Source organism: Myodes glareolus, chromosome 13, assembly GCF_982192425.1.
Source record: "Myodes glareolus chromosome 13, mMyoGla1.1, whole genome shotgun sequence".
In the NCBI taxonomy this organism is placed as follows: Eukaryota; Metazoa; Chordata; class Mammalia; order Rodentia; family Cricetidae; genus Myodes; species Myodes glareolus.
Window position 1 is genome coordinate 52,397,271 of NC_142038.1, and position 243,793 is coordinate 52,641,063.

The 243,793-nt window shown below is 44.8% G+C and overlaps 8 protein-coding genes, 1 long non-coding RNA gene and 2 other non-coding genes across 24 annotated transcripts; 5 read left to right on the forward strand and 6 right to left on the reverse strand.

Moving 5' to 3' along the window:
• The first annotated feature begins 18,205 nt into the window (after positions 1-18,205).
• Hspa9 (heat shock protein family A (Hsp70) member 9) lies at positions 18,206-35,398 on the forward strand. The gene is made up of 17 exons (XM_087896158.1): positions 18,206-18,386; positions 20,118-20,176; positions 20,379-20,466; positions 21,555-21,736; positions 23,345-23,469; positions 24,289-24,362; positions 24,439-24,545; positions 25,937-26,099; positions 26,410-26,502; positions 28,886-29,095; positions 30,357-30,584; positions 31,555-31,659; positions 32,355-32,472; positions 33,516-33,610; positions 34,005-34,097; positions 34,321-34,461; positions 34,647-35,398. Exons 1-17 carry the CDS (start codon positions 18,306-18,308, stop codon positions 34,722-34,724), a joined length of 2,040 nt encoding a protein of 679 aa, XP_087752284.1. The 5' UTR covers positions 18,206-18,305; the 3' UTR covers positions 34,725-35,398.
• On the forward strand, positions 29,315-29,387 carry LOC125405887 (small nucleolar RNA SNORD63). Its single transcript, XR_007233709.1, has one exon. It is a non-coding gene; the product is annotated as a small nucleolar RNA SNORD63 (small nucleolar RNA).
• On the forward strand, positions 31,171-31,239 carry LOC125405888 (small nucleolar RNA SNORD63). The gene has a single exon (XR_007233710.1). It is a non-coding gene; the product is annotated as a small nucleolar RNA SNORD63 (small nucleolar RNA).
• Positions 35,399-40,791: 5,393 nt separating the features above from the next.
• Positions 40,792-74,019, forward strand: Etf1 (eukaryotic translation termination factor 1). The gene is made up of 11 exons (XM_048442454.3): positions 40,792-40,921; positions 41,081-41,184; positions 62,344-62,519; positions 62,781-62,920; positions 66,541-66,679; positions 66,872-67,062; positions 67,379-67,508; positions 69,049-69,204; positions 69,613-69,677; positions 70,784-70,931; positions 71,746-74,019. Exons 2-11 carry the CDS (start codon positions 41,099-41,101, stop codon positions 71,826-71,828), a joined length of 1,314 nt encoding a protein of 437 aa, XP_048298411.1. The 5' UTR covers positions 40,792-40,921; positions 41,081-41,098; the 3' UTR covers positions 71,829-74,019.
• Positions 74,020-82,349: 8,330 nt separating this feature from the next.
• Positions 82,350-88,833, reverse strand: LOC125405786 (uncharacterized). The gene is made up of 4 exons (XR_007233684.3): positions 88,616-88,833; positions 86,666-86,767; positions 83,263-83,372; positions 82,350-82,718 (listed from the first exon to the last, which is right to left on the reverse strand). It is a non-coding gene; the product is annotated as an uncharacterized LOC125405786 (long non-coding RNA).
• A 19,037-nt stretch (positions 88,834-107,870) lies between these two features.
• Egr1 (early growth response 1) lies at positions 107,871-111,628 on the reverse strand. Its single transcript, XM_048442455.3, has 2 exons — positions 111,032-111,628; positions 107,871-110,361 (listed from the first exon to the last, which is right to left on the reverse strand). Exons 1-2 carry the CDS (start codon positions 111,336-111,338, stop codon positions 109,058-109,060), a joined length of 1,611 nt encoding a protein of 536 aa, XP_048298412.1. The 5' UTR covers positions 111,339-111,628; the 3' UTR covers positions 107,871-109,057.
• Positions 111,629-124,124: 12,496 nt separating this feature from the next.
• Reep2 (receptor accessory protein 2) lies at positions 124,125-132,326 on the reverse strand. Of its 4 annotated transcripts, none has more exons than XM_048442458.3 (8): positions 132,158-132,326; positions 130,489-130,561; positions 130,069-130,145; positions 126,182-126,302; positions 125,867-125,980; positions 125,488-125,629; positions 125,261-125,391; positions 124,125-125,180 (listed from the first exon to the last, which is right to left on the reverse strand). In XM_048442458.3, exons 1-8 carry the CDS (start codon positions 132,187-132,189, stop codon positions 125,112-125,114), a joined length of 759 nt encoding a protein of 252 aa, XP_048298415.1. In that variant the 5' UTR covers positions 132,190-132,326; the 3' UTR covers positions 124,125-125,111. The 4 variants fall into 4 exon arrangements, with proteins under 4 accessions (XP_048298415.1, XP_048298414.1, XP_085556099.1 ...); XM_048442457.3 differs by having other exon boundaries at positions 125,488-125,635; positions 132,158-132,324; XM_085699973.2 differs by lacking the exon at positions 132,158-132,326 and adding an exon at positions 131,611-132,074.
• Positions 132,327-134,001: 1,675 nt separating this feature from the next.
• On the reverse strand, positions 134,002-193,272 carry Kdm3b (lysine demethylase 3B). 2 transcript variants are annotated; one of them, XM_085699970.2, is made up of 24 exons: positions 193,048-193,272; positions 181,159-181,326; positions 178,648-178,761; positions 177,028-177,133; positions 175,724-175,848; positions 173,057-173,131; positions 168,506-169,105; positions 163,344-164,589; positions 162,363-162,564; positions 159,957-160,171; positions 158,966-159,118; positions 151,883-151,990; positions 149,667-149,794; positions 148,456-148,735; positions 147,306-147,562; positions 145,472-145,738; positions 144,449-144,620; positions 143,983-144,073; positions 143,738-143,868; positions 142,763-142,882; positions 141,377-141,516; positions 139,601-139,777; positions 138,913-139,047; positions 134,002-135,391 (listed from the first exon to the last, which is right to left on the reverse strand). In XM_085699970.2, the coding sequence occupies exons 1-24, from the start codon at positions 193,240-193,242 to the stop codon at positions 135,311-135,313; spliced, it is 5,286 nt and encodes a 1,761-aa protein (XP_085556096.1). In that variant the 5' UTR covers positions 193,243-193,272; the 3' UTR covers positions 134,002-135,310. The 2 variants fall into 2 exon arrangements, with proteins under 2 accessions (XP_085556096.1, XP_085556097.1); XM_085699971.2 differs by lacking the exon at positions 168,506-169,105 and having other exon boundaries at positions 193,048-193,271.
• Positions 193,273-197,238: 3,966 nt separating this feature from the next.
• On the reverse strand, positions 197,239-211,316 carry Fam53c (family with sequence similarity 53 member C). Of its 6 annotated transcripts, XM_085699974.2 has the most exons (6): positions 210,734-210,758; positions 208,674-208,749; positions 207,560-207,786; positions 207,145-207,202; positions 201,389-202,182; positions 197,239-200,120 (listed from the first exon to the last, which is right to left on the reverse strand). In XM_085699974.2, exons 3-6 carry the CDS (start codon positions 207,635-207,637, stop codon positions 199,863-199,865), a joined length of 1,188 nt encoding a protein of 395 aa, XP_085556100.1. In that variant the 5' UTR covers positions 207,638-207,786; positions 208,674-208,749; positions 210,734-210,758; the 3' UTR covers positions 197,239-199,862. The 6 variants fall into 6 exon arrangements, with proteins under 6 accessions (XP_085556100.1, XP_048298419.1, XP_048298421.1 ...); XM_048442462.3 differs by lacking the exons at positions 208,674-208,749; positions 210,734-210,758 and adding an exon at positions 211,187-211,316; XM_048442464.3 differs by lacking the exon at positions 208,674-208,749 and having other exon boundaries at positions 201,398-202,182; positions 210,734-210,866.
• A 340-nt stretch (positions 211,317-211,656) lies between these two features.
• On the reverse strand, positions 211,657-219,197 carry LOC125405793 (oocyte-specific histone RNA stem-loop-binding protein 2-like). Of its 4 annotated transcripts, none has more exons than XM_087896161.1 (7): positions 219,003-219,197; positions 217,773-217,833; positions 216,139-216,234; positions 215,927-216,031; positions 214,337-214,489; positions 214,075-214,195; positions 211,657-212,101 (listed from the first exon to the last, which is right to left on the reverse strand). In XM_087896161.1, exons 3-7 carry the CDS (start codon positions 216,177-216,179, stop codon positions 212,036-212,038), a joined length of 486 nt encoding a protein of 161 aa, XP_087752287.1. In that variant the 5' UTR covers positions 216,180-216,234; positions 217,773-217,833; positions 219,003-219,197; the 3' UTR covers positions 211,657-212,035. The 4 variants fall into 4 exon arrangements, with proteins under 4 accessions (XP_087752287.1, XP_087752286.1, XP_087752285.1 ...); XM_087896160.1 differs by lacking the exon at positions 217,773-217,833 and adding an exon at positions 218,077-218,141; XM_087896159.1 differs by lacking the exon at positions 217,773-217,833.
• Positions 219,198-219,379: 182 nt separating this feature from the next.
• On the forward strand, positions 219,380-242,907 carry Cdc25c (cell division cycle 25C). Of its 2 annotated transcripts, none has more exons than XM_048442460.3 (15): positions 219,380-219,579; positions 219,692-219,769; positions 219,905-220,129; positions 221,947-222,041; positions 223,614-223,659; positions 226,488-226,521; positions 226,766-226,855; positions 227,398-227,496; positions 228,632-228,781; positions 234,446-234,547; positions 238,179-238,241; positions 240,441-240,539; positions 241,047-241,180; positions 242,176-242,287; positions 242,511-242,907. In XM_048442460.3, the coding sequence occupies exons 3-15, from the start codon at positions 219,939-219,941 to the stop codon at positions 242,658-242,660; spliced, it is 1,365 nt and encodes a 454-aa protein (XP_048298417.3). In that variant the 5' UTR covers positions 219,380-219,579; positions 219,692-219,769; positions 219,905-219,938; the 3' UTR covers positions 242,661-242,907. The 2 variants fall into 2 exon arrangements, with proteins under 2 accessions (XP_048298417.3, XP_048298416.3); XM_048442459.3 differs by having other exon boundaries at positions 219,692-219,765.
• Positions 242,908-243,793: the final 886 nt, after the last annotated feature.

Genomic DNA, 243,793 nt, shown 5'->3' on the forward strand with positions numbered 1-243,793 from the left:
TGGTCTTGATTTAACTTTGGTAAATGGTACTTATCTAAAAATGTCCATTTCTTGTACATTTTCCAACTTTGTGGCATATAAACTTTCGTAGTAAGATCTAATGATTCTCTGAATTTCCTCTGTGTCTGTTGTTATGTCCCCCTCTTCATTTCTGATCTTATTAATTGATTAGTTTGGCTAGGGGTTTGTCAATCTTGTTGATTTTCTTCAAGAACCAACTTTTTGTTTTGTTGATTTTTTGAATTGTTTTCTGTGTTTCTATTTTGTTGATTTCAGCCCTCAGTTTGATTATTTCCAGTCTTCTACTCCTCCTGGGTGAGTCTGCTTCTTTTTTTTCTAGAGCTTTCAGGTGTGGTGTTAAGTCTCCAATGAGTGCTTTCTCTGTTTTAATTGGGCACTTAGTGCTAAGAACTTTCCTCTTAGCACTGCTTTCATTGTGTCTCATAAGTTTGAGTATGTTGTGTCTTTATTTTCGTTAAATTCAAGGAAGACTTTAATTTCTTTTTTTATTTCTTCCTTGACCCAGGGGTGATTCAGTAGTTAACTGTTCAGCTTCCATGAGGTTGTAGGCTTTCTGGTGTTAGAATTGTTATTGAATTCTAACTTTATTCCATGGTGATCTGACAAGACACAGGTGGTTACTAATATTTTTTTGTATCTGTGGAAGTTTGCTTTGTTACCGAGTATGTGGTCAATTTTCGAGAAGGTTCCATGAGCTGCAGAGAAGAAGGTATATTTTTTCCTATTTGGGTGGAATGTTCTATAGATATCTGTTAAGTCCATTTGATTCATTACCTCTATTAATTCTCTTATTTCTCTGTTGGGTTTCTGTCTGATTGACCTGTCCATTGGTGAAAGAGGTGTGTTGAAGTCTCCTACTATTAGTGTGTGTGGTTTGATGACTGCCTTGAGTTCTAAAAGTTTTTCTTTTACATAAGTGGGTGCTTTTATATTAGGGGCATAGATATTCAGGATTGAGACTTCCTCCTGATGAATTGTTCCTGTTATGAGTATAAAATGTCCGTCTTCATCTCTTCTGATTGATTTTAGTTTAAAGTCAATTTTGGTGGAAATTAGAATGGCCACACCCGCTTATTTCTTAGGCCCATTTGCTTGGAAAACCTTTTCCCAACCCTTTACTCTGAGTAGATGTCTGTCTTTGTGGTTGAGGTGTGTTTCTTGTAAACAGCAGAATGTTGGATCCTGTTTTCGTATCCAATCTCTTAGTCTGTGCCTTTTTATAGGTGAGTTGAGTCCATTAATATTAAGTGATATTAGTGACCAGTGGTTGTTGACTCCGGTTATTATTTTTTTTATTTTTTATTTTGTGTGTGTAGTAGAGTTTGTGTGTTTCCCTTCTTTGAGTTGTGGTTGTGAAGGGTCGCTAGCTGTCTGAGTTATTGTAGGCAGTGTTGGCAATGTTGGATGCCTTGGGTTGCGATTTTCCTTCTATTACTTTCTGTAAGGCTGGATTTGTGGCTACGAAGGTACCAAGCCATGTGACTAACAAAGACAAGAACTATGGGCTAATATAAGATGTAAGAATTAGTTAATAAGAAAGCCTGAGCTAATAGGCCAAACAGTTTATAATTAGTATAGACCTCTGTGTATTTCTTTGGGACTGAACGGCTGTAGGACTGGGCAGGATAGAAGACTCTGTCAACAATATTGCAGAGATGAATGGAATCCAGGGAGCACAGCTCCAATGGCTGCGTCTACAAAACAGCTCCTGGCTCAGGGAACATGGTGGAAGAGGGGGTGGAAACGTTGTAAGAGCCAGAATAACAAGAAATCTGCTGGATACAGTCTCTCCTAGAAATAGTTGTATAAACAAGATCAGAACAATGGTGATATCAATGGACCTGCCAAGGTGGAAGAAGGAAAATGTTGAGGTTCCCACCCCTAAACAAAGAGCTGTAGACGATCACTGACTGCTGGGAGGAGAATCAGCCTCTCCAAGGGATTAGACCCTTTAAGGTCCATCCAATGCAGAGTTGTCAGCCTTGAAACCACATGGACACAAATAACACAAACAGAGTCAGCAGGTTCTATTTACATATGTTTGTGTGTACACACGCGCACACTCATGTAACAAATATAATAAAAGAAAAAGGGGCTATCAACTTGAGAGGGGGGAATACAGAAGGGGTTCAAGAGAGGGTAACTGGAAGGGGCTGGCGGGAGGAAAGAGAGGAAAGTGATATCATCCTACTTCAATTAAACACATTAACTAATTAAATTGGGGAACACAAAGGAAGTACTGCGTGTCAAGCCTGTGAGATGGCCCAGCAGGGAAAAACGCTTGTCACTTGTCCTGCATTGCTTTCTGCTGCTGGGATGAAAACTGACCACACCCACCCTGGGGAAGGTTGACTTGCAGGTTACTGCCATTACTTAGGAAGCCCACGCAGACACTGAAGGGAGGAAGGACTACAGCTTCCAGCTCTCTCCCAGCGCACAGCCAGCTGCCTCTCTCTCCTTTCTGAAAGATTTGTATTTCATGTGTATGGATGATTTGTTTGCATGTAGGTCTCCACAATACCCTCAATGGCTCCAGAAAAGAACATCAGATCCCCTGGAACTGGAGCTATAGGAAGTTGTGAGCCACTATGTGAGTGATGGGCACTGAATCTAGGTCCTCTGCAAGAGAGAGAGCAGAAATGCCCTTAAGTGCTAAGCCATCTTTCCAATCCTCAGCTACCGTTCTTAATCTGTCCAGGACGACTGCACATGGGCAGTACTCCCGCAGTGGACTGGACCCGCCTGCATGAATGAGAAGTCGAGAAATGCCCCACCGATGTGCCCATAGGCCAGTCCAATGGAGGTAATTTCTCAGTTGACATTTCCTCCTCCAAGGTGTCCCTGTTTGTGTCAATACCTACTCAGGCTGACAATGTGATTCAAGTCCTGGAATCCACAGTGGGAGTAAAGAACCCGTTCCTAGTAGATGCCCTGACATTCAAATGGATGCCGTGTACTCACGGGCAGCCACACACAGACTCACACACAAACTCAGTAAATAAAATGTAGAAACTGGTGTTCCTGGGCTACATAGGAAGTTCCAGGCCAGGCAATGAATATAATTGAGACACTGCCTCAAAAAAAAAAAAAAAAAGATGTGTGTTTGGGGGTTTGCCTCAGTCGCTGTGAAGAGACACCATGACCACGGCAACTCTTCTAAAGGAAAACATTTAGCTGGGGCTGCCTTGCAGCTTCAGAGTTTAGCCCACTGTTGTCATGGCAGGAGACATGTAGGCAGACATGGTGCTGGGAAAGGAGCTAGAAAGTTCCACAGGTAGCAGGAGTCTGTCTCACTGGGCATTACTTGAGCATATGTGAGACCTCAAAGTCTGCCTCCACAGGGACACATGTCCTCCATCAAGGCCACACCTCCTAACTGTGCCACTCTCTATGGGCCAAACATTCAAGTTTGAGTCTGTGGGGCCATAGCTATGTGAGCCACCACAGGGGTGCTCAGAGAGGACTCAGGTTTCACTCCCAGAATCACAGGATGGCTCCCAACCTCTGTAACTTAGATGCCTTCTTCTGACTGCTGCAGGCACCAAGCATGCAGGTGGTATAGAGACATACATGGAAGAAAGACATCCACATCCGTAAAGCAAAATAAATAAATCTTTAAGGAACTAAAATGCTGGGTTGAGGTGGGGGCGTTGTATTCGGGTTCTGTTTTGTTTTTTTTTTTTTCCTGACACAGGCTCTGTCTATTTTATCCTAGCTGTCCTGAAACTCACTTTGTAGACCAGCCTCAAATTCTCTGCCCACAAGTTCTGGAACTGAATGTGCATATTACCACACCCGGTTAGTTTTTGTTTCTTTAGAAAACAATATTTTTTTACCAAAATAAGCTGGTATAATTAGTATATAATGACTGCTTATTGTATTTTCAGGAATTCATAAAAAATGTCATTTTACCATCTCAGTTATCACTGTATTTTGTGGGCCGGGATTGAATCCGCAGCCCTGGGCATGCCTGGCAAACTCCCTTCCCCTGAGCTACATCCTTAGGACCCACCACCACTTTTAATGTTTTCAGTTTGAGTCAGGGTCTCACTGAGCTGCCCAGGCTGACTTTGTACTCAGTATATACTGAAGTAGGGCTTGAATTTTCAATCCTCCTGCCTCAGCCTCTCAAGTAGCTACCCCACAAAAAGAATAAGGAAATCTTTCCATGACTTTGTTTGTTTTGAGATGAGGTCTCACTATATTTCAACTAACCTTGAACTCAGTCTTCCTGCTCTAGCCTCCCAAGAGCTGATTTTGTAAATATCTTGACATATGAGAAAACATTATGACCACAGACAGTATTTTTTTTTTTTCGAGACAGGGTTTCTCTGTAGCTTTGGTGATTGTCCTGGAACTTGCTCTTGTAGACCAGCCTGGCCTCGAACTTATAGAGATCCGCCTGCCTCTGCCTCCTGAGTCCTGGGATTAAAGGCGTGCACCACCATCACCCGGAAACAGACAGTATTTCAGAGCTGTAGAAATGGACTCCATCGGTTCCAAAAAGAACCCCATAAAGTACCCATACCCATCACCCACAGAGGCTGGAAAGTTCTACTCTGTCCACTGCTGCTTTCCGAAATGCACAAATTATTCAATCATACCCAACATCTTACCCACATTCAGCCCCAGATTTTTCAAGCTAGAGGAAGGATGAATGGGGCAGATAGGGTCAGACTTGATTCTAAGATGCCGGAACATTCAATTTGTCCCGTATTTTGCATGAATTTCCTCTTGAGTTCACAGGCTCCTAACTCAGCAGAATTAAAACGGGATAAAGTAATTAGAGCAGCAGCCTGTGAGGATGTGTCTGGTCTGGCATGCAAAGAAAATGTGGGGCAGGGAAAGGAGAGAAGAGAGACAGGGAGCAGAGGCCAGGGCACAGCCCTCTCAGTCTCCAGGTCTCTGGTTAATCTCGTCTTCACTAGTTCAGCGGCCACTGCCCCTCAGCAATCTTCCTGAGAACCCACTTCTGCAGTGGCCGTCCGGGTTAGGCTCACAGCCATCTGTAGTGAGACCTGGTGCCCTCTTCTGGCCTGCAGGCAGAATACAGGCAGAACACTGCATACATAAATAATAAATCTTATAAAAAAAAGTTTTTAAAAAAGTTGGGCGTTGGTGGCACTCACCCATAATCTGAGCGCTCAGGAGGAAGAGGCAGGTGGATATCTGTGAGTTTGAGGCTAGCCTGGTCTACAAGAGCTAGTTCCAGGACAGGCTCCACAGAGAAACCCTGTCTTGAAAAACAAAAATAAATAAATAAATAAATATCTGGAGGGGAAACTGAGCAGAGTCAGAAAATCTGGAGTGTGTGATCACACCTGTGTGGAGGGCATGACTACATGCATGTATCGAGGGCGTGACCGCATGTGTGAAGGTGTGAGGGCATGATTGCCCTGGGTGAGTGTACGGAGGGCGTTATTGTACGAATGTGTTGAGGATGTGACTGCACGTGTGTGTGTGTGTGTGTGTGTGTGTGTGTGTGTGTGTGTGTGTAGGGTGTAACCACACATGTGAGTGAGGCTAGGCACGTTGGAGATAGGTTTTAGGACACATGGTTTGAGTCTGCAGTATTACAATAGAAAGCTGCTCCCTGACTCAGGCTGGGACGTGCAACAGGCCAGACACCCAGGTAACTCATCAAGCTGTGACCTCTTGCTTTTAAAGCTCCAACAAGTCAGTCCCTAGGGTCACCTTGGTAAAGATCTTGATATCTTATAATCGCTCATAAATTCTTCTAGGCAGGCTCGGTGGCATCTGCTCGTAAGTCCAGCTACTGTGAGGGCTGAGGTATGAACTCAAGGGTTTGAGAGTAACCTTGGGAACATATGAGTCTGAGATTCCCTTTTAAAAGAAGTCTGAGATTTCCTTTTAAAAAAAAAAGATTTTTCTTTCCTTTTTCCTTTTTTTTTTTTTTTTTTTTTTTTGGTTTGAGACAAGGTTTCTCTGTACAACAGTCCTGCCTGTCCTGGAACTCACTGTATACTAGGCAGGCTTCAAACTCACAGAGACATCCCTCCTCCCTGCTTGCAGGGTAAACATCTGTAGGTATCACCACTGCCTGGCTGTCTCAGCATTTTCGTTTTGTTCTTGTTTTTTCTGGGTCAAGGTCTTACTGTGCATTTGCCCTCAGGTCTCCTTGCTCAGTCGGCAAAGGGGAGGTACTATGGTCTATTTCACCACATCTTGATCTCTTCTCAGGTTTACAATAAAATCCAGTGGTAACAGTGAAATAGCTCCTTTAAAACAGAAACAAAACCAACCTTCCATGCCAGAAGTCTAGGCCTGGTCTCCACCTTCCAGGCCCTTTCTCCTGTGACTAAAATCCTGGGGTCACCAAGTTTCCACACAGCCCCCATGAGCCCTCGTTGCACTCTGCTAGGCCTCTCTAGAAAGGCACTGAGTCCAGCAAGAGGCAGGGGCGTGCTGATGCCCTCTTCAGCAGGCAGAAGTGATGGTTCCCTTTCCTGTAGTTTCTTCCCAGGTTGCTCCCTCCCTACCTTCACAATCCAGCTCTTCTTTCAGAGAATCCCAGGAACACAGCTGCTCTCTAGTGCTCCCTGACTGGGACTCTCCCCAGCCTCTTCCCATTTCTGTCCCTGCTTCTGCCTTCCAGAGGGAATTCAGAAGCATTGCCCTAGGACCTTCTGATCTCTTTCACTTCTGAGCTGGTCACTGTCCTTCCTCCTCTTCTTCTTTCCCATTCAGGGTCTTACCACATTGCTCAGCTCATTGTGAATTCTCTACATAAACCAGGCTGGTCTTGAACTCACAGAAATCTGACTGCCTCAGCCAGCTGAGTGCCCAGATTAAAGATGTGAGTTTGAGGCCAGCCTGATCTACAAAGCAAGTTCCAGGAGAGGCTCCAAAGCTACACAGAGAAACCCTGTCTCAAAAACAAAAAGAATAAAGGAAAAGATCTTCACCACCAGGTCAGGCCATGTGTATAAGTCTTAAACCAATGCCTGGCTTGTGATAAGCATTCAGTAAGTCCTAGAAGTTATTATGATCATATGTGAATTACTTTAATAAGTCAGATAAAGTATTAGAGTTCACTATAGGTGTTTTAAGTAGAAAGGAACAGTCTTCCTGCTTTCTGCAGGGATTGCCTCCAGGACTTGCTTTAATGAATTGCTGGGAAGAAGTGATCTAGAATTACCATATTGCTGGAATTCAAATAGATACTTCAAAAAGGTAAAAAGAACTCCATTTCTTGAGGTGGATAAATATTCCCCTTGGAGTTCTATTTACAAACTCAACTATTTTGTAAGCAAATAGAACACGGTAAGCCCCAGCCCTCATTTAAGTGAGCGCTCTGAGCTGTAAGCTTCTGTCCTGCAACGTGGAGCCACCGCGCGGGTGGATTCCCTAACTCATCAGTACCAGGTGAAAAGTGTCTAGCTTGAGGGTTTTTTGCTTCATACATCTTTATTCCAGTTCTACATAAAATGGAGTAATGGCCAGCCTAATGCACAATTATAGTCAAATATCCACCACACCTATGTGGATTACCCGAGGCAAGTATCGAACCAACAGTACGCTTGTTCCTTCTATTCCTTCAACCCTGTTTCCACTGTTCCCAGAACACAGTCAGCTCCACTCACTAACACACTCGCATTTATATTCACACAGATATACTCATGTTCACACATTTACAGGCTCCCATATAGCACAACACCCCATTCTCTCTGTGTCTCAGACACACACACACACACACACACACACACACACACACACACATGCAAGCACACACCATGCGCCCAAAGCAGTCAGAGCTCATAAATAGCATCTCTTATTGTTTTTCTCTCCTCACTGTAGGCTTCCCTTTCCTGAATCACACAGTCAGGGTGTGGCAGGAAGGGAGAGAGAAAGGAAGGAAGGAAATCATGGTATATGTCCTGGCCTAGTGAGAAACAGAAGGTGCCTGCTCCCTGTGTGCTGGCATCTCTCCTGCCATTTTCCTGAAACTTGAGGGTGTTTTGCTCTCTACAGCACCCACGCTCCCTCCCTTCCTGCCAAAGCTCCTTGTTGTGACAGAGTGAGATGCTGCTGTTGGGGGTGGGGATGGCAGCTAGGCAGCCTGCAGACTGGGTTAGAGCGCCCCCTCCAGGACCAGTGATGGGGGGATCGGCTACAGACAAGCCCTGGATTTACTGACCATCCTACATTCCCACAGTATGTACATACAGGTGTATGGTGTATAATTCCCTGACATTCATATGGACACGGACACACACACACACACACACACACACACACACACACACACACACACATACACACGGGTCTAGAGCTGGGCAAGCACAACTTAACAGTAGTGATGGGAGAAAAGATGATTCCCACAAGCTGTCCTCTGATCATACTCATGCCAGGGAGTGCTCCCCACATGCCCACCTACCCAGGGAGTGCTCCCCACATGCCCACCTACTCAGGGAGTGCTCTCCACATGCCCACCTACCCAGGGAGTGCTCCCCACATGCCCACCTACCCAGGGAGTGCTCTTCACATGCCCACCTACCCAGGGAGTGCTCCCCACATGCTCACCTACTCAGGGAGTGCTCTCCACATGCCCACCTACCCAGGGAGTGCTCTCCACATGCCCACCTACCCAGGGAGTGCTCTTCACATGCCCACCTACCCAGGGAGTGCTCCCCACATGCCCACCTACCCAGGGAGTGCTCTCCACATGCCCAACCCACACACACAATAAATAAATAAGTGTAAATAAAAGCATCACATGACCAAGCCCCCTCTCCTCTGTTCTGTTTTTCTTCTCCTGGGCCTGGCATCGCACTGGTACTTGGCATTCTTGTAGTGCAGGAGAAGGTCAGTCACTTTTCAGAATTTTGGCCTAGCGCAGCAGGTGGAGAAGGCAGTGAGTCTTGAGTGCCTGGATTCTACCTTTCCAGCACTTTCTAGTACGGAACACCAGCGGCAGTACCCTAAGACTGACCCACTCCCTCCACAGCAGCCTTTATAAGGAGAACCCTAGAGCTCTTCCTAGTGACTCCCACGGCATACTCTAGAAAGCGACTTCTGGTACGGGGGCTAAAGAAAGGTGGTCGTGCTGCTCTCAGACTCAGCTAATGGCGGAGAGGTCCTGAGTTTGTCTGAGGGAGAAGCCTCACTGTGCAAAAGGAAAAAGAAGGACTCAATGATCTCTGAAATTCAAGCTCTAGAAGACCAACCAATGAAAGCCAGGGTGAAGTGGTACTCACTTGTAATCTCAACGATTAGGAGCTAAGGTTGAAGAGTTGTGAGTTCAAGGCCAACCTGAGCTATATATGAGATCCTGTGTCAAAAGAAAAAAAAAGGTAGAAAAGAGAGGGAATGGGAGGGAGAAGGTGTAGGAAAGGAGGGAAAAAGAAACATAAGTCAAGAGGACCTGACTGAATATCAGGAGATACCACATTGCCGTCCTGGGTCCCATTAAGGAAGTCAGAAGGGGTCAGTGCCAGGCAGACTCCATCTTTGCCAGCCACCGCTAGCCAAATGCACTGCTTCCCTGCCTCTGTCCTCTCCACCAGGCATCTACATGAGTCCTTGAACATTATGTCCACTGTTTCACCTTAAAAAAAAAACTCCATGAAACACTTTTAAAGAGAAAGTTAAGAAAGCTTGTGGTTCAGAGTGTAAGACTTTAAGACAATTCTGAAGCCATTTCTGACAATTCTGAACCCTCTCAGCCTCCGTGCCTTAGTGCTTCCCCTCCTCCCCTGGGAAACAAGGGCCTAACAGCTACACATGCACGTATGTTCTCCAGAAATTGGGGCAAGATAACCTTTAAGATGTTGACTCGGTTCCTGAACAATTACCCATACACCTAAGTTTTGATCCAGTCCCCTGGGAAACAGGATCAAAATGACCTCTTACCTCATCTGATCTGACAATAGCAATTATTGGTATTATTGCTATTATTGGTATTATTATTATTGGTATTAGCCCTTTTCGAATAAGCCAATCATAATGGTCAAAGAACAACCCCCTTGTTTCTATGGCCTTCTCCTTTAACAGTAGACTGTACCAGCTATTCGAAGTCTCTCGGCTTCCCGAATGCTAAGGGAGCCTGTCATGACATAATTAATAAAATCCTCATGCTTTGGTGACTCATCGGCTGTGGTGTGAGAGGTGGTCTCTGGGGGCGACTCTTTCTCGGTGTTTGGACACTAGAGTCCAACAAGAGACTTACACCAGTTGATTAGGATCACATAACTAATAAGTGAATTCTTCCCAAAGAATGGGTCACTTGGGACCCTTACCCTTTCTTTGCCCAGGCCAGGGAACCTCAGCTTCCTCTGAATCAGCAGCTGGTGGTCAAAATGGTGTTGGAGGTGGAAAATGTTGGGCGTCTCTGGTGCCTTTGCTCATCTTCAACAGTGACAGTGGACCTACCCCTTGTTTTGCGCAGGTAGTGCTCAGTGGTTGGCGAGTCTTCTAGAGCCATTTCTTCTTTAGGACCATACATTTTTGGGGCAGTGTGTGGCATGGCAGCAAAAATCTCAGCTCTGGACCTCCAAAGAATGTGTTGGTTCAAAAACATGTTTGTGGTGGCATTTCATTCGTATGTTAATAAATAAAACTTGCCTGAAGATCAGAAAAAAGTAAAACAGCCACATTGGCCAGCCTTACACACCAGGCACCAATGACACACAGCCTTAATCCCAGTAGCCACACTAGCTTGCCATAGAAACCAAACGGTAGTGGTGCACTCCCTCAATCCCAGAACTAAAGAGGATTATAAAATGGGAGAAGACAGCTCTCACACTCAGTCTCATTCTGAGGTTTCTCTCGAGGCAGGACCATTTTCAGACTGAGGGTGAGGTAAGAGCCAGTGGCTGGCTGCTTTGCTTTTCTGGTCTTCATATTGAACCCCAGCATCTGTCTCTGAGTTTTGATTAATTGTGTATCACATGTTTTAAATTATTAAGCACATGGTGACACAGGTTGTTTATTCAGGGCAATGTGTTGCCTAAATTGGACCGCACCAAATAGCCTCCTCCTACTTCCTCCAGGTCCTCCCTATTCCTGGGTCTTGGCTGTTACTCATGTATTCTGCCAGGACAGTTATTCTCTCATTCCCTCAGGCTGGGAGACTATCAGTCTGCAAAACTCAACCTGCCAACTGAGCTGTTTGCCCAGACTTAGAGGTCTCACTTAGGCCAGTTCGTGTGTGTGTGTGTGTGTGTGTGTGTGTGTGTGTGTGTGTGTGTGTGTGTACCTAAGCCAGTTCATGTATGTGTGTGTGTGTTCTCTTCATCTTAAACTGAAAATGGAATTTGGGATGTAGCTCAGTGTTAGAGTACTTGGAGAAAAAAACAAATGAACCTGGAAAAAGGCAAATCCAATGGTTTGTCTGCCTTTCCCGGACATGTCCCATGAGGGGCAGTACTCAGTTTCCTGATTGCTTTGGGAAGCAGGTGTAAGCAGCTCCTCCTAGAAAGAACTAAAGGTTGAACTTTCTTCAGCCAGACCAACTGGAGATGAGATGATTCTTCTCAGAGGGAGGGCCACCAAAATTGTCTCTCATTTCAGCTCCTCTACTATTATAGAGCCACCCTTCAATAACCCGAACACAATTCATTCAAATATTTGTTCCACAAGAACATATTGGATCTTTCTGGGCCAGAAACCACTCCAGGCATAGGATGTGGTTGCTACAAGACAGGAAACTACCCTGTTCTCTCTGAGCTTGCTGTTTAGAGGGGAAGGCGGGTAGGACACAAAGAAATAGTCAGTACTAGGATGAGTCAGAGGAAATGGTCTGAGAGAGTGTGGCTCATACAGATGATGAACAATTCTCCAAGCCTGCTGGCCATCTTATCACTTCTCCTTTCTGTTTTACATAATTCTGAATGGCCTGGGATTCACTGTATAGACCAGATGAGCCTCAAATTTGAGGTGACCTGCCTCTGTCTCCTAAGAGCTGTAATAACAAGCCTGGGCCACCCATGCCTGCCTGGTTCTACCTTCTGCTTTGTAAATATAATTCATAAAGTAAATAAAAAATTCTTAGTATATAACATGGTTTTTAACCCCTCTTTTAAAAAATAATCATTCTCTCTCTCTCTCTCTGTCTCTCTCTCTGTCTCTCTCTCTGTTTCTCTCTCTCTCTCTCTCTCTCTCTCTCTCTCTCTCTCTCTCTCTGTGTGTGTGTGTGTGTGTGTGTGTGTGTGTGTGTGTGTGTGTCTGGCACATGCATCCAGAATTTAGAGGACTGTTTCTGGGAGTCACTTCTCTCTTTGAATCATGTTATCCAGGGATTGAACCTAGGTTTTTAGGCTTATACAGCAAGTACTTTTACTGCTGAGCCATCTTGCTAGCCCCTAAATTAATTTCTAAACTGCCAAATGTCTTTTAGACAAGGTTTCATAAAGCCCAGGCTGAGCTTTAATTTGTTACCTACCCAAGAATGACCTTGAACTATCACTCCTCTGGCCTCCACCTCCCAAGTTTTGGGATTGCAGACACGCACCACCACATCTGCCTCATAGTTTGTGAATTAATATATAAACACATTAGTAACAAAATAGAAAAGACTATGCAGAGAAATATTTCTCTAGGCCCTACCTTCAGATGTCAAGATTTTCTTGACATCTACAAGAAATGTACAAATGTTCATTTCTGTGTATTTTTTTTCAGAGAAATTCATTCATACAAAAGTGGTTTGTGTGTAGTTTGTGTTTTTGCCCTGAGGAACGTATTTAAATGGGGCATCAGGGACACTTGCAATTCTAGCTGAAACTTGAATACTAAGAAAGAATTGGGCGACTCCTAGGACAGAGAGGGCCAGAGGAAACAAGCTCCACCAGGAACAGATGCCAGGAACAAACCCAGTCCCAAAATATGGGCAGATCAGGATTGAGCCAACAACCAGATCCAGAGTCAGAGATCTCCACCAGAACAGGTCCAACTCCATCCAGGGACTTCTGCAGGAGGGGATCCAGACCAAGATTTACAGAAACAGATCAAAGTCAGCAGCCTAGGCCAAAGTAGGCCTGAGACAGCAAACTCCAAGGGAACAGAGCAAAGCACAGGAGCACTGAGCTGTCTCCAGGAACAGGAATAACCAATGGGGTAACTAGAACTGTGACACTGACTGTACCACGAGGAACAACCATCTGAGCTTTAGAGTCACTGGCACCTAGAAGATTATACAACAGAATCTCATGCAGCCCCAACCACACCTATTAGAGGAAAAGATGAGTAGAAAAGGTAAGATCACACGCTACACCACAAAAAGCAACACAATACCAGTAAAACCAAAAGACCCTACAAAAGTAAGACCCGAACAACCAAATATGGATGAACCAGAAAAAAATGATCTTAAAAATAACCTAAAGAGGATGTTTGAAATTCTTAAAGATGAAATGAGAAATTCCCTTAATGAAATGGAGGAAGAAAGAATTGGAGCTGGAGTGATGACTCAGCGGTTGAGAACCTTGGCCACACTTCAAAGGATATGGGTTCAATTCCCAGCACCCACGTGGCAACTCACAACTACTGTAACTTCAGTGCCAATGGAGCTGGCATTTTCACACAGACATACATGTGGGCAAAACACCAATACATAATAAATAAATAAATCTTTAAAAGAAAAAAATTAGTAGAAGGTATCAGCCAGATAGAGCAGCTGCCTGTCAACTGTGAAAGCACCCAGAGCGAAAGCCCTAGGTGAGATCCGGCTGGCGAGAAAGCAGCGCAGGTCCCTGTGCACATCTGGTGAGCACGGCTAGGTCAGACATGAGCAGGCTTGAGAGACGCTGAGGATGAACTACCCTCTCGCAATCAGCAGCAGAAACCAGAACTCAAGCTGGCATGGTAGTGTGTACTTGCAGTCCCAGCCCTTGAGAGGTGGAGGCAGGACGATCAGGTCATCTTCTAGCTACATGAGTAGGAGGCCAATCTGGACTATATGAGACCTTGTCTCAAAAGAACCAAAAAGAGAGAGGGATCCTGGGAGGATGGCTCAGTTGGTAAAGGACCTGCCATGCAAACACTAAGGACAAAGAAAAGGGCCGTGTGGAGCAGTGCACGTCTGCTGGCCTGCTAGCCTAGCCAAATTGGTAAGGTCTGGGTTTAGGATGGTTCCTACCCCAAAAAATAAGGTGGAGAGCAATTGAAAAAATACCTGATGTCAGCCTCTGGCCTCTGTGTGTACCTGCACACACATGTGCACTCATGAACGTGTACATACAAATATATACAAAGCTTAAAAAAAAGACTAAATCAGGGAGGGATCAGAATTGTCTCTAAACCACCAAAAAGATCCAAGATCAAATCATAAGGTTATTCTCTAGCCAGAAGCTTTCGAGTAAAGAACAAGCGTATACCACTTCCTTGAGAATTAATCCAAATGAGCCTGTCAATCACTTAGATAGGAATACATCTCCCCAGGAAACCATCTGCCCCAGATTTTAAGAAACCGTATAAAGTGGCTGGGCAGTGGTAGTGCATGTCTTTAATCCCAGCACTAAGGAAGAAGAGGCAGATGAATCTTTGTGAGTTCAAGGCCAGCCTCGTCCACAGAATGACTTCCTGGATAGGTTCAAAAGTTACAAAAAAAAAAAAAGTTCTGGTGTCTCTTTATCACAACTACTGACTTTTTTGAGGTAGGAGAAAAATCATTCTTGAAATATAACTCTAGTCTTCCTTGCTATTTTCTCTCTCTCTCTCTCTCTCTCTCTCTCTCTCTCTCTCTCTCTCTTTTATAAATCTCTATTAGTTATAGTGTTCTGCCTGCATGTATACCTGCACACCAGAAGAGGGCACCAGATCTCATTATAGACAGTTGTGAGCCACCATATAGTTGCTTGGAATTGAACTCAGGATCTCTGGAAGAGCAGTCAGACTCTTAACCTCTGAGACATCTCTCCAGTCCTCTATTTAGTCTTATAGAGAGGAAGGACACTATATTTTTTAATGACAAAATTTGAGGGGTTCTTTGTTGTTTTTGGTCTTTTGTCCATTTGGAGACAGGAGGATATTACTGTAGCCCAAGACTAGATACCCTAGAACTCCTTTTTTTAAAAAAAAAAAAAACACATTTATTTATTTATTATGTATACAATATTCTGTCTGTGTGTACGTCTGCAACCATTACAGATGGTTGTGAGCCACCATGTGGTTGCTGGGATTTGAACTCAGGACCTTTGGAAGAGCAGGCAATGCTCTTAACCACTGAGCCATCTCTCCAGCCCCCCTAGAACTCCTTTTTGTGTTCTCCGTGTAGCCTTGATTGTCCTGGAACTCATTCTGTAGACCAGGTTGGCTTCGAACTCACAGAGATCTATCTGTCTCTGACTCCTGAGTGCTGGGATTAGAGGTGCACTAATAATAATAATTATTATTATTATTAGTGCACCTAATAATAATAGGTGCTATTATTATTAGCCACAGCCTGGCTAATAATAATAATTTAAAAGAGAACACGGGGGTAACAGATAGCACTGTTTCTTCTCTCTGGTGCTAGGGATTATGCCCAGAGCCTTGCACAGGGAAGTAAGCGCTCTGTCAAAAGCTATAATACTAGCACGCGGTCAGCACCTCTAAAGGCAGGTCCTATAAAGAGAAGACTCAAGGCAGGAGCTCAGTAAAGACTTTGTGAAGATGATGGTGATGCACATGGCCGGAGAAATGGCTCAGAGGTTAAGAGCACTTGTTGCTCTTGCAGAGAACCAGGGTTATGGTCCAGCACCCACATGGTGGCTCACAACAATCTCTAACTCCAGCTCCAGAGAATTTGATGCCCTTTTCTGACCTCTACAGGCACCAGGTGCATGGCACATATACATAAGTGTAGGTAAAACATTCATACACAGAAAATAATCTTAAATAAACCCTAATGGTTAGAAACCTCAGTTCATAAATGGGTTCTTGACTTTTGATAAAGACCAAGAAAAATAATTGTGTTTTCACCCAGGGCTTTGCTTTGAAAAGTGTAGGGCATTCTCAGGCTGAGAGTGTAGCTCAGTTAGTAGAGTGCTTGGCCCAGCACCACGCTAAACAAGCATGGTGGCACATGCTTATAGTCACGGCACTTGGGAGGTGGAGGCAGGGAGATTAGAAGTTCAAGGTTGGACTCTCACTGGGTAGAAGTGCTTTCTTCACAAGTCTCAAATGAATCTGAAACCCCAAAATTATTCTGACTTTTACACCTGTTCTCTCTCATGCACACACATGCAAAATCATTTTGAAATTATTTATTAGTTCAAGGTAATCTTCACTACCTAACCAGTCTGAGTCTAGCCTGAGCTACATGTGACACTGAGTTACACAAAACGAAGAAAGACAAGCAAAGGACATTTACAACTTGTACTATAACTAGTGGGTAGACATTTCAATTTCAGGTTTTCTTTCTTTTAAAATTTATGTTTTTGCTGGGCGGTGGTGGTGCACTCCTTTAATTCCAGCACTCAGGAAACAGACGCAGATGGATGTCTGTGAGCATAAGGCCAGCCTGGTCGACAGAGTGAAGTCTAGGACAGCAAGACTACATAAAGAAACTCTGTCTCAAAAAAAAAAAAAACAAAAAAAAACAAAAAAAAAACAAAAAAAACCAAAATTATTTATATTATTATTATGTTTATTTTACATGTATAGATGTTTTGCTTGAATGTCTGTGTGCACCATATACATGCCTGGAGCATTCAGAGGCCCAAACAAGGAGGCAGAGGCAGGCAGATCTCTGCATTTTTCAGGCCAGCCTGTACACAGTGCAACCTTGTCTTGACAAAAAAACAAGACAAATAACTTTTTAATCATTACTGTGTGTGCATGAGCCACAGTGCAGGCGTGGAGTCAGAGGACAACTTTGTGGAGTCAGTCCTCCCCTTCCACCTCTACACGAGTTCCAGGTCTCGAACTCAGACATTAGAGTTGTACATCAAACATTCTGTCACTAAGTCATCTTGCTAGCCAACCTCAGGCTTTCAATTAGCAGCTATCTGTTCAGTGCCTTTATTATTATTATTTTTTTCATTTTGTCTTATGCATGTGCGTTTTGCCTGCATGTATGATTGCATTAGGTGTGTTCAGTGCCCACAAAGGCCAGAAGATGGCATCAGAACCTCTGGAAATGGTCAGTGGCCCTGCAGGTCCAGGAATCTGTGACTCAAACCCAGGTACTCTAGCAGTCAGTACTACTAACCAGTGAGCAATCACGCCAGTCCCCGGGGTTCACTCTCTCCGGGACAGCAACTAAAAGCGGTCACCACGGGCCCTGGCATCCACCCCAGCCCTCTGGCCTGGGAGGTCCGGACCACTCCCACGGGCTATTTAAGTGGCCACCCAGAGGAGGAATACATGGTCCTGGGTTTTGCATGCGCCCCTCCCCCCGGTTTTCTGTGTCCCCAGCAATGCCCTCGGTCACCCCGGAGTGCTGTGCTTACTAAATATATATATATAAACCAAATTAAAATGTGGACCTGGACCTGGTTGGATTTCTTTGCTCAGGCGGAGTAGCTCGGTTTAGGATTTTTTCTAACAGTGCTAACCAGATGCTGCCCTAGAAATTGGAAATCCAACCGTGCCGCCGCAGTGTGCGGCACAAATTTAAGGGTGCCCTATCCAGGTGTGCATACTTCAAGCTATAAACAAATGCTGACAGAGAAAGAACACAGGTACACTTAACAATGCCTCAGGGCAAGATGGCGCCCGCCCCAAGAAGAGGCGGGAGGAGAAACTTCGAGGCCGTCAGTGCGACCTCGCGCTCAGGATACTCCGGGGCAAACTTGCAGACACTGGCGCACCCAATGAAGGGCTACAGTTAAATCCCAAACCCGGGTCTGCCACGCCCTTCGCACCTGCGCGCTAGAGCCTCAGTCGGGTGCCAAGGACGCAGGCGCAGGAGGCTCCTCCTTCTGCGCAACTGACGCAAGGAGATTGTAATCTTTTCGTAATTTACCCGGTGTGTCCTTGAGTCTTTCCAGCCGCGAAGGGCCGGGGCTGTCTAAAGCACTGCCTGTGTGTTCCTCTTCCCCGTCTCCCTTCCTTCTGCTCCCGCAGCCGCGGAGGCCGTGTTCAGAGGACAGGACTTATCAACAATCTTGCTGCCGGGCGTGCTCGCCGCGGGCTGCTGTTCTGGGAGCAGCAGCCGTGCAGTCTCTGGTCAGGCACCGCGCTCTGCACCTCAGCGGAAGAGCGGGCCTTCGTTCTGCGGCCGTCAATCCCCGCCTCCCACCCCACGTGGTTGGAGGATTTTAGAAGTGTGGCCGCCGCTGTGTCGCGCAGCTCCGGACCTGTGGGGTGTTTGCTCCCTGCTCTGGTGTCCCCTCCGTCCAGCCGCCATGATAAGCGCCAGCAGAGCCGTGGCCGCGCGTCTCATGGGCGCCTCAGCCTCCCGGAGTTTGGCGGCCGCCCGTCACCAGGTGAGGAAATGTCATGCCTTCTGGAAGGGGCTCCAGGCCCTGACTTGAGCGCGATAGGTCTTGCCCTTCAGGGTCAGACTCTAGAAGAAATCCGGAGCGAAGAAAGGTAACGGACCTTCGGTGGTCAGGTCAGCTGGCCTTGGTCAGGGCTTTAGCCTCGAGCTCTGCTGAGTCACAATCCGTGGCGTTCTGGAGTCGCACCCACTAATTCACGAGGTAGCGGTCCTCCCCACCTGACATGGGGCGCATTGGATGTGCTTGGTCCCAAGCAGCGGATGTGGTCTATCGGAAGGTAGAACTATGAGCTTGGCTCTGTTTCCTTAAGAGCCGAAGGACAATTCCAGCTCTGTTTTTTTTTTGGTTTTGGTTTTGGTTTTTTTCTTTCTGGAAGCAGGTTGTCTTTGTAGACCTGGCTGACTGGGAACTGACCATGTAGACCTTACAGAGATCCGCCCGTCCTTGTCTCACCAGTGCTGAGATTGAAGGTGTGCACCACACCTGGCTCCAACCTTAGAGCTTTTTTTTTTTTTAATGTCTTCGATTTACTTGTGGATTGTAATAGGACAGGAAAAAGATTGTGGATCTTGGTCTGAAATAAGAGAAAGTACGTCTTTGAGACTGTAGCTCCCCAAAGTAGTTGTTGACAAGACCATTGGAAGTGGCTCCAGTATCTCTCGGAGTGCACATATGAGGTTCAGGTGTGCACAACTGTGAGTTTGAGACAGGGTCTCACTATTTAGCCTTGGTTGTACCGGAATTTATCGAGACCATACCTGCCTTTGGCTTTCAAGTGTTGGGGTTAAAGATGGTTGCCACTAGGTCTGGCGACTATGAAATAATTTTGAATTTTTTGTGTAATGTCTCCTTAATCTGATCATCTGCAGCACAAGTTGTTCCCCCACCTCAGGGGAATGGGGGGGGGGTGGCATGTCTGTCAGCTTCCGGGTTGTATTGTCTTTGAGGGACACTAAATTATGTCACAGCACATTGGTACCAGATCAATAATGTCAAAGTTGAGAACTCTCTGTTGCACTATAATTCTTTTTTCTTTTTTTAATGCTAGTTTGTTTTTTGTTTGTTTGTTTGTTTTTGTTTTTTTGTGGTGTGTGTGTGTGTGTGTGTGTGTGTGTGTGTGTGTGTTTTGAGACTCTTCCTCTGTATAGCTCTGGCTGCCCTGGATCTCATTGGTCCGTTTGCCTTCTGTCTCCCAAATGCTGGGATTAAAGAACTGTCTAGTTTTTTGTTTTGTTTTTTCTATTTTTCTTTCTTTTTTTTTTGTAATTTAAGGCATTTAGATTTTGGGGGTTTTTTTGTTTGTTTGTTTGGTTTGGTTTGGTTTTTTGAGACAGGGTTTCTCTGTAGCTTTGGTGACTCTCCTGGAACTAGCTCTTGTAGACCAGACTGGCCTCGAACTCACGAAGATCCTCCTACCTCTGCCTCCTGAGTACTGGGATTAAAGGGCAGTGCCACCACCACTCGGCCCCAATTAGAATTTTTTATAGTTTAAGACAATTTGCTTATTTTTACCTGATAGTCTGGAAAACTTGTAGATGTATGGTAGACATGTAGATAGTTTTCCTTTATATATCTTTCATACTAAGGACTTTTCTTCTGTTTTTTATACAGGCTACTACTTAATTCTAAAGGTTGTATGTGTTTCTCAGAGTAATAATTGGAAAAAGTCCAAGTGTACTGTGTAGTTGACAGATGATGCAATTTTTCCCCCCTCAGGATGGCTGGAATGGTGTTAGTCATGAAGCTTTTAGATTTGTTTCAAGAAGAGATTATGCGTAAGTATAACTTTAGTTTCTTTAGGAGAAAATACATATTAATTGAACACCTGGGCTGTGATCTGTACATTTTAATAATTTTCCCTCTGTAACTGTAACTTTATACTTGTAGTTTATGAAATATGCCGCTTAACACCGACATAAAGCACAGTTATTTGTTGGAGACTGTTAAAATAACCATGGTGTTTTAAATTTCTTGCAGATCAGAGGCAATTAAGGGTGCAGTTGTTGGTATTGATCTGGGTACTACCAACTCCTGTGTGGCAGTTATGGAGGGCAAACAAGCAAAGGTGAGCAAGATTGGAAGCCTGGGGTTACTTAGGTATTCCTGCCTGAACTTAGGTGCTTAGAAATACTGAATCTGAGCTGGGCATGGTGTCACACACCTTTAGGCAGTGGGATCTCAGAGTTTGAGGCTAGCCTGGGCTATAAATAGAACCCCTGTCTCAAAATGAGGGGGGGAAAAACATTGAATCAGGTTTGGTGCTGGTTGTTCTATTGAGACAGTATATATATTAGGCTATCCTCAAATGTGGATTATTCAGTGCTGACATTACAGGCTTTACCTATTACTCCAGATGTGTGTTTCTGTTTTGTTTTTTATGGTTTTTGTTTTTGGAGAAAGGGTTTCTCTGTAGCTTTGGAGCCTGTCCTGGAACTCTCTGTAGAGCAGGGTTGCCTAGAACTCACAGAGATCCACCTGCCTCTGCTTCCCAAGTGCTGGGGTTAAAGGCATGCCTCGCCTAGTTTGCATTTTAAAACTGTTTTATTTCATTTTTTTGTTTGTTTGTTTTTTTGGACTTAGGAATTCACTTGGATATTGATAACTGAATGAATACAACCTTCCAGGATAGGATCTAAATGTGTTCTCAAGCAGTATGGGTGATAATGCCATTAGAGGAGTTGACTTTCTCAGCTTGGAGTTCAGCAAGGTTCAAGGTGTCTGCCATGTAGAGTTTGGTAGAGCCTCCTCAGAATGCACAGATCTTAAGGGCACCTGTAATTCTGGAATTGTCTGTTCTTGGACCCTTCATGTTTTCTTTTCCCATGCCCTCATCTGAAACAACTCGGGCTATTTACAGGAGTCTGGCTTACTGGACACTAAGAGAAGTGAAGCCCTTCCTTAGTTCTCGTTTATGCTGCTTATCTCCCCACTCCCCATTTTCTGAAGCTTTTAACTTCCACAAGAATTTTGCATAATAGCCATATTCAAGGTGGTATGGCCATAGACTTCTCCATACATTTGAAATGATACTGTGTAGCATTCCCAGCAGTAAACATGCCAACTTAGTGTTATCCTTTTACATTTATTTATGATTTGAGCTGTGGTTGTGCCAGTGATAACTAGTATCTTAATCATTATCTTTGGTAATTTTAGGTTCTGGAGAATGCTGAAGGTGCCAGAACTACGCCTTCTGTTGTTGCCTTTACAGCAGATGGAGAACGACTTGTTGGCATGCCAGCAAAGCGACAGGCTGTCACAAACCCAAACAATACATTCTATGCTACTAAGCGTCTGATTGGGCGTCGCTATGATGACCCTGAAGTACAGAAAGACACGTGAGTAGGAAAAGCAACCAAGAGTGCTTTGCTCAAGGTCCTATGAGCAAGTCACTTTTTCATTATTGTTCCTAAAAGAAATTCACATCTCCGCCAAAAGAGTAAACAGTTTTTAAAAGCCCATTTGTGCTTTCATAGACTAGGTATTTTTTATTCATTAACATGGCTGGTAATATGTTAAGGTGCATTAAGGTTTTGAGATATTCCTAAACAATGTTGCTCATCAGTCGTGTAAGGCTGTTATATCATATGTCCTTATGTTACATACATGTGTGTGTGTGTGTGTGTGTTTCCAGTTCTTTCCCATTATTTTTATTTGTTTGAGACGGTTTCTTTGTGTAGCCTAGACTGTCCTGGAAATCACACTGTAGACCAGAGAGGCCTTGAATTCTGATTTGCCTGCCCTGCCTCCTGAGTGCTGGGATTAAAGGCATGTGCTACCAGTGCCTGGCTAAGCTTTTATTTATTAACATTTTTGTTTGTGGGTGTATTCATCCTCACAGAATGGGAGGTCAGAGTACAACTTGCTGGATTATGTTCTCCCGTGTCAGTCCTGGGCATTAGCCTTGACAGTATGAGCCTTTATTTGTTAAGTCATTTCCTTATCCAGCTCTTTGGTTTGTCTGTCTGTCTGTTGTGCTTTCAAGACAGGTTTCTGTGTAGCTTAATTGTCCTAGAACTCATTCTGTAGACCAGGTTGCCCTCAAACTCAGAGATATGCTTGCCTCTGGCTCCTGGGTGCTAAGGTCAAAAGCTTGTGCCACCCCTGCCCAACCAGGTTTTTGGGGTTTTTATGGGTTGGATTGGTTTTTGTTTTGTTTGCTACAGTGTTTTTCTGTGTAACAACCCTAACTGTCCTGAAACTAGCTCTGTAGACCAGGCTGGCTCTTGAACTCAAAGAGTTGAACTGGAGTTACAGACAGTTGTGAGCTGCCATGTGGGTGCTGGGAATTGAATCTGGTTCCTCTAGAAGAGCAGCCAGTGCTCTTAACCACTGGTCTATATCTCTCTATAGTCTTCAATAGAAATTGCCTGTGATCAAGTAATATTCTATCTATTACTTGAACATATTTTTTCCCACTTCTTTTTCAATTTGTATCCCCTTGATCTCCTTTTGGTGTCTTATAGCTCTAGCTAGGACCTCAAGAATTATATTGAATAGATATGGAAAGAGTAGACAACCTTGTCTTGTTCCTGATTTTAGTGGAATTGCTGCCTTGTATCATTTTCAATGAGAACTATTAAGACAATTTTTGAAATGATTTCAAAAGCCATCAGGCTCGGGCTGGAGAGATGGCTCAGTGGTTAAGAGCACTGGCTGCTCTTCCAGAGGTCCTGAATTCAATTCCCAGCAACCACATGGTGACTCACAACCATCTGTAATGAGACCTGGTGCCCTCTTCTGGCATGTAGGCACACATGGAAGGAATGTGTGTACATAATAAATAAATCTTTTTAAAAAAAAAGTCATCAGGCTCATATTTTTACATGATAGTAATTATAGGGATTATTAATAAAACTATCTCCAGAAATTATCGTTTATTGGACTACTGTTTATAATTTATAATATATAATTTATATTTTTTTATAATTCCTTTTATTTTTCAGCAAAAATGTTCCCTTTAAAATTGTCCGTGCCTCTAATGGTGATGCCTGGGTTGAGGCTCATGGAAAACTGTATTCTCCTAGTCAGATAGGAGCATTTGTGTTGATGAAGATGAAAGAGACGGCAGGTGAGAAGATTAGTTCATTCTGGGGAAATTGGAAGTATTGGTGGTTCTTCTGAGTTTATAGATTGATGCCCTGTAGATTATGCTCTTTGCACAAGAAATGTAGGAACGGCAAAACTGTGGGACTCTTCATACTTCATCTGTAGGTTTGAGTTTAATTTCCCTAATGATACCTGTTGTTGCTTTTTCAATAGGGGGCAGTGTAGTATTTTTTAAAAATCCAGAAAGCTGCACATTAAACTTAAAGTCTAAAGGTCAATTGATGTTGATAAGTCTTGGCTGAAATGCTAAAGATGATTTGGAATTTCTAGCCAGTACCACCTTGGCTGCTGAGCTTCACAAAATTATTCCCTACATCTCTAAATAACTTGGTAACTGAGGGGAGGAGAGCTGCCTTGAGCTTCTGCTACTGTTACAGCCTCCGAAGAACTAACAGTGGTCAAGGTGATTTGTTTCTGAGAATAAATTTCATACTGGAGTTTACGTTATCTTCAGACTAATTTTGTAACCAAGGCTGGTGTCAAACTTAGGGTGATCTTCCTGCCTCGGCTTTGGGTGCCAAGGTAACAAAAGGCATGAGCTGTGTAAGTCAGGACAGCCTTAAACTCATCTTCCTGCTGCTTCCCTGGTGCTAGATTACTGGGGTACAAAACAGTGTTCAGTGTTTTTCTATGTGGCCTGTCTGCAGGTTAAACTACAAAGGAGGTGAGTGTTCTGTATTGCTGCACAAGAAGATTTGAGGAGGGATATTAGGCTTTGGTAGTAATTTTGATGCTTTTTTTTCCTGACATAGTGCCACAATTGAATTTTATTCTTTTCCAGAAAATTACTTGGGTCACACAGCAAAAAATGCTGTGATCACAGTCCCTGCTTATTTCAATGACTCACAGCGACAGGTAAGGTTAATTATATCTTCTATTTGCCTGGGAGAGTTTAAGGATGGAAAAATAGATTTATTATTACTTTCTATAGGCCACTAAGGATGCTGGCCAGATAGCTGGGTTGAATGTACTTCGAGTGATTAATGAACCTACAGCTGCTGCCCTGGCATATGGTCTGGACAAATCCGAAGATAAAGTGTAAGTTGATAAAGCATAGATATCTTACCAGAATTATAGGGTTTTTTTTGTAATTTTTTTATTACATTTTCTAATTTTGTGTTGGTACTTGTGTTGAAGATACCATTTGTGCCATGTCATGTATGTGGAGGTTAGAAGATAAAATGTGTGAGCTGGCTTTTGTCTTTCTCAAAACTGGGTCTTAGATCAGTTTGTCTGGCTTGACAGCAAGTGCTCTCACCCTTAAAGGCCCTTACTTTTTTTTTTTATTTAAAACTTACTCATTTTCAATTATAAATGTTTTTGTGTAAGGATATGTACCCGATATTGCACACACCTTCAGAGATGTTAGATTCCCTTAGAGCTACCTGATGTAGGTACTGGAAATCAAACTGGTCCTCTCTGCTTTAAAAGCTGCTGACTCGCTCTAACCCATACCCTTCTTATCACTGACTTTGTGTGGCGGGGCATGTTCATAACAGTGTGCATGTGGAAGGACAATGTGGAGGAGTTCATTCTCTCTCCACATAGGTTCCTGAGGTTGCATCAGGCTTGGAACCAAGAATCTTTACCGGATAAAAAGCTATCTTGCCAATCCTTACGTTGTAAATTGTTTTGTTTTTGTTTTGTTTTTATTTTGTTTTGCTTTTTAAGACAGAATTTTGCTGTGTAGCCCTGGCTGTCCTGAAACTTTCTCTGTACACCAAACTGGCTTCTAAATCAGATTCACCTGCCTCTGCTTCCTGAGTGAGTACTGGGATCAAGGGTATGTACTGCGCCTACTACATTTGTACTGTAATTTAACCTGAACTGTGAATCAAGTTATAACAACTATAAGATTTATCCTAGGGGCTGGAGAGATGGCTCAGAGGTTAAGAGCACTGACTGCTCTTCCAGAGGTCCTGAGTTCAATTCCCAGCAACCACATGGTGGCTCACAACCATCTGTAATGAGATCTGGTGCCCTCTTCTGGCATGTGGACATACATGGAGGCTGAATACTGTGTACATAATAAATAAATAAATCTTTAAAAAAAAAGATTTATCCTATAATATTTCCATTTCATAGGGTTAAAAGGATTATGCTTAGAATGAAAATATACTTCCGTTTTTTCTCCCCAAATTTGTATATATAGTCTTGTTTTTTGTTGTTTCAAGACGACTTTTCTGTTTCCTTGGTACTCTGGACATTTTTATTTTTGTTATTATGGGTGTTGATAAATACTTTGGAAACCATGGTTTGTGTGATATGAATTTTACTGGTCTCTCTTTTATGTTAGCAATGCCATATGTTAAAAGGCATGTCGGTTACTAGATTTCAAAATAAGTATTTCAGGAAGATAGCTAAGTTAATCTTTGGTTATTGAATTCTTTCCTTTGTAATAGGATTTGTTTCTTTGTTTTCCTTTCTAGCATTGCTGTGTATGATTTAGGTGGTGGAACCTTTGATGTTTCTATCTTGGAGATTCAGAAAGGAGTGTTTGAGGTGAAATCCACCAATGGGGATACTTTCTTGGGCGGTGAAGACTTTGACCAGGCTCTGTTACGTCACATTGTCAAGGAGTTCAAGAGGGAGGTGAGTTACCATTGTGGATTTAATGTGTAGGCTTTTGTGTAGGAGGTTCAGAATTTTTGTTCAGATTGCTCTTTTGCGTTCTGAATGATTTTTTTGCACTAAAGTAATTAATTGCATTCAGGTTCATGGGTAAACTCAACCATTTTAGTCACATACAGCACCTTGGATTGGGAACAAAAGACTTGTTCCGTAGCCCACAAATCCTCACAATTTATATTTCTTTATAAAGAGTGACCCTTTTATAAGCAGACAAAGTCTACATTGCCACTGCAGTTTGTCTGTTAATTGTCTTATGAATTCTATTTTGTAGACAGGGGTTGATTTGACCAAAGACAACATGGCACTTCAGAGGGTTCGGGAAGCTGCTGAGAAGGCTAAGTGTGAACTCTCCTCATCTGTGCAGGTGAGACATGAAGAAATCCAAGTTCTTTTGGTGGATATTTTTAGCCTAACCTTATTTGAATCATATATTCTAATTTACCTAATGTCAGTGTAGCCTGTTTACAGTTTTCTATTTGCTAAAAACCTTGAGCAATCTGGGCAGTGCTGGCATATGCCTTTAATCCCAGCACTCTGTGATTTCGAGGCCAGCCTGGTCTATAGAGAGAGTTCCAGGATAGACTCCAAAGCTACTGAGAGAAATCGTGTCTGGAAAAAAAGAACAAAAACCTTGAGCTGGGCAGTGGTGGTGCACTCCTATAATCCTAGCATGCGGGGAGGCACAAGTAGGCAGATCACTCTGAGTTCAAAGCTACCTTGGTCTACAAGAGCTAGTTAGAGGACAGTTAGGGCTGTGATACAGAGAAACAGTCTCAAAAAAGAAAGAAAAAAGAACAATACGACAATAATCACTTTTCTTTTTAATGAATTAGGTAAATATGTGGATCTTTTGTTCACATGTATATACGTACTGCATGTGTGCTTGGTTCCTGCAGAGGCCAGAACTCCCATGTTCTCTAGAAGACCTGCCAGTGCTCTCAACCACTGAACTATCTTTTCAGCCCTGAGATAGATAATTTTTAAATTACGTATTATATGTGCATTGGTGTTTCTGCCTGCATCTTTTTCTGAGGGTGTCAGATCCCCTGGACTAGAGTTACAGAAGCAGTATGGTGAATGATTAACCATTATTCAATTCAATTATTCAATTATTAATTGAAATAATTAGTGTCTTTAATGTATTATTTTGTGGATTGTATGAATTGCTAGTTTTCTGCCTAATAAATTGGATCACCAATTTAGAAAGTGAGCTGTGGAAAAAAATCTGCCCTGTCAGCAACAGATTTGCTCCATCTCTCTGTTCTGCGCTTGTTTGTTGACCTCAGTTCTGAGAGGTAAAGCTTCCCTGTCTTAACCAAGTGTAGACTAGTGTAAAATCTAGGTTACAGCCTCACCAGGGTGAAACCAGTGTAATCTTGTGACTGCTTAAGATTCTTACATTCACAGCAACAAGTTATGGTAGCTGTTGGTTAAGTGGCTGTTGCTAACCGAGTTGCTGAAACCTGAACGCTGTATACAATAATCTATTTTTGAGTTCGGCCCTAGCTCCCTAACCTTCACTGTTGTAAGGGGCTGTGAGTAGTTAGTTACCATGTTGTCCATACTATGCTCATGAGGAGTGATGCCATTCTCCCTGCTGAGTATCAGAACTTGTTTGACTTATTCATGTTTAAGGTTGTGGTTTAAGAGCCTGACTTTGCCAGTAGAACGAGAAATATATAAGTCTTAGAATTTGACACTGGGAGGGGAAAAGGTTGTTTATGTTTACATGGCTGTGTCTTACTGGCGGACATTTTCTTTTCTAGCCTTTAGCACTTTAGCAAAGTATTTAGCCACGTCAGTGTATAGTTATGATTGTAAATCTGTAAAATAAATCCTTGGGAATATCTCAGAAGACTTAAAAGTTTACTCTGAAAAGATAGATTTTTAACTAGAATATTAACTGAGCCCTGTGGTGGTCTCCTGCCACTCAGACTGGCCTTGAACTTATCGCTGAAGACTTGGGCAGTGCCAGCACATCAGTGTACATCCCTCCTGCTTTGTTTTAGTAAGAGTATATGTAACACTTACTAATTCCTGGAACTTAGTCTGGATATGTTAAGAGGTTGATGGAGAACATACGTTCTTTTTATTTCTTGTTTGACGTCGACGTTCCTCCCCAACCCCCCATACACATCACACCCTGTTTCTCTCTATAATAGTCCTGGCTGTCCTAGAACTTGCTTTGTAGACCAGGCTGGACCCAAACTATCAGATCTGCTTGCCTCTGCCTCCTAAGAGCTGGGCCCTTCATGATTTCTTTTTTAGAGATTATTTTTATGTATGTGGAGAGGATGGGAGAAGGTTAGTGCAGATACCAGTGGAAGCTAGAAGAGGAGAGTATCAGATTTCCCAAAACTGCACTATGGGCAGTTGTTAGCTACCCAACATTGGTGCTAGGAATTTAACTCAAGTCCTGTCAAAATATCAAGCACTGTTTAACTATTGAACTCAGACATGGAATATTTTAACTCGATGTGAAAGACAACCATACACACAGTATGTTTCTTAAAGATTTTTTTTGGTACTATTCATCTGTCACATGATAATTTCTTCAGCTTGTGTGTCCCGGTCTTCGTTGTTAATATTTATAAACCCTATTAAAAGAGATTTTAGTGTATTTCCACTACATCATAGTAATTTAGTAAGGCTAATTTTCTGTGCTTCCTAGGTCCTATCCTAGGGTATAGTCTTAACCTTAATTGGAGTCATAAAGATTAACCTGTAGTGAAATATTTTCTGTGTAGACTGACATCAACTTGCCATATCTTACAATGGATGCTTCTGGACCCAAGCATTTGAATATGAAGGTAACTCGAGCTCAGTTTGAAGGCATCGTCGCAGATCTGATCAAGAGAACTATTACTCCATGCCAGAAAGCTATGCAAGATGCAGAAGTCAGCAAGAGTGACATAGGAGAAGTGATTCTGGTTGGTGGCATGACGAGAATGCCCAAGGTATGGACTCATGTTATAGTCTTTATAAGTGGGGAAAATCAATATATAATGCATTTTAATTAAAAGATGTAAGAAAAGGTATCAGGGAGAATATTGAACCCATTCTTGTAAAGATAATGTTGTCAAGCCTTGATGGTGGTCATTCCCTAGGAGATATTTTTTAGGCACTTCTTCTCAGCATAGTGGTTTGGACTACTTGCATTACTTCAACAAAGATTTGTGCAATGATGCATTTTATTAATCAACACATCATTCTGAAAACAGATGTGTAGATAAGTGATAACTGAGCACAGACTGTTGAAGGTGCAGTTGTTCCTTGGAGGCTGGATAGAATTACCTTGGGTCCAAGTTAATGGTGGAATTACTGCTTTTGGTAGTGGTTTCTGTTGTTTTTTGTTTTGTTTTTAATTTTACTGATTTTTATTGAGCTCTATGTTTTTCTCTTCTTCGCTCCCTGCCTCTTCCCACCCCTTTAACTCTCTCCCATGGTCCCCATTCTCCCAGTTTACTTGGGCGATCTTGTCTTTTTCTACGTCCCATGTAGATTAGATCTATGTAAGTCTCTCTTAGGGTCCTCATTGTTACCTAGGTTCTCTGGGATTGTGATTTGTAGGCTGGTTTTCTTTGCTTTATGTTTAAAAACCACTTAAGAGTGAGTGAGTACATGTGATAACTGTCTTTCAAAATGATGTTTTCTAGCTCCATCCAGTTGCCTGCAAAATTCAAGATGTTATTTTTTTCTGTGTAGTACTCCATTGTGTAAATGTAGGTGGGTTGTGTTGTTTGTGGGAGATTTTGTTTTTTCTGTTTCAACACTAGGATATTGGAAAATGAATCTAGAATAAAGTTGGACCCAGAACTCTGTTTACAGAGGACATGTTGATATTAACAAATTATCTCAGGATGCTATGTACTTTTGTTAGCTCTTAAGACTTAGGGTCTAAAACTACCACACGGAATTGGTATTAGTGCTTCCTTCAAATTGGCATTTGATCAATTATGTAGAAGTGTAGGCTCTATTTTATAGTCCCTTGCCTTATGCCTTCTGTTTCCAGTGATGATTGTTGTCTGTAAGACAGATAATTCAAACAAATGCTTCTAAATTAAGTGGATAAAGTGAGTTGTTAAACATGAACAGGAAGTCAGCATTCTTGGAGCTGAGTCCATCTGACTTGCGATCTGGCTGGCATCTTCATGCTCTGTCTCAGTTCAGCAGTGGCCCTGGGTGTTGGCTAACAGGTTCTTTGTCTTCCATACATAGGTTCAGCAGACTGTGCAAGATATTTTTGGCAGAGCCCCAAGTAAAGCTGTGAATCCTGATGAGGCTGTAGCCATGGGAGCTGCCATTCAGGGAGGTGTGCTGGCTGGTGACGTCACAGATGTGCTGCTCCTGGACGTCACTCCCCTCTCTCTGGGTATTGAGACTCTGGGAGGTGTCTTTACTAAACTTATTAATAGGAACACCACAATTCCAACCAAAAAAAGCCAGGTAAGAGTTATCCTTCCTAACAGGTTTTATGTTCCATGAGTACATAATTGCAGCCACTTCATGAACTTTTTAAAACATTGTTTCTAAATCCACACCAGCTAACTGGGTGAGATTACCTGTTCTTTGTTTTGTTTTGCTTTGTTTTTTGTTTTTGTGTTTGTTTATGTTTTGTTTTGTTGCGGTTTCTGGAAAAGTTCTTAGATATCAGCTAGCAGTGGTGATTAAGGGAAGGATAATGCAGTCTCCTAAAAGGGCTGTTGTCATTTGCCACTGAATTCTCTGTTGTGTGAAACAAAATGAAAAGTGTGGTGGCTAGCAACATGGGACTAGGCTTGATTTCATCGTGAATGATGGGGGCTGGGTTGTATGTTACCAAGCAGGGATATATGGCTTGGCAGGATTCTAGATGAAGAATTACTTCTTGTGACTGGTTGGATTATCCCAACATTTGGGAAGTTCAGGCATGAAAATTGAGAATGTGAGAACTGCGGGACCATATAGTGTGACACTGTCTCAAATGGTTGTATTTCCAGACTCCTATCAGTCTTGAATTATTCTAGGATCTTTCTCTCTCTCTTTGGTATTTGTGCAGTGATGTATTTGTCAACACATCATTCTGAAAAAAGTATGTGATGACATCTCAGGACTGAGCACATGGTACATTGCCTATCTCTGGTCTTACATCCTTGGACTGACTAGCTGTTATTTTATATCCTTGTTTTGATGCCTTAAACTTCCAAGCTTAAAGCTTCATCTTGTTCAACGTACTTGTTTAGCTGAAACAATAGCTGTTTTGTGCCATTAAATACTAATCCTACTCCTGTCTTTGCAGAGATATACCTTTGTTCTGAGAGTAATATATGTTAGGAATCATCCAGTATTAGAATGTGAATGCCCCTACTTAGCCTTTTTCTGTAAAATGGGTGTAGTTTAATCAGATTACCAAGTAAGAAAGTTTCCTTCTTACTAGGTATTTTCTACCGCTGCTGATGGACAAACTCAAGTAGAGATTAAAGTGTGTCAGGGAGAGCGAGAGATGGCTGGGGACAACAAACTTCTAGGACAGTTCACCTTGGTAAGTATTTCAATTCTGAATATCATGTGTTTTGGTCCTATAGCTTACAAAGGTGACAGTATCTAACCTACCCAATTGGTTGCAAACAGGCATACTTTTACTTTATTAATGCTTTATTGAGGTTTTACTATTGTATGAGTGTATGTCTGTGCACCAAGGCCGGGAGAGGGTATTGGATTCCTTGGAATTGAACGTACTATAGTTTACTGCAATGTGAATGCTGTGAATTGAACCTGGGTCCTTGGGAAGAAACCGCCAGAGCTCTTAACCACTGAACCATCAGCCCAGCCCATACTGTTGTTACTTTTGAAAAACAGTTTTCATAGGTGAATTATGAAACTCATAAATTCAGTTTTTACCTGAAAGTGCTTTGTTTTCAGATCCTTATTTAAAAGTCAGGGGCATGTTCAGATTCAAAAGCAGTGCTAACTCAGAAATCAGTTGAGTCATGATTGCAAACCACTTGATGGCCACCGTTTTGGGTCAGCATTGCGACAGTGAAGAAGTCCTGATTTACTGAAAAAACTCTGGGCCCACACAGCTATTATGGTTTTGTATTTGCTCCTTGAAGCACTAAAATCTCAAGTTTCTGTACTTTAGTGAAGGTAGCACTTGTTTTCGGGAGTAAGTGGTGGATGGCCTGTTTGGAAATGTGAGCACATCTGAGAGGAGCTGACTCTGAGTATTTACTTTAGGTTGGAATTCCCCCGGCCCCTCGTGGAGTCCCTCAAATTGAAGTTACATTTGACATTGATGCCAACGGTATTGTACACGTTTCTGCCAAAGATAAAGGAACAGGACGTGAACAACAGAGTAAGTATTCAGACTATATGAGTGATATGCTGAGAACTTTGTCCAGCAGTAGAGTGCCTTCCAGCATGTGTGATGCCGTGGGTTTGTTTACCATCAAAGGAAAAGTAAGGTGGCCGTTATTAGGAACTACATCCTGTTTCTAGGCCTCTTCTCCCCTGGGGTGGTTGCTACCACACTGCCCCTTTTTCCAGGTATCAGAGATAGGGGTGTTTCACTTGCATGGTTTTTGTTTTTTTCTCTTTTGGTTTTCTGAGACAGTGTCTTGAGGATGTAAGGCATGCGCCACCACTGCCTGGCTTTGAATGTATTTCTTGTACCTCATGCATGACCGATTCCCTGGAAAGGATTGCTGCCAGTCTTAAGATATATTCTTGCTGAAGTGAATTTCTGGCTTTTTGTTTGTTTTGAGACAGGGTCTGACTTTGTATCCCTGATTGACCAAGAACTTGCTGCTCAGACCATGCTAACCTTAAACAATGATATCTGTATGCTTCTTCCTTCCAAATGCTGGCATAGATCTCTAAATTTTTTGTTAAGTTTTTGAGACATGGTTTGGTTTCTCTGTGTGTAGCCCTAGCTGTCCTGGAACTAGCTCTGTAGGCCAGGCTGGCCCCAAACTCAAGGTTTGTCTGCTTCTGCCTGTTTAGTTCTAGGATTAAAGGTGTGTGCCACTACTGCCCAGATAGATGTCTGAATTTTCATAAGTTAACATTATGTATAAGCAAACAGGCAAGCCTTACCTTGTGGATTGCTGAAGTTTCACTTGGGAGGCAAGTCACTTGGTCTTTTTATACGACTCACTCATAAGATAATAACTAATACTCATAATTTGAATCATTCAGATTAGTTACTATAGAGGCAGCATTTATCTACTTGTTTCTTTATTGTGGAGGCTGGGTCTCATTTTGTAGCCGTGGCTGGCCTTAAGCTCAGAGTTGCCTGCTTCTTGAGTGTTGGGATTAAAGGTGTGCACCATGCAGTGTAATGTTATTTGTTCATACAGTGAAGGAAGAGAACTAAAGAATTTTTTTAATTAACTCCAGTTGTGATCCAGTCTTCTGGTGGATTAAGCAAAGATGACATTGAAAATATGGTTAAAAATGCAGAGAAGTATGCTGAGCAAGACCGGAGAAAGAAGGTGATTACTTCTACTGAACTTGTTAAAGCTGACAGACTGGGCTCTTAAGTTTCTCATCTTTATTGTTCCCTTTCATTAACTTATACTTTGTTTAATGTGAGATTACACCCTGTAGTCAGAATGATTTCCACAACCCTCCTATTTCTCAGCCTCCACTGGTACCTAGGACTAAGGGCACATACTGGGTTTGGAATGTTCTCTTAGTCTCCCTCTATCAAAATTCCCACGCCACAAAAGCCAACTCAACTCTTTTCTTGGGGTCATTCCAAGTACTTCTGAGTACAGTCATTCTAGCTTTACTGTTAACGATGTGGTAACTTATTATCTCATGTGATATAGAAGTTAATGAAACTTGTGTTGATTGGAAAGTCAGTTATGTTAAACTTTTTTTAAGGAACGCGTTGAAGCAGTTAATATGGCTGAAGGAATTATTCATGACACAGAAACCAAGATGGAAGAATTCAAGGACCAGTTACCTGCTGATGAGGTAAGTTATTAGAAACAATCAAAGAGAATATTTGCTGATTCATTGAAGGTCATTTTTTGGGTTTGATAGTGATTTGGGTTTTTTAAAACATTAATAAAGGGTAGAGGTAAGGCAAAAATAATGCTTGAAAATTTGAATAGTGCACTACATGTAAGAAAAGAACATTCTAGAAAAAGGGTTTCTTTTGTTTTTTGTTTGTTTGTTTGTTTGTTGCCTTTTACAGTGCAACAAGCTAAAGGAAGAGATTTCCAAAATGAGAGAACTGCTTGCTCAAAAGGACAGTGAAACGGGAGAAAACATTAGACAGGCAGCATCTTCACTGCAGCAGGCATCACTGAAGCTCTTTGAGATGGCATATAAAAAGGTACAAGGGCTGGAGGGGTATTTGTTCAAGATTACTGGGAACAGAATGTTACAGGGAAAGGCATAGGAAATAGTGATGGTTTATAAGGGCGGGTGGAAGGAGTGATAAATGCAATGTGAGTTATGGATGAAGGATGAGGTTAGACCTAATGTGAAATCTCAGTGATCCAAATATTTTTTCAACAGATGGCATCTGAACGGGAAGGTTCTGGAAGTTCTGGTACTGGGGAACAGAAGGAAGACCAGAAGGAGGAGAAACAGTAACAGTGGCAAGGCATTGAGAAAGGCCAGAAGGACAACATGAAGCTTGGGCGTAAAGGGACGTCCTGAGCAGAAAAGGGTCAAACTTCAGTCTTTTTACTGTGTTTTTGCAGTAACCCATATAATTTCCTTAATAAATATATGTAGTGAAAATTAGCTAACTCATTTAATGGGTGGTAATTCAGAAGTAGCAGTTCATACCATTCTGTCACTAGCCATTTAGTTTCAGCCACGTGTAAAGGGGTGGGTTGGGACTGTATACCAATCATTAAGATATATCTGGTTTGTGCTGGAGGAGCCATGTTTTCAAAGTGTGAAACCCATTTCACACGCAGTAGTCTTGTAATGGACCTTGAGATTGTATGTAGATCTTTGTTGGCCAAGAGGACTGCTATAAAGAATGGTCCATTTGTATATGAGGCGATCCTTCAACAGGCCTTACAAGACTAAGCTACCTGTGCCATGCATGGTTTGTAGGTACAGAAGCTAAGCCAGTGGGTAACAACTGTTAGTCATGGCTTAAAGAGATGCAGGAAAGTGATGAAGTCTTTCGTGGTCCTAAGTCATAGTTTCTAAGCTACCGTCTTGGTTGGCCTGTGTCTGGCACCCATATCCTTGATGATCATTCTTTTCATCCATTTTGGAGGGTTTTTTTAAAAAATAAAATTCTAAAAACATCTTGATTTCCTTTGTGAATGGCATTAGTTTTAGGAAGAAATGAAAATGACTTTCTAACACTGGCTAAGTTTGGACACATTGAAGATACAGGAGGAATAATAAAAATATTGGCATGTATGTCAGATGTGGAAGCACACTCAGGAAGCCAGCCAGGGCTATAAATTGAGATTCTCAAAGTACTGGCTGGCATAAACAAATTGAAAAAAAAAAAAACAAGTACTGTTTCTAGATTCAACAAAATTAGAAAGCAGAGCTGATTTTTTTTTCGTTTGCTTTTGTTTTTATTGAGCTATATATTTTTCTCCACTCCTCCCTTCCTCTCCCCTCATGTTCTACCCTCTCCCATGGTCCCCCATGCTCCCAATTTACTCAGATCTTGTCTTTTTTTACTTACCAAGTCAATTAGATCATGTATGTCTCTCTTAGGTTCCTCTGTGTTGTCTAGGTTCTGTGGGATTGTGAATTGTAGGGTGGTTTTTCTTTGCTTTATGTCTAAAAGTCACTTTTATGCACAAAATTTTCCTTATCCATTCTTTGGTTGAGGGTTATTTAGGTTGTTTTTCCAGGTTCTGGCTGTGACAAACAATACTGCATGAACATAAGCTGAGCACATGTCCTTGTGGTATGATTGAGCATCCTTTAGGTATATACCCAAAAGTGGTATTGCTAGCTCTTGAGGTAGGTTGGTTCCTGATTTTCTGAGGAATCGCCATACTGATACCCAAAGGGGCTGTACCAGTTTGCACTCCCACCAGCAATGGAGGAGTGTTCCCCTTACCCTACATCCTCTCCAGCATAATTTGTCAACACTTTTTTATCTTGGCCATTCTTACAGGTTTAAGATGGATTCTCAAGAGTTGTTTTGATTTGCATTTCTCTGATGGCTAAGGATGCTGAGCATGTCCTCACGTGTCTTTCAGCCATTTTAGATTCCTCTGTTGAGAGCTCTCTGACAAAAAATGCTTCTTAAAGGTTTAGAGCACAAATGTCCCACTCTGTCTTACATGTCCTTCAATTCACTCACTTGTGGTTAATGAAGATCTTTTTCCATTCTTTGGCTACCATTTTGTCTTGTTGACCATGTCCTTTACTTTACAGAAGTTTCTGGGTTTCAGGAGGTCCCATTTATTGTTTCTCTTAGTGTCTGCTGCCTGAAATGAGTTGTGGTAGTTAGGAGCCACTATGTGGATGTTGGGAACAGAATCTAGGTCCTCTGGCAAGAACAAGTTCTGTTAACCAGCCCCTAAGTTGAACTTTGTTTTAAACTGTGACCGATTGTCTTCATGATTATTATGTTCACTGGCTACTTTTCCAGAGGACCGAAGTTTTTGATTTCCAGCCCCCATACAGAAGCTCACAACCATCTGTAACTTCAATTCCAGATCAGAAACCTTCTGGCTACCTTAGACATCAGGAATGCATGTAGCACACTTACATACAGGCAAAACACACTGTAGAGATTAAACCTACAGTGGAGTGGGTGCAACTTTAACCCAGGAAAGTTAAGGTTTTTGACAGTCTTGCTATGTGGTCTGGCAAATTAAGCTGGCCTAAAACTTGAAACAATCCTAATAGCTAAGATTATAAGCATGTATCCCCACGCCAGCCTGATTTTGTTGTCACTGGTGATTGAACCTAGGACTTAAAGCCATTGGAAGTACATCTGCCAGCACATGAAGGTGTTTTGTTGCTAAGGATCAAACTCGAAACTTGTCTTGAGCAAGTTCTATTGACAGCCCAAGACAACAGATTTTTGTTGGTGTGTGTTTTGTTTGGGGGACAACTGTGCAGTGAAGGGTGACCTTGAATTTCTGATCTTCCCTCAGTCTCACAAGTATTCACCCCCATACCTGGTGGTATATGGGGTACTGGGGATGGAGCCAGCCTCATGTACACGAATAAGCAGTTTACCAGCAGAGCTGCACCTTCATTGGTCTTCCTGCTTCAGCATCCCAAGTACCAGTGCTCACTACCCTGCTCAGAATTAAAAAAAAGGCTTTGTTTAATACCTGAGATGTGGTTTTCTCTATAGCCCTAGCTGTCCTGGAACTTGCTCTGTAGACCAGGCTAGCCTCAAACTCAGAGACCTGCCTGCCTCTGAACTGAGAGCTGGGATTAAAGGCGTGAGTGCCACCTCCTTGGTTAAGGGAAAAGTTCTTAATTAGGACAGGAATATAAAGAGGAATTAAAACCACAAGCATGGGTGATATTTCCTGAGCAACACAATTTGAATGGCCAGAATAAGCAGCAATTCTGTCGGTCTGTTTGGTTGGTGCTGCTGTACTGGTCGCCGGGTGGCTAGGAGAGCCCAACAATTGAGGGCTGAGACATCTATCAGATTTCCTGCTGCATCATCCTGAAGAGAGCAGCCGTGGGCAAACGATTGAGTCTGCAGCCTCAAGCAACTTTATAAGAGCATCAGACTGCTCCTGAGGATAAACCCTCATCCCCCTTTAGGACCTCCATGGCTTGACAAGTGGGAGCCATTCCAGCCACAACACTCAACTACTTCCTGGGCAGATAAGGAATCTGTTGTTTCCTCTCTTCTATTATGCTATTTTTACAACTTTAAAATCTTCAAATCTCTTAAGCTGTCATGAAACAGGGCACATAATAGCACAGTGGAACACTTCATACAGATTTGATGAACGTTACCTTGCGCAGTCCACACCTGATGCTTAACCCTAAGTATTTCAGCGTCCGCTTTACACGATTCCCACAATTATCAAGGTCAGGAAAATCAGCAATGAAATAACATTTTAATATATTATTCATATTAAAACTGTCAAGTATCTTGCTCACAGCTGAAATCCCAGCACTTAGGAGGCTGAGACTGGGGGATTCTCCAAATTTGGAGACAGCATAGACCACAATGAGACCAGTTTTCTATCTTAAACAATAAAAGCAATTCCTTTGATCAGAGCACAGGACGACATCAGTCCTAAAGTAAACTAAATCTGAAGTTCTTGAAGTTTCTGAATCAGAAGTTGGAGATTAGAAACAATGGTAGTGGTTGTAGGTGGAAAACTCTTTCTAACGTGGACTTAAGCCACTCCTTGTGCACTGATGTTTGTAGTGTAGCCCTGGTTGGCCGGGAACTCGCTCTGTAGTCCAGGCTGGCCTCGAATTTATAGAGATCCACCTGTCTCTGCTCCTGAGTGCTGGGATTGAAGGCATGTGTTACCATCGCCTGGCTCACACTGGACATTTTAAATTGTTCAAGATAGGGTCTCACACAATCCAGGTTTACTCTGCAGCTTGGGCAGCCCTTGAACTGAAGATCCTCCTGCCTCATTCTTTGAAGAATAGGAACTTAACCATGTGTCATTATCCTACCCTCCTCTTGCTTTTGTTTAAGATGGGAGTCTTATGTTCCCCTCCCTACTCAACTGACCACCTCGGTACCAGAGCGGCTGTGACTGGCTATGCTCTAGCCAGAACCACAGGCGTGCACCACTCAGTTTTCTTTTTTCCCAGCAACAGTGATGCAGTTCAAATTGAGAATTTTGCTCATGCCATACAAGTATTCTTCCACTGAGGTATATCCCAGTTCCATGTAAAATTTGTTATGGGACTCTGGTTGGGACAGGAAAAAAAAAGTCCCAAAACATTTACCCCTAGCAAGGGTTGCAGGTACAGGACATAAAGCAGGTGGAGTGTTTCCTAGCATCCTCAAGGCCAAGGTAATAGGCATGCATTTTAATGATGAATTGTTCGCATTCAACCACGGTGGCCAGGTGCCACCAGTATGTCCAATCCTGACACCACCGGGAGTTAGCACTAGATCCCACAAGTTAAGCACCTGTAGGTCTCCTTTGGATGCCTAGTAAGAGTTCCAGGCTGAACCTGACAAATGGGAACTTCTTGCTGGGTTTGACAACTTGCTAGAGTGGCTCACAGAACACAGGACACACCTTATGCATCCCAGGGGTTAGTACAAAAGATAAAGAATAACAGCCTAATGAGGGTCTAGGAGGATTCTGAGCTCATGAGCTCTTGCTGCTACTACAAATGAACCTTCCCGCTTTCCAAATGCTATGTTTGACATTAAAAGTTCCTGGATCACCTCTCCCCCTGTGGCTGCAGCACACTGTCAGTTTTATAGCCCCCCAAATATATTAGACTCCTAATTTACTCAACCAACACACTTTCTTTCAGAATTAGATTCCTTGTCATATACTCTCATAATATCCGTCGATTATTTTAATACACAAAACATAAAGATCGGCTGGGTTTACTGGTTCACACTTGTAACCCCATCATTCGGAAGGCTGAGGCAGGAGTGTTGCCCAGATTTTGATGCCAACAAACGAAGTTATAAAAATTACGAACGGCTGCCAAGCAGCGGTGGCGCACGCCTTTAATTCCAGTAATAGAGGTAGAGGCAAGCACTCTCTTGAGTTTGATGCCAACCTGGTCTACGGAGAAACCTGTCTGGGAAAAAAACTTTATGAACGATTATAAGCTCAACTGAACTGTGAATTCCATTAGAGTTAATATTACTTACTCGGTTCACTTCTAATTCTAGAAAACCTAGAGTTCAACAACTTGCTCGGAGTTCAAATCTTTGAGTGCACACAATTTGTGAAGTTGGAGACAGACGACTGGAAAGCTTAACACGTTGACAGTTCTAACCTTGCCAACGTTCTCCCCACCTCCACGCTCAACAGTTAACAAAACACGCATGCTCTCAGATACCTTGGGTCTCCAACCTCAGACAACCCCTCAATCCCCAAAAGTCCCAGATCCACAGTGAACCCACAGTAGCACTGAAACGACAGGAAACCGTCCTTCACCCCTGCGCAGCAGATCGGCTACAGCCTCGGCGAAGCTCCTGATCCAGACCTAGAGGCCAAGATTCTCAACTTTTGTTCACGAAGCCACGATACACGCAGGCGAACCGCACTTGATCAGCGACAAAGCTGACGGCGGAGAGACGTCCTCCAAGCTTTCCAAACACCTTTGACCACACGCACGTACATACGAGTCGGTCCGAGAAACAGGATTCTGTGTGGCAGAGCTTCAGGTGTCCGTTCAAGTGAAGGGGCAAAGAACGGAAGACAACAACCACTCTCTCGCGCCCTTTAAGAGACACCACCATTCCAGCCCATAGAAGCCGAGAAAATGCTCGCAGGGCCACCAGTGTCTGCCTGCTTCCTCCTCCAAGGCCGGCGGGGACGGAACAGAGGCGGTGCCTCCCGCTCTTCGGCCTACACCTCACAAGGCAGCGCGACCGCAGAGGCAGCCAATCAGCAGGCCTCTTGTAAGCGGAGACGCGAGAGCCAATGGGAAGTCGCGGCGCGCGCAGAGCCTCTGTGCGTCGCACCGGCCCCCTCCCTTCCGCCCGCCGCCTTCCACTCCGCCCCTGGCGGAGGAAGTGAGATCAGAGGCCCCATGTGAGCGGATTGCAACACATGCAGCTGCCTGGAGAGAGGGAGCCGGTGTCCTACGTCAGAGCCGCCGCCGCCGCGGAGCCGCCGCCGGGGAGGAGCAGCCGCTACCGCCCAGCACTGGGCCCCTAGGTAAAGCGGGCGTAGGAAAGCCGGCGCCCGATGCCTCGGGTCGGCGGGGCGGGGAGGAGAGGGCAGCTCGGGGGGTGGCGACGAAGGGGGCCTCTCTGCCCCAGCGGCGGCGCTAACTCTGTGGTCTTGGTGTCTCCGGGCCCCGCCGGGCCGCTCTAGGGAGGAGGAGGCGAGAAGATGGCGGACGACCCCAGTGCTGCCGATAGGAACGTGGAGATCTGGAAGATCAAGAAGCTCATTAAGAGCTTGGAGGCGGCCCGCGGGTGAGCGCCACGTCCGCCACCCCCCTGCACTCTTGGATCCGGGACCCTCAGGATGGCCGCCCCCACCCCGCATGGCCGGATGGGGAGAACCCGGCACTAGGCAACTCCCGCCTTTAGACCTCCGGGCAGTAGCCTCTGCCTGGAGGGCGAGGGTCGGCGCTGCTGGCCGGGAAAGAGTCCTCCCCCCACCTTCTGGGGATAAGGAGCCGGCTCCCACGGCTCACATCACTCAGTCCCCTCTCTGGAGAAAGTCCCTGCGACTTTTGTACCCCTCTCGAGCCCTTAAATCCAGCTCCTCACTTTTCGGGCTCCTGGTGCTGCCACCGACTTGTGTGCTGTTGGGGTAAAGTACTTGGCGCTCCTTTCCGAACGCCCTACCCTGATTTTCTATCTTACTCTCGCTTCATGTTCCTCAGCCAGGCCTCATTAAAATGGCCTCCCCCACTTGGACTTTCAAGTCCCGTGTGGGTGAAGTTTTGATGGGGGCTGTAAAGGAGAGTTGGCCAAGGGAGATCTTCCCGGCTCACCTTTATTTGTCTGGGTCTTAGACCTCTCCGACTTGCCGTAAGTTTTCTAATTTCCCCGGAGCTTCCTGGTTTTGGCTGTTCCAAGACTTGCCTATAAACCGAAAATGCCAGCGTGTGCGGGATGGGCTGGTGGTGGTTTTTTTGTTAACAAATGTCTTGTGTGCTCATTCAAGATAATTCCAGGTAATGTGACTGTTTGATAGGAACCATAACATTAGAGTCCTTGTTTGCTGTTCTTTGTAACTTCTTGGGAATGTCACTGGCGAGTTTCGTGATAGATTAATAATGCTGTGGAAATTCAAAACTGACTTAAAGGGAGCGTTCAGGCTCCTGTAAGTTTTTATAAGAATTTGTTAGTGTGTTCATTCCTGGGTGAATAATCTAGGTTGAAAGTAGCCATATGTTTGCTTTTTGTGCGTTTGCCAGAGGTATTTGTGTTGCTTCCTTGTATTGCTGTATTTACTTTCCCAATTATAGAAACTTTTTACTGTTTGGCTTGCCCCCACCTAAAGTGGAACAATATATATTGCTGCACTCCAGAGCATAGTTATAACAGAGTGTCTTTCTTCCAGGCCATGTGGGAAGTTGACTTCGGCCCACAATTGAGACATTCTGAGTTTCAGCCCGAGTTTGTTACTGAAGGGTAATTTGACAGTGGTGTGATGACCGCGTTGGCACCGAACTCATTAACTTTTTAGATAGATTCAGCTTCATTCTACCGAAGTTCATGTTTTTAAAGCCGGATGCGTTTGCTTTGTTTTATTCTTAATAAATGAGCAGCTCTAATTTCTGTTTGAGATTAGAGGCGTGAAAGCTCAGCCTGAAGGTGTTTGCTCATCCCTTTGATGTAGTATAAAATCTTGAGATAAGGGTAGATAGATGCTTTTGTTTTATTTCTTAGGGTGTTTTGTTTTAAATGGAATATAAAGACTTTCTCATAGGAACTTGTGCCGTGTGGAGAGTAAAAATAAATAAGCCCAAATGTGAAAATCATATAGGAATGGTAATAGAGGTCATGATTCATTAGGACTCCAAGAATTAGCCAGGTACTGTTGTTTCAGTAGGCATCCTTTTTTTGTTACTTAAAGCTTTCTGTGGGGTACTCATTTGTGAATTCCTCCTGTTACACAGTCTCAAGTTGGACTTGAACCTGTAGGTTCAATCAGTGCTTTGATTTAGGCTTCTTTTATTAGAATTTGGATATGGTGCATTCTCTGAAGCAGTTACAATACGAATTCTTATACTAGTTTGCTCGTTTGAGAGAGGTTAACATTGAAGGCGTGGTAAGCTACTTTTCTTTCTCCTAGTTGATCTCATTCTTCGATTTGTTCCTAGCCATAGTTTCTAACTACTTGAAAGTGTTAAGACTCTCTCTTAAAAGTCTTTGGAAACTTTATTTTCTAGTTTAGAAAAGTTCAGTAAAGTTTGAAGCATGCTAAAGAATATGTTAGACAAGATTACGCTGTCTGTATTAGCTAGGGACTCTTCCTCTAAACAAGTAATGTAATATATAATCTTTTCCTGCTTTGCTTAATAATTTAGCCAGGATCTGGTTGCACCTCGAACCCATGGAAATGCTAAAATCTCAGATGTTGGTCAGGGAATCAAAAGTTTGTTGTATGTGGCTCAGAACTTTCTTGGTACGTATCAGTTTCTTTTGGGAAATGGCAAGATTTCGTTCTCATGGCTGAGTTATATTAGTTTTAAGTGCCCCTCCCCCCTAAAAAATTTTAATGGTTTTGTAAACCAAGCTTGCCTCCAACTCATTATGTGGCAAGCTGAAGCTGGCTTGACTTCTGGTCTGCCTCTATCCCCCAGGTGCTGGGGTTATAGGATGAGCCTGGCTAATACTAAAATATTTTTAGGATGATTGTGGTGAACCTTAAAAACAAATTAAATGGCAAAATGGATCCATATGTGTCAGTCTTTGAAGGTGCCCCAGTTGAACATGTGTAGAATGGTCTCAAAAGTAAATAGGAACTTGTGGGCAGGTTTAGGATGTGGGTCTCCCCCCCCCCCCATTAGCTTTCTTTAACTTCTGTGTGTGTGTGCATGGGTATTTGTAGAGGTCAAAGGACAACTTTGTGGTGTTGGTTTTCTCCTTCTACTTTAAGTCATGTTCTGAGGCTGGAATGCAAGTCACCAGAGCCCCAAATTTTTTGAGTCTTGTTCTTACTGTGTTGCCCTGGCTGGCCTCGAATTTGATGTATGGCCGAGGCTGGCCTCTAGCTCACAGAGGTGTGTGTGTGTCTGCTCGTATATATGCTGTCACCATTCTCAGCCTAAACACTACCTTTTTAAAGTTTGCCCAAATAAGTAATTTTGAAGTTTACTCAGTCAATATGAGGTTATCTTTTGATAACCAAATGTAGAGTAGCTTAAAAAGAACTACCCCCAAAATGGACTCATTAGTTAAAATACATGACAGGATGAAGTCACCTCAAAATGATTGATTGAGCACTTTCTCATAGATGCTTTGGATTGATATGTTGTCATTTAATGTTCACAACAACAAATGTCACCAGTTGATACGCAAAGCTACTGAGGCTGGGAGCTTAGATAACTTGTCTTGAATGTCAGAGTGTGAAAATGTGAGGCTCGCTAAGCATCAAACAAACTGCAGAGGCCTGCCTCTTTGACCTATGATTCTGAGCTTGATTTCCACGTGTGTAACTGCATAGTAATCCAGATTCTAGTTTGTGAACCAGTGTACTGGTTTGGAAAACTGTCTTTTCCAAAATCTACAAGACTAGTCTTAAAAATTACTCTGAGTTCAGCAGGCTGTATTGTTGTGGAATTACATCTACAAAGGCTAGCTACTGAAGGAGAAATTTGATGGTCCTGTTTTATAGCACATGGTGTGTGAGCAGGTCGGAGTGTTCCTGTTTAGATGGGCTAATAGGATAAGCAGCCAGTTGTTCCTTACATATAACCCTCCCTAGTACTTACCCTGTATAAGTTTAGCTCTTTATGATTACTCTTAGTATATTACCCACAGTTGCCTTCTAAGGAAAAACATGTAAATAGCCAAAACTGGATCTAGTGCCACACGAGTTGAACCACACCTGGTTTCAAATAAGGAACTTAAAGCAGTTTCCAGGTCTTTTTGTTTTTTCTATTTTGAGATAAGGTCTCCTGTGTACCTGGTTGGACTTGTACTCTTGATCTTTCTGCCTCAATCTCCGAGATGCTGTGATTATGGGAATGAGCCGTGGCCATTGAATGACCAGTTCATTGCTCTAGTTGCTGGAAAAAGAAATGGTCCTGAGTTCAAGGTCAGTTGACTACAGGAGACCCTTCTGTAAATATATTTCTCCTCTTAATAAAAGAAACCTTTTCTTTTTGGGGACAGGGTTTTCTCTGTGTAGCCCTAGCTATCCTGGCACTCTGTATCCTTGGTTGGCCTTGAACTCAAAGATCCACTTGGCCTCTGCCTCCCCAGTGTTAGGAGTGCCACCACTGCCCAGCAGAACATTCTCAAACTAGTGAATTTCAGGTAGTTTTTGGTTTTATTCATTTCTCAATATTCTTTTTTAAATGAGGCTAAATTTGGATTTTAAAGATATTTTAATAAGGTTTAAGCATGCAGATTAAAGGACTGTGTTACTCAGAAGAAAGTAAGACACACCCAGAAAGTGGTATGGGCTTCTTAAGAGTGTAGGGAAGTGAGCTTTTCATATTCTTGAAGGTGTGATTGTGACTCAGGTGATACATTGGCTAAGGATCCTACTTGATGACACAGTTATGAAGCTAGTGTATATGATTTTCAGCACTTCTCTCCAAAAAAGAAAGTCTTAAGAGTGATAGCTTACAGTCATTCGGTCTTCTTTCTCCTCATTTCATACCTCTTTCCATCCCTTCCTCCATTCCTTCTTGTTTTGCACACTCCGTGCATTTGCAAATATATATTGGGAGGAAGAGTGCTGGAGATTGAACTTAGGGTTGCAAACAAGCACTGAATGAATGTTCCAAACCATTTTTAAAGATACTGGTTTTGCTGGTAGTGGTTGAACTCAAGGCCTGTCCATTTCTGGCAGTCACCCTGTTACTAAGCCACAACCTGAGCTCTCTGAGTCTTTGGGAGTTAAGAAAGAATCTCACTCAGTTTTTACTGCTGGCCTGTTTCAGACTTGGCAGCTATTTTCTAGGCTTTCATATATCTACCTAAGCCATTAAAGATTCAGGCTCATTCATCCCTTTGTCTTGTGTGACATGTCCTATCTTAGATTTTAAAATGAAAAACAGGAGAAGAGTCAAGAATCAGAATAGTTATGATACAGGGGAGAGGTGAATATAAAACCAATTGCAGAGACTTGTTTGACATATGACAGGTTATATGTATTTAACTATGCATAGAAATCTTGGATTGTGCCAGGCAGTGGTAGCTCGTGCCTTTAATACCAGAATTTGCAAGGCAGAGTCAGGCAGATCTCTGTAAGTTCAAGGCCAGCCTGGTCTCCAAAGAGTTCCAGGACAACCAGGGCCGTTACATAGGGTTTCCTTGTTATGTTAGTCCTATTATATACATTGATCTTTAGAAATATCTTACAGGAGCTAGGTCTAATGGCATGGGAGTAATTTTAGCTACCTGGGAACCTGAGGCAGGAAGTTACATGTTCAAAGTCTGCCTGGATAACTAAATGACATTCTGACTCAAAATAAAATGTAAAAAGCAGTCTTGTGATACAATTCAGTGGTAGAGTACTTGCCTAGCGTGTTCAGGGTGAGTCTGTCTCAAAAAATTTGGTGGAGAGTAATTGAAAAAGACCATTGTTAACCTCTGGCCTCTACAGGTACCTGCACACAGAGGAAGGGGAGTGATGAATGCATCCAATTAGGATGTGGTAGTCTTCCTCAGGTAACCCTCCAAGTGTCTTAATTCAGAACTAATCCTAAGAGCTGGAGTATTCTGTTCAAGAGTCCTATGTCCTGTGGATCTAATGAACAAACTTTGAATTTCGAGTCTTGACATTGCGGTAGGAGATGTACTTAATCCTTCCAGGGAAGGGAGATCTCTAGACACATTGTTCAGTAAGCAAGTGTACAGTGTTAGCATGCATTTACAGTGGCATGTAGTAAGGTATTTTTCTATCCTTCCTGCCACACTACATAGACCAATTGGATGTACCCTTTAACAAGAGGATTCTTCTTTGAACTAGGGCTTGAGAGAGTACTTGCATGCTAGTTCTAGTAAGATACTTGCTTGTAAGATACTAGTTGGAGTCTGCTTGAAGAGTGGGAAGGAATTTTTTTGCCTGCCCATTATCAGGTCTGTCTGTCCAGATGATCATCTCCAGCAGAGATTTCTGAGTCTATTCTCCAGGAATCTCAGAATAGAATCTTCTCCTAGGATACATTCTGTAGGTGTCTTTTCATTCTTTTGCAGCCTGCTATCTTAAGAGGGAATGGGGGGGGGTGGAAGGTTCGAAGCTCTTTTCCATGAGGTTAGAAATTATATGGCTTCCCACTCAGGCACCGAGAGCTCCGTGAGACTGCCTCTAATAGCAGGCTTTAGCATTGCCATTTGACATACTTCTGATAACCAGGGACCACTGGCCTATACTTGGTGTCTTGAGACAAAGTTTTGCTTTGTTATCCGGACTAGACTAGTCTTGAACTCTTTACAAGTTCAAGCCTCTGCCTCAGCCTCCCAAGTGCAGGATTATAGGCATCTAACATTGATCCTTTAATACTTCCTTGACTTTTGGTTTGGTTTTTGTTTTTCAAAATAGGGTTTTCTCTGTGTAGCCCTGACTGTCCTGGAACTCACTCTGTAGACCAGGCCCTTGAACCTACAGAGCTCCACCTGCCTCTGTCTCCTGAGTTCTAGATTAACTTTTCTTTTATGTCTGGTGTCTTGGATTGATAGAGAGAAAGAGGTCCACTCTTAAATGTTTTGGCCAGGCCAGGCTAGCTATGTGTCCATCCTCCCCACCTCCACCCCTAACAGGGTTTCTCTGTGTAGTCCTGACTGTCCTCAAACTCAGAGATGCACCTGCCGCTGCCTCGTGCAGGGATTAAGAGTGTGCATCAGGCTAATTTTGAGCTTGTGAGTTAAGCGATCATCAATTTTAACCTCTTGAGTAGCTGGGCCTGCAGACATGACCCTGGTTAGAACTGTGGTTTACTGTTGTCATATTATCATTGATCTTCTAAAATCTCCTTTAAGGGGAATGATCTTTGTCGGGGGTTTTGTCTTTTTCCCACTGTGTCTTTTATTTATATTTGTGGTACTGCGTGGGGATCAACTCCAGGACTTAGCTCATCCTACACAAGTATTCTACCCCTGACCTACCACGGCTCCATCCCACCATGTCTGTGACCTTCAAGTTATGATTTTATCCACATATCAAATATTAAATCCACAAATGCTTTTTTATTATTAATCAGTCAAGCTTATCAAACCCTTTGTAGTGAGTTAGACAGGTATTTAAGAAAAAAATGTATATAATAAAATGAGAAGGTGGGGGCTCATGAGCTGGCTCAGTGAATAAAGATGCTTGCGGCTAAACATCAGGACCTAAATTCTATTCTTGGAACTGACACACACAGACACACACACACAAGTAAATACATGTAATAATAGTTTGTGGTTTGGGGGGGACCTTTTTTCTTTTTTTCTTTCCAAGTTCTGTGATTTCAGGCAGTAGTCACGAGCCCAGTTTATAGTCTTAAATGACATATTGGATATTATTAAAAATAATAAGGTAACTACTTGAACAAAAATTAGAAAGTATCTTAGCAAGGCAGGTGTTTTAAAAAAAAATGTTACTTTGAGGGGCTGGAGAGATGGTTCAGCAGTTAAAAACTGCTTTTTGTTTTGTTTTTTTAAGGATTGTTACCATGCATGCTAAATAATAAAGTAGCCAAGCCCACACTTGTAATCCCAATAGTGGGGAGGCTAAGGCTGGAGGATCACAACTTCAAGGCCAACCTGAGCAATGAGACCCTTACTCAAAAGAGAAAAGATTACTTAGTGCTTGCCTACTGTGTACAAGGCACTGCAGAAAAGTTGGTTTGGGCATTGGTGATATATTATGTGGCTGGAGACTCTTTGACATGGTAGAATAAAACTGTTACTACACTTTTACAGTTGGGATGTTTCATTATTTTGAGTTAAGATCTCCAAAACTGGCCCTCCTGTCTCTACTTCCCAGGGTACCCCATAGCTGCTGTGGGTCATTCTTGTATTGTACAGAGGATTGAAGCAGTTAAAATCTTTTTGAGTTACTGGAAATTGAACCCATGACCTCTTGAATGCTGGACAAGTGTTCTTCCACTAAGCTGCATAGTCTTGGACCCCAAAATTCTGTTTGTTGTTGTTTAGATTTAACTTATTTTAATGAATAAATGAATGTGTGTGTGCGCGGATGCCTGAAGAGGCCAGATTACCCTGGAGTTACAGGCGGTTGTGAACTGCTTGATGTGGATTTGTAGACTGAACTCAGGTCCTCTGGAAGAGCAGCAAGTGCTCCAGCCTTAACATGTTTGTTCTTAATGAGCATTGACGGTGAGGGAAGTAAGTGTGTATTCAAAAGACAATTAATGGGAGATTTGTGCTTTTTTTGTTTGTTTTTGTTTCTTTTCAAGACAGGGTTTCTCTGTGTCGCTTTGGAGCCTGTTCTGGAACTCACTCAGACCAGGCTGGCTTTGAATTCACTGAGATCTGCCTACCTCTGCCTCCCTAGTGCTAGAATTAAAGATGAGCAGTATCACTGCCTGGCTGAGAGTTGTGCTTTTCCTTTATTTCAAAATACTTTCACATTGGTCAAGAAAGACTCGTTGTCATCCCTTTCATACTTTCCTATCTAGAGCCCTGACAGTGAGATCCTAATGTTGATTGAGATTGCTATCTTCTTGTAGTGCATTGTTTTGACAAAACTAGAGAAATTTTCCAACTTCTGCTGCTTCCTGGTGGAATATTCCAGTATGTAGTGTTGGCGTGTTCTGTTAGTAAGGGTGGCTATTACCAAGTGTGTTTTTGTTTTAGAGGATAGAGTGGTCTGCTTTTGGTGATAAAATGCTAAGATGATCCTTGTAAACTGCTGAAAAATGGCTGCTACATTAAATCATTCTGTACCTGCAAGCATCAGGACTGTATGCGGGCATGTGTGACGTGCCTGCTGTCAGGATTACTTGTGGCAGTCACTTCTTTCCTTCCACCAGGTGAGCTCCAGGGATTGGTCTCAGGTCATAAGACTTGACAGTAAATTACTTTAACCAAGCCATCTTGTAATCTTCTCTCCCTTCTCTTTTTGTAGACAAGGTCTCAAAGTAGGCCCTAAGCAGCTGACCTTTCTGCCACCACGCCTTGTTTATGTGATGCTAGAGATCAAACCCAGGGACTCCTGCATGCTACCACCAACTAATTTATGTTCCCAGCCCGATGACAAATTTTCTAGTTCTAATTTTGTGTTCTAACCAAGCTCTGTCCACCTCTTGACCTGCATTGTAGATAGTGGCATTAAGGTGATCCTCAAAATCACCTTAAAAAAGAAAGTGGGAATTATTATGGGTAAAATAGTATCCTGGCCTTTTTAATGACTTTTATTTTTTGTGAATTGGTATTTTTCCTGAATGAATGCCTGTATGTGGGTGTTGGATCCCCTGGAGCTGAAGTTGCATAGTTGTGAGCAGCTGCCTTGTGACTTGAAACTTGAATGCGGGTCCTCTGGAAGAGCAGCCACTTAACCATCTCCCCAGCACTGGTTTTTGTTTTTCAAGATAAGGTTTCTTAGTCCTCCTCCTTTAATCCTAGCCCTTGGGAGGCAGATACGGGGTGGATCTCTGTGTTCGAAACCAGCTTCAAACTTGCTTTGTGGACAGACCATGCTGGCCTCAAATATAAAGAGATCTACCACACCTGGAAGGTTGAGCTTTTTAGTAAGGTGGAAGCCGAGAGACAGTTATTTTAAGATAGCATGTGTTGGGGGAGGGCCTTGGACTTCCCACAGGACAGAGTACCCTGCCCTCTCTTAGGACTGGAGGGGAAGAAGGGAGGGTAAGTAGGGGAGCAGGAGAAAATGGAAATTTTGAATGGTATTAATAAAGCAATAAAAAAAAAGAAAGCCTTAAAAAAAATAGCATGTGTTCAAGCCGGGCGGTGGTGGCGCATGCCTTTAATCCCAGCACTCGGGAGGCGGAGGCAGGCAGATCTCTGAGTTCGAGGCCAGCCCTGGACTACGAGAGCTAGTTCCAGGACAGGCTCCAAAGCAATAGAGAAATCCTGTCCCGAAAAACAAAAACAAACAAACAACAACAACAACAAAAAAAAAACTAAGGGGTGACTGACTTTATTGAGACTGGATCTCACGACATGCCCAGACTACCCCCCAAAAGCATTATTGTCCTACCTCAGTGTTCCAAGGAGTTACATAAGTAGATCATCATATCCACCTTGGAGTAGAAAGTGTTCAGTTGAATAAACATCTGATGCATGCTTATCAGAAAGTGTATTGACACCGGGTGCGTTGGCTCTCACCTTTAATCCCAGCACTTGAGGCAGAGGCAGACAGATCTCTGGATTTGAGGCCGGCCTGGCCTACAGAGTGAGTTCCAGGAAAGGCAGGGATATGCAGACCCTGTCTTGAAAATGGCAAACAAACAAAGGTGTTGGAGGAGACTGCTCTTTAGTTTCCTGGCCACTCGGACCCGAGTAATCACAGAAACTTAATTACAACACTGTTTGGTCAATGGCTCAAGCATATTCCTGGCTCTCTTATATCTTAAATTAACCCATTTCTATTAATCTTTGTATCACCATGAGGCTGTGACTACCAGTAAGGTTGCAGCAGGGGTCTTTCTCCTTCAGCAGCTACATGGGTGGCATTTACCTGACTTTCTTTCTTTCTCTCCAGCTCTCTCTGTTCAGTGTTCCCGCCTGGTTTAACTCTGCTAAGCCATTGGCCAGAACAGTAACCAAAAAAGCAACACATATACAGAAGGATAACCCACATCACAAAGGTGTTGGGGCCCAGGAAAATGACTCAGCAGGTAAAAGTGCTTCCTGTGCAAGCTTGGTTACCTGAGTTGAATCTTCAAAACCTGTGTTGAAGTGAAAGGGGATTAGTGACTCCCAGAAGTTGTTTCTCTGACCTCCTCATGTACACTATGGCACAGTAACAGATAAATAAATGAGCTGACCTCCAAACATGTTCTCACACAGAGAGATAACTGTAGCTAATATACTGCGTACAGAAGACCTTGCTCTTGTTGTCAGAGACTATTGATTCCTCAAGTATTTTACCGCCACTGTGTGCCGAAATGATTTCTACCCTTACGAGCTCCAGCCTGTGGCAAGGTAGCAGGCCTCTTTAAAATGGCTTGTACCCCGATGGAACGTATGCTACAAATGTAGGATTCAGCCATTTCTTTGGTATGGCTGTTTAATGTTTTAGATGGTGTTGAATGTATTGTGCCACCATCCTAGAAAAGTGGTTACCACTTGCCAAAGTCCACTCTGCCTCTGTGTGGACATAGCCAAGTTCAAATAATGCTCCTGTGGGGCTTCAAGGGCTCACCTCTTGTGCCTGTGGGGAGGGACTGTCGGAATATAGTTACCATTTAGTGATTACTTACTCTCTGCTCTTCAGACTGTATACTTAACACATCTTACAGAATCATCATGATCTTGTGAAGTAAATAGATAACAAGATTCTCAAGAATTTAGGTGATTTGTTTTGGATCAGATAGGCCAATAACAGATTAGAGCCGAAGCCTGGATATGCATGATTCCAAACCTGTACTCAAAGTCGTAAGATCACCTGTGTTTTTCTTCTGTTGGGGATGCCATCCCACTCATTACAGGATCAGAAGACAACTTTGGGCCTCTTACAGTTTGTCACTGTGCACACCGGGCTACTGGCCCACCAGCTTTCCGGACCTCCATTCTTTGCCTCCCATCTTACTGTAGGAGCAGTGAGATTACACATGGTCCCTATAGCTATCTTCTAGGAATTGGAACTTGCTCTCACACTTGCATGGCACATACTTTAACCACAGAACTCTCTTTCCAACCCACTTTAAAAGATGATCTAGGAAAAGAAGGAAGAATTGAAGTCTTATAGTGAGTCCAGTAAGGACAGTTTTGGGAAATTGGAGAGGAATTGACTGATTTCTTGGTCTCTATCATGGTTTTAGCATCTTTCCCAGAAATGGTCTAGGTCTAAGTTGATCTTCTGAGCATGATAATAACTTGGGTCATCTACATACTGGGAGGTACCCAATTGAATGTTGAGCTGAAAGAGTCTTAAACTGTGCTCAACCTCAGCTTGGGCTTTAGGGAGCAAATCTCTAGGCTGTTGTGATCCAGTCCTGAAATAGTTGTATTAGGAATGGTGACCTGTCTGATAAAACAACTGGTGAGGTGTGGGTGTTTTGTCTGGTCAAAGTTGTGTTATTCGGTATGATTGTATAAGTAGGATAGCTTAGTGTGTCTGTACTGCTAAAGCAGAATACCACAGATGCTGCTGGGCAGTGGCAAGGAAGTGTGACTTAAGTTTTAGTGTCTGGTAAGCACCCCCAAGATTTATTTGACTGCTACATCCTTCAGGAGGAACATCAATTTTTGTATGGCAGAAAGATCATACACACAAACATGTCTTCGCTGTTTTGTTTTTCTTTTTGAAATCTTGTTCATGTATGCATTTGGTTTTTGTGTGTGCGCGCCCATGTGCATCTGTGTGCATGTTTGTGCAGTGTCCTTGCACCTATGCATGGGTTTCTTCAGAGAATCACTGCTGCCCATGGGCAGGCTGAAATTGTTTTGTTTTAAGACAGAATATCGAATGACCTAGAGAGTCCTCAAACTCTCTATGCAGGTAAGGTTAAATTTCCAACACATGTTTGAGCACAGCATAGAGTAAATGCAGCTTGTGGGCTCTTTGGATTTCTGTTCTTGAATTTAGGCTTGTACGGCAGAGGTGCTTTGCCTTGAGCTGACCAAAAGATGGTCATGCTTGGAAGTACACAAGGTAGACACAGTGAATGTTTTGTGTTTGAGATGAGGTCTGGAACTTGCTATGTAAACCAAACCTTAGTAAGACTTACAGGTGAAAGGATACTTCGATATTGTTTGCCTGAAGTTGACCAAATACATGCATCCAATGCAAGTCAGGATCCACTGGTCACCTTCAATTTTCTTGTTATATATTCTGGGTAAAGTTGCCACAGAAATGCTTTCTTGTTGACAGTGTGGCAGACTCTGCTCTGTCTTATCCGATAGATCTGGGTAGAGGAACTTCCCTGTAACAATTGAGTGAGGAAAGGATAAGCTACTTACCATCTATCTAAATCTTTCCTTCCTGCATTGTCTTTGCTGTTTTAATTTGACCAAGTTGTTTGCTCTGTGTATTCACTACATTTACAAGTATTTCTTCCCTGTGGGTCCCAGAAGCTAGCCCTCCAGGTAAATCGTTGAAGAAAGTTCTTTGGTAATGGAAAGTATCCTGGTGAGTATGAGCAGGACAGAGGACCTTGGGAGCTTTGTGTTAAGTCATTGTTCTAGGGTGTATCTTGCTTTTTATGTCTTTTGAGTTTTTAAGACCTGTGTATGAATCATTGCTATATATCATGATTCAGTTTGTTTGTTTGTTTGTTTTCAATTACATTAAGTTTTGGGTTGGAGATGGGGGTCAGAGCAGTCTATTCTCTCCTTCTATCATGTGGTTTCCAGGAGTTGAGGTGTCTACCCGCTAAGCTGTCTCACTGGCCCCTCACTGGCCCTTGTTGCTGGCCTGGAACCCTCAGTATATCAGGTTGTACTCAAACAAAGCCATTCTGGCTTTGCCTCCTGGCTCAGCCTCCTAAAATCTGGGATTACAGGCATGCATTGCCAACCCCTGCATGCTGTATAGTGACTTGTTTGTGTCTTTGTCATCCTCCTTCTCCTGTGTGTGCTTGACGGGGGGGGGGGGGGTCAGGGGACAACTTCAGGTGTGTTGGTTCCACCTTGTTGGAGACAGGGTTTCTTTGTTTCACTTCCTGTTCAAGTAGCTGCCCTTTGGGTTGTGGGAATTCTCCAGTCTCTGCTTTCCATCATGAGCTAGGAGTGTTGTTATTGTTTTTTCTTTTGACATCTTCCCCACTCACTGACTAACCAGGAAGCCCTAGAGATCTCCCTCTCTCTGCCTTCTTAATTACAGGTTGTTTGAGGTTACAGCTTTTTATGTGAGTGCTGGGGATCTAGTTCAGATCCTCATGCTTCCAGAGACGGAGCTCTTCTCTGGCTGGAACATCTCCCCAGCCCTTATACTGGCTCTTTTCCTACGTTTGTTTGTTTGTTTGTTTGTTTGTTTGTTTGTTTGTGGGCACGGTCTTGCCATGGCTGTTTTGGGCTCTTTGTGTACCACCCTTCCAAGTGCTGGGATTATAAATGTGTAGTCGTTGCCTTTTTTTTTTTTCTCCTCTTAACATGTGTAGATGTTTAGCACCACGTGCATACCTGGTGCCCTCAGAGTCCGGAAAAGGGGCATTAGATCCCCTAGAACTGACTTCTTATGTGAGTCACTATATAAATAACTGGAGTCAAGCCCCTGGGACTTCTGGAAAAGCAGCTATTACTCTAACTGCCAAATCATCTCTCCGGTACCCTCACTGGTTCTTTTTAATTAGGGTCCTTTGATTTTGGAAAGAAGATATAGTGACAGCGGAGAATGTGAAGAAACTATTAGAATTAGAGAAGGCAAATAGAGTGTAGTGTGGCTCACACCCTTAATCCTAGCATTTGGGAGGCTGGGCAGGCAGATCTGGGTTCGAGCCCAGCCTGGTCTACATAGTAAGCACCAGGACAGCCAAGGATACATGGTGAGACCTTGTCTCAGAGATGGGGAGGTAGTGAGGATGAGAATATGCTGTAGCTTAGTCTTTATAGCTAGCAGCTTGTCAGGTGAGAACTCTTCTTTTACTAGTGTATGGAGATCTAACTCTAGGCCTTGCAGATGCCAACCAAGTACTTTTATCATTGAGCTTCATGCCCCTGATGCAAGAGTTTTGTTTCGCATTCTCCTTTTAAGAGGTGTTTGCTGTATGTGAACATGAAATACTCAACTTCCTTGAGATTTTATTCTTGTATTTACACAAACTGGTCTAACAGCTTTGACTTGCCTGTGGAGTAAATGAGTGTGTCTGCTCCACAACTTTCCTGGCAGAGGCCTTTAATCTGCTAGTGTTAAAGCTAACATAAAAATTATCAGGCAGCGTTAGTAGCCTGAACCATTCCTTCCTCAGCCTTGGAGTACTTGGATACAGACATGCACTATCCTGCTCTACTCTACCACAAGCTATGTTTTTAACATCTAGATTTCAAGCCTTTCTAGCCAAGTGTTTTAGAAATACGAGTTAAGAAGTAAATGTGTTCTCACCCCCTACACAACACACAGAGCAGGGAGAGTTATAGATGGAAACTGGTGGAAGGTAGTATTGTCCCTAAAATTTCGGAGTGGGTCAGAGATGGACACAATGTACTTTGGGTGAGAGCCGCCCTGCTCTGTCATTGTGGTCCTTATCCCCTTGACACGGGGTCTCTCACTGAACCTGAGCTAGGCTGGCAGCCAGGAAGTCCCTGCAGCCCTGTTGTTACCTCCCACCACTCCAGGGTTACAAGCACATGTTTTTATGTAGGTTCTGGGATTTGAACGCATGTCTTCATGAAAACTTGTACTAATAGAGCTATCTCTTCAGTGTAGTCTTAAGCTTTAAGGTAGTGTGTTTCACATTTAGCAACTTGGTAGAAATGTACCCAAAGAAACCTCTGGCAAATTATACTTCTGAATCTGTTTGTTTTGGTTTGTTTTTTGTTTGTTTGTTTGTTTTGGGGGTTTTGTTTGGTTGGTTGGTTTTTTTTTTTTTTTCTTTTTTTGAGACAGGGTTTCTCTGTGTTTAGCAGTCTGGCCTTGAACTCAGATCCACTTGTCTTTTCCAGTGTACTGGGAATAATGGAGTGCACCACTGTGCCCTGCTCTACTTCTGAACTTTTTAAACAGTGGGTTCCAGGAAATAACCATATCCTATCATTAAATGTGTCCACTGCTTTATCTTCTCTGGAGTGTTACATAGGGGGTGCAAGGTTACCCTACTGTTCTTACAGCAAAATTGAACCTGTCTTTGTGGAAAGTAGATAACCATTTATCTCAAGGTCATTACTCTGTCCTGCATGTCATTTTTTTTCTGGCTTTGAGGTGTTTGGGGTTTGCTCCGTTTGCCCCAGTAGTCTATTTAGCTCAGATGTTCTCGTCCTTAGGTCTGGATTCCTGTGCCGTCGACTGCTGTTCTCCCCACTCTACTCTGTCAGTCCCATCTCAGGGACTGTCCTGTAAACAAGGCTGTGCCTAGAGCTCTGGCCTGGTTGGGTTTCTTTGTTTTTGTTTTTTGAGACAGGGTTTCTCGGTAGCTTTGGATCCTAACCTAGAACTTCTTATGTAGACCAAGCTGTCCTCAAACTCCCAGAAATCTGCCTGCCTCTGCCGCACAAGTGTTGAAATCAAAGGAGTGCGTCTGCATCACCCAGCTTGAACTGGGTCCTTTGAAGAGAATTCCTATGGTTTCTAAAGTGAAGGTATATGCTTCCTTGAAAATTGTTTATGAGAGAGAGAATTGTTTGTATTTAAACTGACTTGTCTTGGGACTGGAGAGGTGGATCAGCAGGTAGAGCCCTGATTTCTCTTGGAGAGAACCGAGGTTCCAGGGGATTCACTGCCCTCTCTGGCATCTGAGGGCACCAGGGATGCAATAGTGCAGACAAGATAGGCTTGTATACAGGAAAAACACCATACACTTAAAGAATAAATAATTTTGTTTTGATTTGTGGATGGTTTTAGATAGGGTCTCTGTGTATATCCCTGACCGTCCTGGAACTCATGCTATAGACCATTATTAAATATAGGCATTATTAAAGGCATTAATTAATTAAAGGCATGTGCCACCATGTCCTGCTTTTTCTTTTTCTTTTTTGCGGGGGCAGGGGGGTTGACTTTACCTCTCTAGGGCCTGTAAGGTAGCTCCATAAGTAAATACATCTGATGCTCAAAAGCATAACAACCTGAGTTTGGTTTCTAAAAATTCATATGAAAGTAGAAGGAGAAAACTGACTCTACAAAGTTGTGTCCATCCCGTCGTCCCCCCCCCCCCCCACATACACTGTCTTTAAAACAAAACAAAACAAAAAAAACAGTGGCTTAAGGCTCCTGTGAAAATACAGACTCAGTAGCAGGGATAAAGGACACATGTACTCAGTTTGATCCACCCATTCCTGTGACGCTAATAATTACTAATATCCTTAAAGGGGTGTTTTGTTTTGTTTTTTTAAATGTGTGTGATGTGTATGTGTTTCTGTGACTATGTCTATGTTCTTACACCACATTCATGCATGCCTGATGTGATAATTGTGAGGGAATTGAGCCTCGGTTTTCTAAGGCAGTGCTTTTTTTTTTTTTTTTTTTTTTTTTGGCAGTGCTTTTAACTGCAGAACCCTTTCTCTAGAAAGATGTGTATATGTGCACATGGGATTCTAGGAAATGAGTTTAAAGGTGTTTCATATATGTACATAAAGTGTTACAGTCATATTTACCTGCTGTGTCTTAGTTGCTTTTCTGTTGCTGTGATAAAACACCACCAAAGCAGCATATAAAGGAAAGAGTTTCTTTGGGCTTATGGTTCCAAGAGATAGAGTCCTTTGTGGAGTGGAATCAGCTGACAGCTCACATCTCCAGCCATAAGCAAGAAGCAGAACTGGGACTAGCACCTAGTCTTTAAAACCTCAAACCCTGCCCCCAGTGACGTGTTTCTTCCAGCAAGGTCACACCTCCCAAATAATGCCACCAACCGGAGCATTCAAATGCCTGAGACTAATCTGCTTCCTTTTCCTAACTAGTCCACTTGTACTTGTGTGCGTGCTAGTGGGTGTATTGGCCTATCCATCTGTTATCACAGTGCCTTTTGTTAGGGTTTGTAGGAGCGCCTGCACCAAAAATGACTTTGAATTTCTGCTACTCCTGCCCCCAGCTGTGCTGGTGATTGAACCTGGGGTCTCACACTTGCTTAGCAAGCACTCTACTAACTGAGCTATATCCTAGCCCTAACTGATTTTCTTAATTAAAATGTAATTTACATACCATAAAATATACCCCTTTTAAAGGTATAACTTGGGGCTCTGTCCTAGTCTGTTGCCATGATAAAAACCCTGACACCAGGCAGCTTAGAAGCAAGAGTTTACTTGAGCAGCAGTTCCAGCCTGTGGTCCATCATTGTGGGAAAGTCAGGCAGGGGCTTCATTTCTGCAGTCAAGAACAGAGAAGAAATGTGTACATGCTTGTTGTGGAATATTATTTTAAGGTGTATTTTGTTCGTGTTACATTCATTTGCACCCGATGCTCCTAATAAAGAGCTGAATGATCGGTAGCAAGGATAGGCGGGACTGGCGGGCAGAGTGTGTCAATAGAAGGAGAGGAGGACATCAGGGACCAGCCACCAGCTACACAGACAGCCAAGAGTAATGGTGAGAGTAAGATTGCAGAAGTAAGAAAAGGAAAAGGCTCAGAGGTAGTCTGGATAACTTAAGAAAAGCTGGAAAGAAGAAACAAGCCAACATAAGGCCAGGAATTTATGAGAAGGAATAACCATCCCTTTATGAGCTGGGTGCGCCCCCCCCAAATAAGCTAAACGAGTAAAACTTCGCACAGCACATGCTTATAACAACTTTTCTACGTTTTCATAGTCAGAGTCTTCTATGTCCCATGGCACCTACCTATCTAGTTGTTTTCTGAATAAATACTTAATGTATGTAGAAGTAACTAGATAGCATGTGGTCTTACTATGATTGATTTTATTTGCTATAATTTAAACTCATGTGAATATCAATCTGTCTTAAAATTTATTTTAATTATGTATATGGGTGTGTGAATGCCATAGCATACATGTGGAGATAAGAGGACAGCCTAAGGGTATTGGCTCTCTCCTTAACACCACGAGTCCCAAGAGTCAAACTCAGGTCATCAGGCTTGACAATTAATTACCTTTCCCCACTGATCCATCCCGCCTGCTGGGATCATCCCATATTATACCTATGACATACTGAGTTTTTATTTTTCTGCAACCTGTATCTTCTCTTTTCTAAATTCACTTCTGTATGTGGAGACCAGAAACCAAGATTGGATGCCTTATCACTCCCAAGGTTTATGTGTATAAGTGTTTACCAGAATAGATGTTCGTGCATCATGTGCTTGTAGTGCCCACAGAGGTCAGCATAGGGCATCAGATCCCCCTGAACTGGAGTTACAGTCAGTTGCAAGCTGCCATGCACGTGCTGAGTACTGGACCAACTTGGGTCCAGTGCAAGAGCAACAGGTGTTCTAAACCACTGAGTCATTGCTCCAGGCTCTTGTTGTATGGCAAAGCTTTTCCTGGGGAGATGAAACACGCAACAGCTGTACTTACCCCAGATAGGGAACCCATGACAGACCACAGTGCCTTTCTGTGGTCTTTGCAAAAATGTCTGTCTATTCAAGCCCTTTTTCCAGTTTTATTTTGTGTTGGTGATTGAACCTAGTGCTTGCTTAGCAAACACTCTGCCACTGACCTATGTCCTTTGCTGGCTTTTGTTGATGTCTGTTTATGTGTAAGGCTTGTTTTGAGACAAGGTGGCCTCCTACCCAGACCATCTACCTGCACATACCTCTATGCCCAGGCTTTGCTGGTTTTTAATTTGGGTTGTCTTTTTGTCGTTGAGTGCTGGGAGTTGTTTACATGTTCTATGTACTCTTTTCAGAAATCTTACCACATAATTTTCACACGTTGTCTTATGTGTTATCTTTGTGTATGGTACACACATGGGTGTTTGTGTGCATGCACATGTGTGGAAGGAAACCAGAGACTGGCACCGGGTATTTTCCTTTATCAGTCTCCACTCGAACCTGTGAGCTCAGGGGATCATCCTAGTTTAGCCTCCTTAGTGCTTGCATGTGGCAGATGCCTTTACCTGCTGAGGCTTCTCTCTCTGGCATTAGTCACATTAACCAACTTTATGTGTATAGTCATTATGGATGAGTATGTTCACATTGTAAACCAGTCTTCAGAACTCTTTTCAACTTACAAAACTGGTTTATGTTGCTGCTGGCATGCCCTGCATTACTCCTTGGTGTTAGAGTTTGAACCTGTGACCTCATGCATGCTAGACAAAAACAACTAGAAATATTGAAACCAGGTGTAACTGCTGCTGATGGTGTTTTGAAAGTACAGGTTAAAGAGGTAGTATTCTCCTGGGCATACTTCAGCCTCATCTTTTGACACTAGATATTTGAATTTGTTTGGATACTTAATTAGGTTCTCCGTGCGTTATTCTCCTAAAATTTTAATTTGTGTGTTTGTACACGCATATTGTGTGGTAGACTTTATTGTCTACCTCTCTTGGAGCAGGTGTTACTAGGCATGTGCAGAACACCTGACATGTTGCAAGTCTTCTAGGACCCCAGCTCCAGGCTCTCATGATAGTGAAACAAGATACTCTCAGTTGCCCAGCGATCTTTTGCCCCTGTATGACTTCTGCAACATGTTTGAGTCAAACCAGTGTAATCCAGACACATTCTTGGTAGCATACCCTTTAATCCCAGCACTCTTGAGAGGCAGAGATAAGAGGGTTCTGTAGTCTACATTGTAGAAGGAGTGGTGGGCCGCTTCCTGCCGCCCGCCTCCCATCTAGCTTTACCCCTGAAATAATTACACGGAAACTGTATTCTTTTAAACACTACTTGGCCCATTAGTTTCAGCCTCTTATTGGCTAACTCTCACATCTTGATTAACCCATTTCTAATAATCTATGTAGCACCACGAGGTGGTGGCTTACCGGGAGGATTCTAACCTGCAGCTGTCTGGGAGAGGAGAGTCATGGTGACTGCCTGCCTCTGCTTTCCTTCTCCCACAATTCTGTTCTGTCTACTCCACCCACCTAAGAGTTGGCCTATCAAAAAGGCCAAGGCAGTTTCTTTATTAACCAATGAAAGTAACACAGACAGTTAACCCTCCTCCATCACTACATAGCTGCAGAACTATACAGAAGACCCTATCTCAAGGGGGGGAAGCCAAGCACAAAATATTAGGATACGAATTGTTTCATAACTGGGATATTTGTGAATTGTAACACTTCCTATCAGGAAAGCATTGGGTATGCTGAACTGGTATTTGAAGATTTTTGTGGCAACCTAGAATTTAAGGAGAAAAGGGTAATATTAAGTGAAATATTTGTCTGGACACTGGAAGACTTGTTGCATTGTCTTGGTATAGCTTCTCCCACCGAAGAACAACCAGAACCTAAGCCTCTACTGTTGACAGGCTTCATTCATGGTAAAATTCCAGCTTGTTGGTCCTCCACAGCAACCTTTTCTCTTAGTCCTTGAGTATTTCCCTTTGAGTATGACATTTTCCCTTTGAGTGCCTTCATTACTCAGCTAATCTCCGTTTTGAAGTAATTGAGCAGCTGCTGTCTGCTGGCTCTTGTTAGGCTTCTTTGGAAAATGCACTGATGTGCTTACTGCCTTTCTGGTGCCGTTTAGATGGTGTGTTTTTATGATTTTTTGGAGCGCCTCGCCGTAGCTCGTTTTCCTGGTGGTGAACATGAACTTAAACTGGTGTTTCTCTTCTCCAGCAATGGCACGAGCATGATATCGCTGATCATTCCTCCCAAAGACCAGATCTCACGAGTGGCAAAGATGTTAGCAGACGAATTTGGAACTGCTTCTAACATTAAGTCACGAGTAAACCGCCTTTCAGTCCTGGGAGCCATCACATCTGTACAACAGAGACTCAAACTTTATAACAAAGGTAACCGTTTCCCTGTCCGCTTTGTCCACTCCGCTCCTGCCATGGTGCCTACTGCTGTGTCTTCATCTTTTTTATCCATTGAGCACTAAGTGCTATTGCTGTGCTTAAGGAATAAATCCTACTGAGACATCTCAGAGGAAGTTTTGCAAGTGGGTGAGAATTTTGCCTATGAGAATTTTGCCTAAGGGTTTTTTTCTGTTTTATTTAAGTTGTGGTTATGGGAACAATTAAAAGTAGAGAAATTGTTTATGTTCTTTGCAGTACCTCCAAATGGTCTGGTTGTTTACTGTGGAACGATTGTAACAGAAGAAGGAAAGGAAAAGAAAGTCAACATTGACTTTGAACCTTTCAAACCTATTAATACATCATTGTATTTGTGTGACAACAAGTTTCATACAGAGGTAAGAGTGAGCACAGAGCACATTCTCAGCTAAAGAAGCCCCGTGCCCATTAGCAGCTACTGTCCTTCCTTCAGCTTCCACAGCTCCAGTCCACTGCTAATGTGCTTTCTAGTAATAGTTTGGCTTACATGTTCATATATTGGAATTGTACAGTCTAGCCTTTTTCAAGATTGTGTAGTAGCGTATTTCTGTACTGTTCTGCCACTCTGTCATTGAGCACTCTGTGGTATTAGATAAACCACTTATAGTTTATACATCGATGTCTTTGGGTTGTTTTCACTGTCTGGCTTTCATGAACAATGTCACTGAACATTCATGCACAGGGGTTTGTGTAACTATTTGCTTGTATTTTTGTAGACTATATATGTAGAAATAGAACTGGTAGCTCAGAGAGTAATCGTAGTTCATCTTTTGAGAAGTCACTTTTCTAAACCATAGGCAACTTTTTACATAGGTATTTTTTCTTTTGTGTGTGTGGGGGGCGGGTGCTGGTGATGGAGGGCAAGGTGCATGTTGCTGAGGCCAATTTTAAATTCCTAATCCTCCTGCCTCCACTTCTGAAGTGCTGGGCACTCCATCTGGACATCCTCCGTCACAGCTATTTTAAGAGTAATGCATGTTTATTATGATACTACTCATTAGGATGTTTGAGGAATAACTAATAACTCATTAGGATGCTAAGGATAACTAATTGGAGACAGGTGGTTGGCTGCAGGCCTGTATTCTTGCACCCTGGCACTAAGCTCACAAATTCTTGAAAAATAAGCAAATAAAATGCATTTGATGCCCGTTTTGGTTTTTGTTTGGTTTTTGGTTTTTGGTTTTCCTGTTCTTATAAAACCCAAGTGACAGTGCTAACTATGATGAACATTAATGATGGAAAAGAAACCTTGTTAGACTGACCCAGATCAGTCAACAGTGAGCAATCAGGAATTCACAGCTGGCTCTGAATTCAGTCTCTTGCCTTTCATCAACCTAGAGAAAAACCTCTGCAGTGGAATTAGAACTGACATTTGTCTGCAGTTTACAGTGGCTGAGTTTTGCTAACTTGACAGGAATTCCAATTCCGGTTGAATCTTACTTGACTGTATGTATGGTTGTCTAGCTTAACTTTTTCTTAGCTTCTAGTTAGTGCCTGGCAAAGGCCTCTTGGAACTGTTAGCCATTCTATCTGACAGATTTGCTTTTATCAACTTTGAAAGCAGATTTTGGATCGTTCTGACTTAAAAAGTACCCAATAGCTGTATTGTCTGACTTTAACTTGGTTATTACATTAGTATAACTGATTTTTACTTTTCTTCCAATAATCATTAAAATGACTAGTAGAGGTAAGGGCAGGGATTCTAGTACCCTCAACACCCAACTTTGACCCATACCTAGTTTTTTACATGGATCCAAACTAAGGTCCTTAAGCATAGCAAGCACTGTACCTACCAAGCCACTTTCTCGGCCCCTATTGGAGTTTAGTTGTTGAGACAAACTGTTCTCAGCATTGCCTGGCGGTGGTGCCGCACGCCTTTAATCCCAGCCATTGGGGAGGCAGAGGCAGGCAGGTCTATGTGAGTTCGAGGCCAGCATGGTCTACAGAGTGAATTCCAGGACAGGCTCCAAAGCTGTAGAGAGATTCTGTCTCAAAAATGAATGAATGAATAAATACATAAATAAATTTAATAAAGGTTTTTGTACACCCAAGGATGACCTTCAACTCCTGATCCTTCTCCACATCAGTGCTTGGTGTTACAAGTGAATCCCAACACCTGATTTTCTTGTTTTGTTCAAGACAGGGTCTTGCTGTCTGACCTAGGCTAGCATTTTGGACTCAACTCTCATGCTTCTGCTTCCCAAGTGCTGGTATTAAAGGCATGCCATCATACCAGATTTACAATATATGTATCTTACTACTGTTTCATTTGTCTAAAAATAGATTGCTAATTCAGTAGCCTGCATTCTAGACATCTTTTTTTTTTAATTTTCTCCACTTTCAAAGTTCTTTTTTTAAAAGATTTATTTATTTATTTATTATGTATACAACATTCCTTCCATGTATGTTTGCATGCCAGAAAAGGGTGCCAGATCTCATTATAGATGACTGTGAGCCACCATGTGGTTGCTGGGAATTGAACTCAGGACCTCTGGAAGAGCAGTCAGTGCTCTTAACCTCTGAGCCATCTCTCCAGCCCCCTCTAGACATCTTTATAAAGGTTTATTATTAATTAAAGTAGAATGAATGATATCTCAGTTCTAAAGAGGTCAAAATCTGGCGATTAATGATGTTCAAGGCCTTGAGTCTCAATCCATCCCAGAAAATGTGTCTCTCTGGGTCCCAGGAGAAGCAGGGATACGGAGATAGTGCAGAGCTTAGTAGTTCCGTCAAGCTAATCATGGAGCTAAAGAGATGGCTCAGCAGTTAATAGCACTGACTGTTCTTCCAGAGGACCCACATAGCAGCTCCTGCCTGTCTGTCACTCCCATTCCAGGGCATCTGACACCCTCATACAGACATACATGCAAGCAAAACACCAATACACATTTAAAAAGCAAAAACAGGAAGCCTCAACTCCTAGCACTTGGGAGCTAGATGCAGGTGAATCTCTGAGTTTGAGGACAGCCTGGGCTACACAGAGAAACCCTGGGAGGGGGAACTCTTTAAAATTGAGAGGAACATTCCAAATCAAAAAGTCTTTTTAGACACGTCTGTTTTCCTTTACTTGTTACTATAGAATTGATTTACAAAATTATTTTTGCCCTAGTAGTACTGTCTAGTAAGGCTGAGGTCATTGATAGTTAATAGAAATTTAAGCTGGCCAGGAGTGACTCAGAGTGCAGGAGACTTCCTGGGTGCACTTCGGAGCACCACTCTAGAAAAACAGGAACCCGATATTAACGTTTGAGATTTGGTTTAGATGTTACACTCTATATATCATCTTTAAATAAAATGATGAAAAGGAAAATAGACTACAGTTTTCTGACATTTTGTTTGATTGGTTGGTAATTGCTTGGTTAGTTGGTGATTGGGTTTGAAAATCTCACTATGCAGCTCAGGTTGGCTTTGAACTTTTTCTTCCTGTTTGCCTCTTTCTGGTACTAGAGTTCTAGACGGCCATTGTGTCCACCTTAAGTTTTGTGTTGCGTTATGTGTGGGGGTGGGGACGAAAGGGGACAGGCACTGTGGCTTGCTTGTGGAGGTCAATACAACTTTATGGAATTCCGCATTCTGTCCTTCCACATTGGTTTTGGGGACCAGGTGTAGTCACCAGACACCTTTACTGGTTGAGCCATCTTGCCTGCCCAAGTTTAGGTTTTGAGATATTTTGTTTCTTGTTTTTAGTATGGTAAAATCCAGATAAGTCACCTTAACTACTTTTAGTTGTGCCATTCAGTGTGTACGATCACCATCTTACCCCAGAACTGATCCTGTAACTGTAAACAAGTATTTCCTCTTCTCCTTCCCTGCAGAGTGGAAAACTCCATAGTCATAGCTGATGTCTGTACTTACTCCATGCCCTCCATAGTGTTCATACCATGTTGAGTGGGATAAAAGAGTTCGTGTGTCGCTGAATTTTGTCTCTGCCTTGACAGAACCCTGGAGTTCATTGTACAGTGTTGTGTTTGTTTTTTAGGCTCTTACAGCATTACTTTCAGATGACAGCAAGTTTGGTTTTATTGTAATAGACGGCAGTGGTGCTCTTTTTGGCACGCTCCAAGGAAACACCAGAGAAGTCCTGCACAAATTCACTGTGGATCTCCCAAAAAAACACGGTATGTAGGAGGACCACCTGAGTCCCTTTGCTTCCCTCTAGCAGTAGTCATTAAGCTCGGTTTGTGCTAAACAGTTATGAGGTGGTTCTTTTTCTCTTTGTCTTTAGCTTGATTGGTTATTTTGTTTCTACTTCATGGCCTATTGTATTCTTTAATCTTTAACTCTTTCTTCCCCACTACTTTGTATCAAAGGCAGAGGAGGTCAATCAGCCTTGCGTTTTGCCCGTTTAAGAATGGAAAAGCGACATAACTATGTTCGAAAAGTAGCAGAGACTGCTGTGCAGCTGTTTATTTCTGGAGACAAAGTGAATGTGGCTGGTCTGGTTTTAGCTGGATCAGCTGACTTTAAAACTGAACTAAGTCAGTCTGACATGTTTGATCAGGTAAGAAATAAGAAACAGCCGGATGGAGTCTCTAATGTGGGGTACATTCATCCCCAGCATATTATGCATGTGTTTGTATTCCTAGCCATAAATTCCCTAAGTTAAAAAAAAAATCTCTGGGTAGCAATGGTTCAGTGGTTAAAGGTACAGGCAGCTTTTACAGAGGACCTGAACTTGGTCCTAGTACCCACATCAGATGGCAGACAAATCCTGTAACTCCAGCTCCTGGTGCCCAATAACTTTTTATTTTTTTAAGGGAGAGAGTGGGATTTTACTAAAGGTATTTAAGGTCCTAATGTTTTTATTTTTGTGTCAGAGGTTGCAATCGAAAGTTTTAAAATTAGTTGATATATCCTATGGTGGTGAAAATGGATTCAACCAAGCCATTGAATTATCTACTGAAGTTCTCTCCAACGTGAAGTTCATCCAAGAGAAGAAATTAATAGGTATCACTGAAATACTATTTTGCTTATCCTATGAAATGTTTTTGGTGTGATGTCTGAAGAAAGACACTAGAAAGGTATAAAAGAAAGGGCAAGCCAGGAGGTGGTGGCACATGCCTTTAATCCTAGCACTGGAGAGGCAGAGGCAGGCGGATCTATGTGAGTTCGAGGCCAGCCTAGTCTACAGAACTAGTTCCAGGACGGGCTCCAAAGATACAGAGAAACCCTGTTTTGAAAATGAAAAGAAAACAAACAAACAAAAAAATCCAGGCAACCGGGTGTAGTAGTTCATACTAGTAATCCCCACACTAGGGTGACTGAGGTTAGATGAAGGTCACTTAAGAGCTTTTAGGGCAGCCTGGATTCTATGAGACTCTGTCTCAAACAAAGCTAAAGTGAAAAAAAGTAAAAGAATAGAAAACTAAATGTTTTCACCGAGGGGGGAAAGTATCAGCTGGGCTGGAGAAGATGGCTCAGCGATTAACAACACTGCCTCCTTTTCCAGAGGATTTTTCACTGAGGGAAAAAAAGTGTCGGCTGTGGCTAGAGAGGTTAAGAGCACTGCCTGCTCTTCCAAAGGTCCTGAATTCAATTCCCAGCAACCACGTGGTAACAATCATCCATAATAAGATATGGTGTCCTCTTTTGGGCCTGTAGGCATACATGCAGACAGAACACTGTATACATAATAAATACTTTTTTTTTTTAAAAAGTATTAGCTGGACATGTCTATATAATCTTATCACTCAGGAAGCTGAGGTAGTGGTATTGCCCCAATTTCCAGCCAGCCTGATTTTCAAGGTGAGACTCTGGGATGAGGGCTGGGTCCAGTGGGGAAGTGGCTCAGTAGAATGCTTACCTAGCATTCACAAAACCCTTGAGTCAATTCACAGCACCAATATAATATACTTTTGGGGGAGCCTGAAATCCCAGCACTCTGTGGTAAAGGCAAGAAGATCAGAAGTTCAGGGTCATCCTTAACTCTAAAGTACAGCACCGGCCTTAAAGGGGTGACTCGAGAGGACCTAGGTAGGAGCTCAACAGAAACGATCCAGAAACCCTTGGTTTCCTCAGCCACATGGCCATGAACACTGGGAACAGGCTCGCTCTGATGGGTCAGCTGCCGAGCCTGGGACTGAAAGTGGGGTTCTCTTTCCAGCGGTCAGGACTGCTGGAACTGATTTCATAACCTTGTGAGTTAGAGTCCAGAGCTGTGCAAGGCCCTTAGAGAAATTGTATGATATTTGCATGTAACACATGAACATCGTCCCATGAACTTTAAATTATCTCTCAATTACTTGTAATACCTTGTAAATGTCATAATGTACCTTGTAAATATTTTGTAATATTATTTTGTTATCATTTAAGTTACAGTGACAAGTAAATATCTGTATGTTTAAATACAACCATTGCAGGCTTAGCTCTTTAGTACCTCTTGGTATGCTGTGCTTACTTTTTTGCATGTTTAATCCATAGTTGACTAAGTTCATGGATATCAAGAGCCACCCACCATATATTTTATTGTTATATCCCTAATCCACAGGGCGATACTTTGATGAAATTAGCCAGGATACAGGCAAGTACTGTTTTGGAGTTGAAGATACACTAAAGGCTTTGGAAATGGGAGCTGTAGAGATTTTAATAGTCTATGAAAATCTGGATATAATGAGATACGTTCTTCATTGCCAAGGCACAGAAGGTAAGAAAAGAAGAAAATATTGTTGCTGTCTGTTACATTTCTCTGTGTTCAGGAAGCCTTGGTTTCAGGCACAGTTAGAAGGGAACATATAATTGCATAGGATCTAGGATCATGTGTCATGTTGTGTCTGTGTCTGTGTCCATGTTGTGTTCCTGCTACTGCCACCCCTACCCCCCCCACACACACACTCCCATCTATTTGATGGCTGTTCGCAGTTAAAGTTGCCAAGGAATGGGGCTGTCTTTGATGTGTCTTACAGTAGCAGCGTACAAGGGCTGTATATTGAGGTGTTTATGGGAAGATTTAGTCCAGGAGCCCTGTTCTTATCTGATCTCCTTATTCCATCGGTTAGTTATTGTGAGAGCTAGGATAACACTTTTTTTTCTTTTTTAACTTTTAATACTACAGAGGAGAAAATTCTCTATTTAACTCCAGAACAAGAGAAGGATAAATCTCACTTCACAGACAAAGAGGTATGTAAATTTTCGTTCCTTTTGTAATGATAACATACAAAAGCGTGAGTGCTAGAGCACACGGACCTGACTCCAAGGGAGGGGTCACGTTAGTGCAGGCTGGGTGTGGTGTATACCTGTAATCTCAGAAGACTGAAGCTGGAACTCTGGGTTCAAGGCCAGCTAGAACTCCAGGAGGTGGTAGCAAACTGATGATTTCGGTATTTCCCCTCTGGCTATAGCCTCAGCAACAAAATGTCAAACCATACTTAGCCAAAAAAGGTTAAAAAATCAGGAAAATGTTCTTATTCTTGAAGTAACACAGATTTAATTTGAGTAGCGCTGTCCTACCCTGTGAGACCTAATTTGTTTTATTAGCATTTTATCAGCTTTTCCTCTGAACTTAACTAAATTTATAAATGCATTGCCGTGATTTGTAATGAATGCTACATTCCTAACCAAGACAGCTATAATGAATGGTAGCTGCCCTAAGCTTTGAGTTGGGCTGATGAGGAAAAGACACATGCTGCCCGAGAGCCGACTCCAGCAGTTTGTCTTCCGACTGCTGCATGGTGCCTTACGGCGTGTTGATGTCATATACATACAATACTGCATGCTTTTGAAAATAAGGCTGGCGGTGGGGCTGAAGAGATGGCACAACAACTAAGAGCACTTGTTCTTGCAGAGGACCCGGGTTTGGTTCCTAACATCTACATGGCAGCTCCCAACTGTCTATAATTCCAGTTCCTGGGCAGCGGGCACAAATGTGGTAGTTTTGTGTGTTTGGTTGGTTTGGTTTTTTAATCTGCCATGTATCTTCTGGGCTGTTGAACAAAGAGGAACTATAGCAACCTAGTTTCTGGAATCAACAATAGGAATCATTAGTTGACTACTAAGTGTGGTTTGACATTTTGTTGCTAAGGCTACAGCCTGGGGGGAAATATTGAAATAATCAGTTTATTAACCATCTCAGTTATTCAGTTATGTTCCCAAGAACCAGGATATTTTAAGATTATACATTTATGGTACTCAATGGGTAAGAGGATCAGTGAAGATGGGCTGGGGCATTGAGGGTCCTAAACTTTGTGTTCTGATCCCATTGTTTCTGTGTCCTGACTGCCCTATAGACTGGACAGGAACATGAATTGATTGAGAGCATGCCCCTTTTGGAATGGTTTGCTAACAACTATAAAAAATTTGGAGCTACACTAGAAATTGTCACAGATAAGTCACAAGAAGGATCACAGTTTGTGAAAGGATTTGGTGGAATTGGAGGTGAGTAGCAAACTCCAAACAGGGTGGGGTGTTTTTTTGTTTGTTTGTTTGTTTTGTTTTTTAACCAGGACCTCTTGTGGCTAGCCTGAAATAAGTTACTTCAAGTGGCATATGCTTGCTCTACTAGAAAGGTGGTTGGAACAGCAGGTGGAGGCATATTCCTTAGTTTTAACCACTTTTTGGTTATCTTTAATAGTTTTTTATTAGCATATATTTATGTGTAATAATGGATCGTGTGTCTCTATCTCTGGGGTTTTGTTTGGTTGTTTCTGTGTGGGCACAAGAATGCCGTGGCATGCATATGGAGGTCAGACAGCTTACAGGAATTGGTTCCCTCCTTCTACCATGTGAATCTTGGGAATCTGCTTGTGCAGCAGTGCCTTTACCTACAGAATCATCTTGCTGGGCCTATGTTTGTTTTGGGGAGTACAGCTTTGTGTCTGCAAACACTTGGGTGTCAAAGGAAAACTGGGAGTCCACTCTTTCCATCACGTGGGTTCCAGGAATGGAATGACCATCAGGTTTAGCACATGCACTATTATTCTCTACTCCACTTCTCCCTCTCCATTATGTGTGGGGTTTTTTTTGTTTTTGGGTGGGGGGGTCTGAGACTCACTGTGTCACCCAAATTGACCTCTAACTGAGCAGTCCTTGTACCTTGGCCTCCCAAGCACTGAAATTCGTATTTGTGAGCCACCGTGCCTATAGCTAATTACTACTATTTTGTAATTCGGGAAGAAGATGGGCTTCTCTTGGAAGAGCAATCCTTCCTGCTTCAAGAACTCAGATCACTCACTCTGCTTTGCTTCTTCAGGTATCTTGCGGTACCGAGTAGATTTCCAGGGAATGGAATACCAAGGAGGAGACGATGAATTTTTTGACCTTGATGACTACTAGGTAGTCGACATGGGTCCGGCAAAATGTGCCTCACCCTCCAGCATTCAACCCAAGGAGCATACCCGTGGTGGAATCCAAACAGATCCCTGCCTTACAATTGGAACATTTCCAGAACTTAATCCGTGAGCATTGGATACTGAAAAGAAAAGCGAAACAAAACCAGACCCAACCCTACACTTTGGTTTGTCATGGTGTCAGCGCAGCAGCCTACAACTAAGTTCCTAAATGCCACTTGGACTAATTTAAAAAAGAACCCCAGTTTTTACTTTTACTTGATGGTAAAATTGGTTGCTCTTGTATTTTATGAAAAAAAAAATGATTTTTTTAACCTTCATACATAGAAGCAAAAATACTTTAACTGCTGTAAACCTTCAAAAGTTAGTAGAAGTGAGATCATACTGGTTTGTTTCTTATTTTGATCAGAGAATAACTAAATTGCTGCATTTCGCAGTGACCCATTTACATGGCATTCTCAGCTTAGACTGCACAAGAAGAAATATATGTGGTGAAATATTGGAACCGTTTCTCTCTTGGTCTCTGTTTAATGTTGAAAGGGTGAGCTAATAGGAGGCAATTTCAGCTTCGCTCCCTCACACTTCCCACTCCCGGACTGTCTGTTTCAAAGGTGCAGATTGTGTTGCAGAGTCAGACTAAGTGCTGAAACATTGGGGCCAGCGCATTCTTGACTTCCATCTTTTTGGAGGCACATTTGTGCCAAGCATTTGGGAGCCCTTAGTGTCATAACATTAATGAAGCTCCTCCCTTTTGTCTCGGCCTACTAGGAACCAGTGTGGGGTGGACATGATGGGGCTTCTGTGCTATTGCTGGGATTGGGAGAAATAAAACATGCAATTTAAGTGGAACCAAAAAAAATGCAAAGATGATTTTGCTTGGATGTATTCTTGATAAAGGGAGGTGGTCGTGTTTCCTTGTGTTGGGTGGCATGAGATTATGTGTTTTGATTTTTTTTCTTCCAAATGAACTGCAAGATTTTTCACATGAACAACAGGCAAGACATGTATGACTGCATGTTTCTCAAACCCCTGGTGGGGCTGGAGCATCTGTTTCAGAAGTGGGACTTAAAGCACTCTCAGATGAGAAAGTATGGGAGGAGGGTGGGGAGGGCAGGGGGGAGGGATGGGACACAGCTTCTGGCACCATGGATTAAACCATGTTAGATCCAAAAGTTGGCCGAAAACTTGAAGCTTATGCTTCCCAGCTGGGCTGTAAGTTGGATTTGAGCCCAGTTGAAGTACAAGGTCGTGTTGTGCTCAAGGTGGTGACAGTAAAGGAAGTGTAGGATGTGCCCAGTGGCAGCAACGGGGAAAGCATACCAAGTGGACTTTGAAGGACCAAAGGTTTTAAAGTCAGTTGGTATCACCCACACTCACCAGGGTGGTGGGGTACATTGGGTTTCAAATTGGGTACTTTTAACACTTTAGTGCCTGACTGCTGTTCTTCACTGACTTGACTCAGTCACTTGTAGCTTTATTGGTCTGAACCAGCTCCTTGTTCCCAGGTTACAGACCTGCCTATCGTTCCAATAATCCTGTTTCACTTGAATGAAGGGAGTATGTCTTAAATGTAAAGCTTCTGGTTCTCACACTGTACTCTGAGGTCCAAATGACTGTCTGTCGTGTAACCTGATGTCTCAACCCCAGTGAGAAGAGTCAATTCTTTCGTGTTCACCAACATGGCAGGCTTCACCAGAACAGGCTTTTGCTTTGGGCTCTGCTGTTTGTTTGCAGAACACCCAAGAGCAAGCAAACACACTCTTCCCAGCAGTACCTTAGGGCTTTGCCATTGTAAATGGGTCTAATGTGATATGACAAGACCAGAGAAATTGGATGTAAATTTACAGTTCTGAATATGCTTGTTGTTTCACATGATACATTTAGGGTATGCAGCTCCTTTTGTAGTTTTTATTTTTACTATTTAAGTTTGGAAATGATGCCAAATTTTTGTATTTCTTTAATCAATGTGTTCTCCTTGGTGATATATATTGCATTATATATTGATGTGTGTATCAATATATACCGATATGTGTTACACTTCCGCATACAAACACATACGTGAGAGGGGTGAAACTGTAGCCTGCACTCCCTAGCCTCTGCAGAGAGACCCTAAGAGCAGAATCTCGGTGTTGTGATGTACAGAAATGGAGAAGAGTATTAAACCATATTTAAGAATATATTTTGTGTGCTTGAGATTCTTTAGGGATGCTCCTAGAAAAGTCTGAACTACAGAGACTGAATTCTCCCATTTATCAGATTAGCCATGCCTAATAAATGCTCAGCCTTGGTGATTCCATGTTAATGAAGAATAGCTGGGGGTTGCAATCCCAGGGTTATGCTATAGGAGCTTCCACCATCTAGAGCCAAGCCAATTTATACCGTTCTCCACTTTTACACTTTTTGCCAGAAGGGAATTTGCGTGTGTTCGGCTTTGGATTTTTGTTTTAAGATATTTCAAACCTACCTATACTCCATGGAGACAGATGGTGTCACCTAACAGGTAAGAAGGTCTTCATTAGCAGCTCTTTGGTGATAAAACCAAAATTTTATCCTAGTCCCAATTCTTAAGTTAATTCTATGTCCACTTCCCTTTGAGTCCTATAAAAGGTCTTATAAGTCCTGTGGTGGTACAAGTTTGAGGTTAATCTTGGCTTCATAGCAAGATTCTGTCTCAAAAAAAAATGAATGAAAGAATAGTCCAGGGGACTGAGTAAGTTGGCTCGGCAGTTAAGGGGACTGGCTGTAAGCCAAGCCAAGTGGCCTTGAATCCCAGCACTTGGGAGGCAGAGGCAGGTTCAAGGAGAGCCAGGGATACACAGGGAAATCCCGTCTTGGAAAATGGAAGGGGTGGGGCACTGGCTACACTTGAAAGTGTGTGGGTTCAGCAGCTCGGTGCCCACATGGTGGCTCACAACAGGCTGTAACTCCAGTCTTAGGGGATCCAGTGCCTTCTGATCTCCACTGACACCTGGTGCATGCATTAAAAGTATCTGGTGTGGTGTGGTTTGTACATAACTTTAATCCCAGCAGGTAATCTCTGAGGCATAGGTCAGATCTTAACGATATATTCCTTTTCTCTCCTTAAATGTTTAGGAACCTAGATGTTCATTTAACTTTATTTTATGTGCATTGGTATAAAAGTGTTAGATCCCCCAGAACTGAATTTTCAGACAGTGAGCTGCCATGTGGGTGCGGGGAATTGAACCCAGTTCCTCTAGAACAGGCAGTGCTCTTAACCGTTGAGTCATCTCTCTTCCATCCGCCCTGTTCTTTGAGAGTTTAAGCGTAGTTAGAAATAGGTTGTACATGGCTTGCTATTTCCAGTTTGAAAGAAAACTGACCACTAATTGTAATTTTTTTTCTCTTACTCATCACTGCTTTCTCATCTGACCCAGAAAGTACTCAGGTAAACCAGTCTTCCAGGCAGGCACACTGCACAGCAAAGGAGGGGTGTTTCTCCTGCAGATGCCTAGGTGGTGTTCCTAATTAAGGTTCAGCTGTTGGAAGGGCAGAGCTGCGGCACGGGCCTGTCTGGGCATGCGGTGCTGCCATCTCTTGTTCCCCCCGTTCCCATTCCCATACCACAACACTCCCAGACAGGCCCAGCAGATTGGCTGAATGCCATGGTGGAATTTAAGGTTCATGTCAGCTTCCCTGTAGGCAACTTGAGTGCCAGTTGGAATTCGCATCTGCCAAAGTCCCACCATGATGGAACTGTACCCCAAGGGGTGTAGGGGGGCGGGGGTGGAAACACGGTGTTAGAGCCTGGGAGACAGGACACCTCAAGGTGGCATGAGGCCGAGTGAGAACTAGCGGCACATAAGCAGACATTCTTCTCTAAGGTTTCCTGTAAGTGTGCGTCGCAGCCCATGAACTGCCCTGGAGAGTAGAATCATCTCCGGGAGTCCCAGAACTTGGCAGGCTTACCCTTACCTGGGCTTCACAGTAACCAGCCTAGTATTAGAAACTGCCTATAATCTGTGAACCTTGGGAGGCTTGGGCAAATCAAAGCCAGCCTGTTGAAACTGGTGAGACCCTATCTCAAAACAAGGGGCTGGGGATGTAGTTCAGATCTATGTTTGTCCACTATATGTGAAGACTTTAGGGTTGACACTTGTACCATGTCGAGCCCCCACCCAATTCCCCAGTACATGAGGTATTAAAAAGCCCTGGCTTTGAACTACATGTGACACACCTGCAACACCAGCACTCTGGAGGCAGGAGAATGGGGAGTTTTCTAGGCCAGCCTTCTTAGCTGGAAAGACCGACAGATGGCTGAAGAATTTCATGATGGTGAATGCATAGCACTGTACCTGGAGCTCAATTGGGCCTGTGATGAGACTTGCTATCAAGATTCCTTGGCTACCAGCTTCCTCATGAATGTGTCTGGAGCGACTTTATACCAGTGGCCGCAAGGTGGCGCTACACTACACGGATACTAGCTATGGATGAAATTTGCTTCATCTGCAAAGGCCGGATCTCTGACCAGCAGCAAATGTCTGGAACAACCTGCTTTGTCCTTACAGTCTTGAGAAATAGGGAGGGCAGTTAGAAGAAGGAGGAAGAACCCAGGAGGCTCATTCAACCTCTGCTCAGTTTTTGTCCTCTGAAATCTAGGTTTGAACTGTCACCTGTAAAATATTGTCACTGACATTCAAGTTACATAACCTTTAAAAAACCACAGAGACATAGTTCTATCTGTCCAAGCTATTACATAGCGATCTAGGACTCGGTCAGGCCTTTTTGGTTCCAAAGTCATGAAATGCAGGCAATTCTTGCATTAAGGGAGGAAAATGTTGGGGCAAGTAAGATTAAGTGGGCATGCCTTGCTATTCCACTGGCATGCTTTCCACCCTGCCTGAGTTGTGTCTGGAAACACTATTTCCTTCCCACGGCACACATTTCAACTGGATAGCCAACTTATCCCCCAACACAGCTGAAGATGGACAAGGGGTCCAATGACCTTCTCCAGCATCCTTACCAGACCTTGGTGGAGCACACTTAAAATGCTAGCACTTGGGAAATGGAGGCAGGAAGTTCAAGGAACTGAAGGTCATCCTATACTGTGTTTAATGCTAGCCTTGGTTACATAAGACACTGTCTCTAGGGTTGGGGGAAAACAATTTATCTAGTGTCTTCATAGAATAGACAGAATTTTTGAAATGGTAGTGTTTGTCCTTGGTCTTGTATTAATGAATCCCAGTCCTACTCTAAGCTAAGCATGTACTCTACCACTGAGCTACAGTGCCACCTCCCACTCATCCACCCCTTTTGAAGCAAAAAAAAAGGTCTTGCTAACTTGCACAAACTCTTGGTCTCAGATGATTTTTGTTTTGGTTTTTTTGTTTGGTTGGTTGGTTGGTTTGGTTTGGTTTTTCGAGACAGGGTTTCTCTGTAGCTTTGGAGCCTGTCCTGGAACTAGCTCTTGTAGACCAGGCTGGCCTCGAACTCACAAAGATCCACCTGCCTCTGCCTCCCGAGTGGTGGGATTAAAGGCATGTGCCACCACTGCCCGGCTTGTTTTGGGTTTTTAAATTTATATTTTTTATGTATACATTTATGCCTGCACACCAGAAGAGGGCACCAGATCTCATTAAGGATGGTTATGAGCCACTGTGGTTTCTAGTAATTGAACTCTAGTAAAAGTCCTCTGGAAGAGAATTCAGTGCTCTTAACTGAGCCATCTTTCCAGCCCTGCTGATTTTGATTTTGGTTTTGTTTTTTTAGACAGGATTGCTACATAGCCCTAGCTGTCCTGGAACTCCTCACTATGCAGGTCAGGCTGACCCGCTGAGATCAAAGGCGGGCGCCTCCACCCCTGCCTCAAGTGACTGTTGCCATTTTTGCTCAGCATCACAAGTAGCTGGTGACACAAGCCTGACAGGCACCTGCATTGTGCCAACCTTGCCCCCAGCGAGCTTATTCTTTCTTTTAAATTTATCACATTTTTATTAACATTTTTTAGAGGTGTATGTCACAGCTTATATAGAAAATAGGACAACCTGTAGGTGGTGATTCTCTTCACTTCCCTCTCCCTCCTTCTCCTGAGCCCTCTTGCCTGACCCTTGCCCCTGCTTTTCATATTATATCATTGATAGGACAGTTAACACTGAGATGTGAGCTATAGAGAAAATCCCCATAGTTGGATTCTAGCTTTAGTTGGGCGGTGGTGGCACGCGTCTTTAATCCCAGCACTCAGAAGGCAGAGGCAGGCAGATCTCTGAGAGTTCGAGGCCAGCCTGATGTACAAAGTGAGTTCCAGGACTGTCAGAGCTACACGTAACAAGGACTATTTGGGGACCTTTGATGCTAGCTAGACAAGCAGCAAGCCATGGAGAAGCACAGCTACCTGAAAACATGGAGTCCAACCTGAAGACAGACTTCTCTCCTTGGTCTTCACTACAGTAGCCTAATACCTTCACTTTTCAAAAAAGATTGTTTGGGGGAGGGAGAGAGAGCTCAGGAAGAGCACTGGAATCTCTTCAAGAGGACCTGGGTTCAATCCTAACTTGAGCACTTGAGAGCCTTGGATCTTATCCTGTTCCCTTCACAACCCAGAAAAGGCGGCTGAAGACCAGAGAGCAACATCATAGATGACCTGCCGAACTCTAAGCACGAGTGTCCAACAACTCCAAAGTCCGTGATCTCAGCAAATAGGTGACCTTGTTTTCTTAAATCCTGCTCTCTCCAATGCTATGGATGAAAGAACAGATTATGAGAGGGGGCAAGAGAATGGCCACAACCAAGGAAGGCTGGGAGGGGAAAGGAGGCCGACATCCAGAGAGTGTTTCTGAAGTCACTTTCCTGAGTCAGGGTTGCCTTGAGTGTGTGACTCAGTTGCTTCTCTTGCCCCAGGCTTCCAGCACCTTCTGCCACTTTGCTGAGACACCCTATATGGCTCTATGTGGTCCTTTCTGCTTGGCTCTCCAAACCACTCAGAAGGAAAGCTGGAGGTCCCATTCCTGGTGAGGCTAGGGAAAGAGCGGCAGCTTCAGAGATAGGCTCCAAGCCAGGAGCAAGGATCTTGTGAGGTGCGGGGCAAAGGAGAGCTCAAAAAGGAGAGAAACCAGGACTCGATGCCAGGACAAAAGCCTGTTATATGGCTGTCCAAACTGAACAAGTTCCCAGTCTGGACTTTGAAGTGGGGAGTGATGGGAATAGCAAGACCACTTAGGCTGCAGAGCAGGCTCTGAGAAGATAGGATGGCAGCTGTGGAAGAGACGGAGCTCGGTAGCTGAGTACTACCTTGCATGTGTGGCCCTGGGGTTGACCGCAGCACTGGAGCTGCATGCCTGTGCTCAGCCCTGTGAACCATCCCTTGCCCCACTTCAGCTCTGTAGCCCAGCCGCCTTTCATTCATTCCCCATCCCTTGCAAATCTGACTTGGAAGAGAGGCAACAGATTAATTCTAGCCTGGGGACCTGAGCAGAGGGCCTCTGAAACCCAGACCCCTCCAGCCTTGTCTACACGCACACCTCACTGCCACCCTTTCCCTGAGCAAGCGTTCACAGGCATTTCCTATACGCTGAGCCCTGTGCAGCATGCTGAGGCTCAGTGGTGAGCAGGCAATGAAGAGCAGAAGGCCCAGCAACGAAACAGTTAGTTAATGAGGCATTAAAGGGGAGGAGTTGGGAGTGTTAAGAAAAATGGAGGACACAGAATGACCTCCTTCTCATTTGGAGTTCCGGACCTACATGTGAGCAGCGGTCAGCTGCAAGGATGACAGGAGCAGAGAGAGAGCTGAGTCAGTCATGACTTGATCCGAAAGCCAGGAAGTTACTCAAATTTCAGGATACTGATATTTTATACTCATCATTTCTCATTTGTTTATTAACTATATTAAGGTATAATGTACATACAATGAGACCCTGTATTAAACCATTTCTAAAATAGGTGCCTATAAAATTCACACTATAATTTCATTTTTTGAGACTGGTATAGAAGATCCTTCTGTTTGTGTGTTGCTTTCATTGATTGAATAAAGAAACTGCCTTGGCCTTTTGATAGGGCAGCAACTTAGGGAGGGAGGGAGACAGAACTGAATGCTGGGAAGAAGAGTCAGACAGAGAGCCGACATGAAGCCGCCAGGTCAGACATGCTGAATCTTTCCTGGTAAGCCATGACCTCGTGGTGATAAACAGATTTAATAGAAATGGGTTAATCAAGATGTGAGAGTTAGCCAATAAGAGGCTAGAGCTAATGGGTCAGGCAGTAATTTAATTAATACAATTTCTGTGTGGTTATTTTGGGTGTAAGATAGCCGGGCAGGACAGAACAGAAGGGCCCCGTGCTCCACACTACAGAGACAGTCTCAGTATGTAGCCCCAGATGACCTGGAACTTGCTATATAGACCAAGTTGACCTTGAACCTAGAGATTTGTCTGCTTCTGTCAGGATCTCACTATAACTATTTTTATCGTTTTTCTTTCCTCCCTCTCTTTTTCCTTCCTTCTTTCTCTTTCTCTCTCTCTTTCTTTCTTTCAGCATGGCCTTTTGTTTTCAGAGACAGGGTTTTTCTGTGTAGCCCTGGCTGTTCTGGAATTCACTCTGTAGACCAGGTGGCCTCCAATTCACAGGATTCTACCTGCCTCTGCCTCCCAAGTGCTGGGATTAAAGTTGTGCACCACCACTGCCCCGTTTAGTACAATCCTATACTATACCCTGGGGTAGCCTGAACTCATTGCCCTGGGATCTTCCTACCCTAATCTTCAGAGACTGCGGGCCCATGTGACACCACATCTATCAGGACTGAACCTTTAAACTATGGTGTCTGCATTAAAATCAGCTGTCAAAATTGAACTGTTGGATACCCAGTTCGTGTCTGGGGAGACAGAGAATAGGTTGGTATGGGAGGAGACTCCACACGCCCACAGACTTGGTGTTGAAAGTGTTGCAAGTAAGAACCGCAAAGCAGTGCACCATTGCATGAACATCACAGTTGTTGCTTCCCCTGAGGGATCTGGGTCATTACTACATTTTACTCATGGTTAGTAATGTTGCCATTACCACTCTTTGGGTAACTTTTGAGGAACTGGAGAGATGGCTCAGTTAATAAAGTGCTTACCTTGCAAGTAAGAGGATCTGAGTTCGAACCCCAGAACCCACACAGAGAGCTGGGCATGGTGATATACCTTGTAAACTAACGCTGGGAAGGAGAGCAAACCCCTGGGACCTATGAGCAGCCAGTCTAGACTACTTGATAAGCTCTAGGGTAGTGAGAGATGTTGTTTGAAAAAACAAAGTGGGGAGCTGGACAGGTGACTCTGAACACTGGCTACTCCTCCAGAAGACCCAGGTTCCATCTTAAACACATGACAACCATACATCTTTCTGTAATTTTAAAAAAGCAAAAGGACAGCTGGGCGGGGGTGGCGCACACCTTTAATCCCAGCACTCGAGAGGCAGAGGCAGGCGGATCTCTGTGAGTTCGAGACCAGCCTGGTCTACAAGAGCTAGCTCCAGGACGGGCTCCAAAGCTACGGAGAAACACTATCTCGAAAAACCAAAAAAAAAAAAAGAAGAAGAAGAAGAAAAGGAAAAGGGCACAGGCATGGTGGCGCACACCTTTAATCCCAGCACTCGGGAGGCAGAAGCAGGTGGAGTGGCAGGTGGATCTGTGAGTTTGAGGCCAGCCTGGTGTACAGAGCTTAGTCTTCTAAGGCTACAAAGAGAAACCCTGCCTCAAAAATCAACAGAACAAAAACAAAAAAAAGGCAAATTGGGAAGCAGGTAGAGAGCTCTTAGGAGTTCAAGGCTTCCTATATCTACACAGCAATTCCAGGCCATCCACGGCTACATAATGAAACTCTCTAAAAACAACAGCAGAAAGTCTACGAAGTGAACTGGAGAAAGGGAAAACGGCTCAGCAGTAAAGCTCATGCTGTGTAAGGCTGAAGAATCGAGTTCCAATCCCGTAATCCATATAAAAGCTAGCAGAGTATGGCGGTGCACCTGAACCCAGCAAGTTAGGGCATGGAGGAGACAGGGAATGTCCAGAGCACGTGGCTAGGCAGGCAGGCAAGCCAAAGCATTGAGCTCCCGTCTGGGAGAGCCCTGTCTCAATATACTGGGTAGAAAGCAATACAGGAAGACAGTTTGGCTTCTCGGTGTCTTAATCACTTTTCTAGTGCTGCAACAAAACCAAGACAACCTGTAGAAGTAAGGGTTTACTCCGGGCTTCCACTTCCAGAGGGAGAGGCGTCCATCAGTCACGGTAGGGAGTATGGCTGCAAACACACCCGTGTGCCCAAGCAGCTGCTGAGAGCTCACATCTTGACCCACAAACAGGAAACAGAGCACATTAGGAATGACATGGGTCTTTTGGAACCCCAAAGCCATAACATACCTCCAGTAACATAACCTCGTCTAGCAGGGCCATAGTCCTATCCTTCCTAAACAAATCCACCAACTGGGGACCAACCATTAGAACACAGGAGCCTATGGGAGCCTTTCCCATTCACACCACCTCGGCCAAGTTGACATTTCAGAACAGAATCACCCCGTTACATAGTTTATCCTGGGTTTTGTTTATTTGTTTTTCTGGATTTGGTTTTGTTCTTTGTTGGTGTTTTTGTTTTTGGAAACAGAGTATCAGGCGAGGCCCTGGCTGGTGAGGAGACTCCTGTCTCCACCTCCTGAACGCTTGGATTCCAGGCAGCACCACAGCACTGGGACACCGTGACAAGCCTTCGAAGAGCTCTTGTCGGCTGGCTCATTTGACACCCACACTAGCAGGGCGAAGGACTCCAAGCTTTCCACCTCCCTGTCAGCCCTTCTTCCGATCTAACTTCTTCTTTCGTTGTTGTTGGGCTTTTGTTTGTTCTTGTTTGTTTGAGACAGGGTCTCTCCAGGCAGTCTGACTTTTTTGTTCTAGCTCCTTGGTGGGTGGGAAGCAGAATGCACCATAGTTTTCATTTGTACCTCCATAATGACTGACCAATCCCGTTTCAAACACATGTTCCTATTGTTGTAATCTGCTTGCCTGCCCTGTCACCTGGGTACCCTGTCCCTTTAAGAGACAAGCCTTGCCTACTCCCAATCTCTCCTTTCCTGTCTAGGCAAGGCAGGGGATCTCCTGCCTACACTCCATCTCTCTCTCTGTCCATCACTCTTCTGAAGAGGGCGCTTCTGCCTCTCTCCCTTTCCTTTCTTTCTTTCTTCTCTTCTGTCCCCCTCTTCTCTCTCCCCTTCTCCCCCGATAACCCCTTACTCTTATACCGTTCCCAATAACCACTAGATAAACTCTATACCCAAGCTCTCTCTACATGGCGTATCTGTCTGTCTCCCACCCGTGGGACATTGGGTCACCAGTGTCATGAATGATACACATATGACTGTTGGCCATTGGCACTGAGTGTTCCTGTTCTTTGTTCATTTTTCACTTAAAAAAAAATAACTTGCCAGGTGATGGAGGTACATACCTTTAATTCCAGCACTTGGGTGGCAGAGGCAGGTAGATCTCTGAGTTCCAGGCCAACCTGGTCTACAGAGTGAGTTCCAGGACAGCCAAGGCTAAACTGAGAAACCCTGTCTTAAAAAAAAAAAAAAAAAGAAAAGAAAAGGATTAAGTCCTGCAACTCAAGAACACAGAATGACTTTCTATTTATTTAAATTTTCTTTCTTTCACTATGGTTTCTAATTTCCATTGAACAATCTTTCTACCAGAGTTAAATTTATTACTGGGCATTTCTTTGTGGTTGAAAATGGAATTTTTTTTCTTCATTTCTTTTTTAAATTGTTCATTGCTGGTGTCACTATGGTTTTGATTTGCATTTTCTGATGACTAATAGCAGAGAGCTTCTTTTCACATGCTTACCAGCCATGCAGAGCCCTCCCCGGTGAAATCTGATCTTTCTCAAGCTCAGCTCTGGGATCCCTCGCTACAGAGAACAGTTTCCTGGCTTTCCTAACGCTGCCTTTTCCCTTTTTCAAAAGTTGGAGTTTTTGTTTTGGTTTGGTTTTGAATGGGTATTTGCTGGCACCACTTTCATGCCTGGTGCTGCAGAAGCCAAAAAGGACACCGGATCCCCTTGAACTGGTGGAGTCATAGACAGTTGTTATAAATGGATGCTGGGGATCGAACCTGAGTCCTAGACCCTTCTCTGGGACTCAGAGAACTACTTAACAGATGTGGGGTGGACACTGGAGTCAGCTGTCCAGGGGAACAGTGGCAGTCCACTTAAAGGCTCTGTGACTTTGAGATGTTGTTTAGCCTTTCTTTCAGGTTCAAGTTTAAAATAAGGTTTTATTAAATATACTAAGTTGTTTACTATACACTATAGACAAGCAAAGGGTGAGCCCCAGGAATATTTCATGAACAAAAGAGACAACCCCTAGACTTCCAGACTAGTGAATCACTTGGATGTGACATCCTAATTGTGACAAATGTCTGAAGGAGGGTGAAATCAAAGTCGTGGGGCTAACTGACCTGGCAGAGAAAAGAGGATCACTAATCCCGAACAACTCATTGAGGAGGCCATGTGAATGAGTCTTTTGAACTAAGGGAGAGTGTGACAAAGGTTGAACCTGGAGAACCTAGGCAGACAGAGCCTGGTCATTTCAGTCCTCAGTCTGGTCTGTCGACCCAGCATGTGGGAGGGGGGAGGACCAGGGGAGGAGAGAGGAGGAAGGGAGGAGGAAAGACAGAGATAAGCAAGCCAGGGAACAGATCCCGCACACCCAGTGTGAAAAGTGGGGCTGAGTTCACAACTCATTTGAAGAATATGGAGAAACTACTGAGGTATTTTAAGCAGGGAGGTGACACTCAATCCTCTTTTTCAAAAGATCCTTATGTGCACAGTGCAGTTTGGAGAAAGCCTGGACCGCTATGAGGAAGCTCAAAGCTACTTCATACCAAAGAAGAAACCTACAGGCCTGTGAGTGTGATATTGGAGAAGATTCGGAACACCTGGAAAAGCAAAGAGTGCACACTGCTCTTATAAGAGGACCTCAGTTCAGTTTCCAGCTCCAGGGGCTCTGACGCCCTCTTCTGGGCTCTGAGCGCACCTGCACCAGGGACTCTGACGTCCTCTTCTGGGCTCTGAGCGCACCTGCACCAGGGACTCTGACATTCTCTACTGGGCTCTGAGAGCACCTCCATGCATGTACACATACCTATCACATGCATATTGCATAATTAAAAATAAACCCGATTTGTGTTTGTTTTTTGGAGACAGGGTTTCTCTGTGAAACAGCCCTAGCTGTCCTGAAACTTGCTTTGTAGACAAGTCTGGCCACGAACTCAGAGGTTCACCTGCCTCTGCCTCCTGAGTGCTAGCATTAAAGATGTGTGCCAGCACAACCAGCCAAAAACAATTTTTTTAAAAAGATATGGAAGTGTGCCAGGTGGTGATGGTGCACACCTTTAATCCTAGCACTTGAGAGGCAGAGGCAGGTGATCTCTGAGTTGGAGGCCAGCCTGGTCTACAGAGTGAGTTCCAGGACAGCCAAGCCTACAGAGAAAAACCCTGTCTCAAAAAAATTAACCAACCAACAAACAAAAGATATGGAAGTGCTGAAGATAGGGCTTCATTGCAGAATGATTGCCTAGCATGGGAAGACAAGGGCTTTGATCCCAGAGGTGCGGGGAGGGAGAAGAAGAAAAGATAAAAGCATTTAGGAGGCAGAGGCATGAATATGGTCCCAAGTTTAAAGCAGCCTGGTCTACAATGCAGAATTCCCAGCTAGCCAAGGCTGTCCTCTCTTTTGTTGTGTTCTGTCAGGGCTGAACAGTACTCTGAAGTCAGATGCCAGAAGTTATCACAGCTCTGGGGAAAGATCCAAATGCCCCAAACTGCTTTCCAAACCATAAAACAGCATGGTGATGAAGTATGCATCAAACGTCACTCCACACACAGTGCTGGCAACCCCAACCCTCGGTTCAATTTACTCATCAGACAGTGGTGGGACTATAGCAGTCAACTTGCAAACATGTTATTAAGAGCAAGCAAAACCCGGACAAATGACAGGCAGAAAGCAGTGGGCAGTGGAGTCTATGGGACAAGGGGACAAAGGCAGCACCCGGACTTTCTTCCCAAGACCCTTCTCTCGCCCAGCCCTAGTGATTGCAAATCTATGATAAAGGTCAGAGGGAGGCGTGGCATTTAAGAGCACGCTGCCCTAGCAGAGGATCCAGGTTCAGTTCCCAGAACACTCAGGCTCCAGGGGACCCGACAGTCTCTCTGGACTCCGCAGGACCTGCATTCAAATGTTCCCACACCCACACACAGACACACATATACACATAATTTTAAAAAAATGTTCTTTAAAACCTGCATTAGGGGCTCAGCAGTTAAAAAGCACTTACTGCACTTTTAACCAGAATTCGGTTCCCTTGTACCCACATGGTGACTTACAATTGTCCATAATGCCAGTTCCAGAGACACCAGGCACACACAGGGTGTGCATACATACATGCAGGCCATGCATACACATTTAAAAAATTATATATATATATATATATATTAAGAATTTCCAACTAAGGACATGGCTAAATGGGTTAAATGCACTAACCACCAAGCTTGATGACCTAATTTAACCCCTGGAACCCACATGGTAGAAGGTTGAACTCCCAAGAGGGAATCTATATGTGTACAGTCAGATCTCCTGCCCCCCTCAACACAGACACACACAAAACAAATGTAATTTTAAAACTCTAAAATATCCTAATAAACTCCAGCATTGCTTCAAAAAGAAAGAAAAAGGCATCCAGTCCAGCTGAGGTAGTCCAGCTTGGTATTTTAAGCAGTGGGCAGTTTTGTTTGTTTGTTTTGTTTTTTCTCCTCTGCAGATTTGGTTAAGAAAAATGCATGTCGTGGCACATACCTTTAATCTCAGCATTTGGGAGGCTAAGGCAGCTGGATCTCTGGGGGTTCAAGAGGCTCGGCTGGTCGACATAGTGAGTTCCTGGACAGCCAGTGCTATGGACTGAGAGAGAGAGAGAGAGAGAGAGAGAGAGAGAGAGAGAGAGAGAGAGAGAGATCCTGTCTCAAGAACAAACTCGTGAAAATCCCAAGAGACTACACTGCGTGTCACATGTTTTTTATTTCTTCAAAAAGGTTCACCTTCTCAACCCAGATCAAATAAATATCCAACCCTCGAAAGAAACTGAAAAAGCTGGCATCAGAGCTTTCAGGAGACTCAAGACCCCTGCCAGTTCGTAGGGTTTTCTGAGACTCGCAGCCACGTCACCGAGAAAGAGAAGGCCTGCCAAGCAGAAGCATGGGGTTCCCGCGGATCCTCGTGGAGTTCAACACCTTCGACACCATTCCTCCACCAGGCTGTTATAAATAGCTCTCTGGTTTCCAGCCCGGAATCTCCCAGCCTCACCAGGAGCAGTCACCGCCTCCACAGCCTGGATTGCCCTCGACCGGGAGGTATCGGCCAGCAGAGGGCGAAAGGAAGCGGGAGACGGCGGGAAGAACCGCAGGAAGCCTGGTCTTCAGGATCTCCTACAAGAGGCGGTAGCCATGCTGAGGACAACGCTCAGGGCAGCACCTGGCGCTTTGAGAGCCTGTCCACACACCGTATTCACAGGCACTCACGGCGACACAAAACTCAACTGAAAAGCCTTAGCTGTAGCCATAAGGCATGGGGGTTTGGTAGCTGGGGGGGAGGGGGGCTGGAAGCCTGTAAGTCAGTTTACTCTAGATCGAAACCAGAAAAGAGAAGTCTGGAAGGAGGAAGAGAAAGACAGACTGACGGAAAGATGTCCTGCAGAGAGCATTCGCTGCCCAGCACGAGAACCAGAGCTTGAGCCCTGGGACACACACGGTAGATGAGACTTCTACATACTGTCCTCTGACTGCCACATACATACTGTGGCGCGCGCGCGCACACACATACACACAAATAAATTTAAAAAAATGTAATGTAAAAATGAGCACACACAACAAGAGCCCAAAGGCTGCCTGGACTAGAAACCCCTTCTCTGGCGGCAAGGCTCTCAAGATGGATACGGGGCAACAGGGAAGCTTGCTTGTTTCCACCCAGCATTAAGTCTGCACTTCAGTGACTTGGTGCCTGTCCCTCTCTCTGACCTGTTTTTTTCTTTTTAGGGCAGATCGCCTCAGTACCCGAGTGTCTGGCCCAGGTTTTAGTCCCTGCAGCTGCTGTAGCAGGGCCTGTAGGAGCTTGTCGGTTCTGGCAACAGTGGATTAAAAGCTGTCAGGCAGAGCAAGAGAGGCCACTCGGAGTGAGGGGGCACCTCGTGGGTACTGTTGCTTACTGTAGCTGTACCCCTATCCTAGCCGTCGCTACTCCCCCACCCCACCACTTCCCTTACAAAACTGGATCACTCTTGTAGGGTTCTGGGGCTCCTGAATCTCCATCCCACAGGAAACCTAAGGGGCCTGATAAGAGGGTCCTTCCCTGCTTTACTTTCACGCATTTGAGGTGAACTAGGAATGCAACGAGCAAGACCAAGTCTGCAGTCTGGACAAACCGAAGTGCGCAGAGCAGCTAGGTGCATCGTCTGCCGACGATGGGAAGGATGGGAAAGGTTTCCCTCGGGTCACTGGTTTGAACCACCTTAGGGAAAACTAGGAGCACTCGTTCTACCACAGGCCTGTGAGGAAGTAAAGGCGGGGAGCAGCAAGAAGCAGCCAGATGCTCCTAAAAGACCAAATCGCCAAGCGAAATGGGGGCAGGGCGGAGGGTGGCGTGGTTTAGGAGTTGTTAGCGGCTAAAAGATGTCCAGCGATGGGGTGCTGCGTGCTCGGGAGGGGGAGAAAAGTGGGGCAGATGAAATGGATGGCGACGACGGGCGCCTCTGACCTTACGGGGTGGAAGGCGGCGCTGTCCCGAGGGGCTCCGGAGGCCGGCCTGTCCGCCGATCCCCTCCTTGGCAGGGTCACGGCGCCGCGGGCTGCTCGCGGGGGCCGTGCTCAAGCCAGCGGGCAGCCTGCCAGCTGCGCCGGGAAGGAAGCGCCATGTATGGGCTGGTGACAGAGAAGGAAACTCCTTGTAGGGCTGGGGAAGGAAGCGCCAAACATGGCGCGGGGAGGCGGGGGGCGGGGCGGGGGCGGGGAGCGCGGGACCGAGGCACTTCCGCCGCCTGGGGCCGCCCTGCCCGCGCTGTGCCCCTGGCCCCGGGCGGGTGGGGGGTGGGGGTGGAGCTGCGCGCACGCGGTCCCGGGATGCGGAGCCCGGGGGAAGCTGCACAGCGCTCGGCCTGGGATGGTGCAGGACCCCGCGAGAGCTGCACGCATGCAATTCCGGGACGCGGGGTCCCGTGGGAGCAGCACACCTCGCCCCAGGATGTGGAGCCTGATGGATGCCCCAGCCGGCGGGGAATTCCAGTTTGGCCGCGCTCGATCTGCAACCTTGAGCGGGTCGACTTCTCTCTATTGCGGGTGAAACACGCCTCAGCGCAGGCACTGCCTAGGGTGGCCACCCCGTTGTTGTAAGCTAGGCGGTTTTCCCAGATGTCTGCTGAGTCCCCCTAACCTTCTCGGGTTAAAAGATGGAACAGGGAGCTGCCTCGGAAGATATATGCCTAGAAGAAAATAAGGCGTCCTTAAAGTGTGGGGTGTCCCCCTTCAGGGCTCAGAGGAAGTCTAATCCCTGCTTCTCCCCTTACCGACTGTTAATGTTGGAAACAATACCTTCTTAGAGGCTCCAGGTCTTCGGTGAAAAGGGGCTAACGGCCCCTGCTTTGCAGGTTTGTGGTGACCAAATGAAATTTTGTGTGTGTGTGTGTTAGTGGTGGGGTGTCTAACATGAAGTAGCCCTGGCTTGAGAGCTTGGGCATTCTTCTGGAAGGCCTGTCTCAGTGAGGAGAGGCATCCTTCACAACCCTCCTTCAAATATTGACACTGGAACACAAGGTACATGCTAGGCAAAGGCTCTCCAGCGGACCTATGACCCAGCTCTTTTTGGTTTTTTTGTTGTTGTTGTTGTTTGTTTTTTCATTTTAAAACAAGGTCTCCCTAAGTGGCAAAAGGATGGCTTTGAACTCCTACAGTGCCATCTTCCTCAGTCTCCAGTTCTCTCTCTTTGGCCACTGCTTCAGGGACCTGCCCCACGGTCCTGTCCTTCCTCCAGAGGATAAAGGTGGCAGGGGAGAAAAAGCAACCAGAGGAGACTTAGTTCCCATGACAGCCAGATCCAGGTGTGGAGGAGAGCTCCTCCACGTACTGTCAGTACACACCCACACATTTCACCAAGAGATGGGGATCACTCTCAGAAGAGCACTCCCCAGCCCAGCCTGTCCTGGAGCCCCACTGAAATCTAACCTGGATTTCCCTGCCCTGTCCGGCTAAGCAGCCACTGATAGATTCCAGGCAAGTCTGTGAACACACAATGGCTGCCTGTCACCCAGGGCCTTGTTTCCTTTCATCCCTGTTGGGCACAGAGGCTGCGGTTGGCATGGTAACCTTCCCTGTAAAAGTTGCAACTTTCAAGGATTTTTTTTTTTTCCAATTTCAGCGGGGACACAGCTCCTTCTGTGGGCCACAGAGTGACATGGAGCTGTGTCATCCAGGCCTCCCTGGGAAAAGAAATGTGTCCCTGGTCGCAGGAAGGAAGGACCAGTTCCCAGAGAGCCCAGGACTCGGTGGAGATGCACACTGGGTCTCCCTCCCTGTATGTCAGTCCTGAACCACCAGAGAAACCAGTTCTGGAGCCTGGGGATGCTACTGGTGCCTGATAAACATCTGACTACACAATCAGGCCCCCAGCAAAATTACAGCTGCCATTGCTGTAGAGCAAGACTGATAAATCACAAAGACTCCAGACGTCAGAGGGTTTTTTTTCTCTTCAAACATCTGTGGAACAAATGAATATTGACTATCCCCTGCGTTCCAGTTTCCCATAAGTGTATCAACTAAGTCCCTGCTCAGCTCTATGAGGTCTTAAAACACTTATAGAAATTGGGGAGTTAGAATTTGGGCAAACATCATAAATAGCATGGCCTCAAATCACATGGCCTAGCAGCGGCATTAGGCCTTTGACCTTCAGAGCCTCTATCCCCCATCTTTTGTGTGAAGTTTGACACTCTGTTGTATTTGTGTTCTCTCTCTCTTTTATTCTTTCTTCTTTGTATTTCCTTTTGTGCTTCAAGCAAGCGAACCTTCCCCCAAAACATTGGGAGCTCTAGGGAGTGCTCCGGAAAGACAGCCTGGGCATCTGTATTGGGCCTGGATGTTCTTGTGTGGCCCCTTCTGGCTCCAAAGCACCCTCAAGCCAGCTGCCTTGTCTTGTCTCCGTCATGGAGTTTTCCCAGCAGAGGGCAAGCCCAGGAAAGTGGTTCCCAGCTGCCAGCTCCATCTAGGCAAAATCACATTAGAGCCAGCCCGGCTTCCCTCAGTCCCTCAGGGAGTGCAGTCAGCTCCCCTGCAAAAGGGAGGGGAAGAGAGGCTTGGAGAAAGGGAGGAAACTTCCACTTCTCTCACTGGCTAGGAAGAATCTGGTGTCAAGCTGCCACCAGTGTGGGTGGGAAAGACTGATGCTGGGCCTCATGGGATTACAGAAGTCTCTAATATGACCCCTGGGCAGAGCCTGGCTCAGCAGGGGCTAGTCCAAGGCCCCAGGTTAAAGAGTAGAGAGAGACTCAGGTCTCAGGAAGGAGAGAATCCCCAGATCTCCTCCTCCTTCCCTCTCCTGCTGGCATTCAACTGTCATATCCCCCTCCAAAATGACAAGCCTGCCACCAAGCCTGACTACCTGAGTTTGGCCCCCCAGACCCTCATGAGCCAATTCTCACAAGCTAACCTCTAGCTGTGCACAGTCACAACCTACCTACACTAAATAAATGAATGTAACTTAAAAGTTTTTCAGCTGAGGCTCAGGGTGGGGATGCTGTGCAGCGTAAGACAGTTTGCTTTCCTGTGCAAGGGCAGACACGATGGCTGCCATCACCAACGCCAGAAGTGGCAGGGCAAAGGGTTAGAATTCAGATGTGTGTGAACCCGGGGCACCTGCGTGTGACTGCTTTGCCTCGTTGCCTCTTGACTCAGTAAGGCTTCTTCCCTTCTTTGAGGTACCTGCTCGGGAAGGCTGACACCACAAAGACCTGCTCATCGTGGTTGCAACACAGTACCCGCTGGGCTTCACTCAGACGAACCATCAGAGCCTTTACTGGGCTCGTGGGCCCGCAGGGGCACAGTAAGGCCTTGGGCCTGAAGAGCTGCTGTCAGTCACGGATCCCTGGTTTCCACTACCTCTCCCACCCTTGAGTGTTCCCTGAGAGATAGTCAGATGTCTAAACGGAACAGTGCCGTGTCTTGGTGAGTTTAGTCTGAGAGCTAGAATAGCCATCACTGCTAGTTAACACGCTTAACACGCCGGTCTCCCGCGGACGATTGTCCCCAGAGCCCTCTGCAGACTGCTTCTGATAGTCATGCAGGAGCCTGACTCCATCGCTCCCACCCCTGCCGCAGCCTGAGGGGGTGGGAAACACTTGAAACTCTGAGTCAGAGGAAAGGTTCCACTCTCCCTGGAACAGAAAATCAAGGATGCAGTCTGTGGAGAGGAAAGGGCACTGGAAGCCAGGAGAACACACTGCTTCCTTCCTTCCCGGCCTCTCTTTTGTTTAGTTTTTAAGCACTTACCTTTTATTCCATTGTGGGTAATGCATGCTCACTGCAGACAGCACGGGTGCTGGAAATGAGGTTTGTTACTAGGTTTCTCCATTAAAAGAACAATTCTCTTACCCACCTACAAAAGATGTCCAGCTCAGAAGTGGTGCCCACTCGCGCACTAGGAGTTTGGCCTTTGGGGCCCCGGTCCTTGTTAGAATACAGAATAAGGGGCACTTGGGGTGCAGTCTGAAAGGATGGTACATGGAGACTGATCGGTTGGAAGGGAGAAGGCTTGAGCAGAGAAATGGCATTCACCTGTGTAAGAGAAAAAGGAATTTCTTTTTTTTTTAATATTTATTTTTACTATGTATACAATATTCTGTCTATGTGTATGCCTGAAGAGGGCACTAGACCTCATTACAGATGGTTGTGAGCCACCGTGTGGTTGCTGGGAATTGAACTCAGGACCTTTGGAAGAGCAGGCAATGCTCTTAACCTCTGAGCCATCTCTCCAGCCCCGAATTTCTTTTTTTTTAAAATAAATTTTAAGGGGCTGGAGAGATGGCTTAGTGGTTAAGAGCACTGACTCCTCTTCCAGAGGACCAGGGCTCAATTCCCAGCACCCACATGGCAGCTCACAACTGTCTGAAGATCCAGTTCCAGGGGATCTGACACCTTCATACCAATGCACATAAAATAAAAGTTAAATAAACTATAAGAAATGTTAAAATAAATAAATAAATAAATTTTAATTATGTATACGCATGTGTCAGGGTGTAGACATGTGTATTCAAGTGCCCGTGTCCACTGAGGCCAAGGGTGTCGGATCTGCAGGCGATCATGAGCCAGCTGCTACGGGTGCTGGGAACCAAACTCAGGGCCTCTCAAAGGCGGCTGCTGACCATCTCAGGAAGTGTTTGCTGCGGGGTTAAGTAGCTGCCCTTTTATTCCCAGGTACAGATTAGAATATATAGAATATATTTTATTTTCTGGCTTCAGGATCATAATTTTTTTTTTTCTGAGACAGAGTTTCTCTGTGTATCCCTGGTTGCCTTAGAACTTGTTCTGTAGACCAGGCTAGCCTCAAACTCACAGAGATCCACCTGCCTTAGTCTCCTGGGTGCTGGGATTAAAAGTGTGTGCCACCACTGCCTAACTTTTTTTTTTTTTAAGAAAACAGGTTTATTTATTAAAACAGCTGTTCAGCTGAGCAACAACTAGACTCTACCTCCAGCAACAGCCGTAACTATTTATTTGTAATGCTATAGAGAGCGTTGACCATTCAGGCACCTAAAAGATATCAATATTTTATAAATGAAAAAAAAGAATCATCTTCCTGAGGATAGTCATGTATGCCTGAAATCCCAGCCCTTGGGATGCTGAGGCAGGAGGAGTTCAAGGCCAACCTCAGCTATGCAATGAGTCCAAAGCTCTCCTGGGCTACAGGACACCCTGCCCCCCCACACACACACACACAAAAAAGGGGTGCAAAGGAATCAAGGAGGAATTGGAAGGGGGGATATGGTCAGAATACACTTAGACATCTATGAAATTCTTAAATAATGAATTAAAAATAGTCACACAATAAATGTAAGTGGAAAGGAAGAATGGTTTAGTTTGACCTTTTCCCATCTATGATTCAGTCTAGAAAAAAAATCCTGACTAATTAATGCAAATGGGCGGCAGAACTACAAAAGCCATTGCAGCACCCAATGAGATCATAGACAAGGATCATCAATGATGGGGAGCCAGCACCAGCACTCGGGCACCTGAGGTGAGAGGATCCTTTCAGCCCTGAGAGTCAAGACCAGACAATGCAACGCAGGAAGTCAAACCTAAAAACAAAACAGCAACAGAGCCGGGGTTGGGGAAAGGCTCCTGCAGCCGTCGGTGGGGAGCAGACGGGCTCTCTCCATGGCATTATAATCTGACAGGGCTTACACTCGACAATGGTAACGTCACAGAAATAGACGACCAGCAAGAGAACTGAGAGCGTATGTTCGCAAGAAGCCTGGATATGATGCTCACAGTACCAGTATTGCTCACGATAGCCCAAAGTGGCACCAAGCCAAATGCCTTCCAGCTGGTGATGGGATAAATAAAATCTAGCACAATTGTCTACTGGAATATTACTCAGCCATAAGAAGGAATGTTACAACACGGGTGTGCCTTTAAATCTCATGCTAAGTGAATGAAACCAGACATAAAATGTGACATACAATATGATTCCTTTTGTAGGACACCTCCAGAATGAGGAAATGTTGAGAGACAGAAAATGGGGGGTAGCAGTTGTCAGCGCTGGTGGATGACAGTGGCAGCTACCTGGGACAAAGCTTTGGAGATGGTTTGAGTGTTTTAGAATGAGATGGTGACAATCACTTTACAACACTAAATACTGAAAATCATTAGAGTGTACACTTCATCTACCTAGGTTAGACTCTTACAGCACAGACTGGCCTTGAACTCACAAGGTAGTTGACTATGACCTTGAGCTTCTCAGCCTCTTCTACCCCCAAGTGCCAGGTTATTGCAATTGTGCACCACCACATCTGGTTTCATTCATCACAGAGGATCAACCCAGACCTTCCTGTGCCAGCTCAGCTCGTCCCTGCCCCCAACAGAACAATTTAAAATGCCAGATGGCTCCAAAGTTAAGACAGCCTGGGTGATGTTCCCAGGACCCACACGGTGGCTCTGAACCCTCTGTACCTCCAGCTCCAGGAGGACTGGCACCCTCTTCTGACATGGATACCAAACACACATACTGCATAGCAAACATGCAGGCAAATGCACTCATGAAGTATAATAAATAAATCTTTGCAAAAATAAAATGAAATATCTGTGAATTATATTGTAACTTTTGGGCGTCGGATCTGGACAGTTAAAAAGAGGAAAAGAAGGAAAACCCAGAAATTCCGTACTCTTTTCATTGCACCAGACAGCACATAACATAACATCGCCTAAAAATTGGATCTGACCCAGCCTCTCAGCTGCACAGCCAGTTCATAGGAAAGTTATGGAACTAAAAAGGCATAATGGCTGGACACGCCTTTAATCGAAGCATTTGGGAGGTAGAGGCAGGCAAATCTCTGTGAGTTTGAGGCCAGTCTTGTTTCCAGGACAGCCAAGGCTGCACAAAAAAACCCTGTCTTGATAAACCAAATAAATAAATAAAGGAAGGAAGGAAGGAGACATATGAAGCAAAAAGAAATGCAATCTGTCAAATTCTAAAAGTGGGAAATTCTTCTACCATGAGACAGAAAGGCCTAACTCTAGAAGGATTGCCCTGACCTCTTCAGGCACATGCCTGCCCCCAAAATAAATAAAATGTTAAAATAAATTTTTTTTTTTTTGGTTTTTTGAGACAGGGTTTCTCTGTAGCTTTGGAGCCTGTCCTGGACCTAGCTCTTATAGACTAGGCTGGCCTTGAACACACAGAGATCTGCCTGCCTCTGCCTCCCGAGTGCTGGGATTAAAGTTGTACGCCACCAACGCCCAGCATGTACTGGAAAATTTCTGTAAGAAGTACGACGCTTTGGGCTGAGGTGGAGCATTTGGAGTTTCTATCCCCAACACTGGGAGAACAGTGTGTACGTCTGTGTGTCTGTCTATGTGGGTGCCTGATTTGAGTCATGACCTGTCCATGAAATCAGGGTGTACTTAAATGCATAGATAATCTTTTTAGGTTTTTCTTTTGAGACAGGGTCTGTCTATATAGCCCTGGTTGTTTTAGAACTCACTCTGTAGACCAGGCTGTCCTCGAACTCACAGAGACCTGCCTGCCTTTGCCTCCTGAGTGCTGGGATAAAAGGAGTGCACCAGCACGCCTGGCTTGTTAGATGTATAAATATTCGATTTTACTTAGAGAAAATTGAGTTAAAGTTGAGTAATGGAGCCTAAGGTGGCTCTAACTGACGGAAACCTAAAGATTAAAGGGAATTCAGGAGCGAGGCCTGGTGACTGTCCTGGTTAGTTTTCTGTCAGCCTGATACAAGCTAGAGTTATCTGCAAAGACCCTCAATTGAGAAAATGACCCTATCAGATTGGCCTCTCAGCAAGTCTGTAGGGTATTTTCTTGATTAATGATTGATGTGGGAGGGCCCAGCCCGTTGTGTGATGTCACCCCTAGGCAAGGGGTCCTGGGTTGTCTAAGACAGTAGGCTGAGCAAGCCATGGGGAGCAAGTCAGTCAGCAGCAATCCTCCATGGTCTCTGCTCCAGGTCTTGCCTCTCTTGAGTTCCTGCCCTGACGTCTCAGGATGATGGACTTCAAGCTGTCAGCTGAGTTTAACCCTTTCCTCCTTGAGTTGCTTTTGGTCATGGTGTTCTAGCACACCAGCAGAAAGCAAACTAAAACCGTGGCTCACTCGCACCTGGAATGGAAAGGCAGGAGGGCTGTGGTGGGTTCAAACTCAGCCTAAGCATGGCTGGCCTGGAACTCCTAACACTAAAGGCATGCATGAAATCTGGAATTATTAGTCTAAATTATTGTCATTATCTTAATTGTTGGGTCAAGGGTGGGCACTTAGGTTCTTCTGAGAAGGGCGGATGCACGCAGCCTTTCACACACACGAGGTGCCAGCTCCTATTGGGCCATCACTAAAGCTCTTCTTCCAAATCTGGCCCCAACCTGCCTTTCCAGCTGCATTCCCTGCTCCTCCTCTGCTTGCTTCCTGGCCACACCACCATTAATGCACTGGTTTCTGAATATCAGAGTTTGAGGCGTCTCTGCTGTGTACTTACTGTTCCCCTACCTGTGGGACCTTCTCCTGTGAACTCCCCAATTTCCTTCTCCACCCTGTTCCTGCATCCTTGTCCTGGACAGAATTAGTCACCCCTCGTCTTCTACACACCTTTCATACACACACCGTCTGCTAATTATTTCTTTCCAAATATCCCCCCACCCAATTCGGGGTTTCCCCAAGACCTTGTTTCTCTCTCTGTGCTCAGGGTTGGGCATAAAACTGGTATTTGCTAAATGTTTGGGGAATAAATTTTGACCGAACAGCTAAAAGAGCCAAGGGAGTCTGGATGGCCCAGTGCTACTCTGTGTTCCCAAGAAAGTCACACAGGCTCTCTCTTCAGCGATCACTAAACTGGGGTGCTCCGGAGGGAGCGGTGGACTGCGAATAACCACGACCCCCTGGCTAACACTGACACTAACACAGAGATCTCACCAGTTTTCTATGATACAGCTGAGGAAGGGCCAGTGCGATGGTTCAGCAGGTAAAGGACCTCGTCACCAAACCTGATGACCTGAGTCCAATCACTGGGAGCCATACAGTGGAAGGAGAGAGAAGTTCCTGAAGGCTCTCCTCTAACTTCCACACAAGCATTATGACAGACACACACACACACACCAATCTAATAATAATTTAAAAGAAATAGTTGAGAAAGTGGGACCTAGTAGTATGCTCCTGTAACCCCAGTTCCTCAAGAGACTGAGGCAGGAGGATGGCTGGAATCCAGAGTCTGGAGCCAGCCTGGGTAATCAACAGTAAGTAGGTAGGTATCTATGAAAAATAGACAGAGAGTAGACAGGATAAATAGATGATGCAGCTCAGAAAATTAAATAACTCTTCTCGGTTTGTTTGATTTTCCCATTTGTGATAAAGATCAAACTCAGGGCTGGGCAGTGGTGGCACATGCCTTTAAACCCAGCACCCGGGAGACAGAGGCAGGCGGATCTCTGTGAGTTCGAGGCCAGCTTGGTCTACAGAGCAAGTTCCAGGACAGGTTCCAAAGCTTCACAGAGAAGCCCTGTCTCGAAAAACCAAAAAAAGAAAAGAAAAGAAACCTCTGGGCCCTGGGCCTGCTAAGCAAACATTCTTCACATGCAACAGGGTCTCACTCTACAGTTAAGATGAAGCCCGCTGTCACTCGGGGACAATGGACTTGGAATCCTCTACCTCAGCATCCCTAAGAACCAGGGTTACAGGCCTGTACCAGCAGGCCCGGCTTCTTCATCTCTGTGCCTTACGGCTGTTTTGTTGTTGTTTTGTTTTGAGAAAGGACCTCACTGTGCACACTGAAGCTCTGTTGACCAAGCTTGTCTCAGACTCACAGAACTCCACCTGCCTCTTCCTCCTGAGCGCTATGATTCAAAGGGAGAACCACCCTGCCCAGTCTGTATGGTTTTTAAAAACTGCGTAGCAGTGGGTTCTCAACCTTCTAAATTAGTTTGACTCTTTACTACAGTTCCTCATGTGGTGACCCCCCCAATCACAAGATTATTTTCATTGCTGCTACTTCATAACTGTAACGGTGCTACTGTTAGGAGTTGTAATGTAATATCTGTGCTTTCCTATGGTGTTAGGTGACCCCGTGAAAGGGTCTTTGGACCCCAAAAGGGTCGCGACCCACATGTTGAGAAACCACTGCCTTATAGCCTAGAGATTTAGAAGCCAGTGGCAACTGTCTGGCGCTTGTCTCCCGCCAGCACCTAAGGAGTATGACTCCACAGGGACTACTACACATTCGCAACCATCCAGTAAACGACATCGCCCTTCATATCATCAGCCCTCTCCTTTAACGCTTGGTTCCTGAAGGGGCAGACCCCTGAAAAGAGACAAATATTCCATCAGCGGGCCGTCACAAAGATCCCATGGCACACCAGGTTCAAGGAAATGATTATGACATATATAATCCTTTTCTAAGATTGTATTTATAACCCAGGCATGGTGGCACACACCGTTAGTCCCAGTGCTTGGGAGACAGGGGCAAGCAGATCTCTGAATTTGAGACCACGATGAATTACAAATGGAGTTCTAGGACAGCCAGGGCTACACAGAGAAACCCTGTCTCTAAAACAAACAAACGAACAAAATGTACTTGCGTGAGTTAGGCATGCTGCAACCCAGAATTTGGGAGGCAATGGAGGCAGACCTCTGTGAGTTCAAGGCCAGCCTGAGTTCAAGTCACATACTGGTTTCAAGGTGGTGTTACATGTGTGCATGTATCTGATAGAACTGGAACAATGCCACCTAAGACTTGTTTTGTTTTTGAGCCAGAGACTCACTATGTAACCCAGGATGGACTAGAACGTGCAACAGCCCAGAATGGTCTCAACTCATGATCTTCCTGGGTCAATCTCTTGAGTACTGATATTACAGTACTCAACACCACGCACGGCTCCAAGTAGATTTTATTACTTAATACCAATTTTATTTTATTGTCTGGACATAGGGTCCTACGACATAGCCCTGGTTAGCTGAGAACTAGCTATGTTGATCAGCTTGCCTCTACCTTCTGAGTGCTGGGACACTATGACCAGCTTATTGCTTAGCATTATAAGTCTCTTTCAGATCAACAAATAATTTATTACTTATCACAAGTGTTTATTTGCTTGTATGTGTGCATGCATGTGTTATGGTGTGGCCAGAGGGACAACTTTTCTTCTTACCACATAGGTTCCAGGAATTGAACGCAGGTCACCAGACTTGGCAGCAGGTGCCTTTATCCAGTGAGCCATCTTACCCGTCCTAGAACATGATTTATAATAACTGTCTTGTAGTCAATCATATCGTATAACACTTTATTATTCCAGCTGTCACTCACTGTATTTTTATGTTCATTTTTTCCCACCACAAATAGTACTGTGAGCAGCAGCAATCCTGGCAGACTCGCTAAGGAGAGGGTGCGAGCTATTATTAAAAGCTCTCGGCCATGCTGGTTCCTCAGGAAAGTGCTGGCCCCGTTCATTCTTCCTCCAGCCATGCATGAGGTTTACGATGCCAACAGCTTTTGACTTATTTTAACATCAACAGAAAGGGTAGGATGCTGTCTTAGTAACCGGTCCATTGCTGTAATGAGACACCATGATCAAGACAACTTATACAAGGAAGCGTTAATTAGGGGCTTGCTTACAGTTTCAGAGGTTATTATTATTATCACACCAGGAAGCATGGCAGAGGCAGGCACAGTGCTGGAGCAGAAGCTGAGAGCTTACATCTGACCCAAAAGCATGTGGCAAACAGAGCATGAGACTGGGCCTGTCACAAGCTTTGGAAACCTCAAAGCCCACACCCAGTGACACACCTCCTTCAACAAGGCCACACCCCCATCCTTCCTAAACAGCTCACCAACTGGGGACCAAGCATTCAAGTATATAAGCATGTGGGGGCATTCTCATTCAAACCACCACAGGTGCTTTTACATTTTTCACCAGGGGTATCCAATATTTATACATATGACTGGTGTGTGTGTGTGTGTGTGTGTGTGTGTGTGTGTGTGGTATGTCACTATGCACTATGTCACTGTGGTGTAGCTGAGGCCAGCCCGGAGCTCTCTCTTTCAATCCTCCTACTTAGTTTCCAAGTGCTAGGTGGAGATTACAGGCACGTGCTACCAAGCCCAGCCCTAAGAAAAAGTAATGCCTTGTTTTGTTTTTGCAACAGTTTCGGATTGATTTGGAATTCATTATACAGACCAAAATGGCCTTGGATTTGAGGTGACCTTTTTTGTTTTGTTTTGTTTTGTTTTGTTTTTGTTTTTCGAGACAGGGTTTCTCTATAGCTTTGGTGCCTGTCCTAGAACTAGCTCTTGTAGACCAACTGGCCTCGAACTCACAGAGATCTGCCTGCTCTGCCTCCTGAGTGCTGGGATTACAGGCGTGTGCCACCACCACCCAGCTAGCTAGTTTTTTTAAAAAAAATTAATATGCGTGTTTGTGTGCATGGCATAGTGTGCACCTAGAGGTCAGACTGACTGATTTATGCTATTTTATGTGCATGAGTGTTTGTTCTGTATGTATGACTGTGCACTACATGTGTTCCTGGTGTCCACAGAGACCAAAAGACGGTGTCTGGTCCCCTGGAATGGGGGTCACAGACACTTGTGAGCTGCCATGTTAGTGCTGGGAACCAAGCCTGAGCCCTCTGCCAGGGCAGCCTGTGCTCTGAGCAGCTGATTATCCAGTCTATAGTTACAGAAACCATCCCAGAATGAGGCAGAAACGTGACAACCAGTGAGCGGGTCTAGTATTCTAGAAAACTCACTGGGGGAGAAGTACAGAAGCGGCCTCTTGAGAGCAGGCTCCTGGGCCGACTCCCTGTATCACTGTGGTGCTTTGAATGACAGTCACCCGGACACGCTGGTCCATAGCCGAATGTTTGGAAGCTGGTGGAACTGTGCACCTGTTTGGGAAGGATTAGCGGGTGTGGCCTTACTGGAGGAGGTGTGTCACTGGGACGGCTTTCGAAAGCCCATCAGATATGAACTCCAGCACCATGCCTGACTGGCACCTGCTGCCATGCTCCACACGATAGAGACCATGGACACAAACCCTCTGTAACTGTGAGCCCCAAATAAATACTTTATTTTATAAGCTGCCTTTATCATGGTACCCTATCACAGCAATAGAACAGTAAGATGATCATCTAATCCTCTGCATCTTCCTTTGTAAAAACAGGAATGTCTCTCGGACACTGGAATGTCCTGGCCCCCTCTCTGTCATACTTCTCCTCCATACAGAGCATTCCCAAGGCCTTATGCACGCTTGCTGGGGTGATGAGACACTGACAATATACCTTGCTTAGCCCAGACATCTCGTTACCAGGAATACACAAACCAATGGGATTAAGTTTGTAATACAGCAACAAAAATAATGAATGGGGGCTGGGTGGTGGTGATGTATGATTTTAATCCCACACTTGGGAAGCAGAGGCAGACAGATCTCTAAGTTTGAGGCCAGGACAGCCAAGGTTACAAAGAGAGAAATCCTGTCTAGAGAAATCAAATAAACACACAAAATGCCACACAGAAACCTACTACTTCTGTAGATGCCTTCTGAGTGCATGGAGGGGATTCAAGAGTCACTACATTATGGGGGAAACTATGCCCCAACTACACATTTATGCCAACAAATAAAACCTCCAGTGTCAAGAATGGGTTATAGCTTGAGTTGTTGGCCAAAGGGGTCTCATGGTCTGTCTCCCACAAATAACATATGCTATTGCTAAGGCAACTGGTCACTCTTCATAACCTGTTGACAAGGCCGTATTGAAGACACCACTTACTTACGTCATCAAACATGGAAAAATCAGCCAGTGTCCGACCAGAGGCTTCACCCCTACTGGCTGGTAGGTGCTAGAAAATACTTCGCACACTACCAGAGGAGAAAAGTAATCCTAAATTTCACCCAGATACAAACCCTGCAACCTACAAACGTGACCAACCTGCAAGATACACTGGCAAAGATGGGATGAGGGTAACCAACCGCCTTTGATTGGATTTACAGCCCACTGTATGAGATGGAGCACATCTCATACATCTTGGCCCTGCAAAAGTGGCCAAGAACCTGAGACGATATAGGTCATGGCCCTAGGGGAAAACCCCATTTTTCTGCTAAAGGCGCACAGCAATAAAATGACTCCATTATAATGACATATTGCTGTACCCACAGATCAGTGCCTCGCTCAACTCTCGTCAGAGAGGCTTCTTCCTGCAGTGGATGGTAATTAACACAGAAACCCACAGCTGAACCACGCGCAGAGACGCTGGAGCACTCAGTCTGAAAGGGGAGGTCAAACGCCTCCCCCAAGGCCAAGGGATCTATGAAGGAAAGGCAGAAAGATTGTACGAGCCAGAGGTGCTGCATGACGCCAAGGAAACGGCATCTTCCAGACACAACAGGGAACATACGAGCTTACGGAGACTGACAGCACACACAAGACTCACACAGCTTCAAACCAGATGAAACCCCAGCACTGAGGAGGGGCAGTGGACACAAAGTTCCATCCCTAACCGAAAAAGCTATTTGCAATTCATAGCTGCTGGGAAAGGGGAAATCAATATTTTCCAATGGAATGTCATTGTGTTTATCAACCATATTCCAAGACAGGGCCCATGTTTTTTGTTTTTTTGGGTTTTTTTTTGTGAGTATTTTATTTTGTTTTTTTTTACATTTTTGCATTTTGGTTTTCATTTTTTGTTATTTTTGTTTTTCCTAGATTTTTGTTTGGGAAAATGTTAGAGACAGAGAAAATGAATTTTGGTGGGTAGGGAGACAGAGACGATCTGTGGGGATTTGGGGGAAAGAGAAAGAAAGATGGCTCAGTGGTTAAGAGCACCGACTGAACCGGGCAGTGGTGGCGCATGCCTTAATCCCAGCACTCAGGAGGCAGAGGTAGGCGGATCTCTGTGAGTTCGAGGCCAGCCTGGTCTACAGAGAGAAACCCTATCTCAGAAAAGAAAAAACAAAAAGAGCATTGGCTGCTCTTCCAGAGGATCCAGGTTCAATTCCCAGCACCCACATGGCAGCTCACAACTGTCCAGCTCCAGGGGATCCGACACCCTCACACAGACATACATGCAAGAAAACACCAAAACACATGAAGAACATGCTGTCTTCAAAATCACAGAGATCCTCCTGCCTTTGCCTCCTACATGTTGGGATTAAAGGTGTGTGCCACCACGCCTGTCTCAATAGTGTCTAGAACCTCTTTGAGGACAGCCAGAGCTATCTCAAACAAAACAACAACATACCTTTAGGATTAGCCAGGGGTGGTGGCTCACCTCTGCAACCTCAACACTTGGGAAGCTGTGGGAAAAGAACTGGCCATGAGTTCACAGCCAGCAAGGGCTACAGAGCAAGTTCCAAGTCAGTCGGAACTACGTAGTGAGACCTTGTCTCAAAATATAAAAACTGGGAAAACCAAGGCCACTGTGTTGGCTCAGTGGGTAAGAGTTTACCATATAAGCCAGATGGCCTGAGTTTGATCCCCAGAACGCACAGTAAAAGGAGAGAGCCATCCTTCAACACACTAACAAATAAATAAAATGCTAAAAACAAAAACTTCGTATAAATTAAAAATAGAATCAAAGTCCTTGGTGCTGAGGAGGATGGGTCGAGAAGAGACAGGCCACAAGTGGAAAACGAGATAAACTCATCAGACCGGAGCCATCATTCTGACTTAAAGGCAGGTGATTATCTCAATTAAGCTTAACCAGAAAGGTGGCTCCTAAGTCCCATGACTGGGAAGGGAAGACTTGGGGAGGAAATCAGCTCAAACAGCGGGCCTGACTCGCTGTCTAAGTAGGAATCACTTTATGGGTATGAGTGTTTTGTCTGCATGTATGTCTGCGCACCCTATGAGTGCCTGCCCAATAGTCCATGTCTGGTACCCTGGAATTGGCGTTGTGGATGGTTGCAGTATGCCGTGTTGCTTCTGGGAATCAAACCAGGGTCCTCTGCTAGAACAAGGGCTCTTCGCTGCTGAACTATCTCTCCAGCCCCTGGAGGCAAAAACCTTACTGGCATTTGTTTCAGGAAACGTTTCCGCAGCGACCTAAACACACGGCTGCTCGCCCCACATAGGGAGGGCACTGGCGGTGGATCAAAGGATCCCACCAAATCCAGCCTGGTGAGCCAATGAGTTCACTGCAGTTACCTGCAGGAAATCAGGTTAGAGGTTACTTACAGGAACATGAATGGTTCAAAGCTCGCCCCAGCATGGCTCAGGCTTCATGAAAGCTGCCGCTGCATCTTGGCAGGTAGCAGGCGGGTCACACTCTGTGGGACTCTGCCGATGGGAGCCTCCTCTCCCTAGCCTTTCTAAACACTTTTATAACCTTGCGGGGGAGGGGCTTGTGAAACTTGTGAGTTTCAGCATTCTTAACCTTGGGAGGTTTGTTGACTTCCTGAGTCTCAGGACCACCTTCCTCCCTCCAGGAAGGGGTGTTTCAATTGGAGGAAATCACCACACCACCGTACCTAAAGGTTTCTGGGTAAAATGTTGAAATTAAATGTTCTTGACATCTGATTCTTTGAGACTTAGTCTCATTTCCCTTAGGACACTGGGGTCTCCGTTTGCCCCCCCCCAACAGGGCCAATATTAGCATGATGCTAAGATCTCAGTTAGATGGGGATGGGGACCTGGCAGAGAATTCCCAGCCTGTGGTCCTCTGACCTGGCTCCATTTCTTCTGTGAGTCAGGACGGGTAGAACGAAGTTCATAGGAAAGCTGAACATTGACAACCAGGCCAAATTCTTTCCTTCCGAGTGGAATCTTTCAAATTGCATGGGATGGAACATTCCTGAAATTCAAAAGAAAAAGACCTGTCAAGAATTTAGAAGGAGCCAGGTGTGGTGGTGCATGCCTGTAATCCCAGCACTCAAGAGGCAGAGGCAGGTCAGTCTCTGAGTTCAAGGTCAGCCTGATCTACAGAGCAAGTTCCAGGACAGACAAGGTCTACAAAGAAAAACCCTTTCTTGAGCCCTATAAAAAGAACTTAGAGGGATCTTAGAGGGATGCTGGAGGGTTGTGGTTGTTTTCCTTCAAATCTAAACCTGTTTCTCTCCCTCTCCCGTTTCTTCCATGCTGTCTTGGTCTTCCCCATATTCCTGAAACTCTAGGCAATGTCCCCAGGCAAAAATCCATTGTTCAACATTCATGCCACATCTCAACCATTACTAAGATCACAGCTTTCGCCAGTGCTGTCCTGTGTCTTGGGTTGCAGGTGGCCCTCCAAGGAGCAGGAGATGAAATTAACCCTTCTTATTTTGGATGATTCTTCTGGAACCCAGGTTTTGGTACAGGCTACGAAAGAGCTACATTCACAAACCCTGCCAACACACCTAGATTCCTGGTCCATAAAACAGGGCAATTTTTTTTTAAGTGGTGTCTTATTTCAGTCATGCAAAAGAACTTGAGATTGGAGTGTTAGAATCTAATGAAACCTTGATGCCAAGACCGAGGAAAATTGGCTAGCAAGCTTGGCAGAATTTCTCAGCCAGCCATCTGCCTAGGAATGACCTTGTTATCAAGGCCAATACCGAAAGTCCTCCTGGGCAAGACCGCAGTGGGACAGACCCTCTGGGAAACTGGTCTGGTAAGCTCATCCTAGAGTCATCAAACAGGAGACACTCCGCCGCCATGAAGGGACTGTCCTTGCTTCCTCCTTCCGACGCACTTTGTTTCTTGGGAATCCAGGGTGAGAGACTCCAAAGAATGTCTAACAGGCACAGACCTGCACGAGCCTCGAGTGAGATGGGGAAGGGTAGGCGGGGCTAGGAAGAGGTCTTGTGGGGACTTGGCAGTTTTGCCAGGAGGCTAACAGGGCTGTGCCCTTGTCTAGATAAGGTGCCTGGTTCCCCCTGGTCTAGGCTAAGGGATCTGGATTCATGGGAAATGGCAGAGAAGTGTTGGCAGGGGAGGATAGAATGCACAAGAACTAGGCTAATGCTAAGGGACTACTGGCATTCCCTAGGACCCAGGAGGTGAGGGTTGAGAACCTGAAGGGCCCTCAGAGGAAGCAGAGGGGTGGGGGTGAATTCACCTTGATTCCACCTAGTTCCTGAGGGATACTTGGGTGTCTGGGGTCAGAAGGTGAGTGTGGAGCCAAGGCTGGAGAATTCTAGCACACCAAGGTCACCATGCCCTCTGCCCTAAGATCGTGGGTATCTGGTGAATTCGCAGAAGATGAGACACATTGGACTTTGAGGTGGCGTTTCCACAGCCCTCCGTGCTAACTGCACTGGACACTAATGGCCACTGTCTTCCCGACTCAGTAACGCAGAGGCATTGAGGTCCACTCCTACTTAGGCTGCCCAATTTAACTTTCCCACCTTCTCTAAGTCCCCAGCTGGATTGGGTGACTGTCTTTGCGTCCAGAGAGCCACACACTTGCCCTGATTGTGTAACGTACCATCGTGTTGTAATTGTTGGCTCACATCTCCATCTCCCCAACCATCTGCATTCCTGGAACAGGAACTGTTCTTGTCTGTCTGTCATGGCCAAGCCAAAGGCTCTCACTGAGCAGACAGATGCTCACATACTCAGGAGCACCCCAGCACTGAGTATCCTTTAGGGGCCAGGGTCAAGAAAACCTTGTACTGTGTACTCCTATCCAACGGGAACACACTTTGCCACCTCCTATTCACCCTGCCCTGTCTCCCAGGAAGCTGCCAAGAATGGCCTTTCCAACTGGCAAAGGGATGAGCTCTCCTTCCTGGAAGGTTTTGGCTGGAGAACTGGCCCCTGCTTCTAAGTTGTTGGGGCCATGCAAGGATGGAGAAGTTGAGTCAGCCTGTGTTGTCCACCTCGTATCTCCCCCAAGAACCAGATTTCTCCAACTCTGGGTAAAGGTAGAAATGAGGGATGGCATTAGCTTGTGTCTCTGGCCACAAGGCCACCTCAGGCTCCAATTAACCAACACAAAGCTACAATCCACCACACTGACAGGAAAACCTGGACATAGGGAAACAGGAGTAGAAGAGTGCCTCTTTCTGTCTTTCTTTCTTTTTGAGACAAGATTTTTCTGGTTGTCCTGGAACTCACTCTGTAGACCACACTGGCCTCGAACTCACAGAGATCTGCCTGCCTCTACCTCCTTAGTGCTGGGACTCAAGGGATGTGCTGCTTAACATGTGCAAGGTCAGTTCCCAGCACCAACACACGTGCACACACATCAGTAAAGCCACCGTCTGAAGAAAACCTCAATCCCCTTTTAGGCAGGAATGGCTACTGTACAGCCCTCCCCCAGCCCAGGAAACACATAACCAGTTACAACTTCTTTATTTTCCTTTTAATTTTTCGGAAGGATATACACCACATATCCCATGGGCAATAAAGCGCATTCAATGTGTTTATAAGCCAAACAAGTCACTTTGTTTAAGCAAACACAAGTACAAAGTAAAATAAAACCACAAAATAATGAACTTCATGTTCATAACATACAAAAATTGCCGCCTACTCAGTAGGTAACTACAACATTCCAACTCCTGAATATATGTATAAATTTACATTTTCAGTTAAAAAAATAGACTTTTGAGAGTTCAGATTTTGTTTTAAATTTTTTCTTCTTACATTCTGGAGAACCAAAGCTCAGCTCAGCCCTCTTCCTCATTTTTCTCTCAAAGCCTTCCCCAAAACATCACTCCTACCCGCTTAAGGCCAGAGGTGAGCGTGTCCCTCACGATTGCACATGTCAAGCCATCGGCAAGGCGTGTCACACAAAAGGCACCAAGACGTGAAACTTTTTAAACCAAAGGGACGGGCAAAATTTTTTTCAAGAAAAGAAAATAAAAACAAAAAACCAAACAAACCATACTTTGTCACATGTGAGTACAGTCGAGCAGTATTTACAAAGAGGTTAACGGACACTCTGACACATGCTCTGGTTAATACCTAGACTGCTGCTTCAAAAGATGCTCCAAACATTGTCACAGCAGCGGCGTCACAAAATAGAGGATCACCATTGGTTTGCTTGGCTTTGCTCCCCCTCCCCCCCCCAAAGTGAGGACGGAACTCCAAATAATACAATAGAGTATGCAAATTATCTCCACATCAATACCCCAAGGAAAACAAAATCCACGGCACAGACGCTGTACAAAGATACAGGGCAGGGTTCCGAGGACCCAAACCCATTTCGCCAACTTGATGTTGTAGCACTGAGGGGAGCCAGGGTCAGGCGTATGATGGAGATGATACTGAAATGATTTATCCAATACCCATGCAAATCAAGTTCTTTGGATAGAGGTGAAGAACTTGGACATGGCTGTTTCAGGCAGCTGAAGTCAAAGGGAATAGGAGCGGGAAGCGGGGACGGCAAGTGAAAGGGCCGTTGGCCAACAGACCTCCTCCTTTGGATCAGAGGAAGAACTTGGCTTTGACCTAAGAGGAGCCCCTTCTGGTGGCCACCTCCCTCCTGTCCTTTATTGTCTTTCATGGTTTTCCCCCTCCCTTTCTTTCCTCCTTTTAGCAAATTTCAATTGTCCTAGGAGAAAAGGTGGCTGTCATGTCCGAAAGCCCAGTCGAGGTGCTGAAGGAGTTGGTGACCGCTGCCGAAGGGAAGCTGCTGACCTGGGCAGGGAAAGCAGGGGGAACCGAGGCATAGGTGGTGGCCACTGAGGGCGAGGGGAAGCCACTGTGTGCAGGAGATGGGTAGGTAGAGGAGCCAGGAGAGGAGTAGGAGGTGGGCACAGGGGACGGAAATGAGGTGGTGGCGGGGGATGGGTAAGAGGTAGCCACTGGGGACGGGTAGGAAGAGAGGGAAGAGGTGGCTGAAGAGGCCACAACACTTTTGTCTGCTTTCTTGTCCTTCTGTCGTAAGTGGATTTTGGTATGCCTCTTGCGTTCATCGCTCCTGGCAAACTTTCTCCCACAAATGTCACAGGCAAAAGGCTTCTCGCCTGTGTGGGTGCGGATGTGAGTGGTAAGGTGGTCACTGCGACTGAAGTTGCGCATGCAGATTCGACACTGGAAGGGTTTCTGGCCTGTGTGGATGCGGATGTGGCGGGTGAGCTCATCGGAGCGAGAAAAGCGGCGATCGCAGGACTCGACCGGGCAGGCATACGGACGTTCGTGGGGGGGCGTCTTGCTGGGCCGGTTAGGGTACTTGCGCATGCGGCTGGGTTTGATGAGCTGGGACTGGTAGGTGGTATTAAGAGCCTTTAAGTCCTGGGAGCCCGACTGAGTGGCGAAGGCTTTGATAGTGGATAGTGGGGTAAGTGAAGGCTGCTGGGTACGGTTCTCCAGACCCTGGAAGGGCTTCTGGTCTGGGGTGCCCAGGCCCAGGTCTCCCTGTTGTTGTGGAAACAGATAGTCAGGGATCATGGGAACCTGGAAGCCACCCTTGGTGGCAGGATAGGCAGGAGGCGGGTACTGTAGGGCTGTCCCTGCCGAGGCGGGAAAGGCCTGGGTTTGGGGCTCAGGAAAAATGTCAGTGTTGGGAGTGGGAAAAGTGGGTGCAGCTGAGTAAATGGGGCTGCTGTCATTGGAGGGCACAGCGCAGCTCAGGGGTGGGCTCTGGGAGGCAGAGGAAGACGTTGAAGCCGCTGGAGAAGGTGCTGAAGACGAAGAGACCGGAGGATTGGACATGCTCACGAGGCCACTGACTAGGCTAAACAGAGGTTCGGGCCACAAAGTGTTGCCACTGTTGGGTGCAGGCTCCAGGGAGAAGCGGCCAGTGTAGGTGATGGGAGGCAATCGAGTAGTTTGGCTGGAATAACTCGTCTCCACCATCGCCTTCTCGTTATTCAGAGCGATGTCCGAAAATGACTCTGGTAGGAAAGAGAGGAGAGAGGCCTGGTTACTGAAGAGCAATCACTCTCTCTCCGACGATGAGAACGGACGCGGCCAGGCAAGAGGTCGCCCAGCTACCACTGATGTGGTTAATAATTGATAGCAGCAGATTGCAATGTTCCTGGACCTGCTCCAGTGGCAGAGCCCATTTCAACAGCTGACGCAAACAGAGAATCCCCCCTCTACTGCAGCTAGGAGAGCGCTCCGCAGCGAGGCTGCGCGGGCAAGGGAATCCCGCCAGCACCCTAGTGGCCACAGCTAATGCGCGCCCCCTACCCTGGACGGCAGGGACATCCCTGTTCACAGATTTCAGCACTGCCTTGGGGACAAGCGGCAAGCCACGCAGCGCCGCTCGCGCGCGGGGGAGGGGGCAACCCTGCTCATCAAAACAAACCCCCTCCCTCCTCCAACCACCCACGCAGCTTGAGCTCTCCGTTCAAAACAAACGCTCTGCCCTCCGCGCACCGCAAGGATGGTGGTGGTGGTGGGGGGTGTCCCCGGACATCTAACACAAGACCCTGGAGCCATGTGGAATAAAGGGAACCCCAGTACCATGCCTACGATCTAGGAGCAGGTCTCTGCAGCAAAGGACTGGACGTTAGGATAGTCACTAAGGGGTATTCATCCTCGGCGCAGACCACCGCTTACCTGTGGTCAGGTGCTCGTAGGGCTGTTCGCCCGGCTCCCCCTGAGGATTGAAGGCGCTGCTGCCGCTGTTGCTGCCGCCCCCACTACCGCCCCCGCTGCTGCTGCTGCTGCTGCTGCTGTTGCTGTTACCACCGCTGCCCTCTGGGGCTCCGGCAGCACCGAGGAACTGGGGAGCCCCGTTGCTCAGCAGCATCATCTCCTCCAGTTTGGGGTAGTTGTCCATGGTGGGTGAGTGAGGAAAGGAGCCGAACGGGTCAGAGATCTGCAGCGGGGACATCAACTGCATCTCGGCCTTGGCCGCTGCCATCCCGGACGAGCGAGCTGGAGAGCTGATGTTGGGCGGTGGGCGCAGCCCGGGGCGAAAGCTACTGAGGGCACACTCGCCAGGAGTTGGCCGGGTCACATACAGGGCGCCAGGGCACACTGCGGGGAGTATAGGTGGACCCCCAGGCTGGCGGTGACCGCGGCCCGTGGTGGACGCAAGGCTGCAGCGGAGGCTGGGGCAGGGGCCGATCTTGCGGCGGCGGAAGCTGACGGCGGCGGCGCGGCGAATCGCGGCGGAGGCTCCCCAAGTTCTGCGCGCTGGGATCTCTCGCGACTCCCCGAATCGGCCTCTATTTCAAGGGTCTGGAGCAGCACGGGCCCGCCTCCGCCGTGACGTACATGGCCATATATGGGAAGCAGGAAGCCCTAATATGGAAGGACCGGCCGGGAGGACCCGGAGTGACGTGAAGCACCCCCTATTCGAGAGCGGTGGGCACCTCCACCATGAGACCCGCTCCGGCATCTCGGGCACACAAACTCTGGGAAAGCCGAGTATCGGAACGGCAACGGTGGCCTCCGGGGCCAGGCGCCTGGAGTTCCCAGCCTGCCCCCGCCCCAACCCCCTCGCCCCTCCTCCCAGAGCCGGAAGCGGTAGGTCCATATTGGGCCGCTCCAAATAAGGCGCTGCCCAAATAAGGTCTGTTCCGGCGGGGGCATCCTTCCTGCTCCTTATATGGCGTTTCCGGGTCGGCACTCCCACCCGCCCTCCCCGCCCCCCCCTTGGTTCCCAGCCGGGAGCCCGAAGGCGCGCAGGAGTCGGGGACGCCCGCGTGGGGAGGGCGCCGGGCGCTTAGAGCTGGGCGCGAGGTGGCACCGACGGCCCCCGGGTGCGAGCTGGGCTGGGGAAGCCCAGGCCTGGCGCGGGGGCGAGGGCGAGTCAGGCCGGGGTTCTACAGCCGTCATCCTGGGCTCGCCCGCCCACCTCGGGGACCGTGGGAGCGAGCCTGCCGAGAGGAGGAGCGGCGGGGCGGGCTGGGGCAGAGGCCGCCCAGGAGAGGCGGGGCCCTGACCCGAGCCGCCACTAATGGCAGGGTCACTTTCCAGGTGTCACCGGGAAAACTGAGACCAAGAGATTTGGCCACTGGTGCTGGAGACGCTGCCTGGCAGTCGGGCGCGCATTCGGCCATCCGTCAGTAGGTTAGGGGGGTGAAGACCTGGGGCCCCCAATACGCCAGCCAGAATCGAAAATCTATTCCCTCGTCCCTGCTATTGAGGAACCCACCTTTGGCGACCTGGACTGCAGACCCTGATTGTCTGGAGTCCCCGCTCCCTTGGGAGCTGTTGGTTCTTGTGACGGTTGGGCACATCCTGACCTTTATGCAGTCCAGGTCGGGGCGGACCCTGCTCTGTTCTAAAGAGGGGACTTTCCTTCGGGCTGCCTGGCGACCCCTGGCTTGGGATGCTGAGGACGCGCCGGCGACTCCGTGCTGCCCTCTGGAGGTCTCTCCAGTTGTGTTTCCCCGGGCTCCAGGCGGGGCGGGGTCTTCCGCCGCCTCCACGGTACCTCGCCTGTTTTCTTGGCTGGGCGCAGAGCCAGGCTGGGAGAGCCTGAGACGCAGTGAGCGAGAACTGAGCAGGCGCGGCGGCCTGGGCCTTCCCCGCAGTCCCGAGGGAACCGCCGCTGCCAAGGCGCCCAGACTTTGGGGTAACACTTTCCTCCCGGAGCCAGGCCAAGGGCAGGGAACTCGGAGAGGTGATGGCGGAGGATTCCCGCAGGTCTCCTGGGACCCTGACGCAAACAGCGAAGCCCTCCTCCCCCAACCCTAAGGTAGAAGGAATTCAGGAAGGGAAGGCTTTGTTGTTTACAAATTTGAATCCAGGAAAGGTGCTGTTTTATATTTTATTTTATTTTTTATATTTAAAAAGAAAGCAAATAGTGCGTCTGTGGAAGGAGAGTGAGAGACAGAAGAGGGAAGGTGATGATCATCAGGGTTTAATGGGGTGAGAGGACTACTCCAGCATTGTCTTTCTCTGACACCCCCCTCTTTTTTTTAAAAAAAAAAAAAACAGCAGCTTAAGGAATCCAGCAATGAACCAGGGTTCCCCTGTGTTTGAACTCACCATCCTAAGTTCTTTGGCCAAGTGTTATGTTACTCACTTAAGGGCTGTAAGTAGCGTGCCTTTCCATAGGCTCCTGGCCAGGACAGGCAGCATCAGTTGCTTCCTGTGTGAGAATGTCCCTTTTTCCCACTTTGCTAGGGTTCTCTGACCAAACATTCTGTGTCTCGCGTTCTCTAGTGGTAAAATAAGGCTAATGTTAACGCCGCTCAAAGTGGGAGGGTTGTTCCACAGACTGAAATTTACGCAGCCTACTACCAACTACCAAGATCAGGGTTTGCTTGCGTTGCAGTTAGCAAGCATTGAAGAAGGCTCACTCAGCCTTCAAGAAAACCCAAATGGGACCGGGAACGTAGCTCAGTTAATAGACAGCTTATCATGTAGGAAAACCTTGGTTCTAGTTTGGCGTGAACCAGCCCCGTGTTGATAATCCCAATACTTAGAAAGCTAGGTAGGAGAATCAAGAGTTTGAGGCCATCCTTGGCTACTTGGCACTTTTGAAGCCAACTTGGGCTACATGAGACCCCATCTTTATAAAAACAAAAAAGAGAAGAAAAAAATGTGCTAAGAGAAAAGCATTCCAATCCTAACAGAAGAGACCCCTAACAGCTATTCTGTATCCTTAAAAAAATACATTATTTTATGTGTATGATTACTTTGCCTTTGTGTGTGCAAGTGCACTGTCTGTGAACAGCCCATGGAGTCCCAAAGACGGCACCAGATCTCCTGAAACTGTGGTTACAGATGGTCATGAGCCTCTGTTTGGTTGCTGGGAGCCAAACCAAGTCCCCTTCTGCAAGAGCAGCCTGTGCCCTTAACCACCAGCTGCCTCTCTGGCTCCTAACATGTACCCTCCCTGCTGCAGCAGGACATTTTTTTTTTTTTCCTTAGAGCAGAAAATTTCCAACCTCAGTGGTCAGCAGAATCACCTGTGGGATTCTAGGAACGAAAGCTTTTGTGGAGCCACTGAATCGTGGATCGGAGAAGGCAACCCAGGCAAGGACCCTTATCCTATGCCTGCAGCATTACTTAGACTGTGAAGCACACACGCACATACACACACACACACACACATGCCCCAGTGCCAGGACAAAGCAGTTGCCCCATGAGTCTAATGTGAGGTCCAGCTGAAGTATCTGCGTGTCTCCATCTTTTGTGTCTCCAGCACCATGATTTTGGAATATTCCTCAGCCAACTATTTCTTCTGAGGAGCTGCTACCACTCCTGAGGTTGGAGGAGATAATTCCACCCCTAACTCTAAGTGTAGATCTATAACCCAGATCCTATCCATATAGGATCTTCTAACCTAGGAGCTTCTGTTTCCTATGGTGACTGAGTTGGGATAGACATGTGCGACAACCAGGTCAATGAAGATAACTCTGGGACTTTCTCTTGAACTCCTGAGGAAGAATCCTCCTTCTTTGGCAGATACAAAGGCAATGGAGTGTGAGCCTCAGGACTGGAGAGCCTGCTTGAGGGTGGAGCCCGTGGAAGGTGGAGGGCAATCAGAGAAAAGAGACTTTCCTACCCAGAGTTAGGTTTTTGGATTCTGTCTGGATCTTCAGCTCCATAGTGCATTCCCTTCTTGCCTCGTGAAACCAAACCTCCTCAGTTTTTGTCCTTACTGTAACACATCCGTTTCAGCTGCAGTGAGGTCTCTGGTGTAGCTGCCCTCACCCCTCTCAGGAGCTTCCAGCGGATAGAAACAAGCCTGGACTCTGTGAGGAGAAAAAGAAAGCACTTCCTTAGCCACCAAATGTCAGCAGCATCAAGGGACTTAAGAGGTCCAAAGGAGTTAGGTATTGCGAGGGTCGTGTGACTTGGTGACTCTAGCACCTGGGAGACAGAGGCAGGAGGACTGCTACGATTTCAAGTCACTAGCCTGGGCTACCTCAGACTGTCTCAAGCTGGGCCATGGTAGCTTTTAATCCCAGCACTTGGGAGGCAGAGGCAGGCAGATCTCTGTGAGTTCGAGGCCAGCCTGATCTACAAGAGCTAGTTCCAGGATAGGTTCCAAAGCTACAGAGAAACCCTGTCTGGGGGGGGGGGAGGAGGAGGAGGAAGAAGAAGAAGAGGAGGAGGAGGAGGAGGGGAAGGGATTCTAGAAGTTAGGCAGACAGAGACAATGGAAAGATGTTGGATGAGAAAGAACATCCCAAGGACTGTACTGTGAGAAGCTCTTAGGCCTAGCTGGCAGTTGGGTGGCCAGAAGGGCCCACATCTAACCTGTCTGGTGAAAACGATGCCAGGAAGTGTAAGCATGGCCTGGAATAGAAAGGGCAAGGAGCCAAGTCACAGATTGGGCCTGTGAGGTCCAAGGTCTACCCAGCGACTCAGATGGAAAAGTGTCCCAAGGCCTACAGGAAGGCAGGTTGCATGGGCCTGCAGAGATGCTGGGTCCCTAGGAATGCTCAGGCATGACCCGGACTCTTGCTAGGGCCAGGTCTGCTGTCTGCCATGCTCTGAATATAGAGAGGAGAGGGAGAACCTGGCTGCTGGTCTCCAGTAGAGAGCCAGTGGGCCATCTACTCTTGTCAACCAAAGGCCAAGCAAGCGAGCTGCAGCTCTCAGAGGAAACAAGCCCCTTTTTCCATTGCCACTTCCTCTTCCCAGAGCTAGGCTGCGTCAGCACCCACGTGTGCTGCTCAGGCCGTGGTTTGCCGCTTCTGTGGCTAGCCTAGGGCTCAGGAAGTGACTCTTTTGGGTTCTGTCTGGGTTGCCTGTCACACTTTCCGATGGCTGAGGGGCCCCAACTGAAACCCAGACAACTTGACCCGGAATGTTTCTGGGTACAGCTTTTCTCCCACCTATGGAGGTCTTTGAGAGATGAGAAGACGCTTGGAGAGGCCACAGATGAGGTGGGAAGGAAGTAGGGGACAAATGGGAAGTCATGGGAAAAGACAGGGACATGAGAGAGGATTATCCCAGAATGAGAAGTCGCATCCCCTCGTCTATAACTCTGAGACCTCAACTAGGTGGGAAGGCCATGCAGGGTGGTACTGAGGCCTGAAACAGACAGGACGATGGTCTGAGAGGGTCCCTGAGGGACTGGAGTGTGGTTCAGTGGTAGAGCGCTTTCCTAGTATGTTTGATTCTCCAGGTTAAATCCCCAGCAACACACACACACACAGACTCACACATACACATACACTCACACACACCACACATATAAACACACGTACTCACACATAGAGACACACACATACACAAACAAGGTAAAGAGATGAAGAGTGGGCCTCACCCACTCCAAACACGATCCAGGCCTCGTAGAAAAGAGACCATGGGGAATTTGGCACTAGGTACAGGATTGCCTGAGGCTGTTGTGGTCTGAGTAGCTTGATTCAAGTCCTCAGAGCCCTTAAGCAGTGATGAGCCAGACAGAGTCTTAAACTGGAAGCCACTGAGGCACAGAGAATGGGAGGAGATGGCACAGTCTGTCCTGAAGGAGGTTTGTCGAGGGAGGAGGGAGCTGACTCTCTAGACAGGTTCTCAGGAGTTTTCCTGCCCCGGGATGCCATGCAGAGACTGAGCGGGGCTCTGACCTGTGCCGCACAGCCCCTCTGCCGGATCTGAGCCGGTGAGGACGCGGGACTTAGAGGACAACCCACCCTGTGCTGCTTTCTCTGCTCTCCCCACCCCCAGCTGACTGTGCAGCAAAGCCAGCCGGCTGCAGAAATCTCTGGAAGCTCCCCGGGCAGGAGAGGGAGGGGAATGTTACATAAGAGCCCTACTGGTGTGCAGGAAGTCGAAAGCAGCCTTTAGATTCAAAAAGCAGGGTTTCCACCCAGCCCAGAAAGGCAGGAATAGAAACGGGTTATTTCTGGCCCCTCACCACCGCCCAGCGCCAGGCTGCTCAGCTTCTTGGTGGGTAAGCATGGATTCTGCAGACCTGGCAGGAGGAATTGGGGGAGGAGACAGGCACCTTCTGGGGTTACCTGATTGGGAACTGTCCTCAGTTACCCCCATCCTAACAAACCCGAGAATGCCAAGGACGCAGTGGTGTCAGTGTGTTGCTTCCTCCGCTGTCCTTAATCTCTGGGCGCATTGTCCGTGCCCACTCCCTCCCAGCACACACTTGCTGTGGGACGTGCTCTGGTTAAGTGCTGCCCAGCGTTTGTCTTCACAGCGCTTTAGGAGGTAGGGTCTCATTGTCAGCCCCAGTTCATTGATGGGGAGAGGGAGGTGTGCAGAGAGGCAGGGAGGTGAGCAGAGAGGCAGGGAGGTGTGCAGAGAGGCAGGGAGGTGAGCAGAGAGGCAGGGAGGTGAGCAGAGAGGCAGGGAGGTGAGTAGAGAGGCAGGGAGGTGAGCAGAGAGGCAGGGAGGTGTGCAGAGAGGCAGGGAGGTCACAGAACTGAACCAGGATTCTCTTCAAGATGGTCTGGCTTCTGAACCCTTTGCCTAAACTTATACCAAGATCTGCTCTCTGGAGTCCCAAAATGAATCTGAGAAGCTCTCACTCTGCAGTTCTTGAGTAAGGGGGAACAGGAGACAGACAAGCAAACAGGTCACTTCTATTCACGTCATATTTACTGACCAAACATTGCGTCTGTTCTACGATTAAAGGAGTTTAGGAGACTCCTCCAACCTTGCTCTTGCAGTCTCACAGCCTAGCACAGATAGGCAGCGAAGCGAGGGCAAGCTGTGTGTGGTGGCCCACGCCCCGTCTTGGGAGGTGGAGGCAGGAGGGTCAGGAGCTCAAGGTCATCCTCCTCAGTTAGTAGGGAATTTCAGACTAGTCTGGGAAATCCAAGACTCAGTTTCCTTCCAATCTAAGTGCATAGGGTCATCATGGCAGTATGCCCGCCCGCCTTGAAGCTGACCTTGGACTCAGGGTAAAATTCTTGCCTAGATAGAACACACGAGGACCTGTGATCGATTCCTAACATTGTCAAAAAATTAATGGTCTGGAAAGTAGAGACAGGCAGCTTTTCGTGAGTTCAAGGCCAGCCTAGTCTACATAGTCAGTTCCAAGACAGCCAGAACTATGTAGAGACACCCTGTCTCTGTACACATAAAATTTGCCATCTTTACCTCTTAATTCATATTTATGACCCGGGCTGTTAATTACATACACTGTCCACTTCAGAACAATTTATCCTTCCAAACAGAATCCTTCCATGCTATTAATCAAGGGCTCCCTGTCCCCTTCTCCCAACCCTGGCGGACTCTCTCTATGTTCTTGACTCCTCTTGGAACCTCAGATAAGGCAAACACAGTGCAGTCTTTGGTGTCTGATTTATCTGGTTTACTTCACTTGGCATGATGTTTTCATGAACTGTTCTTCCTTCCTTTTCTTCCCCTATTCTTTCTTTTTTCTTCTTTTTTGAGACAGGGTTTTTCTGTGTAGTCCTGGCTGTCCTGGATCTTGCTTTGTAGACCAGGCTAGCCTCTAAACTCAGAGATCTGCCTGCCTCTGCCTCCCAAGTGCTGGGATAAAAAGCCTGTGCTCCCACACTGGCTTCTGTATATTGTTCCTATTGTAGCATGCCTGTATGACGATCAAATCATGCATCATGTCATGCATGGCTCACATTTTGTGTGTCCACTTATCTTAATGTGGATAATGGGAGGTTTCCATATAAATATTATTTTTGTCTTATGTACGTGAATGTTTTGTCTGCATGTATGCCTGTGCACCATGTGTGTGCCTGTGCCTGGGGAGGTCAGAAGAGGGCATCCCAGTTTCCCTGGAAATGAAGTGACAGATAGTTGTGAGCCACCATGAGCATGCTGGGGATTGAACTCAAGTCACCAAAAACTCAACGGACGTTCTTAACCGCTGAGCTATCTCCCTGGCCCCTTGTTTTTTGTTTGCTTGTTTGTTTGTTGACTACTGTGAATTAGGCTGCTGAAAACTTTGATGTCCCAGTGTGGTGGGTTCAGAATTATTATCCTATGGTAACAGCCATATGGCGTAGGTGACAGCCTGTGTCTACCTGTGCCTCTCTGGATAGGCTTTGTTGTCTTGAGACAGGTGTCACTATAGAACTCAGCCCCTGCTTCTAACTGCAGAGCGCTGTTCTAGGTGCTCAACACTGCCACACTTGTTGTTCCAGGTACCTCTTATCCCTGCTTCCCTCAGCCACGCCCACACACTCACTGAGGACCCCCTGAGTGGGCTGGAGTGAGGTGACAAAGATTCCAGGCTCTTCTCCTGGACTCTGGGTAGGTGTGCCAACATCTCCAGGCCCAGGCCCAGGCTGCTTTCCCTGGTAACATCCATGCTGTCTCACTTCTTCTCTCCCAGGCTAAATATGGAGTGTGAAACTGCTCTTCTTCCCAATTTAGCATTTGAATTAAAGCGAGAACTGCGTGTGGCTGAAAGGCCGCCTCCCATCTGTGTGTGCTAAAGGACTTGCAGTCTGATGGGGAAATAGGCGCTAAGGAAAAGGGCTGCCAGCAGGAAGGGCAGATGTGGCAGCGGCCTGGAGGGGACACCTGGCAGCCATCTGAGCTGAGAGTTGTGCACTTGTAGGACCAGACCTAGTGAAGCGGGAGAGCTAGGAAGCTTGGGCAGGAAGAAGCGCCATGCAGTGATGTGAGAGGCCATGGCTTCTGCCGAGCTGAGTCCGGAGGGTGGCGATGGGTTGGAGCAAGAGCTCTCTTTGTCTCCCTCCTGTCTCCCTCCTCTTTTTACCCTTCATGCTGGAGACCAACCAAGTGCCAGTGACCTGGGCCAGAGGCATCTGGCCACATGATCACTTTTATTTTGTTTGCGTGTTTTGTTTTGTTGTGAGAAGAGTTTCCTATGTGGTCCTGCCTAGCCTGGCCTCAGCTGGGAGTGATTCTTCTCCCTCCACTTCCTGAGGGCTTGGGTTACAGGTGTTCCCTACCATCCCCACACATGGTAAGGAGCTGAGAAGCTCCTCCTGCTCAGACCACTCAGAAAGCAGACCTGGCAGCCCGTGGTGGACAGGGAACTGAAGTAGGATCGGGATGGCATCACGGGAAATCAATCAGGAGGGGTCTCTGCTTGTTTCAGCCAAAGCCCCCTCCTCAGGGTTAAGTTAATCGCTCCTACATCTTCCTCTTACTTGCTGAAACCGAGTCATGGCTTTGGTTCAGATGGGAACGGGTGGAAATCTCGGCCTAAGAGAAACCTCTTGTTGGCAATGTGAAAGGGCTATCCGGAGGGTCATGCCCCTGCCAGGCACAGCTGAGGGATGCTGGTGTAAAACTCTCCATCAATATTTCAGGCAACATAATTTATTGATTACTCATCTGGCTGGGACAAAAGGAGAGGGTAATTCATCAGGGATACAGGACCACTGGGGTCAGTTGGAGGAAAAGGTCAGAGAAAGGTAGATCAGCAAGGTGGCGTCTCTACCCTGCCAGACCCTGCAAGAAGACTTGGGGATTCTAGGAGGTGTGTGTGTCGGGTGGGTGGATGGGTAAGTGTTTTGTTCTCTCTTCCAACTCCACAATATCCTCGATGAAAATAATGGAAAAGGCCAGGGGTCGGAGAAGCCTGGGGCAGGCCTGAGATGTCACCGTGGCCAGGTCCAGGGGTGCAGCAACTCTGTGGAAATCTTTCCCCACAACCCCTAACTCTGCCCCTCCCCTCTCCTGACCCGGAAGTCCATTTCACTAGGTGTCTCTCAGACGCTAGTTAGGAAGCCCAGGTTAGGTCCCTCCTGGAGGAAGCATTGCCCCCTGCACCCAGAGCTGTGCAGGACCCTTCCCAGAAGGTTTCATTCTCTGAGTCTTGTCTGTCCACCTCCAGTTCTGAGTGACGGGAGTGCACAGAGACTGGTTTCGGACCGAGATTGCTGAAGAACCCACAACTGTCCTGTATACCCTCAAAGATGTGTTCTCCCCAGCTGGTCTCCCCTTGCATGGATCAGAGTATGAGGCTTTCTGGTCTCCAGGCCTTGAGCCATTGGAGAGATTATTCTCTGCTTGGTGATGGACTCTCACACTGGGAGGGAGCTGCGCCACCTAGTGGACCGTTTGACACCTTGCAGGCGGAGCTCCCGCAGCCTACGCTTGGGTGAGATCCAAACTGAAGCCGCTGTCCAGCTCTCAGGACTGACTTGAGATGGCCGTTTTCTTCCTGGAGCCAGGCGTGAGACCCAGAACCGAGAAGAAATAACTATGGCGTTTGATAGGGTAATTGATCATGCACTCGCTGAATTTTAGGTTAGCAGGGAAACCAGCAGGATCTTTCGACCCGGAAACAACGTGTTCCTGTCTCTCTGGATGCCACAGATTAGGCAGACCACTGTTTAGGGTCCCAAGTCCCTCCCTCCTCTGTTTGCATCGCTTTCTTGCAGGCTGAGCAAGGCTGCACTTAGCTCTGCTAATCACGTTAGAGCTGGCACAGGCTCGAGGGAGCTGCTGGCTTTCCTCTGACGTCAGGGCCTGGAAATCCCATTTTAAGCAGGTTCTTGGGAGGTTGGGACACCCACAAAAAGGGAGGAGGAGTCAGATAAAGCAGCTTCAGTTCTGAGGCCATCATAATTTGGAACATAGTCCTGGAGGATAGCCTAATGTTCCCAGGAGCCTGGATGTGTGACGGAGCACTAGACCCCACCCCTCAAAGGCCGCTGAGGACTTATGCAGTTAGTGCCCTCCACCTAGATCTAACGGACGTCTTTTGTACGTCTCTAGTCTGAGAAGATCTGAGGGAGAGGCAGGTAGACCTAGGGAATGCGAGGACGGCATGAGGTCACCCAGACCCAGTGTGCCCCACCAGTCAACCTTCTCCTAAAAGGCTTTCCAACTGTCCTGTCACCCTCCGTCTCTCCTCCCCTCCCCTGCACCACAGGAAGCAGGCTCTGTGCCCAGAGTTCTGGAAGCCTGAAGGTTTCCATGGCAACAGAACAAGGAGCTTGGAAATCGGAACATCTTCCTTTTCACACACACACAAAAAACCCAGATGTATATGTAGAGTCAGTCTGTCCATGCGGAATCCGGGAGTGGTCTCCTAACTACCACTGTGTGTGTGTGTGTGTGTGTGTGTGTGTGTGTGTGTGTGTGTGGTGTGCGTGTGTGTGTGTGCACGTGCGCGCGCGTGCGTGAACGCGTGCATGTGATATGTAGCAAATGCAATTTGTACAGAATACCTAACCTGTTTTCCTGGTTATACGGTAAGTGCTAGCATGGTATACCTTCTGGGGATCTTCTAGACTGAGTCTCTTTCTTGACTGGTACCTTCCTCTCCTTTCCAATTTAAAAAAAAAAAAAGCCGAATTCCTCAATGGCTATGTTGGTCAGCTTTTATGTCATCTTGACACAGGCTAGGGTCATCTGAGAAGAGGAAACCCTGAGGAACTGCCTCCATCAGATAAGTAAGTCTGTGGTGCATCTTTTTTTTTTCTTTTTTTAAAGAGATTGCCAGATTTTTAAAAAAGATGTGTTTATTAAGTATACAGTGTTCTGCATGTGTGCATGCCTGCAGGCCAGAAGAGGGCACCAGATTTCATTATAAATGGTGATCAGCTACCTTGCGGTTGCTGGGATTGAACTCAGGACCTTTGAAGAGCAGCCAATGCTCTTAAACTCTGAGCCATCTCTCCAGTCCCATGGTGCATTTTCTTAATTGATGACAGATATGGAACAGCTCAGTTCCCTGTGGCCAGTGCTGCCCCTGAGAAGGCGATCCTAGGTAGTATACAAATGCTGACTGGAGGACCCACGGGAGCAAGTCGGTAAGCAGCGTTCCTCTACAGCCTCTGCTTTGGTTCCTGCTCTAACTTTCCTCCATGATGGAGTGTGACTCGAGAGTTGTCCACTGAAATGAAGCCTTTCCTCCACAAGCTGCTTTGGGTCATAGTGTTTATCACAGCAATAGAAATACAATTTAACCAGTGCCAGTGGTGAAAGGAAAGCCCTCAGAGGGCTTGACAAGAGGATTCTGGGTAAAAAGCTCCTCTGTTTGTTTTTTTCCAAGACAGGGTTTCTCTGTGCAGTTCTGGCTGTCTTGGAGCTTGCTCTGTAGACCAGGCTGGCCTTGAACTCAGAGATCTGCCTGTCTTTGCTCCCTGAGTGCTGGGGCTAAAGGCTTGCTCCACCACTGCCTGGCAAAAGGGCCCTTTTATGTTCTCACATCTCAGTTCTGGAGGTTCTGACAGTACGGCAGGCACACACATCCTGTGATGCCAGGGTCGTCTAGGCTGGTGCTCCACCCACCCCCACTATGAAGTTCTCCCACAAACCAAGACTGTTTCTGTTCCCTGTCCTGTCACTGCCTCAGCTCCTCTGCCATCCCAGATCCCTCCTCCTGGGTCCTGGTCCTCAGCCAAGCCTCCTCCCACATCTCAGACTCCTTTCCTAGAACCCACCACCAGTCAGGGCCCACCTTCTCTGACTCCACACTAAACTCTGGTCCCAGGATTTGTCTGTCCCCAAGGCCTACAGACCTGGTTTGTCCATAAAACTTCCTTTTGCTTCTTTCTCTTCCCTCACCTACTCCTGGACCTTCTGCCCATCTCCAGCTGTTTGACAGCAGCCTATCTCATTCTCTCCCCTGGGCACCTCGCTGGGGTCCTTGTCCCTAGAGTTAACATCTGGCAACTTCCATGGTCTACTAGGGAATCTGAGATTTAGGGGACAGAATTCTGGGGTGTAAAACAACGTATGGGGGAAAGGACCCTTAACTCATTTCCCGTGTCCATCTGGTCTTTTTGAGTCCCCCTCACAGCCAAGTCTTCTCAGTGGGGCCCCTTCCACTTATTGGCTTGGTGGGGCAAGAATAACGCAGAGGCCATCATGAAGGAGGTGGCAGAGTTTACTTTATTGGCTCATCCAGTGGGCACTTTGGGACCAGGAGCTTCTCAGCTCCTTTTCCTTCTTCACAGATTCCCTAAATGAAGCTAGCAGATCCAGGGCCAGGGTTGGGATCCAGGCTGGTTCTGACAGGGGTATGCTTGGCACAGGAAGGGGACCCCATGGCAAGGTAGGATGGGTCCCCTTGACAGGAGAGGAGCCAGCTTGGCAGGACCTCCATAGTGAGCCCTAGGAGTGGAGGAGTCCAGCCTAGCGACATGAGTGGGTAAAAGAGACCAAGGATGGAAGGGTAGCGGACAGTCCCTTGGAGCCTCATTCTGTCAAAGGTCTGGGTCTCTGAGGTTCCGAGACCAGCAGGGGTGGATAAAGAGGAAGACCAGGGCTGACGTAGGAAGGAAGCGACTACTTCACCCAACCTCCCCAGTAAGCATGGCCTTGGGATCCCACCTCTTTCTGGTGGCATGGAGAGCAGACAGTTACGGTTCTGGCAAGGCCGTGTCTTCCACTCAGAACTGGGCCTGAGCAACCCCCTCCCCGCTCAGGTCTGCCCCATTTCTTTCCCTTCTCAAGGTGCCTTGGTCTCTCTGGACAGTGGCCACTGCCCCTATTGAAGGGAGAGCGGTGGAGGCACAGCAGGCCTCAGAGGGGGATGGCCATGGTCTTCAGCAAGGCACTGGATGGGCGGGGCGGGGCGGGGCGGGGCTAGAACAGCCGAAGAGCGATGCTGCCCGAGAAGCCCCCACCTCCTCAAAGGCTCAGTTGTCATCAGCTTCTGGCCTCAACCCTACAACTGTGCCTCCCTCCTCTCTGCCCAGCCCCCTCTGGAGGAGTGTCCATGGGGAGGAGGCACTGGAAACAGCCATCTAGGGGGTTCTCGGGTCTGGCCCACTGTGGAGGAGGGGCTAGGGCTGCAGCTCCTCCCAGTGCTTGCTATTGTCCTACAGCTGCAAGGGTGGGGGGAGGCGGGGCCTCAAGCGGAGTCCCCTCCTCCAGAACTCTTCTTCTTGGGTCGGGTCTTCAGTGTCTTGGAAGCCACCGGCTGTGGAGAGAGGATGATGGGGCTCAGCCTGGTCCCACTCCATCGTCCCAGTTTCCCCAGGCCACAGCCTGTGTTCTCACCTCAGCTTTGGGGACTTTTTTGATTGACTTGGTCCTCTTGGGTGCCTTGTCTCCCAGGTCATCCTCTGAGGTCTCTGTCCGGGGATCTGCCTGGCTTGTGTTGGACCTTATGCTCAGGGCTGCGTCATCTCCTAGTTTAGGGGGGAGGAAAAGAGAATAAAGGCTCAGGCGTCTGTCTGGTCTTTTCAGCTCTGTCCTATTTCCCACAGCCAGGGGCCTGCCATTACCTAAGTCCTCAATAGTGTCCAGGAGCCCCCCAGGGCCAGGTCGGAGGCGGCCATCTGGCCCCTGTAGTGGCAATGCATCCTCATCTCGAATGAGAGTCAGGTCCTGCATGCTGAAGCTCCGGAGCTTTTCGGAGAGCACCCCCTGGCCCTAGGGTTACCACCACGCACCAAGAGAGCAGGAGGGAGGGGCGGGGTGGAGATAGAGGTTACCATAGTGTTGGGATATTTTCCCTTTGGCCAGACGAGGAAACTGATTGGACAGTAGAAGGAACAAAACTGGAGCCTGGAGCCAGACAACCCAAAGTCTCCAAGGCCTGAAGACAGGGTGGATGCCAATGGGCCTGGACAGGACTCGGGAATGAACCCACCCCCGTCTCACCTTGGCAGCAGCTGTGACTGCGGCATTGGCAGCCAGATTCAGGCCGCGCTTGCCCACCCGCATCATGGTCTCATAGCTCTTGTCTCGGGCTTGTGTGATATATTCGTCGATCTCCTGCGGGGACGGGAGACTGAGAGGTAAGGTTGCAGGCAAGTTACCTTTGTTCACACCTGTGCAAAGACACGGTCCAACCCAGGGAGCTGGGCTCTACAAGGTTACCGCAGGCTCTGGTCACCCCCAGGAGATGTATGTGGGTGCAGGCACCGGAATGCCTCCGCTGGGTCAGGCTGGGAAGAGTTGAAGGTGGGGGCGAACCTTTTCCTTGTTGGACAGCGTTGGATGCACGAACTTGCGGTAGAGAACGCTGGAGCCCTTGGTGTAAGGGGACAACAGCCATATCACAAAAGCAATCTTGAGCTCAAAGTAGAAAGGGAACCTGTTGGGAGGACAGAGGTGCACGAGAGTTAGGGGATACTGGATCGAGTAGCATTGACCCGGACAGTTCCCACCCCTAGTGCTCTGGGGCCATAGGTTTCCACCCATGGGAGGGTGGGTGCTAAACTGAGACTCAATGTGGGAAGGTTAAAAAGTGACCCCAAGCCCGGTGGTGGTGGCACATGCCTTTAATCTCAGCATTCAGGAGGCAGAGGCAGGTGAATCTCTGTGAGTTCGAGGCCAGCCTGGTCTACAGAGAGAGTTTCAGGACAGCTAGGGCTACACAGATTTCTGTGTCTCAGAGAGAGAGAGAGAGAGAGAGAGAGAGAGAGAGAGAGAGAGAGCGAGGAAAGAAAGAAAGATGAGAAAAGAAGAAAGAGGGAGGAGGAGGAAGAAAGGAAGAAAGAAATAGAAAGAAAGAAAGAAAGAAAGAAAGAAAGAAAGAAAGAAAGAAAGAGGGCTGGAGAGATGGCTCAAAGGTTAAGAGCACTGCCTGATCTTCCAAAGGTCCGGAGTTCAATTCCCAGCACCCACATGGCAGTTCACAACTATCTATAATAAGATCTGATGCCCTCTTCTGGCCTGCAGCATACATGCAGGCAGAACACTGTATACACAATAAATAAATAATGAAAGGAAGGAAGAAAGGAAGAAAGAAAGAGAAGCGACCCCAATTAGGTACATGCCTATAATCCCTGTACTTAGCAGGGTGGTCACAAATTTGTGGCCGCTCTGGGCTACCTAAGACCCTATCTCAAAATAAACCACAAACCAAAGACATTCCTCAATCTCAGGCACCTGGGAAGTAGAGGCAGGAGGATCGTGAGTTCAAGGTCATGTTTGCTACACAGGGAGTTCATGGTCAACCTGGGGGATGTAAGACCCTGTCTCAAAAAAAACAAAACAAACCAAAAAAAAAAAAAAACAAAAAACAAAGCAAAAAGAGATCCCGGAAGGAATTTCCCCAGCAAGCAGCTCTCCTTCCTGTGTGCTGAGGGATGTCACCTGTCTTCCGGGTTCCTGCCCTCCTTCCATGATGAGGACCCGGATGGTGTCTGGATCTTGATCCTTGCTGCCATGACATGACCCCTACCCCCTTTTCCTCTTCTTTTTTTCAGTATCGGCCTCAGACATGCTCAGCCCTCTACCATTGAGTTTTTCATGTGTCAGCCTTGGGTACTGTTAGCCAGCCCTGGTATCCATCTTTCTCTGCTTCCCCAAGCTGGGATTACAAGCATGCACCATCACCGCCTTTTAAACATGGGTTCTGCACGGCAAGTTTCACATACTGAGCCATCTCTCTGGCCCTTCAGTATTTTTAGCTAAGAACTGTTTGAGAGGTAGTCTCACTGCGTTCACACTAGCATCGGACGCCCAGTGTCAAGTGCCCTTCGCATCACTGACAGGCATTTCGTCCTTTGCCTTCTGAGCATTGCTCTCCATTTCTCATGGGCTTTTACGCCCAGGCCGCAACCTCCCGCAAGTCTTCTACATCCTCTTAAAGCCCTCATCAAAGCCTCTCCTTCACTTGTGCCCAGGGAATCTAGACTTACCACCCAGAGTCTTTTAACAAATCTCTAAATCACCTTCTCTCTACTAAAACTATAGCTGGTGAATACAAGGGCTTTATCTACAAATGAAATGACAGTTTGTCTTCCAAGCTTTGCATTTTCTTTGTCTCTTATTTAAAAATGTTTTTTGAAGACAAGAACAACTTTATTAGAGCGTAGAAGAAAAGCAAACAAACAAGCTTTCCACTCAGCAGCTTCCTGGAAAAGGAGAATGGAAGCGAAGGAAGAACAGCGAGGTCAGACGCTTGGCTGACGAGCTGTCACGTGGGGGAGAGAAGGAAGGAAGCTTGGGAAAGGAAGCTCCAAGTATTAAGGAAAGCATATTTAGAAAAGAGATGGGCCAGGCTGTTGTGGCACATGCCTTTAATCCCAGCCCTTGGGAGGCAGAGATAAGTGGATCTCTGTGAGTTCGAGGCCAGCCTGGTCTACACAATGAGTTCCAGGACAGCCAGAGCTACACAGAGAAACCCTACCGTGAAAAATAAACAAACAAAAAAAGAAAAGAAAAGAAAGAAAGAAAAAGGAAAAGAGGTCATCAGTGGTTAAGAGCACAGGCTGCTTTCACAGAGGACCTGGGTTCAGTTCCCAGCACCCACGTGGTGGCTGACAACTGTCTGTGCTCCATTTCCAGGTGATCTGATGCCCTCTTCTGACCTCCGCTGGCACCAGGCACACAGGTGGTACACAGACATACATGCAGGCAAAACACCCATGCACATAAAACAAGCATTTTTTTTTTTTAAAGAGAAAGTTGGGCATAGTGGTGCATTATACAACTGTAATTCTAGCATTTCAGAGGCTGGGAGATTATTGCAACTCTGAGGCCAACTTGGGCTACATAAAGGGTTCCAGGTTAGTCCAGGCAGAAATACATAGTGAAACTATCGGGAGAGAGAGAAAGAAAAGGAAAGAAAGAAAGAAAGGAAGGAAGGAAAAGAAGGGAGGGACAAAGAGAGGAGAAAAATCACGCTGTTCTTGAATTCAAAATAGCAAGCAGACTTAGGAAGGTACCTGGCCAGTAAGCTCTTGTTTTTTTGTTTTTTTTTCTCTGTAGACCAGGCTGGTCTCGAACTCAGAGATCCTCCTGCCTCTGCCTCCTAAGTGCTGGGATTAAAGGTGTGCATTACCACCACCTAGATGCTATTGCCTTTCTAAAAAAAATCTTAACCACGGGGGTAGGAGAGATGGCTCATTGGTTAAGAGCACTGGCTGTTCTTACACAGGTTCTGAGTTCAAGTCCCAGCACCCACAGGGTGGCTCACAGTCATCTGTAATGAGATCTGGTGCCCTCTTCTGGCCTGCAGGCATACATGCAGACAGAACACTATACAGAATAAATAAATCTTTAAAAAAAAAATCTTACTCATGTATGATATGCTCATGAGCACACGTGTGTGTGTTGGGTGCAGGCTTCTGCACAGTGCACATGTGGGGTCAGAAGACAGTATCTGGGGCTGCTTCTCTCCTTCCACTCTTACCTGGCTTGCAGAGATCAAACTCAGGTCATCAGGCTTATGTGGCCAGAGCTTTGTTGATGAGCCACCTTTCTGCTCCCTGTACTGAGAATATGTAGGCCAGGCTGGGATACCTTATGGTCCCCAGTGCTGGAATTACAGGTGACTCAAATTTCATGTACTGTCCTCTTCAAGAGGTGCTTGCTCATGCAGGGAACATGTCTGAATCTCAGACATGTTTCCTGTCCCTGTAACACTCCTATATTTTAGGCCTATTAGTGCAATGCCTTGGAAATATGAGCATCCAGTGTCCACACAAACAGGGAAGACAAGGCTTAGGAACTGGCGATCTGTCTACTGTCCCAACAAGGACGAAGGAGTGGACACAATTCGGTGAATTCCACTGTAGTGTTATGGCTGTCACCAGAAATGACCTAGCTTTTGGGCTAGGGTAGCCCCAGCTGTCCTGGAATTCACCTGCCTCTGCCTCTCTGCCTCTCTGCCTCTCTGCCTCTGCCTCTGCCTCCCAGGTGCTGGGATTAAAGGCATGGACCACCATGCCCGGCATGCTGTATTTGTTCTTACTCTGCTAATATCAGACCTTAAGAACAGTATTAAGGACACCCAGGGGCTGTTGGAAGTTGGGGGTGACTCTAGCCTGGGTCCCAATCTTCTGTCTATCTGTCTGGCTTCTAAAGGGAAAGGTCTGGGTCTTGAGACACAAGGAGCCATTGGACCTCACCAGGACAGTATGATATCCGTGAGTGTCTCTGCTGTGGTGAAGAAGGCGAAGACAATCCAGTACATCATCCATTTGACCTGGGGAACAAAGTGCGGCATTAAATGGGGTCCAGGACCGAGGCTATGTAAGCACTAAGGTCCCTGGCTGCCAGCTCTGAATACCCTGAATACCTGGGCTAAGCCAAGGAAACCCAGGACCCCATGTTGCTGCCTGCTCTCTACTGAAGTCCTGGGAGAAAGTTCCCCAGGACCTTTGTCAATCACAGCAAGCCTGGGTGGAGACTAGGGAACATCCTAGAACCTCTTTTGTTCAGGGTTTTGTTGGATACATGGCAAGAAGCCATAGTCTCCCCCCCCCCCCGCTGTAATGTGACAAAATGCCCCCCCATGTTTGTTAATCGGGAGCATACTGTTCACTTACATATTCCTTCACGTTTTTGGTCTTCACGGCCTTGTAGGAAGAGTAGGCTGGGTACAGGGTGCCAAAGATGAGCCTAGGGAGGCAGGCATGGTTACTGGGCCCTCCTCCCTCCCACCCCTGCATCAGCCCTTGGGGGGCTAAGGTGCAAAGGACAGAGCTCAGCTGGTTGAGGAGCCCTAGCCAAGGACTAAGGTCAGAATAGTAAAGACTCGAAGATCACATCCAGCCTGGGTGAGTGAAGCCCTTTCCCTAGACCCAGAGGCTAGAGGATCCAAAGTGGTCCCTTCAGCCAGAATCCTTGGCAATACACAAACATGTTTTGGGAATTAAGGGGGCTGGTCACTGCCATGAGATGTCTTCCTTCTTGGTCTAATGCCCACTCAACCCATCTGTTCATACTCTCCACTTCCTTGTCTCAGAGACAGGCTGGGTAGAACCAATTCTCCAAGAGAACCTAACATCACCTAACAGGCACCCAACTTGGCAGTCAGAACTATTGTGATCTTGGGACCAGAGGGCACAGGTTCAGGAGGCCCTGAAAGAGACAAAGAGGTTTATAACCCCATGTCAAAATGATCTGAGGTCAGGTACAGTTAAGACCCTGTCTGAGCATCCCACTGTAGATTACAGAAAGGACATCAGTGGAGGGGGGGGGGGAGGGTTGCCCAGGCCAAGAGAGAACCAATCATCCGGAATGCCACGCGGAGAGATAAGGCCACTAGCGGGTGGGAAGAGGAAACCCCAATGGGCTGAGAGGAAACCAGGACACAGGCCTGTGACAACACTGACTGGGAAGAAGGGTGGGGTTTCTGGTATGCCAGTCCTGATGGAGGCTGAAGGGCAGAACCTAGAGGAAGGGTTGGCTCTGAAGCCCGGCCCCTTCAAGTGTGGGTGTTGTCAAGACAGGGCATTCGCTGCCCGTGCTCATGCTGGATAGTGGGACAGAATCCTCAAGGCCAACATTTTAGACTTGTGTGTTTGGGGGAGGGAGGTATTTCTTCCTGTATCCGGGGGAGGTGCCAGGGCCATAGCTCCACAATGTGACTGTTACAATGTGTCTGGGATCAAGGCTACCGAATGTTTTCCCAATCCTAGGCAGATAATAGACAGCCATCCTGTTACCTCCCCACACTTTGTCCTCCAAGCACCTCGGCTTCCAGGCCCAGCCTTCCTTCCTGGATGCCTAGGGCAGGTGTCCTCATCCAGTCTCTAGCCGGGGAAGCAGGAGGAAAGTCTGAAAGCTTTGGGATCTGAGCTCTGGAATGATGAGGCCCCTGTCATGCTCCCCACTGTCTTACTCTCTTCCCGAGGGAAAGGAAAGTCTTGTATGCTGGGCTCCTGCAGCCTAGATCTGCTCAGTGGGGGAGGGGATGTGCCCGCCTCCCCTTATAAATCAGTAGCTGCTCAGCATCTAGAATGGGGGAGGACTCAGGAGCAAGGCAATTAAGAATAAACGGGTTTTAAAAATAATATGGGTGAGGTCTCTGGGAAACCAGGCCTGTATACTCCCGTAATGCTCCCCTTCCAGTCTTCGGTCTCACATCTCTGTCTCTGGGGACATCACGTACGGACCCTAGGCTAATCCATCCCAGGCTTGAATACCGCGCCCTCCATCACCGGCCCCCCTCATCCCCCACCGGGCGAGCCCCGCTACCGCCTCGGCACTCACACCACCAGGCGAGAGATGATCCAGGACACCATGGCGGGGCGGGGACCCAGCCCGGGCGAGGATGCAGCTGCCCGAGGCCGTCGGTGGAGGCAGCAGGAGCTGCAGTTAGCAGCGGCAGCCGCTGTGGGGTCAGCAGAGCGCGGAGTTGCCGCCGTTAAAGGGGAGGTTCCTGCCGCAGCAGCGGGCCGTGGGCGGTGGCGGCTCTTAAAGGGGAGGCCGCGGTGTCGGCGCGCCCCCCCAGCACCTGCTGTGGCTGGGCATGCGCCTTCACCCTTAGTGCCCAGCCTGCCTCTATATCGCTAGATCATTTTCTTTGAGCTTCAAGGTGGAGGCGAAGCTCCCTGCGGGGACCCTTTTGGTTCCATCCTTTTGACTTTAGCTTCGGCCCACCTCCGGCCCTGCCCACATCAGGTTGAAGGCCTCAAGATCCCACCAGGAGCAACAGCTGCTTTAGTGCTTAACTGCCAGGCCCTGTGCTTAGAGCTTTGTATGTTATTCCATTGAATCCTCACAGCTACCCTATAAGGCAGAAGTTATAGTTAACCCTCATCTTGAAGGTGGGTGTTATTGGTTTCACTGCTATGCTGAGGGGCACAAAACCACTGAATCATACTTGTTACGATATAAAAACAAGTTTATTTTACAGGCTACATGCTCCAAACACTGACCATCAAACTCTCCTCCCCCATTACAGGCTCCAGGATGTCCACCTGGGCTCCCGGGCCAGGCGTAGCTGCACCTGTCCACTCCACGCCTCATCAATAACCGCCAAATCCCAGGTAAAAGGGAATTTGTCCACATGGTTTGATCGGACTTTTGGATGGTAAATTGTGCTAGGGTTAGGGATATGTGAAATTTAATTTCATGGGGAGGGGATAGGAGAGAGAGGAGTCTCAAGTCAGTAAAAAGTTCAGAGACCTCAGCTCCACCCCCATCAGAAAGTACAATTGGTAGTGGATGTCCTATTTTTGAAGACATTTATATCCAGAATGTAGGCTAGCTCGCCTCCTGATTTTCACCAAAGCAACTACATTCCAGAGCAGCCCCTCCACTGCCCTCCTTCCCCGTCCCATTTTACAGCTGCTATATCCTGGCACCTTTATGTTGAGGTATAATCCTTTTGGAGGACTACACTATTAAAATGTCCCAACCAGGCTGTAAGGGCATGCTCAGAGTTCTGTATTTCAAAGACTCATACCCAAACCTACCAGCTTTGAAAAACACAAATGGTCTATTTATAGCTTGATAATTATGTTTCCAGGCTCACATGCTTTGGAAGGTGTTTTCAAACAGGTTTCAGAGAAGCAGACCTCTGAGGATGCCTCTTGCTTTTCTGTGTAACTTCCTTCCCAAAAGACCTCTTTTAACTAGAATGTAGTCTGTCCTTACCCAGCAAGAACAGTTTTAATTTTGCTTAATAAACAACCCCAGTTGGGTCCTCTTCCGCCATTTCTGAGGCAATGCAGAGCCGCACACTTTATGGTGTGCAGTCGGATGACCTCACAGCCTCGCCTGGAGCTGTGCTCAGGCTGTACATTAGGGCGCTGTTCTCTCCTCATCCTGCACCCTAAAGGAAGGAGGACCCCACTTATCCCTCTTTCTTCACTGAGCATGAACTTTAGGGAAACAACCCTCCACCCACCAGCCAACTCAGGTGGTTCCTCGCTAGTCTCTCACTGGGCACGTTCCTTCTCTAACTAAGCACAACTCAACAGCAAAGAGTGATCAGATCATTATGCGCAGGGCAGCAGGATGCCCTGAAACCAACTGCATCTCTGACAGCCCACAGTGTAGCCTTGACTTTAGAAAAGTTGGCACAGAAAGAATTTTGTCTGCTCCAAACAGATTTGTTAGATTTTTTAATAAGAACATGGAAATCCCAATCAGCCCTTCAATAAAATTAAAGTACAGAAAGTGAAATTAAAAGTATTCTACAGTAAATGACTTTTATTAAAAAAAAAAAAAAAGGTGACTGTGAACATATAAACAAGGCTGCAGGGCAGTGCGCCCGGAGAGATACATTTCCCATGTACCTATGGGCCAGCGAATTCCGTAATTCCCAAGTAAATTCTTAATAAAAACTCCACTGAGTTGTAAAGTTTTGCTGAAAATAATTTCAGACAAAACTCTAAAAAACAAAAAACTCTTATATTGGAAACCAAACTTTCCACCCCATTTGGAAACATATGCAGAGTCCAAGGGAACGCTGGTAGTCGGCAAACAGATCCCGGAGTCAGTGGTGTGCACGCAGGGAATGCTCCACAGCTCAGACATGACACAGTTCTTTCTCAGACAACTGTTCCCTCAAGATAAGACTGAAAGGGAGGGGAGAAACTAAAAGGATTCTAGTAAAATGCCAATTCTTTCAAATTACGCTTTGGCTGATTTTGTGCTATAAGGGACAGCTGATTTCTAAAAATCATATCTTTCAAAGAGTTTTATTGAAAGGAAGACTAAAGTAATGTGCCTTTCCTTGTAGTCCAGGAAAACAACTGTGTTATTTCAAAAGTTCTAAAAATAACTACTTTCATGAAATAGTAACTATTTCACTACAAACCTAGTTCTCACTAAATACACACGTTTCCTAATCCTGGAGCCTCCTGGGAAAAGTTGTAGACTCTCCCTGGGTCTTGAAGACTCCATGTTCACAGAGAGTTATGGGGAATGGCTGCACCCCATCTCCTGGGATGGACCAGGTCAGAAAGTCATGTGCAGAGACATGGCCGGGCTTCCACCAGGTACATTGTATCACCTTACTTTACCAGTTATGACTTCCTCCGTCTCCACAGTCCCACTGAGCTAGGCACAAGAGGAACAGAGAAGGAAGGTGTGCCCACATTCCTGGTTTCCATGGTCTCCAACCAGGAGATGTGCAGGAAAGCTCAGTGATGTTCAAGCAACCTGGATTCCCAAAAGGCCACTGGATGGAATGTGGCACCCTCAGCTTCGAGTCTGAAACTGTGTGTGTGAACAGTGCGATTTTCTTGTGTCAACCTTCAGTGTTGAGGCAGCATAGAAAGAGCGGCTGGAGAGTTTGTAATACTGACCACACTGGCTTGGGGAAGGGCCTCTGCTCCCGCAGAGAGCCCTGCCGTTCCCTGGTAAGTGTTGTGAAAGGCCTGCTCCACAGGAGAGCTGGAAGTTCCCCATGCCTTAAGACCTTGCCAGTTTGGATTCGTGGGCCTTGAGCGTGCCAACAGCATCTTTCACTGCGTGGTATATGATGTTCTTCACCTGGAGAAGAATTAGCACTGTCAGTTCAGGGCAGCTCACAAATGCAGGTCTATATCCTACTCTGACAAGCTTACTGAAAAGCCAATGAGGGACGCCCCAGCTGTGTTCTTCCCAAATCAAGCCCCATGATGAGTTACAAGTCATTCAGGATATGAGGTCCACACTCAAGAAAGAATGTATATAGTCATCATCACTCCCGTTCTCACTAGGTGTTGGACAGTGTCACTAAGCTATTATGTGGATTTCTAGTTAATCTGTGCCATGAGCCTATGAAGTACACTTATTTTATCATAAGCTTTGTTTAAAGACACTGAGAAAATCAAGTTCCAGGGAACTGAAGCTGGGCACAGAGGCACATGTCTGTAATTCCAATGGTTGAGGTCAACCTGGAATAAAGACTGTCCAAAATACCCTTGCCCAAGACCCCACAGCAATAAACAGTGGGAGTGGGTAGGCAATGAGCTGTTTTTCCTACTGCATGCAGGTTGGTTCCCTTCTTCCACCCTGTGGGTTCAGTAATTAGACTCAGATGCTTTCACCCACCAAGCCACCCTGCCTGTTCCCCTCCCCCCTTGAGACAGGGTCTTACTATTTAGCCAAGCCTGGCCTCTAACTTGATCTTCCTGATTTAGATTCACAAGTAATGGGATTACAAGAATGTGACAGCAGGTCTAGAGCTTATGTTCACACAATTTGTCTAAGACACAATTTTACATGTGACATTGGAAGATTTAATTAAAGCTATTAAAATAAATTGACAGGCTAAAAACTTTAAAGAACTGACAAGATGATTAATATTTCTAGGGTAGAAAAGTGAAGTAAGACAAAAAGGGAAGGACACACTGGTACTTTACGATGTTGTCTATGTACATATGTGTATTTCATGCATACGTATGACTTCTTACTTCACAAAAACAGGAGGCTCTTGATGGGTATACAAGATGTCCTGGGCCTCTACTGATCGTTTTCTATTACTTAACAAAAATGCACTGTGAGCTGCGTTTCAGATTTGTGCTAGGGAAAGTTGTCAAACAAATTTCTGCCTTCACAAAGCTAATTAAGTTTTACAATTTAGCAAACTAGCAATGAACAAGTTAAAGAACACAGTTATGTCAGATGGTGAAAACCATTACAGAAAAGAACAAAGTGATCAACGGGACCTGAAAGTTGACGCTATTATTGTATTATTTCTAGATTTACATGTACATGTGTGCACACACTGAGCACCACAGGGCAAGTGTGGGGGTCAGAAGAGAACAGGTGGGAGCTCTCTTCCTTACCACATGGGTCTTGGACTCAGATCCAGGCTATAGGACTTGGTAACAGGTGCTTTTATTGCTGAGCCACCATGCTGACCCCAATGCTGTTATTTATTAATTTGTAATAAACTATTTATTTTTATTTTATTGTATTGTGTGTCTGCATGTATACCATTACATAGGCCAGTGCTGCAGATGCCAGGGGAGGGTATCAAATCCCCTGGAACTGGAGTTACAGGCAGTTGTGAGCCTTGTGAACCAAACCCAGGTTCTCTGCATCAGCAGCGTATGGTTTTTTTGAGACAGGATTTCTGTAAAACAGCCTCGGCTGTCCTGAAACTTATTCTGTCAGACAGGCTGGTCTCAAATGAGATATCCCGCCTGCCTCTGACTCCTAAGTGTTGGGATTAAAGGCATGTGCCGCCATGCCTGGCTAGCATGTGTTCTTAACCTCTGAGCCATCTCTGAAGCCCCAGATGCTATTAAAAAAAAAGGTTAAAAGGAGGCTGAAGAATTGGCTCAGTGGTAAAGGGTACATTCTGTTCTCCTAGAACACTTCCAGTACCAGAGTTACTGTCCAGAACTTTGGCCCCAGAGGATCCAATGCCTTCTCCTTCCTTTGGAAAAACAAAAAATGCTGGGTAGTGGTGGTGTACACCTTTAATCCCAGCACTAGGGAGGCAGAGACAGGCAAATCTCTGTGAGTTCGAGGCCAACCTGGTCTACAAGAGCTAGTTCCAGGACAGCCAGGGCAGTTACATAAAGAAACCCTGTCTCGAAAATAAACAATCAAAGACTTATTTATTTATTTAATGTATATGAGTGCTCTATCTGCATGTATAACTTTAGGCCAGAAGAGGGTACAAGATCTCACTATAAATAGTTGTGAGCCACCATGTGGTTGCTGGGAATTGAACTCAGGACCTCTGGAAAAGCAATCAATACTCTTAACTGCTGGCCTCTACTGGTACACACACACACACACACACAATATGAACAGATATATAATTAAAATAAAAAAGGCTGCTGGTGGTGGTCACTTTTAATCCCAGCACTCAGGAGGCAGAGGCAGGCGGATTTGAGTTCGAGGCCAGACCGGTCTACAAGAGCTAGTTCCAGGATAGGCTCCAAAGCTACAGAGAAACCCTGCCTCAAAAAAACCAAAAAAAGGCATTAAGAGTAAAAAGACAGCCTACCAGTTGAGACCTGGAAGAGGTGGGGCACAAAATCGGTACATGTATATTGCTTCTATTAATATGAGTATACATAATGTGTGTAAGAATAAGGGACATGTGTTTGAGGCCCGGTACATGGCCAAGTTCAAGTTCTCTGATCACCAGAAGGCCCACTTGTCAAAGTGTGGCTCCTCCAAGTTTAATGCAGATGAATCTAAGGACATGGTAGTTGAGAAGCTACTTATCCCTAAAGGCTGTAGGGACAAATATGTCACCAACTGTGGTCCTGGAACAAGTGCAGGCTTGCCACCTGTGGGCCTTCTATTGTGATGAATGACGAGTCCCACTTTTTGACTAAGTTGGGCCTGTTGTCATAGGCTTTTAATTCTAGCTACTCTTGAGCATGAGGCAGGAGGATGATAAGCTAGTTTGGGCTACAGAGAGTTCAAGGCAATTCTTGAACAATTTAGTAAGAACCTGTCTTGAGTTCTCTCTGCTGTTGGTCAGCAGTAAAAGACCTGCCAACTGTGTGCACAGCCTGTGCACATTCAGTTCCCAGCACTGTGAACAATGTACGAAGGAACAGGACCCTCCCTCCCTCCCTCCCAAATAAAAACCTTCCACAGTATTCTCTTACATCCCTGAGCAGGGATGCAAGCCTACTCAGTTAACACTAGAACTCCTAAGGACTGAGAACTAGGGAATCATTACATAGGAAATGGGTAGATTAAAAGATCCCTCCACACACACACAACACAGGGCTCACTCAGGAGTTCAGGTCAGCCTGGAACTTGTGATAACTGTAGTGCTTCAGCTGGGTTATAGGCATACATTAAGATGAGTGGATGATAAATTCCTGTAAAGGAGCTGGAAATAGGATCAGGAGTTCAAGGTCAGCCTGGGCTACTCGAGACAGTGTTTCAAAAACAAACTAATAATCGAAACTCAAAAACCCATCTGAAATGGTTCGGTATCTGCTGTTTCCCAGTCACTTCTCTACCAGAACAGCCATGGGGAGAATATGTCTTTTGTGTGTCATGTGAGCATGAGATGGGAAGACAGCGTGAGTGAAGGAGAGACCATTTACCTGTAGTTTATCCTCATGATTCGTGTGGGTGTTGGAGAGATGCCTGAACTCCTGTGTTAGGCGGAAACAGTGCTTCACGTGCTCTGGGGATACAAAGTCTTCTGCGACTTTAATGCAGCTATACAGATTGTGAACCTGGGAGGAGGCAAGTATAGCAGGAGAATGTAGACATCAGAAATTCAGTAACTCATACGAAAATGCCAGTGGGCTGTGGCAGCACACGCCTTTAATCCCAGCACTCGGGAGGAAGGCAGGTGGGTCTCTGTGAGTTTGAGACCAGCCTGGTCTACAGTGGGAGTTCCAGGCAGTCAGGGCTACTGAGTGAGACCCTGTCTTGAAGACAAAACAAAACAAAAAGTTTAGGTCTAGGAGCAGTGGTGTACACTGTTAATCCCAGTACTTGGAGACAAAGATCTCTGTGAGTTTGAGGGCTTTCTGGCTAAAAAACAACCCCCCCCCAAAAGACAACCAAAGAAAACAGAAACAGCAACAACAACAAAACAGAAAACAACTACCACAAAACAAACAGAAACCAAGCATTTAAAGTTACAAGGAATACAATTAAAAACAAACAAGCCACGGTATTAGAGCACCCAGTCTGATCCTGCCACTGACAGCTAGACTCAAGAGACAAGCCAAGCATCAAAGCTCATGAGGCTGTGGAGCCGGTCTCCACTGTGAAACCCACCTGGTGTGGGGCTCCAGCAGGTATGAAGACAGCATCACCCAAGAACTGCACGATGGCCCAGCCTTGCACGCCATACTCCTCAAAGAGTCGCTTTCGGAGGATCTGGTCCAGATACCAACTTTGGTCATGAATTGGGTCATGATCAGGAGGATTCTCTTGGCCTTGCTCTTCTCCAACCTGAAGTTATAATCAAAATCCAAAAAAATGAATTAATAAAGTAGCCCTTCCTTGCCCACGGTTTCAACAGTTTCATTTATCCACAATCAACTGTGCTCTAAAAACACACGAAAAAGTCCAAAAAGGATTTGCAAGCTTAAAAATTGTGTTATTATGTTGTTTATTTATTATGTTTATTATGTTAACATAAATGTGTTATTGTGTGTTATAGTGTTTATTATGGTGACATGAAAGACTCCCTGACTGTCCAGCACCACCTCACACTAGACATGTACAGCTGTGTGTCTAGGTTCCGTTTCAGTTCAGGTGGCTAAGAAAGTTTCAGAGAACACGCGTTCAAGTACTCGTTAGCATGCTTTTAATCCCAGCACCCGGGAGGGAGGCAGAGGCTAGTGAAACTTTGAGTTCGAGCACAGTCTGGTCAACAGAGTGAGTTCCGGGACAGCCAGGGCTACACAGGGAAACCCTGTCTTGAAAATGAACAACAAAAAAGAAGCTCCTTATTACCTCAACATTTATTACCAGTAAGCATATAAAGGGAGAAAAAGATGTAGGGAACCTCCTAGGAATGTACTATCCCTTAAGCACATAAAGAACACTAATATCTTCTTTATTCTGTTGAACATGTTCCAGTGTGAGCTCAGGCCCCTTGCACGTTCTGAAAGGTTTCTCAACCAATAGGTCCTTTTTCTTTGCTTCCCCACAGTGCTGCAGATGGAACACAGAACCTTATGCACACTAGGTAAGCACTCTAACACCAAACTCCAAACCCAGCTTTTGTTTATTATTTATTCATTTTTGAGACAGGATTTCTCTGTAGCCATGGCTGGCCTGGAACTGCTTTGTAGACCAGGTTGTCCTGAATGCTCAGAGATCTGCCTGTCTTTGCCTCCCAAGTGCTGGGATTAAAGACACACATCACCAGGTCTAGTCAAATTTTATTTATGTATTTTATGTATATGAGTGCTTTACTTGAGCATATACTGCTTCATGCCAAAAGAGGACATTGAATTTCATTACAGATGGTTGTGAGTCACTATGTGATTGCTGGGAATCGAACTCAGGACCACTGGAAGAATAGTGCTCTTAACTGCGGAGGCATTATTCTACCCTCCCCCCTTTAAAAAGACTTATTTTTATTTTATGTGTATGAGTGTTTTGCTTGCATTTATGATGTAAATCTGTTTACCACATGTGTGCTTTGTGCCCAAAGAGTTCAGATTTACAAATGACCATGAACTTCCATGTGGATGCTGGGCACTGAACCTGGGTCCTCAGCAAGAACAACATGTGGTCTCAACTGCTGAGTCATCAGCCCACCAAGCCTCAAGTTCTTGCTTTTCTTTTTCTTTTTTGTCTTTCTTTTTTTTCTTTTTTCTTTTCTTTTCTTTTTTTTTTTTTTGAGATAGGGTCTGTCCATGTAGTCCAGGTTGGCCTCTAAGTGTGATCTTCCTGACACCAGCACTCAAGTGCTACAGGTGTGTCCTACCATGCCTTGTACAAATAGGTCTTTACTACCAAGAGAATGCACATGAGAGACCTTGGTGGCTGTCTAGACCACAGCCTGGAGCTGGGGGTATAGCCTCGCTGGAGGCATACCTTCCTGAGGAGCTCTCGGATCTTCTCTGCATCCTTGGCTGCATAGATGTGCCATAAGGCCCCCGGCTTCTCTTTTCCATCATGAATCCTCTGCTTGGTCACCTCATCAGCATCGCCCTCATCAATTGTTTTGAGGACTTCTGAAAAGAACAAAGTGGTGATGACAAAGTAACCAGTCTGATCAGGACCTTTAGGGAAAACGTCCAACCAGAACAAGTTTGGTCTCCGTTCTTCTCTGAGTAATATCATTGTGATATTATCTTGAATCAAGAATCAAAACTTCCTAGGCAGTGGTGGCGCATGCCTTTAATCCCAGCACTCCAGCAGGTAAAGGCTCTTGCCATCATGTCTGATGACCTGAGTTGGATGCCAGTGACCATGTGGGGGAAGGGAAGAACAACAGGGTCTCACTGTACCCTAGGCAGGCCCGGAATTCACTACGTAGACCAGGCTGGCCTTACACTCTCAGAGATCCACCTGCCTCTTCCTCCCAAATGTTGGGACTAAAGGTATGCATGATCACTCCCAACTTCTTATGGGAATCAAACTCTGGTCTTCATGCTGTTGACACTTTACAAACTCAACCTTTATGCTTCATCTTTGTGCACACGACCTGGCCATTTATTATTCTACAGCTGATATGGTTAATGAGTCAAGCAGATGGGTCAGTCATGTCTTTTTTTCCCTTCACTTTTTGAGACAGTTTTCTCTGTGTAGTTGTCCTGACTGTTCTGGAACTCGCTTGGTAGACCAGTCTGGCCTTAAACTTACAGAGACCCACGTGCCTCTGCCTCCCAAATGCTGGGACTAAAGGAGTGCACCACCACTATCCAGAAGTCCTTTCTTCTTCTTCTTTTTAAGATTTATTTATTTATTATGTATACAACATTCTGCCTCCATGTATGCCCGCATGCCAGAAGAGGGCACCAGATCTCATTACAGATGGTTATGAACCACCATGTGGTTGCTGGGAATTGAACTCAGGACCTCTGAAAGAGCAGTGAGTGCTCTTAACCTGAGCCATCTCTCCAGCCTTTCTTTTATTTTTTTAATATTTAGCAGGTGCCAGAGGGCATCAAATTCCTTGGAGTTGGAATTACAGAAGGTTGTGAGCCTCTTGTGGGTGCTGGGCACTAAATTCAAGGGGCACTGCACTTTTAAGCAATGTGCCAAGGCCCCAGTCCTCTCTGTCCTTTCTTTGCCAGACCTCATATTTGGACATCCCCTGAAAGGCAAGAATCCAGTCAAAAGTTTCCAAGCAGCACTTTGCTAGAATTTCCCGTTGTCTAACAATATCCACCAGGTACATAGCCTGGAAGAAACTTTCATTGATCATTCTACTTCTTAGGGGAAACCACATTAAGGCAATTTTTCTAGAAATCCTACCTTCATCATGAGCACCCTCCCCGACAGGGATCCCAACATACACCATCACATTAACAGCATCAGACACATCTAAATGAAGGTTTGTTGTGCCAACTCTTCTGTCTTCTGCTGTTATCAAGCCTAAAGGTAGGAGGAAAATATGAAAGATGAACAGGTGCTATTACAAAGGACCCATGTCAAGTCTGAAAATGTGCTCTAGAAAGTCCTTAAAGAGATGCCCCTGGGAGAGGGGCACCTGCTTAACAAGAAGGCAGTCCAGTAGTAGAGTGCTGACTGATGTGTTCAGGCCCTAGGTTACATTTCTGGTACACAGAGAGAGGAGTGGAGCCAGGCAGGGAGGTGAGAGAGGAGGAATGAACATCAGCTAAAGCACTCTTCTTTATCTTTTATACGGGTTAAGACTAATTTCTAGCTTGGTCCACATAGCATCAACATCCATCATGAAACCAAGCCATTTTGAAAATGGCCCCTTTCTTGAAATTCAAAACATTCAGGCATTAGGGACATTCAAAAAGAACTCAACTTTCACGTTATTTCATTTTAAGTTATTTTTGAACTTAATAGAATACAGGTATGACAGTGAGGTAGCTGGCATTCTTTAGTTTTAGTAAACTAAAGAATAAAACTAAGTATTTCTGCTGGAGTAGAATTTTTGAGGTTTTTTTTTTTTGTTTGTTTATTTGTTTTTCAAGACAGGGTTTTTCTGTATAGTCCTGGCTATCCTGGAACTTTGTGTAGACCAGGCTGGCCTCAAACTCACAGAGATCTGCCTGTCTGGGATTAAAGGTGTGCATCACCACCACCTGGTGAGAAGACACTGTTTCTAACAGATATACAAGCTTATGAATGTTACACCAATCAGTGCTGACAAAGGAAACATTCAGAACTACCCTGGGTATGATGCTCCCTATCATGTCTGTATATGAAATGAGAACAGCAGTCCCCAAAGGGTTAATTCTGTCCTCTCCCTCATACCATAAGCGTTGTACATCTTGGGGCCCAGATCAGGCCTTACAAAGTAGCTGGGCAGCCTAGAAGCGAGATTGAGTCTGCCATCCCGTTTGGTATATTCTGGCAGAGGAAGATTCTCCATCAGATCCTCAAACCTAAGAAAGGGCAGGAAGGAAGACAAAGAAGAGCATTCACTTCTCTGTGATTCTGCTGTGTTGGTTTCAGCCAGGCATAAGCCTCTGAGGACGGCACTCCCTGAAGTCACTAACCTTGTTGGCATCATGTCCCGAAAATCTTCCCCAGGGGGCCAGTCTTTGAGTTTGAGCACCATTGGCTGCCCATCTTCTGACCGCAGTCTCTCTAGAAGACAGACAACATTCTCATAAACCCCTACTGCTACTCTTGGCAGGACCGAGTCTCTGGAGACAAGCCTCCTATTTCACAATGGACCAGCTGAGGTGGACTTTGTTTCTCCACTTCCTGCAGTAGTATGTGCAATATCTCTCCATTTTATAGGACTCTTGCTCCCCTCCTCAATGCAACAGAGCTCCATGCAAGCCATATGCTCCCTGAAGTGCAGGCCTGTTCTGGGAGCCATGCAGCTGTGTAGAGCTGGCATTAAGACAGAAGGCTTCTCCCAACAAGAGGATACAGTTTGTTATTTCAGGCACAGGACCAAGTATTTAGATGCTTACTACTGTTGTCACTGCGTAACCAGAAAGCAAAGTTACTTACTGCATATAATCTCAAATCCATCCCAGAAATCCCGAACTTTGACATCAGAAATGATAGCACAGTTCCGGCAGTTCACCAAGTCCACATCCTGGTCTCCAAATTCCTGGCTAAAGGCTTCTGGCTTCCAGAGTTCAGACTTGAGTTTTTTATGTACCCCTGAAACTAGCACTGGCTGTGGAAATAAAGACAACCCATCAGAACCATATAGGAAATATTGCTCTCTATGAAAATCTATTGTTTTTCTCTAGAATGTAATCTACAGATTCCCATATATTAGTTAAAGAGAATGGAAACTGCCTCTACTCTATTATTATACTAGGCTCTCACTCTCGGGGAATATCCTCCGAAGAAACTTCTCTTCCTTGGTGTCTATCAGTATTCTGAGGTGAAGAGTCATTGCTGGCTAATGCAACTTTGAGAATACGGCCTCACAGTACAATGCAAGCCAGGTGACTCCATAAGCTCCTCCCTCCTCAAGCACCTGCTAAAGTATAAGGGTTATGGAGCATCATCACATTATCAAATACATCACTAAAGACTCAAGTACTTACCCAGAATCCTACTACTCAGCTCCTACCTTCACACTACGAAGCACTACACTCAGGGATTCTACTCCAAAGGTGTCACCATCAATGGCAGCTCAATACTCACTGGAATTTCAACTGCTCTTTACAAATACCAAGCACTGCCTGACATTAAAAGATGCACAAAGTGTTCTTAGGGATTTCCTTGACTCTGTTTTGTTTTTTGAGATAGGGTTTCTCTGTGGAACCAGTTCTGGCTGTCCTAGACTGCTGTTTGTAGACCAGGCTGGCCTTGAACTCAGAGGTCTGCCAGCCTCTGTCTCCCAAGTACTTGGATTAAATGTGACTGTCATTACCACCCAGCTTACCTCGATTCTGAAAAGCAAAGTCAACTAGAAACAGAAGAATATCCTCAATGAATTTACTATATACATAATTTCCCGGCAGAAGAGACTGCCAGGCAAACAGCAGGCTATAAAATCAACTCAGTTTTTCTTACCTGGCCTTGTTTCCAGCATTCTCGGAAGATCTTCCAATTGTTTTTGTTGCTTGGGTCATGGAGACACAGAAGCCTCCCATCACAGAGCCAGGAATGAGAGGTATGGGGGTCTAGCACATTTAAACCCATCACCATCTCCTTCACTTCCTTTTGGGTATCAGTCAAGTTGCAGGACCGCTTTGAAGAATCTGAGGTTTTCTTATTTTCCACCACCGAGGCGATGATGTGGTCGAGGAAGTTGGGCAGGCTGGCTTTGTTCTTCAATCCCTTCACAGATAAACCCTCAGGTGAGCTTGACTCAAGCACCATAATAACATTAACAAAAAAGAGGACTGCCTCACAGTTATAGTTCCAGGCTTTAATCTATCCAATTAATAACATGCCTTCTGTAATTGCAGGGAAGACATAAAGTCACTAATCTTTAGTATCTTAAATTCCTTGACCTTTAGCATTTTCTTACATTTATGAAAGAACAGAAAAATTTTTTGTTTTTGTTAAGACGGGGTTTCTATGTAGCCCTGGCTGTCCTAGAATTCGCTCTGAGACCAAGATGGAAACCTGTTTCTGCCTCGTGCTGAGATTAAAGGCACGTACCTCCAAGCCCGGCAGGAAGATCTCCTAAGATCTGGGAAATATATCTCTAGCTTTGAACTCATGCATGTAGACTATAGAGTTCATAAAACACAAAGTCATTTATAAAGGTTAGTTCAGGAAAATCTCTCTTTGGATGGTATGCCTGGGAGATACTTCAATTGTACCTGAGCAGAATTAACAAGGCAGTGGTTTTCTGGGGTGGTGAGATAGATTGGCGGGTAAAGGTGCTTACCACCAAGTCTGATGACTTCGTTCTACCCTGGGACACACAGAGGAAAGATGGGGAGCAGGTGAGTGCCCACTCAGGTAACAGAAGGGCAATAGTTTTCTGCCACAGAAAATTTACCTTAGTAATCACTATCTAAGAACCATATACTCCAAAAGTGGTCTCTTTTCTTTCCAGTCCTTCTGTTACCATCTACTTTGAATTTCTCCCACTTCAGCTGATGGGAAAGCTGTAAAAGTCACAGAATAGAGGACTCCTATAAATCTGACAATCCTGTCTCAAGTACTATCCACTTATCCCCTTATCATACAGCTGGGTGTGGTAGCAGGTGGGTCTCTGTGAGTTCAAGCCTAGTCTTGTCAACACAGCATTCCCAGCCAGGGCTACATAGTGAGACTGCCTCAACTGACTAAAAACATATAATCACACAATGTTCTGGGAAAAAAAAATTAGGAAAGGAAATGGGGGTATTCACAAGTACAACATATATTTTTGAAATAAATGACCTACAAGGTATAAATGAACACTGAGAAGCAGAAAAGAAAACTGTAGAACAAACGTGTGTAAAACAGAAGAAAACTATATACATACAACATTTCTGAAATGACACTCAAGAAATAAATGCTGATGCTAGGCAGGTCAGATAGTTCAGCAGGTAAACAGACACTTGGTGTCAAGTTTGGTGGCCTGATTACTACTACCCACTGGAGGGAGAACTGACTCCCAGACTTCTCTCTCTGTCTCTCTCTCTCTTACACGTACACACACACAGACACATGACCTGAGAAAAAAAAAGAGAAACAGAAACCAAGAAGACCTCTTTTTCATAGCACCGATTAAAAACGATACTGTACAAGTACCATGACACTAATGATAAGTACTAGTGAATAAAATGCCTTTGCAAAGACGAGAGCAATACAATAGAACATATTATGGTAAGTGCTATGAAAGCAATTATGTGTAGAGGGTGGGAGTGTAGCAAAAACCCAGGTGAGGTTGTAGATGGACACTTACTGCTGAGGACGCAGAGAAAACAGGTGGGAAGGGTATGCCTGCGTCCAGGGGGGTTTGAGGAAGCTTTCCGGGCCCAGAGTGAAGGAGGTCTCGAAGGCTAGAACCCTCAGTTTTGCTGTTGGAGGCAGTGGGACCCAGTAACAGACTGTTAAAAAGCTTTGGAGTCAATGGAGAGACTTTTGCAGTGGAGTTGAATGAGTCCAGCCCAAAGGGTGAATGAGATTCTTTATTGAGCACCGACCTCAGGGACCCTGCTTCTGTAAGACCATAAAAGGAGAGAGCATTAGACAGGGAGGAACACTTTGCAGACACTGACTCTCTCAACACTCCTAGGAAAGATGCCCACCCACCCCACCCCACCCCACCCCACCTCCAAAATGAAAAGCTATGAACACAGGTTTCAGGGATACAGAAAAATTCTCTACTTCTTTCTTCTTCTCTATGTTTGGATCACAAAATTCCCTTTTTCTCATCTACCTTTTATCTTCTAAGACAGTTTAATGGTCTCCAGATCTCTTGAACTGGAATTGCCAGTGATGCTTGTTAAAAATGGAGATCAGTCCTTATTGCAAGAAATTCTAAATGGTTTCAAGTGGGATGAAAGAATGTGCATCTGAAAAACAATTCCCAGGTGGTTCTGAAGTCCACTTAAAAAGGCTGCTTGGCAAGTCACTGTGAGTTTGAGGCCAGCCTGATCTACAGGGAGAGTTCATGGTCAGCCAGGGCTACACAGAGAAACTCTGTCTCAAAAAACAAAACAAAACAAAAAAACAAACAAAAAATAGAGGCTGCTCCTTTCAAGGCCAGCTGAGTCCTGCTTCAAAATAATCAGCTTTTCTAAGTCTTGCTGTCAACTCTGGCTGCAGAAACAAACCAGAAGGGAAGGAAGTTCATTAAAAAACCTCAATTCTGACCAAGGAGGTCTAGGTAAGGACCCAGGATCGCTAGGCTTTCTATTCAAACAAACAAACAAATAAACAAACAAACCCAAACAGAAGAGAACCACTCACACTGTATGACCAGCCAGAAAAAAGAAGTGGTACTTTTTAAAAAAGGGGTATGGTTACAAGTCAGTTTGAAAATCAAACAAACAAATAAATCACAAAACAACCCAGTTCTCCTCCCACAAGGCATGGGCGGTTTATCTCACCTTTTGTTTCTTCTTTAGCCTTCTGAGTTGCTAAATCTGCCAACCAATGCAGAGCAGAAGAGGGAGGGGCCGTGTCAGGGCACGGGGGTCTGATGGCTTTTAGTTCACTATTGCTATTTGATGCAGGGCCTTCTGCTCTTAGGGGCTCCTCAGACCTGCTGTCGCTGTTGGGGCCTTTGGGGACTTGGTCCGGCTCTGGATTTGTGATCACTGCAGCTCCACCTCCGCCCGAGAAGGTAGTTTCGTTTCCAGAAGAGGCACTAGGGGTTATACTGGGGAGCTGGAGCAGGGACGGTAAGAGTGCCAGTTAGAAGCACTACAGAGGGGAGGGTTTGGTAGGACTGAACATGGTTACCCAATGGCTGCTGACACTACACCAGTCTGGGAAGAATAACCTCAACTGTCTCAAACAATGTTATTTCATCCACACTTAATGAGTCTACAATGTGCCAGCAGTTTACACTAGGTTCTGTAGAAACCAATAAGACTCGAAATTCATGACTTAAAGTATGTTTTAGATCACTTCTACAACAGAAAACCAGAGATTAAAAATTAATCCTATAGGGGCTGGAGAGATGGCTCCCTGGTTAAGAGCACTGACTGCTCTTCCAGAGGTCTTAAGTTCAATTCCCAGCAACCACATGGTGGCTCACAACTATTTATAATGGGATCTGGTGCCCTCTTCTGGTGTACACACAGAGGACTTATTCACCCAAAAACAAACAAACAAATAAAAATAATAAATAAATAAATGTTGATCCCATGAAACCATTTTGGGGATGAAAAGAGATAAAATGTAAGTTGTAGATGTGAGTTTTATTTGTTGTTTTGACTTTGCTCCTGAGAAGTAGTCTTGATACATTGCCCAGAGAGGCTTCAAAACTCACAATTCTGTCTGTCACCTCAGCACCCTGAGTAGTTAGAATTGATTATTTTTAAAAAGTCTTCTTTTCCTTTTAAACTTAAAGCACTGATTTTGTTTTAACTGGCATATAAAGTGGCAGATCCCTATGGCATTTCACACACTTAGTTTTGATCGCACAGCCTATCCCTGCTCTCACTGTCCCACCACCCCGACCCCAAGTACTGCTCTTCTGGAACTAATTCTTAAATAAAAATTTAAAAAGAACTCAAAATAAAAAAAGAGAGAGGAGAAAGAGAGAGAAAGAGAGAGAGAGCAATCCCTCTCAGCTGTGGTCCCACATCTGTACCTGTGACATCCCGTTGGTGACAGCAGGTCTCAACACAGATTTGCTTTGCCGACTAATACAAGGGCAGTTTGCTTTAATCCCCCACTTTCCCCGGGCAGCATGTACCATGTCTCCAATATTGTACAGAGCTAGGGGAGAAGGAAATAGTAAGGACACTGAACATTGCCCGTGTCACAGCGCACTAAGGCCCTTGCTTTGTTTTGAGACCGGGCACCCATGGACCCAGGTTGTCTTTCAGCTCCGAGGAGGAGCTGCTGCAGTAAACTGGGGTTATGACCCAAACACAAGCAGTCCTTCCTCCTCTCAGGACAACTGCTATCTCCATAGGCTCAAGGTTTACACTCAGCTGGATGTCCCCCTGCAAGCTGAGTACGGGGATTATAGTTATGAAGCATCATGGCAGTTCTCAGTTGCATTTTTTGTCTATTTTTTATAAATATTTATTTTGCTGGGATTAAAGGCATGTGCTACCACTGCTTGGTCAATACATTTGTTTGTTTGTTTTGATTTTATTTTACTTGAATGCCTGCATGTACGTATGTATACTAAATGAATGCCTGGTTGCCCTTGAAGGCAAGAGAGAGAACTGAATCCCCACCCCCCACCCCCCCCACCCCCCGGACCTGGAGTTATAGGTGGTTGTGAGCTGTCCTATGTGGGTGCTGGGAACTGGACCTAGGTACTCTGCAAGAGTAGCAAATGCTCTCAACCACTGAACCATTCTTTCCAGCCCTTAGCTAGATTTTTTATAAGCCCAAAGCCAGAAGTCTGGTATGATGCTTTATTATTATTGTCAGCTTGATCGAATTTAGAATCACTATGGTAACACAACTCTGAGTGTGCCGAGGCACATTTCCAGAAAGGTTTAAGGGAAGAGGGAGGACCATTCTCAGTGTGGGTGGCGAGATCAGGAGGATTTGAGGCCCAGAACTGAATACAAAGGAAAAGCAAGATGAAAATCAGCATTTAACTTCTGAATCCTGACTCTGAATACAACCCTTAAGTGACTTTTCTCAGAATTTTGTCCCAGCAATGAGAAAGATAGCAACAGATTTAGTGACTGCTACTGCTTTCTTTTACTCTGGTCCAGCTAATCATTCACTGGTCCTAAATTCAAGGCCTGCTTACACTAGATAAAAACCACTTTCTGTGGGTGGGGATGTGGCCTCAGGGTCATTTCAGGATGTAAAAATAGCAGGTGGTGGCAGACTCCTGTATTCTCCCAGTACTTATAACTGGGAGGCAAAAGGATCCTAACTGCAAGAAGCTTACTTATATGGTGACTTCCCGGCCAGTCTGTGCTAGAGTGAACCAGCAGTTAACAGTGCTTCCAACTCTTCTAGGGGACTTGAGTTCAGTTTCGAGGATTCAGGACAGAGAGTTCAAAACTACTGGTAACTCCAGCACCAGGGAATCGGATACCCTACTCCCCCTACTTCTGAGTTCCATGGGTACTTGCACATAGACATACCATAAAGACATAAATAATATAAAATATAAATAAATCTTTGAAAAATTAAGGAAAACGGCTGGAGAGATGGTTCAGAAGTTAAGAGCACCACCGACTGATCTTCCAAAGGTCCTAAGTTCAATTCCCATGATAGTTCACAACCATCTACAATGACATCTGGTGCCTTCTTTAAATAAATCGTTAAAAAAAAAAAAAAAAAAAAAAAAAAAAAAGCACTGCGTGCTTTTTATAGAGTACAGGGTTCAATTCCCAGCACCTACAAAGTGACTCACAACCCTTTGTAATTCCAATTCCAGGGGATCTGATGCCCTATTCTAGCCTCTATGGGAACCAAGCATGCAGGAGGTAAACATATATGTAGACACGCAGACACACATGCAGACAGACAGACAGGCAGGCAGGCACGCGCGCGCGCGCACGCACACACACACACACACACACACACAGAGTAAATAGACAAAATTTTAGAAGACTAAAACAAAACAAGGAGCCAAACAGTTCTCTGTGAGTTGAGGCCTGCCTAGTTTACACATCAAGTTTCAGGCCAGCCAGAGTTACACAGTGATACCCTGTCTCAAACACACACACACAGAGCGAGTAAACCACACTTAGGCTAGGAATAGAGCTCTGTGGTAAAGTGTTGATCTATCTGTAAAAGTCCAAGAGTTCAATACTCATCACTACAAAACTGAAACAAATAAGCACATAGCACTTTTTTACCCAATCTCAAAACAGAATTACTTACCTGTGCCAGGGATGATCTGTGTAGGCATGAGGTTTTCTGGTTCATGGGACTGCCCCTTGGCACACTTCAGCCAGGAGAAAACTTCTTCATCGCCCATTTCTTCTGTCTCTGAAACAGAAATTAATTACTTATTTTATGGGGTCATAGATGGATCTTTTTCAGTGAGTGGAAATTTCAGAACCTTAAAGGCCAATTTTCGTATGGCCAAAGAAAGCAACAGCTAACTTAAAAACTAAAAATTACAATCTGCTCTACTGTGTAACACTTCATAAAACACATAAATCAACAATCTAAAGCACATCACTCTGTTCACTATACAAACTTCGCTCTTCATAACTTTCAATCTTAGCCACCACTGTTCTGATTGTTGGACGAGGTCTCATGTAGCTAAAGTAGCTGCAGAAGACACTGATCTCCCGCCTCTACCTGACAAAGGCAAATGTTACAGGAATGACTGGATGGTAGGCAAACATTACCAACACAGTGACATCCCTTGTCCTACTCATTAATCTTATAATACTGAATTTTTTGTTGTTTGTTTTTGTTCTTTTGAGGCAGGGTTTCCCAGTAGCTATGGAGTCAATTCTGGAACTCACTCTGTAGACCAGGCTGACCTTGTACTCTCAGAGTTCCTCCTGCATGCATCTGCCTCCCAAGTGCTGGGATTAAAGGTGTGCATCACCACCACCCAGTTCTAACATTGAACTTTTCCTTGTTGAATTTCATACAAACAGAAGTATACAGGATAAAGTCATCTGTACTGGGTACCACCTAAGACTTTTGTTTTATTTTAGCCAGAATTTTGCTATAAAGTGGGGACTGGACTTGCGCTCAGGCTGTAGTACAAGTTGGCTTCTCACAATCCTCCTGCACCAGCCTCTGTCTGGTATAAAGTAAGCTTCTTTTCTCTGTTTCTTGAGACAGGATGGATCTCAGGCTGACCTCAGACAGCTATGTAGCCAAAGTCAGCCCTTAACTCTGAATACTCTGCTTTCTTCTCTTGAGAATAGGATTATAGGGGTTTACTGCCAGATTTAAAGTAGATTTAAAAAAAGATAACTTCACCTGTGTCTGATGAATGCTGTACAGTTTTTCATTTTTATTTATTCATTTATTTTTCTTTTCGAGACAGAATTTTCTTTTTTTAAAAAATATTTATTTTTAATGCATACAATATTCTTTCTGCATGTCTGCCTGCAGACCAGAAGAGGGCACCAGACCTCATTACAGATGGTTGTGAGCTATCATGTGGTTGCCAGGAACTGAACTCAGGACCTTTGGAAGAGCAGGCAATGCTTTTAACCGCTGAGCCATCTCTCCAGCCCCATTGAGACAGAATTTCGTTGTGTAGCCTTGGGTGTCCTGGAACTTGGTCTGCAGACCAGGTTGACCTTTGAACTCACAGAGATCCACCAGTCTCTGCTTCCTGAGTGCTAGGATTAAATGTACACACTACCACCACCTGGCTCCCGGGACACTATTTGTATTTGATCCCCTTGGAACTGGAGCTAGAGATAGTTGTGAGCTATCATATGGGTTCTGGGAATCAAACCTGGCTCCTCGGGAAGGGCAACTGGTTCTCTTAACCATTAAGCCATCTTTCTCCAGCCCAAACACAATTTATTTTAAAGTTAAAATATCCTAAATACACCGATTTTGTGTTGTTTCTTATTTAAATTACATTTATTTATTTGTGTGCATGGTGTGCTCTCATGCATAGGAAAAGTACAATGACCTGTAGGAGTCAGTCCTTTCCTGCTGCCATGTGGGTCCTGGGGCCTCTACTCACTGAGCTATCTTGCCACTTCTCTATTTAGTTTTTAAGAGGCCCTCCTCAAACACTGCTCAGGCTGGCTCCCAACATGATCCTCCTGCCTCTGATTCCTATACTGTGATTACAGGTGTGTAGCACTGTATTTTGCCTAGCAATTATTTTGAAAAATTGATTAAAAATGAGTGTCGGGGGGGGGGGGGCTGGACAGATAGCTCAGAGGTTTAGAGCACTGACTGCTCTTCGGTCCTGAGTTCAATTCCCAGCAACCACATGGTGGCTCACAACCATCTATAATGAGATCTGGTGTCCTCTTCTGGCATGCAAGCATACATGGATGGAATTTGTATACATAAATAAATAAATCTTTAAAAAAGAAAAGAAAAGAAAAAATGAGTGGGGGGGGAGTGTGGCCATGTGGGCTCAGGGACTTGAACCCAAGTCCTCTGGAGGAGCAGTTCGTAGTGCTCTGAAACTGCTGAGTCACTTCTCCAGCCCCCATCATACCACTTTTTGTTTGAATACTGAATATTTGTAATTTATTACAGGAGTTATGATATTATTTTTTTTGTTTGTTTTTTGAGGCAGGATTTCTCAGTTGCTATGGGGCTAGTCCTGGAACTAGCTCTGTAGACAGGGAGGGCCTTGAACCCAGAGATCCACCTGCCTCTGCTGGGATTAAAGGTGTGTGCCACCACCATTCGGCTAAACTCTTTATTTGTGTATCTCAGAGGGCAAGCATGCTAAGGCACGTGTGTGGAGGTCAGATGACAATCGTGTGGGGTTTGGGCATCCCTCTAGTCTCTTACAGCTTGCTTTTCCTTTCTTCCCACCTTTCAGAATAGCTTGTTGAGTACACTGCAGTGGAGCAGCACACTGCACAGCCACTAGGTATGATCTTAAACAGTCTGAAAGCATCCTTTTCTCATATTTGAAAAATATTTGAGTGTTAATTATGGACTTGTTTGTTTTCAACACTTTAAGATGTTATTACGTTGTTCTCTGGCCTATATGGTTTCTGATAAATTGGCTGCCATTCTTATATATAAAGTGTGTAATAAGTAGTCTGCTATCTACCCGCTCCTACCTTTCTAGATTTTCTTTATCAAAAGTCTGATTTTGATTATAATTTTAAGAAAACACAGTCAAAATACCCATAAGCATATTAAATAAACAGTCCGAGTCAGGTAGAATACTCAGGAGGGAAAATGCTACACTTTTGTGTGTGGCTCTTTCTTTTCTTTTTCTAAGGAAGAAGGTATTAGTATATAGTCCAGGTTGGGCCTCCATTTGTAATCCTACCTCACCTTTCCAAGTGCTGGCTCAGTGGTTAAGAGCACTGGCTACTCTTCCAGAGTTCCTGAGTTCAATTCCCAGCAACCACATGGTGGCTCACAACCAACTGTAATGAGATCTGGTGCCCTCTCCTTGACTGTAGGCACACAAGCAGACAGAATATACTGTATATGTAATAAATCAACAAATCTTTAAAAAAAAAAAAAAAGAGCTAGTTACAGGACAGGCTCCAAAGCTACAGAGAAACCCTGTCCCAGAAAATAATTAATTAAATAATTAAATAATCAAATAATTAAACAATCAAATAAATAAATAAATAAATAAAGCAAGCCAGCCTGGCCTACAAAGTGAGTTCCAGCCTGGCTAAGGTTGTTACATAGAGGAAACCCTATCTCGGGGAATAAAAAACAAAACAACACATTTTTTTTTCTAAAATTGTGATTTTTGAAAATTACTTGCCAACTATTCTCTGAAGGATTATTTTTGGGCCCCAAGGAATTTCATGTCACACTTGTGTGGATGTATCACACAGAAAACTGGGGCCTCCACATGGCTCTCTGCTGTTCAATTGTGCCCCTTTCCTCTTCAGTAGTCTACCTGAGGCAGACTTTGATCTGTCTTCATCCAGTGAGGCTGCCAAGCTGATTTGTTCCTAGGCAGAGCCCAGGCCACAGTGGAAAGAGTCTCCCTATAGTCTCCCACTGGCAAGGTGGAAAGGACAACTACAAATATTTATGCAGTGCTTAGTAGGTGTCAATCCTGTGTAAGCATTTTAGACAGCATTCATTTGATTACCTACAGTGTCATAAGAAAGTACTGATAAGATTGGTATCTTTGCTTTATAGAAAAAGAAAACTAGCCGGGTGGTGGTGGCTCATGCCTTTAATCCTAGCACTTGTGAATATGAGGCCAGCTTGGTCTACAAGAGCTAGTTCCAGGACAGGTCCAAAAGCTACAGAGAAACCCTGTCTCATCCCCCCCCCCAAAAAAAAAGAAAAGAAAAGAAAAGAAAAGCAAAAGCAAAAGGCTTGGCTTAAGAAACCACAGATGGTATAAGAGATGGGTGCAAGTTTTCAAGTTTCAGTTGCTTCAAGTTCTAACACCCACTTCGACCAAACAAAAACAAAATCTATGCCCTTGGCACGCTACAGCCACGGCAACAAGCATCACAAAAGCAGGCCAGGATCAGTGCTACAAACCATGGTCTCAGAATTTGGAGTACTGAGGAGGCGCAGGGAAGAAAATAGTGAGTTTAACAGCAGCATAGCCTATGAAGGGAGACTGTTTAACAAAACTAACCAACCACCAAACAACACAGATACCCAACCGTTAGAATGGTTTACGCTGGATCTCTGAGGAGGCAAGATGAGGATGAGGATGCAAAAGGGCAAGGGGTTCCTAACCTAAGCTAGAACCAAGGGAAGCAAATAATTTGAGTATATGTTTCTAAACAGAACAAAACGGATGGACAATAAGAACTCCAAAAATACTCAACATCACTAATCATGTAGATAACATTTTTTAATATTTATTTATTTATTATGCATACAGTATTCTCAGTACTCTGCCTGCATGTCTGCCTGCAGGCCAGAAGAGGGCACCAGACCTCATTACAGATGGTTGTGAGCCACCATGTGGTAGATGGGAATTGAACTTGGGACCTTTGGAATAGCAGGCAATGCTCTTAACCACTGAGCCATGTCTCCAGCCCCGTAGATAAAATTTTTTATAGGTTCAGGGTTCTCTTTCAAAGACTCCAGAAGGATATAATATTACCTAAGTAAATAGGAAGTGCTTGTAAGCAAAATAACTACCCAATAAGTTCTTCTGTAATGTTGGGGCATTCCTCTTCAGCCTATATGCCTAGAGTATTCGGCAGATTTCTCAGGGAAGTAGGAAATCTGAAAGATTGTCCCACATATTTTGGCAAAATTCGTCAGTCTCTACTTTTTCTAAATTTATCAATTGCTAATGGAGTAGATACTGTTGATGCATCTATTTATTTATTTATTTATTTATTTAAAGTTTTATCTATTTATTTATTATGTATACAACATTCCGCCTCCATGTATACCCGCATGCCAGAAGAGGGCGCCAGGTCTCATTACAGATGGCTGTGAGCCACAATGTGGTTGCTGGGAATTGAACTCAGGACCTCTGGAAGAGCAGCCAGTGCTCTTAACCACTGAGCCATCTCTCTAGCCCCCTGATGTATTTATTGCTTGTACATATTGTATATAGTTATTGTTCCTATGGCATACAGTTTTTCTTATAACCTTTTTTAAATTTTAGACAAAAAGGGAAAATGTGTATTTGTATTCTAACAAATAAAGCTTGCCTGAAGATCAGAGTGCAGAGCTAGTCACTAGTTAGCCGTAATTACAACAGGGGCTGGCACGATGGCTCAGCAGTCAAGACTGCATACTGCTCTGCAAAGGATTGAAGTTTGGTTCCACAGAAGCCTGCAGAGTCCCAGCCAGGTGGTGGCGGCACACGCCTTTAGTCCCAGCACTTGGGAGACAGAGGTAGGCGGATCTCTCCGAGTTCAAGGCCAGCCTGGTCTATAAGAGCTAGTTCTAGGACAGCCTCCAAAGCTACAGAGAAACCCTGTCTTGAAAACAAACAACAACAAAAAAAGTCTGCACAGAACTATCTATACCTCCAGCTCCAGGGGATCCCATACCTTCTTTTAGCCTTTGTGAAAACCGGCACCCACCTGTGCACACACCCGCAGGCAAACATACATTCACATAACTAAAAGATAATAAACACAAATTTAACTGGAATATTAGTTTAAGATGTGTTACATATGTCTATGCTGTGGAACATTTGTTTAATGATGTAAAGATGTGTTGCATTCTTTTATGCTGCATTTGTTTAACTCTATGAAACTGTGATTCTTTGCCTTGATGTGGGATTTCCCTCTGTGTGCTGTGACTACCATTAATGAATAAAGAACTGCTTTGAGTCTATAGCAGAGCAGGGCAGGGTAGTGCAGAGCTAGGTGGGGTGGACTGAACTGAATGCTGGGAGGAAGAAGGCCGAGTAAGAGAGACGATGTGGAGCCATCGCCAGAGTCAGACATGCAGAAACTTTGCTGGTAAGCCATTGCCACGTGGCAACATAAAGCTTAATGGAGATGGGTTAAATTAATATGTAAGAGTTAGCCATTAATTAGCTAGAGCTAATGGGTCAAATAGTGATTTAAATATTATTAAAGTTTCTGTGTGATTATTTCAGGGCTAAGTGGCAACAAATTGGCACCCAAACAAGCAGCCTCCCTTCACCAACACTGTCTGTCTAAAACATCTGATAAAAGAGCTGAATGGCCAGTAGTGAGGTAGAAGGATAGGTAGGGCTTGCAGGCAGAGAGAATAAATAGGAGAAATCTGGGAGGAGGAGAAGGAGAGAGGATGCTAGGGGCCAGTCAATCAGTCAGCCACGGAATAAGAGTAAAAGTAAGATTACAGCAGTAAGAAAAGGAAAAAGCCCAGAGGCTAAAGGTAGATAATTTAAGAAAAACTGGTTAGAAACAAGCTAAGACCAGGCATTTATAAGAAAAATTAAGACTCCATGTGTGATTTATTTGGGAGTTGGGTGGCAGGCCCACCCTCAAGCCAAAGGAGTAAAATGAATAAAAAGAAAACAACAAAAGCAAATCTTTTTAAAAAAAGATGTTATGTGTCTCAGAAAAAGATGTCATGACAGCCAGGCAGTGGTGGTGCACGCCTTTAATCCCAGCCCTCAGGAGGCAGAGGCAGGCGGATATCTGTGAGTTCGAGGCCATCCTGGTCTACAAGAGCTAGTTCCAGGACAGGCTCCAAAGCTATAGAGTAACTCTGTCTCTCGAAAAACCAAAAATAAAAACCAAAACCAAACCAACAAAAACAAAAATCAAAGGATGTCATGACAAAGACAAAGAGGGACAGATGCTCATTCCTGTCTGATTCCATTGCCAAAGCTCATAAATATGTCTCCTAGTCACGTTCATAATTACCCAGACAGTGTTTACTTACCACTGCGAGGACGGCTTTTCCTCAGCCGGTAACAGTCCAGGCAGACCCCAAATCCACATTTGCGACAAACCCAGTGGATGTTGAAGAGAGTCGTCTCACAGACATCACACATCTCCCGCACTCCCCGCACAGCTCGCTTCCAGGCCACTTTCTCTGGTGGAAGAAGAACGCAGTGGTAGGGACTCCTGTGACTACCAGTATAAGACCCCAGAGTCGCTGACTAACACCCATGGCATTCTGTCCAGCGATACAAATTTTAAATATAAACATGGAACACAATGTTGTTAGGGAGTTGCAGCAACAGTAGGTGATATGATAACCTAGTGTTGATACACAATGTTTACATGTTATCAGTTAACAACAAAATTTTAGCTGTGTTGTAATTCCTGCATTTTGAAGGTGGAGGAAGGAAAATTAGGAGTCTAAAGCCAGCCTGGGCTACATGAGACCCTGTCACAAAAAATAAAATAGATAGTATAAAATCTTTAATTAGGGAGAACTTGACAAGAGAATTTTTTCCTTGAAATTTAAAGTATAAATTGATAGTATAGTTTCCCTTGGTTTGGGAATAGTATGCAGTATATTTGCATTGTTTCTCTGTACAATGAGGATTCTAGGTGAAAAATAAAAGTATTAAATGGCACCACATCTCAACAAACCATTGGTACTGATGCAAATTTGTGTAAAGCAAATGAAATCAGGATGACTCAATTCCAATGGGGTATCCAAAAGCTTCTGCTGGCAGATGTATGACAAACAAGAAAGGCATACTAAGAAGGAGTTTCTGGTTTACTAATTGTCAAAGACTGAAAAAATGAGATCTGTTAGGTACAATTCTGGTTTTGATGATAGGCTACTACAAAGAGGAGTCTAAACAGTCTTAATTCATCTACAGGAGATGCCTTCTCCATCCACTCTCACTCTCTCAAGTCGAGAAAACAATCAACACTGCATGCAAGAGCAGCTGGAAACAAGTAGAAGGGAGCCTTACGGTGTGGTTCCACCATCATCATGGCCTCCTTCTCAGACATTACAAGCTGGCAGAACTGGTCTCCAACATTGGCCAAGATGTATTTTGAGGTTTCTAGGTCTATTCCTTCTGCTAGGGAAGAAGAGGGAATCCACAGGTTCATAGCATCAGGGTCACTCTGCTGAGGGCTTAGAAATCCTTCTACACGGAGTACCCCCTTGCGAGTGAAGACCAACCTAAGACAAAAAGGAGACAAGTCAAATACTACTGTCCCTTGGGAACGGAGGAGAACTGTTAGAGGCCATAATTCCTAGTGGGCCATGTTGACTACTCCCCTACTAAAATCTGTGGCTGATCAAGTCCCTCATAATATGATACTGTATTTTTACTACATGTCTGCATATTCCTTTAAGTCACAAGCAGGTTACTTATACTACCTAATAAAATATAAACATTATAACATTTACATATAGTATTACTATAAAACTTAGTTTCAGGCTATACTGTTTAAGGACTGGGGAGGGGAAATGAAGGGATGGATAACGACAGTGAGACAGCTCAATGGGTAAAAGCACTTGCTGCTAAACTTGACAATGAGTTTGATTCCCAACCACTCCTTCAAGTTACTCCTTGGCTGCCAAACACCACACACACAATTAAAATAAACAAACAAACAAACAAATAAACAAATAAATAACAGAGGCCAGAAAAGGCATTGGATCCCCTGGGATTGGGGTTACAGATAGTTGTGAGCTGTCATGTGTGTGCTAAGAATCAAACATGGGTCCTCTACTAAGAGCAGTCAGTGCTCTTTTTTTAAAAAAAATTATTAATTTATTTATTATGTATACAATATTCTGTCTCTGTGTCTGCCTGCAGGCCAGAAGAGGGCATCAGATCTCATTTCAGATGGTTGTGAGCCACCATGTGGTTGCTGGGAATTGAATTCAGGACCTTTGGAAGAGCAGGCAATGTTCTTAACCGCTGAGCCATCGCTCCAGCCCCAGTCAGTGCTCTTAACCACTGAGTTATCTCTCCAACTACCCCGCCCCCAAAATAAGTAAATGTAAAAGCAAGATGAGAAAAAGTTTCTACAGGTTTAGCTAGCATATATGTTATGAGCCTAAGTAAGTTTTCAATCCACTTATTTCAATCCCTGTGTGTGTAACCAGTTACATGTGGTCTTTGCTAGGAGACCACTTACTAAATCTCCACTCTTTAAAAAGCTTCAATGAGGCAGGGCAGTGGCTTAATCCCAGCACTCTGGAGGCAAAGTTCAAGGACAGCCTGGTCTACAAACAACCAAACCAAACCAAACCAAACAGAAAACACAAAACAAACAAACAAATAAACAAAAAACTCAACCAACCAAACAAAAAACTCCCATTAGAGTCATGAGTTTTCCTATCCATCTGTTCCAGACCCACATCCATGCCACTAAATGTAAATAGAGAAAAGCAGGGACCACTCCATCATCACACTTAAACCTTAAATGGCCCTCCGTAGTGCCCAGCAGCCACAGCTGTTCACTGACACACTCCTCTGCTAGATGCAGCCTCTCCCTTACCTCTCATCATACAGAGTATACAGAAACCAGAGACCAGTATCTGTTTGTTCCTCTCGCCACCTTACTGCCAGAGCTTCCTGCAAACGGACCCAAGTTCTCCATCTGATGAGCCATTTTAAATAAATTCTCAATCAAGGTCAGTATTTCTATGTATATCCTATCCTTTTCTCTAACTCAGTAGAATTTCTCTACTAATTCTTTCTTTCGAGACAGGGCCTCATGTAGTTCAGGCTCATCTCAAATATACTACATAATCAATGCAAGCCTCAAACTCTTGATTTTCTTACCTCTGCCTCCATAGTGTTGGGATTATTCACATGTATCAACAGATCTTCAAGCACTTAGCAGCATAAAAGCCAAGGCTCTTGGCACAGTCCTTTAAAATATGGACCCATCAGTTTTAGCTTAGTTGGAAGAGTGCCTACCTAACTCGTAGAAGGCCCTGGGTTCAGTCATCAGCACCAATAAATGGATGATATGACATATCTATACCCCTAGCACTTAGGAGGCAGAGGCAGCAGTATCTCCCAATCTCACACCCACCTCTCAGGTTACACTAGCACTAAAGAAGGAGAGGTGGTCAGGCGGATGCATAATATAAACTGAGTCCTGCTTATACTACTAACTTCGAATGGAACCCAGTTTGAGAATAAGTCAGGGACTAGCACAGGGCTACAGCTCAAACTGTTCACCTTCCATTCTCTAAGGGAACAGAGTGAGCCTCAACACGGACTCCAAGAACAAAGGTTAAGGAAAGAGAAAAATGGAAAGACATCTTTGTGGATCCTGAGGAAGGGAGGGCGGGAGTCATTCAAAACTAATGATAACTGGGAATTTAGTCAGACAAAGGAGCCTGGTACCTCCGGAAGTGGAAGAAGCGGCAGGCTACAGTGGAGTCGTCTTGCTCCTGTTCCTTGAACTTGCGATACCTCTCAAGGCGGCACTCCCGACACTTGTGCAGGTGGGGTGCCACGTTGATGCAGGAGCCGTCCTGCAGAAAGGGCTCTCCAGACTGCTTCAGCTTCTTCACTTTGCTCACGTCTTTCAGCACTGACTGGCCGACTGCGAGGAAGGAGGAAAGGCATTCATAGAGGTGTAAATAGGGTACGATGACACGATCCTCTTAGAGACAAGACCTATATCCTAACCTGAGCTATTTCACTTTGTATTCCTCAGGAATACAACCAGAAAGAGTGCAGGAAGCAAAAAGGCATCAGTTGGGAACTAAGCCACGGAGAATTTATATCAAGTGACTCAGGGAAGTGAAAACACTGGTCTAGGGGTGAAAAACCCCACAGGGAAAGAGGAGGCAGCCACTACCTGAGGCTGGTTCTTCAGGATTTGGCTGTATCTTGGGCTCCCAGAGTCTGTCAATCCCCGAAGGAAAGAGCTGCTTTTATTACTAGATTCTCAGCAATATCCTGTTGTAGTGACTGGACTCTGGTAGGTGTTAAATGTCTTGAGGAAGGAACAAACTGAGACTGTGACTCTTTTTGCTTCATCAAACCTACAAAAGATTTCTAGGGGAACAGTGACTATCTCTTCAGATCTCCCTAAAGTAAATTTAAAGCTAGTCTTAAGTGAAGTCAAAAGGAATGGGACATACACAGAAACTTAGTTCCTCACTTAAAAAAAAAAAAAAGACTGACAAGATCAAGAATTTTTGGCCAGAAAGTCCTTACAGTAACAACACAGAAAACAATGCTGCCCTAAACCAGGTTTGGCAAGAGGACTCTGTCAAGCCCTTTTGGCTTTGTAATGCTATGAGATTAAGAACGTTCCATCAAATCATTTGATGTTAATGTTAGAGCAAAGCCCAGCTATGACCCCAGCAGGATCACCTTTCAAGGGAGCAGTCCGAGGCCGGCCCTTTGAGGCCTGCTTCCCTTTGCCCTTGCCCAGCAGCAGCTCAGCACTGCGCTCCCCGTTGGGACCTAGCTTCCCCATCAGGTGCTCTGGAATCCCCTTCAGGCCACTCTTGGTCTGCAGCTGCTCCTCCGAATCGCTAAGATCAGACAGGTCACTGTTGGTGCTGGAGTCCGAGTCCTGTCTGCAAGCCAAGCTTCGCTCATCCAATGAGAACCTTCTTACAGCTTCAAAAGGAGCTTTGTTCTCCTGTGAAAACTCTGCTGGGGAGGATAGAAAGCTGCCTGAGTGCCTGCCAAAGACGTTACTGAAGGTTTTGAGAAGAGGATTGTCCTGCTGGCCAGGCCCCACGGTTGGCCTCTCTTCTGTGGGGCTGGAGGAGAGAGTAGGCATCTCAATGGGTTGGGTGAGGCTGCTGGTGGGTGAGCTGGAACGGCCATTCCCCATGGCAGAGAGGCTTGGGCCCCCAGTGCTGAGAGCTGAGCCCAGAACACCCGACACCAGCTTTGAGGAGTCAGTTGTAATAAAGAGTGTTTTTTTCTTTGCTAAAGATGCAGAATCTGCAGAGGCATGAGACTCGGGCCAGCTGGGTGTTGCCTTTGAGGTGACAGTGGTGGCCGAGGAAGAACTACCTGATGCCTGAGACGCAAAGCTGCTGAAAGGGCTGTGTTCAACTTTCTCCACAAATGCCAGGAAGGGGTTAGAAGGCTCTTCGCGGGATAGTTTGGGGGGCTGTAAAAATAGATTTTCATGACTCTCTGGGGTGCGGGTATTTAAGAGACTCCGTGGGAAGGCTGGAGTAAGGGTGGGCATAGACTCTGCAGGCACTTTTCGGTCCACAGAGCTGCCAGTCTTGGGACCTGGCTTAGTATCTGTCCCAAGAGATCTGCCTTTACACAGGCCTGAGCTCAGGCTCTCAAGGCTTTGTTTGAATGAGTCCCTGCTCGAGGAGTCATCAGCCATACTCTCTGAAACCGTGGTGAAGTAGTTACTGCTGGGTAAATTTTGGGACATGCATTGAAAAAACAAGTTCTTGGAGAGCTCTGAGTCCTTCTGAGACTCTGCTGCAGAGCTAGAGCTGAAAGAGAAGCCCAAAGGCTTGTTTTCCGTTGCTAAAACTCCGTTGGACTGGCTCCTTCCACTTCCAAAAGTCAATGGTTGTGACAAACTTGAGAGAGACACTCCAAATCCAGAAGAGGCCAGACTAGAATTTCTTGAATTCTGGAAGGAAGATTTTAGTTTTAGTTAGTACTGCTGGCTACAACCTACTGATCTTTCTTTGTCAGAGCTATCACTAAAGCAGCATTTCTATAAGCCAATCAACTTCTCTTTTAGATTTCATGAATCTGTTCTTATAACTGGATTTTACCAGTACTGGTAGGGAGGAAACTGCCCACAGTATAGAAGTCATCTTTACTTTAGCAAGGTGAGCCAGAGATGGCATGATGTCATCCAATCTGCTACTCAACTGGTCATTATCTAGTTGGAAGGCAGTACCAGCACGATGCTAAGATGCTAGGTGTATAGGAGTCTTAGTATATACTGTAATTGGAAAGAAACTCCATTAAGGAACTGGGGGAAAGAAAGGGTTCCTAGGAGAACAGTCAATTCTTACTTTGTTATGTAACTAGAGACCTTTCTAACTTCAATCTACTTCCTAAATGCACTATTACAGAAAGGTATTGCTTTGAGAGATGTGGTCTCATGTAGGCAAGTATGGCATCAAACTCCCTACTCCAGAATGACCTTGAACTTCTGATCTTCCTGCCTCTATTACCAAATGCTGAGGTTACTGGATAGGTGTGTGTCAACATCTCTGCTTTGAGTAGTGGGGACTGAACCCAGGATTTTGTGTATGCTAGGCAAGCACTTTACCAATAAGCTATATAGACCTCTCAATAGTTTTATTTACTTAAGCTGTTGTAAATAGCCCACATTACAACTCCTTGTACATTAAAGAAAAGAACTTTATAAATTTGAAATTTCATAAAATGGATCTTTTTGGAAATCAGTCACCTACTTATAGATTCATGTCAACTTGATGAATTTTTTTGAGACGGGGTCTATGTAGCCCTGGCTGGCCTTGAACTCAGAGCTCCCGCTGTGTCTGCCTTTCTAGTGCTGGTATTTGATATGTGCACCACATGCTCTGCTCATGTTAACTTAAACTGAATAGATGCTTCAACTAACACTAATTTACATGAGGCAATTTACTGAGACCTTTTTCAATTATTAGGTTCTATTAAGACTCCCCAAATGAAAATGTGTACATTGAAATATATGCTAAACACAAACATTTAGGATAACAAAGAATGAAAGAAATATTTTGACATTTTTTCTTTTACTTTGAAAATGCTTAACTTACATATGTGGATGCCTGTAGGACACTTTCATGTGCATTAGGCACCTAGACCTAACATACACAAACAGACACATTCATAGGAGCCCTTTCTTATTATTGGTTTAATTCTGTAATACTTAGATCCTAGCACCTCACCTGCAAATCATGTACTATTAAGCCTAAAATACTGGTGGCTTAGCTCCAGCTGATGTTTGCTGCCAAGACTGTTTTAGGACATTTTAGAGCTAAAAAGTTCACTTTCTTTCCACTAACCACACAAGTACTGACACACCCTACATTCATGAAAGAGAACAGGGCTGACAGTCCCGAAACTCTCCAGCTGCTTTACTAGCAGCATCTGGCCAGAAGCCTGATACCGGCAAGACTCTAAGGAACTCTAAGTAGCTTATACTTCATTACTAAAGCAAATAGCACATGGGCAATAGTAATTTGGTTGCTCTTTCCTTCAAATTCCAAATCCTTTTCTTTTTTCTTTTTTTCTTTTTTGGTTTTTCAAGACAGGGTTTCTTTGTAGCTTTGGAGCTTGTTCTGGAACTAGCTCTTGTAGACCAGGCTGGCCTCGAACTCACAGAGATTTGCCTGCCTCTGCCTCCCAAATGCTAGGATTAAAGGCGTGCGCCACCACCGCCCGGCACAAATCCTTTTCTTATAAGAAAGCGATAAAAACTGTTGCAACTCAGTTTTTAGAAGAAATTTCTTGGTGGCTATTCTGTTTCTCTATTTCACATCAAACAATTGTAATGGAAACATTTATGGCTATAAAAGGCAGGCTGAAACATTAATAAAATGTTTGATAGTCCAGAAATTTCTCCAAGGTGTTTGAGTTTTTTGTGAGGTGGAATGAGACGTAGGAATGACTAGGGACTGAAACTACTAGAATTGTAAGCATACTAGGCAAGTGTTCTACCATATCCCGAACCCTCCAACCCACTGAACCTACATTACTTACATTTATTCAGCTTTTCTACTTCAAGAATAAAAACATTTTATAGCACATAAAATTTGTTTTTGTTTTATAAACCCATTTACACTCATACTAACTTTGATACAGTGTTGGTTTTAAAAACTTAGGCACTACAATGACTTATTTGCACTAGAAATCCACAGAAGAGCTGCCTGGTTCTTTTGCTAACACTGGCTAATTAACAAGACGACCATAAACAGCATTACATTTACAGGTCTTCTCTTCTGTCTGGACTTTTCATCTCCCTCCCTATCCCTGAATACTAACTAAGGCTTTAAAACATCTCACTTGCTAGGACAGGGAAGACAAATGAAATCAGTGAGCCATAGGTTTTGCAGTGTTAGAGACTGAAACCTGCCCTTACATATAATAGTCAAGAGCTCTGCCCCTGAGCTACACCCTCAACCAAATGCCACTTTTATCTGGCATTCCCACACTTGAAATGATTCTATTTCATTTAGTAGGAGAGCTCCTCCAAATAAGGATTTTTCTTTTTAGAAAGGGTTTAAGTAGTCCAGATTGGCCTCAAACTCCTCAAGTAGCTGAGAATAACCTTGAACTTTCTGATCTTCTCGCTCCCTCCAGAGTGCTATGACTATAGGTACTCATAAACCTCCATGCCTGTTTTTCATATATAATATACAGTATTTAGCACACAGTAGTTTCCCATATAAAGTTTTTTATTTAGGTTTTCTTTTACTTTTGTAACAAAGTTTTATATTGCCCAGGCTAACTGTCTTAAACTCCTGGTTCAAATGAACCCCTTAGCCTCAGTTTCATTAGTACCTGAGACTATAGCATATCCAACTTTTATTTATTTTATTTTTTCTTTTTTTAAGACACATTTTTATGTCTGAGTGTTTTGCCTGCATGTATGTCAGTGTACCACATGTATAGGCTTGCAGAGGCCAGAAGGTATCAGATCCCCTAGAACCAGAATTAGAGTCAGTTATGAGCCATTCTGTGGGTTCCAGGGACTGAAGGCAGGTCCTCTGCAAGAACAGCCAGTACTCTCAACTGCTAAGCCATTTCTCTAGTTCACAACTTTTATATTTTTTCTTTTATATTTTTTAAAAGTCAAGGATTTCATATTCTAATATGAGTTAACAGCCTGCTTGAAAGAAAAATGCTGACTAACACCATAAATTATACTTTGGTGACCAAATTTGGTCAAAGACCATATAAAACTAATTTTTATATTATCCATTTTAGCTTATATTGATATAGTTGATTATGTATACATATATATAAAGCACATAGTAAAGTGGATACTACTGTGACTAAAGCCATCAGATTTTACAGTAGTGCTCTTTAGAAGGATAAAATTAACAAGACAAAAACTTATGGCCATATCAAATAATAGCAAGCAGGCTCCCCACAAGAAAAATATCACAGAAATGAAGAACTGAAAACAGCGTAATGGCAGCTTGTACACACAGCCTTCATTATGGTGTTCACTATCATCAATACTGGAATTCTTAACTTTGCCTCTCAGAGTCCTAGTAAAGGCTCAGTCACTATGTGAACCAAACAAATAAATGAAACAAAAAGATTCCCACCCCAGATCTTTTCCACATCTCACTCAATTGAATTATCTTTTGGTTTTTAATTAGCTCAACTATTCAGGTGAATTTTAAGAGCTGATCAAGTTATTTAAAAAATACACATTTGCCAAATGAGTAGAGTACAAGTTAAGTCCATATCAGAAATCTTCCTTCCTTGGGGTGTTACAGATGCTTTTCAATGTATTAGCAATGAAGGAGGGTGGAAGAGTTAATGCAAATCTGCCAAGTCTGCCTTGAAGCACTCACCTCTCCTGAGGCCTGCGACCAGCTGCCTTTCTGTTTTTCCGGCCCAGTCCCTGATGCAAGGCCAGTGTCTGAGATCCTCACCGTAGTTGGGGTGGAGCTGGTGGTGGTGTCTACAGCTGCTGAAGCCACCATGCCCTGGCTAACTTGTTCCAGTGTTTTTCCTGCCTCTTTGTTTTCAGCTCCACCTACTTCTGGGGCCAAAGGTGTCTGACCTGTGGCTGAAGAATATGGAGTGAACGGTACAGGTATGTCCCCACCTACAGGCTCATCCTGCACCACCAGAGTCCTGCCGTTTTCTTTGGTGTAAGTGGCAAAGCGAATGTTGCGGTTAATCTGGGGAACAAATGTAGACGGTGGCTGCTTGGCTCTTTGCTCCAGCCCTGGCTCTCCACTGGCATTACCTCCTTTCCAGGGCCCTCGGCTTGCCTCACCTCCATCACTCCCATTACTGTCTACTTCACCCCTGTCTCCTTTTAATTTCTTTGTAGCAGGGTCACACCCAGAGTCCGAAGCACTTTTCCTCCTCCGGCAATCTCTCCCCTCTATGCTCTCTCTCTTCTTCTTTCCTTTGGAAGATTTTACTGCTTTTATGGTACCCCCCTACAAAACAAAATTCAAAAAAGGTTTATTGTAAGGGATCTTTCATTCTGTGAAAACCATTAGCCATTAGTGCGTTCCCATCCCTAGAAGCAGATAAAGCAGGCACAGTTCTGATGCCAGCTCTAAACATTCAGAAAATTCCAGTCCTCTGGTGACTCACTTTATAGATACACACATTCAAGATAGTAGTTACTAGAGGTTAACTTCCTTGGCAAAAGCTTGCAGGTAAAATATACTACTTCACAGGGATTTGTTTTAAATTTTTTTTTTTGAGCATTTCAACAATTTGTGGAATTTCTGCTACAAACCCAATTGTCAGAGCTAGGCTAGGAGCATTATCTGCCCAATAATGAAATAATGATTGCACATTTATCTCCCTGGGTTTCTTTTTTTTTAATTTTCATGTATGTGTATGTATGTGCCATGTATCTTCCATGTGTGTACAGGTATCCTTAGAGGCCAGAAGTGGAAGTAGAGTCCCCTGATGCTGGTGTTACAGGCAGTTTTAAACTGCCTGATATGGGTTCTAGTTGCTAAATACCAGTTCTCTAAAGAGCAGTCACCAGTCCTTTAAACTGCTGAACCATCTCTTTAGCATCCCTTAAAAAAAATTTCAGCCAGGTGGTGGTGGCACAGGCCTTTAATCCCCCAGCACCAAGGAGGCAGAGGCAGGTGGAGAACCAGAGCTGTTACATACAGAAACCTTGCCTCATGCCTCCGCCCTGCCAAAAAAAAACAAGGGGTCAGGGTGTTGGTGGCTGGAGAAAAGACTCGGTGGTTAAGAGCACTAGCTGCAAGTCTAGAGGACTTGGATTTGACTCCCAGCACCCACATGAAAGCTTTCAACCACCTGTGTAATTTCACTTCCAAGGAATCTGACGAACTCTGACATTTGAGGGCACCAGGCATGCTCAGAAGATGCACAGGCACACATACAGGCAAAAACACCCATGCACATAAAATGAATACTTTTTTAAAAAAGTTAAAAAATGTATTTATGTTTTTGGATTTATTTTGAAAGGTGGAGCTCACATGTCACACTGACCAGTTCTAAGTCCCTATGTAGACCTCAGGTGAGCCTCAGACTCAGAGCTTCTGCTTCTGTCCCACCAGTGCTGGGATTACATGTGCACCTATTCTGTTTTTGATAGGCTTGCATTTCAAATACTGAAATATAAAAACTCCACTATTTAGAAATCACTCAGCCCAAAATACGTGAATCCTGACCAAAGGAAAAGTAAACCTGACATTTTAAACTGCACGTAGACACTGTGAGACTCCATTGATTTCCAGACCTTTCTCCAAACCTTTAGTCAGGGAATTGGAAAAAAAACAACAGAGCAAACCGCAAATCTTTTTTTTCTAGTATCTCACGCTACCAATGATGTCTTGTGACGTCTTTGAGGACAGATGCCTAAGACGATGGGGATTAGAAGGGACAGTTCTCATCCGTTCCTGAGAAGCAGGTTTTAGGCTGATTCGGTAACACTGAAAAGTATAGAGGTGGTAATAAGCTAGTTCTGTGTGGCAATGAATATTTACCATTTAATAAATCTGCCCCCACTACCCTCAATACTTATAGAGTCATATCTTTACTGGAATCATCATATCTGGTATGTCAGTTTCTTTTTTTTGTGTGTGTGTGTTTTGTTTTTTTGTGACAGGGTTTCTTTGTGTAGCTTTGAAGCCTGTCCAGGAACTTGCACTGTAGACCAGGCTGGCCTTGAACTCGCCTATCTCTCCCTCCCATTTGCTGAGATTGAAGGTGTATACTACCATCAACTTTGTAAAGCTTTAAATTTCCTTGGAGCTGGGTGGAGTGGTGAATGCTTTTAGTTCTGGTAGAGGCAGGCAAAGCTCTGAATTTGAGGTCACCCTGCTCTACAGAGCGAGTTACAGGATAGTCACAGTTACATAGAAAAAACTTGTCTTTTTTTTAAAAAAAATTTTTCTTCTTGCCAATTTATGTATTTTTTTATTTTCTTTTTTTGTTGCCTTCATTTTTCTCCCTTAATTTTCTTATAAAATTCATTTTTTAAAAGATTGATTTCTTTTATGCATGTGTGTATGCCTGTGTATGTACATAGGTCATGTGCATGCACATGTCTTTGGAGGCCAGAAGGGGACATCTGATGCCTGGAACTAGAGTTATAGGAGATTATGGGACGGTATGTCAATGCTGGAACTGAGCTTAGGAACTTTACAACCTGTGAACCACATATCCAGTACCTCCTGTAAAACTCAAAAACCAAACCAAACCAAAAACCACTTATGATTTACTTTCATTTCTCCATACTTCTGGCACTATTATCCAAGTTTCCACAGAGATAATTAACAGGTATGTTAAATAATAACATGCTCACTATGACTAAGTATCTATCATATTTCTGGTAATATTATCTAAGTTTCCCATACTTTTATTCAAGAATTAAAAGCACTTTGTTGAGTATAGTTTTTATTTCATCCTCATTTAAAGCTATCCATTTGGCAAGTTTTCAGTCTAACTGCAGAAGCATATTTACTGAGATAGTTCATTTATTCATTCTCACACTTAACAGAGATAAGGGGATTGATCTTGGAGATCTAAAAAGGGTTATTATAGAACTTGGCACAGTGTCAATAATAACTGTATTTTGTTAGTGAAGAAAATAGTCATACCATGACAAAGCCAAAAAGGAAAGAGCCAAAATCTTCAGCTAAAAACCACAGATTTAGTTTCTAACTCATGGCCAAACTGCAGACCTGACTCAGAGCAGTCTCCTACCAATCTCTAAAGAACCAATGTGGGTCCTATTATGCTGAGTTGCTCAGATGTGAGCAGACAGCATAGGGCACTGAGACCTATGCAGGCTCTCCAGTTTTATCTAACCAACTAAGCAGTACCATTTATATAATAATAAGTACTTAAGCAAACAAATGAAACAGAAAGAAAACAAAAGTAGAGCTCAATACATCATCAAAATAATAGGTATTTGCAGCGATGCACATACAGTAAGGGCTTATCCTATTTATGATAATGTAACTAAAGAGCTATTAAATTTAATCTGGTTCTTTCCTTTCCTTCTGCTCTTGTTTCAACAATGACTGCACAGCAGTGCATGGTGGCACACATCTTTAGGCCCAATATAGGCCCAATACTTGAGAGGCAGAAGCAGGTGGATCTCCAGGCCAGCCCAGTCCACACAGTGAGTACCAGATACACACAGATCCTGTCTCAACAGGAAAGGAAGGACCGCATACTTGTCAAAAAAGAATGAAAGAGGAACATTTACAGATGTATTAGTACTTTAAGGACTATGAATGTGGACATTTGTTTTGTCTTTTGAGACAGGGCCTCAAGTAGACCAGGCCGGCCTTGAACTTCTGATATTCTTGCTTTACCATCAATGTGCTGGAATTCATTGTCAGGTATGGCTGGCTCAGGCAGATTTTTAACATAGCTTTGTTATTTGTTATAATAATTTTTAATGAATCAAAGGTTGGCATGGTTCAGAATAATTATAAAACAAATCACTGTGTATGAAACACTGAACTAGGCAATGGTTTAATTCGATTTCATAACAAAATATAGAATTTCAGTCTACCCTGGAGCTCACTGGGACCTGATTAGGGGTAGGAAGGATACAGCTTTTCCTTTATGTCCTATTATTAGGTAAGTCATTATTATTGCTATTGTTTAATGCAGTTTTAACCATCTATTAACTTGTCCTAGGAGAATATAAGAGGCAATGGATTTTACAATGGGGACATAGCTTTAATTAAAAGGGTTTGCTCAAAGTAGGTCTTTTTCCTAAGGCTGTTCTCTCTTAACTAGACAAATCAGAAAGAAAACAGAGAAGAATAGCCATAGCCAAGCAACTCTAGGGAATCCATGGGAAAATATGCATCAAGGGCTCCACATAGCAGAGTAATTAACGCAAACTTACAAATCTACTTAGACTATCACTGTACCTCACTCTGTGGTGTCGAATTGTCCATCAGCATCACATGGACGAGTCTGGGGTCTACTGACTTCATTTCGCCAGTCTATAGAGCAGGAAAGCAGAACCCATGGAAAAAGGGAAAAGACAGTTAATATCTTGACAACCAAAATTTTCATCAACAATATAGGTATCTATTTAATTTTACTTCCCTACAAAAAGGAAAACTTCCTAAGAAGGGTACTACTACCCAGTAACAGTACTGGAAATAACATCTAGAATATGGCAAAGATTGATATATTTGTTAAGCTAACAAATTAAAGAACTGAGTGAGTTCAAGATCTAAGTATGTCTTTGATCAAATAATGTCTTAGCATATCCATTTAAATTTCTGTATCTAAGCCAACAATCATTAAAAGAGGCACTCAACTATTAAAGAAAAAAAAACCTGTAGGAATGGGGACAATGTGATAAAGACAAGTTTATTCTATTTCTAGCAATTAGACACAAAGGATTTTTTTTTTGTTTTTCTTTTTTTTAAAAGATTTATTTATTTATTATGTACACAGTGTTCAGCCTCCATGTATGCCTGCAGGCCAGAAGAGGGCACCAGATCTCATTACAGATGGTTGTAAGCCACCATGTGGTTGTTGGGAATTGAACTCAGGACCTCTGGAAGGGCAGTCAGTGCTCTTAACCTCTGTGCCATCTCTCCAGTCCCCCTGTTTCTTCATTTTTCAAGACAGGGTTTCTCTGTAGCTTTAGAGCATGTCCTGAACTAGCTGTAGTAGACCAGGCTGGCCTCAAACTAACAGAGATCCACCTGCCTCTGCCTCCCAAGTGCTGGGATTAAAGGCATGCGCCACAAGCGCCCAGCTAGGAATGTATTTAACAGACTTATTTTTAATTACAAGTTATGTATGTGTGTTTGTACATGAGTACAAATGATCAGAAGAGAGTGCGGGACCCCTTTTAAGTGGAGTTATAGGCAGTTACAAGAGGGTGGTAGGCAACAAACTCAGGCCCAGGAACTCTTTGCTGCTGAACCACCATTTCATACTTTCATGAAGGGTTCAATCTAATAAATAAAATGTGTGAAAGCATGTATAAGTGTCTAATTGCACCAATACCTGTGTTAGTAAAAATATTGTGCCTTATTTCAAAGTCCCCCAATTTAAAACTATTTAGTTATGATATATCCATTTAGAATATACTTTTTTTGCTTGTTTTTTGTTTTTTCGAGACATGGTTTCTCTGTAGTTTTGGAGCCTGTTCTGGAACTCACTCTTGTTGACCAGGCTGACCTCGAACTCACCGAGATCTGCCTGCCTCTGTCTCCTGAGTGCTGGGATTAAGGGCGTGAACCATCACTGACCGTAGACTTAATATATATTTTAAAAGAATGAGTCAAATATATATGTGTGTGTATATAGCATCTATATACAATTATATTCAAAAGATGAACTGTGGCTATGTACCATATTATATCAATCACTAAAGTATAATTTACGCAATTAAACTTCATATAACTAAAAACATATTATAGATATATACATAGAAAATGTTAGGAAGAATATGGAAAACACTACACTGTTGGCACCACTGTGGGAGTTAATAGTTTCTTAGAGGAAGTGGCAGTTTTCATTATGCACTTTACATGTATGTGTATAATCTGAAAGCTTTTAAAAAGTTGTCTTTAGTGGGGACTAGAGAAATAGGACAGCACAGTGTAAGAGATCTTCTTGCTCTTTTAGAGTAGAGGACTTAGGTTGGCATCAGGTTTACCCAGTGCCACATGGTAAATCATAACTATGTGGAACTCCAAATTAAGGAAGTCCTACTTTCTTCGGACCTCTGTGGGCACACTATGCATATAGCACATATACCCCCCACACACACCCATGCATATAAACGAAAAACTAACTTTATTATTACAACAAGTTTTTTTTCTGTTTGCTGCAGAATTCAAGCGTGACCATGCTTTAACCTGTTTCTGGAGCTTGATGTGCTGCCCACACTATGGAGTTTGACTCATACCTTGACGTACTGTGATATCACCTTTGAATATATCCTGATAAGATATTCTGCCAAATAATTTTGAAATGTTCAACTAAGTTTCTATAAATCCAAAATTCTTCTGGAAATCCTGCAAACCTTATCCTGAAGCCTTGAAGTTTGGGGGCTATTTAAATCTGACCTTCTTCTATGTTCAATGCTATTTTCTCAAACTCCAATTGAGGGAGACAGCCCTGTCTGACAGAAAATAAAGGTTGCATAATTTGACCAAAGAATTTCAGTAATGGTCTTTACTTTTCTTCAATGGGATTAACACTTCCAGAGTGCTGGAACTACATGTAAATGTAGCCACACCCAGTTTACAAGAACTGTCAGACTGCCAATGCTATGAAGTCGGAGGGCTTATTTATTGTTTTTTCAAAACAGGATTTCTCTGTGTAACAGCTCTGGCTGTCCCAGAACTCGCTCTGTAGACCAGGCTGGCCTTGAACTCACAGAGATCTGCCGGTCTCTGCCTCCAGAGTGCTGGGATTAAAGGTGTGCGCCGCCACCACCACCACCACCACCTGGTGTCAGTGAGGTTTTACATGTTTACCTCTCAGTCTTCTTACAGTGCTGAAATACTTTTGCTGTCATCCACACTAATGCAGTGGCTGTACCACTTACAGAGTAAGAGCCTCACCTCCGTTATAGAAACCTCCATGAGACGGGTGATTGAGTCCTGACGGTTTACAACACCACACAGCCATACTTCTTCTCCTTCTGGCTGGTATATTTTGACCCTGTGACCTTGAACACTATAGGGACCTAGAGAAGAGAACAATTAGAGCTGAATGCTTGGGCTAAGCACATGAGTTAAACACTTAGCATTTTCTGTGCAGAGCTGAAAGGAACAATTTTTCATACTCAGTAGAATAAAAATAAAACAATGGGTTTTTTTCTAGTGAATTTTATAAACTTTTCATTTCTAAGGAATCTCCCAAGTCTCCAATTCTATCTTTTTAATCTACTCTTTTTCTAGTCTATTCTTATCTATTCCCTCAACCATAAAATTCTGAAAGGTCAGCCTAAGCTATAAAGCAAAACAAAATAAACTAGGTCACTAAGCTAAATGTGCTACTAAGAGGTAAAATGGTCATAGGAACAACAAATGACTGTTAATGTCCTGCTATCTGTTTCAGTACTGTTCAACTAATGGTAAAAATATGGGAGCTAGAACTTTACACTCTACCACTGACTAGGCTCAAAAACTCTAGCACACACTTCCCCTTTACTTTTGTTGTTAATGGACAAGTCAATGAATGGACTGCTTTATGCATATACTTTGCTGGTGTTAACAAGCTTTTAGCTCTTGAGAAATGCGCAAGTTGTTAGTATAAATAGAACATCAGCAAAGGTTTTCTCTAAGGGTGGTGTCTATATCATTAATGCTTTGTTTAGTATGTAGTTAACATACTATGTGGAAAACATCAAAACTTTGTGTTTGAAATACACAAAAGAAAGAAGATCTAGGGGTGCTGTTTTTGTCAGGACTATGAATTATTAGAAAATATAAAAATTTTAGGGCTGGAGAGATGGCTCAGTGGTTAAGAGCACCGCCCGCTCTTCCAAAGGTCCTGAGTTCAATTCCAGAAACCACATGGTGGCTCACAACCATCTGTAATGAGATCTGGTGCCCTCTTCTGGCCTGTAGGCAGAGTACTGAGAATACGGTATACATAATAAATAAATAGATAAATAAAAAAATCTTAAAAAAAGAAAAAAATATGAAAGTTTTATAAATTGAACCTTCTACCCAATGGTAGAAAGTGACATTGCAGAATACAATACCTATGATCATTAAGCATGATGGCCTGAATAAGAGGCTGGTTTTTGTTTGTTTTTCAATTTATTCTAGAAATTCAGCTAATTACAGACATTCTCTCCATCAACGGCTGACTGCCCATCTGATCTAGAGTCCAAGGATGGAAAACTGCTTGTTCTTACCTCGGCTGAATATCTCTTGTAGCTTTTGGTCACTGATCAAAGCATTAACTGTTTCTCTTAATGCAGCATGCTCTAAAAGAATCTGGTTTTGAGCATCTGTTCCCATCTGGCAAAGTAAAAGGAAACAACTGATGTTAAAATGAAAGGCAAGGGGCTGGAGAGATGGCTCAGAGGTTAAGAGCATTGCCTCCTCTTCCAAAGGTCCTGAGTTCAATTCCCAGCAACCATATGGTGGCTCACAACCATCTGTAATGGGGGCTGGTGCCCTCTTCTGGCCTGCAGGCATACACAGAGACAGAATATTGTATACATAATAAATAAATATTTTTTAAAAATGAAAGGCAATAAAACTTAACACATGAGAAAATCCTTTCCTAAAGAGTCCCCAAAGAGCATGAAAATGAATGAAGCAAGGATACAGAGAGGGAATGACCTCTGAGGAGGAAGAATAACAAAGAAGTTGCCATTAATAACTCATAGAATGTAGTTTAGGAAATATTGGTCTCGGGGCTGGAGAGATGGCTCAGTGGTTAAGAGCACTGACTGCTCTTGCAGAGGACCCGGGTTCAGTTCCCAGCACCCACATGGCAGCTCACAACTGTCTGAAGATCCAGTTGCAGGGGATCTGACACCTTCACACCAATGCACATAAAATAAAGTTAAATAAGCCATAAAAATATTAAAAAAAGGAAATATTGGTCTCAGTGCTCTCAATGAAAGAGTAAAACCTTCTAATCTACATGGGAAGTAGAAAAAGACAAGATCTCCTGAGTAAACTGGGAACCTGGAGATCATGGGCGATGGCAGAAGGGGAGGGGGGAGGAAGGTAGGAGAGCCGAGAAAAATACATAGCTCAATAAAAACAAGAAATATTAAATTAAAAAATAAAAAAATAAACACAGGCAGAAACTTCTGAACCGTTTCTCCAGTCAGTAGTATCTTTCTTAATGAAACTACCACTCAGATGATAGTCTGTTTAAATTATTCACATTCACTTTTCTATGTGTATATGTGTGCGCGTGCACATATCCTTTCAATATTTCATACTAGCTAGGAACCAGCTGTTACTCATTCCTGCTCATCTGCCACTAAACACAAACCTCACTAGGTTCCAGCTATGAGAGTCATATCAAACGCCATCTTAGAGAAGCCCCTTTTCAATTTATTTATTTGTGTGTGTGTGTGTGTGTATGTGTGTGTGTGTGTGTGTGTGTGTGTGTAACGTGAGCAGGTATCCAGGTATCAGGAGACAGAAGAGGGCACTGATTCCCCTACAGTTGGAGTTACAGGCAGTTGTAAGCCTAAGGTTATATATAGGTGTAGGGAACCAAATTCAAGTCCTCTTGAAGAGCAACAAGTGCTCTTACACTGCTGAGCCCTCTCTCTCACCCCAGAGAAGCCATTTTTCTTGAAGTCCTGGGTGGCTTTAGAGTGGAGGGGTGGGAGTACAGAAGAAAAAAGAAGCATCAGTCACCAAATGTATTTTTTAAGAAATTAGAAAACTTCAAAATGCACAGAGAAATTTATTACAGGAAGCAAGGTAATGAAAAAAGGATTTGAATCAACAAGGAAATTAACAATGAGGTAACTAATAAGCCCAAGATTAGATAGTGCAAATACCTGGAACAGATGCAGCCCATTAGCATCTGACATGAAACGCAGTTCTCGATCCACAAGGTATTCAACCGGCACCACAGAGCCCATACCCAGTTTATCTACCAGGGGAGTGAAAGTCTGTGGAGCACAATGACAAGAGGCTGAGGAGAACTTGGAAGTGAAAACAAGGAACAGTCAATTCCTCTCCGACTTCAGAGAAGCATATCCTCTCATCCTAGGGAACACAGACAAGCTAACAAACAAAGGAACATTTCAAACACTGCTACTGCTCACTGCTCACATTACCTCAGGAAGCAAACCAAAGGAGAATTTTTCCCTCTCTCTTTCTTTCGTCTTTTTTTTTTTTTGGGGTTCTTTTTTGAGACAGGGTTCCTCTGTGTAGCCTGACTGTACTGGTACTCACTTTGTAGAACAGGCTGGCCTCGAATTCAGAGATCAGCCTGCCTCTGCCTCCCAACTGCTGGGATTAAAGGTGTGCATCACCATGCCTGGCTATGTTTGCTCAGTATTTTCTAACTTCTGTTTGTTTGGTCTTTGGCTCAGGCTACCGACCAAGTTTGTGAAGAATTTATAGTAATCCTCCTTCCTCAGTCGCTTAAATGAGGGAATTATAGGTGTAAACCATCATACCTGGTTTTAATACTTTTATATCTAAAAAGAGAAAGTGGAATAAGAAATTAACCATTGTTGCCAGGCAGTGGCACACAACTTTAATCCCAGCACTTGGGAGGCAGAGACAGGCAGGTCTCAGTGAGTTTGAGGCCAGCCTGGTCTAAAAAGAGACTGTTTCACAGGAAAACCTTGTCTCGAAAAACCAAAAATGTCTGACCTTTAGCTCTCTATAAACTAAGAATGACTTTGAACTTCTAGGATTCTGGCTCCATCCTCCTAGGTCCTGGGGTTACAGGTGTGTACCAACATACCAGCTTTTACGTGATGCTTTACATAAAACCAGGGGCTTCATGCATGTTAGGTAGGTACTCTACCCAATAAGCTATATGTTCAAATCTCTTCTCCCCCATGCCTTTAATTATACTTATTTTCTGAGAGTGTATGGTATACTTAAACATGAATAGCAAGCAGCACTACAATACTTGTGATATCAGAGGAAACCCTACAGTAACTTGTTTTTCTCACACTATGTAGATTCTAAGGATCAAACTCAAGTTGTCAAGCTTATTGACAAATGCTGGCAGCCGTGTGTGTGTGTGTGTGTGTGTGTGTGTGTGTGTGTGTGTGTGTGTGTGAGAGAGAGAGAGAGAGAGAGAGAGAGAGAGAGAGAGCGAGCGAGCGAGCGCACTTTGAGATAGGGTCTCAATATGTATCCCCTTGCCCTTGACTCATATCAATCCTGCCTCAGCTTTCTGAATGTTAGGAATACAAACACACAGCACTATGACCAGGCACTCTTGTTTTCTGAGACAGTCTCACTATATAACCCACGGTCTTTAAATTCGTGATCCATCTGCTTTCCAAGTGCTGGTATTACAGGTATACACCATCAGACCAGCCTGGGCAAATCAGGAAGACACACTATCTGAAAGTGCAAGACAAAAAAAATATAAGGGCAAGCCAGGCATGGTGGTGCATGCCTTTAATCCCAGAATCCAGGAAACAGAGGCAGTTGGATCTGTTGAGTTTGAGGCCAGCCTGATAGACAGAAACCCTGTCTTCAACATCAACCAAACAACATCAACCAAACAAACAAACAAACAAAAAACCCAACAACAACAAACCAAAAAATTTATATTAAGAGATAATAGTATACCCAACAGATTGAATGTACCTTTTGGTTTACATATTATTTATTTTGGGTTAGTCACAGAACAAACCAGTGGGCAGTGGTGGAACATGTTTTTATCCAAGACTTGGGAGGCAGAGGCAGATAAATCTCTGTGAGTTTGAGGCCAGTCTAGTCTACAGAATGAGTTCCAGGACAGTCAGGGCTACACAGTAAAACCCTGTCCTGAAAAATCAATCAATCAATCAATCAATCAATCAAAATAAACCTTTCTTCAGAACATAGAGGAAAAGAACTGTTAATTTTTGCTTTGGTAACTTCAGAAGAAAAGTTTGGTAAAGACAAAGCATGTAGATATTTGCAATTTCTGAAGAGTTTACACTATGAGGTAAATATTTATAGGCCTAAGAGAAAAGATCAAATTGTTCCTATCTAATAAAAGTGATTCATTTATTGGGCTACATGATATAGCTCAGTGGTAAGGCACTTGCCTAATATATAAGATTTGATACCTGACACCATAAATAAAAAGAAAATAGTACAACAGGGAAAAAAATATCAAAATGCTTGCCTAATGTGTATGGGTCTGGGTTTGATAACCAGCATCGTATAAACAGGGCTGGGTGGCACACACCTGTAATCCCAGCTCTGGAAGGTGGAAGCCAGAGGATGAGTTCAAAGTCTGCCAAGAAGCCAGTCTGGAGTATACGAACTTCTCTCTCCAACTCATTCCCCTCCCCCAAAATAAATAAGCACAAATAAAAGCTACTTACTAGTGCTGGCCACTGTGCAACCGAGACACGCGCGCCCTGTAGAAGGACTGGGTCCTTCCGGGGTGCCCAAACAAGCGATCCTTCTAGCAAAAGTACTATTACTTCTTCAGCATGAACTTTAACCCAGGAGTGTTGCTTCCAGTTACAGCCGTCAAATTCTACAAAGATCTGCAAAAAGATATCAAAAACAATTGGAATGTCACATTTGGGGAGAAAACAATTTTCCTAGTTTTAAACAACAGACTAGGAAAATTTCCACAAACTTACTGCTAAGGTCATTTTTATTGATATTTTCTTTTACTTAAAAGATTAAAACAGGGCTGGACAGATGGTTCAGTGGTTAAGAGTTTTGCCTGCTCTTCCAAAGGTCCTGAGTTCAATTCCCAGCAACCACATGATGGCTCACAACCATCTGTAATGAGATTTGGTGCCCTCTTCTGGCCTGCAAGGATACATGCAGGCAGAATACCATATACATAATAAATTAATTAAATCTTTAAAAAAAAGATTTAAAAAAACCCAAATTTATTTAGGGTGTGGCACATGCATGTGGAGGTCAGAGGAAAACTTAAAGGAGTCTGTTCTCTCCTTCTACTACATAGGTTCTGGGAATAGAACTCAGGCTTGGGGGTTAACCTACTAACCCATCTCACTTTAATTTTTATTACATTTATTTAGTTATTTTGTGTGTATGTGCAATTGCCAGAGTATATACATGGAGGACAACTTGGAACCACTTCTTTCCACAGTGTGGTCACAGGGATTTGAACTCTTGGCAGCAAGAGTGTTTTATCAGCTGACCCAACTCACTGATCCAAGGTTTCCTTTTTTCTTCCCAGACAGGGTCTCATGTATCCTATACTGCTCTCAACTGAGATTACATTCATGTGCCATCACACCTGGTTTTATGCAGTACTAGGAATCCAGCTCAGCTCTGCATGGCAGGCAAGAAAAGTATGATAAACTAACAAAAACTAGAAGTTGGGAAGACGTTCAGTGGTTAAGAACACATGCTTTTCTGCAGAGCCCAGCTTCATTTTGTTTTCTAATTGGAAGATTTTTTGTTTGTGTTTGTGTTTTTAAGATCTATTTTTACTTTTAAAAACGTAAGCATGGCCTGGTGGTGGCGGCAGCCCACACCTTTAATCCCAGCACTCAGGAGGCAGAGACAGGTGGATCTCTGAGTTCGAGGGCAGCCTGGTCTACAGAGTGAGTTTCAGGACAGGCTCCAAAGCTACAAAAAAAAAAAAAAAAAACCGTCTCAAAAAAACAAAACAAGCAAGCAAGCAAACAAACAAACAAAATAAAAAAGTGTGATTCAGACGTAGTGTTCCACAACTTTAATCCCAGGCAGAGTCAAACTGATTTCTGAGTTTGAGGCCAGCCAGGGCTGTTGTACAGAGAAACTGTATCTGGAAAACAAAATGAAAATACAACAAAGGGTAGGGATGTGTGTGTTATGTATGTGCATGCAGAGGTGTAAGAAGCCAGAAATGTCAGATTCCCCTGGAGCTGGAGTTACAGTCAGTTGTGAGCTAGCCAACATGGGCGCTGAGAATTGAACTCAGATTCTCTGCAAGAGCAGTAAGTGTTCTTACTGAACCATCTGAACCATCTGAACCACTGAACCATCTCTCCATCTCTTTGTTTGTTTTAGTTTTTTTTCCCCTGTAGAAAGCAGATTTATGTTTTAGTTTTCTTCCTTTTTAAAAAAAGATTTCTGGGATGGAGACATGGTTCAACAGTTAAGACTATTGGCTGCTCTTGCAGAGGACTGGGTTCAATTACCAGCACCCACACGGCAGATCACAAATATCTGTAACTCCAGTTCCAGAGGAATCTCATGTCCTCATACAGACATACATGCAAGTGCGCTTGTGCACACATGGGTGTGTGTGATTAAAACTTTGATAACATGCCCCATGAGTGCAGATGCCTATGGAGTCCAGAAAAGACATCAGATCCCCTGGAGCTGGAGTTACAGGTGGTTGTGAGCGGCCTGAGGTGGGTGCTGGGAACTGAACTTAGGGCCTCTACAAGAGCAATACAGGCTCGTAACCATGGAGCCATGCCTCTGACCTTGAGACGGGTCTCTCTGTGTAGCCCTAGTTGTCCCAGAACTTGCACTGTAGACCAGGCCGGCCTTTAATTTAGGAGCCATGTGCAGCCACAAGCCAGTACACCCACTGCATTCCACTGAGAATGACACTTCTCTGATTAAGGCTGAGAGCAGCATCTATCTATGGGCATAAAGCATCGATTTTTATCAGATGCTTTTTTCTTCAATGAATGTATCACTTATTATATAGGTAATTAAGTTTAAAGGGAAAAATTAACTTTGAATTAGGTTGAAAAGATAAACTATGGAGTAGAGAAACTAAGACCATTCACAAAGAAATAAAATTAAAAAACAAAAAACCAGTAAGAATATATTAATGTGAAATTTATTTGAGATATTAGAGATGAGAACAACAGGATATGGGGATGACTGTCAGGGAGTAAAGGAAATAAAGGTTCATTATTAAGATTCTTGATTTTTAATTTTCCTTCCTATTCCTAAATGTGAATTATGTGCAATTTCACAAAACTGTAGGATAAAGTGAGTGATGAATTATGATTATGTGCTGTTTTCAAGTAAATAACCATTTCCTCTTTATAGTTTAATTTCTAAGCAATATCTTTCCATACCCACCTAATACTGAGTATATTAAATGTAAGGTAGTTGGGGTAACAGTGATAGTCTGAATAAAAATTCAAATGTGTACAGCATTTTGAGGAGCTATAAGAACAATGTTAGGTAGGGACTTGGACCCCAGCTCCCCCATGGTTCTGCTTTAGTCTCTCTGAGCCTGACTTCCTTTGTCTATAAATAGAAACAATAAAGACCTCAGAGGGTTGCCTGGAGCATTCATTCCCTAAGCAAGCTTGGATTACTTATTGGTCATGGTATAAACTGATAGAACCTTTAAAAGAGAAGTATTGCTGGACTGTGGTAGCGCACACCTTTAATCCCAGCACTCTGGAGGCAGAGGCAGGCGGATCTCTGTGAGTTCAAGGCAAGCTTGGTCTACAGAGTGAGTTACAGGCACAGGCAGCCAGGGCTGTTACACAGAGAAACCCTGTCTCGAAAAACCAGAGAGAGGAGGGGGAGGACGGGTGTCAGGTGTGGTGGTATATGCCTATAAGCCCTCTAGGTCTACCATTCCCAAAACACTAAAGCAGCATTGGGAGTTCCAGCAGGACAGCTTAGACTGTGATCATGCCTCAAACAAGACATGAAAACTTAAAGATGTATCTAAAACTCTTAACATGTAAATAAGCTGGTGAAACAACTCCTGTAATGATCTTAATTACCCCAAACACAGAGTAGTCTTTACAAAAATTATTATTAAGGTAATCATGGTGGTACATGCCTGAAAGTTGGCATTCAGGAGGCTGAGGCAGAACAGAAAGTTCCCACAACCTGAAGCTACACAGAGACCCTAGCTCAAAAAAAAAAAAAAAAAAAAAAAAAAAGGAACCTTGCTGCTAGGATTATAGGTGTATGCCACACTCCCTTTGCAGGATTGGGGGTGGGGCCCAGCCTTCATGCATGCTAGACAAGTACTCTACCAAATGAGCTTCATTCCTAGCACCAGATAGCTTAGCTAGAGCTGAGGTCAATATATTTATATTGAATCCACCATGCAACAAAATCTAGACTGAATCTGAAATGACTCTCTTGCCTCAGTCATGAGGAACAGGACATGCCACCACACCCAGTTTATCATTCCCCCCCACTTCTGAGACAAAGTCTCAATTGTGCAGACTTCACTGGCCTCAAAACTTATAGAAATACATCTGCCTTTGCCTAGCTTTACTATTTTTTTTTTAATAACATCATGTCGCCTAGGCTAGTCAAACAAAGGTGGCAAACTTTTAATCCTAACATTTGGGAGGCAGTCAGACAGATCTGAGTTCAAGGCCAGCCAGGGCTACACAGAGAAACCTTATCCTGAAAACCAAACCAAACCAAACCAAACCAAACCAACAACAACAAAAACAAAACAAAACAAAAAACCCAAAAAGCTGGGCATGGCAGTGCATATCTTTAACCTCATACTTGGGAGGCAGAGGAAGGTAGAGATTATCTGTGACTTCTGGGCCAACCTAGTCTACATAGAACTTCAGCCAGTCAAGGTTACATACTGAGCTTTCCTCGGAAAAAAAAGAAGAAGAAGAAGAAGAAGAAGAAGAAGAAGAAGAAGAAGAAGAAGAAGAAGAATTTTCAGTCCATACTGGTGCATACCTATAAGCCCAACAATCAGGAAGCTAAGGTAGGTAGATCATTAAGGGTTCACCTGGGCTGTCTTGAGAAAGAAATGGGAATAATGCAATGGAAGACAGAAAGCACTAGCGAATTAGTGAACCACAAACTGAGGGTTGCTTGCTATAAGATGTGCTCTGGGCCACATCTAATTTTCCTTGTCTAATTCTTCACACGGCAAAAATCCTTCTAACCTCGAGCAGGTAATAAGATTTTCATCTCTACAGATATATGCACCATTGTAAATTAATAACCTTGCATATGGATTTTCAAATCAGTCTCCAGAGAATTTGGTTAGTGAGTCAGTACCCTAGAGTCCCATTACCTACAAAGTCACTAAAAATATGGAGCTTATACCCTCTTGTAAAACTAGGAGGCCACACCACTTCAGTCACTACTAAACAATCAGGCAGGTTTCACTCATCTGAAGAACAAGAATAAAAGACACTTTAGCAGTGGGCATGATGGGTTTTGGAGGGCTTCAATACCACCAACCTACTGAAGGCAGTGGAAAACTGAGGAGTAACAGGTGTTAAGTGTCCCTCAGGCCTTGAGGCAAGAAAACCTACAGGCACACACCCACCACAGCTGTTGTTAAAAACACCAAGAGAATGTTTCTTATCTCATACTCTGGGTCTGTTTGTGAAGGGAGACTAAATCAACCAGAATAAGCTAGTAGAACATACAAGTGCTTACAAGCTCTTGGCAGATGAGGAGTTGGTGATGCGAATCCCTGGTAAACGAACAAGCAATTAAGAAGAGCGATCTAGCTTGAAGTGGCGCACCTGCAGCACCAGGCCAGGCCGCACCTGCAGCACCAGGCCAGGCCGGTCTGGTTCCGAAGTTCCAGACCAGACAAGGACAATGCTCTGTTTTAAATACAAAAGCAATACTTAACCAGGCACTGGGCTCACACACTGGGGAGGCAGGCGGAGGGAGAAGCAGATCAGTTACAGGCCAGCCAAGACTACATAGTGAGACCCTGTCTCAAAAAACAAACAAAGCAAAACTACAACAAAACCCCAACCCCAAAGCAAACCAAACAAACGCAGAAAGAGGAGAGCTCTGATTCTGTAGTGGAGGAAGGAGAAATAAGTGCTGTGCAGTGTGATGTGCGTGGACACAATGGGCTGCAAAGACGGCCTTCAAACTGGGCAGCAGAGCACACCAGATACTTCAGCAATTGAGAAGTTAAGGCAAGGGCTTCTCAAATTCCAGGCTACCCTGGGCTACAAAGCAACATCCTTACTAATTATTTATTTGTTTTAGCTGGCCTATACACTGTATAGCTCACACTGGTCTCAAATTCTTCCTCCTCAGGCCTCTGCTGGGATTAAAGCCATTCATAACCAAGGCAAAATAAATGTCTTAAAAATGAACAGAAGCCAAGAGTGTTGGTGCTTTCTTTTAATCCCAGAACTCAGAGGCAGGTGGATCTCTGGAGTCTAGGCCAGCTTGTACACATCAAGTTCTGGGTCTACATACCGAGACGCTGTCTCAAAAAAAAAAAAAAGGGGGGTGGGGGCTGAAACCTGGCAGTGGTGGCACACGCCTTTAATCCCATTACTCAGGAGGCAGAGGCAGGCAGATCTCTGCAAGTTTGAGGCCAGCCTGATCTACAGAATGAGTGCGTTCCAGGACAGTCAGCCAGGAAGGACTGTGTCACAGAGAAACCCTGTCTTAAAAAACACAACCCCCACCCAAAAAAGTGGGTCTGAGGTCAAGATGATAGGTGTTCTTAGAATCCAATTAAACACTAGATGTTCTTATCAAATGGGCAGACCCTCATTGCTATTTAAAGCTACTCTCCAAAATGCTAGGAATTATAGGCTTGCATCACCAGCCCAGTTTATATCTACAACTCTCTAAGCAAAGCAAGTGTGGCGGCTCAAAACCTACCTACACTGTTTCAAAACAACACACCTCTCTAAACATACACTGATCCACAAAATATATTTTATTTACTTTACATGCAGACAACACACATTAAAATAAAAAATAAGTCAACAAATCTTAAAAGTGACAAAATGGAGAGAAGGGGAACATGACTGGGGTAGGAAGAGCAGGGTAGCGGCAAGGACGTAGCTGCATGGTAGAATATTATTACTCAGGCAGGGGTTTGACCTCCAGCATCAAATCACAGACTCCATCATAATCAGGGCTGACAAATTTAGAAGTAGGTGGAAGGTAAGAATAATAGTTTCTACACTGGAAAAATGGTACTGGCATGGACCTGATTATAATAACATCATCTAGAAACAAAATGAGAAAGTAGGCATTTTATGGTTCACCTTCCCTACTATGACACAAAGAAAAAAGGTTGGTGTAGACATAGTAGGCAGCTTGGTGTGGTGGTCCATGCCTCTAATTCTAGTACTCCAGAGGAAGGGCTAACACAAGTGGATCTCTGTGAGTCTGAAGCCAGCCTTGCCTAAACAGTAATTCCAGACCAGCCAGTGATATAGAGACCCTGCATGAAAAAAAAATTGGGGTGTTGAGGGGGAGAGAATAGATACACTTTCACTCCTCATAGACTTCCAGATAAAAGTCATATGGTACTAGCCAGAACAATGCTATAATTATTTTCTGAAATCACAACAAAGGAAATATTTTAGAGCCATTCTTAGAGTCTGAAACAGAAATAAAAGATTAAAAATTAAAGCATTAAGGCAGATATCCTTTAATCCTTCTTGAGAGTCTGGAATGCTGAGAAAGCTGTGATAGCCCAAACAACCCAATGCAACACTTACAGCACCATTTAACTCTACCATACTGCAGCAACAACAAAAGCTTCCATCAATAAAATTTGCAGTGCCACAACTGATTAGTCAATAGGAGAAAAGAAAGGGCAGATCAGATTGCCTATTTTATTATATTCCATGAAAAAAATATCTGGTGAATGGGAGGTCCAAGATTAAAACCAACCAGGAGTGGCGGAAAGCGCCTTTAGTACCAGCTAACACTTGAGTTCACCAGCATGGACTACATAATGAGTTCCAAGACACAGGGAGTCATACATAGTGGGAATATCTCAAAAACGACTAAAATAAAAATACAAAGAATATTTATAGGGCTGGAGAGATGGCTCAGTGGATAAGAGCACTGGCTTCTCTTCCAGAGGTTCTGAGTTCAATTCCCAGCAACCACATGGTGGCTCACAACCTTCTGTAATGAGATCTGGCACCCTGGCATACACGGAGACAGAATGTTGTATACTTAATAAATAAACAATAAATCTTAAAAAGGGGGGGGATATTTATAGCATGGTGGTGGTGGCGCACGCCTTTAATCCCAGCCCTAGGAAGGCAGAGGCAGGCAGATCTCTGAATTTAAGGTCAGCCTGATCTACAAAGTGAGTTCCAGGACAGCCAAGGCTACACAGAGAAATCCTGTCTCATAAAACAAAAACAAAAGAATATATGATTACAATATACTAGAGAGGTAATACAAGTTAATAAGCAGCCCAGAAGTGGTGACGCATGCCTTTAATCCCAGCATTTGGGACCAGAGGCAGTTGGATCTCAATGAGTTTGAGGCCAGCTTGGTCTACAAAGCCAGTTCCAGGACAGTCAGAGCTCTAACAGAGACATCCTGTCTCAAAAAGAGTTAACAACTGCATAAAGAACTAAGAATAAAAACATAATTAACTCATTTCTCAAGTGATCAAAAGATGCATAATTAGGATGGAAGAGGAGGAAATATATCCAGAAAGACCAGTAGTTATGAAAATGTTAGATACTTTTTCTCATTGCCAACAGTAAAATATTGATGACATCATTTGACAATAAAAATGAAGGAAAACAAGAACTATAGCACTGTTTGTGACAGTATGAAACATTTTAATGAGTGGAAAATAACCATGTATTACCTAATGAACTAAAAGTGCACATATCTCAACAATCTCACTCTTGGACACCTAAAATACAACAATGAAACCTGGATTACAAAACACAAATGTACTAAGAACAGATTAATATATTTAGTGTCCCTCCAAAAAAGATTTTAAATAAAGTGGATGTCCACCAAGAGAAAAAAAAATTACTAAATCATGGCACACTCATTCTAAAAAATATGAAGGAGTTATAAAAAATGATGAAAATTTGGGAGCGTTGCTAGCATGTGTAAGGCCCCTGGAAGGGTTGAGGAGAGTTGGGAAGTGTTTACAACATAGATAGCTATTGATGTCCGCGGTATATATACATCAATTAAAATAAGAAAGCAGGGCTGGAGAGATGGCTTAGTGGTTAGGACCACTGGCTTCTGGTGCAGAGGACCCAGACTCTGCTCCTAGTACCCACAGTCTCCTGTACATTTCCAGAGGATTAAACATCCTCTTCGGATCTTCTCAGGCACCAGGCATAAACATGGTGCACATGCATATATGCAGGTAAAACACTCATACACAGAAAATAAGTTTATTTAAAAAGAGCCAATAGCAGATATTGTGTAGTAAGATAGCATTTGTTCAAAAAAAAAAAAAGCAATCCTTTGTAGAGAAGAATTTTACAGGTATGTACCCACCACCATGCCCAGTTTCTGCAGTGTGGGAATTAAACCCAGGACCTTACGCTTGCTGGGCAAACACTACTGACTGTGCTCCAACCCCATCCTTCTTTTCATATTTTTTTGCATGTACAGTATTTTTTAAAAGGAAAAATAATCATATTCTTTCTTGGTAAGCTGGAGCCACAGAGGCCAAGACTGCTGTGCTCTCACAACTGTAGCTTTGTTTGACATTCTGTAAACAGTTGTACTTTTATAACCAAAAGGAAAATCCACGGTATTTTTGTCTGTTTATCTATATATGTAATGGTCTCAAGGACTCTGGAACAAACATGGACCGATAATGATTTTGGAATTCAAAGTATACAACTACATTAAGAAATAAGATAAACGCAAAATCCACTAATCTTGCAACATATTTTAAAAAAACACACAAAAGACCTATTTTGGACGACAAAGCCACTATTCCAAGAGAAACAGTGGGGAAAAATTGGGTTTGTATCTGGATAAAAAAATCAGCAGCTGCTTGTCAAAGAGAAGTTTGATGGTGAACACAACCACTCTTAAAACACTCATCAACAAATTTTCCAAAGAATGGAGTAGAGGTTTTCATTTTTCCCCACACATCATATCTTAAGGCAGCATATGGCATTGGTAATGAAATAAAAAAAAAAAAGTTCATTAAATGTATCACCAGTATACTCAAGTATTTCTGGGTCAAAAAGTATTTAGAAAGAGGATATTAATGGAGCCTAAAATTGAGAAATGTGTTTTCAATCAGTTCAGAAACTATTCATCCAACCCTTAATTACTCATCCTTAACAGGGGGCGCCCTGCTATGCATTACTCAAAACCAAGCACGCCTGAAAACCTCTTAAACATAACTGAAAGAAAGTCTGCCCAATCACAGGCCAGTTGCTGGCAAACTCCACCCTTGAGTACAGGAAGAACACTTTTGATTGGAAGATAGTTGTGTTTACTACAATGTGTGGTGCAAATTGGAAAGGTCCACATGCCCAGAATCCAAAGACATTCTCGTCAATGAAAAGGGAAAGCAAACGACAAATACAGATTTATTTCTCACTAGTTACCGTCTTCAACAAAACCTCAATGTAACAGCAATTCTAGAACAGTACGGCAAGAAGGTTTAAAAAAAAAAAACCTAAAAGGCCCAGAGTTTTGTTGTGACTGTTTTCTCATATATGTTCCCGGATAAAAGTGTAAGACAAGCACAAATCTATTAACCAAACCCAAAGTTACCTTTGCTTCTATGTTCACATTGCGCCACACAAGACCTTCAACACCGTTGTAAGAACACCTTGCTTTTTTTCAAGAATCACTGCAAGTGTTTAGTTGGTTGGGAAACCCACTTACACTGGCCAAGTGGTAAAACTATTAAGTATTTAGCCCTAGTAGTCCAGCACTCAGTGTACTTCAAAAACCTCTGCAATCACGGAGATCAACAAACAACAGAGCGACTGGGTAGCCATTTCAGGTGCAGAGCTCACGAGCTCAATTCATTTGATGGAGAGAACATGGAAACAACTATTCAAAGAACTGGGAAGTAAAATCCCAATGAAATGGCAATGCCTCAGGTCAGAGTATGCGCATATGGGTAGATCTTAAAAATGCTTTGCTTGGGGGAGGGGAGGGGATTAGTGAATGAGAAAGAAACCGTCGCGATCCGAACCCTACCCATCTTTCGTAGAAAGGGCAGAGGAATTTAGGATCAAATCCCTCTCTTATTGTCGTGGTATCTTTTTACAAATTCACTCCGCTGGAGCTTCATTAATACCCTTACAAAGCTTCTTTATACATCCCAGAGAATGATCAAAGCAAGTAAATAGAAGCAGGAGCGGTAAAGCTTGAGCCAGAAACAAGCCAAAAACAAACAAACAAACAAACAAAAAACCAAGAACCCAAAGGTTGCTTATCAACTAGAAAGCCCAACACTTGATCCCTGGATGCAAAACCAGCAGCAGACAGCTACATTCATCCTAAATCTCACAAAATATGTTCCTGTTTGGTGAATGAAATGTCTGCGGAATCAAGCTCATCAAGAATATTCACTTTCTGTTTACTGATGAATAGATCATCTCAAATACCCCTCCCGCCCATTTCTCATAGCTTTAGCTCACCAGAGAGGCTAGCTAGGGCCGCTATCAGAATGAGGAACTGAAGAGGCTTGACAAAACTCAAAGGTACCATTTTGCCGCCACATTAGCAAAAATAAAAGCTCACGGTCTCGAATGCCACTTAACTATGTACGGAATAGCTTTCATGGTAAAATATATCGAGGCAAGCAGTCAAACCCTAATACAAAGTTTCAAAGCAAAACCTCTCAAGGTTAGGGGAGTAACCGACTTAGAAGCAAAACCTACCACTCGACAGCCTCATTCGGCTACCAGCACAGACCTCAAACTTATCAAAAAGCTCAAACAGCAGCTCCTGACACCCAGAAGCGCCAAAAGAAGGGCGTTCGAAATCAGACCACAGAACTGGCCTTTCTGGGACCGCCAGGCCGAGCCCTGCTCAAACAAGGAGGAAGTAAGTGCCAGATTTAAAAAAAAAAAAAAAAAAAAGCCCCAAGCAGCTCCAACTGCAGCCTCTGAGCCTCCTGCAGCTACCCACATTCCGGCCGCGCTCAGGGCTCCGGGAGGAAGGGAACCCGGTGCGAGTCCCCCGAGACGGCCTGGGGACTCCAGCTCCGCGTCTTCTAGATGAATTTTGCAGGACCCGGGGACCCAGGGTTCGAGAGCCTGATCTGAGGGCGTGAAGGGGGGGTGCGCAGAGCAGGGTCGCCCAGGAGGCGGGGCCTGCCGGCTAGAAGCAACAGCAGCAGCTCCTCGCACCCCGGCCGCCCCCCAGGAGAAACTGGGGCGCGCACCCCGACGCGGAAGCCACGCCGGCCAGAGCCCGAGTGCCCAGGCGCCGAGGTGCCGGCGGGGGGCGCTCAGGAGTGCCGGGGGCGCGGAACTGGGTCACCCCCGCCTCGCCACCCCCCTCACAAAGGCCCCCGGGGAGGCCGCCCACAGGCCCCACAGCCCCGGCCTCGCGTGCCCGCCTCGGCCGCCACTCACCGCTAGGTCCTGGGGCACCGCCCCGCTCATGGCCCGCACCGTGCCGGCTCGCCAGGCCCGAGTGCGCAGCGCAGGCCCAGGATCTCCGCTCACTGCCGCCGCCGCCGTGGGGGCCGAGGCCGAAGCTGAGGCCGCAGGGTCCGAGAACAGAAGCAACAGCCGCTTGCCCACCGGGGAGGCCGCCGCGTCCGCCATCGCCAGGGCCGGCCGGACCCGCGCTCCCGCCCGCCGCCTCCCACCACCTCCGCCGCCAAGCGCCCGATCCACCCGCAAGGCCTCCCTCCGCACCACCCGCGGCCGCCGCTCCCCCCCACCCCCCCAACAGCCACCACCAACCACCGGCGCCGCGCAGCGCCCCCCGTGGCCGGGAGCGGAGGCACAGCCAGGGCCGTGCACAGCGCCCCCAGCGCTCTGGAGCCGGGCAGCAGCTGTCAGCCCCTCACAGCGCTCCGCCCCAACCTCACCAGGGCCTGCAGTGCCCCCTGCGGTCGGGAGGGGAATTGCAAGTTCGGCTGGGGGGCGGAGAGGTGGGCGGGTCCTTTATCCCCTTCACCCACCAGTAGCACCATCACTAGTTCCAGTCTTACTCCAGTCCAGGTAGTCACGTGTGGAGGAGTTTACGCCCTCTCTCCTTAGACAACACCAAAGACTTTTCAAGATGGTGGGGAGATGAGGCAAGGTACCTAGAACATGGCTATTTTGAGTTAACCCCAATAACCAACACATTGATCTCCTATCCTAAAACGAGTTACTCCCTGTTATCTGTTAGGAAATATCCACTCCATTGATCCATATGGGACACCACCATCTTTCTCATTGGCCCAGAGTAGTTCAGTACTTGATAGATTCCTTTCCCATAAACCAATGCGTAACATCCATTGGGTGTGATTATGATCTCCATTGGCGAAAGACGAATGTACCTTCTTAGTGTTCTGTCTTGAACCCACAGAGGTTCTTTCCTTTTCTAATGGGCCAATATTGTTTTTTGAAGATTTATTTTAGCCAGGTGTGGCGGTAGCACATGCTCTTAACTTCAGCACTCTGGAAGCAGAGGTAAGCAGATCTCTGAGAGTTGGAGGTCTATCTAAGGAGATTTAGCCCAGCCAGAGTGACTTAGTGAGAACAAACAAACAAACAAACAAACAAAAAGACCCTTTTATGCTGGGTGGTGGTGGTGCACGCCTCTAATCCCAGCACTCTGGAGGCAATGGTAGGCGAATCTGTGAGGTCGAGGTTAGCCTGGTCTATAAGAGCTAGTTCCAGGACAACTAGAGAAACTGTCTCAAAAAAACAAAAACAGGAGGCTGGAGAGATGGCTCAGAGGTTAAGAGCACTGCCTACCCTTCCAAAGGTCCTGAGTTCAATTCCTAGCAACCACATGGTGGCTCACAACCATCTGTAATGGGGTCTGGTGCCCTCTTCTGGCCTGCAGGCAAACACACAGACAGAATATTGTATACAAAATAAATAAATAAATAAAATATTTAAAAAAAAAAAAAACCAAGGGGCTGGAGAGATGGCTCAGTGGTTAAAAGCGTTGCCTGCTCTTCCAAAGGTCCTGAGTTCAATTCCCGGCAACCACATGGTGGCTCACAATCATCTGTAATTAGGTCTGGTGCCCTCTTCTGGCCTGCAGACAGAATATTGTATACATAATAAATAAATAAATATTTTAAAAAACAAAAACAAAACAAAATCCTTTTGTTTGTATGTTAAGTGTCTTAAGTATTTTGCCTCTGTGTGTATGTGTGTGTGTGTTTGTGTGTATGCACACCACTGTGGAGGCCACAAGAGGGTGCTAGATCCATGGAACTGGATTACAAAACAGTTGTCATGTGGATATTGGGAATTGAACCCAGGTCTTAAGACCAGGGAACAGCAAGTGTATTTAACTACCAAGGCATCTCTCTAGCCCCAGTTTGTCAACTTGTAGGGAAATGGGAGAGACCACCTAATGTGGTGGCATTTCATTTTGCCATGGACGTCATAGGGTTGCAAGCAAAGAAAGTTCTGTAGCATCTATTAGAACTGTTTCAGGTATGAGATAGTCCTCAATCTCAATTAGAAAAGAAGGTGGTACAGAGGGAGGATGTTGAGATTTTGGCTAGACTAATTCACAATATGCAATGGAGAGCCTCCAACATTTGTTGATGATGTTACACTACCTTGTTTCTGTCTCTTGAATACACAGACTAAGTATATACAAACCAGAAAGAGAAACAGTCTAGTCCTAAACCATGACTGTTGCTATAAAAGAGGCTACTTTCATTCATCTGTCCAAAGCAGCTGTGGCTACCTAGTTATCTCCTTTTCCATAACCCTGTCTGTACTTTTGACCCATTTTTTTTTTTTAAAGCAAATATTGGAATGGGAGATACCAACTACCAACTTTGTAAAGTACAAAATATCTAGGGAACTTTTTCTAGTGCTACCCTGTGGAGCACGAAGGGAACAAAAGTCTCCTCCCAACTTTTTTGTGTGCTTTTTAAGGGTCTCACTATGTGTCCCAGGCCGACCTGGAGGTCACTATATAAACCAGTCTGCTTCTCGGGTTAAAGGTACATTCCAACTCCTATTCTTTGTAACTTTTCTCTCCTGTAACAAAGCGGAGACCTGGACTGAGTCCTTATAGCACATGGCCCATAAATTATTCATAGAAGGAAAACGGGTGAATCCATATAGGACCTATCTGCCTTGCATCTTTTTTACCAAAATTAACTACTGAAGGATTTTCCTCCCATATGGAGCCTTTAATCCCTGCCCTAGTGTCTACAGCTGATTTTGCACAGCACCGTGACAACTATATTTAAGCTCAGGGATGGGATAAGGAGAAATTCATCTAAAAAATAAAACAGGCACCTTTTCATGTGCCAAGAAATTCCCAAGTGTTGAGGCCACAACACTGAATAAAACAATTCCCTGCCCTTATAAAATTTACACCTCTTTCCTATAAGAGACTTCAGCAATGAAAGTGATGAGTACATTTGACCTCAGAGAACTTACAGAAGAACAGACCCATGGAGCTGGGGGAGAGCTGAGTGAGAAAATATTCACCTAGCATGTACTTGACCTTTGTTTTATCCTCAGCACGGCAGGCACAGGCACACACACACACACACACAAATTAAAAACCAACTACAAGACTAAAAACCAAAAATAAGTATTGTCATTTTAGTTGTTTAAACTTTTCCCTGGCTCAAGCAAGTGCAACAGGATAGTTGTGAAGCAAGAAAAAGCAGGAATAGAAATTTCCCTAACCATGTGTCTGCCATAGTCCATCTCCAAAGCCTCTCCTCCTTTATTTCCAGGGCAGGTGGCAACTCCCACTCTCTAGGTTCCTGCTCCAGGTAGCCAGGCCAGTTCTGTCTTGTACACATCATTGGTTTCCAAGATGAGTACCACAGATTTGAAGTAGATAACCAGGACATAAGGTGAGCACCTTGACTCTCCATTCAGCCTGGTAAGGAAAGGCAGAGGCCCTTGCTTAGCTAAAGTAGCTGTATTTCATCCATACACATTAGAAAAATGTTAACTTAAGGAGAAGGGTGGAATAGAAAAGCAAAGACTTAAACAAGACCTTTTTTTTTTTTTTAAGGCAACAACAGAAGTTTTAAGAAACATGTCCTTTCTAGGACAAAAGAGCTTTGTTGTTAGGATAATTTTGCAAACAGGATTTTTAAGATGGAAAAGTTACCCAGATCTTGGAATCTGAGTTCTGAGGACTAACTCTCTCTCTCCAGAATATAGCATGTGAAAACTCTTATGAAGGGATTCTTTCCTGTTCTCTCTAGCCATCCAAAGCCAATGAATTAACCTAGTCAAGTGTCTAACTGCCCATCAGCCATATCTCAGATATTTGGAATGTATTAGTATTTGCTTTTAACCAGCTGGAAATGAGAATGATGTCAGACAATACATGTAAGTACCAGGAAAACCGGAACCAAGCCACATGAACAGAATTCCCGGCAACAGGGTCTGAGCATAGAAGGGTCTAGGGATAAGATACAGTCCTTTGGGGCGGGGGGCTGGTCATGCCTTAAAGGGTTGGAAAGTCAAGCATCATTCAGTTTCTTCCTCTCTCTCTCTCTCTCTCTCTCTCTCTCTCTCTCTCCCCCTGTGTGTGTGTGTGTGTGTGTGTGTGTGTGTGTGTGTATGCACATGTAAGGGAAAAAGACACTATAGTACACGAGGTTGCTTGGGAAAATGGATTATTCTAATAAAACTTTATTTTTTCAAACACAGCCACAGAGGCAGAACCTCATGTTTTAACACACACAGACTTATGGAATTTTTAATATAAAACAAAGTTTACGAAATTTTTTTTTCCACTTTTTGTTTCTGTAATCCCATTAGCACAGGGACTTTGGCAGCAGGTGGGAATGAAGGGCAGCTAGGGCTGCCACTGGGCAGTCACCGGGCACAGGAGGAGAGCATCAGCCTGGGAGTGGCTTCACTCACACACGCAATAATACTCACCTACTGGCCAGCCACACCACACACGCAGCACAGATGCAGACGTCTACACAGCATCAGCCACAAGCCCCGGAGGTGTGCTCCACTCTGGGAAAGCCCAAATGTGAAAACCCAGATAACGAAACCAGCTAAAGTAGAGGGAGGTTGCTCGCTTTACAAAAGAAGCAATCATAGGCTGCTTTTAAATGACCAGCAGTCCAAATGCATCAAAAAATAGCATTTGGTTTACACAGAACTGTCGGGACAGATCTATTGTGTAAAGCAAAATGATTCACGTCTTGAAAAGGCTTGTTCCAGGGCCAGAGGCATTTAAAAAGGGAAGCAAGATGATAGTTCTGCTTAGTTTAACATTCCAGACTTAAAGGAATGGAATTAAACTATGACAACTGTAGGCCTCCTTTCCCTAAGGGTGGTGACCTAAGGGCTCTGGGAAAGCCAGAACGAAGGCAGAACCACTGCCTTCACTTAAACTTAGGGTCTTGCAGAGACCCCATTGGCATTGCCAGTGACCTATTGGAAGCTGACACTGCCATCTGCAGCAGAGACCCCAGGGATGAGGATGCCCGAGGTGGAAAAGAAGCTGGCACCAGGGAAATTATGGACCAGAGAGGGAGAACCAGGGAAGGATAAAACCAAGGATAGGTAACCCCTGGGCTGTTTCCCTGGATTCTCAAGAGAGTTTCTCTTAGGCCCTAGAGACTGGTAGCCCAGTGGTACTATGTGGTAACTAGCCAGGAGATAGGGAGGAGCCCTGGAAAAGTAGAACCTCTGAGGGCCACAGGCTCAAGAAGACATAGCTACCTCCCTTGAAGACACCCTGGAAATTGAACAGAAAAATGCCCTTACTATAATAAATGGGAAGGGCAGGTTCAATTTCGTTATGCAGGGTGTTCTAAACAAAGGCTCGCAGATTGCAATAGTGGCAGCTTCTATACACATGCCCACTGGTGCCAATCCTACCAAGGTACCTACAATCTTTAAGTCCATTACTGTAGTCATTGGGATCTGCTGCACTGGCTGAAGTTGTGGGTAAGAAACAAAAAAGGAAATTCAATCCAACAACAACAAACTCCCAGCTGCTTCTCATAGTCTTTGCTTTACACATCCCCAGCCAATCCCTCAGTGAGCCCCAGCCTCTCTGTGGTCTCTCAGGGCCAATTAGAGGCAAATAAACATTTCCTGGCAAGAGTGGAAGACAAGCAAACTATGAAATGCTGAACGCCCTTCCTCTGTCTCGCAGATCAGAAAGACTGGACCTACATCTTGCAAGAATAAGTTTCCCTACAGCCAGCTTCCAAAAGGTAGTGCTGGGGTGGGCTCAAGGACTTCTGGATACTAAATGTCACTGCTCCTGCTACAGGTCTGCCTCAACATATTCTGGGGATCAACTTTGTCTCTGACTTGAAATATCAGAGCATGAAAGGGTTCCCTTGGTGAAGAAGAGAGAAAACCCCTCCACTCTGCCTCAGCTGCCCATGTGTGTACCTACTCAGAGAACAAGAGAGGCAGACTGTGTGCAGCTTAGGTAATCGATGAACACAATGAACGTGACTTTTCTACAAGCCCTCGCCTTGATACGAGATTTATCTAGTGGGTGAGGGTGGGACTGAGGAAAAGACCATTAGCTGAGGTCACCGTTCTTAGATTCCAAAACAGAGCCATCTGCAGAGCAAGTAATGCTATGAAGTTAAAAGCCTGGCTCCAGAGTTAAGACCAAAAAAATTTAAAAAAAAATTAAAAAAAAAAGAGCCCCCTCTTCTCTAGACACCTTGAACAAGCCCAACATCATATTTAAAAAGAGGAAAAAAAAAAAAACCCTCAAGATTCTGGGGGCATCCTGATGCTCTGCTGTTAAAGGAGCAACTGCCTTCCTTCCCTAAGGCTACACAAACACACCTTTCCTCAAGTATACGCCCAAGCACACACACACACTCACACAATTTCTCCAAGGAGGCTGACTGAATGCCCCCACCCTGGCCAAATTCTAAGACACAAGTGCCCTTTGAAGCAAAGGGGCTAGTGAAATTCCCCGAGCTGGGGTCGGCAGACCCCTTCCTTCCCTGCCCATTGCTCTCTCAGTGGCAGGGATACTCACACTCAGGGCCGCCATGGGGAGGGTCTGCTCTGGGGCTGTCCCTCCCGCCACCAGCTCCGTTTATCTTGTCCCGGCCAGTCTCTTGGCATGGTCGAGCTTGCTGGAGCGAGAAGACTTGGGCTGCCCTGAGTCGGAGCCCTCCACTCACCCCCTTTCCCAGGCTGGGCCCTCAGCCTTGGAGCCTCCACACGTGTTAGTAGCCATTAGACAGTCAGTCTGTGTGGCCCCAGGAAGCAGTCTCTCAGGTTTAGTTTTCCTCAATCAGATTCAGGTCCAGGTCCCCAAAGTCCTGCTGGCACAGAGTCCGCTTGTTTAGTTCCTGCCGTCCCCACCGCACAGCCCCCTCTTCTTCCTCTTCACTTTCACTCAGCACATGGGATGAACCCTCAACAGGACTGCAGGAAGCAGAGAGAGGTGGGGGGCTACAGGCCATGAACCATGGTGGAGAGATGCTGCTGCCTTCTGGAGCTGTTTCTTGGAGACAGAGACCTCCTGAGTATGGTTTCTGTCAAATAAAAAGTTAAGACAAAAATATTAACTTCCCATAAGTAACCTAAAATTTAAAAACTTTCCATTGATTACTTTATGTGTATGGCGGTTTTGCTTGGATGTAAGTCTGCGTACCATGTGCACAGAACAATGCCTGCAGAGGCCGTTAGAGGGCATCAAACCTCCTGAAACTGGAGTTACACTACACAGGTGCTAGGAATCAAATTCAGGTCCTCTGGAGGAGTAGATGTGCCCTCCTGGCACTCCAAAAACCTATTTTAAAGGGTCCCTCTCAGTTACACTTGAGGACCGAAATTCTAGACTTTAGAGCAAAGTTTCAAATCATAAAATTTGGAGCATTTAGTATACATGTAAATTCTCTGAGGAAAGAACCCCAGTTTCCCCCATTAATCTATTACTTGGGAGGCAGATCTCTGAGAGTTCAAGGCAGGCCTGGTCTACATAGTGGGTTCTGGATTACAATAATGGCCTGTCTCAAAAAAACAAAGCAAACCAAAACCACAGCAAAGCATAGAAGCCTGGGGGCTGAGTATTAACACAGGGGCAGAGCGTCTGCATACTATGCCTAAGGACACAGGTTCACTCACAAGTACCACAGAATGGAAGCAATGAGTTATGATGGGGCATGGCGGTATCTAAAATCTCATAGCTCAGCAAGCTGAACTCAACCTGGGATAAACAGAAAAACTTTATCTTAAAAAAAAAAAAAACAAAACCCAGCTAGCTCATTTATAAGCTTTTATAAGCTCCATGCAGCCAGAACACCATCTGCTTATTTGGCCACTCTTGTCTGCCCGAGCCTAAGCAGATTCGAGTAATAAAAGGAACAAACTCTCAGAGACCTGTGACCAAGAAAAATCTGGAAAAAGTAGACAAGTACATCTACAGCAACTGCTCTCAGGCTAGGACTCTAGAAAAGTGCCTGTTAAACTTGTTTCAGCCTCTAAAGGCTCACGAGGCAGTGAGCGGCAGAGGGCAAAGCCAACCCTGAGCACAGGCGCCAGCACTGATGACAGGACTTTCGTGACTTAAGAGTTCCCCGAGAGGACAAGGTTTAATGTCTCAGCCCAGTTTCTTCAAATACCAAGGACAAATCTAACAGGGCTGGAAACTTTAAAGGTTAAAACTCAAATAGTTCCAGGCAAGCCAGAAAGGTCTTCCTAGAACAAACTCCTGAGAAGAGTTCTCAGAGACGCCTGCAGAAAGGCGGAGCTAGGACATGTTTCAGGGGTCTTCCCACTCATCTCCGCTCTTCCGGCTTACCAGTCCCACCTGATTCATCTTGTCAAAGTCCAAAGAAGGCCTCAGGCGCCGGGAGTCCTCCTCGTGACGCCGCTTGATCCCAGTTTTGCGAGCATCCAGGTCACAAGGCTGTGAGCGGCTTCGGGGAAGGTTGCGGGGACCTCGAGGTCTCCAGGGCAGCTCTGGGGAAGATGCAGGGGAGCTCCGGGCAGAGGGCAGGAAGCGGCTTGCCTGTGGGCCCAGGCTGGGTGACAGGGAGAAGCGGCGCTGGGGTGGGCAAGGTGACAGGGACTCAGCATCACTCTCCCAAGAACCATTCTGAGGGGAGGTGGCACAGGGTTGAGAGGAATCTTGGGCCAGGGCCAGGCTGAAGAAAGGAGGGCTGTAGGGTCTGTGGGCTGGGGCACATTGAGAAGAGGCACTGGGAGCTTGGAGGAACCTGAGGCTGGAGACCCGCTTTGGGGGACTCTGGTGAGGCACCTGCGGCCCACCCCCTCCAGCACTGCCCCGGTGCTTGATGGGAGTCCACAGCTTGGAGGGGGCGGGCCGCCACACTGGCTGCCAGCGAGACAGGTCCACAGGCACCGAGAGTGAGCGGCAGTGCCTCTTGGATGGAGGAGCAGGGGGCACAGGAAGCTTCTCTGGGTCTGGGGGTTCGGGGCTTAGTACTTGGGAGAGGGGCTGCTCCTGGGGGGAGCTCTCCCGACTGGGTGGTCTGAGGTGCAGGCTTAGGCCTGAGGGATGGTAGCTGAAGTTGAGGCTGTCCTGGAATTCAGCACAGGAACAGTGGGGCAGGCCCCTCCAGGAAGCACCTTCTGAAAGGCATTCATAATAAAAAGTATTAATAACTAACATAAGAGCTCATGCATCATATAATGCAGCCAATACTTCATGTAGTTTCACAAAAATCCTCATGAAGCAGGTACTATGATTACCCTTTTTCAAGGTGACAGCAGTCTAACTTGCTATCAATGAACAAAACATGATTCAAACTTTACTATATTATGCTACCTTTATCTTAAGAATCAAGAACATTTACACACCATCTGTCACTTCCTCTCAAATGTGCAATTGCCAAAAGAAACCCATATGTCTGTGTGAATGCCCCACTCACCTCCAATCTCCCAGACCAGCCCTATCTACTTGCCCAACCTTCCCTGCGCCCAGTTTGGTTCTGTAAACCAGGCCTATATTCGCTTTCTCTGGCCTTCTTCCTTTCTTATGTGTCTCCAGGACCAAGCAAGGCAGTGCTGCCTGGAGGAAGTAATCAAGCGGCTAAGCAATCACTTTCTTCTTGTTGTTTTTTGGTTTTTCGAGACAGGGTTTCTCTGTGTAGCTCTGGCTGTCACTTTGTAGACCAGGCTGACTTCGAGCTCAGAGATCCACCTGCTTCTGACTCCTGAGTTCTGGGATTAAAGGCATGTGCCACGACCACCTAGTTAAGCAATCACTTTCATTCCAAGTGAGATGTTGGAGGGTCTGGTGGCAGAATGTGCTAGAGAATTTTGTGTTACTTTTGTTCTTCTATGTTTGTTTGTGCATGTACTCTAGTTCCCTTCCCCTTAGGCCTTAAATATAAATTTTTGAAAAAAAATTGTTTTTGAGACTAGGTCTCACTATATTTCCCTGGCTGGTCTGAAACTTGCTATGTTGATCAAGCTGGCCACAAACTCACAGAATCTACCTATATCTGCCTCCTAAGTGCTGGGATTAAAGGTATGTGCCACCATGCCCAGCTTCAAGCCTTTTAAAGACAAATAGATTGAAGGACCAAGTGGGTATATTGTGGCTCAAGCCCATACTTCAAGAATTCTGGAGATGCAGGCAGGAAATGAGTTCACAGTAATCAATAACTACAATGTTGAATTTGAGGCCAACCTGGGAAGTAACATAAAGCAAATGCCTCATGCCTGCCAGAGAATTAAAAGAAAAGGAAATGAGCTAAAAAAAAAAAATGATCCTCACTCACTACGTTCCAATAAAAACTGTAACTTATGGAGTGTATGTGTGTACACGTTCATGTTTGTGTACATGTTCATGTTCACGTGGGTATGTATGGACATGAGCCCATACATGTTGATCTCAGAGGTCAACATCTGATGTCTTGCTCAACAGCACTCTATCTCATTTTATTTTTAAATTACATTTATTTAATTGTGCCCCAACACACAATCATGTGTGTGCAGGTCAGAGGATAACTTGGAGAAGTCACTCTCTCCTTCAATCATGTGGGTCCTATGGATGGAACTCAGGTCAACAAGAACTTTAGGATACCCTACCTGCCTCCCCCCCCTCCTTTTTTTTTTTGAGGTAGGGACCCTCACTCAACTGGTCACTCATCAATTTGGACAGGCTGGCTGGCCAACTGTCTCTAAGTCTCTAGACACTGGAATTAGACTCTGCCACCACTCCTGGTTTTATGTGAACGCTGGGGACCCTAACAAGTCCAAACGCGTATAATGCAAGCACTTTATACCATCTTTCCAGCCCCCGAATTGTGACTTTTTTGGAGACAAGGTCTCATGTAATCCAAACTGGCCTCAAACTTGCTATATAACCTTTATTCTCCTTCCTCTACCTCCCCATGTAAGACCCATTTGGGGGAAATAGCTCACTACAGGACAATGGACTTATTCCAAGTTTTCTCAAGAATTCTCTAGAAAAGGCACAAATCAAAGTATATAAAATCAGACTTGATGACAGCAAGTATTTGGTCAACAGTTCTTCACCTTACTGAACTTCATAAGGCAGGAATAGTGGATCCTTATGGCCGAATACCTGGCTTTCAACAAGTGTGTAAGGAAGAGAAAGAGAATGGATGTAGCTGCTTGCCAAGTACCCCAGAAAAGGAAATGGGTAGCAGTCCAGCAACATGGGTTAGAGAGCTTCTGGCTGTCTTAGCTATGCTTATGATCCTAGGCACTTTGATTAATTCATACTCTAGAAATTTACATTTCAGATGTATTTTTACATATCAAACATGACCTAGGGGCAAAGCTATTCACTACAGTTCTCTGTAAAGAATAGAAAATGAGTCTGGAGAAGTAGCTAATAGGTGAGAACACTTGCGGTGTAAGCATGAGCCCTAGAATTTAGATCCTAGCACAAATAGCCAGGCATCCACCCCTGAGTCTGTAGGGTGGAGACAGGAGGATCATGGAGGCTTGCTGACTGCAAGCCTACCTCCAAATGAAAGACTGTCTCAAAGGAGTGAGGCAGAGGGAGAGAACACAACATCTGACACCCTCCTCGGGCTTCAGTGCACATGTTTAGTATCCATACATGAATACACGCATATACAATACATGCACACACACCCCAAAATTAGAAAACTGCAAATGTCCAAATCTCCATCAACAGGGAGTCGGTAAGTGAATAGAGATCCATGCAGTTCAGTAACGTACAATACATAAAACAGGAAAATGCTCAGACAGACAGGGAAAGGTACTCAGCTGCACTAAGCTATAATGAAGCGCGGACTAGCAGAAACTCTGTGCCAAAAAAACAATAAAGCAAATAGACTTATATTTGCCTCTACTTGTATACAAATATCTAGGTGCTGCGAGAGGATCAGAGAATAAAGGTATTTGCTGGCAAGCCTGATGACCTGAGTCATCCCTGAAATCTACACAGTAGAAGCAGAGAACCAACCCAACACTACAGGCCATGGTATACATACCCCGCCCCTCCATAAGTATAATTTTTAAAAATTAGACATTATGAGTTAGGCCTGGTGGCACAGACCTGTAACCCCAGAGGCTGAGGCAGGAGGTTATAAAGTCAAAGTCAACCTGTGACATTTAGAAACGCCCTACCTCAAGATAAAAAAGTAAGCTGGGCATAGAGCCACACACCTGTAATCCCAGAACTCAGGAAGTAGGAGCAGAGAATCGGGAATCAATATCAGCCTCAACTACAGAGCAAGATCAAGACAAAATAGAGTTGGAGATGCAGTCCTGCTGTGGACTAATCCTGTACTCCATGAAGATGTGTTGCTCTCATTGTTAATAAAGAGCTGACAGGCCACTAGCTCGCTAGAGGTTAGGTGGGACAGCCAACCTGAGAGGACGCTGGGAAGAAGAGCAGAGTCAAAGAGGTGCCGTGGAGAGCTGAGGAAGCAGGAGATGAACATGCCACGCTGAAAAAAGGTACTGTCTCATTGTACAGTGTAAATAAGAAATACAGGTTAAGTTGTAAGAGCTAGTTAGTAACAAGCCTAAGCTATTGGCCAAGCATTTATACTTAATAAGTTTCTGTATGGTTATTTGGGAGTCAGTTGGTGGGACAGAAAAACTCCACCCACACAGTCCTGTACAGAGTGCTTGCTCAGTATGTCTTAGCATGAGGTTCAATCCCATGTACTACCAAAAAAGAAAAGAAAAATGTCTAGTTGGATGTGTGTGTACAAGAAACTAGTTAACAGAACCCAAGCAAGAAAGCTCAACAGATAAAGGTAGCTGCTGTCAAGCTTGTTGACTTGAGATGGATCCCTAGTCCCTAGAAGCAACATGGTAGAAGGAGAAACCCAACTCCTGAGGCACAGTGTCCCCTCACCTCCACATATGTACTCAACATTCATGCACACACAGCCCATCCGTCCCCTCCCTCCATGTAAAAAAGAGAACAAGAAATTCATAGGTCAACAAGATGGCTCAAAGGGTAAAGGTGCTTCAGGCCAAGCCTAATGATCTGAATTTGATCATCCCTAGGACCCATGTGGTGGGTGAGAACTGATTTTCTATAAATTGTCCTCTGACCTCCACACACTGTAGCATACATGTGCATACATTTTATAAAATAAATGTAAAAAAAAAAAGACAAACAAAACCTAGTGATAGGAGTCGTCTCTCCATTCCATATATATAGTTCTTAAGAACAAAGGAAGAGCCGCACATACACTGGCCAAACGCCCTGTCACTGAGCTGTGGCTTTCAGAAGTTACTTTTAGAGAGGAACTAGGAGCTAAATGGATTGGAAACAGGAGACAATGACTTTTATCAATGTAATATTTTTGCTATTTTTAAACTACGTAAATGTATTACCTCTTCAAAGCAATTACATTAAGAAAGTTATACTGATCGAGGCTCACACCTGTAACCCAGCACTCAATAGCAAGACTGTTAAGAGCTCTAGGTCAGCCTGGACTAGGAGATCCTGCCTCAAAAACTAAACGTGGTTTCCCGACAAGACAGTAAAATAAAGATAAATAGCACTCTTAGAAGGTGGCCTTGACAAAAACAAAAAACAATCAAACAAAAGCAAGCTGGTAGGTGGTGGTGGAGGCAGTAGTAGTGGGTTTTAACCCCAGCACTTCCGAGGCAGAGGAAAGTGGAACTCTGAGTTCCAGGCCAGCCTGATCCACAAAGTAAGTTCCAAGGCAGTCAGAGCTACACAGAGAGCCCATTTCTGGAAAAATAAAAACAAAGAAACAAACAAAATGAAAACAAAGAAACAAACACAATAAATAAAGAAAGAGAGAGAAAAAAGAAACAAACACAAATGAAAACAAACAAAAATAGAAAAAAAACCAAGTTGGGGTGGTGGCAGGACGTCTCTAACACTTTAATACTTGAGGCAAAAGCAGGAGACCTCTGCGAATTCAAGGCTAGCCTGGTCTACAGAGTAAGACCCTGTCTCAAAACAAAACAAAACAAAACAATTAGGCCACCACAAAAACTAGAAGTAGGCTAACCATCTCTGGTCACTAAAAATTAATCAAAGAACTGTGTGGACAGAAGTACAAACACACACACACATATAAACCACAGATTCCTTACCAGACACAAGCTGGAAAGGGTTCCCACAGTTGGATATGTCTGCATGATCAGGCAAAGGCTAAGAGAGAGATTATCCATCATTATTTGGGTTCAGGACAAGGACATTTCTAGAGAGACCTCTTATATTCTTCCTATAGCTCATGAGCTACCAGCATATTAGAGACTTCTGTGTTGTTCTCTTCCCATTGTCTTCCCAAAGTTGGTGAGAAACAATCCACACCTTCAAACATTACAAAGCCCTTTTCACCCAAGTTTTAGTGTTCCTGCCCCCTTCCTCTCAGGCTGGATTTTGAGCCGTTAGTGGGCTTTTCCAGTACAAGCATGTTTCATACAACACAGAACAAGGGTAAAGACGTAGCAACAGCCTCCAAGAAAGGGGCTAGATCATGAAGAAGCAGAAACACTGGTCTTTTACCAGACTGATGCTGAAGCGCGTGCATTTCAGCTCATCCAGGGTCTGCTTCTGTAGCTGCTCAGTGATCAGGGTTATCATGTTTTGTCCAGGATTTGACTTGCACACTTTGGAGCAAGTGATGGATGTCTTCTGTCTTTCTTCCAGGTCTCACTCGTGAGCCGACTTCTGCCACTGCAGCACCATTCTAGCACCATTGGGACTTCCCTCTCCAGTCATGCCTGCTGAGTCTGCCAATTACAGAGGGATCGGCCCCAAGTAACATTAGAGATGTTCCTGATGCAGAGATGGAGAATGCATGGCACACATACCACAGCACCCCTATGCCAGGCCTCTGGCAGACATCATTAATTGATCATAGTACTCTCCCGGCAAGCCTAAAAAAAAGTCTCAGAAACACATTGAACTAGGCACTCTAGATATCCAGTAAAATAAATTAGAGATGGCAAACTGAAGCCTATTTACTGTTCCTAACCTGGCTTATGCTCTGTTGTGTCTACCTAGAATATCAGCACCACTTAGGAAACAGCTCAAAAGAAAGATGCCCAAGTGGTTATTTCCATACAGAATTAGTACAATATTCTCTTTATCCTACAGCCAGAAGTCAAGAAAGGAGCCCTTCTCCTAAACCACTGGGGCTCAGTGCAGGGAGAGGAGCAAGGCATGACTTTCTGCTTCAGATCAGAATAGGATTTGGAATCCTCCTATGGCCTAAATAGCTGATACATCTTTATTCCCCAGCAGATATTGTGGGTATTCTCTTACACAACAAGAAGGAATGGTCAGGGTGGTTCCGATTACATTTCAACTGTACAGATATTAAAAACAACTCCATGACTTCATTCAGCCAAGTTTTTTTCATGATCCCACTCAAAGGCCATGAGTTTAGCTAACCAAGAATCTTCCTTATGACTGAAGCAAACTACTTTTTTTTTTTTAATCAGAGAGCAAGCTTCAAAATCCCACACATTACTACCTGAGGGGCCTTGGCTTGCTCAGTGGGAGGCCAACATCTTTTCTTCTACCTCTTCCATAACTAACCAACACGCAGACCAGAGTGGAGGATTAACTAGTACAGAGAACAATTAACCAAGAAATCTAAGTCCTGAGCACACACCTGGGATTCCAGCAGTTGGGAGGTTGAAAGCAGGAACATGAGAGCTCATCAAGGCAAGCCTGGGCTACAAACCTGTCTAAAACACCAAGAGAAAAGGCTGCCGCCGCCACCACCAAGTCTTAATTCAATTTGCTCAGTTTCCGCTGACCACATAACATCCCCGCTTACCCACACCCAAGATGGGTATAACAATCTTATTCTAGCACAGGAACGCGGCTACATGAAATACCGAACTGTACAATACCTTAACAACTGGCCTAGAAAAGGTACAAGTTCACATAGGCTTGTTTCTTATCGCTCCTGTTTGCTGCTCCTCAAAAGCCTTGGCGTGCCCGAAGTGGTGCTACCATTAAGATGAAGAAAGCTATAGGGTCTATCTCTGGCTGGACGCCATCCTCCCTCACTTGTTCACCAGGGAAGAGCCTAAGGGGTCGGGCTCTTCCTCCTTTGGCCTTGCTGGGGGTGGGCGTGGGGGTGGGACACCACCCCAACAAAAAAAAAGAGGGTATCACCTCAGATAAAGGCAACAAAGCAAGCAAAGCACCCTAGGATGTATTCAGAGTTCTTTGGAAGAGAGGTGCAGAAGTCAATCGGCCGCTCTAGTTAACTATCATTTCCACGCATAATTAGTACTACCACTCTGAACAAAGTTCCAGCTTCCTGCGAACTGCCTTCAGCTGCTTCCCCTGTGTTCTGGTAGGAGACGCTAAAGCCGGAATAACTTCTGCTCCTATTTTCTTAGCTCTGCCCTCAAAAATCAACAAGGCAACCTAAGTGAAGACTTTTACCCTAGAGACCCCAGGCTGACCAGACAAGGAGCAGGGAGTGAGAAACCTTTGAAGCTTTTCATGAGGCATTTGGACAAGCAGCAAACTCCCAGCCCTCTCTAGAAGCAGCTGAAGAGAGTGATTTTCTATTTTTCTGCATTTTAATTGTTGGGATGTGGCCACACACAGCGGTAATTGGAACAATGCAACTACCACCACGCAAATGATACTCTGAGCCCGAATTTCCTAAAACAGGCCAGGCTGAGAGGGGGAACAGAACGGAAGCCATAAGGAATCAAACCAGGACACAAAAGAAGGCAAACCAGCTCTGCAAGGGGCCTTCTCGTTCTCAAGCAGACATTAAAAAAAGTGTGAGAAGGCCTCTCTGGCGGCCTTCCTTCCCCTTCCATTTTGTGGATCTGAAGGGTAGACAGCCCTCGACATACACTAAACAAGTTAAAACTTCTCAGCTTTTAACATTACTGGCACAAGGCTCAGCCCTTCACTGAGCAGCAGGCCGCTCGGCCCTCCCAGCAACCCCACCAGGCCTAACTCTCAACCCAGTATCTCCCCGCACCACAAGCCCCCTAAGATAACGACTGACCCTCCTCCCCATTGGATGGAAGTAACCCCTGACACTTGCGTTTCAGGGATACTGAGGTTGTGCTGAAACCTGGACAAGCTAGCAGTCAGGCGGGGGGGGGGGGGGGGGGGGGAGAAAGTCATAAATTCCCTGGGGGCATTCCCCCCAGGTCCCAGTCCCAAACCTCTGGGAGAAACTGAAGGAAAACCTAAGCGAGGCGGGGAGGTGCAGTAAAAGGTAAAGGGGTACCAGACTGCTCTTCTTCCATATGGCTCTGGTGAAGATAGGGGTGACAAGTGGGGTGCACCCATCCCCCCACCACGACGAAAGAGCAAACGGCTAGGCTACCTCTAATCTTCAACCTCTCCCTCAGTTGCCCTGCCTGTCCCCGCGGGGTGGGGCATGGGGCATCTACTGGCTCTCGGGGTGGGGGGGGCACTCCAGGGTTTGCTCAGGGGGACTGTCGTTCTCCTCTTTCCAGTCGGGTTCCCCATCTGACCGCGGGAAGCGAACTCAGGACGCAGAGGATGGGGAGGGTCTGGGACATGCACTCCGCCACCCCCTCCCCCACCGGGTCCCGTGCTCTCCCGCCGAGGCGGCCCTGCAAGGCTCGGCCGCACCAGCGGCTGGACTGGGGGGAGGGGAGAGAGGGAGGGACGGTCGCGGTGCCCGCCCCGAGGCCCCAGCACCACCTGCCCTCCGCTACCTACCGCGGCTCCTCCAGCTCCCGGGGCCGCGGCCGGAGCAGCTCTGAGCGCTCCGTTCGCCCCACGGTGCCCTTAAAAGGCGCTAGCACGAACCAACGGGCCCTTGAGGAGAGTGGGGGGGATCGCTCCTGTTCTCAGAATCTCCCGGAACGGCCCGAAGAGGCCCGAGCCCTATGTGGTTTCTCCCTTAAGCTTTTTCTGAATAGTGCCGTCGGAAAGGAGCCTAGAGCTGTGATTTGGGGACGCGATGGTTTCCTCACTAACGAATCACCCCCTCCAAAATATTGCAGAAAGTGGACGAGCCCAGTTGGAAGCATATCCTGAAGCCCGTAGGGGAAGCCATGTCGGATAAAGGTAAACAAAGCCATTGTCCGCTCCGTCCATTACTTCATCTTCCCAACTGAACTGTCTTACTTAACTCAGACCCCGAAACAGTATTAGACACAGCCTTCTCACCTGGCCTCCTGTCCCTTCCGAAACAGCCACCTTTCTGAAAGCATCCCCCCCCTTCCCCTGGCAAAGGATCGATCCTTGGTGTGAAGGCTGCCGGGAAATGTAGTCCAAGCGTCGATCAGGGCCTGCTCTGAGCCCCTGGAGCCCCTCTTCTAGCTGCGGATCTGATGGAACCTTTATAAACCTGGGATTTATAACGGATACGGGGCTGTGTCTTATTCTATAATTTGTCCTTCCCCAAAATACTTTGTAAAGCTGAGGCGGCCCCGAGGCTGTTCACTCCCTCCCTTCCCTATCCGCCTCACCCCCCCCCCCCAGCAGGATGAGGTAATGGGATTGTGATTATGACATCATAGGTGGTTCAGTTGCGAGGTGTGTGTATGTGTGGAAGGGGAGCACGGTGGTTATGGCTGAATCACTTAAGACCGAGAGGAAGGAAACTGGCCTATGAGGAACCGATGTCGACAGTACTGTATTTCCTCTTCAGGAACTGGAAACCACCTTTTTATTAAATCTCCACTACCACCACCATCTCTCACCTCAGCCAAAGTTTTAAGTCCTCTTTCAAGAACTGAATGTTGATATAGGTGGTGTGGTGTGGGGGGAGCCAAACCACCATACAGGTTCCTGGCTCTTCGGTAAGTTGGAGTCTCAGCTGACTAAAAAGTTTCCAATAAATGCTGTCGTGCTGTGATCACTAGTAGGTCATAGTTTTAGATGTCCTTTTTAATTGGTTGGAAAGTAGTCATTCCAGTCACTTGGCTATAACAGTAGTAGCAGCGAGTCCCTACAAAATACGGGTTTTCTTTAGTTTGCACCCTACACGTCTGGGATAGGTAAACGGCGGTAGGCTCAGTGGTGAGGCTCTTCCTCTTTGAGCTCAGGAGAAGAGGAAACAGGACCCTTCAAGTATGCAAACTGAAAAAGAATGGGAAAAAAAGTTATTAAAGAGTGGAGGTGGAAAGTCAGGTGTGGTGGCACATATGTAAAATCCCAGCACTTGGGAGGCAGAGCCTAGCCTGCTCCACATTTCAGGTACCAACCAAGTATATAGGGAAACCTAAAAAATAGGAGGAGGAGGGTGAAGATTCACTTTGCATTGTACATTTGACAAAAATATGGAAACATGGTTCCCAGCAATTGCACTGTGCTACTTACTTTATGTCCTTGTTTTTGAGGCAAGCTTTTATGTAGCTCCTGCTGGCCTCAAACTTACTATGTAGCTAAGGATATCCTTAAACTCTGTTCTTCCTGCCTCAGCCTCCCAGATGCTAGGATTACAGACATAGACCTCCAGGTCTAGTTGCAATATATACTTTTTGTTTTGGTTTTGATTTTTGGAAACAGGGTCTCTTTGGGTAGCATTGGCTGTCCTGGAACTCACTCTGTAGACCAGGCTGGCCTCAAACTCACAAGAGATCCACCTGTGTCTGCCTCCCAAGTAGTTGGATTAAAGACATGCGCTGCCACTGCCTAGCTTGCACTATATAGTTTAAGTAAATATATTTATTATCGTTTTCCTTTCAATCACCATATTTAAAAAATCAACAACAAAAGCACCTGAAAGCTTAAATGGCAGCCAAATAGTAGGTAAAGGTTATATCAAAATCTGAGACTCTAACTCCTTGTTTGTTTGGTTGGTTTTTTTGTTTTGAGATAGGAACTCACTGTGGACATCTGGCTGTCCTGGAACTTACTATGTAGACTAAACTAGCCTACAATTCACTGAGATCCCCCTGCCTCTGCCTCACCAGTGCTGAGATTACAGACGTGGACCACTATACCCAGGAACACCTTGCTCCCCTTTTATTACTATTATGTTTACTAACGTTAAATGGCTGTGTGAACGTTAAGTGCTTATTTGCAAAACATTGAAAGAAACCAAGTCTTGAAATTTACAATCCCCCAATCCTTGAGAGAAGCAGGAGGATTACCATAAACTCCAGGCAACCCTGGGTTACATAGCGAATTCTAGGTCAACCTGGACTACAGAGTAAGATGCTGTCTCACCTCCCTTTCACCAACAAATGAATAACTAAATAAATAAAATTAAAAAGGAAGGAAGGAAAGAAGGAGATAAAGCAACCTTAAGGACAAGTAGGCAATATAGCTCAATACTGCAAGGCAAAAGAAAACTGCAAAACAAAATTTAAGACCACTGCAAGTCATGCATAAGAACTCATTTGAGGGGTCGGAGAGATGGCTCAGCGGTTAAGAGAACTGGCTGCTCATGCAGAGGACCCGGGTTCGATTCCCAGCACCCACATGGCATCTTATTCCTGCCTGTAATTCCAATTTCAGAGTACCCCTCACCCTTACACAGATATACATGCAGGCCAAGCTCTAATGCACATGAAATAATAAAAAAATTTAAAAAAAAAGAAAAAAAACTCATTTGAAAGGAAGGGCACACCACGTTTCAGTGTGGCCTGAGATAGCCTACCCGTAGAGCCAACACTGCCCATACCTATGCCTGGTTCAATTTTCAAGGGTATTTTTGATTGCCCTGTTGATGTTTTTGTTTGCTTGCTTGCTTGCTTGCAGGTCTTGTTTTTGTTTGGCAACAGGCTGGCCTTAACCTCCTGATCCTACTGTTAATTTCTGTAATAAAGAACTCTTAATATTTCATACAAATCAAGTTTTAAATGACAGAAATAAACAATTCCTGGCCCTTGACTTTTCCCTTCCCAGTGCTGGGATTACAGGGGTCACCAACATGCCCAATTCCCTTTGTTCTTTTTGTGGTGAAAGAGATGAAACTCAGGGCCATGTGCATGGAAGGCCACACCCTCTATCTCCAGCCCCCAGCTCTTCTGGACTCTACCGTGTGCCCTCATAGGTCAGACCCCATCTAGTTCCCTAATCCAGTGGTTTTTGGCAGAGGACACTACCTGGGCCTCTTTCTGGCCTCTGTCCCAATTCTCTGAGGATTCCGGAGCCTGGAGCCAGTCATCCAGAGGATCATCCAAGGGAGTAGAATCCACCGGCCTTAGGAAGTTCTTACTGGCCTTCCTGCAGAGGCAGCGGAGTGGGAGAACATGCACTCATGCAGATACCCCCCACTTCTACCCAACAAAACCTAAATCTTGCAAAGTGGAGAAAGTAGGGCTCATCCTACACCACTCATAGAAGGAGCCGGATTAGTGAACACACCCCAAAGCCTCCCTGTCATGCAGAGGCTGGCTTGGGGGGTCCCAGGTATGCAGGGCTCTTCTCCATTGCCTGATCTGGGCATCCCAGGATCGGCGACTGTACCTCCTGTTTTTGTTTGGTGTTTGAGGGTGAAACCCAGGCTGTCGCTGTGCCCTGGCAACAACAAATATGGGTCAGATTGAGGTCAAAGGAAAGGGATACTGCTCATTGCTTACCGCAGGGAATCAGAGGCCTAGATAGGGATTACCCAAGGGCAGGATAATACTCCATTCCAGCAAATACAGTGGGACCAGACCTGGTGGCACATACCTAGAATTCTGAAATCTTAGCACTTAGAGGTGGAGCAGGAGGATCAGAATTTCAATGTTATTATTGACTGACTACACATTGAGTTTGAAGCTAGCCTAGGCTACATGAGACTAAGAGACACAGAGGGAGGGGGCAGGGAATAACACCCATTTCAGCAAGCACATATACTAAAGTTAGAATTATACAGAAGCTTAAACTGGTCCCTGATTAAGGATGAGATCCAACTTTTGGATGCATTTCACATTGTGTGTGGGGGGGGAGGGAGGGAGGGAGGGAGAGAGAGAGAGAGAGAGAGAGAGAGAGAGAGAGAGAGATATTAAAATAGAAAGGGAACTAGAGAGGAGAGAATATTGGAATGTATATGACATGAAAACAGAAGAGGGGTGCTGGAGAGATGGCTCAGAGGACGTGGGTTTGATTTCCAGCACCCACATGGTGGCTCGCAACTGTGTGTAGTTCCAGTTCTAGGGGATCTGATAACCTCTTGTGGCCTCCACAGGCATACATGTGGTGCCCAGACATACATGCAGGGAAAAAACCCCATATACATAATAAAAGAATTAAAAACAATGAACAAAGAATAATGGAATACATTCGTATAATGAAAACATCACAGCGAAATCCATTCCTTTGTACATTGACAAAGAAAATTAATAATAAAAAAGGAAACATGGGGGCCAACAAGATGGCTCAGTAGGTAAAAACATTTACTGGGGTGCGGGAGTGCTGATGACCAGTGCAATTCCCAGAACTGCCTATGCTGGAAGTAAAGAACAACTTTTGAAAGTTATCCTCTGACTTTGACAGGCACATCTGCACTCACACAGCTCACACATTAAATGATAAAAACGGGGGCTTGAGGGATGGTTCAAAGGTTAAGCACACTTGGCTGCTCTTCCAGAGGTCCTGAGTTCAATTCCCAGCAACTACATGATGGCTCACAACCATCTGTAATGAGGTCTGGTGCCCTCTTCTGGCATGGAGGTGTACATGCAGGAGGCACATTGTATATGTAATAAATCTTTTGGAAAAAGGATAAAAATAAAACAAAACAAAGACTTTAGAAGAAAGAAACAAGCAAGCTTTGAAAGTCTTCTGGGTTAAGGCTTTTTCTACTTGAGAGAAATCTCACACTTATTTTGGGGGACTAGGTTGTGGGAGAATTGGTCATTCTACACCTTTGCTAGAACACTCAGCTGCCAGTGATCTTTTCATCACTTGACAATGAGCTACGGCTGTCTGGTTGGCATTCTGGTTGTAACCACCCCCAGTTGCACTCACCTGGGGACTTGCTGCAAAAAGCACTGGTAACCAAGTGTGCACTTGCCGTAGTCTATCTGCTTCTGCCGCCGCTGCAGGACCACCTGATCTGTCTCAACTTCCCACCTGCAGGGAAGTATGTGTAGTGCCTTGAAAAGAATAACTATAGCCACCAAAGCAGAAATAAGCGCATCTCACCCTCACTTAAACCCCAGGCTTATTTTTCAACTTACCTGGCATGACAGGGCTCTGTGATGACTCCCACACTTACCATCTCTACCCTAGAGGACAAAAACTTTCCACACACCTCCTTTCTGGGGAAGCAGTGTCTGCAGGTGAAAAGGATGTTAAAATAGAAACAGGATGAATAATATCCTGCATCTCCCTTCCACCATCAAGATTCTCATAGGAGATAAAGGTTATGGGTTTTTGTTTGGGGCTTTGGTTTTCAAGAAAGGGTTTATCTGTGTAGCTTTGGAGCCTGTCTTGGAACTCACTCTGTAGACTAAGGTTGGCCTCAAACTCAGAGATCCCTCTGCCTCTGTCTCCTGAGTGCTGGGATTAAAGGTGTGCACCAGCATGCCCAGCTTCTTTTTCATGTGTGTGGGGTGTGTATGTGTACATCTGTTCACATGTGTGGATGCGTATGCGTGCTTATGCATTAGGTCAGAGACTGAAGGCAGGTGTCTTAGTCTTCACCTTGTGTATTGAAGTAGGGTCTCTCGTTTGAACCCAGAGCTCACAGATTTGGCTTGTCTAACTAGCCGGCTTGCTCCAGGTGCTTCTGCTCCTGAAGGCTAAGATAACAGGCAGGCCGTCGTGCTGACCAGCAGTTATGTGGGTTCTGGAATCCAAATTTGCCTTCTGCTTGGTCTGCAAATGCTTTACCCACGGATCATGTCTCTAGTCCTCAAGTCCAGCTGTAAAGGTTATTTTTCTGACTTTTCTCAAAAAGTGGCCTGCTATTAGCATGAGTAGTACCTGACAGCCTTGATCATTCCCAGGCCATACTCTATACATCTACCGGCCTGCATCTAAAATAGTTCCTAAGGTTTTATATTAAAACAGTTCCTTTGTTTTTGAGACAGGGTTTTACTTGGTAGCCCAGGTATCACTGAACTTGTGATCCTCTGGCCTTAGCCTCCCAAGGGCTTTGACTACAAGCTCTCACCACCAAGTTCCCCACATTTTCTTTGATACTAGGTCTCATTATGTAGTAATCCTTCTTCATCCTCTGCAGAGCTGGGATTACAAGTGGACATTACCATACCCATCTTAAAAAATTTAATGAGGAAAAATTTCGAGAGAGGGGTGGCAACACATGCCTACAATCCCAAAATTTAGGTGGTTAGGGCAGGAGAATCATGAGTTTGAGGTCAACCAGGGATATATACTAAGACCTTGCCTCAACCAACCATTAAAAAGAAAAAAAAAGAAAATTTGCTGGAGAGATGGCTCAACGGTTAAGAGCACTGGCTGCTCTTCCAGAGGATCTGGGTTCAATTCCCAACGCCTACATGGCAGGGGATCTGACACCTTCACACATATTTATGTGCGGGAACATGAAATCAAAATAAATAAATTATAAAAAAAAGAAAGACAAGAGGCGGGCGGTGGTGGTGCACACCTTTAATCCCAGCACTCGGGAGGCAGAGGCAGGCGGATCTTTGTGAATTTGAGGCCAGCGTGGTCTACAAGAGCTAGTTCCAGGACAGGCTCCAAAGCTACAGAGAAACCCTGTCTCGAAAAATAAAAGCAAAAAAAAACCAAAACAAAACAAAAAACAAAACAACAAGAAAGACAAGAAAAAATTCACCTCTATTCTGAAGCAGAGTATAGGAAACTGGATGGGTATGGCATCACACACCTGTAAACTCAGAATCCAAGTGGCTGAGGCAGAAGGATTTCAAGCTGAAGACAAGTTTAGGCTAAACAACACACAAAAAGCATAGCATAATGCTTTGTTACTTAAGAGTATGGTCCTGGGGCCAGAGGCATCATCATCAGCTGAGAATTTGTTATGAATGTAGAAATTTTGGTCTCATACCCTGACCGACTGAATCAGAATCCAGTTCCTCAGGATCTCCAGGTGGTTAGTATGTATGTTAACTAAAATTTCCCACCCAGTCATCACCCCCACATTCATGGCCAATTATCTAATCTATACTCACCCCTGCTCTCAAAAGATTTGGAGGAAATAAAAAAGACCAACATAAGAACTTCTTGGGCTCAGGAGCTGGAGAGGTGGTTCAGCAGTTAAGAGACATACAGCTCTTGCAGAGAAGTTGAATTAGTTTCCCAGCACCCCTGTTGAGCAGCTTACAACTGTCAGTAACTCCAGCTCTGAGGGGATAGCCTCTGACCTTCCAACTGGCACAAATTCTTACTCACAAACACACTCACTCACTCACACACAATTAAAAATAAAAGAAATTGAAATCAGGTGGTGGTGGCACATGCCTTTAATCGCAGCATTTGAGAGGCAGAAGCAGATGGAGCTCTGTGAGTTCGAGGCCTACAACTCGAACTTTGTATCCTGGTCTACAAAGCAAGTTCCAAGGAAGCCAGAACGGTTACACAGAGAAACCCTGTCTCAACAAAACAAACAACAACAACAACAACAACAACAACAACAACAAAATCTAAAAGCTGTTACCGGGGAGTTACATCTAAATGACAGTACTTGTCTAGCATCCCCAAGGCTCTGATTCCATTCCTTCCATTCCTATTCTCACCACCACCACCACTACTAATATAATAATCTTCGCATCCCTCTCCTCCTTCTAGAAGGATCTCACTCTAGCCCAGGGTGATCTGGAGCTGACTGTGTAGTGCAGCAGGCTGCCCTCAAATCACGGCGATCTTATCTCAGTCTCTCAAATGCTGGGTTACAGTTGTGAAACCATCCCTCTCCCTACATATAAACCTCATCATCTTGTCAATGTTCAAAACTACATAAATAGATAAAGGTTAAGATCCTTTAGAATGTCGTAAGGATTACGTCAAAAGGTTCAATTCCTCTATTCTCCCTAAAAAAGAATTTCTACCCAGAAAAGGTCTTGGAAGTGGTCAGCGGCGATTCAGCATCAACACATACCTGTCATGCCCCAACAACTGCCACGCCGGCGACAAATGCTCCATTTCCAGCCGAAAGCTAACACAACTCAAGAGAAACAACGCAAGAAAGTAATAAGGAGAAGGAAACACTTCCAACTCAGAAACAATTCCTCCAGCCCATCATCGTTAGCGGGGCTCTATTTAAACCTCCCGGGGTTGCTGGGGTTGCGGGGAACTGAGACTGGAAGGGTGTGGCGATTGGCTAGAGGGAGAGCCAATGTACATCAGACTCTCTGTGTGCCGGAGAGACACGAGCCTAGCGATTGGTCAGAGGGTGGGGTCATGGTCTGGAATGCTGATTGGCTGACGCTGCAGGCAGGCGGGCGGTGATAGGTTGTTGAGAGAGCGGAAGGTTTGAATGGTCAGACCTATGACTGTTGGTCTTGTCCTTCTGTCAGTTCAGGAGAGAAGCTGCAAAGCTAGACCTCTAGCTACATAGAGACAATTTTAACCCGAAAAACGCTTCTGTTCCTCAGATTCCTTGTCATCCTGTGGAGTCTTCTCTTCTGTCCAGTCCTGCAGGAGTTTCTCCAAATTTAAGTCCGCCTCTACTTAAGGTAAGCGGAGAGCTGTGTCCGTTCGGGAATCTCTGCAGGATTCTTTCGGAACCAAAGGTCCCCAAAGCCTTATCTCGTTAGTTAGATTCATTTTTTTTTTTTTCTGGTCAAGAGTGTGAAACTGGATGATTTGGATCAAGCCAATCTTCTCTTCGTTCCACTTTTGAAATCCTGAACTCGCCAGAGGTCTGTAAGTTTTCGCCCTGAGCAACTGCAGTGTGACATTCCAGCTGCTTTAGACTTGATCCTTGATCCGGGCTTAGGCAGGCACTGGAAAGGGCGGAGAGGTTGAAAAAGTTGAACATCTGGCGTGTTCTTCTCTTAGATAACCCCCCTCCCTTGGTGAAGACTTGGAAGTCATGTCTACAGCACCTTTTCCATCTGCAAGAGAAGAGGAACGTTCTGTTTCAGCACCCAGTTTTAGGTCCAATCAAAGGAAGATGTTACACCTACTTTTGGAGAGAAACGCTTCTTTTACCGCCCGTTCAGACTTCCCTGGATCTCCAGGAGACAAACTCCTTGATTTGCCAAACCTAAGCATTTTGTCTGGGTAAATTCATTTTTAAAAAAGACTTATTTTTTTAATGATGTATAGGAGTGTATGTATGTGTGTGTATATCACATGTGGATATATGTTTGTGATTGTAGGTGTTTTCAGAGGTCAGAGACATTGTACCCCTGAAGTTACAGGTGGTTGCTCTGCTTGAAATGGGTGCTGGGACCCTAACTACAGTATTCTGGAAGAATTTTTTTTGTTTGTTTTTGTTTTTTGTTTTCAAGATAAGGTTTCTCTGTGTACCAGCCCTAGCTGTCCTTGAACTAGCTCTTGTCCAGGATGACCTTGAATACACAGAGATCTGCCTACCTCTGCCTCCCAAGTGCTGGAATTAAAGGCGGGCAGCACCGCTGCCCAGCGAGAACAGCAAACTCTTAACCAGAGCCATTACTCCAGAAAATAAACTAATTTTTAGTTTTACACCTTATTTTTGATTTTATGAGGTTTCTTTGCTGAATTATCCTGTTTCAAGTTTCAGGGTTTGAGTCTCAACCATGAACTTGAACATGTGACTCTTTTGAATCTTGAGCTTCCTTTTTATGTAACAAACAATAAAAAACATTTTTTTTCTATCTGGGACTTGGTGGAGTATGTTTGTTAAGACAGGATGACCACAGATTCAAGGCCAGCCTGGGTTTACCTTGAATTTCAGGACAATTAGTGGGCTATGGAGTGAGACTCTATTGCAAATAAATAATAACAAGAAGAAAAAAAACCATATCTTTTTTAAAAAAATTATTTATTTTGTGTATGGCTACATATATGCTTATACACCAGAAGAGAGCATCAGATCTCATTACAGATGGCTGTGAGCCACCATGTGGTTGCTGGGAATTGAACCTGGGTTCATCTGGAAGAGCAGCCAGTGCCCTTAACCTCTAAGCCATCTCTCTAGCCCCATCATTTTCTGTCTTAACAGGAATAATCCTTTCCTGTCTTATCAATGTGCTGTCTAGGAAGAACTCTGAAAATTTTATTATGATGTCCGATGAGTTGGTCACTTTAATTGTATCAGTTTTAGTGCTGTACTTTAGATTCTGGTCTTTTCGTCTTTACACCTCACTAGCAGACAAGATTTGAGGAGTAGTAGAGATTCCAGGGAGAAACTGAATTTGTTTCAGGGTGAATAGGATAGAGAATGTGGGGTCTAGATCCTATTTACAGGGCAGGAGAGATGGCTCCGTGCGTAAAGGCACCTGGCACCAAGCCTGATGACCTCAGAGCCACTGTCTCCTCGAGTTGTCTTCTGATCTTCACGCACAAGTATGTGCTCATACAAAAAATAAAATGTAGTAAGATTCTTTTTTAAAAAAATATTTATTTATTTATTTATTTATTATGTATACAATATTCTGTCTGTGTGTATGCCTGCCTGCAGGCCAGAAGAGGGCACCAGACCCCATTACAGATGGTTGTGAGCCACCATGTGGTTGCTGGGAATTGAACTCAGGACCTTTGGAAGAGCAGGCAATGCTCTTAACCTCTGAGCCATCTCTCCAGCCCCTAAAATATAGTAAAATTCTAAAAATAAAAAAAGAAATCCCTTTAGTTCTCATTAAATAATTCCCATCTCAGTATGTTGGTGAGAAGAAAATGAGGTTCACATTGTTGTCCTAGAGAAACGTGAAACGTGGGGGATTGTTTTCCTCAACCCAGTCTGAGCTGTTTAAAAATAACAGCTAGATTGGTTTGGATACTGTTTAGACCTTTGTGGTGGTAATTGCGAGAGATTTCATATGAAGAAATGATCTCTACCTTTTTAGGATAGTACACCCTAATGGGAGTCTTGATAGAGTCTTATGTCTCAACAGAGGAACTCCAAAACGTTGCCTTGACCTTTCGAATCTTAGCAATGGAGAGCTGTCTGCTTCTCAGCTTACCACTTCTGCTGACTTTGATGAAACCGGTAGGGGACAGTCTTCAAAGAGAAAACTAACTTTAAAATTTTTATCTTTATTTAATTTTTATGTGTATAAATGCTTTTCACGTGATGTATGATGTGTACCACATGCACGCCTGGTACCCTCAGAAGCCGGAACTGGGATTGCTGACTGTGATGAGCTACTGTGTAGATGCTAGGAAATGAACCTGGGTCCTTTGGAAGAGCAGCAAGTGCTCTTAACTGCTAACCTCTCTTGTGCTGGAGAGGTGACTCAGCCTTTAAAGGCTAAGGCTTAGCCTGGCAGTGGTGGCACACACCTTTAACCCAGCACTCGAGAGGCCGAGGCAGGCGGATCTTTGTGAGTTTGAGGCCAGCCTGGTCTAAAAGAGCTAGTTTCAGGACAGGCTCCAAAGCTACAGAGAAGCCCTGTCTCAAAAAACAAAACAAACAAACAAAAAATAAACAAAAAAGGGCTAAGGCTTATTATAACTTTTTCGAGAGAACACAAGGTAATAGCATAGAAATGGGAGATGGTGAAAATAGATAAAGAACCTATGTAAAACCAGGTATGTTAGCTTATGTAAACCCAAAACTTGGAAGGTTGAGACCAGCCAGCGCTACCTAAAAGTAGAAATTTTGAGGTTAGATAATTTTTAGTTGAATGATAAACGGAAAGAGAAAATGACAGTAATAGAAGTTGCTTTGCATTGGAAAAAGTTTTTCAAGAAGTAATTTATTTTGTTGACTGATTAATTGTGGGGATGCAAGTGCAGTAAAATTTTTTAATCCCAATTTAATCTCACTAGAAGCAAAGAAATCGGCATAAAAATACTTTATTTTACAAGACCCTTCATTCAGTCCTCAGTACCCTCCAAACTCAAAAGATATACTTTGTCAACTAATTGGTGTATGTGTGTGTGTGTGTGCACGCGCACGCGCGCGTGTGCACATGTGTGTGTGCGTGTGTGTGTTTCTGGGTCTAAACCAAAAAATTTTGCTAGTAAACCATTCTAATGTTTGCTCTAATTTCATATTTCCTGAATAGCCACTTTCTTTTCTGTTTGCTTTCTTGGGGAGGGGAGAAGGTGGAGGTTTGAGACTGTCTCATGTAGCTCAGGCTGGCCTCAAACTTACTTTGTAGCTATTGAACTTCTGATCTTATTTACCTCTCAAATTCTGAAATAACAGGCATATTTGTGTTTATTCCTTCTGAAGTGTTTTGCCTGCATGTATAGTGAATGTGTGCCTGGTGCCCAAAGAAGCTAGAAGGAGGTGCCAGATCCGTTGGAACTGGAGCTGAGAATGGTTGTGGACCACCGTGTGGGTGCTGAGAACCAAACCTGGGTCCTCTGCAAAAGCAGCAAGTGCTCTTAACCTCTGAGCCATCTCTCTAGCCCAGTTAATGCTTTTTTTCCCAGTTATTTATTATTACTGCGTGTTTGTGTGTTGGGGATGGCAGTAACAGACTATGAGATAACGGATGTGTGCCACCATGTTTTCATACAGTGCTGAGGACTGAACTTTGTGCATGCTAAGCAAACACTCTACCAAGTAAGCTGCCATGCCTAGCCCGTTATTTTTCATAACTGATTGCAGGTTCCTTGGATTCCTCAGGACCTCAGGATGCACAGTTAACCGTGAAGTAAGTTCTGCTGTTGAAAATGGTCTACATGCCTTCACTGCTCACAGGGAAGTCCTGTGTGGACTCTGCAGACGGTGAAGTTCTTCAATTGGGGTATTTGTGGGCTTGGAGGCCTAGATTCTGACTTGACAGCTTTTAAGTTTTCTGGTTCTAAATTGTGTTGTGAAATGCAGACTATTTTAAACTGGCACACACAGAAATATCTTGTTTTCACGTGAAGGGAATGGTATGCAGCACACATGCTGGAGCGTCTCTGCACATGTGAGGTGCTGCATTTCAGTGACTCGGGCTGCAGGGTCAGGAATGACATTGTTTTGATTTAACTTTCTTTACTCATAATATGAGATAACAGTAGCCCTTTTTTTTTTCCTTTTAGTTTTTCGAGACAGGATTTCTGTGTAGCTTTGGAGCCTATTCTGGAACTCAACTCTGTAGACCAGGCTAACCTCGAACTCACAGAGATCTGCCCTCCTTTCCCTCCCTAGTGCTGGGATTAAAGGCGTGTGTTACTACTGCCTGGCAACAGTAGCACTTTTTAAAAACAGCTATTGAAAAGATTAATTAAAATGAGAAGGCTGGGCAACTTGAGACACTGTCTTAAACGAAACAAAACACCATCCAACCCAAACGTTAAAAACAAATGCTAATCAGAGCCAGGTGATATGGTTTACATTTTAATTTCAAAACTCCAGTGGTCGAGGCAGGACAGTCAGTAGTTTAAGGCCAGCTTTACCTATGTAACAAGTCTGAGGCTAGCCTGGGCTTTGTATGACACCGTTTTAACACCATCTCCCATCTCTTCTACCCCTTCCCTGCAAAAAGCAAACAAACTCAGAAGAACAAAGCAAAACATATATATATATATATATATATATAACAAATACCAAGCATTTTATGTTTGTTGTTATAACTATGATGAAGTATCTCTTGAAGATCCTAAAATATTTAGCTAGGAGGTGTACATGGAATAAAAACTGATTTCAGTTAAACTCAAAACTTATTCTAGACAGTGGTGGTGCACGCCTTTAACCCCAGCACTTGGGAGGCAGAGGCAGCAGATCTCTGAGTTCAAGGCCAGCCTGGTCTACAGAGCAAGTTCCAGGACAGCCAGGACTGTTACACAGAGAAACCTGGGTTTCTTTTGTTTCTTTTTTATTTATTTTTATTAACTGGCCAGTTTCATTCCCAGAGGCATAGAAGGCGCGTGTGCACACACTCACACCCACCCCTACTCCTCAATATGAGTAATGTAAAACATTCCCAGTGTAACTCTGGCACACCATGCTCTGGGAAAAAAAAATAAATGTTTATGCTGGCAGATTGTAAAATCCTCTACTACTTCCTTTATTCCATCTTGTGCTTTTTTTGTTTTGTTTAATCTTTTCTTATTGAGTTTTACTGATCTCTACTTTTTTCTCTGCTCTCCTCCCTTTCTCTCCCCTGCCCTTCAACCCTCTCCCATGGTCCCCATGCTCCCAATTTACTCAGGAGATCTTGTCTTTTTCTACTTCCCATGTAGATTAGATCTATGTATGTCTCTCTTAGGATCCTCATTGTTGTCTAAATTCTCTGGGATTGTGATTTGTGGGCTGGTTTTCTTTGCTTTATGTTTAAAAACCACTTATGAGTGAGTACATGTGATAATTGTCTTTCTGGGTCTGGGTTACCTCACTCAAAATGATGTTTTCTATCTCCATCCATTTTCCTGCAAAATTCAAGCTGTTATTTTTTTCTGCTGTATAGTACTCTATTGTGTAAATGTACCTCATTTTTCTTATCCATTCTTCGGTCGAGGGGCATTTGGGTTGTTTCCTGGTTCTGGCTATGACAAACAAAGCTGCTATGAACATAGTTGAGCACATGTCCTTGTGGCACGATTGAACATCCTTTGGCTATATACCCAAAAGTGATATTACTGGGTCTTGAGGAAGGTTGAAGAAACCCTGTTTTAAAAAACTAAAACCATAAGAAAAATCAAAACTTATTCTAAATTGACTGTTTTAATCTTTTTAGTTTCTCCTTAGATATTGTATAAGGTAGACACTATTTAACCGCACTAGGGGAAGCTTTCTATGGCAGTTTTTATGAGTACATGTGAAAATTTTACTCGTATTCATGTTGTCTTTGAACTGATTTTTCTGTCTTTTCTTCTCTTTTTTTCTTCTTCTTCAAGACTGGATTTCTCTGTGTAGCCCTGGCTTGTCCTGATACTCTGTAGATCAGGCTCCAGAGTGCTGGGATTAAAGGCTTGTGACCACCACCTGGATTGATTTTGTTTTTTTCCTCTTTCAATAATTTTTTCTTGGAGGCTGGGTCTCGGTATGACCTTGAACTCACAGTGATCCTCCTACTTTCACCTGAATGCTGGCTCTACACTAGTGGGCCACAGGCCTGGCTTTGGGTTGTTGTAAATAGCCCATGCTGTGTATACTAGGTGGATGTGGGAGGGAAGCTCTGAAAAGAGCCTCCTGTCGCCAGTGTGGGAACATTACTAAGAATGCTTCAACAGAAGATGTAAGACTGGAGTGGCAGGTGTTGTCTGGAGGTCGCCTGACTTGCCCAAGGCCCCAGGGCCCATCCTAGCATCAGAACGGAAATAAGAGACCAGAAGGCAGACTTTCTTGTGTGCATGTTTATCTCATCCAGGTATGCTGGCGAACTGAGGGCCTTTTCCCCAGGACGCCACTGAGTCTTGATATTTGATACCCTGCATATTGTTGGAAGAGACAAATAAAGACTAGGACTCCTTGAATAGAAGAAAGGAAAACCTGGGTGCCCCTAACCACCGAAGAACCTGACTAGTGGTCTGTTTTTGTTTTAATCTTCAGGAATCCTCACCAGGACCCTATGAAAGGCATCCCAGTAGGTAGACCGACCTGCCCACCCACCTACTACCTCCGCCCCTTCCTTTGAATAGAGGTTCTTACTATGCTTGGCTAGCTGGGCTGGAGTTGAGCGCTGACGCTTCAGGCATGTATCGCCATGCCTAGCCTAGACTCTCCTTTGGTTTGACTGTGGCTTCATTTCTCTGGTGGGAAGCAGAGGGGTCCCAGCTGGTGGTGTGGCTTACAGAGGTTGGATGTTTTCAGAAGACAGTGTCTTTTAGGTGCAGCTTCTTTGTAGTACTCCAAATGCTTTGGACCATGGTCCCAGAAAAAGAGATGCAATGTGTGGCCTATCTGCAAATAAGGAAAATGTGAGTAGTTAGTGGAAACCTTGCTATATTAATTTTGTTCCTTTAAATGAACAACTGCTTGATGTCATGAAATCTAGGCTCAATATGCTAGACAAGCAAATTCCATCACTGTAACAACAACAACAACAACAACAAAACTCTTGTTTTTCTACCTAATGTTTAACCTTAGGACTAAAATCTAGCTCTATAGCAAGTTATCAGTTATCTTCAGTTGATCAGTTTAAGTATGCAAATTGCCATTGCTATCATGTAAATGATTGTTTTGAAATCGTCATGTTGTGTTTGTAGGTGTGGGCACACGTAGTACACACATATATGCAAATATACCTTCCCAAGCAAACTTTCTTCTCTATCCTTTTGCTTATGATGATAAAATTTGTATTCTCCAAAGCAAATCTGAGTGTCAGACATGAAGTCCACAGTATTGTATATCTTCAGATACACATTTAATGTTTGTGTGTATGTGTTTATGAGATGTGATTCTTTTGGCAGACATTACTACTACTTCTCTTTCTCCAGCCAATGCAGTTTTTCTTATACAGATAAACACCAATCTGAACACATTGGAGTGGGAGACACCTAGGACCCCGAGGTTTCGAAACCTGCCTGGAGAGCCTCTGGCTTCTCCCCTTCCTGTGCTGGTGAGTTGTTGAATATATTGACGATTAGAGTATTCATGGACCAGAGAGTAAGCTGTGGACTTCTGGCCTGTTGACTTGTTGACTTTTCCTTAGCTGCTTTAGGTGATAAAAGGGTGAGATAGTAAATCCAATCTCTATCTTTTTAGGTGTTTAAACTATGGAGTGAGAGTTTTTCTTAGACCTTTGGTTCCTTCTTTTCTCTTCCTTTCTTTTTAGGTTTTTGAGACAAGGTCTCATTCTGTAGTTCAGGCTAGCCTGGAAGTCGCTGTGTAGTTCAGGCTGTCCTAAGACCCACAACAATCCTGCTATCTCAGTCTAGTGCTAGGATAACAACCCTGCACCATGATGCATGTTGTCTAGTTTCTTTATTCTTTTTTGAAGTGAGGTTCCACTGCTCAGGCTAGCCTTGAATGCCTGTACTCAAGCTAGCCTCCTCTTTGGTCTTTTGAGTCCTGATGTTATAGGTTTCTGCCACTACAGGTTGCTTCTAAGAGTTGTACACTTTTAATTCTTCTTTTTTTTAATTTACTATGTATACAATATTCTGTCTGTGTGTATGCCTGCAGGTCAGAAGAGGGCACCAGACCTCATTACAGATGGTTGTGAGCCACCATATGGTTGCTGGGAATTGAACTCAGGACCTTTGGAAGAGCAGGCAATGCTCTTAACCACTGAGCCATCTCTCCAGCCCCCCACTTCTAATTCTTACATTTATATTGTTAATCTATTTTGAGTCAGTCTTTTTACATGATACAAGTGTTCTGGTTTTGTTTTGTTTTTCCAATTTTTCAAGACAGGATTTCTCTGTAGCTTTGGAGCCTGTCCTGGAACTAGCTCTTGTAGACCAGGCTGTCTTTGAACTCAGAGATCTGCCTGCCTCTGATTCCCAAGTGCTGAGATTAAAGGTGTGCGCCACCACCGCCCGACTGATACAAGTGTTCTGGATAAAGTCAGGGCTTCTTGTTTGTTATTTTTAATGTTTTGTTCTTTCATTGAGACAGGATTTGAGTATGTAGCTCAGGCTTGCCTTGGACTGCTCTTCCTTTTGTACCAGCCTCTTGATTAGTGAGATTATAGACGTGTGCTTTCACACTCATCCCTAACTAGGTTTTAATCTTGTCAATATACTTGATAGGAAAATAGAATCTTGGTGGAAAATGAAATGAGGTATCTGGGCAGTCCCATTACTACAGTTCCAAAACTGAGTCAAAATCTAAAGCTAGAAGACCAAGAAGAGATTTCAGAGGAGCCAATGGAATTTTCCCTGGAAGACCAAGGCACCAAGGTATGGTGTTCTGTTACTTTTCATTTTTCATCCTCTCTTTTCCATTTCATTTTTTATGTGCATGCCATATGTGTGGTGGTCAGAGGACAACTTGTGAAAGTTAGTTCTCTCTTTTTTTTTTTTTTTGTTTTTTGTTTTTGTTTTTGTTTTAAAGTAGCTACAATTTATTCCAAGCCCAGCACCACCAGAAGATTCACACACACTGTTTGGTGTTGGTTTTCCTCTCACTCTGTTAAGGCAGTGGTTTCCACAGGTCAGTTCGGAGATAGAAGCATAGTTCATGGCAGTTTGTTTTGCAAGCACCAGCCGCACCATACCATGCCAGGAAGAGCCCCAGGCTCCAGCCCAGCCTCTGGAGCTCAGAACCAAAAGCACTAATTTCAGGGAATGAAGTGAGATATTCCCAAAGTTAGTTCTCTCTTATCACGAGGCTCCAGGCGTCAACTCAGGTCAGCAGGCTTCGCGAGCTGAGTCATCAGTGGCCCTTGGTTTCTGCTATTGTTATTGTTTTTTTTGTTTGGTTGGTTTTTTGTTTTTTTGTTTTTTGTCTTTTTGAGACAGGGTTTCTCTGTGTAATGGCCCTAGTTGTCCTGGAACACACTCCGTAGACCAGGCTCACCATGAACTCACAGAGATCTGCCTACCCCTGCCTCCTGAGTGCTGGGATTAAAGGCTTGTGCCACCATCGCCCTGCTGTTTTTGTTTTTTAAAAGCAAGGCCTGAGGATGTAGTCCGGGTTGCTGACATTGCTGTTCAGAGCAGCTCTGAAGGGCACACTCCTGTCTTAACCTCCTGGATACTAAGACTATATGTATTCAATCTTGTGCTGCCATTCCAAATTTTCCATTTCAGTTTGTTTGTTTGAGACAGGGTCTAACTTTGAGGCTGTCTTGGAACTCCTTAATCCTCCTGCCTCAGTCTCCCAAGTGCTAGAATTACAGGTATGAGCTTCTACATTTATTCCTAAGTAAACAATAGTCTATACCAGGGCTGTGAAAACAAAACAAAACACCAGGATCTTAGTCATGATACATGCCTATAATTTCACTGCTTGGTAAATAGAAGCAGGAAGGTTGTAAGTGAAAAGCCAGCCTTGATTACATAGTGAGGCCTGGTCTCAAAGGGGTAGTGGGACTGGAGAGATGACTCAGCAGTTAAGAGCCTGGGCTGCTCTTTCAGAGGACCAGGGTTTAAGTTCAAAATTTTATTTTAATGAAAGAAAGAAAGAAAGGAAGGAAGGAAGGAAGAAAGAAAGAAAGAAAGAAAGAAAGACAGACAAAAGTCTTTAGACTCGAAGAATCACCTGACGGATAGAGTCTTGTCACCATGGAGATCACCCTATTACTGAATGAGAAATTTTAGTCAGTAATTTGAGTCATCAGAAGAAGTGATGGCTGGAATAACCAGGCAGGATCTTGCAAGTGTTTTACAGTGTACTTCCCACACCACTAGAAGATAATTTGAAACTGCTTGTGCCTTGTAGGTGTGTGTTGACATTCCAGAGATAGTTTCTGAGGTGTTTAGCACTTCTGAATCAGCTTCATTGATTTGAAACTAATGTGGGCAAAGATGTTTATAAATCCACTCCCTTAAATGGAGTAACTTTGTCTAGAGGGATAACCTCACTAATGGAGATGGATGGACACGAAAGGGCAGGATGTGTGGGAAATAGTGCACTCGACATACAACACACCCTTGTACTGAAACTTTAGAAAGTTAAAGATAATTGATTTGCCAGACTTGGTGGCTCATGCTTGTAATTCTAGCACTTGGTACGCTGAGACAGAAGGTTTCTTCAAGCCCGGAGTTGGCCAGGGTAGCAGAGGGATACCCTGTTTCCTCAAGCTAAGGGTAGTGAGTTCACAAGGCAGATATGGTCCATGGGTTTCAGTTCCTGGTCTCTTACTAGTGTTAGGCCATCTGCCATCTACTGTGAGCCTCAACTTTTCCTTATAAATGGGAAAGCAGGGCTAGGCAGAAGGCTCATCTTATAAAGTCCCAGAACCACACAAATGCTGGGTGATTCCACCTGTAATCCAGCTCTAGAAGGGGGAAGACAGTAGGCAGAGATTGGGGTCAGCTGGCTAGTAGGGCAGCCTTATTAGCCAGCTCTCTGCTCAGTTGATGACTGACAGACTGCCTCCATGAATGAGGAGAGCGATTGAGGAAGACTATTGGCGTCCACCTAGAGCCTCCACATGCATTCACAGACACGTGCACACATGCACCTGGGTTACACGAATACACATGCAAAAGTCAAATGGAGAATGTAATAACTTCCACAGAATTTCTGTCCATATGATAAAGTATTAAGAGCAATTTGTATAACTCCAGCACTCAGGAAGCTGAGGCAAGAGAAATCCAAGTTCAAGGCCAGCCTGTCTCAATCTCTGCTTCTCCCTAAAAGCATGTGTGTTCTTATCTCATACATCTATCTGTCTGTATGTGTGCGTGTAAACATGGGGTAGTAGTGTTTAATGGAGGATGCCTTAGTTATTTTGTATTGTATATCTTGAATGTCTGTAATTCTTTTTTTTTTCTTTCTTTTTCTTTTTTTGGTTTTTTGAGACAGGGTTTCTCAGTAGTTTTGGAGCCTGTCCTGGAACTCGCTCGCTCTGTAGACCAGTCTGGACTCAAATTCATAGAGCTCCTCTGGCCCCTACCTCCTGAGTGCTGGGATTAAAAGCATGTGTCACCACCACGCAGTGCAATTCTTTTTTGTTTGTGAATTACACCTCAATGAAAGAGAAAACTATTTTTTGTTGAGAGTGGTGGCGCAGGCCTTAATCTCAGTGTTCGGGTGGCAGAGGCAGAAGGATCCTTGAAAGCTGGAGGCCAACCTTGTCTACATTGAGACCTTATCTCAAAAAACAAAAAGAAAAGAAAAGACAAAGAAGGTTGGGCAGTGGTGGTGCTCGCCTTTAATCCCAGCACTTGGGAGGCAGAGGCAGGTGGATCTTAGTGAGTATGAGGCCATTTCAGCCTTGTCTACAAAGAGAGCTTCAGGCCAGCCAAGACTGTTACACAGAGAAACCCTGTCTCAAAAAAAAAAAGAAAGAAAGAAAGAAAGAAAGAAAATAAAAAAGAGAAGAAAGAAAGAAAAGAAAAGAGAAACTTAAAAGTAGTTTATAATATTCCATATGATTTATTATTTTTTAAGGTTTATTTAATTTTTACTTGTGTGTTTGTGTAGATATCTGTGTCAGCCCGAGGACTGTGTCAGATCCGCTGGTGCTCCGTCACTGGTTGTGCTGAGCCACCATGTGAGTGTCAGGAACCAAACTCTGGTCCTCTGAAAGGGCAGCAAGTGCTCTCAACCACTGAGCTTTTTCTTTCCTCTACTTTATTATTGTCAGTAATAACTGATATAAGTCAGAACAACATTTAATAAATATTATGTTGTTAATATGTGCCAAGTGGTTACTACCATAGAGGATAACCATAGTTAAGATAGGGAAGATTTCTTGGACTAGAAAGAGTTCATTTTGTGGCTGGAGGCTTGGTGGTAAAGAGCCTGGGCTGCTCTTCCAGAGGACACAGGTTTGGTTCCCAGCACCCACGCTGGTGGTTCACAGACAGCTACCTGTGACTCCAGTTTTAACGAATTTGATTTTCATATCTGGCCTCTCTATGAGTAGTAGGCACACGCTTACCGAATATTCTCACATATGGATGAAACATACGTAAAATAAAAATAAAATATATCTTAAAAAATAAAGATAGGTCAACTGGTTAAGTGCTTATTGTGTTAGCACGGCGACCTGAGCTCCAGCCCCAGCTCCCACATAAAAAGCCAGATGCAGTAACATCCCAGTGCTAGGGAAGCAGTCAGCGGAGGCTGTCCAGCCTTGTCTAATCAGCAGTCCCAGACTTCATTGAGAGACCCTGATGCAAAACAAGGGGGGTGACTGCTGAGAATGACACCCAGGGTTGACCTCTGGCCTTCATCCACCAGAGCGCTCACATTTACAAGAGAAGATTCATAGTAATTGTACAGGAGATCCTGGGTTCAACCCCTGGCACCGGGGTGGGGGTGGGGGCGCATATTTCTTGAGTGTCATATGATAATATTTTCTTGTTCTTTTTGTTTTGTTTTGTTTTGTTTGGCAGGGGGATTAGGGTTTCTCTGTGTAGCTCTGACTGTCATGGAACTAGCCCTGTAGACCAGACTGGCCTCAAACTCACAGAGATCTGCCTGCCTCTGCCTCCTGAGTGCTGGGATTCATGTGCCACCACCAGCAGCCCAGTTTATTGCTCTTTTTTAAGGTGGAGTCTTATTCTGTGGTCCTGATTGGCCTCAAACGTGTGACCTCTGCCTTATAGCCTCCTAAATGCTGGACTCACAAATAGGACAATTTTATACTTAAATTTTAGGAACCTGCGTATTGCAGGATATCATTTTACATTCCCACCAGTAATACACAGAAGTCCCAGTTTCTCTACATCTAAAAAAATTATTTATTTAAAACATTTTTAGATTTTTATTTTTTATCTATGTGTGTGTATTTAGTTTTGTGTGTGTATGTGCGTGTGTGTATGTGTGTGTGTATGTAAGAATGCATATTCATATGAAGGCCAAAGAACAGTTTTTGTTTTTTGGAACAGCATTTCTCTGTGTAGCTCTGGCTGTTCTGGAATTTACCCTGTAGACTAGGCTGGCCTCAAACTCATAGAGATCCACCTGCTTCTGCCTCCCAAGTGCTGGGATTAAAGGTGTGCGCCCCCACTGCCTGGCTAGAGAACAGACTGTGGAGCTGGTTCTCACTTCCACATTTATATGGGCTCTGGGAATTGAACTCAGGTTGCCAGGCACCAGCAAGTACCTTACTTACTGCACCATCTTGCCAGCCCTGTTCTTTAAATCTTTCTTTTTTTAAAATTTTATTGATTTTTTATTTCTTGAACTCTTTTTTCTCTGCTCTCCTCCCTTTCTCTCCCCTGCCCTTCAACCCTCTCCCAAGGTCCCCATGCTCCCAATTTACTCAGGAGATCTTGTCTTTTTCTACTTCCCATGTAGATTAGATCTATGTATGTCTCTCTTAGGGTCCTCATTGATGTCTAGGTTCTCTGGGATTGTGATTTGTAGGCTGGTTTTCTTTGCTTTATGTTTAAAAACCACTTATGAGTGAGTACATGTGATAATTGTCTTTCTGGGTCTGGGTTACCTCACTCAAAATGATGTTTTCTAGCTCCATCCATTTGCCTGCAAAATTCAAGCTGTCATTATTTTTTTCTACTGTGTAGTAATCCATTGTGTAAATGTACCACATTTTTTTTTATTCATTCTTCGGTCGAGGGGCATTTAGGTTGTTTCCAGGTTCTGGCTATGACAAACACTATATCTGGCTATGACAAACAGAACAGAAATATGTTCTGGCTGCTATGAACATATTTGAGCACATGTCCTTGTGGCACGATTGAACATCCTTTGGATATATACCCAAAAGTGGTATTACTGGGTCTTGAGGAAGGTTGTTTCCTAATTTCCTGAGAAATTACCACACTGACATCCAAAGGGCTTGTACCAGCTTGCATTCCCACCAGCAATGCAGGAGTGCTCCCTTTTCCCCACAACCTCTCCAGCATAAGTTGTCATCAGTGGTTTTGATTGTTCTTTAAATCTTTGACATGAGAATTGGGTAAGTGAGAGTTTTGTCATTTCAGAGCTTATGTCTAAAGAAGATGGCCCCTCTCGGTGACATTAATGCCATTCAGATGGAGGAGGAAGAGTCTGACCAAGGGTATCTGATTGGTGATTTCTCCAAGGTGAGTTTGTTTCTATCTGCCTTTACTACATGTGTGTGTGCGTGTGCATGTGTGTGTGTGTGGTTGTGTGTGTGCATGCATGCGAGCTCACAGAGATCTTTCTGCCTCTGCCTCCTGAGTGCTGGGATCAAAAGTGTGTGCCATCACCATCAGGCTGAATCGTCTGGCTTTTAATCTCTGTTTGCAGAGGATGCTAGATGTAACACTAAATATGCTTTGTTGACCTAAAGGTATATATACCTCAACCCTAAGTCTATCTACTGAGAAGGTATTTCTTGTTTATCTAGGAAAAAATCCAGAACACTGGTATGTATATGAAACTTTGTATCCTTTCTTCTTGTTAGAAATATCTTTTTGAGAGCTGGCAAGATGGCTCAGCAGACAAAAAGCACCCTGAAGCCTGTGGTGGAAGAAAAAAACCAACTCCAGAAAGTTGTTCTCTGACCTTGACACATGTATGGTGGCGCATGAGTACCCACAGTCACCCTCACACACATTTTTAAAAGTCATTTATTGATTTTGTATACAGTGTTCTGCCTGCATATGTGCCAACGTGTCAGACGAGGGCACCGGATCTCATTACAGATGGTTGTGAGTCACCATGTGGTTGCTGGGAATTGAACTCAGGACCTCTGGAAGAGGAGCTAATGCTGGTACCCTTTGAGCCATCTCTCCAGTTCTCACACACAATTTTTAGGTTGTTTAAAAATCTTTTAAACTGGGTGTAACGGCTCATTTCTATAGTCTCAGCACTCAGGAGACTGAAGCAGGAGAATTGCTGCAAGTTTCAGATCAGCTTAAACTCTATACTGAGTTCTAGGCAAACCAGACTATCCAGTGAGACCTTGTCTCTAAAAGCAGTTTGTGTGTGTGTGTGTGCAAATAAATAAAATGATATTAATACTTGGTCAATATAAAAAAGTAGAAAAACTTATCCCAAACCTTATTAACCAGGAAGATTATCTTCTGTGTGTATTTCTACAGACTTTTTCCACACAAACATACACAGACAAGTATTTTTATCTCCTTGTCCTCAATAACAACAAAAATAACTGTTATGCTCTTTTGAGTCTGTTGAGGTTTTGTGTGCTTCTCTGTTGTGGGCTCATCGGAATAAGAGCACAGCTCAGTGGTAGAGAGAGTGCTTGCCTGCTGTGTCCAGGTTCTGGAAGAATCCTCAAACTGCCTGTCTTCCCACTTCGTATCAAGTCTGTCTTTTCTGAGGCAGGGCAATGAGATCCTGTCCCCAACCACAGCCGAAGCTCTTCAGTGAGGGCTGGAGATGTGACCAGTGATAGGATGTGTGCTAGATGCTCAAGGCCCTGGGTCCAGTGAGGGCTGGAGATGTGACCAGTGATAGGATGTGTGCTGAGATGTCCAAGGCCCTGGGTTCAGACTCAGACAATCTTTCCAGCAGCAAACAGTTCTGTTTCATCATTTATATTTGCTCTTACAATGTTTTTATTGTTAACGCCTTTAAGTTTTCCGGGTGAGTGTGCGTGTGCATGAGAATGATGTGTAGTGTTTGTGTCATATGCTAGAGGACAGCTTCCGGGAGCTGGTTTTCTCCTTCTACTGTGTGGGTCCTGGGGCTGAACTCAGGTTTTCAAGCTTGGTGGCAATTACCTTTACCCACTGGCCCGTGTCTCTGGTCCTGTTTTTGTTTTTGTTTTGAGACGGCCTGTTTTTTGCCAGGCTTATGCACAACCACCTGGCTTATGTTTTTGTTTTTTAAGATATCTCATTTAGCCAGCAGGTGGTGGCTCACACCTCTAATCTCAGCATTTGGGAGGCAGAAGCAGGCGGATCTCTGTGAGTTTGAGGCCACTCAACTACAGAGTGAGTTCTGGGATGGCCAGGGCTGTTACACAGAGAAACCATCTCAAAAAATGATAGCATCTCATAGCTCAGGATCCTTCTTCTGCTTCAATCTCCCAGATGCTAGGATTACAGATGTACACCTTGCGTGCTGTTCCTCAGGGGCTGTCACCATATTTTTTTGAGACAGGGTCTCTCACTGGATCCTAGGGCTTATAGACGAGTCTAGACTGGCTGGCCAACAAGCCCCAAGGATCCTTGTGCCTCTGCCACCCCAGCTCTGGGATTACAAATGCATACCATCCCGCTAGCTTTGTGTGTGGATGCTCGTGTCAATGCGGGTTCTCATAGTTGTATTTTGCCGCCTGACCTATCTCCCCAGCACTCCCATTGTATTGTTAACAACAACAACAACAACAACAGAATTGTTTATTTTTATTTTGTTTTTACGTGTTTTGCCTGAATATCAGTACGGGCCATAGTCACTGAGAAATGAACCTTGGTCCTCTGCAAGAGCACCAAGTACTCTTAACTACTGAGCAATGTCTCCAGCTCCACATTTCATCATTTAAAAAAAAATGGCTAAACAGTGCACACCTTTAGGTAGGCAGATCTCTGTGAGTTCAAGGTCAGCCTGGTCTACATAGTAAGTTCCAGAACTGTCAGAGTTACATAGTGAGACTCAAAAAACAACAATAAATTTTTGTTTGTTTGTTTGTTTTTTCTAGATAGGGTTTCTCTGTAGTTTAGAGCATGTCCTGGAACTAGCTCTTGTAGACCAGGCTGGCCTCGAACTCACAGAGATCCGCCTGCCTCTGCCTCCTGAATGCTGGGATTAAAAGTGTGTGCCATTACTGCCCAGCCAAAAAATTTAAAAAAAAAAGTTTTATTTATTTTGTATACAGTTCCGCCTGCATGCCAGAAGAGACCACCAGATCTCATTATAGATGATTGTGAACCACCATGTAGTTGCTGGGAATTGATCTCAAGACCTCTGGAAGAGCAGCCAGTGCTCTGAGCCATCTCTCCAGCCCCAACAAAATGTTTTTATTTTATGTATATGGGTTGGATGCCTGTGTCTGTGCATCACATGTGTGCAGTGTCGTCAGAGGCCAAAAGAGGGCATCAGAGCTATTGATACTATAGCTAGAGACAACTGTGAGCCACCATGTGGGTGCTGGGAGTCTGAACCCGGGTCCCCTGGAAAGCAGCCAGCCATCTCCCCTGAACCAAGACGTGGGTGCTGGGAGTCTGAACCCGAGTCCCCGGGAAAGCAGCCAGCCATTTCCCCTGAACCACCACATGGTTGCTTGGAGTCTGAACCCGGGTTCCCAGGAAAACAGCCAGACTTGTATTTCATCATTTTCAATATCTGTTCATTAGTTAATTTTTTGGCTACTCATGATTTCTCTATAAATCCTTTCTGTGGGGCATTTGGGTTTATAATTTTCCTTATTAGTAAATTGGGCATATTTGTGGAAACGTAAAGTTCGGTGTACATCCTTGAAAATTTCCTAGGGATCAGTTATTGGAAACAGAATTGCTGTTTTGTTTTGTTTTCTAATATCACTTGAAAGCCAGATGTGGTGTTGTACACCTTTAATCCTAGAACTCTGGAGGCAGAGGCAGGGGGATCTCTGAGTTAAGGCCAACCTGGCCTATAAAGTGAGTTCCAGGATAGATCTACACAGAGAAATCCTGTCTCAAAAACAAGCAAAGACAGGATTCACTTGGAAAGGACACTATGGGAGTCTTTGATCTGATGCTTGGGCTGGGAATTCCTGCTGTAATTTTAGTTCTTGGGTCTTTCTAGGTGTGTGTGCTGCCGACGGTGTCAGGAAAACACCAAGATCTGAAGTACGTCACCCCAGACACAGTAAGCAAATTTCTGCAGATGACAACTGGGCGATCATATCATCAGCCACCTGGCCTGTGCGCCCCTAAAGCCCACCTCTGTCTGTGTTGCCGTCACTCTGTCCACTCTCATGGGCGTCTTATTCCACTGAGGCTGTATTAAAAAGACTTCTTTGTATCCATTTTCTATCTTCTTATCAATCTAACTGTCTGTTTCAGAGATAAGGTTTCCCTCTGTAGACCAGGCTATCCTGGAACTCACAGAGATCAGTCTGCCTCTGCCTCTGCCTCTGCTTCTGCCTCTGGAGTGTGTGCCACCATGTCCAGCTCCATTTTCTGTCTTTTAAAATTTTTGAATTAAACAAACGATATATTATTATAAATAAGGGAGAAAAGGGAAGGAAGACGTAAAAAGAAAAAAAAAATACTCAGTTGGGGCTCAAAGTAGCCATGAACCCTTATTTATATGTTAGCAATCTCTCTTTCACACACAAACAACAGCAGCAGAACCACACATACATGCGCGCGCGCACACACACACACACACACACGCACACACATGATGACTCTGAAAACGTCTCCTTTATTCCAGACTGTTTGTGAATTCACTGAGTAATGACCTTGCATTTCTGCGCTGTCTACACCTCCTGAGTGCTGAGAGTCTAAGCAGGGGCCGCCATACCTGGTGTGATCCGTGCTCGCAGAGTTGCAGGGTGGGGGAGCAGGCTTTGTGTGTGCACTGTTCCACCTCGGTTTCTCCAGCTCCCCACTCACTCTTTCTGAGACAGGATCTCTCTATGTAGTCCCAGCTGGCCTGGAACGTGCTGTGAAGATCACACTGGCCTTGAATTTACAAAGATCTGCTTGCCTCTTTCTTCTGAGTACTGGGATTAATTTTAGTTTATAAAAAAATGGAGTAATGATGAGAACTTATAGTTTTGCTTGGTGAGATTATTGTAAGTATTTGAGGCCAGCAATGGCTACATGATAAGACCTTGTCTCAAAAAAAAAAAAAAAAAGAAAAGAAAGAAAATAAAAGAAAAAGAAAAAGGCCAGTCATGGCACACATCTTTAATCACAGCATCTGGGAGCAAAGGCGGGTGCATTTCTGAGTTTGAGGCCAGCCTGGTTTATAGAGAATTCCAAGACAGCCAGGGGTATGCAGAGAAACCCTGCCTTGAAAACAAAACAAAGCAAAAGAAGATCTGTATTATTTTAATAACTATATAATCTGTTATACCAGAATGTATAGTTTATTTAACTAAACCTTTCTTATTGAATATTAAGTTGTTTCTAATATTTCAGTATCCTAAAACAATGCTAAGATGAATATCAATTTGTGTACTTTTACTTAAAGTGTTAGAAGAAACTGGGGGTAGTGGGTACATGCTTTTAATCCCAGCAGTTAGGAGGCAGGGCCAGGAGGATCAAGGGTTCAGAGTCTTCCTCAGGTATAGTGAGTTTGAGGACAGCCTGGGCAACATAAGACTTTATCTGTTCAAAACAAAGAGTTTAAAATAGGAGGTATAATTTCATGTATTTTTATATGTATTTATAAAGTTCTTTCTAAAAAGGCTGAGCTAATGTATTCTTCTAGAAGCAGTTTTAAGTTTTCTCCTTTAAATACAAATCCTCATGAACTATAAGTTCATCATTACTCCATTTTTTATAAACTAAAATTAATCCCAGTACTCAGAAGAAAGAGGCAAGCAGATCTTTGTAAATTCAAGGCCAGTGTGATCTGCATAGCACGTTCCAGGCCAGCTGGGACTACATAGAGAGATCCTGTCTCAGAAAGAGTGAGAGTGGGGAGCTGGAGAAACCGAGGTAGAACAGTGCACACACAAAAAATATGTTTTCTGAAAGACTTGGTGAATGGGGAACTATTTCCCATGTCTTCTTATAAAATTGGGTTCTTTAGCTACTACCTCTGCTTCTGCTGTCTTCCTTGGATGTCTCCTGAGAGGTTGCTTGTGACCATGCTTGTCTCTAGATGGATAGGTAACCTCAACATCAGCCATATGTGGCCTCTGCACAGGCATCTCCACTTCGTGCTCATATGTGGGACTGGGCTTAACCATTGCCATGTTGCAGATGCAGGCTACCTCTGGAGGTTGTGCATGCAGCATGGCCCTGGGTGACAAATGGGAGTATACAAAAAGGTGCTGTGGCTCCTCTCTGAGTGACAGCGGACAGGAGTTCAGTCTCCCTCTCCCTGCAGGTGGCTGATTTACTGTCTGGAAAGTTCCAGGATCTGATTGAGAAGTTTTATATCATCGATTGCCGCTATCCGTATGAGTACCTGGGAGGACACATCCTGGTGAGGTGACACTGGGGACATTAGCAAGGGAGAGGCTGGAGATTGGGTTTATTGAGAAGAGTGTATGGGCAAAGGGTCCTGTGAAATCTAGCTCCAGGATGGAGATTGTCTGTTTGGATCATGTCAGAGGGAATCTTCATTTCTGTGTTAAATCTGTGCCTTGAGCAATCCCTTTCCCTCCTGGATAATCTCCCTCTTTCCTGTGGGAGCCCTGAAGTAAAAACAGTCAGAGAACCAGGAACACTTTGCAAACATTTAATGTTCACAAACAGTTCTCAGAGTTTAAACTGTACTCCGGTGGTTCTGTGAACGGGCACGGAGCAGATACAGACCAAACTCTTTGCCAAGCCCTAGGGTAGATACAGAGATAGGCTTAGACTCTTGCCCTGGATTCCTTCTTGTCTAGTCTTTCTGGCCTAAATATCCCAGCATAGTATCCCAGGCGTTCCTGAGTATTGACTAGACACAAGCCCTTGAGGGAATGCTTGCTAACATCTTTTTCTACAGGGAGCCTTAAACCTGTACAGTCAGAAGGAACTGCATGAGTTCTTCCTGAAGAAGCCTATTGTCCCTCTGGACGGCCAGAAAAGAACCATCATTGTGTTCCTCTGTGAATTCTCCTCAGAGCGAGGCCCCCGAATGTGAGTGTCTGAGGTTGGCAATGGAAATGGATCTTGAGAGAGACTTGTCAGACCAGTTTAGACAGACTAACCCGAATGAGCGCCTTCCACTGCAGTTAGATGGTGTAGAACTTTGAGACATGGGTCCTGGCTAGTACACACAGGCCATGGGGATGGGCCTTGGGGGTTGTTGTCCAGCCCTATTTCCTGTCCCATACCTGCTTCCCGATCCACCAAGGTGTGAACAAGCTGGGCAATAACCTCCCACTGCCAGCAGTGAGGCTGCAAGGCCTCCATGCCTTAGGGTGTTTGAAGGAAAGTGTTCCCAGATTGAGAAATTGGAGCACTAAAGGGAAGAACTGGGCACTGGAGATGTAACGCAGCTGGCAGAGTGCTTGTCTAGAATGCATGTCCTTGGATTTGACCCCAACATTGCATACAACTGGTCATGATTGTACACACCTAGAAGCCCAGCCCAGAAAGGTGGGAGTCACACAACCAGGAAGAACAGAAGTTTACGATCATCCTGGGTTCTAGATCAGCCTGGGCTAGAGAGCCTGTCTCAAAAAAAGAGCCAGACATAGTGGTGCATGCCTATAATCCCAGTACTTTGGAGGCAGAGGCTGGCAGATCTCTGAGTTTGAGGCCAGCTTGTGTTCCATGGTAAGACCCTGTCTCAAAAACAAAACAAACACAAACAAACAAAAATCCATGTAAACACACACACACACACACACACACACAAAGAGGTTTAGGGGTGAAGCTTCAATGAAGGAAATGGAAGAGAATGTTATTTGGACCTTGGTTAGCAAATGGTGAGAGGTTATGCGTATTAGGAGTGGTGGCTGGGGATTAACCTTGTCTTCTAGACAGTACTTTACCCCTGAACTACATTCCTAGTCATAAAGGTTCTTTAGGGAAGTTAGTCATGGTCTGCCCCCACCCACCACTGAAGGCTTGCGGGCTCCTGACTTTTTGCTTCCTTCACCCAATTCATCTCTGAATTTTCTCTAAAGGTGCCGTTCTCTGAGAGAAAAAGACAGAGCTCTGAACCAGTACCCGGCATTATACTACCCAGAGCTGTATATCCTCAAAGGCGGCTACAGAGACTTCTTTCCAGAATATATGGTAAAAGGACATGGAAGAGCACAGACATGGTGGGGTGTGGGGGTGAGGTGAGGTGGTGGTGTGGCTCAGACTCAGAAGAGCCAGCGTTAGCCTGCAACCTCCAAGACTGTAAACATCCTGAGAGGAAACTGCTGTAGCTCAGCCACTGGGAGCAACACCTCTTGTCCTGAGTGGGCAGAGCTCAGGAGCCTAAGGAGTCCTTGTCCTTGTCCCCCACTTTCAGGAGCTGTGTGAACCACAGAGCTACTGCCCTATGCACCACCAGGACCACCAGGCTGAGCTGCTCAGATGGCGAAGCCAGAGCAAAGCGCAGGAAGGGGAGCGGCAGCTTTGGGAGCAGATTGCCGTCCTGGTGAAGGACGCGAGGCCGTGATAGTGGGTGTGACAGTGGCCGTGAAGTCACCGGAAGACAATGGAGATGCCGAACAGAAAGAGTCATCTATGCCGCTAACCCTATGATTGTTAAACTGCGAAAATTGGGGACAGTCAGGCGTGGTGCACACCTTTAGTCCCAGCACTTAGGAGGTAGAGCCAGGAGGATCTCTGTGAGTTTGAGGCCAACCAGGGCTACACATGACCCTGTCTCAAAAACAAACAAATAAAAAGCAAACAAAGCAAAACCCATCAGACAAAAGCCTCCAGGTGTTTACAAGCTGTCATACTGACTGCTAGGCCTGAGAACCAGCTTGGTGTCAGTGAGCTGCTGCCTGGGGGCTGAATGGTGAGCAGAGGTGTTCACACTGCTTCAGGGAGTTCATAGGGCTCTCTGCTCATGTCTTATCAGAAGCCAAACAGCTGGTTCTCCGTCCAGGCCTGGCTGTCTGAAATCCTGCCTCTTCTCTTTCTTTGTGTTTTCTCCCGTTGCTCCCCATCCTCTTTACTGAATGGGAAAGGAAACAGGAGATGTGTGATTGTGAACCCAGGCTCTTCCTAGATCTACATAAAGTGAGGAGTCGCGAGTGAGGCTCCTTTAAGGGATTGTCGTGCCTGGTGGGGGGCTTGCCTAGCTCTAGCACTATAAACAATTTGAAAATACAGTCTTGGACTGGAGAGATGCCTCATGGGTAAACGTTTGCTGCGTAAGCATGAGGAGCTGAGTTCCAAACCCAAGAAGCCCCGTGAAACTGAGCGCTGTGACTGCATCTGTAGTCCTGGTGCCCTTTCACGAGACGGAGCTGCGAACAGAGGCCCGGGACCCCTCTCAGGCCAACTAAACCGGCATACGCGAGTGAACAACAGAGAGGAGACCCTGACTTAAGGTGGGAGATGGAGACCAACACCAGAGGAATGCCCTGACTCTCACACACAGCTTTGAGACCTACAGGTAGAACCTGATAATGCCAAAGTTCTTTTCTTTAGTGCTTAAGTTTTAGAGCATTGGCCCTCAGCACCATGAATTTGAACTAAAAATAAAAAAAATGGTGTTTGCTTCAGCAGCACATATACTCAAAATGGAACAAAAACGCAAGGATAATGCACAGATTAGTGAACCATTCAATATATACC

Coding starts and splice junctions, on each gene's coding strand:
- LOC125405793 (XM_087896159.1), bottom strand. CDS start 219,046: ATGGAGCATTTGTCGCCGGCGTGGCAGTTGTTGGGGCATGACAG. Junction 216,235..219,002: donor CAGTTGTTGGGGCATGACAG/GTATGTGTTGAT, acceptor TTTCACCTGCAG/ACACTGCTTCCCCAGAAAGG. Junction 214,196..214,336: donor CATGACAGGGAGGCTTTGGG/GTGTGTTCACTA, acceptor CTGCCTCTGCAG/GAAGGCCAGTAAGAACTTCC.
- Reep2 (XM_085699972.2), bottom strand. CDS start 131,690: ATGAGGACACCTGCCCTAGGCATCCAGGAAGGAAGGCTGGGCCTGGAA. Junction 130,146..130,488: donor CCAAAAACGTGAAGGAATAT/GTAAGTGAACAG, acceptor TTTGTTCCCCAG/GTCAAATGGATGATGTACTG. Junction 125,636..125,866: donor CAGTCACAGCTGCTGCCAAG/GTGAGACGGGGG, acceptor TGGTAACCCTAG/GGCCAGGGGGTGCTCTCCGA.
- Kdm3b (XM_085699970.2), bottom strand. CDS start 193,242: ATGGCGGACGCGGCGGCCTCCCCGGTGGGCAAGCGGCTGTTGCTTCTG. Junction 175,849..177,027: donor ACAAGAGATATTCAGCCGAG/GTAAGAACAAGC, acceptor TCTCTTCTCTAG/GTCCCTATAGTGTTCAAGGT. Junction 145,739..147,305: donor TTTTCTCTGCGTCCTCAGCA/GTAAGTGTCCAT, acceptor TTATCTGTGAAG/GGATTGAAGAACAAAGCCAG.
- Hspa9 (XM_087896158.1), top strand. CDS start 18,306: ATGATAAGCGCCAGCAGAGCCGTGGCCGCGCGTCTCATGGGCGCCTCA. Junction 24,363..24,438: donor TCAATGACTCACAGCGACAG/GTAAGGTTAATT, acceptor TACTTTCTATAG/GCCACTAAGGATGCTGGCCA. Junction 30,585..31,554: donor TTCCAACCAAAAAAAGCCAG/GTAAGAGTTATC, acceptor CCTTCTTACTAG/GTATTTTCTACCGCTGCTGA.
- Etf1 (XM_048442454.3), top strand. CDS start 41,099: ATGGCGGACGACCCCAGTGCTGCCGATAGGAACGTGGAGATCTGGAAG. Junction 41,185..62,343: donor AGCTTGGAGGCGGCCCGCGG/GTGAGCGCCACG, acceptor TCTCTTCTCCAG/CAATGGCACGAGCATGATAT. Junction 62,921..66,540: donor ACAACAAGTTTCATACAGAG/GTAAGAGTGAGC, acceptor TTTGTTTTTTAG/GCTCTTACAGCATTACTTTC.
- Cdc25c (XM_048442460.3), top strand. CDS start 219,939: ATGTCTACAGCACCTTTTCCATCTGCAAGAGAAGAGGAACGTTCTGTT. Junction 227,497..228,631: donor CTTCTCCCCTTCCTGTGCTG/GTGAGTTGTTGA, acceptor TATACTTGATAG/GAAAATAGAATCTTGGTGGA. Junction 228,782..234,445: donor TGGAAGACCAAGGCACCAAG/GTATGGTGTTCT, acceptor TTGTCATTTCAG/AGCTTATGTCTAAAGAAGAT.
- Egr1 (XM_048442455.3), bottom strand. CDS start 111,338: ATGGCAGCGGCCAAGGCCGAGATGCAGTTGATGTCCCCGCTGCAGATC. Junction 110,362..111,031: donor CTACGAGCACCTGACCACAG/GTAAGCGGTGGT, acceptor CTTTCCTACCAG/AGTCATTTTCGGACATCGCT.
- Fam53c (XM_048442462.3), bottom strand. CDS start 207,637: ATGATAACCCTGATCACTGAGCAGCTACAGAAGCAGACCCTGGATGAG. Junction 207,203..207,559: donor CGCGCTTCAGCATCAGTCTG/GTAAAAGACCAG, acceptor TCTCTCTCTTAG/CCTTTGCCTGATCATGCAGA. Junction 200,121..201,388: donor AGATGAATCAGGTGGGACTG/GTAAGCCGGAAG, acceptor TTTATTTGACAG/AAACCATACTCAGGAGGTCT.